At 31.1% G+C, this 288,358-nt stretch overlaps 17 protein-coding genes and 1 non-coding gene across 25 annotated transcripts; 11 read left to right on the forward strand and 7 right to left on the reverse strand.

Annotated features, from left to right (window-relative positions):
- Nucleotides 1-2,049: 2,049 nt before the first annotated feature.
- Nucleotides 2,050-3,586, forward strand: LOC139430087 (uncharacterized). The gene is made up of 2 exons (XM_071196720.1): nucleotides 2,050-2,198; nucleotides 2,614-3,586. The coding sequence occupies exons 1-2, from the start codon at nucleotides 2,196-2,198 to the stop codon at nucleotides 3,451-3,453; spliced, it is 843 nt and encodes a 280-aa protein (XP_071052821.1). The 5' UTR covers nucleotides 2,050-2,195; the 3' UTR covers nucleotides 3,454-3,586.
- Nucleotides 3,587-7,576: 3,990 nt separating this feature from the next.
- Nucleotides 7,577-24,336, reverse strand: LOC139430256 (blood vessel epicardial substance-A-like). The gene is made up of 5 exons (XM_071196951.1): nucleotides 24,074-24,336; nucleotides 15,098-15,765; nucleotides 14,902-15,047; nucleotides 14,409-14,839; nucleotides 7,577-8,995 (listed from the first exon to the last, which is right to left on the reverse strand). Exons 2-5 carry the CDS (start codon nucleotides 15,737-15,739, stop codon nucleotides 8,793-8,795), a joined length of 1,422 nt encoding a protein of 473 aa, XP_071053052.1. The 5' UTR covers nucleotides 15,740-15,765; nucleotides 24,074-24,336; the 3' UTR covers nucleotides 7,577-8,792.
- Nucleotides 10,099-145,953, forward strand: LOC111420194 (uncharacterized). Of its 2 annotated transcripts, none has more exons than XM_071196953.1 (4): nucleotides 10,099-10,110; nucleotides 131,297-131,368; nucleotides 140,227-140,463; nucleotides 144,941-145,953. In XM_071196953.1, exons 2-4 carry the CDS (start codon nucleotides 131,335-131,337, stop codon nucleotides 145,573-145,575), a joined length of 906 nt encoding a protein of 301 aa, XP_071053054.1. In that variant the 5' UTR covers nucleotides 10,099-10,110; nucleotides 131,297-131,334; the 3' UTR covers nucleotides 145,576-145,953. The 2 variants fall into 2 exon arrangements, with proteins under 2 accessions (XP_071053054.1, XP_022908892.2); XM_023053124.2 differs by lacking the exon at nucleotides 10,099-10,110 and adding an exon at nucleotides 121,947-122,335 and having other exon boundaries at nucleotides 131,253-131,368.
- Nucleotides 24,642-31,099, reverse strand: LOC111419618 (popeye domain cAMP effector bves). Its single transcript, XM_071196952.1, has 5 exons — nucleotides 30,965-31,099; nucleotides 30,757-30,897; nucleotides 30,526-30,707; nucleotides 25,164-25,665; nucleotides 24,642-24,869 (listed from the first exon to the last, which is right to left on the reverse strand). The coding sequence occupies exons 1-5, from the start codon at nucleotides 31,002-31,004 to the stop codon at nucleotides 24,661-24,663; spliced, it is 1,074 nt and encodes a 357-aa protein (XP_071053053.1). The 5' UTR covers nucleotides 31,005-31,099; the 3' UTR covers nucleotides 24,642-24,660.
- Nucleotides 42,331-44,102, forward strand: LOC111419621 (Basic helix-loop-helix neural transcription factor tap). The gene is made up of 2 exons (XM_023052449.2): nucleotides 42,331-42,823; nucleotides 42,883-44,102. The coding sequence occupies exons 1-2, from the start codon at nucleotides 42,821-42,823 to the stop codon at nucleotides 43,888-43,890; spliced, it is 1,011 nt and encodes a 336-aa protein (XP_022908217.1). The 5' UTR covers nucleotides 42,331-42,820; the 3' UTR covers nucleotides 43,891-44,102.
- LOC111420195 (tyrosine-protein phosphatase non-receptor type protein myopic) lies at nucleotides 53,633-68,045 on the forward strand. The gene is made up of 5 exons (XM_071196949.1): nucleotides 53,633-53,865; nucleotides 53,916-54,893; nucleotides 59,013-59,186; nucleotides 59,249-63,062; nucleotides 67,834-68,045. Exons 1-5 carry the CDS (start codon nucleotides 53,779-53,781, stop codon nucleotides 67,953-67,955), a joined length of 5,175 nt encoding a protein of 1,724 aa, XP_071053050.1. The 5' UTR covers nucleotides 53,633-53,778; the 3' UTR covers nucleotides 67,956-68,045.
- On the forward strand, nucleotides 68,225-109,030 carry LOC111420196 (Chronologically inappropriate morphogenesis). 3 transcript variants are annotated; one of them, XM_023053129.2, is made up of 4 exons: nucleotides 68,225-68,530; nucleotides 94,937-95,752; nucleotides 95,810-96,025; nucleotides 98,692-109,030. In XM_023053129.2, exons 2-4 carry the CDS (start codon nucleotides 94,966-94,968, stop codon nucleotides 98,913-98,915), a joined length of 1,227 nt encoding a protein of 408 aa, XP_022908897.2. In that variant the 5' UTR covers nucleotides 68,225-68,530; nucleotides 94,937-94,965; the 3' UTR covers nucleotides 98,916-109,030. The 3 variants fall into 3 exon arrangements, with proteins under 3 accessions (XP_022908897.2, XP_022908895.2, XP_022908896.2); XM_023053127.2 differs by lacking the exon at nucleotides 68,225-68,530 and adding an exon at nucleotides 77,745-78,367; XM_023053128.2 differs by lacking the exon at nucleotides 68,225-68,530 and adding an exon at nucleotides 93,105-93,275.
- LOC139429976 (tigger transposable element-derived protein 1-like) lies at nucleotides 125,411-125,836 on the reverse strand. The gene has a single exon (XM_071196495.1). It carries the CDS (start codon nucleotides 125,834-125,836, stop codon nucleotides 125,411-125,413), a length of 426 nt encoding a protein of 141 aa, XP_071052596.1.
- Nucleotides 145,954-153,067: 7,114 nt separating the features above from the next.
- Nucleotides 153,068-176,889, forward strand: LOC111420199 (uncharacterized). 3 transcript variants are annotated; one of them, XM_023053131.2, is made up of 6 exons: nucleotides 153,068-153,410; nucleotides 161,464-161,855; nucleotides 167,019-167,234; nucleotides 167,574-167,612; nucleotides 175,952-176,111; nucleotides 176,168-176,889. In XM_023053131.2, the coding sequence occupies exons 2-6, from the start codon at nucleotides 161,816-161,818 to the stop codon at nucleotides 176,787-176,789; spliced, it is 1,077 nt and encodes a 358-aa protein (XP_022908899.1). In that variant the 5' UTR covers nucleotides 153,068-153,410; nucleotides 161,464-161,815; the 3' UTR covers nucleotides 176,790-176,889. The 3 variants fall into 3 exon arrangements, with proteins under 3 accessions (XP_022908899.1, XP_022908901.1, XP_022908900.1); XM_023053132.2 differs by having other exon boundaries at nucleotides 153,259-153,463; XM_023053133.2 differs by lacking the exon at nucleotides 167,574-167,612.
- Nucleotides 176,890-181,253: 4,364 nt separating this feature from the next.
- On the reverse strand, nucleotides 181,254-186,990 carry LOC111420192 (dual specificity protein phosphatase 14-like). The gene is made up of 3 exons (XM_023053120.2): nucleotides 186,749-186,990; nucleotides 186,433-186,691; nucleotides 181,254-181,761 (listed from the first exon to the last, which is right to left on the reverse strand). Exons 1-3 carry the CDS (start codon nucleotides 186,895-186,897, stop codon nucleotides 181,429-181,431), a joined length of 741 nt encoding a protein of 246 aa, XP_022908888.1. The 5' UTR covers nucleotides 186,898-186,990; the 3' UTR covers nucleotides 181,254-181,428.
- Nucleotides 186,991-198,379: 11,389 nt separating this feature from the next.
- LOC111420197 (dolichyldiphosphatase 1-like) lies at nucleotides 198,380-199,655 on the reverse strand. Its single transcript, XM_023053130.2, has 4 exons — nucleotides 199,480-199,655; nucleotides 199,084-199,363; nucleotides 198,805-199,032; nucleotides 198,380-198,754 (listed from the first exon to the last, which is right to left on the reverse strand). The coding sequence occupies exons 1-4, from the start codon at nucleotides 199,583-199,585 to the stop codon at nucleotides 198,625-198,627; spliced, it is 744 nt and encodes a 247-aa protein (XP_022908898.1). The 5' UTR covers nucleotides 199,586-199,655; the 3' UTR covers nucleotides 198,380-198,624.
- A 3,445-nt stretch (nucleotides 199,656-203,100) lies between these two features.
- Nucleotides 203,101-213,489, reverse strand: LOC111420193 (CDP-diacylglycerol synthase). Of its 2 annotated transcripts, none has more exons than XM_023053123.2 (5): nucleotides 213,281-213,489; nucleotides 204,391-204,618; nucleotides 203,797-204,333; nucleotides 203,591-203,740; nucleotides 203,101-203,532 (listed from the first exon to the last, which is right to left on the reverse strand). In XM_023053123.2, exons 1-5 carry the CDS (start codon nucleotides 213,344-213,346, stop codon nucleotides 203,173-203,175), a joined length of 1,341 nt encoding a protein of 446 aa, XP_022908891.1. In that variant the 5' UTR covers nucleotides 213,347-213,489; the 3' UTR covers nucleotides 203,101-203,172. The 2 variants fall into 2 exon arrangements, with proteins under 2 accessions (XP_022908891.1, XP_022908889.2); XM_023053121.2 differs by lacking the exon at nucleotides 213,281-213,489 and adding an exon at nucleotides 211,842-212,101.
- A 4,710-nt stretch (nucleotides 213,490-218,199) lies between these two features.
- LOC111417547 (protein spaetzle 5-like) lies at nucleotides 218,200-238,870 on the forward strand. 2 transcript variants are annotated; one of them, XM_071196580.1, is made up of 6 exons: nucleotides 218,200-218,510; nucleotides 232,383-232,540; nucleotides 237,771-237,887; nucleotides 237,939-238,229; nucleotides 238,284-238,571; nucleotides 238,627-238,870. In XM_071196580.1, the coding sequence occupies exons 1-6, from the start codon at nucleotides 218,487-218,489 to the stop codon at nucleotides 238,793-238,795; spliced, it is 1,047 nt and encodes a 348-aa protein (XP_071052681.1). In that variant the 5' UTR covers nucleotides 218,200-218,486; the 3' UTR covers nucleotides 238,796-238,870. The 2 variants fall into 2 exon arrangements, with proteins under 2 accessions (XP_071052681.1, XP_071052680.1); XM_071196579.1 differs by having other exon boundaries at nucleotides 237,771-238,229.
- A 3,492-nt stretch (nucleotides 238,871-242,362) lies between these two features.
- LOC111417538 (CWC25 spliceosome associated protein homolog) lies at nucleotides 242,363-243,681 on the forward strand. The gene is made up of 2 exons (XM_023049845.2): nucleotides 242,363-242,492; nucleotides 242,548-243,681. Exons 1-2 carry the CDS (start codon nucleotides 242,451-242,453, stop codon nucleotides 243,460-243,462), a joined length of 957 nt encoding a protein of 318 aa, XP_022905613.1. The 5' UTR covers nucleotides 242,363-242,450; the 3' UTR covers nucleotides 243,463-243,681.
- Nucleotides 243,682-243,995: 314 nt separating this feature from the next.
- On the forward strand, nucleotides 243,996-251,858 carry LOC111417545 (ADP-ribosylation factor-like 5). The gene is made up of 4 exons (XM_023049853.2): nucleotides 243,996-244,354; nucleotides 244,419-244,627; nucleotides 250,768-251,003; nucleotides 251,062-251,858. Exons 1-4 carry the CDS (start codon nucleotides 244,309-244,311, stop codon nucleotides 251,108-251,110), a joined length of 540 nt encoding a protein of 179 aa, XP_022905621.1. The 5' UTR covers nucleotides 243,996-244,308; the 3' UTR covers nucleotides 251,111-251,858.
- Nucleotides 251,859-254,885: 3,027 nt separating this feature from the next.
- TRNAE-UUC (transfer RNA glutamic acid (anticodon UUC)) lies at nucleotides 254,886-254,957 on the reverse strand. The gene has a single exon. It is a non-coding gene; the product is annotated as a tRNA-Glu (tRNA).
- A 698-nt stretch (nucleotides 254,958-255,655) lies between these two features.
- On the forward strand, nucleotides 255,656-262,645 carry LOC111417540 (5,10-methylenetetrahydrofolate reductase). The gene is made up of 4 exons (XM_023049847.2): nucleotides 255,656-255,925; nucleotides 256,357-256,718; nucleotides 261,870-262,042; nucleotides 262,119-262,645. Exons 1-4 carry the CDS (start codon nucleotides 255,843-255,845, stop codon nucleotides 262,524-262,526), a joined length of 1,026 nt encoding a protein of 341 aa, XP_022905615.1. The 5' UTR covers nucleotides 255,656-255,842; the 3' UTR covers nucleotides 262,527-262,645.
- A 1,989-nt stretch (nucleotides 262,646-264,634) lies between these two features.
- Nucleotides 264,635-265,794, forward strand: LOC111417539 (methylenetetrahydrofolate reductase (NADPH)-like). Its single transcript, XM_023049846.2, has 2 exons — nucleotides 264,635-265,100; nucleotides 265,159-265,794. Exons 1-2 carry the CDS (start codon nucleotides 264,779-264,781, stop codon nucleotides 265,704-265,706), a joined length of 870 nt encoding a protein of 289 aa, XP_022905614.2. The 5' UTR covers nucleotides 264,635-264,778; the 3' UTR covers nucleotides 265,707-265,794.
- The last annotated feature ends 22,564 nt before the right edge of the window (nucleotides 265,795-288,358 follow it).

Consider the following 288,358-nt stretch of genomic DNA (forward strand, 5'->3'; position numbering starts at 1 on the left):
TTCCCACACACCTCTTCTTTCCAGTGTGTAATTGGGTGGCATATCCAGACAAATTGAAATTTTCTTGAAAATCATTAGGAACTTTTGGGAAATTGTAGTTCTGCGCCTCAACGATAACATCATTCGGCTCATAAATCCCACAGTCCAACCTTTGCTAGTATTAAAAATTTTTAGTCCCTTTTTTCGTTTTTCTTGAGAGAACTAGAAAACTGCCTCGTCAATTTCATGAAATCGTCTCTTCTTTGGCCCGGTAAATTTTTTGCACGATGCCTCACAGTCTGCAATAGCTACCTGGTCTTTCCGCAACAGTCGCAACGTCACTCTCATTATCAGCAAATATTGTACCAGCTTTTCAATTTCCTTAACGCTAACTTAATAACATCTCTTTAAACTTTGCTGTATAGAAGAACCTTTTAGATTTTTGCTACTTTTTTTTATAATTACGCTATTATATGTATAATTAAGCACACACCATGTTCGAGCTACTACGAGGGCAGTATATGAACGGAATTCGTGCTAGGCATTACTATTTATTTTTAAAATTATATTTATTTTCCAATTTTTTCTGGCTTGGTAAATTTAAAGTCTAGTCTAATAAAAACTCGTCGTAAGCAAGGTTTCTTTAGGTGCATCAGCGTCAGTCAACAGAAAAAATATATATTTATGGTTAACAACAAGCATCGCATCGTTTTGGTGTTGTCGAATTGCTCAAAGAAAGATGCGGATTACATTCGCAAACTAAATTTTTTTACCACTATGCGTTTTTAAAATCGGGGTGCGGATTAGATTCGAGTGCGGATAAGATTCGAGAAAATACGGTATATTTGAAGTCTTGATAAAATCTTCGATGCTGCAATTTTCATCGATAATTTTCAAAATTCGCTATACAATTAATTTCTTCAAGGATCTTTGTAGAAATATCACCAATTATTAATTAAAGTATCGCCTTTTTAATGCAACAAGCCATTTTGAAAAATCGCTTTTAGTTTTTGAGAAATAAATTTTTGAAACGATCAACAATTTTTTCGAATTTTGCAGTTTTCGCCGATTAAGTTTTAGAAATTCGTATAAAATCCAGTTTTTGGAATATGAATATGAAAATTTCACAAAATGTTAATAAAAGTGTCCTCTTTCCAATGGACCAACCCGTTTTGAAAAATAACTTTTAGTTTTTGAGAAAACAATATTCGAAGTTTTGATAAAATTTTCGATGTTGCAATTTTCATCGATAATTTTCAAAATTGGCTATAAAATTAATTTCTTGAAGGATCCTTGTGGAAATATCACCAATTATTGATTAAAGTATCCTCTTTGTAATGCAACAAGCCGTTTTGAAAAATAAGTTTTTGTTCTTGAGAAATAAATTTTTTCGAATTTTGTAATTTTCCCCGATTAAGTTTTAAAAATTTGTATAAAATCGAATTCTTCGAATATGAGTTTGAAAATTTCCCAAAGTGTTAATAAAAGTGTCTTCTTTCCAATAAAGTGTTTTTAGTTTTTGAGAAAACAATATTTGAAGTATACTTTCTGATCCTGATAAATATGAAGAGTTTAAAAGAAGTATTTTTGGGGATGGAAATTCAAAACGAAAGTTAGACGACGAAATCGAAGATAATAACAAATAAATTAAAATTAATTAATTATTGTTATATGTGGTATTATTTTATACTTTGAAACAATAAAAACCTGTTAATGATGGAATATATTAATCAAATTTGGTTCTTTACCTTGTGCTTTTTTTACAGACTATCAATTTTTCTTGTTAATTTGGAATGACAAGGAGAGTGACATCATTCGAGCATCTCTTTGATTTAAAATGGAATACATTTAAAAATAATGCCTGAAGTAATTCGTTGTTTATTGCATTTTAAATTTTGATACGACCATGACCGAAGATCGACATTTTAACTTTTTTTATTGAGTTGATTTTGAAAAAGTGTTCAAACTTGAACAATTAAAATACTTAAGTTAATTTCGATTACCTCCAAATTTTTTTTTGGTTTTTTTTTTGAGGCGGAATTAAAATTGCCATTTAAAAGAATCGATTTGGGGAAAGTTATATAATTCAAAATATTCGATAAATTGTATAGATATATTGCCTGTGTCATGTCCCAATCTGACCTTCATGCTCAACTTTATAAAGGTTCCCACACTTGCTTGAAGATGTCCAGTTTTCTTCAGACTGTTAGATCAAGATGGTAAGTGTTCATTTAAACATTTGCATAACTTGTATTATGCTTTACGTCATACCAATATCAATCTAATATTATTACGAAAATTGTTTCAGAGTTAATTAATTTACTATTCAAGATAATTTATTCATTTAAATTTTTAATCAGATGAACGAAAATTTTATTTCAAATAACTTAATAAATTCATAAAACTGTAATCCTTGAAATTTTGTGTTAACACCATCTTTTGCATCTCGCACAATATTTAACTTATCGCTATTCTGACATTTAAAAGCGTGTGGCACACTTATTCATGGAAGATTATTTATTTATCTCTCTCCAAGTCGTGTGTTGCACAATTCATTCCATTTCTAATGTAGATTTTTTACTTGGTGAAAGATTTTGCAATTTTTATTAAGATGTTTAATCACGTTTCTTTCAGAAACTTTGGTTATTTCTTTTCATCATTCCATCCGTAGTATTTTCAGCCACAATACGCGATAGAAGGCGAATTTACTCATACAAAGATTTCTTTAACGATAATTTTAAAGGATATACCGAAACGACACCTGATAATCCATGTTTAAAACGTTATTTACCTCCTGATGATATTTTTGATTGTGTTACAACAACTACTACAACAACAACCACAACTACAACTGAAAAACCAACCACAACTCCATCGATAACAACCACAACCACAACTACAACTGAAAAACCAACAACAACTCCATCGATAACAACCACAACCACAACTACAACTGAAAAACCAACAACAACCCCAACGACAATAACAACAACCACAACTACAACTGAAAAACCAACAACAACCCCAACTACAACAACAATAACGGAAAAAGTGACACCTTATGTTTATACAACTCCTAAAAATCCATTTGATCGAGAAGAACATACAGGATATACAAGAAGAACAACACCGCCAACAACGAGAGGTTCAACTAGAAAATATAGTTATGCCACATCGAATTATTCTTATACACCTAGTAACGTCACGTATGAAATATTAAATTATACCAAGTCGATGATTATGATGAACTTCACAATATCTACGACTCCTGGATTACCATACCTTCCACCATGTAAATTTACCTACTTACCCCCATCTGGTGGAAATGACTTGTACAGCCCATGCAGAACTTTCCCATCAAGTAAAGGCACAACACCAAAAACTCCCTCTGTAAAATATTTACCTATTGATGAATCGCGAAACGATATTAATGATATTCCTTTAGAACCACCTTTTATAGTTCTTAAAGGATAGTAATGTAATTGTTGCTTTATGTACATGTCATTATCTTATTGAAATTTCTGTATTATTATGATTCTGCACTCAAATCAAAATTGTATCTGTGGTAATTCTTAATTAATTATAATAAAGATAGATTTTATTGGAAGGTTTTTTTTTATTGTTTGTAATCTTTTTAACAAGGTGTGTGAAAGGACGAAGAACGTGAGTAAATGTCAATTTGATGTAAATAACATAAATTTCGATTAAAATGTAAGAAGTTGCACAAACAATATCTAATATGTAAATTATATTGATTCTTGTTGACCTCTGAAAAAAAAAAACAATTTTGAAATCTATATTTTTATATTTGTATTAATATGAACTAATAGGATTAATTAATAGGATCCACAAGCAACTTGAATGCGTTTATAAAAATTAATTTTGGGAAGTATAAAGCAATAAATTAGCAATTTATTATAAAAATCACATTTTTGCATTAATATGTATGTCATCTTACAAAGGATATGTCAGAGAATTGTTCCATCTCAAAATTATAATTATTGCTATAAAATAAATAACGGACAAATAAAAAGAAGTAATTAATCAACAAGAATGGAATATCGCATTTCAGAATACATAGGATTATCAATATCGTTAGTATCAATGGTGGCGGTACAATATTTGTTGAGCCAAAATTCCCAGAAAACGAATCAGGAATTAACAAAACATGTTCCTCGTCTTCTTTATCTTTCTCAAATATCATTTGGGAGATATCTTGTGATGAGGTACCATCACTTTCAAGTAAAGCAATTTTAACTAATAACCCCTAATTTGACATACAAAACTGAAGGAAGGCTTTAAAGAATTATATGCTTCAGAAACTGAAAATAATGTTGAAGAGAGAGACTCTGATACGGATCATAAATTTTCCAGGAAACATATAATAACATAAATATTTTTAAGTATATCCTGGTATTTTTTCAGGGATTTTGAATGATTTCAAGTAGTGATGGAACGGATAGTGATTTTGCGAAAAGCCGGATATCGGTTATTCGGCATATCTATCCGGCCATTATGGTTATAATTTCTGAAGTGATACCTTACATTGCCACATTATTGCGATATTTGAATAACTTATTTGGATCGAAGGTACAAAATGAACTTTTTTGATGCTGATTTAACTTACGAAGCAACTCTAAAAAGAGGATACTTTAATTAATAATTGGTGATATTTCCACAAGGATCCTTCAAAAAGTTAATTCTATAGAGTTCATTGAAAGTTATCGATGAAAATTGCAAAATCGAAAATTTTATCAAATCTTCAAATATTGTTTTCTCAAAAACTAAAGGTTATTTTTCAAAACGGGTTGATCCATTGGAAAGAGGACACTTTTATTAACATTTTGGGAAATTTTCATAGCCATATTCCAAGAACTGGATTTTATACGAATTTTTGAAACTTAATCGCGCGAAAATTGCAAAATTCGAAAAGAATTTCGATTATTTCAAAAATTTATTTCTCAAGAACTAAAAGTGATTTTTCAAAACGGCTTGTTCCATTAAAAAGAGGATACTTTAATTAATAATTGGTGATATTTCCACAAGGATCCTTCAAGAAATTAATCTTATAGCGAATTTTGAAAATTATAGATGAAATTGTAACATCGAAAATTTTTTCAAAACTTTAAATATTGTTTTCTCAAAAACTAAAAGTTATTTTTCAAAACGGGTTAGTTCATTGGAAAGAGGACACTTTTATTAACACTTTGGGAAATTTTCATAGCCATATTCCAAGAACTGGATTTTATACGAATTTTTGAAACTTAATCGCGCGAAAATTGCAAAATTCGAAAAGAATTTCGATTATTTCAAAAATTTATTTCTCAAGAACTAAAAGTGATTTTTCAAAACGGCTTGTTCCATTAAAAAGAGGATACTTTAATTAATAATTGGTGATATTTCCACAAGGATCCTTCAAGAAATTAATCTTATAGCGAATTTTGAAAATTATAGATGAAATTGTAACATCGAAAATTTTTTCAAAACTTTAAATATTGTTTTCTCAAAAACTAAAAGTTATTTTTCAAAACGGGTTAGTTCATTGGAAAGAGGACACTTTTATTAACACTTTGGGAAATTTTCAAACTTGTATTCCAAGAATTGGATTTTATACGAATTTTTAAAACTTAATTGGCGAAAATTGCAAAGTTTGAAAAAATTTTCGATTATTTCAAAAATTTATTTCTCAAGAACTAAAAGTGATTTTTCAAAACGGCTTTTTGCATTAAAAAGAGGATACTTTAATTAATAATTGGTGATATTTCCACAAGGATCCTTCAAGAAATTAATTGTATAGCGAATTTTGAAAATTATCGATGAAAATTGCAACATCGATAATTTTATCAAAACTTCAAATATTGTTTTCTCAAAAACTAAAAGTTAGTTTTCAAAACGGGTTAGTTCATTGGAAAGAGGACACTTTTATTAACACTTTGGGAAATTTTCATACTCATATTCCAAGAAATGGATTTTATACGAATTTTTAAAACTTAATTGGCGAAAATTGCAAAATTTCAAAAAATTGTCTATAGTTTCAAAAATTTATTTCTCAAGAACTGAAAGTGATTTTTCAAAACGACTTTTTGCATTAAAAAGAGGATACTTTAATTAATAATTGGTGATATTTCCACAAGGATTCTTCAAGAAATTAATTTTATAGCGAATTTTGAAAATTATAGATGAAAATTGAAACGTCGAAAATATTATCAACACTTCAAATATTGTTTTCTCAAAAACTAAAGGTTATTTTTCAAAACGGGTTGGTTCATTGGAAAGAGGACACTTTTATTAACACTTTGGGAAATTTTCATACTCATATTCCAAGAAATGGATTTTATACGAATTTTTAAAACTTAATCGGCGAAAATTGCAAAATTTGAAAAAATTGTCGTTCATTTCAAAAATTTATTTCTCAAAAACTAAAAGCGATTTTTCAAAACGGCTTGTTGCATTAAAAAGAGGATACTTTAATTAATAATTGGTGATATTTCCACAAGGATCCTTCAAGAAATTAATTTTACAGCGAATTTTGAAAATTATCGATGAAAATTGAAACATCGAAAATTTTATCAAAACTTCAAATATTGTTTTCTCAAAAACTAAAAGGTATTTTTCAAAACGGGTTGGTTCATTGGAAAGAGGACACTTTTATTAACACTTTGGGAAATTTTCATAGCCATATTCCAAGAACTGGATTTTATACGAATTTTTAAAACTTAATCGCGCGAAAACTGCAAAATTCGAAAAAATTTTCGATTATTTCAAAAATTTATTTCTCAAGAACTAAAAGTGATTTTTCAAAACGGCTTGTTGCATTAAAAAGAGGATACTTTAATTAATAATTGGTGATATTTCCACAAGGATCCTTTAAGAAATTAATTTTATAGCAATTTTGAAAGTTATCGATGAAAATTTCAACATCGAAAATTTTATCAAAACTTCAAATATTGTTTTCTCAAAAACTAAAAGTTAGTTTTCAAAACGGGTTAGTTCATTGGAAAGAGGACACTTTTATTAACACTTTGGGAAGTTTTCATACTCATATTCCAAGAAATGGATTTTATACGAATTTTTAAAACTTAATTGGCGAAAATTGCAAAATTTCAAAAAATTGTCTATAGTTTCAAAAATTTATTTCTCAAGAATTAAAAGTGATTTTTCAAAACGGCTTTTTGCATTAAAAAGAGGATACTTTAATTAATAATTGGTGATATTTCCACAAGGATTCTTCAAGAATTTAATTTTATAGCGAATTTTGAAAATTATCGATGAAAATTGCAACATCGATAATTTTATCAAAGTTTCAAATATTGTTTTCTCAAAAACTCAAAGTTATTTTTCAAAACGGGTTGGTTCATTGGAAAGAGGACAACTTTATTAACACTTTGGGAAATTTTCATACTCATATTCCAAGAAATGGATTTTATACGAATTTTTTTGTCGAAATATGTCCAAGGACATCTAGGAATGTGAAGAAATACCTTAATCAACCTCGGAGATTTTCAAGACTATTATTTTGTGTGAATGTGATTTAAAAACGTTGTCAAAGGATATCCATGGATTAATTGGAATTAATTGAAAAAATTTAAGAAAAAAATTGATACTTTTCAAAAGTATTTATTTTTACTGTAGTTTTTTTTGTCATCTTTATAAACATTTAACATCGATATAAATATACAAATATAAACACATATAAACATGCAATAACATTTACGGTTCTAATCGCAATATCATAATAATATAATCAATATTTCTTTCCCTCAACTTATTTTTTTTACCGAATTTAATTCATCTTTAGTGTTTAGTTTATTTTTATGTCTTTTACAGTACGCAGTACAACGTTAAGGCTCTCTATTACAATTAGTAATAATAATAATGATAATCATATTATCCTGATAGCGTGTTTTTATTATTATTTAAATTTAAACCGAGCGTTTTTTTTTACCGGATAGGTGGAAGTCACTGTTTACGGCCCAAAAAAAATATGTTAAAAAAAAGCTAATTATTTATTATTCGTTTCACTACTTTAGTAACATATTTTATTTTTAATGAGTCTCATACGGGTTGTGATTCATTAAAATTATAAGTGGGATTTCAATTCGACGTCTCACCCTTCCGAAAAAAGTGGAAGAGTAGAAAAATAATTTCGTTCGGAAGACGGGGACGTCTTTTTTATATTTACAGAGGTTGAAGGGAAAAATGGCCAAAGGCACAGTTATTTTTTCTCTTTACTGATTTGGTCGATTCATAAGCCAGCCGTTCTACAGCGGAATATTTTTTTAAAGCGGTACAAATTTCTTTTTGATAAATACTGAGTTATCTGAGTAGGTTCATTTTGAATTTTTAGATTTAATTTTGTGAGTAGGCAAATAACTATTTTAATTCACTTTACTATTTCGTTTTGGTTCAGTTTTTTTTTTGATTTGATATGACTTGAAGCTAATCAATACTTTTTAATCAAAATTTTTTTGGAAATAATCAAGGTGAGATCACTTTAATCGTTTTTAAAGGGGTGTAAGGCACTGGCTTATATTTTAGTTTAGGTTCATTTTTTAAGTTATTTTTTTGAATGTTTATTATGGGTTATTTTTTGTTAGTAAGTTTTTTATTAATTTATTTTTTTATGTGGTTCACCTTGCTTATTTCTAATTCTTTTACGGTTCATTGTGATTTCTAGAGATATTATAGTAAAGCTGTGTGCTTCTAGTGATATTTTTTGTTATAAAAATCAATCTCGGCGATTATAGGAGTTGCTTTTTCGATTATGTTTAGGCCTATATTTATAAATTAAAAAAATCGACCAGTTAAAAAACCTACTTAACACCTTGAAATTTAACTTCTCTTGCTTTCCGAAATGATTTCGTCCTCGACGGCGTCGGCGGTTTCAAAGAACTCGACGTCGAATCTTGCCTTTGATGAATTAACGGTTGATGAGAACCCATAAACGGTGAGGTTGGTGGAAATTGAGGTGCTGTTAATGGTATCCAGCATTGATTTTGAAACCCAAATTGAATATCTAAAAAATTTTTAGAAGCTTATGAGACGTACGGCTAAACCCGAATGTTTTTAGTTCTAGGTCTAATGTTAGTTCTAGTGAAAATGTGAGTGTAAAACTAGAACCAACACTATATCTAAAACTAGAATCATTCGGGTTTAGCCGTCTTTAGAGACGTGCGGCTAAACCCAAATAATTTTAGTTCTAGGTATAGTGTTAGTTTAACATAGCAACAATGTTACTGTAAAACTAGAACTAACACTAGACCTAGAACTAGAATCATTCGACTTTAGCCGTCTTATGAGATGCACGGCTAAACCCGAATGTTTCTAGTTCTAGGTCTAATGTTATTTCTAATGATAGTGCAAGTGTAAAACTAGAACTAACACTATGCTTAGAACTAGAATCATTTGAGTTTAGCCGGACGTCTCTAAAGTCGGCTAAACTCGAATGATTCTAGTTCTAAGTATAGTGTTAGTTCTATAAATATACAGGGTTTTCCAATAAGAGGTGTTATTTTGATATTCAAAGAGAAATGCCATTTTTTAGTATAAATGATCGGATATTTATTTCATTACAAAGAAGAAGGTATGCCGTTAATAGTGGAAAATAACATTAGGCAAATGACCACCACGACCACGCTTACAGGACAATATCCTTTCCATGAAATTTTCCATAACCAAATTGCAAAGTGGCTGCCCTATGTCCTCAATAGCCTCACGAATTCCATCCTTGAGGTCTTGAATCGACGCTGGGCTGTTGGCGTACACCTTCTCTTTCACGTGGCCCCAAAGGAAGAAGTCGCAAGGTGTTAAATCACAAGATCTCGGTGGCCAATTGTGATCACCTCTTCGAGAGATAACACGGTCCGGAAACTTTTCCCGTAAAAGATCAATGGTTTCGTTGCTTGTGTGGCACGTGTAGCACCGTCTTGTTGAAAGTAAACGTTGTCCACATCAATACCTTCCAATTCCGGCCATAAAAAATCATTAATCATCTCTCGATAGCGCAATCCATTCACCGTAACTGTTGCTCCAGCCTCATTTTCGAAAAAGTAAGGTCCAATGACTCCGCCGGACCATAAACCGCACCAAACAGTCACACGTTGAGGATAGAGAGGCTTTTCAACAATAACTCTTGGGTTTTCCGAGCCCCAGATGCGACAATTTTGCTTGTTAACGAAGCCACCGAGGTGGAAATGGGCCTCATCACTCAAGATGATTTTTCGATGGAATTCCGGATCATTTTCATGCATTTCAACGACCCAATCAGCAAAGACACGACGTTGTTGATGATCGGACGGCTTGAGTTCTTGTGTTAACTGAAGTTTATAAGCCTTAAGACCCAAATCTTTATGCAAAGGTGTAATGACGTTTGTGGAATGCCTAATTCCAAAGAACGACGAGGAATGGACAAACCTGGGTTTTCTTCAACACTTTCGGCTAGAGCAGCAATATTCTCGGCTGTTCTTGAGCGACGTGCACGGGTTTTATTCTTCACATCACTAACTTGTCCCAACAGCTCGAATTTTTCCACCAATTTCTGTATTGCGGTCCGACAAGGTGCTTCACGACGACCCAAAAATGTTCGAGTTTTACGAACCGTCTCTGCCAAAATTTCACCATTTTTATAGTGAATTTTAATAATTTACTATTTTAATACTTGTCAAATGTCAAAAAATGACAGCTTCAAAAGTGACATCTACCGAAATAACGGGCTATTCAAAATAACACCTCTTATTGGAAAACCCTTTAGTAACAGTGCTAGTATAAAACTAGAACTAACAATAGATCTAGAACTAGAATCATTCCGGTTTAGCCGTCTTTAGAGACGTGCGGCTAAACCCAAATGATTCTAGTTCTAGGTATAGTGTTATTTCTATACAGTGTGTCCGTAAAGTAACGGATATAGGCGATAAAATCATAATGAACGGTTTATGGAAAAATCCCTGAAACGGGTCTAAAGATTTAAATTTTTTGCAACTTTTTGGTGTAGATTTCAAATTCTTTCCGCCATTTTTAAACGAGTTATGGCGTCATCGATATTTTTTTTAATGGCAATCCCCCATTTTTATTACGGAATATGAAAGAGGATTTTTTCTGAATATAGTACAGACAATATTAATATTGGTTACATGAGAAAATTTTCGAGAAAAATTACTTCTAAGTTTAATTACTTCAAATTTGTGTAATGATAAAAATAGCGGTAGCCATGAGTAACTATGGTAACCAATTATTCTAAACAATTCCCTGAGTGTCAAAAACTGATTTAGTAAAGCTTCTTAAAGTGTGGTGGCGCGCCATCCTGTTGGAATAACTGCCGTTGGAATTGAGTTGTGTCAACATTATCGGGATGGAAGGAATGACATCGCTTTGAAAAAATTTAAACATCTCTTTCCACTTAAGGTTTCCTCAAATCTTTTGCGGATATTGGATGTGCGACTTTCTTGGCTAATTTGGATTTTGGGTAGCGCAATACCGACAACATTGTCTATTTACTTGTCCACTAAATGTAAATGTCCCTTCGTCGAAAAAATTATGTTTTTGACAAAGTCTTCGTCATCGTTGCAAAATTGTTGTTGCAAAAACTACGATTCATTGCTCGTGAATCAGGTTTACTTTATGGGAATGATATTTTGCGGGTTTTAAAATTTTATGAACCTTTAATTTACTAATGTCGAAATTAGACCCAATACTCCTTACAGTAACATAAGGGTTTTCTTGCCCAGCCAAAACCACGATTTGTTGAACTTGCCTTGCAACATTTAGTAGGCCAGACTTGGAGAGATGGCCATGCTGTTTAAATTTAGTCACATACAAAATTCACCATACTTTGGCTAATGAGTTGGCTATCACGATATGTTGTATTAAAGAGGTCAACTACTTACTAAGTCAGTTTTTGACACTTAGGAAATTGTTTAAAATAATTGGTTACCATTGTTACTCATGGCTACTGCTATTTTCATCATGTCAACAAATCTGAAGTAGTTAAACTTTAAAGTAATTTTTCTCGAAAATTTTCTTATGTAAGCAATATTAATATTGACTGTATTAGATTCAGAAAAAATTCTTCTTTCATATTCCGTAATAAAAATGGGGGATTGCTACTTGAAAAAAATACCGATGACGTCATAACTCGCTTAAAAGTGGCGGAAGAAATTTAAAATCTACACCAAACAATTGCAAAAAATTTAAATCTTTAGACCCGTTTCAGGGATTTTTCCATAAACCGTTTATAATGATTTTATCTGTTACTTTACTGACACACTGTATAGTAACAGTGCTAGTATAAAACTAGAACTAACAATTGTAACGGTTGTATTTTTCCTTAATGTTTCATTTGAGTGTTTAACCTTTACTTTCCTAATTCTTCGTTTTAATTTTATTTTGGGTTAGATATTTTATTTTGTTATCGAGTATTTTGAGTTGCATAAATTTCGCGATGATTTATTTTGTTTACTTTTTGTTTATTTTGTTGAATTTTTGTTTAATTAATTTTTGTTTTTCAGCGACAATTCTCCGAAGATCTCCTTTCATAATTTTCCTTTTTCCTTTTCAATTTATATTCCTCTAAACTTATTTTACTTCTTCGTTTCCCCTAAAAGATGGTGTTAATTCTTTCGTTATTCTTGCTTGTGCGCAAGTATCAATTTTTTGTGAATTTTTGAGGATATTTATCGTCTGTGTAAGATTTTCTCTTCCTCTTTTCAAGTCAGATCAGTACGTGTACGCACGTAGAGTTAGGATTTTTGGTAAAGCCATTTTGAATTTTTCGCGTGGTGATTGGTTCCTAATCCAAATTTTTGGGATTCATCTACGTGTTGTGTAATTTATTGGTAACGTTTTTGCACGTTCAATTGTCGGATTATTCCGGATTAAACCGTATTTTGAAACTTTTCTAAGTTTTTCTGACTAAACCTCGAAGATCTGAGGTAAGATATTTTTATTGAATACATTTTATATTTTCCCTTACACATTCATACCTTCATTTATTCAAACATACATCCTTTTACCAACGAATTAATTAAACTATTATCATAATTTTTTTTTTATATCTTATTTTTCCATCCTTTCTACTTTTTTTTTCTCTTTTCTAATTTCCTCGTGTTCATTTAAGGTTTTAATTGAAGAGCATAAATTTTTGCAACCTTTCTATAACATTTTCGAGACAGAAGTTTGGTTATTTTTTGAGATTTTCAATCCATTTTCGAAGTTCTACCTTTTCGGAGGGGTTCTTCCTTGAGGATTTTGGTCGAGGTTGCATTGCCACCACCTATTAAGTTTTCCTTTCCCTGAATCGGAGGAGATTGTCGCTGGAGCTGGAAGAATTTGTTTGGATCGTGTACACGTGGTCAAGACAAGGTCAGACCTAAACGTTTTTTTTTTTTTTGTTATATACGTATGTACGCGTAATTCAATTCAAATTTATTATTTTCTTTTTGCGTACTTGTTTTGGTCATTTATTACAATTTTTTTTTTTTGGTACGCCAACAATTCTTTTCTTTTTTTTTTTGTGTTGCTTCACGTTTGCTGGACAACAACATTATTACTTACGTATATCATCATTATTTTTTTTTACCGAATAAATATTTTTTTTGCAACTTAAAATATCTCGAACTGTTTATTATTTTTTTTGTGTTTTGTTATTTTTTTTGTGTTTGTGTCCACTTGTGTCGATAGCATCACTTTACCACCTCACGTCACAGTTCGTGGACAACGCAGGGTTAACTGTGTGGCGCCTTATAAATAACACTACCCGTCTTCACTGGGCCGGTCGAGGACCTGCGTTAGTTATTAAATTGCTAATCGACTGTATCGTTCCTTTTTTTGTGCTCATAAGTCGTCACACAATAGACCTAGAACTAGAATCATTCGGCTTTAGCCGTCTTTAGAGACGTGCGGCTAAACCCGAATGTTTCTAGTTCTAGGTCTAATGTTAGTTTTAATGATAGTGCAAGTGTAAAACTAGAACTAACACTATACCTAGAACTAGAATCATTCGGGTTTAGCCGTCTTTAGAGACGTCCGGCTAAATCCAAATGTTTCTAGTTCTAGGTATAGTGTTAGTTCTACATAGTAACAGTGCTAGTGTAAAACTAGAACTAACACTACACTTAGAACTAGAAAGTTTCGGGTTTAGCCGTGCGTCTCTTAAGACGGCTAAACCCGAATGTTTCTAGTTCTAGGTCTAGTGTTATTTTTAGTGAGAGTGCAAGTGTAAAACTACTTTCTAGTATATGATACTTTCTAGTTCTAGGTCTAGTGTTAGTTCTAGTTTTATACTAGCACTATTACTAAAACTAACACAAGACCTAGAACTATTAAGCTATGTAGCATTTTATGTGGGACAGTGCAAGTGCATAGTAGTTTCGTAACTATAGTTACTACATTCATAAATTTCGAAGTATAAGAAATTCCAAGAAAAACTAAATTACCTTGAGCGGAATTTAAGGAATATTTACGTAAAGCACTTTTATAATTTGTCGATCGAACCAAACCAGTTGTTCCTGTATTAACAGCATCCATCGACATACTTCTTGAGTGAGCTCTAGCCCATATTTCACCATGTCGAACTCTTTTTCGGTCATCCTCCAAACCCGTTAAGTGTTCATTCAAAGAATATAATTTTTGAGTTATATCTTTGCCAATAATCGAGTCTAAAACCACTTTAAGCATGGGTTTATGCCGCAAAATTCGTTCCAATCTCATTCGAGACCAACATAAATAGACACTATCGTCTTCGGCTGTTATGGTTACTTGAAAAACATCGTCGGATTGATCGTGATTGGCTTCCCATTCGGGCGAGTCAACAAATTGATGAGTTGTTATGAAATGAAGGTGAGTATCATCACATGTAACTCTTAATCTATTCACAAAAAAAATTGAAAATGATTTTATTTAATTTAAAAGTGGTGTTATTTAACTTACTTTCCTTTTAATAATATAGACAGTCTTTCATCAGCAGGACTTACATCTTCAACAGCATAAATGTCGCCCCTCTCCAAATTGATAACTTGAGCTTCTCTGACCAATTCTTTAAAGTGCTTCTTACTTACGCGAAGTGGTTTGAACACCTATAACATTGAGGTATTTCTCTAGAAATATATGTAATTTAAAAATTTACCTTGAGGTACAATTCCGTTAATTCTAGCGTGAGTGTTGGCGGTAAGAATCGCCAAGTTAGCAAAACCGTGTGCGTTAAGTTTAGTATCACAAGTAGCAAGTTCCATAGTAAAATGTCCGGTGAACAAACATCGGCGGCCGCCCAAAAGGTTAGGAAGACGTAACCAAGGGTTAAAAGAGCACGAACTAAAAGTACGCTTTGTTTGAATTTACCAGGAACGATAAAGGCAAACGCAAAGAAAAAGTTTGCCGTTTGGAAGAGGTTGTGTTGGGCTGGTGTCCATTCTTTGCACGTCCCTCCGACTGTTGGCGACGGCGTTGTTACGTTGAAAGTTCGAAAATCGTAATCGGCGCTAACAAAGCTATCGTTCGTCAAATTGAACGAAAGCTCGCTGTTGTTCCATAACGTGTAATTCGATTCCAACAGAAGACTGAAATTGTTGTAATTCGCAGTTACGTTCGGGCCGTAATCAAAAAAGGGATCTTGTGAGGACCCCATTAATACGGGTTTAGCCGTCGTGGTGGATCTTTTCGCCTTTTCCAACGTTGTGTTTGGAAATTTCGTCGTCGAAACCACCGATTTCGGTTTAATTGTCGTTGCTTCGGGTAGATGTAATCGCGATTGTATCATGTATATTTCCATCTTTTCTTTGGGTACTAACAACTTGACTGCAAACAAAATAAATCAAAAACTTTAATTTTCTTGTTTACAAATCGTTTGTTTTTGTAATTTCGTTAATTATCCACTTTACTGAAACTGCCACGGACCGTTTAAAACTTTCAAAGTTCTCGTCAAACTTAATTTCGAAATGTATCTAACTTGAACGTGCACGAACGCTGTTCGAAATTGAATAGAAATTGTTAACATATTCGAATTGATTATTTAACCGATAAATTTGAACAAAAGGAACATGATTCTTATCATCACTTCATTTCAAGCTTAACATCTAAAAACTTAACCCTCTACTTAAATTACTTCCCTTGTTAAATTTGGTCAATATTCCTCGTAGATTAAAACCAAAGATACACCTATAAACCCTAAAAACGAAGTAAACGAAGTCACGCGAGTCACGTGATCTTCGCCTGGAACGCCTTGAACCTTTCAACAAGTTGGTATATGAAGGAAATAAGAAGCCGGATTTAGGTATCGCAACTCAACAAGTACACGTAATAAGAACCTAAGAAACTGTGACATAGTTATTACCAAGAACAATTTCTCGTGGTTTTATGAAAAAGACTTCAACGAAGCTGTCCAATTATACTACTCGGTATGGTCATTACAACGTGGCGTTTCCGGGGAAATTTCCATAAGAATTTCCTCCTTATGGTGTGTGTCGAGGTGGGGGATTCTAAGTTGGCCCATTTGTTCTGCACGTGGTTGGAATAGGTAAGTGGGTGTTTGAGATACGTGAACAAAGGGAATTGTGGGTAATCGGTTATTATCGTGGTGGTGTGGAAAATTATAATATGGTTATTTGTAAAGGTGAAAAATTTATTATGGGGTTAGTTACTTAAGAAATAGTTATTAATCTAACAAAAAGAAACAAAATTTGTAATAAATGGATTTATGGATTATTTTGGAGAAACAACAAATTTACATTTTGCACGAATTTCGACTTATTTTCCGTTGATGTGGCATGTTTTGAATTATATTAAGGATCACATTTTGTGCTCACTCATCTCATAGATATTCATAGACGTTCTTGGATCTATATTTTCTGATACGTCGTTCTAACTCATCCCAAACATGTTTGATGGAAGTTTTATCTGGATTAAATGCCGCCCAATTAAACCGTTCAATTCTTCCTTAGTCTCTATATCTCTATATCATCATGCATGAAAATTGCAATCCAAAAGCTCTGTTATGGACTTGTGTGCTATCAAACAGCCATTCTATGTGAAAGCTAACTCTGTCTCTCATCTATACAATCTGGAAAATATCTTTCTCAGAATCGTCTTCATACTCATTAATATTCGTCTGTTCCACTAAAGCAAGTACATGACTCTTCTGAAAAGCGTACTTTGTATGATTCATCTCCATGCCGAGCAAAGCCAATCTAGATATTCCTAAACTTTCTGCTAACTTCCAAAAGCTGATTTAGTAGCAAAACTGCAGAAGCTTTTCAAGTTACAAAACTTTTTGCATAAATCATGGCCGTTATTGTATAGCTACATTTATTGGATTAGTTCCGATTGACTTTAGATGTACCATTGATGTTCTAAATAAGACATATGTATTCAAAGATATAACTGGATGAAACTTGTGATTACTGTGATATGATTACATTTTGTCCTCACTCATCTCATAGATATTCATAGACTTTCTTGGATCTATATTTTCTGATACGTCGTTCTAACTCATCCCAAACATGTTTGATGGAAGTTTTATCTGGATTAAATGCCGCCCAATTAAACCGTTCAATTCTTCCTTAGTCTCTATATCTCTATGTCATCATGCATGAAAATTGCAATCCAAAAGCTCTGTTATGGACTTGTGTGCTATCAAACAGCCATTCTATGTGAAAGCTAACTATGTCTCTCATCTATACAATCTGGAAAATATCTTTCTCAGAATCGTCTCCATACTCATTAATATTCGTCTGATCCACTAAAGCAAGTACATGACTCTTCTGAAAAGCGTACTTTGTATGATTCATCTCCATGCCGAGCAAAGCCAATCTTGATATTCCTAAACTTTCTGCTAACTTCCAAAAGCTGATTTAGTAGCGAAACTGCAGAAACTTTTCAAGTTACAAAACTTTTTGCATAAATCATGGCCGTTATTGTATAGCTACATTTATTGGATTAGTTCCGATTGACTTTAGATGTACCATTGATGTTCTAAATAAGACATATGTATTCAAAGATATAACTGGATGAAACTTGTGATTACTGTGATATGATTACATTTTGTGCTCACTCATTTCATAGATATTCATAGACGTTCTTAGATCTATATTTTCTGATACGTCGTTCTAACTCATCCCAAACATGTTTGATGGAATTTTTATCTGGATTAAATGCCGCCCAATTAAACCGTTCAATTCTTCCTTAGTCTCTATATCTCTATATCATCATGCATGAAAATTGCAACCCAAAAGCTCTGTTATGGACTTGTGTGCTATCAAACAGCCATTCTATGTAAAAGCTAACTCTGTCTCTCATCTATACAATCTGGAAAATATCTTTCTCAGAATCGTCTCCATACTCATTAATATTCGTCTGATCCACTAAAGCAAGTACATGACTCTTCTGAAAAGCGTACTTTGTATGATTCATCTCCATGCCGAGCAAAGCCAATCTTGATATTCCTAAACTTTCTTCTAACTTCCAAAAGCTGATTTAGTAGCGAAACTGCAGAAGCTTTTCAAGTTTCAAAACTTTTTGCATAAATCATGACCGTTATTGTATAGCTACATTTATTGGATTAGTTCCGATTAACTTTAGATGTACCATTGATGTTCTAAATAAGACATATGTATTCAAAGATATAACTGGATGAAACTTGTGATTACTGTGATATGATTTTCTTTTCTGTTTTTTCAAAGATAATAAGCATCATCAGAGTGAGGACGAGGCATCTCGTATAACACACGTCAACTTGTAACAAGAAGCTATGAAGTTTTTCATCCAATGTTAGGTATAGTGATAAAGGTATAATTATCAGAGTCAATATATCAATTTATTTCTAAGACATGATTTTTTGAAAGATTGAGTACATTTCTTAATTTGTCTCGGTACTGATTTAAAGGTTCAGCATCAGTGTCGCAATAAATGCTGAATGAATCTTGTGTAATAAATTCTTAGTATTTGCCAGAACTTAGTATCTATATAGACCACAGGTAGACTTTATTATTAGTATAAGAAATGCTTGGAGCTTAACGTTACAAACAAGAAAAGCAATTCCATATCATGCAAAATTTCACCCATACAATTTAGAAATTATAAAAAACCTTGTGCTTCTTACGACTCTCGACATACTATGGTTCTTTTGAAATGATATCACCCTACCACAGAATTCTTACTAAAGCTCATTTAACAAATCGTAGACATCTCATTACACGTTCTTGCAATCTCGCAAATTTTCTTGTCAACGAAACAATGGATTAAAATACTGCTGTAGAATGAGTAAACAAACATCTTGTAGACATGATGGAAACTCTGTAACTTCATATAAAAGCTGTCCACAGCACCCATTCTTTGATATCGGAATTCAAAACGCCAAAAAGAATAGTTTAGCCTAAAACAAGTAAACTAAGTAGCTTGATCATAGCCGAAATAATAGAGCGATGGTGAAGAAGAAAATTCTAGCACTCTAAAAATAACTCGATCAACAATCTCGAACAGTTCTATGGATACATGAGTCCAAAAGTAGTTATGCTTGAGATCTGACATAAATAAGAAATTTTTTCCATAGAAGTTAGCACTGGAACTCGATCTATTAATAATTGATGCTGTACAGTGGCCAAAGGCAAATATAATAATAAAAAGTGCAGCTAAATGTTTCTTTTACCCTACTCAACCATAAAACAATAAAAGTGCTATTTAAGTGCTTTATTAGTAATTAATTTCGTTGCTTGTTTCGGCGCTGGTAAACTTGTTTGTGAACTACTCTTAGAAGGAATGAGTTTCTTGAGAAGCATTGCAGAAGATATTGGCGAAAAATGCTTACCCTTTCCATACCTTATCTCAGTAAATGGCGGTAATAAGGGTATTGATAGAAACCTAGTCGAATGTTTTCTTGCTGAATTTCAAGATTTACTGACTTCAAATATATACACTAATGGTGGAACGGATATCCGACAACTATCCGGTATTGCAGATAATAATCAAGATCAACCCCAATAAATACAACTTTATTTATATCAGATTTGTCATTAGCAACCTCATTGTAACAATCCCAATACGATATATAAAATCTCTTGTTGCAGTATCGTCTAGTTTTCTTCTCTTCGCTTGTAATGCATCATCACATTCATTACTAATAGAACTATCGCTGTTAACACTTTCGATTATTAATTAAAGTATCTTCTTTTTAATGCAAAAAGCCGTTTTTAAAAATCACTTTTAGTTCTTGAGAAATAAATTTTTGAAATAATCGCCAATTTTTCGAAATTTCCAATTTTCGCCGATTAAGTTTTAAAAATTCGTATAAAATCGATTTCTTGGAATATGAGTATGAAAATTTCCCAAAGTATTATTAGAAGTGTCCTCTTTTCAATGAACTAACCCGTTTTGAAAAATAACTTTTAGTTTTTGAGAAAACGATATTTGAAGTTTTGATAAAATTTTCGATGTTGCAATTTCCATCGATAATTTTCAAAATTCGCTATAAAATTCATTTCTTGAACGATCCGTGTGGAAATATCACCAATTATTAATTAAAGTAGCCTCTTTAATGCAAAAAGCCGTTTTTAAAAATCACTTTTAATTCTTGAGAAATAAATTTTTGAAATAATCGACAATTTTTTCGAAATTTCTAATTTTCGCCGATTAAGTTTTAAAAATTCGTATAAAATCGATTTCTTGGAATATGAGTATGAAAATTTCCCAAAGTGTTATTAAAAGTGTCCTCTTTCCAATGGACCAATCCGTTTTGAAAAATAACTTTCAGTTTTTGAGAAAACAATATTTGAAGTTTTAATAAAATTTTCGATGTTGATAACTTTCAAAATTCGCTATAAAATTAATTTCTTGAAGGATCCTGTTGGAAATATCACCAATTATGAATTAAAGTATCCTCTTTTTAATGCAACAAGCCGTTTTGAAAAATCGCTTTTAGTTTTTGAGAAATAAATTTTTGAAATGATCGACAATCTTTTCAAATTTTACAATTTTCGCTAATTAAGTTTTAAAAATTCGTATAAAATCCAGTTCTTGGAATATCAGAATGAAAATTTCCCAAAGTGTTAATAATAGTGTCTTCTTTCCAATGAACAAACCCGTTTTGAAAAATAACTTTTAGTTTTTGAGAAAACAATATTTGATCAAGGTAACATTTTCGATGTTGCAATTTTCATCGATAACTTTTAAAATTCGCTATAAAATTAATTTCTTGAAGGATCATTATGGAAATATTACCAATTATTAATTAAACTATCTTCTTTTTAATGCAACAAGCCGTTTTGAAAAATCGCTTCTAGTTTTTGAGAATTAAATTTTTGAAGTAATGGACAATTTTTTCGAATTTTTCAATTTTCGCCGATTAAGTCTTAAAAATTCGTATAAAATCCATTTCTTGGAATATGAGTTTGAAAATTTCCCAAAATGTTAATAAAAATGTCTTCTTTCCAATGAACCAACCCGTTTTGAAAAATAACTTTTACTTTTTGAGAAAACAATATTTGAAGTTTTGATAAAATTTTCGCTGTTGCAATTTTCATCGATAACTTGCAAAATTCGCTATAAAATTAATTTCTTGAACGATCCGTGTGGAAATATCACCAATTATTAATTAAAGTATCCTCTTTTTAATGCAAAAAGCCGTTTTTAAAAATCACTTTTAATTCTTGAGAAATAAATTTGTGAAATAATCGACAATTTTTTCGAATTTTCCAATTTTCGCCGATTAAGTTTTAAAAATTCGTATAAAATCGATTTCTTGGAATATGAGTATGAAAATTTCCCAAAGTGTTATTAAAAGTGTCCTCTTTCCAACGAACTAACCCGTTTTGAAAAATAACTTTTAGTTTTTGAGAAAACGATATTTGAAGTTTTGATAAAATTTTCGATGTTGCAATTTTCATCGATAACTTTCAAAACTCGCTATAAAATTCATTTCTTGAAGGATCTTTGTGGGAATATCGCCAATTATTAATTAAAGTATCCTCTTTTTAGAGTTCATTTTTTATCTTGGATCCAAATAAGTTGACATATCTTATTAATTCCATTTTTATTCAAATATCGCAATAATGTAGGGTATCATTTCAGAAATGCACCAGAAATATGGCCGGATAGATATGTCGGATAACCGGATATCGGGCCATATACGGCTTTTCGCAAAATCACTATCTAATATACACCATTGTAGCGGGAGATGTTTTTAAGAGCAATAAAGCTGCTCTATACTTGGAAGTAATTGGGTTGTAAGAAGATGTTGTTTTAAAGGAGCCAAAAGTGTAAGTTTCAGTTATTAAATTGTATACCATGTTTGGGATCATGGTTGGTATCATCATGAAACGGGGTAATAGAAGAAATTGGGGGGAATAAGTTTTGCAGACCACTTCGATAATGTTTTGTCTATTAATAACTCGAGTTCGAATTTTTGTACGGTTACAATATCTTTTCGTTATATGTTTTATGTACTCAAGAAAATAATAAACCACTGAAGACAAGAAATGAAATCAAAATCTTTTATTTTAACATAAAATCATTCTTTCACTATTAATTTGCAAATACTATGTAGATGACTATGTAATAAGGAAGAAGGGATTAAAACTGAAACAAAGAGTGTTCCAAAAACGACATGAACATATTAAGATCAAACTGGTGGGGGGACTCAAAAAGCAGCCTTGCTGTGGAAAGAACCTCCAGGATACAGATAGGCGAATAGTATGATAACTCTGTGGCAAAAGAAAACCAAACAGGTTTTATGTCTCAGCAAAGGGGACGCTTTCAGATTTTCTAACCGGCCATATGCCCCTAAAATGCATAACAAGTCAGAGATTGCTGAACATGTTCTCTGTGAATGCAATACTAAGGTTCATCAAGGACCTAGATTTCTGCTAAACCTTACTTTTTCTACGCCCCCGTCAGCCTGGCAGCAATAATAATAAGATCAAGCTATTCCACCAATGCTAGAAGAAGAGAAGATTGTAATAATTTCTGGAATGATTCAAGGATGGTAAGCAAAAAGTTGATGCAGGGAAAAAGGCGAAGAGAAATCCCTTCTTCTTCTTTTTTCTGTATTTAGACATAACTGCCGGTTCTTCTTCACTTTTTTGCCCACTAACCGTTTGGAAGGTTGTCGCTCCATCTTTTTCTAGGTCTTCCAATGCTTCTTCATCCTGATATTGATTTGTCCTGTGTTATTTTCACAATCTGTTCTTGTCATTCGGTCGATGTGTTCATTCCATTTCATCTTTCTGTCCAATACCCAATCATTAATGTTATCTATCCTGCAAGTCTGTCTAATATACTCACTTCTTTCTCTGTCCATCAATATTTTCACAACTACTCTACGTATTATTTTCTATGGTTTCTAGCATTCTTTTTGTTATGAATGTTTTTGGTCGAGTCTCTGCTGCATATGTTAATATAGGTCTAATAGCGGTCTTGTATATTCGGGCTTTGGCTTCAATTCTCATATGTTTATTTCACCATATTATGAGAAATCTCATCTAAGAAAAATGAAAAAATTGTGGATTCTAGCAAATTTAAGAAACTGGAACAACAGGTATAATCCGGGTGGATCGGGATAGATTGGATAGAACTTGTCCACTAACAAGTAAGTGTAAGTATTAGAATAAATTAGACACATATGGATATAGGAGATTGATTAAAACACTTATTTCTGAAAAGTAAGAAACGATTTTTGGAGAAAATTTGCAATAAAGTATTTATAAATGTTAAGGATTTTCAATAATATAATCCATATTGAACTATATAGATTAAACAAATCGCCTATAATTAAAAATTATACACCGAATTTACAAAATAAAATATATCGATTACAAAACGTAATGAAACGTTACCCTTAGGAATTGTTGACAGAAAAAACAAACTTCGACCAATTTCCCTCTTTTTTTCAATCTAAAATTAATTTTTGAAACCATCCTTATGTCAATTGGGGTGCAGCTACATAAAAGATCATCAAAGTGATAATCCAATATTGTAATTTCAACTCAAAAAAGCATAAATTTATTCCCTACAAAATCAAAACATTCCATAAAATCTTCCAACAAATATGTAATATGAATAAATAAATGATATAAGTAATACGAATAAGTTAGATATATATAATACAAATAAATCGTACCTTTTTCAGTCACGATTTTTGTGCACGCGATCGAAAAGGCATTGAAGGGCTTGGCAGGAGTTGATGACACGTTTCTTCATTGGAAATCGCGACCCCACTGGAAGCACAGCCGCTTGGATCGTACGTTTTTATCATCGGTCGCGACGTTGTTTTTTCCGGAAAACTTTCTTTCTTTTTCTTACTTTAATACTTCTTCTTCGTCCCGCTTCTGTTAATAACTTAACGAGGGCGTCGCGACGCTGCTCCTCCGCACGGCGTCACACCCGTACGCGATCTACGTCACAACGGTGAACTCTATGTAGAAGATTGCGCCCCCGTAAAAAAATGGTGGCGGAGCCGTGAACTATTCATCGATTTTGATTAATTTTATAAAATTCAAAGATTTTTAATAAATTTTATCTCTTTAACTTCATTTCGTTTCAGAAAAAAAATGATTGATTGTTAAAAACTTCTTGGAATTAAGATAAAAAGTTTTTATTTTAACGAAGTTTTGTTTTTTAAATTTAAAATATAGGTCGAGTTCATTAATCAAAAATTTTTAAACCTTAACTAAGAAAGAATCGCTTTCTTTTTTTTTAATTTTTTTATTAATCTGTATCTACAATTTCACAACTATGATATTTCGAACTTGTTTCCAACCAACTTTCGACGTCATTCGATGCCAAATCATCTGTGGATGGCAGCTCTGTTAACGGAGTCATTTCACTCAAATAACAGTTACCGTTCTCTTTGTATTTGTAGCATTTCTCTCTGCTTGTGTCACTCAAAAATGAATCTGGTGACATTGGACACATTCCTAAAAAAAGAATAAATTGTGATTTACACGTTATTAGATAAAACAATTTTAAGAATTTTTAATTAATTTACATCAAAATTGATAAATCAATTAAAAGTTAACCCTTTATGTGGTATGAATTAATTAATAGTACTAAACCGAGTAAAGAGACATATAATTGAACGCATGCACGCGATGTTTCCCGGTTTATTGCATTCCACTCGTCTAGACAAGTTTTTATTCCCAACGATCTAATAATAATAGTCATACTACTAATAGTAGAAAATAGTCAATATTTTATTTTGCCATTCTTACCATTAGGTTTTTTCATCCTTATAGGAGATTTATACTCAGCAGACGACGTTAAAGACGAAGTAATACTTGGTAGTCTAATATCCAAATGTGATCCTTTAGCTGTCACAATTTTATTATTCATGGTATATAATTTCGTTGTTATATCCCTAGCGATTAACGTTGTTAAAACCGTTGCTATATAAGTTTCTTTGACGAATAAATATTCCAACGCCGATCTTTGCCAAAAAAGATACCTACAAGTACTTGCAGCTGCAATAGATACTTTAAATTTATCGTCAACCGTGTTTCTACTTGACTCGAATTCGGGGGAATCTAAGAATTCACATGGAAGAATCGGATGGAGGAATTGATTATCGGAGAGAACGTTCACTTTTCCTGAGAGTAATAATCCTAATCTGTCGGTTCTTGTTAGATTTTGAACGGCGTAAGCTTCACCTGCATGTAGTGACATGATTTGGGCAAATTCTGGACTTACCATACGTTTAAATTGTAAACGAGATAACTGAAAAAATTTGTAATAAACACTTTTAAGTTTGAGTGAAGATAGTAATAAACCCAGTAATAAACTTATTTTATTATGCATTTCTCACATTATATAAAATTATGTCTTTAACCGATTTCGGCGTAAAACCATCTTCAAATGATGAGTTATAAAATGTTAAAATTTTGAAAATTATGATAAATTATTAAATAATGATAAATTATGCCACAGCATGAAGCAACAATTGCTTATACAAATGAAATAACTTATTTTGGAATGTAATTTGGTTTTTGTGTAGTTAGTTAGGCAGAATTAAATACTTGGCATTTTACTTTTTCATAAAATTTATCTGCTTCATTACGCCGAATGATATGTTACTCTTCTGGTTGTGCTAAAAATCTGATTTGGAAATATGCCAAAATATCAACCGTTATGCGAATAACAATCATCATTTTCACAGTTTTTGGCTAAAACGCTTGGAAATGTTGTGCAAGTGACTATTTTCTGTTCATTAAAGCGTCTTCGTTAATAAATCTTTATTTAAAAGTCACTCAAATGCATGTTGATTTAAACCTATTGACTATAACACTGGATGTAAAACCTTTTGGACTAAACCTGGGTACTGGAATCAACCACACTGATATTAGAATCATCTTCACAATCCGAGAATTATTTACTAGATAGTGGTCTCAATCACTGTATCTTACGTTTTGATACTGGAACTACCCACTATGGATACTTCACCTATTAACTTGATACAGAAATCATTCGTCAGAAGCTATAGTTATCTTCTGTACACTAGATTTAATTAATAATTGTATCTAAATTTTGTAAGTAGACTCAATAACTATGCATACTGCACCCAAAACTGAATAATGGAATTTATTGCTAGATACTGAAATCATCAACTAAACACTGGGATCAACCACTATTAATACTGCATTCTAGAAATATCCACAGAATGCTGGAATTATCTACTAACTACAGAAATCAATCTCTTGAATATTGTTTCTAATTACTGCGTTTCTACTCTATCTATCTTTTGAGCACTAAAACTAGCTATAATAGATTTACATATCGCCTAGATATGAATTATCAACTGAATACTTGAGTTATCTCTTGAATACTAAAACCATTCATTGGACGCTGTAACCATCCATAGAATACTGAAATCATCCAAATGATATTGTAACCAAGATTCTTATTCTAATCACCATGAAAACTGTATTACTGACTTAGTACTAATATTGGAGGAATCATCCAGTAAACAGTGTATCCACTGGATACTGGGATCAACCACTACAAACACAACGTGGTTACTATGAATAATGCAACCATCCACGAGACATTGGCATCATCCACAAAATGCTGTGATTATCTACTAGATACTGGATTCAACCGCGAAGCACTGGAACTAATTATTATATGTACTGCATCTTCTGAAAACTAGATGTATCCTTATACTTCTCAATACTATATACTGTAGTATCACTGTAGATACACCCAACAACTAGGTGGTGGAATCATTCACTAGATACTAGAATGAATCACCAGTTTTTGGTTATAATTACGATTGAAACTGTATTAACTTGTGGTTACATCGATAGAACATTGAAAACTGCATTTAAGAGTGTATTCAATATTTATATCATCCAGAGGATTTTGTATACTTGTTCAAACAATGTTTTCATTTTTAGAAGAATACCTCCTAGTAATTTAGCATAATTTTAGCATAAAACAGAACCTTTGCTTCAATTGACTTTTCAAACAAAATTCTTTTAAAGCGACTTATATATTTATTTCACATTTAATGTGGAATCCAATAAAAATTTCTCGTACGCCCTAACCTTCCGACTATCTAATGACAATGTTTCATTTTACCTCTTGATAAATTTATCCGATAGATAAATCCAGCTCTTAGCCAATGAGAGTGTTTAAAATCGCCGTAACCATGGATAGTTGCCATGGTTACGGCCATGGTTACGTGGCCATGGTTGCCTTTAGATAGTTTATCAAGAGTTTAAAGGAAAATTCGTTTATCACAAGAACACTTTATTTTATAATTATAAAATTATCTTCTCTAGAATTTAGAGAGCGCACAACTCTTCTTGTAGACATGGTACGAATATTAAGAGAAGTAAAAATTTTGCCATACAGTGCAGTCGTGTGCCAAAAGAATTTTTCCATGTAGATAGTCGTAGTAGTTGATAACAGTAATTTTAGTAACAGTAGTTTTCTGCAAGCAATATAAAGTCTTCTACAAGCAGTATGTAATTCTCTATTAGCAGTATCTATTCTTCTATTAGGAAGATCTTCTGCAAAAATATTCTAGTCTGCTGTAATAAGAATGTAATCTTCTGTAAGCAGTATTTGACCTTCTATTAACAGTTTATAATCTTCCATTAGTACTACTAATGGAATATTCTCTGTCAACAGTATTTAATGTTTTACCTTTAGTATCTCTGTCTCAATCTGTCAGTAATATTTAATCTTCTGCAACGAGAAAGTAATCTTCTCATTTTCTGTTAGCAGTACGTAGGTGTCGATTAATAGTGTCTGTTTTTCTATAAAGAAGCTCTGGTCTTCTGCAAAAATATTGTAGTTTTTTGAAATAAGAACATAATTTTCTATGTGTGTACTCTCTCTATGTTTTGAGCACTAAAACTAACCACTACATTCCATATGTACATTATTAAATCATCCACGCAACATTGAAACCATCCATTCATAGATGTGAATTAGTTACTGAATACAGTAAATACTTGAATTATCAATTGGATACTGTAACTGTTGGACACTGTAACCATCCACAGGTGTCTGGAATCATCCAAATGATATTGCAACCAAGATTCTTATTCTAATCACCATGAAAACTGTATTACTGATCTAACTACTGATATTGGAATCATCCACTAAAGAGTGTATCTATACATTGGATACTGGGATCATCCGTTAGATACTGGAATCAACCACTACAAACACAACGTGGTTACTATGTACAATGCAATCATCCACGGGACATTGGGATCATCCAAAAAATGCTCTGAATAGCCACTGGATTCAACCAATAAGCACTGGAACTAATTACTATATGTATTGCAACTTCTGAAAACTAGAGGTATTCTTATACTTCACAATACTATATTCTGTATCTAATTTTTGAATATTGGAACCATTACTGTAAATGCTGCACCCAACAACTAGGTGGTGGAATCATTTACTAGATACTAGAATCAATCACCAGTTTCTGGATATAATCACTATTGAAACTTCATTAACTTGTCGTTACATCCATAGAACATTGAAAGCAGCAGTTAATAGTGTATTCAGTATCTACATCATCCAGAGTATTTAGTATACTTGTTCAAAAGATGTTTTTATTTTTAAAAGAATGCCTCCAACTAATTTAGCATAATTTTAGTATAAAATAGAACCTTTGGTTCAATTAACTTTTTTTGCAACATTCAATTTAGACTATTAGCATGTGAAATTAATGAGAATTTTTTCTAAATTATTCAAAAATTCATTACACTGCTAATAAATTCTATTAAAACTTGTCGTACGCGCCAAGCTGGTAGCTAAATTATGGTCTCTAGAATTTAGAGAGCGCACAACTCTTTTTGTAGACATGGTACGAATATTAAGATAAGTAAAAATTTTGCCATACAGTGCAGTCGTCAGCCAGAAGTATTTTTCCATGTAGATAGTCATAGTATAAAGCAGTATAAAGTCTTGTACAAGCAGTATGTATTTCGCTAGTAACAGTATCTATTCTTCTATTAGGAAGATCTTCTACAAAAATATTCTAGTCTTCTGTAATAAGAATGTAATCTGCTGTAATCAGTATTTGACCTTCTATTAACAGTCTATAATCTTCCATTAGTAGCATCTGGTTCTCTGTCAATAGTATTAAATCTTCTACATTCAGTATCTAGTCGTCTGCTAGCAATATTTAATCTTCTGCAACGAGAAAGTAATCTTCTGCATCTTCTCATTTTCTGTTAGCAGTACGTAAGTGTCTATAAATAGTATCTGTTCTTCTGTAAAGAAGATCTGGTCTTCTGCAAAAATATTGTAGTGTTCTGCAATAAGAATATAATATTCTGCAAGCAATATTTGACTTTCTATTAACAGTCTTCTATTCTATTATCAGCAGTATTAAATCATAATACGTAATTTTCTACAACGAGAAAGTAATCTTCTGCATTTTCTCATTTTCTGTCAGCATTACGTAGGTGTCAATTACCAGTATCGAGTCTTCTGCAATTACTATTTACTCTTCTGCTACCAATTCTATTAGCAATATCTAGTTATAACAATTTTAACGCATTTTTTTCTGCCTGGACTTTTGCATTTAGACTTATTACTACTTGCTACAAATGTTTCTAACAATAAGTTATCTTCGAAAAATCATTGTATTTTATTAAACTTTTCTTTATAAAATATTTAGTTTTTAGAGTGATTCTTTAAGAAAAATTTTTCAAAGAACAAACATTTTCTCACACATTAAATGGTATTCTTAACGACTGACTTTTCCGACAATCAAATTTGAATATTCAGATCTACCTAGGGAAGAATAATACAGGTAGAACATTTAGCATTTTTACCTCATAAAAATTTTAAACATCATAATTTTTCCATTTTCGTTTATGGGGGAAGTTAAGGACGTAAGTACAAGTAAAAATGTTCATATATTAGCACTAAATTTAAAACTACTGATTGCATAATATAACAAAATTAGATTTAACTCAATTTTGAATTATTACAAAAGTAGAACCTTTTGTAAAATTAGATGGAAATATACAACGAAAAGTTTATTACTGTGTTGTTTTTATCTCCACTTCATCAAATTGTAGCTTTTAATGATAAATTAAAAATTACTTTAAACGGTTCAAATAAACTATGATAAACCTCTTCTAATTCAGGATCGAATTTAACAGGTCTTAATTGGTATAAAATATGGAAAACTTGTGCTAAATTTATTAACATAAAAGCGAAATTCCATGTAAAAACATCTGGGGCACAAATAACGTTCCAAGCCCAAGTAGAAAAAAGCATCAAACCTAAAGAGAAATAATTAACGAAATTTAAATAATAAAAAAAAGTTCTTACCAATAATTAACCAACAATGCATAAATAAAACTCCTTTTTTTGTAGAAGTTGAAGCATAAGCTAAAGCAAAACAAACGTTTGCAAATTGATAAAGAAAGTGTTGAGGTTCTCTCCATATATCACACCATGGCCACCAAGAATCTTATTTAAATAAAAATTAAAAATAAATTATTAGTTAAAATTAACACAAAAATTACTTAAAACTTACTACTTTTAATTTCGTTTGTGGTTAAATTTTCAAACCCCATTATTATTTATTTAATTTATCTTATTTTCACTTCACCTCACGTGACACTGTTATTATTTTCTTTTGCCCTGAAAAAATATCCACCAACCCCAAAAGCTAACGTTGGAAAGGGTTGATGAAATCGATTGGTTTCGTCTCCGCGACTTCCAACGGCATCTATTGCGAAACCGAATGAAACGCAACCAACTACAGAAATCGGCGAAAATTTTAACAATAGAAAAAAAAGCAATTTTTTACATCGCGTTTGTAATTTTATTTATTGAGTGTGAAACGACTAAAAAGGGTTGGGTCGTTTTTCGTAATAAAACGGTTTGATTTGTTCGATTTAATCGATAAGGGTGTAATAAATAAAAAATCGACGTGAATGGGTTGAAATTTGTCATGATTCGAAAGTGTAATGTTTTGGAAATTTTTTAAAAAGTGTTTTAACATATGGATAAGAAATTAGATTAATTAGATTATTAAGGTTTTCTGTTGTCCTTTTTAATATAAAATTATTAAAGAGGTTTAATTTTAAAAGATACAACTGCTTTTATCTTTCATTATTTAATGAGTGCTGTATTTGATGATGTAATAATCATCTAGACATAAAAATCAGAACAACTTTGACGTGCAGTTAACTTTTTTTCTGTTTGACTTAGTTAATTTCCTCATGAAGTTGTGCAACATCAAGATATTATTTGGAGAAGCAATGAGTTTAACAATTTGAACAAAACTATTAATTGTATATATAACTGTAATCAACACCTTTCCGTACCACATTTCACAAAGGCAAAAATTTTCCACATCAAAATTTACTGTAAAATTAGACTAGTGAAGTATTAAGAAGTAATTTTCTGCATCTTCTCATTTTCTGTTAGCAGTACGTAGGTGTCTATAAATAGTATCTGTTCTTCTATAAAGAAGATCTGGTCTTCTGCAAGCAGTAATTGACCTTCTATTAACAGTCTATAATGTTTCATTAGTAATATCTACTCCTTTGTCAGCAGTATTAAATCTTCTACGTCTTCTGCCTCCTTTCCGTGCCACATTTTACAAAGGTAAAATGTTCCACATCAAAATTTGCTGTAAAATTTCTCTGTTATGGAATTAACTTGAGAACTCGACTAGTGAAGTATTAACAACGCTGCCTGAGTGGTTATAGATTTCGTTCCAAAATCATTAAAATGAATACTAACATGTAAGTACTATGCATAGGAATAAGACAGATTTAAAAGATGCTACTCAATCTTGAATTCAATAATTAGAATACAATTATTAGTCGTTTGAAGACAATTTTTGAAGTACTGTAATATTTTTGCTATGTCTTGTAATAAGACGTTGAAAAATGAATAAGCTCGAGAAGTGCTGAGATCCAAGACACAAACCCTGCCCTAAAAGTTGTGTGGGATACTGGCTCCCTATGCATATTTGATTAATAGTGCAAAACTACAGTATTGGTAATCCGATTTTTATTCTAAAACAACTTGCAATCGAATTCATTAATTAAGTAAAATTCATCATCATCATTAACCATATTGTAGAGCCTTGACTTTCTCAAGCTTCCATCTCCAATCCTTTCTATCCATTCTTCTCCCGTCTTCTTCTACTTCTAATACCTATAGGTTCTGTCGTAAATATCCGTTTTGCTTACATGACTTCTGCATAAGCTGTGACCTTACGACATAACTGGAACAACATAATAATGTGTGAATAGTTTAGTTATGGAGCTCCATGTATTGCTCAGAAACCAATGTCAGAATTTTTTTATTCATATTGATTTCTACTAGTGGTGGAACGGATATTCGGCAACAAGCCGTTTTGAAAAATCACTTTTAGTTCTTGGGAAATAAATTTTTGAAATGATCGATAATTTTTACAAACTTTGCAATTTTCGCCGATTAAGTTTTAAAAATTCGCATAAAATCGATTTCTCGGAATATGAATATGAAAATTTACCAAAATGTTAATAAAAGTGTCCTCTTTCCAATGAACCAACACGTTTTGAAAAATAATCTTTAGTTTTTGAGAAAACAATATTTGAAGTTTTGATAAAATTTTCGATGTTGCAATTTTCATCGATAATTTTCAAAATTCGCTATAAAATTAATTTCTTGAAAGATCCTTGTGGAAATATCACCAATTATTAATTAAAATATCCTCTTTTTAATGCAAAAAGCCGTTTTGAAAAATCACTTGTAGTTCTTGAGAAATTAATTTTTGAAACGAACGACAATTTTTTCAAATTTTGCAATTTTCACCGATTAAGTTTTAAAAATTCGCATAAAATCGATTTCTTGGAATATGAATATGAAAATTTACCAAAATGTTAATAAAAGTGTCCTCTTTCCAATGAACCAACCCGTTTTGAAAAATAACTTTTAGTTTATGAGAAAACAATATTTCAAGTTTTGATAAAATTTTCGATGTTGCAATTTTCATCGATAATTTGCAAAATTCGCTATAAAATTAATATCTTGAAGGATCCTTGTGAAAATATCATCAATTATTAATTAAAGTATCCTCTTTTTAATGGAAAAAGCCGCTTTGAAAAATTACTTTCAGATCTTGAGAAATAAATTTTTGAAACGAACGACAATTTTTTCGAATTCTGTAATTTTCGCCGATTAAGTTTTAAAAATTCGTATAAAATACAGTTCTTGGAATATGAGTACGAAAATTTACCAAAATGTTAATAAAAGTGTCCTCTTTCCAATGAACCAACCCGTTTTGAAAAATAACTTTTAGTTTATGAGAAAACAATATTTCAAGTTTTGATAAAATTTTCGATGTTGCAATTTTCATCGACTATTTCATTCATAACGTTAACAGCCAATAAGAATTGGCTGTTTTCCGTCAATTGCGAGTATTTCAGCGGTTATTTGGCCGTAACCATGGAGAACGATAATACGAACCTTTGTATTATCGCTGTAATACAAACCTTTGTATTATCGCTTGTTTGACATTTAATTAGTTTCGAGACATCCATGCATGTTTCCATAACAATCAATGTAATTTATTAAAAAAATATAAAAATTCTAAAAATATGTATATTTTTTATTCATGAAATAGTCTAGCCATATACAACACGACAATCGAAAATGCTCGAATCTCGACGTATTGCCTTAAAAAACACCACTCGACCTTCGGTCTCGTGGTGTTTCAGGCAATACGTCTCGTATTATCGAGTATTTTCGATCGTCTTGTTGTATAATATATGATAATTTACAAAATTCGCTATAAAATTAATATCTTGAAGGATCCTTGTGGAAATATCATCAATTATTAATTAAAGTATCCTCTTTTTAGAGTTAAAATAAGTTGACATCTTATCAGTTTTCTTATTAATTTCATTTTTATTCAAATATCGCAATAATGTGGCAATATAATGCCCGGATAGATATGCCGGATATCCGGCCAAAGGGGATGCTGAATATTCGGTATCCGGCTTGTTGCAAAATCACTATACGTTCCATCACTAGTTGTCACTATATCACTGTTGCCAGCTGATCCATAGACATTATATAGTTCAAAGTTGTACCTATTTCTTCATACTCCCCGTTCACGGATCCAGCATAGATTCATCTTTCTTTTTGTTAAGATCCATGCTTCGGAACCTTGGTATTTGGTTCCGTATTATTAGGGTCTTATAAATTCTCTTTGTGCTTCGGGAAATGTTACGGTTCTACAGGTACTTAGAATTTAACACTTAATCCTCACTTTCAGCTCCTAAATGATTTGAAATACAGTTTGATTTTGTTTTTCTGACAATATAAATCATCTAGACTATAAAACCCACGCTTTATTACTTTATGGTTTAATTTTTGTGATAAACAAATCCTTCCATATTTACTTATTTTTCAATATTTAAAGTTTCAATGTCTAATGGAAATTAAGGAGTTTAGATCTGCCATAGCTTAGGAGTCATACTTCTGCCTCTACTTCCCCTTCTTCCACCAGATAAATTATTCCTTTCAGTCTGTTGTTGATTTTCACTTGTAATATTCTCTTTTGTTCCGTATCTATTTTATGTATTTTGACATGACCATCTAATCTTGGCTTTTTACCTAATCCTCCCTAACTCTCTATTCTAACGATTCTTACACGTACATATTTTTCTGTAGTCTCTCTGTGTTCTTTATATTAGTGCACCTGCATTCTTTCGTAGCTGCTTCTATTCCTACTTTCGTATGGATTCTTTGATCATTTCTATCAAGCCGTTCTTGTCCTCAATTTACTCCCCAAAGCAAATTCTTTAGATTTTCCTTACAAGATATTATTATTCGAACCAGCGAGTTAATCCATATATGAGGCTTGTTCTAGGCATTTAATTCTGCTTACATTTCTTCTGATGATTTGGTTTTGGATGCAGGTAATTTTTGTCATATTGGCCTAACGCATCTTTGTATATCTACATTTAGGTCTCAGTAGATATTCAATTGTTTCTCCAAATGGAGATGATATGCTAACGTCTAAATAAGTAAATTTCAATGCTTTTTATTCTAACACTTCGTTTCAGTTCATAAACCAATGTTCAACTGTCTTCTATATTTCCGTGGAATATCTCCTCTCTTATCCAGTGCAATAATTTTCATCCTTCTGTAGTCTGCACTTTATCTTTCTACTGTTTGCATCCCCTGCAATTTTTCCGGAAGCCCTCTAACTCCTTCTTCACCAATCCAGTATTAAGGTATATACTACATTCTTGATATTCATCTTTTATCTCTTGAGGCATGGATTCAATTACACGTTTTATTCAGTTTTCTGTTTTCTAAAGAAAGAGTAGGATTCTTGAAACCAGTAATAATTAGACCACTCATTCTTTCCTTTCTTTTTCACGTTTCTGTATATTCGCAGTCCATGTCTTCACCAATGCTTCGATCCTTCCGTTTCATCTGCTTCATTAACATGTCTGCCTACTTTCTTCTATTATATTCACAGAATACATTTAAAATTGTTTTATTTCTTCTTTTATCGATATTGTCAGTTTTTTTGAGTTATACCTGTATGGATGTGAACCTTTACGTAACCTCAAACAGATTCAAACCTAATTCAAATTTTTTCTACTCACTCCAAATTCCTTCCATCTCTCCTCCATATGTTTCCAGATCAATTATTAAGTCCAGTTTTGTAAATATAAAACACCCAAAACAGACAAAACACTAAAATTTTGAAATCCCTAATGTTCAGGTTCATGAAGCAAATACTATTTAATGCCATGTTTTGGTATACTAAGCTGTGCTGCTTTTCTTCGGATAAATATCGTTCGTAGAGTATATTCTTAATCTTTGGTGACCAAACCCAACATAAACTGCTAATATAAACTGCATAAGCTGTGACCTTACGACATAACTGAAACAACATAATAATTGCTCAGGAACCAATGTCAGAATTTTTTTGTTCATATTGATTTCTACAGAAACATTTCAATACGGTTTATAAACTTATTAATGATTTAATTTTAGAAAAAAAAGTACCAACTATAACCATATCGTAATCATTCAAATACATCCTATTTAAAATTCACGATTTATTAGCCAAACCCTTTATCCGGTTGTAGCCCCATTAACGGGGGTTGATTTATAATCCCTATAGCAGTCGAATACCATTCAAAAAAAAAACTTAGAAAAGATTCTACACGGTTCATTGTACTAAATATGTAGACTAGTATTTGTTTAGAGGACCAAAAAGGGGCGGTAATGAACGCGCCCCAACGCAGTTAACGTACAGTCGAAGCCACGTGCAACCCCCACTAAAAAAAATAAAGACTGAAAAGGCATTCGTTATGGTTGTACCGACGCAAACTGTACAACCCTTTACTGGAATGGAAAAAAGGGTGGTGGTTGGGTTTTGCTACTGTCCAAAACTACACGCGACTGATTAATCGTTTCGAATAACGAACAAGATGAATTTTGGAGACAGATTCATTTGTATTTAAACGTTCAATTTTGGGTAAAATAAATTTGGGGTGAACAGAACGTATCGAATTACCCCACTATTTACGTTTACGTGTATTTGGAAAATTTGTACGACTATGAAATCGATTCGATTCAAATTAGCATCCTTGAATATAAATTCCCCCTATATTCAGGGTTTTGTAATAATCTTAGAATTAGAAAACGAATTTTTGTATTGGCAAAAATTTTTAAAACGTCATCTTTCTTGTATTGATTTATTCCAAGTAAAAGGGTGCTTAACTTTCTATTATATTCACGGGCATCTGCACTTTTTTTTCATTTAATTTGTCACCCTGCAGTGTCATTGAGTGAAGGTGTTCAACTCTTGTGCGTTAGGGGTTGGAGAATTTAAGCAAGAGATTTTTATACTTATTCATCGTACCATAATAAAAATGCATCACTTTTTTTAGCGATTTTTTTTTGGGAAAAAACACAAAAAAGTAGTTTCACCCCTATTTAGATTTTATTGTTCCGACGGTTACACCCCTCTTTTATTCCAAAAAATTGTGCAAACCGAAAAAATCCGGTTAAAAAACCCATCTGGACGATTATACTTCGGAAAAAAATTTTTGGTAGCGATTTTTTTTGGTAATATTTCTTTTGTGTTTGGAATAACTAAATCAGGTGTGGGTATTACACCGGATAGATATATTGGACGTTTAATACATTGCGATTTGAACGATTACGATTTCGGGTGTAATTATAATATTGCGTCCTGTTTACTTAGGTGGTCGAATAACAATAACAATTGCCCGTTTTGCCACCGAAAGAAGTATTTACATTGGACACGTGCATATTTATACAACGATGAGGTAAAAAGGCAATCATCCCGCTACCGAACAATTATTAACGCTGCCTATATTTGTTCTATTTGTGGCAATTATTTACAAATCACTTGTGATTTTCACTTGTCACGAAGATAAGGTGTCAGATATACGACCTATTGACAAAACGCATCCATTTGTGCGAAACCCGTTTGAATTTCTCTTAAATCTCCAATAGATCATAATATATTAAATGGTAATCTCATAAGTTGTATACACCAACACCATTCTTGTTATTAATTTTTTTTTTTTCAATTTAATTATTTTTCGTTACACAACGTTAAATAGAAAGCACTTTTTTCTTTTTCTCATATCGTCAAAATTATATATCAAATTAAATCTTCTTATCTATCTCATCAAGTTACGTCCTGATAAAATGATTTAGGGAAAAACATTAATTTATTTCAATAAGTAATTTTTTTTGCCATAACATTTTTTCAAAATTTATAATTTTTATGGTATTAAAAGAATTAAATACCCTTTTTATGGTTTATCTAAATATTAAATCAGAGTTATTAAGGACCATTAATCCTTCAGGATCGGATCGTAACCATTATCATCCGTTGAGATCAAAAAACGAGGGATGCTTAAAGTATTATTTTACAGACGAATGCTAATGGATTCTGATAGCATCGATTCTTTATTGTGTAACAATCAGATATCTTGTAATAAAGCTGGATTAGTAAAATAGGGGAAGATATTCAGGTGGGAAAAATCCTAAATAATTTTTGTATGGTTACTTAAAATTATTATATATAAGATAAAAAATTTGGGATGTTGTTGCAAATCTTATTTTTTTTGTTATTAACTCGTTAAGTCATAGAAGATTGTTAACGTCAAGAATGGCAGTTGTAATTAAAACAATATATCTCAAAAATTAAAAGATATTTTGAAAAACGGGGGTTTTCATTGAGAAGCTAACAATTTACTTTATAAATAGTAATATTTTCATGACGATTTATTAAAACCCCGATTTATTACGATTTTTTGAAAATGACAAGAATTATTTATAAAAAAATAATGAGAACATCATTGTGTTAAAATGTTGTTATCTCAAAAATTAAAAATGATTTTCCAAAACGGATTTTATCATTAAAAAGGTGATACTTTTCCATATAAGTCATCAATTTTTCAAAGCAATTTTGTGATAAATCTATTTTTGGTGATATTAATAAAAAGTTCGATAAAAATTGTTATCTTCTAAATAGTAATAGTAATTAAAAAAATTGTATCTCAAAAACTAAACGGAATTTTGAAGAACGGTCTTTTTCATTGAAAAGCTAACAATTTGTTTTATAAATGGTGATAATTTCATGACGATTTATTAAAACCCCGATTTATTACGATTTTTTTAAAATAACACAAGAATTGAAAGGCAAAAACATGTTCGTGTCTAAATATTGATATCTAGAAAACTAAAAATGATTTTTCAAGACAGATTTCATCACTAAAAAGCTGACACTTTTCCATATAAGTCATCAAATTTTCAAAGCAATTTTGTGATAAATCTATTTTTGGTGATACTAATAAAAAGTTCGATAAAAATTGTTATCTTCTAAATAGTAATAGTAATTAAAAAAATTGTATCTCAAAAACTAAACGGAATTTTGAAGAACGGTCTTTTTCATTGAAAAGCCAACAATTTGTTTTATAAATGGTGATAATTTCATGGCGATTTATTAAAACCCCGATTTATTACGATTTTTTTAAAATAACACAAGAATTGAAAGGTAAAAACAAGTTCGTGTCTAAATATTGATATCTCGAAAACTACAAATGATTTTTCAAAACAGATTTCATCACTAAAAAGCTGACACTTTTTCATATCATTCATGAAGTTATGAAAACAATTCTATGAAAAGTCTGTTTTGTACGATATTTTTAAAAAGTTCGATAAAAATTGTTAATTTCCAGAAAGATTGAAGTTAAAAAAAATTGTATCTCAAAAACTAAAAGATATTTTGAGAAACGATCCGTTTCATTGAAAAGCTAACATTTTGTTTTATAAATGCTGATAATTTCATGACGATTTATTAAAATCTCGAATTATTACGATATTTTGAAGATGATATAAAAATTGTTTATCGTAAAATAATAAGAGCATCATTGGGTTTAAAAGTTGATATTTCAAAAATTAAAAATGATTTTCCAAAACGGATTTCATCATTAAAAAGCTGACATTTTTCCCTATAAGTCATCAAATTTTCAAAGCAATTTTATGATAAATCTGTTTTCTGTGATATAAATAAAAAGTCCGATAAAAATTGTTATCTTCTAAATAGTGATGGTAATTAAATAAATTGTATCTCAAAACCTAAACGAGATTTTGAAGAGTGGTCTTTTTCATTGAAAAGCTAACAATTTGTTTTATAAATGGTGATAATTTCATGACGATTTATTAAAACCCCGATTTATTACAATTTTTTGAAAATGAGACAAAAATTGAAAGTGAAAAATATGATTGTGTTTAAAAGTTGATATCTCAAAAACTAAAAACAATTTCCAAAAACGGATTTTATCATTAAAAAGCTGACATTTTTCCATATAAGTCATCAAATTTTCAAAGCAATTTTATGATAAATCTGTTTTCTGTGATATAAATAAAAAGTCCGATAAAAATTGTTATCTTCTAAATAGTGATGGTAATTAAATAAATTGTATCTCAAAACCTAAACGAGATTTTGAAGAGTGGTCTTTTTCATTGAAAAGCTAATAATTTGTTTTATAAATGGTGATAATTTCATGACGATTTATTAAAATCCCGATTTATTACAATTTTTTGAAAATGAGACCAAAATTGGAAGTGAAAAATATGATTGTGTTTAAAAGTTGATATCTCAAAAACTAAAAACAATTTCCAAAAACGGATTTTATCATTAAAAAGATGATACTTTTCTATATAAGTCATCAAATTTTCAAAGTAATTTTGTGATAAATCTATTTTCTGTGATATTAATAAAAAGTTCGATAAAAATTGTTATCTTCTGAATAGTAATAGTAATTAAAAAAAATTGTATCTCAAAAACTAAACGGGATTTTGAAGAACGGTCTTTTTCATTGAAAAGCTAATAATTTGTTTTATAAATGGTGATAATTTCATGACGATTTATTAAAATCCCGATTTATTACAATTTTTTGAAAATGAGACCAAAATTGGAAGTGAAAAATATGATTGTGTTTAAAAGTTGATATCTCAAAAACTAAAAACAATTTCCAAAAACGGATTTTATCATTAAAAAGATGATACTTTTCTATATAAGTCATCAAATTTTCAAAGTAATTTTGTGATAAATCTATTTTCTGTGATATTAATAAAAAGTTCGATAAAAATTGTTATCTTCTGAATAGTAATAGTAATTAAAAAAAATTGTATCTCAAAAACTAAACGGGATTTTGAAGAACGGTCTTTTTCATTGAAAAGCTAATAATTTGTTTTATAAATGGTGATAATTTCATAAAGATTTATTAAAACCCCGATTTATTACGATTTTTTTAAAATAACACAAGAATTGAAAGTGAAAAACATGATTGTGTTTAAAAGTGGATATCTCAAAAACTAAAAATGATTTTCCAAAGCGGATTGCATTATTAAAAAGATGACACTTTTTCATATAGTTCATAAAATTATAGAAACAGTTCTATAAGAAGTTTGTTTTTTACGATATATTTAAAAAGTTCGATAAAAATTGTTAATTTCCAGAAAGATTGAAGTTAAAAAAAATTGTATCTCAAAAACTAACTGATATTTTGAAAAACGGCATTTTTCATTGAAAAGCCAACAATTTGTTTTATAAATGCTGATAATTTCATGACGGTTTATTACAACCCCGATTTATTACGATTTTTTGAAAATGACACAAGACTTGAAAGTGAAAAATATGATTGCGTTTAAAAAGTGATATCTCAAAAACTAAAAGATATTTTTAAAAGCGGCCTTCTTCATTGAAAAGCCAATAATTTGTTTTGTAGATAGTAATAATTTCATAATAATTTTATTACAACCCCAATTTATTATGTTTTCTTGAAAGCGACCCAAAAATTGAAAGTGAAAAACATGTTCGTGTTTAAAAGTTGATATCTCAAAAACTAAAAATGATTTTCCAAAACGGATTACATCATTAAAAAGATGACACTTCATTATATCATTATGAAAACAATTTTATAAGAAGTCTGATTTGTACGATATTTTAAACAGTTCGATAAAAATTGTTAACTTCCAGAAATGTAATTGAAGTTAAAAAAAAGTTTATTTCAAAAACTAAAAGATATTTTGAAAAACGCCTTTTTTCATTGAAAAGCTGACATTTTGTTGTATAAATGGTGATAATTTCATGACGACTTATTAAAACCCCGATTTATTACGATTTTTTGAAAAATTACGTAAGAATTGAAAGTGTAAAACATGATCGTATCTAAATATTAATATCTCAAAAACTAAAAATGATTTTTTAAAACGGATTTCATTTCTAAAAACTTGAAACATTTATTTAACAATTATCTCCCGTAATATTATCTTTAATATAACTCCTGAGGATGTTACGTGGTACAATCATGTTTCCAAAATCTTGGACCATATTTACAAATACAAGAAGTAAAACAACTCAATTAGTTCCACCTTAATTCAAAATAAGAAGTAAGACTTCAAGAGTGTTTTCAAACTGTTTTTATATTGTTGTTGGACTTGTTGATTTAAAAAAAAATTAATCGAGAAGAAATCTGTTGAATGGAAATTTAAAAAATCATTTTTCAAAAAATATAAATCTCAAAATTAAATAACCGCCCAAGAAAACTTCATCAAACTACAATTAATAACACTATATTTACAAACACACCGTTACCACGTTAGGATACAAAGGGGCCCCCCGAAACCAATCGGGAAACAGTACCATTGAAGAAAAAAGAGTGGTGGGGTTATTCAATATAAAATCTAACCACCCTTACATAGGATTTAGTGTTCAAAAAAAGTTGGTGTCGTGGTTGTTAAAATTAAAAACACCCAATTTAAGTTCAGTTTTCTTCGTTTAATTTCGTTTTGGATTAATTTAATTTTTAAAAAAATGGTAAGAAATCAAAATTTAATTATAATTTTTTTTTCTTAATTCATAATCTTAATTCGTAGATGAATCATCTTCATTTAACCTCTTTCGATAACGTTTACGATGATTCTTCAGACTCCGGCTTTGAAATGTCTTTTAAATCCGAAACGACCGATTTTAACGATGATCGCAGCGACTTTTTCGAATACGATTTAGATCCAAACACTTCAACCCCAAAGAAAAAGAAATACCCCGAATACACCGACTTAAACACGCCGGAGAAACAAATTTTATACGAACGATTTCAAGGTGCCTTCCAAGAAAGCTTAATTAATTTCGATCGAAAATACGATTATAATAATTATAACCATCAAACGCAACACCAACAATACGAAAATCAACATCATCAACCCAATTATGGTGTTAATCGAAATCTTTTTGAGCACCCCGAAAAAGATTTTATGGAATTCGTTGATGATAAAAATAAAAACACTTCAACTCCGGTTAAAGATAAAGATTTAAAACAAAAACGAAGATATGCTAGTGGAAGAAATCGCATGTCTAGGGCGAAAAGTCCTAATCAAATTATGAAAATTAAAAAGAATCGTCGATTAAAAGCTAATGATCGCGAAAGAAACCGGATGCACATGTTAAATGAAGCTTTGGACAAATTACGTTGTGTTTTACCAACATTTCCTGAAGATACTAAATTAACGAAAATTGAAACTTTAAGATTCGCCCATGGTTATATTTATGCGTTAGCGCAAGCTTTAAATGATGGGGTTTATACCGGTTTGGACGATAATGTTGTTGTGAATGTTGGAAATGTGACTGTTTCGATAAATAAAAATGGAAATAGTATAACAACAAAAAATTGTAATCTCCAACAATATCCCAATGCTGTAGTTACAAGCGGAAGTATAACTAACGCTAGTTTTATGGCGGATTACAACAGTTATAAACAAGAAGATGTTTATCAAAATGAAGGTTTTTATTCCGATGCGAGTCAAATGAGAGGTTTTGAGAATTGTAACGAATTTTATGATCATAGGATGCCAATACCTAACGGAATAATGTATGAAAATCTTTAAATTTTATATAATTTAAGAAGACAAAGTGGTGCCTGATTAGTCTAGTCAATTACAATGAAAGAATGTGATTTTGTTTTATTTTTCTTTTTATTTGTATAATGTAAAAAAAATATTTTTTATAAATAGATTTTTATATGTATTTTTTTATAATACATCAATTTTTATAATAAAATTTTTGTAAATTTAAAATATAAATAAATATAAAGAAATAATTGGTTTTGTATTAATTTTTTTTTCCTATAAAAGGTGTAAAAACCTTGTCTCTCCGATTTCACGATCAAATCGTAAGGGCAGCTGCCTTAATCAACCGACCAGAACAACCCCTACAATCTACAATAGAACGAAATAAAATAGTGGGGTGCCCAGGTTCTGATTTAAATCGTACCGTACATTTCTTTTACAGTTAACGAGCACACAAACACTACAAAATAATCTATATTTTGAACAATTTTAAAAAATTTTAGTTACTTAAAAAATGTTTGAAGTGGTTATTTTAAATTATTTAAAAAGTTTTAAAGTACTGTTCTATTTTTCTTGGGTAGACGGGGATAGAAAGGTTGGGGTTGATGCAAGCTACTTCAAAACTGTTATATTTTGTAGTGCCGGAGTCAAATTTTACGGGGTGGGGTCGATTGAATGGCATGTTTATGTTGCGAGGGGTGAAATGGGCTAGTAAGCACAGCACCTGTTAATCGCTGAGATTTTTAAAAATGTTTTAAGGTCATAAAATAAATAAGTCGATTCGAATACTATTAAATTATTTAAATTTTAAATATTAAGTGAAATTAAAGCTATACTCTACTTTTTCCATCCCACATGCTCCTATGATTTTATGATTAAACAGAGAATTTGTGTCTTTTGTAAATGCTTTGCTTGGTAATTGTGATTGCAGCGTAATAAGCTTTAGATAAGTAAATATATAAAGAAGGAAGTGTTAATAAGTTGAGCTCAATGAGTAACATAGTCAGAGTAAGACGAATATCTCCCACAGTATAGCACAAGCCATTATAGAAGAGCTTAATTATAGAAGAAGCTAGGGCATCAACAGATTGTTTTATTATGTCTTAATGTTTCAAAAATCACCACTCACAATAACGAATGTAAATGTCTTACAATTAGAAAAAATATCCGCAAAGAAAACATCAGCTGTTACTGATGTTGCTGCAGTCTAGAATTTCAAACAAAAATAAACAGAAGCTTGAAACGAGAAAATGCAAAAAGCAGCATCCAGTCAAAAATTATACATTTAAATATACAATTTCGTATGATATGCAAGTTATACCTGTTTCAAAAGTCTGTTTTGTACGATATTTTTAAAACGTTCGATAAAAATTGTTAACTTCCATAAAGATAATTGAAGTTAAAACAAATTATATCTCAAAAACTAAAAGATATTTTGAGAAACGATCTGAACAGTGATGGTAATTAATAAATTGTATCTCAAAAACTAAATTTCGGGATTTTGAAGAACGATCTTTTTCATTGAAAAGCTAACAATTTGTTTTATAAATATAGTTAATTTCATGATGATTTATTAAAACACCGATTTATTACGAGTTTTTGAAAATGACACAAACATATTGAATGTGAAAAATATGATTGTGTTCAAAAACTAAAAATGATTTTCCAAAACGGATTGTATCATTAAAAAGATGACACTTTTTCATATCATTCATAAAATTATGAAAACAATTCCATAAAAAGTCTGTTTTGTACGATATTTTTAAAACGTTCGATAAAAATTGTTAATTTCCAGAAAGATTGAAGTTGAAAAAAAATTTATCTCAAAAACTAAAAGATATTTTGAAAAACTGTCTTTTTCATTGAAAAGCTAACAATTTGTTTTATAAATGGTGATAATTTCATGACGATATATTAAAACCCCGATTTATTACGATTTTATGAAAATGACATAAAAATTATTTACCGTAAAATAATGAGGACTAAATAGAAGTTGATATCTCAAAAACCAAAAATGATTTTCCAAAACGGATTTCATCATTGAAAAGGTGATACTTTTCCATATAAGTCATCAAATTTTCAAAGTAATTTTGAGATAAAGCTGTTTTCTGTGATATTAATAGTGTTCTATAAAAATTGTCATCTTTTGAATAGTAATAGTAATTAAAAAAATTGTATCTCAAAAACTAAAAGGAATTTTGAAGAACGGTCTTTTTCATTGAAAAGCTAACAAATTTGTTTTATAAATGGTGATAATTTCATGACAATATATTAAAACCCCGATTTATTACGATTTTATGAAAATGACATAAAAATTATTTACCGTAAAATAATGAGGACTAAATAGAAGTTGATATCTCAAAAACCCAAAATGATTTTCCAAAACGGATTTCATCATTGAAAAGGTGATACTTTTCCATATAAGTCATCAAATTTTCAAAGTAATTTTGAGATAAAGCTGTTTTCTGTGATATTAATAGTGTTCTATAAAAATTGTCATCTTTTGAATAGTAATAGTAATTAAAAAAATTGTATCTCAAAAACTAAAAGGAATTTTGAAGAACGGTCTTTTTCATTGAAAAGCTAACAATTTGTTTTATAAATGCTGATAATTTCATGACGATTTCTTAAATCTCCGATTTATTACGATTTATTGAAAATGACACAAGAATTTAAAGTGAAAAATATGATTGTGTTTAAAAATTGATATCTCAAAAACTAAAAATAATTTCTGAAAACGGATTTCATCATTAAAAAGATGATACTTTTCTATATAAGTCATCAAAATTTTAAAGCAATTTTGTGATAAATCTATTTCCTGTGATATTATTAAAAAGTTTGATAAAGATTGTTATCTTCTGAATAGTAATGGTAATTAAATAAATTGTATCTCAAAAACTAAACGGTACTTTGAAGAATGGTCTTTTTATCGAAAAGCTAACATTTTGTTTTATAAATGGTGATAATTTCATGACGATTTCTTAAATCTCCGATTTATTACGATGTATTGAAAATGACACAAGAATTGAAAGTGAAAAATATGATTGCTTTTAATAATTGATATCTCAAAAACTAAACGGTATTTTGAAGAATGGTCTTTTTCATTGAAAAGCTAACATTTTGTTTTATAAATGGTGATAATTTCATGAGAATTTATTAAAACCCCGATTTATTACGATTTTTTGAAAATGACATAAGAATTGTTTACCATAAAATGATGGGAACATCATTGTGTTTAAGAATAAATATCTCAAAAATTAAAGATAATTTTCGAGAACGGATTTCATTGTTAAAAAGATGACACTATTCCATATCATTCCAAAGACGATTCAGTGATAAACCTGTTTCGCATGATAATTAAAAAAAAAATCGATAAATATTATTAACTTCGAGAATGGTAGTTGTAATTAAAACAATATATCTCAAAAACTAAAAGATATTTTGAAAAATGGGTGTTTGCATTGAAAAGTTAACAATTTACTTTATAAATGGTGATAATTTCATGACGATGTACTAAAACCTCGATTTATTACGATTTTTTAAAAATAAGATAAAAATTGAAAGTGAAAAACACGATCATGTTTAAAAATTGATATCTCGAAAACTAAAAATGATTTTCTAAAACAGATTTCATCATTAAAAAGATGATACTTTTTCATATAATTCATAAAATTATGAAAACAATTCTATAAAAAGCATGTTTTGTACGATATTTTTAAAACGTTCAGTAAAAACTGTTAATTTCTAGGAAGATAATTGAGGTTAGAAAAATTTATTTTAAAAATTGAGGTTGTTTCTCAAAAACTAATAGATATTTTGAGAGACGATCTTTTTCATTAAAAAGCTAACAATTTGTTCTATAAATGCTGATAATTTCATGACGATTTGTTAAAATCCCGATTTATTACGATTTTTTTAATACAAAAAGCAGCATCCAATAGTCGATGGACTTTCAGATGAACCAGGTTTGTTTCAACAGGACGACCCGTAGGACTACTTTTTAATTATTATATTTTAAATAATATATAAAAATCAATAATAATACAATATTCTTCACAAAAAGAAGTAAGCAAGACCACATCAATGCAGTACGTTAACTTAACATAGCTTTATTGGCATTAAAATGCTATATTTGCTACTTTCATTTTTTATTGTTAAAATAAATTTATGTGTAAAAATCAATTGCCAAAACTTTAAGCAACCTTACTTGTACCTTCCAAAAATGATTTACATGCAACCAAAGTTAAATAGTAAAGCAACTGATTATGTTTTCATTGTTGATACTAAAATGATATTGTATATTTTCCTGAATAACTGAAAAACATTACGTCTAATTAAACTTTTTGAATAATAAAAATAATTTAATTTAAACAAATCAAACAAATCAGTTTTGTTGATTACTTATTTATAAAAAAGAACCGTTATTCTGAAACTTGATATTGCAACTTCTAAATTGTAAAGAAAACACATAAAATAATCCTACTTAAAATTCAGCATCTCTTTTCAACTATCATCTTCACCCGACAATCAATGTTCTAACAAGGACTTCATAACGGGGAGCTTCGTAAGGGTTCCACTGGGAGAACCCGCCGATAATTCTAACCCATTGTCTTCCCTAACAAGAGAAAGAGAGAGTTTTCGCCATGAACGAAAGTTCAGCAGACCGTAAGCTCGCTCCTCTATTATCCTTTATCCAAAACTCGAACAACGGGTATCCGATGACTAATAATAAACGATATTCCACCCGAGAGCGTAATAGTATTTTTATTAGTTCTTTATTGCGAATATTATTTTTTAAACCATAATACCGTAATAATACGGTTTAAGTATCTTGATAAGGATCGAAGGATAAACGTATCGGTGAGAAGACACGTGCCGGAAGTGTCAAAGGAAAGTTATACGGAAAATACGGACACGCGTCGGAAATTGATGGCACGTGATGGTTGGTGGAGACGACACGTGTCTTCTTGAGGGCAATTAGGGGGTGTTATTAGTCTTTTTATGCAAGTGGGGATTATGATAGATATTCTGGTTGTTGTGTTTTTATTAGGATTTGTAGCAGATTTTTAAGTGGTATTAAATAAAAATATTTAAGTAGGTGTGAAAAAGAATTAAAATTAGGGGTTGATTGATACTCGTGGGAATTACATTTATTTTTGAGCTATTTATAGCTATATTTTTAAATAATTAATAATTTAATTGACTATGGATGTATGTATATAAGTATATTTACTTATTGAATATATTTAGATATAGAGAGAGAAATTACAAAATCTTTTTTTGTTAGTAAAATGTGTTTGATAAAATCGATTAAATATAACAAATACTTTAAATAATGAAAGTCTAGTTCGGGTAAACGTCCGTAGCCACCCCCTTTTTTCGGTAATGGCCCGGGGCCAAAGCCGTGATAATCCCTTGTCAGGTTGAGTTGGGGTGGATTAGGGCCATTGTGGCACTGTGCTGGTCCGCTGCCGCGGAAATAATGCCCCTGAATCTACCCCCGAGTTCAAATTGCAACCAACCCTCTATCATCTCTACGAACCAGCTCGAAAGCGCTCTTGCTATGGTTACATCAGCATCTCTTAACACGTTAAGTCTCCTGTGAGGTTAATACTACGGATAAACAAACATTGTAAAATTTTATTTTATGGGGTGCTTCTTATCTTTTAAAACCTTCCGGCTATTATTTTAAGTACAGTGAAATCTCGATATAACGGACCTTGTTAGAACGGACTTCGGATATAACAAACAAAATAATTTTAAGTCATGCTATTAATGTTATTTATTTATTTATCCAACTCGGGTTGGATTCAACTAACACTAAATCTAGAACCAGAAACATTCGGGTTTAGCCAGGTGTCTTCAGACGCTAATCAAGTGTCAAGACCAAAACAAATTTTCTTCTGGAAATCCAGACGAATATCAACAGTACTATCAAAATCAATCTAATTTGCAATGCTATGATTATTCTCAAGTTACCCGAATTATTCAACAGCTAATTACCAAACAGTTCCAACTGTTTCAACAGTAACCCAAAATCTTCAACCGACTTATTCAAACATAAGTTCAAAAAAAGAAAGTAGTGTTGATTTATTATTCGGACTTGATTTTAGTATATCGCAAGCACCTTTGATACCTCAAACTGACATTAAAAAAGAAGAAAAACCACAGGAAGTAGTTGCAAAACCCTCAAAGTGGATTGTGGATAAAATTAAGAAGAAACTGGAATATCCAAAGACTGATCCTTTCCAAAATGTAGGCGTTGTTGCAACGTTTCTTCAAGAAGTTGATAAATTTGAAAAATTTTTTTACCCGAATTATTCAACAGCTAATTACCAAACAGTTCCAACTATTTGAACAGTAACCCAAAATCTTCAACCGACTTATTCAAAAATAAGTTCAAAAAAAGAAAGTAGTATTGATTTATTATTCGGACTTGATTTTAGTATATCGCAAGCACCTTTTGTCGCGCGAACACCTTTGATACCTCAAACTGACATTAAAAAAGAAAAAAAACCACAGGAAGTACTTGTAAAACCCTCAAAGTGGATTGTGGATAAAATTAAGAAGAAACTGGAATGTCCAAAGACTGATCCTTTCCAAAATGTAGGCGTTGTTGCAACGTTTCTTCAAGAAGTTGATAAATTTGAAAAATTTTGCTGCACCTTGTTTACTAAAAACTGGGATGGTGTCTCTTTTGGCATCTCTGAAGTAAGTCATGATGAGATTGTGGAAGAATTTAAAATATTTAAAGCAAAAACTACGACAGGTCCAGATGGTATCCCCGCATATATAGTCAAAGACTGTGCTCCTGCAGTATTACAGCTTCTGCAGCATATTTTCAATTTAGTAATCAAGAATGCCGGGTTCCCGAAGAACTGGAAGTTGAGCAGAGTTGGCCCTGTTTTTAAGAAAGATGATAAATGCTTCGTAACAAACTATTGGCCTATAGCCATTATAAATAATTTATATATCCCAGTATATCTGCCGCCACCAACCTACTCAACTTTGCTCAGTACGTATCGAACGCACTAGATTATCGAGGGCAGGTGGATGTGATATATACTGACTTTTCACGGGCTTTTGATTGCTTGGGCCATGGTTTGTTGGTTGAAAAGATGGAGAGGTTTGGATGTGACCACTTTCTCACACGACTTCTGGTATCTTATGTATTCGACCACAGGCTATACGTTGAGTTAAGTGGTATGAAGTCGTTAAGTAGGCAAATAAATGTTACTAGTGGCGTACCCCAGTTATCCATATTAGACCCTTTGCTGTTCAACATCCATATAAATGATTTACCTACGATTTTCAATAGGAATTTACTCCTATACGCAGAAGACCTGAAATTGTTTAGAATTTGGACAGACTTTATTTGTAGTGTTCTTAGAACAAATTAACGTTAAATACTTTCAAATGCCAGATAATGAAATGCAAGTTTCCAAACTTCCTAATGCGTTATTTACACGAATTAAGAAGTGAAGATCCAGCAACATTCAAAAACTTTCTGCGTATGTCAGAAACCGACTTTAACTTTTTACTTTAACAAATTTCGGATAAAACAGCAAAATTAGATACAAACATGATACAATACATACATTCAGCTTTCGCTGAATTTCAGCCTCGCTTGTATCGAATTTACCCGCTATAAATTTTATTGCCTTTTGTTTCCTATCTCTATCCATGTATGCCATGTTTGCAATAATTCGGGAAACTCTTCAAAAACATCTATTAAAGTCAAAGTTTCCTCTTTTGACCATACGCGTTTGCACTCCATTTTAAAAACCTCCTACTCACTTCCACGAAAACTGCCAACTAGACGGAAATAAATTTTAACTTCATAACAGCTCCCCAAAGTTGTTTATACACGCAAGCGATTTATGTCGCGATTACTTGCCACCACTTCTGCGACTTGCTCTGTGAGAACTCTCAGAGAGTGTTTACACGTATAATTTTTTTTGGAAGTGCTATCAGACACAAGATTGCTGTCTGCAGGGTTTTGGGGGGATGTGATGTCGGGTGTGCTGGTTGCATTGGAAGTCTTGGAGACGAACGGCTAAAACTTTCTAGTTCCAGGTCTAGTGTTAATTCTAGTTTTACACTAGTACTATCACTAGAACTAACACAAGACATTCGGGTTTAGACGTCTTGAGAGACGTGCTAAATCCGAATGTTTCTAGTTCTAGGACTTGTGTTGGTTCTAGTTTTAGTTGTTATTCATCGCTAAAACCTAGAATTAAAAAGTTTCGGGTTTAGCCACGCGTCTTCATAGTCTTAAAATTCAAATTAAACAATTTTCATATAACTTTTGGCTATAACAGACACTTAGAAGTTTTACTCTTAAACAATCTCAATGCAGCTTGGTCATCTACATTTGCTTTAGACCATCTGACCAAATTAGTTTAAAAGCAAACAAAGAAAGGTAATTAAAACCTTTAACAAATTGTGGTCTTTCATTTAACGAAACGTAACCCAATACTCCATTACATTGTGTATATGTAGTTAGTGATTTTGTATAGTGCTAAAAATGTTTGGTCCAATGGACAGATGGCCTGGAGAATGGATCAAGCGCGTTTCCGAATTGAATTATTCAAAGGGAGCAAATAATTGCGGGGCGCCCGAGGGCTACGAAAGAGAGGGAGAACCAGGGGCAGCTGCCGCCCCCTCTTTTCCGTGCCGACGTCGTCGACGCTCGCGACGCCAACGACGCCAACATAACTACTATTTGTCGGTTGTACTTGACTTGAGGGACCATGAATAAATTGATTTTACCCGGTGGTTACACGCTCTCTGCAATTAACGACCGACAGTTTGAGTTTAGTAAACGTAAAGGGACATTCGATATGCATATTCAAAATGTAAATTTATCTCATTTTGTATGCCTATAACAACATTTATTAGCAATAAACCAAAACTGTTTAACAAAAAGTGATCAAAAAATTCAAAATTTTCTATTTTTATTGTTATTACAATTTTAATAAGCACAAACTTCAACAAAACCACAATTTAATGTTAAATTACGTTTTAGAACGTTTTTAATTAAAAAAAACATTTTCAAAATTAAGTTTTAAATAATCAAAATTCAAAAAATAATTTAGATTTAATCCCACTAGATGCCAATTCAATACAACTTAAACTATTCAACGATAGATGGCGCAACAACAATAAAAGCTCTCTATCATTTGACGCATTTGACAGCGATGAGTCAAACTAAACGTCAAAATAACGACATTGTTATTAATTAAACAATCTACGATGTTTTTCTCCTTTAAATCGAAACCGATCGGAGCGTAAAACCATCGTTAAACAATATCAAGGAGTATTACAAACTAAAAAATGGAGGAAAAATGAATAAATTGATTTTACCCGGTGGTTACACGCTCTCTGAATTAACGACCGACAGTTTGAGTTTAGTAAACGTAAAGGGACATTCGGTATGCATATTCAAAATGTAAATTTATCTCCTTTCGTATTCCTAAAACAACATTTAATAGCAATAAACCAAAACTGTTTAACAAAAAGTGTTCAAAAAATTCAAAATTTTTTTATTGTTATTGTTATTACAATTATAATAAGCACAAACTTAAACAAAACCACAATTTAATGTTAAAAATTACGTTTTAGAACGTTTTTAATTAAAAAGACATTTTCAAAATTAAGTTTTAAATAATCAAAATTCAAAAAATAATTTAGATCTAATCCCACTAGATGCCAATTCAACACAACTTACACTATTCCACAATAGATGGCGCAACAACAATAAAAGCTTCCTATCATTTGACGCATTTGACAGCGGTGAGTCAAACGTCAAAATAACGACATTGTTATTAATTAAACAATCTATGATGTTTTTCTCCTTTAAATCGAAACCGTTCGGAGCGTAAAATCATCTTTGAACAATATCAAGGAGTATTACAAACCAAAAAAATGGAGGCGGCCCCCCGATTGCCCATGATTAGCTTTCCATTTAAACAGAGCACCGAAAATGTTTCTTTCGCTCAACAATTAAAACCGGTGAGTTTAAACCCAATTTTCTTACCCAAATATATTAATTTCACCTTTAGTACATAGCTAATTTTTACCATGAAGACCCGGAGAGTTATTCAACAGAATTTAACCGCTTGGAGAGTCTACGTAACTCCTCGATGTTCCCACAACAATCCATTAACAGTTTACAATCCCAAAAACGATATTACGCCCAATTAAGTTTCTTAAAATCAAGATTTCCTATGCATGAAGGTCAACCGTGTGCTGTAATTTTTTCATGGAAAGATCCTTATTCTAATGCTTCTTGTGCTGTGGCTGATATCAAATTTGAAATGATGTGTGTTTTGTATAACATAGCAGCTTTACATACTCAATTAGGTTCTGAAAGTCCTCGATCATCTTCAGAGGAAATGAAAATTGTTTGCACACATTTTCAATACGCCGCTTGGTGTTTTCAAACACTACGTGATAATTACTCAACAATGCTTAGTTATCATGATGCTGTTGAAATCACTCACGCAATGCAATTAATTTGTTTTGCCCAAGCACAAGAATGTATACTTGAAAAAAGCATGTTAGATAACAGAAAAGCCACAATTATAGCTAAAGTAGCCATGCAAGTAGTTGATTATTACAAACAAGCATTTGCTGCAATGCAAACATTAAGAGAAGATGCGGATGGTTTAAAAATCACTAAATACACCTTAAAATATCTTGCATTTAAATGCGAATATCACCGAGCTATCGCTTTACTTTATATGGGTCAACAATCTGAGGAACAACAAAAAATGGGCGAAAGGGTCGCGTTTTATCAAGCCTCTTTAGAACATCATGAAGAAGCTAGGAAATATGCTAGTAGTATGTCTTCTTCGCAAGTTGCACCTTTCAAAGAAGCATTAACATTCACTCTTGATGTTATTGAGGGTAAAAGAAAGGCTGCTAAAAATGAAAATGAATTTATTTATCATGAAGAAGTTCCTAATAGAGATGTGTTACAAGAAATTAAAGGAGCTTCACTTGTTAAAGGAATTCCTTTTAATATAAATGATCCAGAAGTAAGTATTTTTTTGTTAATATAAAGTAAATAGAAATTTTAGTTGGTTTATTTTGAGTTATTTATAGTTTTATCTACAATGGATTGTGACTCATTCATGATAAAACTTGGTGATTGTTTAAAAATGTTTGTTTTTGTTTAAAAGTATTATATAGAGTATGTATTAAAGGTAGTGTGATAAACTTAATAATTAAGTAAAAAAACTTGTAGTAGTTTTTTTTAATTAATGCAATAAAAGTATATTTATTTATTTATAAAATGTTGAGAAGGAGGAGGATAATCTATATTATATTATTATACTTAATAATCTGTTTTGTATCTAATCAAGAACACTGAAAATGAGGAAGATTTGAAATTTTTTTTGAATTTTGAACAAAAACATCCAAAATTAAAAAAGTGGCAAAAGTCTACATGATGTCTCATACTTTTAAAATCACTCCTATTCCATGGTCTCAACTGAAAGATGATCTTTTTAGTTTGTGTTCTATACACTTAATAGTTGTAAATACAATTCCATGTCTTGAAAAGATGTTTTTGGCAACCACCCTGATATTTTGTAATTCTAAAATACAGTGTTCGCCAAAAAGTCAGCAACACCCGTTTTATTTCTGTTCCATTGCATCAACGTGCCTGAAATTTAGCTTAGTAGCCCTCAACTTCGTTATTTTCAATTGAATGCTATAATTTTTATTGCACCTTTTAATTGTATGCGAAAAAATATGTTGACTTTGATAAATATTACTGGTACCTAGCATTCTTCGTTTTCGAGTTATTTTGATTTTAAGTTTTTGTTTGGTAAATGCAAAACTAAATGCTTTTAAAAGCCCATTTCTCAGTCAATATTCATTCAAGAAAGCTCTAACTTGGTACAATTACTCTTCAGATGATATCAAATTGATTGTCATTTGTTGTATCAGAATATCTTATATAAATGGAATTATCGTTTCTCCATATTTAATGGCACAAAAGCTGAAAATTTTAAATGGAACGCCCCATATTTTTTTAACCTAGCAGAGAGAGAATTAAATTTATAATCCAAACCTAAGTTTTGTTTTCATTGTTTCATTTATTTGTTCTTCTGTTTGTTATTTTTGGTAAAAAAAAGATAGTAAACTAAAAGATTATCAACCAAAGTTAATTGTAAAAATAAATTCAACGAAAAACTGTCAAAATATCATGGCCTAATAAATGGCAAACTCCCTTTCTGGTGAGCTAATAAAATATGGGGCGTAGCATTTAAAATTTTCGACTTTGTTGCCATTGAATGCGATAAAAAGGTAATTCACTTTTTGACCAGCCTGTATAAGATACTGTGATACAGTAAATGACAATCTATTTAACAGCTTTTGAAGAGTAATCGTGCCAATTTAGAGCTTTTTTGAATGAACGTTTGCTGAGATATGGAGTTTTAAAGAGTTTTAAAAATTTAAAATCAACATAACTCGAAAACGAAAAACGCTAGGTACCAATAACTTTTATCAAAGTCAACTTATTTTTTCGTATATAATTAAAAAGTGCAATAAAAACTATAGCATTTCATTTAAAATAACGAAGTTGTGATCTACTTCCGGAGGACCGGAAGTGGCCACCATCTTAAAAATACTTTAGATCGAAAGATCGGTATGAACCTCCTATATAAACTAAATTTCAGAAACGTAGATACAATGGAACAGAAATGAAATGGGTGTTGCTGACTTTTTGGCGGACACTGTATATGAATGTTTATCACACTACTTTAGATATACCTTATACAGTGAATTTCACTTAAAATGTAATATACAAAAATATATTTCTATAGAAACCAGAGACTGCTACATCCATTTTTATTTTGTAGTCCACTACAAAACACACCAACCTGTAGTACAGTACAGGTTGGTTACCCACAGTCTACGTCACACTATTTGCCACGCCTAGTTAACTGTCATTGAATTCTATGCGTTTGCCGTGTGTTTTTAGAGGTTATTATGATAGTCATATGTTTATATACAACTGAAGAACGGGTACGTTTGCTTGGAGTGGTTATCGACGACACTCTTAAATGGAAATCGCATATTGATGCACTCTGTAAAAAGTAGAGCAGTTTTTGCTACGCTCTACGTCAAATGAAAAAGTTGGTGAATGATCGCGTTATACATTTATGCTACCACGGTTGTTGCTATTCGCAAATACGGTTTGGTATCATAGTCTGGGGAGGCAACAGCGAATTACGTCGCGTATTTGTGTTGCAGAAGAGAATAATACGCACCATGCTCGGTTTAAGTTACGGACAATCGTGTAGAGGCAATTTTAGGAAAAATAGGTTGTTAACTGCGTCTGCAATATATATTTATGAGATTTTAGTTTTTCTGTTTAATAACAAAAGTCTTTTTTCACAAAACTCTTTTAATCACCATTACGAAACTCGAAATAGGTGCGATTATTGCTACCCAAGACATCGCCTAGCTGCTAGTGAAACTTCAACTGGTTATGCGGCCCTAAAATTATATAATAAATTACCTAACTCGATAAAACATATTACCAGAATTAGTACGTTTAAACAAGATTTGTTCAATTTTCTAATTGATGTAGAACCCTATAATGTTGCTGAATATTTAGATTTTAAAATGTAAAATCTTAAAAATGACGTTTGTTGTTGTAATTTTTTGATTTGTCTACAACACAATAAAGATTATTATTATTATCATTAATACAAGATTTACTTTTGAAGTTAATAAGAGTACGTCTACGATATAACCTCTTAAAAAACACAGGAAACGGATAAAACACAATAACAGCTGACTGGGAGTGGCAAATGGTGTGACGTAGTGTGCGGACACGTTATCACAACAATGGATGTAGCAGTCCTGTTAAATTCTACTGTCCTTAACTGTGTCCCACATAAAATGCAACATGTCTGAATGTTTCTGGTTGTAAGCCTAATGTTAGTTCTAGTGACAGCGCTAGTTTACATAAGATATCACTATATTCCATATTTTTATTGAACTAACACTAGACCTAGAACTAGAAAGTATCGGGTTTATTATTCAACCTTAATTCAATAAAACTAATATTTGTTTTTGCAAAACTAACGACTTTTGTTGTTTGATTTGTGACTTCTATAGTTGCATGGTTTATAAGGAATACATTATTTAAAAATCACTATTAAATTGTGAACATTTCTGATCCTAGTACCTAAAGATATGATGTACGGGAACAATTTTTAATATTTTCAAAAATATGTCTATTACCATCTAACTAAGAGACATGGAACTTTTTTCTTATTTTTACCAGAACGGGTATAGTTTGGCCTCTCGTCCGGTACCCGCTTGACGTTGAGTATCAGTTGGGACATCCTGTATAAAGTTTATATTTGTGATGAAGGTCCTGGCTCTTCTGATTTTGTTGATTTTTTGGCGAAGAAATCGTCCGGACTTTCTTTTTCGTTCATTAAGCAAATGTCGGCAGCAGGCGACCGCATCCAAAACTCCTCTTCTTGCTTTTGCACTCGTGTCAAAATTTGGGTCATTCGCTACAATTTGATCTACTTTTTAGGTTTCGTTTCCAAACTTTTTTTAACAAATTATTAGTCATTTCTTCGTCTTCAGAACCATTCTTTTCGCCTTCTTCAATTCCTTATTCTGCCAGTTCCTGAAGGTCGTCGTTGGTAAGCCCTTCACCAGAAACCTGTAGTAGCTCCTCAATATCCTCTAGTTATCTCCTAGTCCTGCTGTTTCGACTAGATTGACAATTTGACCAAAAATAGGCTTTTCTTGTTGATAATCCTGGGGAGGTATCCCAGGACCTATCTTCTACGGCCATATCTACTTCCAGCCTGCCTATGGCATCCAGAATGTTATATTTTTTCCAAAATTGCAAAATTGTTTCTTTATCTCCACTTTCTGAATTAACGACGCGATAACAAATGCTGCAATAATTTGATTCCGGCTATATTTTAAACATTTTTAAGGGTTATCATAAGAACGTCACCTTTTTCCAAGCAAAACTTTTCTTTTGCAAAACTACCCAATACCTTTACTATTAAGCTGTATTGCATTTTATGTGGGACAGTGTAAGTACTGCATTGATATATTGCGAGTTATATGAAATTCCCGGTATATATTTTGAACACATTAAATTTTAGATTTCAGGCCCTGATATTTTTGCACGTTTAGTTCCTATGCAAGCACATGAAGCGTCATCACTTTACAGCGAGCAAAAAGCCCAATTAATGCGTCGAATGGGCGAATTGATTGAAATAAAAGATCAAGCATTAGCCGAATTTATGTCCTCTTTGCAATTGGAAGTTCTAAATCAGGTAATGTTTCAACAAAGAATTCATTCCTTCATTAATTTTTATTTTCCTTTTAATGTAATAAGATTCATCAATGTAAAGGACTCCCTCAAGATATAATCGACAGAGCTGCAGCTTTATCAGCAAGAAACACAATTTGTCAAGATCTTTCGGCGGTGATGACAAAGCTTTCAGGTAGTTTTATTGATGTCGAAGCAATGTTACGCGACATCCAAGAATTGTTAAAAGAAGAAGAATCTAAAGAAAAAGAGTACCAAAGCTTAATGGGGAAAAGGCCACCGTCGATAATCGCTACTGATTTATCAAGGGAAGCCGCGAAATATCAAGAAGCTCATAACAAGGCATCCGATTCGAATCAAAATTTACATCGTGCGATGATGGCGCATGTCACGAATATTAAATTATTAGCGATGCCTCTGCAACAATTACAGCAACAAATACCGAGTATAGAGCTGCCTAATCCGAATATTGATGAAAAACAGCTTAGGGAAATACAAATGTTGTTGGGTAAAGTTGAAGAAATGAAATCACAAAGAATTATGTTATGGAATCAATTTCGTGAAGGTATTCATAAAGACGATATAACAGGGATTTTAGTAACGAAAAAATCATCCGAGAAATTAGATGATATTTTTACAAAAGAATTAATGAAACATAAAACAGCCTCTGAGTTAATTGAAAAAAATGTTGGTGCCCAAGATAACATCGCGAAAGCTTTAGTGGAAGCTTACGCCCAGTTTACCTCCGCCAGAAAATATATTCAAGATGTTACAACGAAAAGAAGTACTTTTATTACCAATTTAATCGCTTCTTATGACGCCATTGATGATCTGTTGAGCAAAGCAAACAAAGGAATTGAATTTTATAACAAACTAGAGACGAATGTAAGCAAATTATTCCAAAGAATTAAAAGTGCTTGTAAAGTTCAAGACGAAGAAAGAGAACAGATTTTATTAAAAAATAAAGAAGTCAAACCTGAACCTGTTATTAGTGCAGGCTTAACAACAACCAGAGGTCCTAAACTGAAAGATTACTTAGATAACATGAAAGGTGATAAACTTTCAGTTAAAATGGATAATTTTAACCCAGTTTATGCAGTTGGATCAGATTCTTTATGGCCACCAGGTGTTAGACCAACTCCTGTTGGTTCTGAAATAACCACCACAGCTTCTAGCAACACTTATGTTGGTGGTGAACGCGTTGATTATAGTCAGCTAGCTTATGGATCATCAAGCCAGACAAATTCCGTTTATACTTATAGTGCAGGTTATAATCAGCCCATCACAAATCCAGGACAAGGTTATAACAGCGATTATACGCAAAATATGAGTTATGGAACCACTGTTGTTAGTGGAAATAACCCAGCAATGACTCAATATTATCAGGGAATGAATAATACTGGAGGTAATAACATGGTTGATTCATCAAATTATGGAGGGTATAGTGGATATGGTTATCAAGAAGCTGCATCACAAGGAGGAGTTAACTATACGCAACAAGGAATGAATTTTAATCAAGGTTATGGTGGGGGCTATAACAATATGGGGTATGATCAAAATTTACCAGGAAATACCCCAAATATAAGTGGAACTAATCAGAATCCAAGTGGTAGTAATCAAAATCTAAGTGGAGTGAATCAAGACCCAAGTGCATTCAGTCAAAATCAAAGTGGATTCAACCCAAATCCAAGTGGATTAAGTCAAAATCCAAGTGGATACACCCAAAATCCAACATTAAGTAATCAAAATTCCGTTGGAAGTATTGCAAATCCAACTGGAATTGTTCAAAACCCAACTGGAATTGTTCAAAACCCAACTGGAACTATTCAACAACCCATTCCTATTACACCTAATTCTTCTGGAACTATTCAAAATACAACTACACATATTCAACAACCCATTGGTGTTCCTCCAAATTCCACTGGAATTCTTCAAAATCCAACTGGAATGATTCAAAATTTAGCTGCACCTCTTCAAAGTCCATCAACGAATATTCCGAATCAAAACACAATATATCACGGCGAATACGTTCCTCAAAGTGTACATCAAGGATACTCAACAGAACCTACACAATCTCTAACTAGAACATCAATGGCAACTTGGCAAAATCTCCCGACGATTTCGAATAGTTACACTTCTACTGGAAGTCAACAAAATGCCTATGAAACATATTCAACGCCTGATAACAATTTGGATGATATATTGTCGGAGAGAATGGCCGCTTTACTCGCTAAAAATAAGCAAACGCCAAAACCGCAAGGTGCTAATGTTAATTATTCGCAATATGATTATGTGGGTTATGGGGAAAATTATCAACCTGGTTTTGTGGGAACTGATCAAGCGTCTATTTCTGGAAGTGTTCATAGTGCCCAAAGTGCTACATCTTATTGGGGCGAACAACAATCAGGTGTTGTATCTCAAGTTTCTCAACCGCAAATTGTTCAAACGTCTCAGCCACAGACATCGTTTTCGGATTCAGCTTATGGAAGTCAAAGCACGTTTAATTATTTAGACCAAAACAAATTTTCTTCTGGAAATCCAGACGAATATCAACAATACTATCCAAATCAACCTAATTTGCAATATTATGATTATTCTCAGCAAGGTTACAGCGGCCAAAATTATTACAATTACCCGAATTATTCAACAGCTAATTACCAAACGGTTCCAACTGCTTCAACAGTACCCCAAACTCTTCAACCGACTCATTCAAACACAAGTGCGACTACTAAGGATGTTGCAAAAAACTCAATTTCTCCAAAAAAAGAAAGTAGTATAGATTTACTATCTGGACTTGATTTTAATATATCCCAAGCTCCTTTGGTACCTCAAACTGAAATTAAAAAGGAAGAAAAACCACAGGAAGTAGTTGCAAAACCATCAACGATTGAAAATACGAATCCACCGAAAATGCCTGTAAAAACAGAAAGTGATGTTGTGAATAAAATTAAGAAAAAATTGGAACGTCCAAAGACTGACCCCTTTCAAAATGTAGGCGTTGTTGCAACGTTTCTTCAAGAAGTCGACAAATTTGAAAAATTTTGCGACACCTTGTTTACTAAAACTTTAAACGGACCAACTAATTTAGATTTGAAATGGAAAGAAATCCACGATCGACAAGAAAATGAGATTTATAATAAAAGCATTTCTATTGCGAGATGTTATCCATTGAAAAATCGCTTTGCTGATATTTTACCTTACGATTATAGCCGTGTTGAATTAAAAACGACTGTTGACGATTATATCAACGCGTCTTACGTAAAAGATTCGTCGCAAAATTGTCCTATTTTTATAGTAACACAAGCACCAACTCAAACGACAATAGCTGACTTTTGGGCTATGGTATTCGAACAAGAAATTGACATTGCAATTTGTCTTTTAAACAACAATGAAATTGAAAACGATGGTTATTGGCCAAAAGAAACGGGCAAAGACATTTTTATTGCAAATAAAGTAATTTCTTTAGTGAGTACAGTTACTAAAGATCATTGGGTTGAAAGAAGAATTACCGTTAGTTTACCCGAAAAAAGAAAATTTAAAACTTTAGTACATTTACAGTTTACTGCTTGGTCTGGAAGCGTTTTTTCAACAACTCCAGTTCCTTTTGTAAATTTTGTGAAAGAAACCCTAACAATATGTGATCAAATGGACGTTTGTTATCCGATTTTAGTCCATTGTTCCGCTGGAATTGGAAGAAGTGGGTTGTTTTGTGTTTTAATGGCGGCAATTCTTGAAGTTATGATTAATCCTAGTGTACTACCTGATATTCCTTTAATCAGTGGGAAAATGTCTTGTAAAAGAAGGAATATTTTAAGGGATAGAGAGCATTTGAAATTTTGTTATACAGCATTTCTTTATTATTTGAAAGAATTACAAACTAGTAAGTATCAAAACTCACTTTTAATTTTTACACTTTACAGTAAAACCTCGATATAACGAATTTCTGATATAACAGACAAAATATTTTTAAGTCATTATATTAATATTATCTATTTGATACATCAGTATATTTAAATATAAATGTTAGCTCTTATAGATAGAGTCCAAATCGGGTTATTCCTCAAGTCCAATATTTATAGATAAATTCGGGGTATTCCCCGATTTATTTATAGGATGTATAAATGAAGGACGATAGTTCTAGTTTTAATTGTTGTTCAGCGCTAGATTATTGTATCAATATGTTGCTTTTAAAACTTAGATAATTTAGAAATTTGGGGATTCAAATGCGAACAATACAATCTTCTTAGAGCATAAATATTTATAAAATTTTGCGTGACTTTCATAACGAAGCCAAGCCTTTGCAACAACTCCGTCAACGTGGTCCTCAAACGTTAATTTGATATGAAGTGTAATGCCCAAGTTAAAAGAAAATCTAATAAACTATATGAAAAATGTTAAAATATAACATAACATAATAATTGGTCAATTTGCGAAGTTGAAACTACGACGTATTTGTCATCGGCCGTTTTACTTAACCAAAAGAAACAAACAAAGAAAAAACAAAACATAATCATATAATGTAAGCGATTCTAACATAAATCAAATCAGTTCACTGTGGCGACAGAACATAGATTACGTATTTTATACATTATGCAAGATTCTTTTTAAATGCACTCGGCTTTTTTCGTTTTATATGATGAGTGCAAGAATTATATAGAGATGCGGCGTTATACGGAAAGGATCTTTTATAAAAAGAGGTATGGATATGATGTGTTTGCGTCTAACGTTTATATTATACAGGTGAGTCAGAAAGAACGGGAAATCCGAATACCGGAAATACTACAGACCAAAATATGATAATTTAACCTAACATAAATAAAAAAATACAAAATATCAGTGGTTTTTGAGGCACAGGGTGTTGAAAGTTAAATTCTTATTTCGAAATAAGAATCCAATAATCATTTTTACCAACAATAAAGTTATTACCAATTTGAAAATGCCACGAAATCCAGATTTAAATCCATTGGATTTTTGAATATGGTCACAATATTCTATTGTTATTAATTAATTGTTATTGTTATCGATTATTATCGTTACTAATTGCTATAGTTACTGCGTGTTATTGATTTTAAATGTTAACCTTAAAATTACTTTGAAACAATTAAAAGCAGATAACTTGGAAACCAGTAGACTTAGACAATGTAAGCAAGACTATCTTTTTTGTGTTGAATTGAAAGCTCCTTCAGATTTCTGGTTCTAATTCACCGTACCTCAACGGACAAAATAGTCATGACTTGATATCTCAAACGTGCAGTGTGTATCTAGCGCCCTCTATGAGTAATCACAAAATAAATTTCAAATTCGTATTTCTCATGCCCGAAAACATATAACTACCAAATTTTATGTTAATAGTACAAAAAGCTTCAAAATCATCAAGATATTTCGAAATAAGAATTTAACTTTCAGCACCCTTTGTCTTGAAAACCACAGACATTTGTATATGAGATGTTAGGTTACATCGTCATATTTTAGTGTCTAGTATCTCCGGTATTCGGATTTCCCATTCTATCTGACTCACCCTGTATATATTAGTCCTAAATGTAATTTTTCTACCGAGGTATGGTGGAGAAGACAGAAGTGCCACTCTATTAACTAAATATAGAAAATAATATGTGAGCTTATTTCTCATACTGAGCCAATTAACTCGTTCAAATTTACAAATACCAAAAATATATCCCCAACTATTTTGAACGTGCTGAATTATACTGCGTCAGATATGGGCAGTGATGGGCGCTGGGTAAATACCCGGCGGGTAGGTATTTATAAAATGGGTATTTACCTCGGCCCAGAATAAATACCCAAACAGTACATATAAAAGTGATACATGTAAAAATATAACAGATTCGGAAAAAAATGTAGAGGAAGATGATAAAATGGGCGTTGAAGATCAGGCAACTACTGCTCATTCTTCATTCTTGCGACGATGATCCGCCCAATTCCACTTATGCTTTGTCACAATATTGACCACATCATTTACGCCAGTTCTTCTTCGTAGGTCTTCATTTCGTATGTGGTCGCTCGAGGTTACACCCAGCATCGACCTCTCCATCTTTCTTTGCGATACTGGATTCTTTGGATTCGCGGGAAGGCAGGCTCAGCCGCCCGCAGCACTTTTACCTCAGCCGATCCCTTGTACTTACTTCCCTCATTTGGTCAGCATTAGAGTCCTTCCAGCCATATTACCTTGGAGGCAAAGGCTAGAATTTGTCCTGGTTGTGCTGTCCTGATTCCACTCATGCTAATCTGGATATCTCCAAAAATGGATAACCTTAATGTTTAGAGGGCCACGCAGTCGCATAAAATGTGTGCCTCCTCACCGCATTCTCTGCAGATGTCGGTGTCACTTACTTTGCGTTACTTTAAGCCTCCTGGTAATGGCCACCGTTAATGTTAAAGTTTTGGAACCGTATGTCATAACCAAAGGAGGAAGCACGCATTGATTGATAGCCGTTCTTTTCAAATATACAGGAATATCGCTCATGAAGATGTCTCTAAGTTTCCCGTAGACTGCCCATGCGCGAGTTTAGTTCGCTTGTTTGATTATCTCTCGATACACGAACCTCATGGCCAAGATATACATAACTGTCAACTCTCTCAATCTCATTATCCCCAATGTTGATGTTAGAGCTAGGAACAAGATTTGTCATCAATTTTGATTTCTTCACGTTGATCTTTTGCCCGACTCTTAGACACCTCCTGTAAGTCGTTCAGCATCAGTTTTCTCTCTCCAAGGCTATCCGAAATAAGGACTATATCGTTCGCGTAGCACAATGTTTATACCATGCTTATACCATTGTTTAAATGCACTCTTAAGAACTGTGATGAACAATTTGGGTTCAACATTGTATCGCCTTGTCTTACTCCATGCCCAATGAGTATTCGGTCAGTACTTTCATGCAATTTTACCATCATTGCAGTATTCTTATAATTGTTATAAATAAGTTTGGTTCTGCAATTAACTCAATTGCTTCATGGACAAAATTAGAAAGCACTAAACTGTTTCTTTACACCGATATGAAACCTAACATCCAATATGTGCCGATGTTGGTAAATACGTCCAAGAGCACAGATTTGTGAAACGCTAACTTGAGTCGATTACCAGTCTAAGATTCCTTTCTTCTGGAAAAACTTCTATTTCTTCGTTATATAAAAGCACATTTACATCACTTGAATTTAAATTATCGATACATACTACAAAGCGTGTCCGTAAAATAAGTATCGTTTTGAAAAAAAAAACACATAAAAACATTTTTTCAAAACAAAATTTATTTTTACTTGTAAGAGCATGTCTTAAACTGTTTTTCTACTTAGTTGCCACCATTTTCAGACATTTGTCCTAGCGGAAAACCAACTTTTCTATACCCTCTTCATGGAAAGATGCCACCAGTGACGACAAAGTTGTCTTAAAGTTTTGTTTTTTCCACTCCATCAGCTGTTGTTTACATTCTGGAGTGACATGATGAACCCAAGTTTCATCACCGGTTACAATTTTGCATAAGAATGTATCTCCTTCATCATTGTATCGAGTAAGAAATGTCAAAGTCGCTTCGTTTTGTGAACACCGTGAGCATTTTTGGAACACAATTTCCTATAATTTAATTTAATCATTTTGTGACAATGTCATGCAATACGGTGGATCAAACCGGTACTTATTTTCCGGACACGCCTCGTATTTTTGGTTTTGTTGTATTTAAATGCAATGCCATTCTATTAGAATAATCAAGTAGCGATTTGAGATTCTGTCTTGGATCTGCTGTTCTACATGTCTTGGAAAAGAAATATACAGCTTTAACAACTTGGCTGCGCCCTCACAATAAACTCGAAATCAATCTTATCGCCGTACCAGACACTCCAAGGTAATGCAACTGTGCTAGGAGGATCTAATGGATTACCTTATCGAAAGCCTTACTATAATCCGACAGTATCAGAATACTACTTTTTATCTGTAGCATTTATTATGTCATCTTAGAAAGAACTGGCAAAATACTTATGGGATTCAAATCCTAATGGAAGCGGTTTCTTAGGTAAAGGCGTTATAAGAATAACCTTAGAGGAATTGGGAAAAATACATTTTTCTATACAACAATTAACTGTATGAGTAATATATTGTATATTAGACATATTAATCTTAAGTCTCAAACTAACAACATTACAAAACAGGAATAGAATAAATTAAGCTAATTGAAAATATGAAATAGTAGTTGCCTATCTATGCGTGACGTCACGAACGGGCCCAATTTGTGTGAATTAAAATTATTTATTCAAACAGTTTAAAGTGCAAATTAAAGATTTACATATAATGGACTTTTAGCTATAACGGACACTCGTATTAGTCGATTATATCGAGGTTTTACTGTATTTGTTTATTTGTAATTTAAAAATATTATTTGTATAAATGTAAAAAACGTCATCAGTCACGCTATTTTCTAAAATTAATCATTCTTGATTGTATGGTATAGTTAATGAGTTTGTTTTCTTTTTTTCAGCGAAAATATTTTTGCATTGACGTTTATTTCCTTCGCCTTTATAAGAATTTGTTTTAAAGATAATTTTAACGCTTACAACAAAGTCCTTGTTGACACAATTAAGTCCAATTATAAAAAAATATATATAAAATAACACGACATAATAATATTTTTGTTTAATTTTAGGATATAAGCCAGAAACTTCTGGTCATTCAAGAAAAGCGTCAACATCATCGTTGAACATTCCTCCTGTAGTTGATGATCCATTCAGTTCACTCGATCCATTATGGGCAACTAAAAAGAAATAAATTTTAAAGTATATTATTTGAAAATTAATTTTATATCAGAAGTGCTTTAAAAGATATTTTAAACTTAAACTTAGAATTTACTGTATAGAAGTTCTTGTATTATTTCAGAATTTATTGTACTATTTACTTGTTGTAGTGAACCAACTGACGTATATCTACATTAAATTATAACAAAACTTGTAAAAGATAATGTTTTATTGCAGATTGAATCCTGATTGTTCCTGCTTTTGCTTTAAAATAAGATTTGAATTAGGAAAAAGATATATGCTCCATCTATACGTAAATGGTACAATTTGAACGTATCAAAACAGCGAACTGCGCGAAACTGTGATGACATCTGTTGAGAATAAAATCAGCGCCTGCCTCAAATTGCAGCTCCAAAATTGATTGTTTGTTACGTACCGAGATGCACCTCAGTCTGGGCTGGTTTTCCGACTGAAAACCGGAGTTTTCCGGGTGACGCGATATGGATTCACATCCGGTGGGTTCGGGGATGCAGCTGAGGAACTAGTAGACCGTATCCCGGTAAATCATAGTCCGGGGTTCCACAAGATTGTATAAGAAAAATAAAATAGGTGAGTCAACTATTATTTTTATTTCATTCAAAAAATAGTCGATTTCAAAATAAAAATTCAAATCGAATCAATTTTTTTAAAGATAATTCTGTAATATTTCAAAATCTAGTTATTGTACTAGTTGTCATGGTCGTTTTGATTAAAAATTAAAATCTGCATCGTTTGGGAATTAGGTCGACGTTTTGCATTTTTTTAAAGGCGCATTTAACGGGGTTATTTTACCGCTGGTTTTTGGAACCCTATTGTTTCCCCCGGTGCAAGGGAAAGGGTTTGAAACCGGGAGTGGTGGTAGGGGTTGTGAAATGAGTGTGCATGTTACTGCAGGGGGAAGCAAAAGCAGCAGCAGCCTCGATCGATTTTAGTTTTACGCGCGACGGGGATCGGCGAAAGTGATCGAAATGTATCGATTGAAAAATTACCCCTTACGTTTCCTTTCAATTCGTTTTTTTTTTTTTCTTTTCTCTCCCCTTTCACTTTCTGTTTTTTTTTTCTTTCATCAACCATAACCTGCCCGAAACAATAAATCATTCCACCCCCGACGAATGAATTCTTTCAGCTAAAATAAAGTATTTTAATTTTTAATTTATTCAATTTGTATTGAATAGGTTTTGATTATCATTCAAAATTTTGAGATGTTTCTGATTTCCTTGGATACTGTGAATTATTGATGCTGTGCAAGATATCCCCTTTCTCTTTGTGAACCCCTCGAACGCGATCTGTTAAAAGGGGTGTAGCCAGTAAGGAGACAGGTGACTATGTGATTTAAAGGGGCACTTTTATTGTGTTACTCCTAGGAATTTGGGTCACTCTTGCTTTTTGTCTCCGCGGCTTCCCTTAGCACCCCGTTAGCTCCTGTCGGAAACCGCGTGACACGGAAAGGGTGGACTCTCTCCGTTTCTTTCTTTATTTCAGTATGCAAATAACAATTTCCAACTTCTGATTTAATTCTGTTTACTTTTGTGAAACATGACAACTTTATAATGAGTTTTGGCAGAAAATTTTAATATTTTCCTCCGATTAAAGGTGTAATTTTTTTACTTTTATTTCTTGCAAGTCATTACTTGAACCTTTTAACTCTTTAACTTTAATGTTTCACTCGTCTAAAATTCCTCTCATGTCACAGGTGCCATGGCAACTTCACATCTTTCTTAATTCATTAAAAACGATTGCGCCACTCCTAAGGAGCGAGGGGGAGGAGAAGAAGAGCTAACATCATTTAAAGTTTCCGCAACTACATTTCCCTCCCCGTTCTCCTTTACCTCCTTGGCAACCAACGAACGCGTTGCTCCCGACTCAGTTCCAGTTACGTTATTATCATTATTTAGACATAGGCGAGGCCCTGCATTAATGAAAGTCACGGCGAATTACGCGCCAGGTTTTCCCCCAAAAGAGAAGCGAAGGGAGGGACGACGACGAAAGGGCGCGATGGGGTTTCTCGAGGGTTTGGGGGGAAACGAGCGTGGGTTAGGCAGGTGAAGTGAAAGTTTGCTCTGACGTGGATGGGGGGAAATTGCGGGAGTAGGAGGGGAAAGGGGCGGTTGTTTCAGCCTTGGCCCAGGCCGAGTGGGGGGACGTCGAGTCGTCGCGCAGACACCTTGCACCCTGCAACCCCCTGCCCCCGTTCGACACTTTGCAGCCCCAAGGACGTCCTACTCTAGGTCCCTTGTGCCCTGATAAAAATCGAGCTTGCACGAAAATAGGGGGGGACGTGTAGCGGTTTTTCTCTTCGTTTTTTCCTTGGGGAGGAGAAATGATGTGTGTGATAAAAGTTGGGTTTACCTCGCTTTTTTTTTTTTAGTTGTAGGTCTTAATTAGATGTTTAGAAACGGGGGTTGACCCGAAAGGAAGTGCAAAAGGACCGTCCATTCATCGGATTGCGACCGGTATTCACTATTGAACCACTTTGTGACGTCACAGAGGGACCACGTGCTCTTTTTCGTTCGGTGTAGGCTCGATGCAAATCAGTGTGCTGCCAACGGGCAGGTTCGTGACTGTTTTGTGCGGGCGGTCGAAAAAAAAATCTGAACGTGTATTTATCAGGGGAGAATATAAATTTAACCCTATCTGGCCAACCCCAGTTTTTTTTTCTGGAAAAACAACGCACGATAAGAGGGTAATGTATGGCTTGGTGGCGATTATACAGTCTGGTTGATAATTTTTTTTTAATTTATTGATAAAGGTTAATATTATAACTAAACAGTTTAATAATCAGCTGTTTTACACTAAATAAACGTTCTAAATCATTTTTAATCTACACAACCTCGTCCCAAATTTAGTTTTTTATAAACGGATTTGAATCCGTGCGTTCTAAGAAAGTGCTGACACAGATTCGCGTCCCCATTTTCAATGTATATGCAACTGCAGGTCAACCAGCCGACACACTGAATGAACACGCGCGTAGACCAACAACGCTTTCCGCATTCCTTCTTTTTACACCATCATTACCGCTTTCTATTATCACCTTTCTTCAATACATCACCATTAATCTTGACTCAAATTTACTTAATTAGTCAGTTTTTAAAGCTTAATTTTTTAATGTTAGTTTGGCGGCTGCGCCTGTAAGTTTTATAAGGGGAATGTAAAGGTCGTGGGGAGTTTTCCCTCCGCCCCCTCGGTTTTCCTCGCCTCTAACCCCTCGGTTTCGCTTTTTGTCCTTCTCCCCCGCACATCCAACAGTCGGCATTCGATAACGCACGCTATGGCAACGATGTGTGCCCCACGGTTCCTACGTGTTCACGATTCTTCCCCCCTTTCGTCGTTCCCAAACGCTATTCGCGCGGCCTTAAATTCGGCTAATGCCCCCCGAAGGCCTGTGCCTGCCCCCCCATATATTCCCCCGCGCTATTCCCCGCGGCATCTAGCAGCCGAATATTACACAACGCGACGCAGAGCACGCACTGTGCGAGAGAAAAAAGCAATATTTGCAAACCTGCAGTGGCTCATTCGTTTGGACGTTGGTTTAAATCTAGATACTGGCTTCTAAAACGTTTACTTTTTTTTTCGACTGCGTCATAACCATGTACGATGAAAATCATAAGTTAAAAAAATTAACTGAAAAAAAATACTTTCATAATAATAATACTAGACTTTATAAAATTAGATCTTTTTGGCTGTCCTTGACCTGAGTTGATCCTGGAATTTTTTCTTCCTTGTTATTTATGCAGTGGCGTTTTTAGATTAGGATACCTTCCGTGTCATTGACAGAGAACTATGCGCTACCACCACTTCCCAAAACCTATTCAACTTCAAGGTCAAAACAGAAATAGCGAAATAACGCCCACAGTTACGTTTCTAAAAAAAATCCTTGCAATCAAATGAAAAAGAAAAAAGAAAAACGAAAAAGAAAAGAAAACATTAATAATTAACAACTGAAAGGGTCGATTTGCGTGCCGGATATAAGGGTGGTATCATAAATTTGTGTTTGTGCCACCTGTATGAAAAGAAAAAGAGGGAAAAGAAGTAAGTGCTAAATTCTAATCGGGGGGAAAATTAATACGAAACTAAATTCACTTTGGATTTTATCACCAATTTTTTTTTATCATAAAAAGAAATAGAATTTCTGTCTGGGTCAACTAGGTGAAAGTTATTTCTATAACAAAACTTTTTGGTCGGCCGGTCAATAGATTTTGGGAAGTTCCAAACCTGGTAATCAACCCTACAAACTCGTGCATTATTTAAAAGCAGCTTCGTTCAGGCATCGATCTTTTCGTTGTAAATAATTTCCACATACATTTTCACTACTTTGCTTTGAATCACCTTGTATAAGCGGTTTTCGTAACCGATTAAACACTATTTGACAAGCGAACGGATGACTTTTCCTTTCCTACGTTTTTACAACACGTTACGTAACATTCATTTATTAAAAGACTTATATACACACGCAACAAAGACACCCATTCAATGTTGACACATGACTCTTTAGTTTATTATCGTTATGTATAAAAATTATCTAAACGTTTCGTAATATACGAAGGTCTTTGCGATTGTCTTCCTTGCAACATTTTTCTGCGGACCGATCTTTATTCATGAATTTGGCCTTGACTCCGACGAGTGGCCGCTGCAAGTCAATATCCTCTCAGACGTGTGTTAGATATTGAACGAGGACGGAATTAGAAAAATCATTTGGATGCCAAAAATTTTGCGCCAAACAAAACTATTTTCAAGAACTTAACACAATTACAAAAAACAATTTAATTTTTTTTGTAAATACATACCATACGCAGCCGAGATAAGAGAGCCGAAACATTAACAACCAAACAAATCATTCAAGCCACAGAGATGAGAACCCCAAGAACTATTATAGGCTTAAGCGTCCGTGACAGGATAAAAAGCGAGATGTGGTCAGATGGACAAGATCGAGGAGAAGATACTGGAGAGATCATCAAGATGGTGAAGAAAGATTGTCAAAGAAAATCCAAACGCAAAAAACCACACATCAGGCAATTCCCAAAACCACATAAACACTGGCATGCAAATTGGACGTCGTATCACAAGATAACAACCCATACGAAAGTGGGAAGAGGAAAGAAGACGAGAAATAGAAAAACAATGGACTTTTTCCAGTATTTTATTTCAAAATAATATCAAAATAAACTTAAATCATACATAAATAAACTGGAAAAAGTGCCCAAAGACTAATAAGTCCATATATCAAACCCTAATAATAAGTCGCATTACTAAACTTCATGTTAAATTCAAAAAAAATTAACTCTGGATTTTTGGTCACGAGCTCTAGGCCAGAAAGAACACCGTCCTGATGTGGATTCTACTCCACCTTGTGTTGCTTCTACCACTGGTACATTTAATATTACTCATAGTTTCACAGAGTTTTCGTCTTAAGGTTGGCTTTTCCAAACGTCCTAACATCTGTGGTTTAATCAGGTCTAAGGCCAATGTTTTTAGGTAACACCTTCGATTTTGCAATATTTCTTTATCATCTGCAGCACTTCTTCTCAACAGAACCATACAGTTATATCCAGTTATGTTTAGTAAGTTATAAAATAAGGAGAAACGCCAATGACGAGTTTTTCTTGTACATAAATATAAATAATCATACACTTCTACTTTGTATTTGAGGAGCAGTATGATAGAAGAAGGTTAAGGTGGAGAAGAATTTGGCTGTCTCTCCTTGATGTTTAGTAATGATGGAGGAATCTCTCTTTTATTTTTCTAAGAGGTACCCACTACTGTACTTTTCTTTTTTTAAAGTTCTTTGCTATAGCTATGGACGTGAACCAATTGCCCATAGTTAACTTCCTATTGGCTATATGGATATTTCCTGGCATAGAACCCTAACCTATATAAATTTCAGTGAGCACATGAGATATTTTTACATCACAAGACATCATTATCTTTATTCCATATTTGTCAGGTTTAGCTTTTTGACCCATCTATAGTTGTGTATTCTAAAGGTACTTATAATTTTTTCGCTCTATTCATGGAACGTTCAAATATATCCCGAAAAGGGCCAATTTGTCTTCAATCTTTTCTGCAAACGAGTATCTTTGGCATCAAATCTGAGACAATTGACTAAAAACTTGAAACGTGCCTTAGGCATGACTGCTCGGAATTTTCTTATTCCAGCATACGTGTCAAAAAATTCTTTAGTAAAGACACCTCTCATTTTCATAGCTTTATTTCGATTTCGATTTTCTCCTACTGAATTATTGTTGTAATTAGATCGCTGAACTTCAATTTCCTTGTTAGTGTATTCAACAATCAAATCCAATTTTCTTTTGTAAAACATCACTGCCAAATAGTGCCAAGCTTCTACTACGAAATTTACTTGTTCTGCTTCTTTTTGTTTCCGGGTAGATGAACTATAAGATTTCTTTTAGGGATACGATGAAAACGTCCTTTTTAGCCACTCCACTTTGAATCAATTTTTACCTTGGATTGAGACACAATTTTTCTCAGTCTCTTACTTCGTCCACTGTGAGTATCTAATTCTTCTTCACCTTCAGAATCTTTTTTGATTTTAAAATTTTAAATTACACAATCTTCGTCAAAATGATGCAAAATCTGATTCAAACATTATGCATTCTACTTCGATGATATCCTCTTTTTTAGTAAAGTAGAACATCTTTTTTTGGGATTTTTGAGATGTCAACTACTGAAAAACACAAATTTTAAATCAGATTCCGTTGGCTTGTAGCAAAATTCATTAGAAACACTGAGGCACAGGTGTATCCCAAGTAGCGTTCCAGGGTTAAAACATATTTCGATTTTGGGGTTGGGTTTACCAGAGAATACGTCCATGCAGGCGAAAATGTGTTATGGGCAATATAATCCTATCATATTAAAGGAAATTCATACCCAATATTAATAATATTATTTCAAGAATGATAGAATAGTCAATTTTGCACGAGCAGAACAAAATTAAGCTAATTATGTTCTAAAATAATTAACTTTTTCATCAACAGATTTCAATTTGAAAACTTCTTCCTAACTCATCTTATTGAAATCGTCATTAAAATCTCTAATATTAATATTATGTTACTCAAGGGTTATCATTTTAGAAGAAGTCGTGTTTTTAAACATCACTTGACTAAGCGACATTTTATCATTTTTAGCGATTTTTAACTTTTCGAACGGAAAAGTTCGAACTTTCAACTTTTAATTTTGACGTATTTGTAAACTTCATAAAAAATCCTTTAAAATGAGTCCAAACTCGATATATTTAACTTTAATATTAATGGAAATACAATCACTTCCGGTTTGAAACGTCAACGTCAATTTTGACATATTTGTCATCTTCATTAAAAAACCTTTAAAATGAGTCCAAAGATGACGCACTTATCTCAAAAAACAAAAAAGTTAGAATAAAAATCATTAAACCCGAAGTTAGCAACAATAAAGACAGCAATATAATTTTTAAATATTAATACCAACCTTAATTTTTGATTTTTTTTATTATATTTTTATTTTTGTGACAAATATTAAGACATTTTATAAAAATTACGAATATGTCAAAATGACATTGACATTTCAAACCGGAAGTTGCTTATATCTCGAGTGATATTGGAATTAAACGTATCATTTTTGGACTCATTTTAAACGATTTTTCACGACAATTACAAATATGTCAAAATTGACGTTGACATTCTTAACCGGAAGTAGACCATAACTTCATTAATATTGAAGATAAATATGTCGTGTTTGGACTCATTTTAAAGGATTTTTAATGAAGATTACAAATATGTTAAAATTGAGGTTGACATTTTAAATCTGAAGTTAGTTATCATATAATAGAAGTTTTATAACTGAAGTTAATCCAGCGTTAGTTACTTTTCAGCACTTTCTTTTTATTTTTAACGTGTTTTTTGGGTTGGGTCGTTAATTTTGTAAATTAGTAACTAATAATCTGATTTCGACTTTGGTATGTGATCTTTTTTAACAAAAGAAAAAGAAATATTAAGAAACTTGTTTGTAAAATGGATAGGATGAGGGATGTTAATCTATTTGTAGAGCCTCTGAAGATGGCCAAGGGCTGAAACTAGTTAGACTTAAATTCTATATAGAATAAAAACCAGTTGAAAAGTATAAAATCAAACTCAACACAATTTTCATCAAAAATTTTTACATGAAACATCCTTTTGACTCTAGTATTTATGATTAAATGTATGCCACGACTTATAGGAACACCCTGTATAATCGTAACGACTGACCGAACGGATTCTGTGCTTGTGATGGCTGTCATCAGTGTTCTGTGATAAAAGTGGACAGACACCAAACAATTTTCAATAGTTTGAGTCTGTCTATTCTGAGAAGTCTTATATTTTTAGAGAGATGAAAACGAAAATACCGTTTGTCTCAACATTGTTCGTTTGTCGCTTAGTCAAGTGATGCATAACGCGGTCCATTTGGCATTCTACTTTTTTCCTAACACTTTGAATGATGAATGTATTAAAATAAAATAATCAAGGACAGTTCACCTCTCATTTCCATAATTTCGTCTAGAATTAACACTAGACCTAGAAACTTAAGTCTTTTGAAAAAGTGTTTGATGTCTTGAATGTTTTGGAAATAATATGCTAACACCTTGGTCTTGTCGAAATTGATGGTGTCTCCTTTATGGCATTAATGATTTTCGATTGCCAACTATTGGATCTTATTCAATCGGACATCCTTTAATGGGGTTAGTTTGTTTTTGGCTATCGGAAGAGCATTCTGAATTTTTCTGACCATACTGTATCGTACCACGATATTGCTTTTCTTCAAGCATCTCGCAATCCTCTCCATCACACCTGAAATATATTGGACGGAGATAAAACAATATGGTTTAGGACTCGAGTCTTCTCTCTTCTTGAGTTGTTTGATGGTTCGCTGGATATCCCTCATAGTATAGTTCGTCTTTTGGAGTAAATTTTGTAGATATCTTTCCTTAAATTCTTTTTATCGCATATTCTTTCTGCTCGTTGGAACAAGGGTTGGAACGCTGACCTCTTCTGTTGTGCATGATGATTTAATGAAGACTGCAGATACCTGAAGTAATTTCTGGAAACCAACTTGGCATATTCATTTCCTCATAATAGGGAAGTACTTTTACATTTAGATTAATCAGATATCACTTCCCCCTACTAAGTTTTAACTCTTATAACTACAGTGATTTTACCGTTTATGTAAAAAAAGTACTTTGCTTTGGTATTATTATAATCATAGATATTTATAATAATGATATAATAACTTCGCGAGAAAAAGAGGCTGTGTGACTTGAATATAGCAGCGTTTTTGAAGTTTATGAAAATTTTATTAATTTAAGTAACCACCATAGATTAATTCAAAATTGTAACCCAACAAAAAAACTTTTCTTATCGCGTAATCTCCATCATTAGGCTTATTTTCTTAGATTTTCGCCACTTTAGATATCTCATGCCACAATAGACATTCCTTGATCCAAACGATATTATCTCTATCGATACAATGCAAACCATGAATCGTATCTATCCGCGGCCTATGCATTGGCCGATAACGATAACGACAAAATGAAACGACAAATAATACATAAAAACTTTGTTATTACAACAACGATAATCGCTATCAGAAAAAAATGAAAAAAAAGATTCGTAGCGCACTGTCGCCTTATTTGCAACGAACCTTGGCGTGTCGTCCAATTTAATAATGCCTGGTTATGTTCAAAAAGCGCTTGAGGTTGTTATCTCCTTATTTACTATACGGGGTTGTTATCGCGGATGGGATAAAAAAAATTCGGGATAGACAAACACGACTTTATCATCGGCGCAAATTAAATACATAAATGTGGGTCGAAAGATTTTCTGAGAATTTCGCTTTTTGATTTGCAAGTTTTTATCAAATTTTATTGGATGTTTGAGTATCTGCATCATTTTCTATTGGATTTCTAGACGGATAGTGGGGAAAAGTGCATTTTATTGGATAATTTATTATCTAATATTTATTTAAGAAATAGTTAAAAGTGATTGGTTACTTTCTTTTTTGCACAATTCTAAAATGGTGATGAAAGCGAAGAAATGGTGTTGCGATAAACTTTATTTGAAATGAATCTTTGTTGCAAATTTTTTTTATTTGTTTGACCTCGAGAGGACATGCACTGGCTTACGTAACCGGGCCATACGAAATAATCCCCCCTTTTTCCCCAAAAAATCCTTAACTGGTCCCCCACTCAAAAAATTTGGCAACCGGCGTCTAAGCCAACTTTTCCTGGTTAAACACAACTAACTATCGCGAAATTCGGTTGCTTTTTTTTACAACGCTTAACTTTCAAATTGATCAAATTCAAAATAATCAAAAAAAAAAAAGTTTGATGCATCCGGGCTTCTATCAACGCCTAACTACGTTTCCTGGGTATGGAAATGAGAGGTGAGTGTTTACTCATGCATTTTCAAACTGTCCTTGATTATTTTATTTTAATACATTCATCATTCAAAGTGTTAGGAAAAAAATAGAATGCCAAATAGTAATAAACTTTCAAGTATGTAACCTTGCACGCAACCAAAAACAAGTTCAAAGACCTTTTTAATTATAATTTTTGAAGATAAGATTCGAAAATTGTTTGAGGGGCATGAAAATATTTCTGCAAAAACTATTTTAAACAAATGTAATAATAGGAAATGTGCTTTTTTTGCAAACGCCGGCACCGAAACCGCACGTTCTATTTTTAAATGTAACGTTTGGTTTTCGCAGAAACCGAGCTGCAAATATTTATCCATAATAAAATAATTTTCTCTCTTGATTATCGCAGAACCCGGTAAATAATTATTTGGATAACGACAGTGTTCGATTTTTTTTTTCTTATCGATTCGATAATGAAATATGATTTTCGCTCACACGATGCAAGCATGTGGCATTATGAGTATTTTTTTATCTCAACTCACTTATTGATCGCAGGATGCTATATGTAGTAAAAATTTTATCGTAATAAGGTATTATTTAATTTGACCAAATTTTTTTATTCTCCTCGTTTATGATTCAAATCATTCAACTCATAATTTGCTCGATCACATGGCTTTTAATAATAAACGAACACATAATATATTTGGGTACAATATTAAATAAATATTGACTCATCAACAAAGTACACTTCCCGATTTACATAAGAGCGCATAACCAGATTGCGTCATAAAAACAAACAAAGAAAAAAATATATAAGTCGGTTCTTGTTTTGTAGTAAGATATATCCTATACTTTGTGTGCCTCCTTGCCACTACTGGCCACGGTTTCCGTTTTCATTTTTTGTTTCTGTTTGAGAACCACACTGTGGCGGGGATTTGCAAGGTCAATTTTTGGACAGCGCACCACTGCTAGACGAGGACAGACCGATCGCGGCCCAAAAAAAAAAGGCGATGCAAAAATAGCACTCGGCGCTAATTTATGTAATGTCTTCCTATGTAGTAGTAGTGGGGATACACGTGGAGTTTTTTTTGCGTAGTGCGAACGCGTTTGAAATACGCCGGGCAACAAAAGTTTTCGAACGATCGAAATTTTTGCATTTCGATTTTGCCCGGAAAGAGATAAGGAGGAGGGAGAAAGATGAAAATAGCTCGGAGCGCAATTATGGCGTAAGGAAAACGGGGAAGGGGAGAGAAAACCGAAAGTGTTATTCGAGGCACGTTCGCGAAAATTGCCAAACCGCATTCGGTAGACGGTTCGGCGCTGGGAGGGGATCGGGATGAAGCTATTCTACAATACCGGAAAATTGCTCCAGGATATAGCTCTATGGAAGATTCTGGGTTGCTAGGTTGATTAATACAGTTGAAGACCGAATGATAACAATTTATGAAACTGAAATTACTAATATCTTACTATAAAATACATATTACTTTAATTAATTCAAGTTTAACTTATTTTTCAATGAAAATTTTATGTTGAAGGATTTTTATTCAGTCTCTACATTACATCTACCACATTATTTTGTTACATTCGTTTTGCACATTGCGCATTTTCTTCGTTTTCCTTCAGAAGTAATGTTATACAGTAACAACTTCAACACAATTTATATGACACTTTTTTCATTATAACGAAATTTCATTATAATGAACTACGAACAATTAATTCACCCGTAGAATATAATTTCAATGCAAACTATTATCATAATTGCGACCACGAAAATTTTCCTTATCTACTCAGTCTAGATCATATTCCAGCTAGTTTTTCGTGGCTAGCTTTGGAAGTGAACAAGTTCAGACTTACTTGCTTCGCGAATATTTCAGGTTGAAGCCAAGATGAATCAAGATGTTTTTAATATTGATGAGACTGGTATTTTTTTTAATCTAATGCCAAACCGTACTTTGGATTTTAAATTCAGAAAATGTTATGGGGGCACTAAAAGCAAAGAAAGAATAACAGCAGTTTTATGCTGCAATGGAAATGCAGCATAAAACTTTTTATGCTGTAGGAAAATTAAAAAACCCAAGATGTTTAAATAAATTCAATCCTTCCCATTTGCCATGCCATTATACCGCTCAGAAAAATGTCTGGGTTACTTCTATAGCATTTCGGGAATGGCTTCTTCGCTTTCAATGCAACATGGCAGCTCTAAACAGAAAAGTGTTGTTAACAATGAACAATTGTTCAGCACGTAACGTTATGGGATTTAATTTGTGCAATGTTAACGTCGCTTATTTTCCGGTTAACACAACAAGTGCACTGCAACCTCTTGATCAAGCCATAATTGTAGCTATGCAGAAACGATATCGTGCACGACTTGTTAGAGCAGCAATTTTGGCAATAGAATCAAGCCAAGAAAAGCCAAAATGTGATGCCTACGTGATGTAGCTCGTCAGTAGCTTTTTACTTATATGCTTTACTCATTGATAACCTGAATTTGCTGATGTAGAATGGGAGAATTCAGTCAGTTCAACTGATGCAGGTTAGTTTTATTGATTACGTCAGAGTTGATGGTGCGATAAGGACTACAGAAGCAGTAGACGTAGACTTAGCAGTAGTGAATATAGACCAAGAAACCGAAGAAAAAGAAGAAGGCGAAGAACACGATGAAGAAGAAGTTAATATAATAGCACCTTTAAGAGCTGAAGTTTTAGCCGCTCTCTATACAATCCAAAGGCAACACAAATATTATTAGTTATCCAACGATGTAGTTATTAACATCACAATTTCAAGATTTTCTAATTCAGAAGAGAATTTTTCTGAAAATTTTATGGATTCTTTTTACTGAGGAATGCCTAAGACGAACAATGCCCATTCTGAGGCAAAAAATAAGTGATTATTTTCAAAAAATGTTTATTATGATATAACGTACTTATTATATTAAACATATTACCATCGACTGTGTAGATGCTAATATGTTTACGTAAGCCTACCTCTAGAGCCTACCCATTATCATTCATTATAACGAATTAGTTCGTTATATCGCAAATACGAACATCTCATTATAACGAACGGTTTGCTTTCCTCCTTGCGTGTTCGCTATATCGAAGGTTTACTGTATTGAGTCTTCCTTTACACTTTGGAAAACCTGTTTTGAAGCTATCAACTGCATAGTGTTGATTTCACTTTGTTACAAAATGACTTCCACTGTTTCCATGATTTCTGTTCACTCATGATAAGTGTAACCAAATTACTTTCAGTGTTGTTCACTATTCATATTCCCTTAGATCAGTGTCTTTAAATGTAGTTACTTCATTAAGGGCCTTGGTGTGTTCTTGGACACTAATTCGCTTTTCTTCTCCCATATTGATTATGTTTTTTCAAAAGCCACCAAGCAATTAGGGTTTATTGTTCGTACATCAAGTCTATTTATATGACATATATTATGTGAGTAGTATTCTTAATTTTGGGTCTGTGGTCTGGAAACCCAGGTACAATACTCATATAAATCGGTTGGAAGCCGTGTAGCGGTGTTTTGTTCCTATGAGACGAGATGTAAGGTATTCGACTTGATTTCCTTGCAATGCAGACTTTTGCCACTGATATGGGTTTTACATATAAAGTTGTTAATGGGTATGTCGATGCGCTGGAAATCTTATCTCTATAGACTTCAATGTTCTGCAGTACCAAATTCGTGACAGTTTGGTGTTTAGGATACCTCCATCAGCATCAAACGCATTTATGTTTAATAATTTATGTAAATTATGTAACTATTTTCATTTTAGTACATTCCAATGAAATCAGCAAGAGAATTTTTGCAATGAACACTAAATTAGCATTATTTCTTCTGACCAATCAATCTAATTATGGATTGAATACAAAGCACATTAAATTCGGCTCGACCTAACTGTATTTTGCCAAAAAATATATCTATTAGAAAGTGTTACTATCCAGTCTTGTTCACTGCCGAGTTGAAGATGTTGAATCCATTAACATTACCAGTTAAATGACCAACCTCAGAAATCTTTGCATTATTTTGAATCTAGAATAATTTAACAAATGCAAGAAAAATTCAGTCTTACAACCAAATTGGTCGAGAGCGGTGCTTAAATTACTTCTTCAATATGAATTCTGATAGTACAAAAAAGTATAATTTATCTAATCCAGCCATATTTAGTAATTTAATAATAAATTTAGTGAATTTAGAAACCTGCTTTCTGATACATGTAATTATGGAGGAAATATCTGCCTTAATAAGGGAAATTGCACTAAAACCACAGTTCAGAAAAATAATTATTTTTATTGTAGTATAGTTCAATGTATGCAGTTATTACTGGATCTAATTTAACACTGAATTGTATAAATGCCATTGTCCACCATCTAGCACTGTTCATTGCCCAAGTGAATTAACCCAATCCATCAAAATTTCAGTTTTGTGTTGCAATTTCTCGCTGTATTCCAACTTGAATAATCTTTAAGTATTTTGACCATATAGGTAAATTTCAATACAACGCAGAAAGAGAGTGCAAAGCAGAAAAATTGTTGACTGGATTCATTCTCAAATCTTGTTCAAGATCTGAATTAACATTTTTTCTTTTCTGCCAAGCCTATTATTCCCGGTTTATATTATTCTAATACTATTCCAGTCCAGTGATCAAAATCGAAACAGATTTCACTAAAATGCACTCATTCCAGTAAGCAATCCAGTCCAGTGACTGGATTGAACGCTCTACTTTTTCACTACAGCTCACCCATTCCATCGCCTCTGGAATAGTGTAGACGGCCAATCCAGTGCTGGATACGTTGAATAGTGAATAAGCTTTTTTGGAAACACGCATTGTTGTAGTTCCATAATGAAATTAACTGAAAACTAAACTCTTCAGTTTGTTTCTTTATACAAAAAATAAGTGTGTTTGTAGAGTTACTTTATTAATATTTAATAAATACCATCATTCTCCATCTAGAATTCATTCTGATGATCGAACTGGAATAAATTGTATTGTATTCTAATTCTAACACACTGCAGCTAACATAAAGAGACATTTTGTTCACGAAAAGAATTCGATTGACCTGAAATGAGGCTTATGTTGAATTAATTAAGGTAGGTGAAATGCAAAAAAAAATATTGATTTTGCCAAAATGATTATATTTGCTTTGTTACGAGTATTGCTATATGATTATCATATCGATTTTACATTTGATTGTGTAAAATGGAACAAAATGGTCTCTCACTTTTGAGCATTTCTCTGCATCAAAAATTTGTTTATTTAATTCCTGTTAATTATCTTGGTTCTAGCGACTTCAATGTCGATAGAAACATTCTATAATGTCGTCAGCTTTTATTCATGCCTCACTTTCTAATTCTAACATCCACATTTCAAGCCTTCTAAAACCTAACTATTCAGGAGATAATGAGTATTTAATTCTGGAAACCAGTAGGTACCTAGCAATTATAATTGTTTTAGCAAAATCAATTTTTTTTAGAATTTTGGCATATTGAATGTACTGCAATTAGAATTGTGAATCTTAATTAAATCGTTATATTTGAAATCTATAGTATCTGCATTGTGCAGAATTTAATTAATGCAGGGAAAAATCCTAAAATTTGGACAGCTCGTTAAGTAGCTCAAGTTCATTATCTGGAATAAAAATACTGAATAAAAGATATTTTAATATCTGCACTGTGCTGAAAATGCTGTTGTCTATTAATTGCTTTAAACTACTTATATTTCACGATATTAATTCCAGGACAATGTATTCCAGAAGTATATGTCTCAGAAGTGAAGCCAACAATTTAGTCCTTATTTATGGCACAATTCTAGTCGCTATTTCATATTCAAAGACAACTACGCAAAGATTATTATTAAGACTCTAAGATTCTGTTATTTTGATGAAATAGTGTTTTCGTTGATTCTTGTGATAGTACACTATCCAAAGAGTTTTAGCAATTATTATCAGTATTTTGGGCGTTCTTATTGTGCAATAGTGATTAACTTATCAGATATTGAACTAAGGATACAAATTTTCAGTAAATTTCAAAACTTTTATAATTTCTTTAAATATTTCATATAAGAAAAATTTTCTGAGAACCTTTTATTTGCACATTTAATAAAAGAAATTGGTCATGAATGGTTGTCATAAAAAAAGGAGAACACTAAGAACGATCTCTTTGTTACTCCTGCGGTACTTCTTCTCCATCTGTTCCTCTACTATTCTAAGGTCAATGCTCCCCCTTCGAAAAAATTCGTATAAAGGTGCATAAACTTTGCACGGTCCAGTACACCTGGTACAACTTGCATTCTAATACATCCGGAGGTACTCAAGGTTTAAGAACAGTGAACTTTCGAGGTTCTTTTTTTTTTTCGGGGATAAGAAAAAATATATTTGCATTACGTTATTTCTAATGCTGACATAATCGCGTCAAAAAACTTTGTAGACATCGACACCTGTGCAGCGCGGTTTAATAAAACGACGATTCAGTGAGCTGAGATAAGGACGCGTAACGTAATGAAATTAATTACAGAAAAAATATCGGGGATAGATTTTTTTTTTGTTTTTTTGGTTGATTATCAGGTCGCAGATTATCGGCGGTAAAAATAGGTCCACGTGCTGCAATGACGAGGCCATAATTTTCTGCTTGAATCGAACGCCTTCGCCTTCTCGAATGCTCTCAAGCAGTGTTCCTTTGTGGTTTTGTACCAGAAGAGTTCAAGGCCACTTTTGGCTAATAGAATTTTTTGGCATGACGTAGTAGTAGATGTTGGGTTTCTTTTATTATGCGTAGATGCAATGAGTCAGAAAAATAATTTTTTTATTAAATGGGTGGCTCATATATGTCAAATTAAAAAATGCATTTTATTCGTTATTCGTCGATTTTTTATCTTATCAACAATAGGTTTGTGGCGTATATGGGGAGATAATATTTTCGTCCAAGGTTCTTTTGCGTTTCCATCAGTTTTTTAGGCATGATATGCATTTTCTGTCTCAGTCTGACCGAAAGCGATTTTTTTTTTAATTTTTTATCACCAAACAACCTATAATAATATTTAACTTTTTTTTTAATATTTTTACAACTCCGGAAGATCTCGAAATAATCCTTGTAGGCTCTCATTCGTATTTAAATTTACCCTTTCCATTCCGCCTCTTCATTTTTACGACCAATTTCTACGCGTGTTTTCATCATCGCGCAGAGCTGCGAGTTGCAAAGTTCAATGTCGACTTTGCATCATAGGCTTCGATAAAAAATATTTCATTATGGTAGGCGCTATTAAGTTAAAAAAAAAGAACTCGAAGCGTATTTTTTTCGCTCGCTCGTTTTATAGTGATTAATTATGAAGTCGGCTCATTCTTGAATCGATTACCGGAGGCCTCGAATTTTTTTTTCTTCACACCGCGAATTAATTTATTCCAAACTGTTAAGTCTAAAAGAACTTTTTTTTTAACATTTTTCGTATTAAAGTAAAATAACCACAGATTTTTTTTTAATTTCCTCGAATTTTATCTAATAATAAATAACATTAATTAATTTTTGAAACTCCTACTAAGATTTCTTAGTATAACTATCCGTAAGAACCGGGACAACGGTACCATCATCATCATTGGTCGACTTCTTGCGTTCGGAGGTTCGCATAACGGTTGTTAGCCGTTCGTTGCACATTCACGTAGCCTGACCAGGAAACCGTTTCCTGTTCGAAACGATGACGCTATGCAGTTAAACAGTTTTAATTGTTACCTTCAAACCGAATTTGGTAACGGAATGGCAGATCTACGTTTCGATACTCCTTTTAAGACGATCGTTTTTATTACGCAACCAATAGAAAATACCTTTCAATGCAGTTACGACACTTTATAAAGAACTCTCAATGTCGTTTTTTTCGTCTCACATATACAGGGTTTACAATTCAATAACGTTTATAGAGGTGGAATACAGCTGCAGACATCTGTTTATGCATCATGTTCGTTAAAGATTGAGATTTTGCAAAATCTAACAATAATTTGTGTAATGTTATAAGTGTCAGCGTCACCTACATCCGGTTACTGGTGTTAATGCGCATGCGTGACAAAAAAGTGTATCACGAAACCATACATTCTTATTTCCTTCTTACAAACTTGTCAAATTTTAATTAATCCCTCCTTAAATTGCAATGGTATCTGTTTGCCCTCATTAAATATTATCACGGTACCTAATTTGATAAATTTCGTCCACTACTTTTAGAATCAAATAACATTAAAAAAGTACCTAAAAAGATTCTGCCTTTTTTACAGCAATTTTACAGCAGATTCTGCAATTCATCGGCTTTAAGCCTTCAGAATCTTCAGATTCAATTTTAATAGTTTATTTCTGTTTTTAAATGTTTAGTCCTGAGAATTTTGAATTGTAATCCGAGGGATATGGTTATCTTTTATTCAAAAATTGACGAATTTTCCTGAAGATGAGGACTGGATCCTCGAAACATGTCGAATAGAGAACTTAAATAAATATAACATTGAAAAAGTATAGAAAAAAGTATTTTCATCTAAATCAACACAATGTTAAGAAAAACCAAAAACAATTATTAGCAATGAAAAGGTTTTTCACTACTCTGACAGTTTAATAGATTTCTGCTTCTACGATGGTCTTTGCTTTCCATTATTTCTCATGCACTTAGATTCAGCTTTCTGATATAAATCAAAACGTTGTTTTTATTACTTTCCTACTTCGATTTGGTTTGGGACTGGTACACAGTATTAGGAAATCATGTATATTTGGCCAAAAGTCGAATTATAACTAAATGTACCATTATAATATCTCCTTAATGGATTAATGTTTCATTGTATGTTTGGACAGTTACCAGTGACGTTACAATCATGTTTTCGTCTCCATATTCAATTCTTGTCGTTTTCATCAAACCCCCATTTAAAAGTAGCAAAAAAATTGAGGATGCCTGGTTGTATTTTATGGAAGATATTTGAACTTTGTTCTGTTTGCAACAACCTAGTAATTGTATGGTCTACAAGATTCTGCAATTCCACTTCAGCCATAATTTCGGCGCCTTTAATACCATTTGGGTAACAAATCTTTTTCATATCTTGGATAAATATTTACATTCCTGTTCTTTGCTCGCGTTCTTGACATTGAGCTTCCTAAATTAAATTCTTAATAAGAGAGCTTCGTTTTCAGTATATGATGTTATTTTCTCACTTCCTCATTTTTTCATTTAATCAAGCTTTCCTAATTTTAGATGCTCAACCTGGCGACGTCATCGTTGCCTTTTGAACAATTTGCACATTTTCGTTTTTGTTATTGTGCAATGGATAGTTATTTTTTAACTAAAGAAATACTTCGAACATGTTTATTAGCACGAATTACGATATAACCTAACCATGTCCATTTGCCAAAATATGAAAAAAGAAATTTAGTAAAACCATGTTTTGGCCAGTAATTTGAAACTTCCTAACACTGTGTGGTGTGACGAGTTCTTGCATTCATTTTATTTGCATCTACTTCGATAAAAGCAGGAAACATTATCATATAAGATGATATCATATAATATCATTCGTTATTTGTGGTTGGGTTGGGTCCTTAACTCATTAATGGTTAGTTAGGATCTTTTTCATCCACAAACAGTGCTTAAATCAAAATGTTTCATTGTATGTTTGCACAGGTACCAGTGAAGTAGACTCTAGATTCAATTCTTGCCGCTTCCATCAATCTCCCATTTAAAAATAGCAAAAAAATTGTGTTTGTAGTTTATGTAAGATGTTTGAACTTTGTACTGTTTGCAACAACCTAGTATGGTCTACAAGGTTTTGCAATTCTACTCCAGCAATAATTTCGGCATCTTCAATACCATTTGGGCAACAACACTTTTTTACTTCCAAGACTTTTTTCATATTTTGGATATATATTTGCATTTCTGTTCTTTGCTTGCGTTCTTAACATTCCGTATTGATCTACCATGAGCTTCCCATTAATTCTTAATGAGAGAGCTTCGTTTTTAGTATATGGTGTATATGGTATACTTTCTCACTTGCATTTACCCAAGCTTTCCTAATTTTAGATGCTCGACCTGGCGACGTCACCGAACAATCTGCAGATTTTCTATTTTATTATTGCTGCAAAATTCTTGCTAAAGACGCACATTAGCAAGAATTATGATAAAACCTAACCATCTCCATTTGCCAAAATATTAAAAAAGAGAAAATTAGTAAAATCATGTTTTGGCTAGTAATTTGAAACTTCCTAACACTGTGTGGTGTGACGATTTCTTTCATTTAATTTAATTGCATCTAGTTTGATAAAAGCAGCAAACATTATCATAAGACGATGTTGGTTCACCGTATTAGTCATCTCACTACATTCGTTATTTGTGGTTGGGTCGATTACGCTGACGTCAAGCGGCCGCATTAGGTGTGTGCAGTGCTTTGGGAAAGATAGCATTTATCGGCAGATAAATGAGACGTGAATTGACGAGAGGTAAAAAAATGCTGTATTGTACCTAAGTAAGAATGAAAGTATGTTTGAAAATCAATTGAATTTTGACTTCTTTTTTCGGATTCATTCTTGGATTCTTGGATACAACAAGAAGGAATAGATTTTTCATTCCTGCTTCTTCTTGGTGTGCACAAAAGTATGAAAAAACAATCTTTATTGTTTTATTGATTTGCACCGGTTCTCGTGAAAGATTTGGACATAAAATCCAAAATCTTATTTTTTAGCCAAATTTAGCAAGAAACGTGTTCCATAATTCTCCAAAAATAATGTTTCTTAACTCTACGCCTCCAAAATGGCAGTCAATAAATTAATGGCTAACATAAATAATTTTTATTCATGTATCATTTCTTTGGTATCGACATATCCATGTCTATTTCTTTTAGTTTTTTGGCCTAATTGAACCAAATTGGGCTATCTTGAAGTATAACACGCAGCTAACATAACATCAAATATTCATTGCTGAATCAAGAATTCTGTTTATGAACCATTCTAAGTTCTTCATGTTTTTCCAACTTCTCAAGATTTTTCTACGTTAATATTGACATTTTTCTACATTTTATTATCCTTTTTTTATTTTGATGCTTGAATCTGCGTTTGTCCTTTTATGACAAAATCAAAATTAACTTATTTGCCATTTTTTCAAGTTAAGGCTGATTTTCTGTTTTTTCTTCAATGTATGTCATACAGCTTTTCTTCGTCTTCTTTTTTTTGTAGTAGTTTCAGCACATTTCTTTCAATGACCCGGCCAGCAGGTTTATGGGTCTCCAGTTCTCGAGTTGTGATTAACTTTCCATGAATTTTAGATTGTTAGCACTATCGCTATTTTTCAAGAGTCCTGGAATAACTTCCATTGCATTATTACATTAACTGCTTTCGTAATTACCGTAATTTCGTAAGCCAAGAACTCTCTTTCTATCAAACTGACTCGAATAGCATCTTAGGTTGTATTGTCCTTTTTTTCTTTTTTATGAGCTTCGGAGGTGCAGTTCTCGTTCCATGACTTCTTTTACTTCAGGTCTTCCTCATTATGTACAAATGGAATATATCTGAAATGGAATATGTGAAGACATTTTTAGACAATACTAGGATTATCTTGCTTAAATAACCAGACTTTGCAAACATGTATCAGTAATTTTTAGTGTTGAAATACAAGCTCATGTATTTCCATTGTGACTCAAGCAGTAAAGTTTGGGCAAAAATGAATATTTATGCCAACAGTAGAACACATGTTATGTTTTGCTCAAAGAAAGTTTTCATCTTTTAAGATCCACGTTTGTTCTAAGGTATCGGAGGCATTGTTACATTTTCTGCGAAACAAAAATAATACTGTTAGAAAGAGGATTTGCTTTTGATGAAGCGCATGATTTTGTCCAAGACAAAATGGGATATTCACAAAAAATGGTTGTACAAGGCTGTAGTGTTCCCAGCTTTTCTTCGTCTTTTTCTGTTGAAGTCTAACATTTCTATTTTTTCTGTTTGCCTTTGTTCCAAATTTCCTTCTAAGTTGGTTTCAATTATCATAACCAGCAGACCATTTATCCAAACGGAGTCATAAACCTTTGGGACACTTAATAGGCTCTTACTGGATTACTGCCTTTTCTTTTGGACAAATTCCAATGTGTTAGTGAGGTCCCAATTAATTTTTCTGGAAGAGGCCTTTCTCGTCAACTTCTTTTTGTAGTAATTCCAGCACATTTCTTTCAATGACCCGGCCAGTAGAGTGATGGGTCGCTAGTTTTCGAGTTGTGATTAACTTTCCTTGGATTTTGGATTGTTAGCACAATAGCCGTTTTTCAAGAGTCCTGGAATAACTTCCATTTGATTATTACATTAACTATTTTCATAATTACCGTAATTTCGAAAGCTTCTGGCCTTCCTGCTTAATTATAGTTAAGCACCATGTTGCTATTTTTTGAATACTTTCGCCAAGAACTCTCTTTTTATCAAACTGACTCGAATACCATCTTAGGTTGTATTGTCCTTTTTTTATTTTGGTGCTTTAATCTGTGTTTGTCCTCTTATGACAAAATCAAAATTAACTTGTTTGCCATTCTTTTCAAATTTCTTTGGGGTTGACTTCCTGCATTTTCGTTAAAGTATGTCATACAGCTTTTTCTGATGAAGTCTAATATTTCTATTTTTTCTTTCTGCCCTTGTTCCAAGTTTCCTACCAGGTTAGTTTTGATCATCATAAACACCGGGTCATCTTTCCAAACGGAGTCATAAACTTTTGCGACATTTAATAGATTACTGCTTTTTCTTCTGAACAAGTTCCAATGTGCTAGTAAGATTTGCACCTTCTAGTCCACCTTTTCTACGTATCCTGAATCCCAATTGATTTTTCGGGAATAAGCCTTTCTCCTCAACTTCCTTTTTTTTCTTCAATGTATTTCATACTGCTTTTCTACGTGTTTTTCTGTTGAAGCCTAACAATTTGATTTTTTTTACCTTTATTCCAAGTGTCCTTTTAGGTTGGTTTCGATCATCATAACCAGCAGGCCACGTATCCAAACGGAGTTATAAACCTTTGGGATACTTAATAGCATCTTAATAGATTACTGCATTTTCTTCTGGACAAATTCCAATGTGTTAGTGAGGTTCGCAGCTTGCTGTACACTTTTTCTTCGTTTCCTGAATCCCAATTGATTTTTCTGGAAGAGGCCTCTCTCGTCAACTTCTTTTTGTAGTAGTTCCAGCACATTTATTTCAATGATCCGGCCAATAGAGTGATCCGGTCGCTAGTTCTCGAGTTGTTTAGTACTCCTTTTTCTCTTTTTTATGAATTTCGGAGGTGCAGTTCTCGTTCCATGACTTTTTTACTTCAAGTCTTCCTCATTATGTACAAATGGAATATATGAAGAAACTCTTAAACAATAGTATGATTTTGTTCCTAAAATAACCAGAATTTGTAAAGATGTGCATTTTGAAAGACGACAAATTTTTGATATCAGTAATTTTTAGTGTTGAAATACAAGTTCATGTATTCCATTGTGAATCGAGCACTAAAGTTTGGAGAAAAAAGAAGATTTGTAGAACACATATTATGTTTTGCTCAAAAAAAGCTCTCATCTTTTAACAACCACGTTTCTTCTAAGGTCCTAAAGCTTCTGGCTTTTCTGCATAAGTATAGCTAAGCACCATGTTGCTCTTTTTTGAATACTTTCGCCAAGAACTCTCTTGTTATGAAACTGACTCAAATACCATCTTAGGTTCTATTGTCCTTTTTCTGATTTTTTATGAGTTTCAGAGGTGCAGTTCTCGTTCCATGACTTTTTTACTTCAGGTCTTCCTCATTATGTACAAATGGAATATATGAAGAAACTCTTAAACGACAGTATAATTTTGTTCCTAAAATAACCAGAATTTGCAAAGATGTGCATTTTTGAAAGACGACAAATTTTTGATATCAGTAATTTTTAGTATTGAAATACAAGTTCATATATTTCATTGTGATTCGAGCACTAAAATTTGGGCAAAAAAGAATATTTATGCCAACAGTGGAACACATGTTATGTTTTGTCCAAAGAATGTTTTATTCCTAAGCTGTCAGAAGCCTTTTCTGACAAATCTCCTTAACTGAAGAGACCAAAGTCGAAACAAGCGAAACAAAAATAATACTGTTATGTTTGTCGAACGACGTTTCCAAAACGCATTCTTTTATTTTGGCAAATTTTCCAAATTACGAAATTTGTACTTTGCTTTGCTTTTGATGAAGCGAATGATTTTGTCCATATCAAAATGGGATTTACCAAAAAGTGGTTTCTGCACACGCGGATTCTACGCAATCTGGTTCTTCTCAGCACGATGAAGAAGTCGTGGAATGAAAGTTTTGCAGAATTGTTGCATTTCTCAAAATTTTCTCAAAAGACAAAGAACTAAAATTCAAAAACAAAAGAGATTCGTTACAAAAAACATTTGTATTTATATATATATGTAGTAAAATACCAAATTCCAATTTTTTTCTGTACTAAAGTATAGTCTGAGGGTGGTGTAGTGTTTATTACAATAGTAGAATATAGCGGTCGATATACCTCTAGTAGAGAAAATATTGCAGCATCCTGCCGCCGGTAGACGGCGCTTGAGCTCTCGCGGTATTTGGGTTACGTTCTGCATCCGCACGCGGCCGACCCAGATCCAGGGAAGGCGACGCCGCAGCCGCCTCCGTTTCGCAACGCAACTTGAACGCAACGGTGGCGGCGAGGATGGCGATGGCGTTGCGACGACGACGACGGCGGCGGCGCTGCGTTGACCTCGCGAACCGTGTACGCGCTCGGTGCGTTCTCAGTCGTTGGGCAATGGCCGCGACGACCGGTCGACCCGCTCCGCGCTAACGCGTTGATCCGAGTGCGTGCAAGTGCGTTCTCACCATTAAAAAAAATTATATATATAATTTTTAACAGTTTCGGTACAAAAATTTTTTTTGCAAACATTCGGGAACGTCAATAAAAGCACGGATAAACGGATCAGGTAATTTTTGAAAGGATAAGATACTTTTTTTGGTAATTTTAGATAGGGGGAATTTCGTCCTGATGTGAGAAGAGAGCAGTAGCAGGATTGCGTTTGCGAGCGTGACCTTGCGCTCGAGGCTGTGCGTACCGTTCCTGCTGCTGTCCATTGCAAAATGCAAAGAGATGGAACGATCGCGTTGTCCTCGTTCGGATACGATCGCCAAGTTACACAAACTTTTCACGCAAAGTTTCGTAATTGGGACATTTAAATTCAATTAAAAGAAATGTTACATTTAAAATTAAAAAAATATATACTAATTAATATTATTAAATATGGGGGAGAGATTAGAATGGACCCATCAATATTAATGATGCATAACGTGTAAATATTCTATTCCGATGGGGAACACGATAATAAACGTTTGGGAAGCGACACATACATTGATTTTTAATTTGCATCGATCGCGCGTTACTTGCTAATAAAAGAATGAACGGGATGAGTGTTTTCGAGTATTGTCATTGGTGGCAGGATGGACGTGCTCTGTATACACAATGAATTGCTGCATAATTAAATAAACTGCAAAAAATATTCTAAATCTACAACAGTTTAACTTTTATTAAATCGAAAATTAAAATTCATTTATACACATTTTTACGATTATTTGCAATCGTACGTCCGTGGTGGTGGAAGAAATCGACCTAGATTTTTTCGCATAACAACAAGGCCATTAACGCATTCTATCGGGCTGAAAAATTGTGCGTGTACCGTTACCCAACCTAGCGAGACGTAACCTTTTTTAAAATATTCGATACAGCTAAAGTAGGAAACAAAGAAAATCAAAACTTTCATTTCATATTTTATATTAATACCACAAAATTTAGCAACAAAAGTTAATCAAAATGGTTTAGTTTAATGTAAATTAAAATAAAAACTATACTTTTTTTTGCACCTTGTATTATCTAACCGGTTTCGGCTTACTCCATCATCAGAGACTTTAAAAATATATCATTAATACACAAATTCTTGTTTTACTGAGGTTTGACTTATTCATTCATATATGTAAAACACTTCTTCTCAGTATCAAAATGTTTTATTATTTATATAATTAAAAACATTATTTTTTCTTCGACTTTTCGAGCATTTATTGCTCATTATCAAGAATATGTTCCATCTTGGCGCACTTTTACATCTCAATTCTATTCAAACGATAATACTGACACGTGTTATCATTTGAATAGAATTTAGAAATAACATAAACATTTTTTTTTAAACATTTTGATACTGAGAAGAAGTGTTTTTTATATATGAATGAATATATCATTAAATTTTAACAACATACATAAAATAAGTTTTACTGTGAATTTTTTCTTCCCTCCATAACGGTCGGTTTATGAATAGGTGTGTAATTGATATGTTGTAAAACCGCATCCGAGGAAAAATTCGTACCGAGGTCAACTTCCGCATGACAAGAACCTTTAGGGCAGTCAACGAAATTTAGTTTACACTTTAGAGGGGTTTGTCACTCACTTGAAATTCAAAAGGGTACTTTTAAAGTTGTTTGAAAATATATTTCAATTCTTAGCATTTTTTTCTTAAAGATTAAGAATGTGCGTGTGTCCTAGATAGTTGAAACGACCCATCGCAATAAATTAACCTCTTTTTTCCAATTTCCTTTCCAGCTAACAGCATAATAAATTCGCGGGTCGACATGGAGTCCGTACAGCAGCAGCAATTCTGCCTTAAATGGAACAGTTTTGGTAGCAATCTGGCAACGTCACTCAGCAGTCTGTTCAAATGTGAAACATTGGCTGACGTTACCCTCTTTTGCGATGGGGTCACCTTTAAGGCGCACAAATTAATCTTAGCGGCGTGTAGCAAACATCTCGCCGACTTATTTGAAACGGCACCTCTCCATCAAAATCTCCTCATCATTCTTGATGGAACATCGGCCTCGAATATGGCCGCTCTTTTGGAGTTTATGTATAAAGGCGAAGTTCACGTTTCCCAAGATGCTTTAAGCAGTTTTTTAAAAGCCGCCGAATGCTTGCAAGTGAAAGGTTTAAGTATCGAACACGACAAATTAGCTGTTGCCCATCATATGGAAAAACAATCGCCGAAACACGAAGATGAACGCCCCACACCTTCCCCATACTCCCCCATGTCTCCATACAGTATGCATCCGCCCCATTACAGACCCTACGATCAAAGAATGACACCCGTTGATAGACGATCTTTAAGAAGCCCGAATGATATGCACCCAGAATCTATTCGACCCTCAGTTTTGAGGGATTGCAGCAAAGTTGGAAGGCCACCATCCCCGGGGCCTATGTCTTTAGCTTATAGACCATCATCAAGTTCCTCTTGCAGTTTACCGACCCAACAAGAAGCCGACGCGCCTCCGGAACATAGATTTGATCAAGAACCGGCCGCAACAGCTTTAATATGTCCAGAACCGAGCAGCAATCAACAATGTGTTGACCCTGGATGCCCCGAAGGTAATCACTAATCTTTTTTAGTAATAAAAATTTTATTTTTGAAATTATTTTTATTAGATTTAAGGATTAAAATGGAACCAATGGCGCAAGATGAACAACCAACTCCAAGTAGTACAGCTCCAGGAAGCAGCACAAATGGATCGCCACAAAATGGACCTCTAGGAAAACTAACGGGCTACGAAAATGATAAAAACGATATGGTTACACACACGATTTGGAATTCTGTTACGAATAAGTTATCTCATAAGTCCAGCTCTGTTTCGACACCTGATGGTAAATAAAAAATCTTTCAAAAAATCGATAAACTATGTAAAAATACAAGAATTTAGACCCTAAAATTTTGGAAAGAATAATTTTGGGTACAATTAATCTGGATTAAATTTGCTTCAAAACGTTTTTTATTTCATCACGATATCTCAATTAGTTCTTGAGATATACATTTTTAAGTTTGATAATGACATTTAGAATTATCAAATCACGCAGGGGTGAATTCAAAAAATCGTGACATCAAGGTTAATAGGAATAAAGAAATAATTTTTGGTTTGATCAATCTGGAATAAATTTGCTTTAAAACGATTCTTATTTCGAGTTGATATCTCAATTACTTTTTGAGATGTATTTCATTTTAAATTTGGAGTTTATAATTTTAAATCGTCGGGATGAATTTAAAAAAATCATAACGTGGAAATTTGTTGAATTAAAGAAATTATTTTAAACTCATTAAAGGTTGATTAAATTTGCTTTAAAATGCTTCTTATTTCATCATTATATCTCAATTCGTTCTGGAGATACCATTTTTTAAATGACATTTTTTGCAATTTACCCTCAAATATGACAGAGTGGGATTAAAAAAATCGTATCATCGAGATTTATCGAATCGAAAGAATGATTTTTGATGTGTTAAAACTAGATTAAATTTGCAACAAATTGCTTCTTATTTCATGGTGATATCTCAATTCGTTCTTGAGATACGATGTTATAAATTATATTTTGTGCAACTTAACCTCAATAATGACAGAGCTGAATTAAAAAAATTGTATCATCGGGATTTATTGAATCGAAAGAATGATTTTTGGTGTGTTAAAACTAGATTAAATTTGTAACAAATTGCTTCTTATTTCATGGTGATATCTCAATTAGTTTTTAAGATACGAAGTTTTAAATTAATTTTTTTTTCAATTTACGCTCAAAAATGATAGAGTCAAATTAAAAAAATCATATCATAGAGATTTATCGAATCGAAAGAATGAATTTTTGGTGCGTTAAAATTAGATTAAATTTGCTAGAAATTGCTTCTTATGTCATGGTGATATCTCAATTAGTTTTTGAGATACGATTTTTTAAATTACATTTTTTACAATTTACCCTCAAATATCACAGAGTTGGATTAAAAAAATCATATCATCGAGATTTATCGAATCGAAAGAATGATTTTTGGTGTGTTAAAACTAGATTAAATTTGCAACAACTTGCTTCTTACTTCATGGTGATATCTCAATTAGTTTTTGAGATACGATGTTTTAAATTAATTTTTTTTGCAATTTACCCTCAAATATGACAGAGTTGGATTAAAAAAATCGTATCATCGAGATTTATCAAATCGAAAGAATGATTTTTGGTGTGTTAAAACTAGATTACATTTGCAACAACTTGCTTCTTACTTCATGGTGATATCTCAATTAGTTTTTGAGATACCATTTTTTAAATGACATTTTTTGCAATTTACCCTCAAATATGACAGAGTTGGATTAAAAAAATCGTATCATCAAGATTTATCAAATCGAAAGAATGATTTTTGGTGTGTTAAAACTAGATTAAATTTGCAACAAATTGCTCCTTACTTCATGGTGACATCTCAATTAGTTTTTGAGATACGATTTTTTAAATTAAATTTTTTTCAATTTACCCTCAAAAATGACAGAGTTGGATTAAAAAAATCGTATCATCGACATTTATCGAATCGAAAGAATGATTTTTGGTGTGTTAAAACTAGATTAAATTTGCAACAAATTGCTTCTTATTTCATGGTGATATCTCAATTCGTTCTTGAGATACGATTTTATAAATTATATTTTGTGCAACTTAACCTCAATAATGACAGAGCTGAATTAAAAAAATTGTATTATCAGGATTTATTGAATCGAAAGAATGATTTTTAGTGTGTTAAAACTAGATTAAATTTGCAACAAATTGTTTCTTATTTCATGGTGATATCTCAATTAGTTTTTGAGATACGATGTTTTAAATTACATTTTTTCAAATTACCCTCAAAATGACAGAGCCGAATTAAAAAAATCGTATCATCGAGATTTATTGAATCGAAAGAATGATTTTTGGTGTGTTAAAACTAGATTAAATTTGCAACAAATTGCTTCTTATTTCATGGTGATATCTCAATTCGTTCTTGAAATACGATGTTATAAATTATATTTTGTGCAACTTAACCTCAATAATTACAGAGCTGAATTAAAAAAATTGTATCATCGGGATTTATTGAATCGAAAGAATGATTCAATGAGAATTTTAATATTAATTATTGCAAAAATTAAACAATTTTAAGATCTGAAAATGTTACCAATCCTTCTATTTTTATATAGTTTATCGATATTTTGAAAGACGGTCTTTCTATTCGATTGAGGGTAACGGCCCCATTGGTTTGGCCAGAAGCAATAATGCTAATTTAGTTCGGATCTCTCCTTCTAGCGCGTAAGATTCTCGTGGCATCTCGCTCATGCACCTTTTATTGATTTTTATTTCCACCAATCGCGTGCGAAACGACGGTGACGTCACTAAAGTTTTTTCAAATTTTCATTATTCATTTTTGGAAAAGCTAAAGCTTAGTTTGAAAAATAAAAAATTATAGAAGTCTTTAATTTTGATAAACTATCGAATAAGCCAATAAAAAAAATGTGTGCTATAAATATTGTTCTTTTTTGTAGGTAAAAAGTTAAAATGTCCATTCTGTGAGAGATTATATGGTTATGAAACAAATCTTCGAGCTCATATACGTCAACGACATCAAGGAATACGCGTACCATGTCCATTTTGTACAAGAACCTTTACAAGAAACAATACGGTGCGTCGTCATATAGCAAGGGAACACAAAACGGAGCTTAGTTTGAAGGCGTTCCAAACTCAGCAGGTTCATAATCATAACCCATAGGTACCGATAGCACATGCCCCAATAAAACACCCATACAGTGTTAGTAACTGTATCTCGTCGCAAATGTTGCTCACTTAGTCTCTTCTCTTTCTATCACTGTGGAATTTTTTCTCTTCAATTGCCATCTCCAATCGGGGTAAATTAAATTAAGAAGAAAAAAAATTGGTTTAACGTTATTAATGATAAGGTGTACCTACATGATATGCTAATTATTAATTAGTTAATTGAATAAGAAAATTTATGCGTGAAAAAAAATGAATTGATAAATGATAAATAAGTGAATTATGAAAGAAAGGAAGAGAGATAAAGAGAGTTATTTAAGTTTATGTTTTAATGGTGGATGTAATAGTGGGTATGTGCTAGGAACCGTCCGTCTACCTCATTATTTAGTCCCTAGTCAATTGAGCGACCAACTTCAACAGGTTTCGCCTCAAAACACTCAGGAAATCACACGCAGTGACATGTATGTAATAATAATTGATATAAAATTGATGATGAGTATCAATGACGATAGAATTTATTATTTTTTTAAACGTTAGGTTTATTATTCTTGTTGATGTTGAGGATTATTTTTTAGTGCATCTGCTTAATCAGATAGAATTTTATTATTAAACGTTGTATTTTTCACGCCTGTGCTAAGTTACGATGTAAAATTTGTTTCATTAACAATTAGAATTGTTTTGTAAAGAATTCTTTTTTGATAACTTATCGCAGGTTTTATTATACAACCACATATTATCTACCTCAGGTTTCAATAACCTACCAGCGCGTCGAAAAACAGTGTGTTCAGTATTTCCGGGTAAAAAAAATTTTAATGATAAACATTCTTAACCGGCTCTGTGCAATCGCGAAAAAGAAATCGTAAATTTTGTGATATTTTTGTTCGTTTCGAAATTTTTTTTTTAAACTTTAGGTCTTAGAAGTAAATCTTCAGCTGGTTAAGGATGATCTTACTACCTCATTACTTACAATACTTACCTACCTCAAAATGTTTATACACAATTCTATTTTTTACTTTTTAAATATTACGGAAGATTTTAAGTTTTTTTTTTTTTGTTGTAACGAATTTATTTCAATATTCTTTGAAAAAAAGTGTCGATTTAAAGTTTTTGTTTCAAATCGACACGAAATACTTTTTTTTATTACTATTGTATTTAAAAAAGTAAATGGGTGTCTAGAAATTCTTTTATATAACTTTATTCATAAGATTTTACATGAATTTATAAGATTTTTTATAGGATTTTCCATTTTGAAAGATTTATGATGATATTATCACAATTATCGTTATGCCAGCTAGGAAAGGTGACTAACAAGATCTGAAATGACAATTCCAAATCACTATAAATATAGTGATTGAGATCTAATAGTGTTTTTTGTGTCTCTGCATTTATACCAACTTTTTGATCAAATCCATGAGGTTGTTCTGATTTATGCATGATTTAGTATTCATAAAAAAAGCTCCAATTGACTCTCCAGCCAACAATGATTAACTGTAATATAATAACCACACATCATTTTGAGATCTAGTTGAGTTAAAGTTTGAAATCAACAAATTATTTTGCAATTCTTGTTTTGTTAATATATTTTTGATTTAGACATTAATGATTTCCTGTAATGATGACGTGAAGTGAATTTTGATGAAATCATAAGGTTGGAACAATCAAGTGGTACAAAATCCATTTGGTTCATTTCTGCATAATTTTGTACCTAAGCAGATATGATGGCACAATTAGACAGGTATGCAAGTGGCTGAGATATAAACCATAAAAGATGAGAAACATTGTATACAAAGAGGAAGTTCAAAAGATATCCACATTTTGAGTTCCAAACCATGGTGCACTAATTTTGCAATGGATAATTGTTAGCACAGATGTTGCTATTTTAACTGTAGAAATAACAAAAATATAATTTCTGCCTACTGTGAGAGTTTGCAAAGCATCTTGTATTTATCAAAACCTCACAAAATTGTTTTTGGTTGTAAGTAATAGTCTGCACTATAATTAGTTGGAAATCATCAACAGATTGGAGGTGATCATTTGTCGTCATGGTCATCGTGAGCCAACATAACGAGAATAATTTCAATTTCATGGGCTTAGTACAGTTGATCATGAGTTAGTAACAAAATCATGAGTTGACTGGAATTGTCAACTCATGATTTTGGAGTCTCAATGTGTCATTTTAAAATTTTTCAAGGTATTCTGTTTAAAGTTCTAATTTAAGTATATTCATAATGTAAATTTGATTTGTTTTTTTAACATCCAGTTTTTTCTGGATTTCAAAAAGCAATCAACAGTTTTTTTGTTCACTTCGTTTTTTGGGAGAACTCTTACGCTATTAATTTGTAAACTCTTTTTTCCATCATTAATTTACATTTTCCGTCAGAATGTTTTCTCGTATTATTGTTATTATTCTCTCCAACAGTTCGACTTAAATTGTTCTGGATTAATGTTGTTATTACGTCTTTCCATGCAGTTTTTAAATATCAAAGAAGCTATGTTACTTTTTTATGCCAGATTTTAGCGTTCCTAATTTCTTTTCTGGGCAGAGTTCCACAATTATACCTAATGTTGTCTGGTCATTGTTTTTTTCTTTTTCCAGCGGAGATGTAAGCTTGCTTCTGTTATTATTCAATGATTTCAACAGATTATGAAAGCCAATGGTTTACTTTTCTAATTCCATTCATGCACGCTTCTGTCCTTCAATTTTTGCTCAATCTTGTACTAAGAAGTGAAGATAATTCGCAGATTGTTGGTAATATTTTGATTAGTAATAACTTTGAAATGCATTTTTTTTTAATACCGGGATTTCCAAGACCACATTCTTCATCTGGCCATGTCACCTATGGAAGAAATTTCCTTCACTTTGTCTAAAATTTTGCATACAATTAGATTGTTTTAGATTATTAGACTGCAGAGTGCGATTCATGAAGCAAAACAAAAATCTGTCTTGTGTTGGTGTGGATCACATTGCAGGTAACAGGAGCAACCTCAATTTTATAAGCATTGTTATAAAGTTTGCCAACTCTTTTAGGCTCCTCCTGAATGTGCTAAAGATAATGATATCATCAGTAATATTTATGGCATATTGCAATGTTGTTACTGTTGCTACCTCCATTTCTTCCATTATTATCATTCAATCTATATAAAAGTTCTAAAACTACATGTTTTTCAATATATACAATCAAATTTTTTGTACGGATTGACAATTTTATTTCAGTTTTCGTAATACATAATCTTATATGATCAATTTTTGGAATGGAGGCACCTAGTGTTACCTTTATTCTTCCAAAATCCAAGATAAAACCAAAATATAAATAGATCTTTCTGATTTAACCTGCTAAATTCCAATATAGGAAGCTTTTCTGCAACGACCCGTTGCATGACAGCTTTATCTATTATTTGGGTTGCTTCATGGTTTCAGGATTACCATATTTGACTGGAATTGTCAATATAAATGCTTACAATTTCACGAAACTGAGATAGTTCTTCGTTGAAGCTGTTCGTATCAAAAGCATTTAAATAAGTTTCAATGAGTGCTTTTAGACATTCTTCATCACATCCTCCTATTCACTTCAAATATTTTCGTAAGCTGCAACATATTCTTGAATTCCAATATTAACTGGTCGAATGTAACGTGTAAAGAGTTAACAGTATATCTTCAACAGTTTTGTTCTTTCCATGCAGTTTTTGAATATCATGGACGCTATGTTACTTCCTCTATTCCAGATTTTAGCCTTCCTAATTCCTTTTCTGGGCAGAATTCTACAAGTATACTTAATGTTGTCTGGTCATTAATTTTTTTCTTTTTCCAGCGGAGATCTAAGCTGACTTATGTTGTTATTCAATGATTTCAACACTGATTATGAAAGCCAATTATTTACTTTCCTATTTTTATTCATGTACGCTTCTGTCATTCAATTCTTGCTCAATCTGGTACTAAGAAGTAGAGATAATCCGCAACTTTGACATGCATATTGTTTTTTAATACAGGGATTTCCAAGAGCACATTCCTCTTCTGGTCATGTCACATGAGGAAGGAATTTCCTTTACTTTGTCTAAAATTCATTAGTAATTCCTCCGTATACTTCCTCTATTCCAGATTTTAGCCTTCCTAATTCCTTTTCTGGGCAGAATTCTACAAGTATACTTAATGTTGTCTGGTCATTAATTTTTTTCTTTTTCCAGCGGAGATCTAAGCTGACTTATGTTGTTATTCAATGATTTCAACACTGATTATGAAAGCCAATTATTTACTTTCCTATTTTTATTCATGTACGCTTCTGTCATTCAATTCTTGCTCAATCTGGTACTAAGAAGTAGAGATAATCCGCAACTTTGACATGCATATTGTTTTTTAATACAGGGATTTCCAAGAGCACATTCCTCTTCTGGTCATGTCACATGAGGAAGGAATTTCCTTTACTTTGTCTAAAATTCATTAGTAATTCCTCCGTATACTTCCTCTATTCCAGATTTTAGCCTTCCTAATTCCTTTTCTGGGCAGAATTCTACAAGTATACTTAATGTTGTCTGGTCATTAATTTTTTTCTTTTTCCAGCGGAGATCTAAGCTGACTTATGTTGTTATTCAATGATTTCAGAACTTTCTACATCTTACACAAAATTAGATTGTTTTAGATTATTAGACTCTAGAGTGCGATTCATGAAGCAAAACTGAAATCTTTTCTGTGTTGGAGTGGATCACATTGCTGGTAACAGCAGCAACCTCAATTTGATGAGCATTGTTACAAAGTCTGCCAATTCTTTCAGGTGCCTTTAATAATAAATAGAATAATAATTAAACACCGTAAAGTGTTTTTGAAAAATCTGAGTATGGGACGTCCCTAATAATGTTGTTACCAATGTTCTTCCATTATTATCATTCAATTTGTATAAAAGCTCTAAAACTACAAGTTTTTCAATATACAGGGTGTGTCAAATGTCTGGAATATAGCCAATAACTTCGAAATTTGTGGTTTTAAAGAAAAATGTTTCAAATAAAAAATTCTTTATTAATTGTGAACCATTTTTCTGCGATATTTTCATCTTTACATTGTCTTTTGTTTCGTTGCTATGGCAACCAACATTGTTATTTTAAATGGAATGCATAGGTTTTCTTTTTGCATATTTTGGTAGAAGATAAATCTTGTAATCTTGATAAATCATTGTAATTTGCTGATTTAATATTTTCAGAGAAAAATCCAAGAAATGCGCAACGATTAATAAATTAACTTGTATTTAAAACATTTTTCTTTAAAACTATAAATGGCGAAGTTATTGGCTATATTCCAGACATTTGACACACCCTGTATATAATCAAATCTTTCGTACGGATTGTCAATTTTATTTCAGTTTTCGAAATACATAATCTTATATGATCAATTTTTGGAATGGAGACACCTAGTGTTACCTTTATCTTTCTAAAATCCAAGATGCAACCAAAATATAGATAGTTCTTTCTGATATAACGTACTAAATTCAAATATAGGAAGCTTTTCTGCAATGACCAGTTCCATGACAGCTTTATTTATTATTTAGGTTGCTTCAAAAATACTTAATTTTTGAACTCCACATAAAATTTTGCAATATTTACCAATTTCTGGAAGATTACCATATATGTTATATTGTTGTATTTCAAACTTTTAACATTTTGAATCAAGGACTATGAATTTACCATGTTGTTAGCTCAAGATTAATTACATATGGATAATTTCCTGTTTATGGCTTCAGTGATCGCAAAATATGTTTCTTCCTGAATTATCAAACCAGATTAGACTTAAAGTCTTTGTGGTTGGTTCCAACTGGAGCGTAGGAATTCAAATCACAAATTTTAGAATGAATGTGTTCCAAAATTTCATATAACAATGTTTATGTCATCAAAACTCACCAAGTTTTTAAACGAGGCTTGGGAGATGTAAAAACGTTTCATTTTAGACCTGGAAGATCTATTATTATATAGTCTTGTTGAATACTGGAAGAAGTCGGTGGAACTTTTAATCAACTAATTTATTCTCTCTTTTTTCTATCTATGATTGCAAAATGCTTAGTAAATGAATCTTAACTCATAATATAAAACGTAAATGTTACATTGAGTAATGATACCAGAATAAATAATAGAATGCTTTTATAAAGAAACTCTAACATAACTGATAAGCTACATGGTATCAGAGTACCCCAACAATTATTTTTCCCAAATCTGCTAAAAAAGAACGGTCCTAAAATTCTAGATCATATACTTTAATATTTGAAGATTATATTTATTTTTTTACAGAAAAAAGTTTTATGCCTGATTTTCATTGGTAGAATTAGTGGTAGAGTAACTAGCATACTTTTAAACTGATCTAACTTTACTCTACTTAGTTTGGTAGAGTACTTGTTTTCACTTAAATTGAAAATAATAAGGTAATAGTAAACAGTGATAAACTTGAAATGACACAAAGTTTTCTCTGCTCGACTACAACTAACTGCTCTACTCTACCACTTACGTTTTCATTAGGCGAGTTCACAAGATAGTTAGTACTTTGCCAATATACTCTCACTTATTTTACTAATGAAAACCCGGCTTTATTGTTTATCAGATTATTGTCGGTCATAATAAAGCATAAAACTCACTTCAAACTTTCAACATTTTGAATCAAGACTATGAATTTACCATGTTGTTAGGTCAAGATTAATTATATATGGATAACTTTCCGTTTATGGCATCAATAATCGCAAAATATATTTCTTCCTGAATTATTGAACCAAGATTAGAGTTAAAGTCTTTGTGGTTGGTTCCAACTCATAGTATAAAATGTAAATGTTACATTGAGTGATGATACCAGAGTAAATAATAAAATGCTTTTTTAAAGATCATCAAATTTGCTAAAAAAGAATGGTTCTAAAATTCTAGATCTTATACTTTAATACTTAAAGGTTAACATTAATCAGTTTCAATGTTTCAAAAATCTAGAGAAAAAAGTTTTATGCTGGGGTTTCATTAGTAGAATTAGTGGTAGAGTAGCTAGATTTTTAAGCCGATCTAACTTTACTCTATTTAGTTTGGTAGAGTACCTGTTTTTACTTATATTGAAAATAGTATGGTACAAAAGGTAATAATAAACTTTAAATGACACAAAGTTATCTATACTTGACTAACTCAACGCGAGTAGAGTAACTTTACCACGGTGCTATACCACTCTACTACAACTAACTGCTCTACTCTACCACTAATTTTTCATTAGGCGAGTTCACAAGATTACTAATTGTACTAATGAAAACTCGGCTTTATTGTTTATCAGATTATTGTCGGTCTATGTTTTTTTTTTCTTTTGAAAAGTTTAGTTAAGTCCTATATTTATGTAAAATTAATTTCAGAAAGTTAAGAAAAGAATTTCTAGATATTCGGAGTAAAAGTTACAACTTAATTTTAGAAATAATATTAGACTCTATTTATAAAACTTAGTTTTAGTACTTTTTAGATTTGTTTCTTTTTATGGGTTGATTAGCAGGTGCACTTAGTGTTTTTACGTTTTTAATAATAATGTAAAAAAAAGAAAACAATTCCGGAACCCTGTTTCGTCCCCTTTTTCATGACTTTCTCGCATACTTACAAATACGGGTTTTTCAATTCATAACCAAATAGATATTAATCACTTTTTTAAGTAAAACTAGTCCTCTTCTACCTAATTAATTACAGTATTTACAATATTTACAACATTTACACTGTTCAGTACGTTATTTTTTTAACATGACAAGATTTTATTATTATTTAATGCTAGGTATGATGACTTACTTTCGTTCAGACTAAAAAATAAGAAAGTACAAGTAAAAACTTAGATTTAAGTACAAATGTCATAAAACTCAGGTATATTTAAATGTAATAATAGGATTATAAGAAATATTTACATAAAAGTTGTGCAATACAAGAAAGTAACTTTAAAAATCACATATTTATAAATGTTGAAAATAGAATAAAATAAAATCTACCTCCTTCATTCAAGAAACATTATAAATAAATAGCTGTTAATAAAAATAAATATTTATATTCTCAGGGAAAAAGATGAAAATATTTATTATCTATTTAAAAGAAAATAAAATAAAATAGTCTGAAATAAAGTAAGTCGTTAATTGTTTTTATTTTATACAGTTTCACGCCGTTCTCAGGAAATTAAATAAAAAATAATCGACTCCTTGCACGTGTGCAAGATATAAGCATGTAACAGGAAACGGGTATTTTATGTCCTCTTTATTAATGCTAACTTTATAGTAATAAGGATAAACGTAACTTCTAGCTAAGGCATTCAGGGTTCGTACATCGCGAAGAAATTGAAAAATAAAAAATAAGAAATTGAAAAAAAAATAAAACGTAGATGTTAGTTGTTTAGATGTAATTTGCGCCGAATTTCGGCGAAGAATTAAAAATTGGAAATGAAGAAGGGATAAAAATTAGGATTAGGTTGTTTGTAAAATATTTAAGAATCGCGATTCTAAAGAAAACAGAAAATGATGAAGATTCGAATGTAAAGGAAACATTAAAAAATACATGCGGTTGAAAAAAAATTAAATAAAAGAAGGTGTAGGATTTTTTTTAATTCTATTAATTTTATTTATTTAAAATAATTTTTATTTAATTATAAAGAAAGACAGCGGCCCTCTACGGTTTTTCGTTTAGGTGTAAAGTGCAAAAATACAAGAAAAAATTGTATATAAATGTTTTGTACGTTGAGATATATTATTGAATTGTATATGTACTAAATTAACTAAATTTAAGGGATATATTAAACAAAATTATCTAGATGTAGTTTTAAAAAAGTAAACCACACACAAATTACACGGAAAAGAAATTCAAAGAGTTCAAAAAATGCGCACTTTTAAATTAAAATTTAAGGTAAAAAAAAAATAAATAAATAAATAAACGTTATATAATAACACGTTCGAGATGGCGACAAAGAAAAAAATAAAAACTGAATTCGAGATGTGATTAGTTGTGATTTTTTACCTGGTAGGGTTAAGGATTTAGGCAAAAAAAAAGTTTAAGGTGAGCGAAATTTATGTAGGTAAAAAAATTTGAGACGAACGTGTTTATAAATTAAGATTTATTACTTAGGTAGATTTTGATATGACGCGTTCAAAAGGGTAAAAACATATATTTTAAAAAAAATCCTGAAAAATATAAACCTTAATGAATGTAAGTTATTCACATTTTCTCGTTATTTTTTTTTAATCACTTAGACGGCCGTTGTCGCTTGATTTTTCACAAGAAAAATAAAATACTAAACATCCTTGTTACACCCCCGAAAAATTAAGAAAAAATTAAAAAAAATTAACTATATCCCGCTTAGTGTCGTGCAAAAATTTACGGTCAAAAACTCACGAGCTGTTGTTTACATGTTTATTCGTGACAAAAAAAAAGAAACTAAACGTAATTTTTTAAAATTTAAACTTTAAGGGTGACAATGCAATGTACGCGCGCAAAAAAACCTTCATTATTATTCATTTTAAATAGTATTTTCGTTTTAATTAGTTAATATATTCTACTCAGGTAATATTTCAATCAGGGATTTATTATTATTAATTACTTATATTTAATAATCTTCGTATTTTTACGCATTCTTCATTAATACATAAGTGCAATATAATTGTTGAAAAAAACGATCCGACGACGTCGAAACTAAAATTTTTATTAAAAAAAATTTAGTGTTGTATTTTAAATAGAGTTTCGACGACGTCGTCCTCGAATAAGAAAAGAAAAACATAATTTGCAAAGACAAAACGCTAAACTACCTCAAGCAGTACAAAGACGAATGTATTAAAAAAACGCATTACTACATAGTTATTATAACATATATTCTATATTAAACAATTAATAGTAATTATAATAATAATAATAATAAAATAGTTGTATTTAATAAAAACTATAATTAAAAATAAATACGGTTCAGGGAATCTCAGTGTTCACCTTCGTTGGTTTATAACAAAATGTTTATTCCAGCGGCAGGCTCTTTTTCTTGTTCCTAGCATTAGCATTACATTGTCACCGGGTAATGTGTACAGATTATATTGTATATACTATACTTATAATGTATTTCATGTTCTGTTTTACTTTATTAATTTTAATAAACAATTTGACGTTTAATATGTTTTTATTTTCCTATTAAATTTGAATAATGAAAAATTCTCTTGTTCAAGAATCTTAAGAAAGCGTGAAGACATTGTTCGCAGAGGCTGTTATTAATAATAAAAGAGAAAGTAAATCCGAAAAAATTTTAATTTGTGATATTTTAACTAATAATTGGTGATATTTCCACAAGGATCCTTCAAGAAATGAATTTTATAACGAATTTTGAAAGATATCGATGAAAATTGCAACATCGAAAATTTTATCAAAACTTCAAATATTGTTTTCTCAAAAACTAAAAGTTATTTTTCAAAACGGGTTGGTTCATTGGAAAGAAGACATTTTTATTAACACTTTGGGAAATTTTCATACTCATACTCCAAAAACTGGATTTTATACGAATTTTTAAAACTTAATCGGCGAAAATTCGAAAGAATTGTCGATCATTTCAAAAATTTTTTCTCAAAAACTTAAAACGATTTTTCAAAATGGCTTGTTGCATTAAAAAGAGGATACTTTAATTAATAATTGGTGATATTTCCACAAGGATCCTTCAAAAAATTAATTTTATAGCGAATTTTGAAAATTGCAACATCGAAAATTTTATCAAAACTTCAAATATTGTTTTCTAAAAAACTAAAAACTATTTTTCAAAACGGGTTGGTTCATTGGAAAGAAGACACTTTTATTAACACTTTGGGAAATTTTCATACTCATATTCTAAGAACTGCATTTTATCCGAATTTTTAAAACTTAATCGGCGAAAATTGCAAAATCCAAAATAATTGTCGATCATTTCAAAAATTTATTTCTCAAAATCTAAAAGCGATTTTTAGATCGAACACCTGTGGAATGTCGTTATACGTATTATGGCAATAAATGTTGTGGAACGAGAAAATGGTAGATCCAGTATTTACGAAGTGTTCCTAACTAACATACAAATTTTCAAGGTAAGAGTTTTTAAAGTTTTGCGATAATGCATTCAAATAAACTATGACATTTCAAAGAAGAATGTCTTTCAAAAAATTGTTGGTGCAAAAGGAAATAGATGGAGATGTACAACGAATAATGAAGAACGAAGAGAATGATTCCGAACCTTCTGGAGACAGTGGCAGTGACTGGGAAGTAGATAACATTGAATCAGAAGATAAAACAAATTGTTTAAAATCTAATAAAGACTATTAAATAGGTATCAATACATGATTGATTTGAGTCAGTATCTGTCTGTACCATGGATGAGGGAGAGATTTGCAATATTCGCCAAAATATAAAAAATATCCTAAAGATTTCTGACAACGATGGAGAATCTGAATCAGAAAAAAAGAAAGGAAAAATTTGTTGCTACTACCCAAATAGGAAAAGACGTATGACCACTACATATTTCAAACATGCTTTTTCTAGTGAGCAGTATAGATATAGTATTTTATAACATGTTTTTCATGTATGCCATAAAAAACTTGCCTAAAGCAGCATTGAGATGAGGCTATAATGGAAAAAAGATCAATAAAAATACCTTGATTATAGATGTCTTCCAATGTTGTGGAAAATGTTGGGTGATAAAACAAAAGTAATATAAGTATAGGTGTCGAAATCCAGCATGCTTAAAGTTGTCCTTAAAATATTTTGGTACTCATGAGCTTACTTACTCCTAAATAGAGAAGTGCGAACTATTCTTGCTAATAACAAAAACATAATTAGGAATTTCGGTCATGAAATATAGAATGTTGGGCAATGTGAATTAGTACTAGTTAGCTATTGGGTCTTCACTTTGTCGAACCTCCTGTAGTCTCAAGGTCAAGGTTACGTGGTATGGCATTCACCTTAAATATTTTACAGGTAAAGGTCACATTGATTGGCGCTCCATCGTTGGAGAAATCTCAACAGTAATGTTATGTCAGGGTTCGAACTTATCGACGTACAACTTTGAAGTCAAATTTGTGTAGAGAGGTGTTAAAGTAAAATACACAAGTTGAACTTTACTTTTATTTCTCAATTGACGAGCTTCCTCCTCAAATCTCAAGGTCAAGGTTATGCGGTGTGGCCTTACTTCATCCAAATTATCAAAATTATATTCACCCGACACTCATATGATGACTTATAAGAGTGCTTTTTAAGGGAAGTGTCTTTCCGTATTTTATGCCAAATATGCTATATTTTATGCTTTGTAATAAAAAAATTATCTATTCCTGCAAAAGTTTTGATGTTTTGAATCTTTCTAAAAGTAGTTAGACATCATCTTTGCATTAACCACCCAGAAAGATTGTGAGAACTCCTCTACTGCATAGAAGTTCTAGCAATCTCTACACGATAAGAGAATATTTTTGATCTAATCCTGAGCATGGTCACAAAAATCAAGGAATTCTTCTTCAGTTTGTACATTTCTGTATATGTCTTCTCATCTTTTTACCGCGAGAAGCTTTCAACGGTTTCTTAGAACATTTACTTTCTCCAGATGGATTACGTAAAACAGTAGTATTGTTAGCATCTTCAGCGCCAAATGTTTACCCTCGTAATAGTTCCTTTCTTGGAATAACAAATCAGTGGAATTTGCATAACATACAAAACAAGATACGGAGTATATGATAAAGATTTGGTTGTCATGTCATATACAAAGCAATTTGAATAGAAATTAGAAGGACAATATTGACACCTGAAAGCCCTAGCAAACTACGACAAAGAAATTTTGTATAGAGCTATTATAATAAAATGTAAAATTCGTGCCGAGTTTTGGGTCACATTCGTCAAACCGGAAGTGGTAGTTTATTTGAAACTATATTTATTTGAACTTGTTTTATATAAACTTGCCGTTTGAAGCGACAGAAACAAATGAAATATTGCATGAGCGATTAAAATTATGAGAAACATTCCGATCGAAAATTTCATTCTAACCGCGTAACGGGAAGTGGTACTTTATTTTACTCTAGTTTAAATAAGATAAATACATAGGAAGCTCATATTCAAACCTGCTTTATATTTGAAGAGGATTTATGTTTCTTTGTGCAAGAAAATCATTCTAGTAGAATGTTTTTTTTTTACCATTAATAACTGGCAATTTATTATTTGCCCTATTTTAATTTATTTAAAATACCAAATAATAAGAATAATACTGATATGTTATCTTAGCCAGAAATATATTGAACCAACATTTACGAACTGTTATTGGTAAAACTAACTTTTAATTTTTGAGAAAACAATATTTGATAACATTTTCGATGTTGCAATTTTCATCGATAATTTTCAAAATTTGCTATAAAATTCATTTCTTGAAGAATCCTTGTGGAAATATCACTAATTGTTAATTAAAGTATCCTCTTTTTAAGGCAACAAGCCGTTTTGATAAATCGATTTTAGTTTTTGAGAAATAAATTTTTTAAATGATCAACAATTTTTTCGAGTTCAGCAATTTTCGCCGATTAAGTTTTAAAAATTCCTATAAAATCCATTTCTTGGAATATGAGTATGAAAATTTCCCAAAGTGTTAATAAAAATGTCGTCTTTCCAATGAACCAACCCGTTTTGAAAAATAACTTTTAGTTTTTGAGAAAACAATATTTGAAGTTTTGATAAAATGTTCGATGTTGCAATTTTCATCGATAAGTTTCAAAATTCGCTATAAAATTGATTTCTTGAAGGATCCTTGTAGAAATATCACCAATTATTAATTAAAGTATTCTCTTTTTAATGCAACAAGCCGTTTTGAAAAATCGCTTTTAGTTTTTGAGAAATAAATTTTTGAAATGATCAATAATTTTTTCGAATTTTGCAATTTTCGCTGATTAAGTTTTAAAAATTGTATAAAATCCATTTCTTGGAATATGAGTATGAAAATTTCCCGAAGTGTTAATAAGAGTGTCCTCTTTCTGATGAACCGACACGTTGTGAAAAATAACTTTTAGTTTTTGAGAAAACAATATTTGAAGTTTTGATCAAATTTTCAATGTTGCAATTTTCATCGATAACTTACAAAATTCGTTACAAAATTCATTTCTTGAAGGATCCTTGTGGAAATATCACCAATTATTAATTAAAGTATCCTCTTTTTAATGCAACAAGCCGTTTTGAAAAATCACTTTTAATTTTTGAGAAATAAATTTTTGAAATGATCGATAATTTTTTCTAATTTTGCAATTTTCGCCGATTAAGTTTTAAAAGTTCGTATAAAATCCAGTTCTTGGAATATGAGTATGAAAATTTCCCAAAGTGTTAATAAAAGTGTCTTCTTTCCAATGAACCAACCCGTTTTGAAAAATAGTTTTTAGTTTTTGAGAAAACAATATTTGAAGTTTTGATAACATTTTCGATGTTGCAAAATTAATTTCTTGAAGGATCCTTGTGGAAGCGTTGCTTCAATTTCATTATTATTCAAATATCGCAATAATGTGGCAATGTAGGTTATCACTTCAGCAATACACCATTAATTATAACCATAATGGCCGGATAGATATGCCGGATATCCGGTATTCGGCTTTTGGCAAAATCACTATCCGTTCCATCACTAGTATTAACCATACTAACATCGTACACGATGAGGATATTCCATCATTAATCGAATTGCTTTAGGTGCTTATCCATAACATTCAGGAATGATTCTTAAGACAGCATGTACTCTTTTCTTTAAATTAGCCCAATAATTTTTTGAAATTTAATTCTATATAGCTTACGTAAAATGTATAATTTATAAAAATTTATGATTATTAAAATTATCAAAGGAGGTCATTTTTTAAATAGGTTAATGATCATTAAAGTTAAATTTGAGCTATTTATTTTCTTAAAAACGATGAATTCGCGGAACATCTGGACGTAATGGTATGTTGTACAAAGACATCTACTTTAAATATCGAAGAAGAGGAACCCAAACGAACGCTAGATTAAAATTAACTGACCCGTATTGCGAACTACGTCGACGTCCTCAAGAAATATCACCGCCTCATTCAAGAAAATGATGCAATCGCGGTGCAATTCCATGTGATGACAATGACCACCACGTTGAAAACGATGAATGAATTTTAATTCAAATCGAACCTTTTCTTTAAAGTTTAAAGTAATCGGTGACGTAAATCTTATCCAATAAAACATTTATTACCTATTTGATAATCACGAAAAGATTTCTTACTCATATAAGGTGACGTGTTTTATTACGCATAGAAGTAATTTGCAAAATTATGGGTTCAGTTACCTTTTCGGATATATTGACCAGAAAATAGGATAAGCTAAGATTTACATCGTTGTTTTCGGGTGTGGGCGAGAAGAGAGAGAATGCAAAATTTTAAAGATTAGGCGCGGTCGTTTAATGGCTCATGGACTTCCCAGAAACTCAAGGCATAACTTCGTAAAACACTTTAAGAACCCCCTTCCATTATAAACCTTTATACCTACCGCATTTCATTGTAAATAAATACAAAAAGAAATCGCGCGTAATCGGGATTATAATCGAAATCTGGTTTTGCGTTTCTAAAAACCTTTTCTGTTCCTATGGGCAGATGGTTTTTGCCTCTACGTTAACCTTCTGTCCAATGCGAAATTATCTAAAATAAAAAACAAAGTAAACTATTTAAAAGTAGTGGCAGGTTTTAAATTTCTTACTCGACAAGGTTCGAACGAAATATAAAATACAAAAACAACAAAACAAGTCTTATTCTTTTAGTGGATTTATTGTTAGCCAAGACCATAACAGACCAGTGTGACTTTTCTTCTTCAAGGGCAAAAATTAACATGGCAAAGAGGTCACGGTAGACCAGGACGGCCAGAAAACGGCAACCGCAATAAAGTGAAAGAGAGATGCACGTGTCATTCTCATCTAAAATCACAACAAGTAATAAGTGGTTAAGAAAAAATTGTAAACGCATAAAAAAATTTAAATAATGCACAAGTTTTTATTAGACTTTGAACTATGGGATCGCGTTTCCAATTTGGTTAATGTCGTTTAGTTTGGTTATTTTTGCGTATGGCATCACAATTTGATCATTTTGTTTATGTTGGCGCCTACAGAATTTTTTAAACACGAATCACAAGCTTATTATGTTCAAAGTGCAGCTATATTTTTCAGAGAAAGTAAACAGGATACTCTATTTTTTTTTTAATTTATATTTTTAAAAGTGTAGTTTGATATAGTTTATTTGATTTAAAATTGTTTTGGTTTTGTAGGACGTCTCATTGCACATTAGTTAACGCTTAGATAATTTCTATTTTAAATTCGCTCGACAAATAGTAGGTCACGTTGTCATTTTATGCGAATAAACCCATATTAAACTAAACCAATCACTTCTTTAATGGGGTACGTACTAAAAGATAAATTTCCATTCAACATTTTGAATTGAAAATGAACTTTTTAAATATTTTAAGGACTTTTTTATTATATTCAAACGTCAGTTAGTTTCTTGATTGTGTTGTTATATATTTAAACAAAAAAAGATTAAAAGCTTGGCCTTTGTCTTATGTATAATCCATTATTGTTTGTTGACATTCAATTGATTTTTGAAAAATTTATGTTCTCACGTAAACATTCATTGAAAAGGTTGAGATAAAGTTAAGCTGTTGGCACATATTTACTTTAAGAAAAGGTTACTTGTACAAGATTTTTCATTTTTTACTTAAAAATATCAGATAAAGGGAGCCATGAATTTGTTTTTCTGCTAATATACTTCAAACTGATTAAGCATGTTTTTAATTATTTGCTAACGATTTTTATTAAATTTTGAAACACGATTTTCAACAAATTTGAGTGAAGCTATTTTTGACACTTTTAATCTTTTTAGGCAGTGGTCTTCTTTTGAGATGCAGTTTTGGTCATTCCAGCTACTATACAGTAGATGTTATAAGTTGCAGTTCCTCACAAATCTCCAAATATGGCATGTATAAGATTTTTCCACTTAAGAAAATATCTTATTTCTGCATTTATTTGCTTTATTTGGAAGATGTAATGTTCTGTAATCTTATAGCAACATCTCTTGGCAGTATAAAAACATCACAAAATAAATCTTCGTTGAGACATACCTGCTAGAAACATTGCAGTCCTAAGTTTTTTTCGGATCAAATTATAAACACTGCACTCTACGGAAAATGAGACCGGAGTCTCGAATTTTTTCAAAAACATCAGAGGTACTAAAAATCATGTATCCGATTTTTCAAATCTACTTTATTTTCTACTGGAGTAATTTACATTAACTCTTTCAATTAGCCTCATATCAAAATATCCAACTAATTTAAATCTGGTGATTGAGTAAGCCATAAATAGTCGACCTTGATACCTGGCTAAAATGTGTGTGTGCACCATTGTACATGAATATGTCAAAAATCTAAATCAATTAAATTTGTTTGTACCTATTGCTTCTAAAGTCTTTGAAAGTCCAATATGGCTTTAACTAACACTTATGAAGTTTATGTACAGACTTAGTTAAGGAATAGCACTTAGCACTTAGGAATTATCTATGGCTAACTACGTTGTATTCTGAAAACCGCTCAACGATGGTTCGACGTCTCCCAATATTAGCCTGAACGGTATTAAATACTATAATCAGCTCAAACTGCATTTAGACAAGGTTACCTAATCATTCCAATTAATACCAGAACGTGAGGGGTATTCAGAATAAATGTAAGACATATGCTTTACAGCGTTCGTATTGTCTCTTTTGTATTTAGTCCAAATCTAGGTTGTTTGAAGATTTTCTTGATGCAGTTTTTTGTATTAGTGGAAAGATCGTAGTTTTTCTGCCTTTCGCTTCTTGGGGAGGAGCTGTCTTCATTTTTCTAAAGAACACTATAATGGTATTTCACCTGGATTCTTCCAATTTGATTATCGCCTTGGTTTCCAAATTCCGCTAACTGCCGGCTTATTCACATCGTGCTAAAAATGGTAATTTTTATGTTTAGAAATTCGCCCAAACGAGGTAGTACTATTCAGCCGTTTTTGTGTGTATGGTGTTTTTTTTTTGTTTGCCAGTGATCTAATAATGTTTTCTATTGGTTATATTAAAAAATTACCGCTTTAATTAATTATTTGTTAAAATAAAGCCGGCCAAAGACTACTAACTAGTCTTCTAAATTTAATTAAAAATTAGTGTTTGACCAAACGGTCAAATACTAGACGAATTGGTTGTTTTATAATCTCACAAGTACTTATATGTGATTAATAAAATGGAAAAATGTGTAATACCTGTTATTAAAACTTGTATATTTCCGTTTAAGTTGTTTAGTATTTGACCAAAACTTTTATACTTTAAAAGTGAGATACAATCAGTTTAAATATGATTCTTCTTTTGGTCATTTATAGGACACGAACAGGTCAAACACTGAGCTTTTTAACCGACTTTAAATTTTTATAAATATTTAAGCCTAATATAAATATAAGTGTAAATGTTTGGTTCTGTTCTATTTTTTTAAACCTTTTTTATAACAATAAAAGTAATTGAACACACTCAAGCAGTAATCAATCTGTACAATTAAAAGGTTAAAAGGTTTATAGTGGTCAATTATCAAAAAATGGAAAATCTATATGGAAAATTTAGCAAATATGCATCAGGTTAACTTTTTTTCAGTATCAATATGACAGCGAAGCCTAAGTTTAAATATAGCGAAGAAGATCTTCAAATGGCTCTCGATGCAAGAAGTAGGAGTTTATCTTATGAAAAAGCAGTCAAGATGTTTAATGTACCAAAGTCAACTCTTATTTATAAAGTAAAAGGAAAAACACCAATGCAGAGGAAAATGGACCCACTGGCATTTTTAAATTCTGATGAAGAAAAACTACTGGTTGAATGATTGTTTTATTCAGCAGATATTGGCTTTCCTGTTACAAAAACCCAATTGGAAAACACAAAATTTGGGTGAAAAGTTAAGTCAAGAATATTTTGCTGCTGTTTTAAAAGATGTTCTTAAAGAGTCAAAAAATATAAACATTTTTTTTGAACAAAATAGTATGGAAAAATAATGAAAATGAATATTATATTAAGAATCGGTCAAACATTTACGGTTTTAAGGACAAAGACTAGATATTATTGGTCAAGTAATGTAATCAAAGTGGTCAAACACTAAATGCGAAATACTGTTTTCCTTTTTAATTTTTAACAAATATTACTTCATGATGTTACATTTTATAAGTAGGGTAAGTAACTTTAAATGAATCAGATGCGTATGATCATATTTTGATCATTTTATGTAAAGGCAGAGGGATCTACAAGATAAATAATATGGCTCGGTCAAACACAGACATTAAAAAATCCTTAACAGGTCAAACACTGGTGCGTTTACCCTATCTTATTGTTATTTTGGTAAGTTGTTCTACTAGTTCTTCTCCTGCGTTTTTTCAACAATTCATTGGAGATATTGTCCGGGCCTGGGGATTTGTCATTTTTGAGATGTTTCATTTCACTCATCACTTCTTCTACTGTTATTATTAAGAGTTTATTGTATACAGTAATTGTTTACAATTCTTTACATTATTCAAATATTACTTTCACTCCCCACCCTCTTCCTCCATTTCCACGCCCTCGGCTCCTCGGCCCAATCATCCCCTCACCCATCCCTTTGTCTCCTCACCCCCATTACCATTCTCATCCATCGTTTCCCCTCTCCCCCCTCTCCTAAGATCTGCCTTCAGTCCATCTCCTCCTCCCTCAACTCACTGCACCCATTCTGCATGTGTTCTAACGTTTCCCATTCCTCCCTGCACAGCCTACACCACCTCTCCTCATCGGCCATCCAGTATTTGTTGGCTCTCTCCTCGTTTCCACAACGGAACCTAGCCATCAACTTTTTCCCTTCCTCATCTCTTTCCAATAACAAGTATCTAGGCAGCCCCTCCGTAATTATGTCCCTGTATCTTTCGTTATACCTTCCCTCTTTTATTTGTGTCCTTCTTTCCTGTCTCTGCACATCTCGGTCCCTGCCTCTCAACTCCCTCCACATCTCCCTACCCACCCTTCGTCTACTATTTATCTCCGTTACCGAGTAGCCCGCTCGTCTATAATAGTTGTCTCTGTGTCCTTTCCCATATCTGACCTTTCCCTCTCTAATTTCCCTCCAACACTCTCCCAGGATCCCGCAGCTTGGCCTCCCTTCTATTCTTTCTTCATATTTCACTGCCCTCCTGCCCGCCTCCACCCTGACCTTATCCACCTTTACCTCTTCCCTCACTATATACCCCGGTGTTTCTCTCGCCACCCCAAGCAGCCATCTCCAATATCTAGCTTGCACGTCCTCCAGCGGTCCCTGCTCCCTCCATCCCCATACCTCTGCCCCATACATCATCACACTGCTAACCAGACCTTCAAACATAATCTTCCTCGTTGCCACATTCCTTCCAAAGACTCTCTTCCCCCAACCCCATACTTGTCCCATCACCTTATTCGCCTTTTTTGCCATAGCTATCACATGCGACCCCTCCCTGTTATCCTCCCTAAACACATACCCCAAGTAAGTATACTCCCTAACCTCCTCGATCTCCTTTCCCTCCCATCTCCAGTTTTCTGTTCTTTTTCTCCCACCCTTACAAAACTTCATCATCCTTGTCTTCCCCACATTTACTTCCAGCCCCTTCCCCCTAAAATATCTTTCCAATGTCTTTATCATCTCCTTCATCTCCACCGCTTCTCCCGCCATGACCACGATGTCATCCGCGTATGCTAACATATGCACCTTTCTACCTCCCACCACCAATCCTCCCATCTGCCCCTTCCCCAATCTTTCCTCCAGGTCCGCCGTATACAGTGCAAACAGACTTGGGCTCAGCGGACATCCCTGCCTCAGTCCCTTCGTCGTCCAGAACACGTCGCTCAGCTTATCTCCCACTTTTATCCTAGCCATCGTCTCCATGTATATTTCCTTCACTCTCCCAATTAGGTGTTCCGTTATCCCCCTCCTCCCCATCTCCTCCCACAACTTCCCCCTATCCACCTTATCAAAAGCCGCCTTCAAATCTATAAACAGGGCGTACAATTTCCCTCCCTTCTTATCCAGCTCTCTATCTGCCAAATGCTTCAACACATACACGTTGTCGATTGCTCCCCTTCCCTTCCGAAAGCCTGCCTGCCCATCCGGCAAAATTCCCCCCAACTCCATCTCCTCCTCCAATCTTCCCAGCAGTATCTTCGTGTATACCTTGTATGCCGAGTCTAGTAGGTTAATTCCCCTGTAGCTCTCTACACTTCTTCTTCAATCTCCTAAGCACCGCCTCCATCTCCTCTTCTGCTATCTCCTCTCCCCCATCTCCCTCATATCCTCCCAACCCCGTTAGCCTCGTTTCATCCCCTCCCAATAATCTCATAAAGTAACTCTTCCATTCTCTCATGTGTATTTCGCTGATTATCGTCTCCCTACCCTTCTTTCCTTTTTTCAGATACCTCCAGATCTCCCCTTCCCTTGTTATCCCCCTAATCTCTGCCGCCTCCTTCCCCCTCAATTCTGTTTTCTTTCTACTGCATAACTCTCCCACTTTAAACCTTTCCACCCTCTCCCACATTTCCTGATCCACCAATACATAATCAATCACAGATGTCCCCCTCGCCCCGATGTAAGTATACTCCCCTTCCTCTCCTTCCTCTTTATTCCCATTCAGTATCTCCCATCCGTTCTCCTCCACCCATCTCAGCATTTCTGTTCCTTTTCCATTCCGCACAGTATCCTTCGACCGCCGTCGTCCCTCCTCTCCCCATATCTCAACCCTTCCCCAACTGTAATTTGTATGTCTTCGTCTATGTTTATTGTATCTTCTCGTCGCAGTGTATGTCGCTTATTAGGTTGGTCTCTGCTTTTTGAATACATGTCCATGAAGTAGTTTTTCCACCTATCTGCAGAGATGTTATTTATTTGTACTGTCTCGTTTATTTCCTTTTTTTGCTGCTCTGGGCATATTCCATATGCGCTTTGCCATATTGAAAATATTTAAAAATTTCTTAACTTTGAAGGACCATTCTTCTTAGCAATTTAGGGGTTTAGACCAAAAATTTTTACTCTAGCATTTGTGATTAAAATTATGCCACGACTTATAGTCTCCGATATTTCTGGTGGTTTTTATGACCCTCAGAAACAGTAGTGGCAGTAATTATCACCCGGAAAAAGTACCTGGACATGATTTATGATAGGTCCTCCTAGGGAACTAGGTCCAGGGACGCACTTCTTTTTTATTTTATTTTAAATTGAACAAAATAAAACAGAAATGTAGTAAAGAATATAAATTTACTTATACTTAAATGATTTTACAAAAAAAAGCAAGTATTAATTTATAATATAAAAATTAAAACATATTTTTTATAATTATCTTAGAATTAGTGTGAAAAGATAATACATTTTATAGTAATAATCATAAATTATTTAAGCAAATGTACTTTTTAGATAGATTTAAATAAATTGTTGTATTTTCACACAAAGTAATGATATTTAAGTTTTTAAATATTATGTTATTGAAATTTTCGTTAAATAATCGTTAAGAGTTTGGGGTTGTATACAGGTACCCCATCTTTGTTCGTTATATGACTGCAATTAAGTCATAAAAACCACCAGAAATATCGGAAACTATACAGAAACACTCTGTATATTTTTATACAATTTGTTTTCATTGTTTATCTTAAGAACTAAAGGAGATTTTCAAATACTAGTTTTATCATTAAAAAGGTGACTCAACAAGAAACAATATCACGGGTTTTTACTAAAAAAAAATGTTGTATATAAATGAACAAATTTGCGAACTGTTCTATAAGAAATCGAAATCTAACGATTTCGATAAGAGATGATGAATAATTTATAATCTTTAAAGGTATTAAAATTTTTATTAGAAATTCAGTCGAATCAAAAAAAATTATAATAATAAAATAATGATATTATAAAAAAGATAAAATGTATATGTGTGAAAATATTAATCAAAATTTGTTGATGAAATTTTCATACACCATTTCTTTTACCGAAACTTTTATACAAAAATTCCATCACGAATCTTATAAAGGTACCGATCCATGCGTAAAATTAACTCGAACAAGAAATCGGTAAAATTCGCCAGTAGGTAGCTTGAAGTGCACCTTTATTATACTTTAGTACCGTTTACAACCATAAAAAAAAACAAAATAATAAAAATGAAGCAAATTTTTTTCATCGCATACTTTTTAATTGGCTTCTTCATGGATTCAGTGGGGATAGTGTGCAGCAACCAACGTCTGGTTCGAATCTGGATGTAGATCGACTCACAGCAGTCGGTTCCAATCAGTGCTTGAAAACGCGTTGACTGAAGCGGTTTTCTTTTACTATACTCACAGTCAGGTGTCTCAGCGATCCTTTTTTTAACTTCTTCGAGTGTCTCTTTGAAGTTTTGCGGCCCGACATTTAGAAAACCACAAGGTATTTTTTTTTTATTTAATCCATTTAACAACTTTCACAATAACACATAAAATTTTCGTTTGAGTAATTTTATAGAAAGCGTATATTTATGCCAATTGTCTTTTTATTTGTGTTGCTTATGTATCACGTTGGCACTTTAAAGAATTGTTGTACTTAGGCCAATATCTAGATTTAGTTTATTTGCCGGTTCTGTTATAACGTAAAAGATTTTCACTTTATTTGTAACGTGTTAATCTTGTAAACACACACAAGAATAACTAATTGTGACATTTAGTACTCCTTTCAGTATACACAACAAAACATAAGACGCTTCAGTTTCGAAACTTTATACCTCGACGTAAAACAGATTTGCATATGTATATGGTGGTTATCCTGAAGTCGGTATCTTCACCAATTTACTTGACATGACTTTAACTATTTGCTTATTCATGGGAGAAACAGAAAGTTCTCGCGAAATCTAGATGTTACACGAACGAATTTTAAAAATATTCCAAGAATGTTAAATATATCTAAGTAACTTTTTTATCTTAAAACCTCATTCTCTCATAATTTTGCGGTTATCACATTTATTTCGTTTTATTTGAAAGAAATGTTAACTATTTATAAATAGTGAGGTAATGGAAAATGTAAACATCTCATCGTGGCTTTCAATTTTTTTTTAAATTTGTAATCCAAGAAATCCGCGGCGCTACAAATGAGTCACGTAAGAGAGAGTAACTTTATACCCACTACAAATGTTTCAACTTCATGAAGTTGTTTTCCACTTAAATTTGTTTTCTAATCCCCTCTTTTTGGCGTTTGGGCGTGATTGAAATTGTGTTTCCAATTTTCTGGCACCAGTTACTTTAAACACTGTAATAAAATTGCAGTGAGTAATGTGAAAATTTCAAATTCGTTCTTTGAAACAAAAAGAATTGTTATTTGTGATACTTTAAAGACTGGAAGCTAATCATCTCGTAGTATTTAGAGGCCATTATAGCACAGACAGTGTTACCATAACGTCGTCATTAAAGCATCGTTTGCAAAACCTGTTTTCGATCTTGTGTGGTATCTCTTTGCAAAGAATTTAAAAGCTAGAACAAAAAGAATAGAACAAACAGGACGCTTCATTCATTCATTAAATAATGGTTAATTTTATTGGCTTTATTTTATCCATTTATCAATTTCCAATTGAATTAACAAAGATATAATGGTTCGATTGATTCGATTTGGTCGGTTTTCCAGTGCGGTTAACGCAGACGAAAAGAACAAAACAATCGGTTCGGATATATATCTTTCTAAATGTGGGCGTCACAGTCTGCACACAAAGTCAAGGTAACTGCACCGATAGAGTTCTATTTTGTGTTTCATTCCATATAACACACATAAAATTTTATATTATTCAAAGAATTTCATTCACAGCAATGTTTTTATTCATAATATGATGCATCAAAATTAAAACGGAATCTAACTTGCTCTTCCAGTTTTCTTAAACAAAAAAACGTTGTAAATGTTTGTATCTAGAAGCAGAAGCTTTTAATATTACCGTTACAGGAATTAATCAAACTTGTTTACAAATCAAAGCGTTATGTTAAAATACAAGCTTTAGACAATGAATATTCAATAAATTTAATTTGTTCGACATCAAAGTTGACGTATAAAATGTAAAATTCCCAAATTAAACTGCCGGATGTGTCTGTTATAAACAAGATGTTGTTTGGATCTCGTCTCGGAAAGATTTTATTTCGTCGTCACAAAAAAAAATTGTTTCAAATCCCATTCAAGAAATCTATAGATAATTAATCAATAGGTTTCTAGCAGATAACTCTTGTTGCTTCTTTTACCTCAATCATCGTCTTTCTAGTATATTTGTACTCATAGGTATGCTCCCGCATCACTTTCATTGAGGAAATTTAAAAGTGAAAGTGAGTATGAGTGTCTCGCCTTAATCCTTTCTGCCTCAGCAACGCTTTATCTGGAATTGGTTTTATAGCATTAATTAAAGGAGGCGGACCCATCATCAATTAAAGTGTAGATGTCAGTAAAAGTGTAATTTGCTTTCTTTATTTATTGTTAATTTGCCTTGCAAAAGTTTTGCCAAAATATTAATTGAAGTTAGTATCAATTTTCATTAGAATTATGACTTGCTCAATTTTTGCAAAAACGTTACTTGCAGATGTGTTGAATGTACACCCAACTCTTTTTTTACACGGTAGATACGTTCCTTAGAAAACCGTGCAAAAGAAAATCGTGTAAAAAAAGTTATAATAAAATGTATATTACATATTTAAAAAAGAAAAGCTATTTATTAGTTTAAAAAAAAATAGTGCACGTTTATTACGGACTTGACCAAAAGCGCTATTATGCGCTTTTTTTGCTGCTGTTTTTTTGGTTTCTCAATATGCTTATATAATTCTTCCTATCCAGCTACACATAACTTAAGACTACGTTGAAATTTCAATGTACGCTCCATGTCAGGATCATGAGTAAGAAAATGTTGTTCCATACTTGTGAATTAAATCAGCTTTAATAGCTGAACTTCATCTTCTACCTTGTCATTATCGATTTCTTTATTTTCACAAATTGTCATAAATTCGATCAAATCATCTTCATCCAAAGGGCTTTTTCGCATCAATTCATCAATATCAGCCGTTTGAATGTTGTTAAAACCGTTTTCACCAATTGTATTTGATAGAGTTATAATTTCAGAACACACAGCTGATTTTTCTACTACAAAACTTCCACTTTTGACGCATGCTGGCAATATTTTTTTCCAACAAGCATTTAAGGTTGATAGGCGCAATTGTTTAATGGCAACAGAAGCAAGTGTAATGCAATCCATAATCGTAAACTTTCTCCATGCTTCCAAAACAGTCAAATTTGTTTCTTCAAACCTTTTTCTTCCATATATTTCTGGACTTCAAGAACAAAGCAGTTGTTGAACCAATTTGTAAACAGATCAGCCGTCATCCATGCTTTTTTATTCGCCATGAAATGGACTGGAAGTTGTTTAATGTTCTTACCTCTTAATGCTCGTGGCATAAGAGATTTGTTGATTAACAAAGGCTTTCACATTTTATCACCAGATGCGTTACTTCATAACAAGAAAGTCACTCGATCTTTGGCCGCTTTAAAACCACCAGCTGATTTTTCAGATTTTGCTATGTAAGTCCTTTCGAGCATTTTCTTCCAAAACAATCCCGTTTCATCGGCATTAAATATTTGTTCTGGAGTATAACCCTCTTCAACGATTTTTGCTAGTTTATCTGGAATGGTTTTTGCAGCATTTTCGTCTGCTGATGCTACTTCTTCCTTTATTTTTACATTGTGAAATGCGTGTCTTTTTATAAAACCTGTCAGCCATCCTTCATTTGCATTAAATGCCAGTTTCTTCGTTGCCTGAAGACTTGTTGATGGTTCCAATTCCTGAAGTTGGTTATATATTCTAAGTGCTTTTTCTTTTGTATGTTTCCCATCAATAAGTATTCTTTTTGACTGTAAATCTTCTATCCAAAACACCATGTGTTTTTCCGTTTTCTCTAAGAACTTACTTTCGAACCAGAAATTACGGGTTGTCGAATGGAATTCTCATTTTTTCTAATTGTTCTTATAGTCGCTTCGTTTAAACCAAAAGCTTTGCCAACAGATGTAGGACCTTCGCCTTTCTTTAGACAGTAACTAACATTTTTAGTTTAGTTTCTAAGGAAATTGCTTGTCTCTACGGAAGTTGTTGTTTAGGCATTTTATTAAACACAATAACACAATTTAATAACACAATATTGCCTTTTTTAGTAGCAAGGAATTATCATCGTTACAAATAATACACTGGAAATTTCACCATCGAATTAAAAAAACTTTAATTTAAACAACCACTGTTAACACAAAATAAATACTGAATAACGAAATCCTGTGTTCAAGTTGAAGCACAACGAGATAAAGAAAAAAGTGATCATAAAATTCTGGTATCCCCCGTAGTAGACCAAGTTATAAACATGTGACGAGACTAAATAGCTGTATTCAACATTCAGACGTCTTTTGTAATAAATATTGTGTTGTTGTTGCTAATAAGGACTGTACACTTGCTGACAATACAACTGGTGATGACATACTAGTTGCTTTTGCTTCTAATTACTAGTGTTCGTTAAGACTATACTTACTGTGTAGGAGGGATATTCTATTGAATTTGGATTGAGTTGTTTAAAAGTGGCTTCGTGGACACTTTTCAGTAACATGGTGTCTTCTTTAAAATAATAATGTTGCAAGATATATCATTCGACTATGCCCAACACTGCCATTGACACCCCATTCATAAATATTATCATTTGTTCTTACACCTTGTGAGTCAGGTTTAAAAATTTTAAGTTGTACTGTGATCAATCTGTTATGGTTACTTTCAAAAAAGTGTTCGAATTTAATGCTCTTAGACAAAACAAATTGTATGCGCTGATTGTAGATAGATATCCTGGATGTTTAGCTCCATTGCCAATTAGACGTAGAACTACAGATTTGTACAGCGAAAGAGATATACGTGATTGTAGTCCATTTGTAAGCTCTAATCTCATTGGGGCAATAAGGTTTGAGAGACACATTGAAAGTGTCGTTGTGGATCGTTGCCTGGATAGATTGCAACCACAAAAAAATTATAGGTTGTTCCGGCAGTCCATTATTATAAATTAGTATCTTCAATTTATCTCACCTCATTTCTTGATGTTCCAGCTCTTCCAAACGTCATGACCTCCAATAATCCGCCATATTTTCAACTTTCTTAAGGAAAATAATTTTAAATAAAGCTTATATTTGCCATCATAAGATGAAGATATCTTCCTTTCTTTAAATGCAATTATGTAACTAAGATAATTTTATCTGAGCTGCAGCTTATCCATAATTTTACGAAGTCTTTTAATAGCCGTCTTGCATTGAAAAGGTTTCTGTATAATTTTCTCCTTGCCTTAAAACTCCTTGATATTGGATCTCATAGAGGATCATTTAGATAGACTGTACAGGTTTGAGAGACACATTGAAAGTGTCGTTGTGGATCGTTGCCTGGATAGATTGCAACCACTAAAAAATTATAGGTTGTTCCGGCAGTCCATTATTATAAATTGGTATCTTCAATTTATCTCACCTCATTTCTTGATGTTCCAGCTCTTCCAAACGTCATGGATTTATCTTCAGTCACTCTGACCTCCAATAGTCCGCCATATTTTCAACTTTCTTAAGGAAAATAATTTTAAATAAAGCTTATATTTGCTATCATAAGATGAAGATATCTTCCTTTCTATAGATGCAATAATGTAACTAAGATAATTTTATCTGAGCTGCAGCTTATCCATGATTTTACGAAGTCTTTTAATAGCAGTCTGCATTGAAAAGGTTTCTGTATAATTTTCTCCTTGCCTTAAAGTTCCTTGATATTGGATCTCATAGAGGATCATTTAGATAGACTGTACAGGTTTGAGAGACACATTGAAAGTGTCGTTTTGGATCGTTGCCTGGATAGATTGCACCCACTAAAAAATTATAGGTTGTTCCGGCAGTCCATTATTATAAATTGGTATCATCAATTTATCTCACCTCATTTCTTGATGTTCCAGCTCTTCCAAACGTCATGGATTTATCTTCAGCCACTCTGACCTCTAATAATCCACCATATTTTCAACATTCTTAAGGAAAATAATTTTAAATAAAGCTTATATTTGCCATCATAAGATGAAGATATCTTCCTTTCTTTAAATACAATTATGTAACTAAGATAATTTTATCTGAGCTGCAGCTTATCCATAATTTTACGAAGTCTTTTAATAGCAGTCTTGCATTGAAAAGGTTTCTGTATAATTTTCTCTTTGCCTTAAAGCTCCTTGATATTGGATCTCATAGAGGATCATTTAGATAGACTGTACAGGTTTGAGAGACACATTGAAAGTGTCGTTTTGGATCGTTGCCTGGATAGATTGCATCCACTAAAAAATTATAGGTTGTTCCGGCAGTCCATTATTATAAATTGGTATCTTCAATTTATCTCACCTCATTTCTTGATGTTCCAGCTCTTCCAAACGTCATGGATTTATCTTCAGATACTCTGACCTCCAATAATCCGCCATATTTTCAACTTTCTTAAGGAAAATAATTTTAAATAAAGCTTATATTTGCTATCATAAGATGAAGATATCTTCCTTTCTATAGATGCAATAATGTAACTAAGATAATTTTATCTGAGCTGCAGCTTATCCATGATTTTACGAAGTCTTTTAATAGCAGTCTTGCATTGAAAAGGTTTCTGTATAATTTTCTCCTTGCCTTAAAGTTCCTTGATATTGGATCTCATAGAGGATCATTTAGATAGACTGTACAGGTTTGAGAGACACATTGAAAGTGTCGTTTTGGATCGTTGCCTGGATACATTGCATCCACTAAAAAATTATAGGTTGTTCCGGCAGTCCATTATTATAAATTGGTATCTTCAATTTATCTCACCTCATTTCTTGATGTTCCAGCTCTTCCAGACGTCATGACCTCCAATAATCCGCCATATTTTCAACTTTCTTAAGGAAAATAATTTTAAATAAAGCTTATATTTGCCATCATAAGATGAAGATATCTTCCTTTCTATAGATGCAATAATGTAACTAAGATAATTTTATCTGAGCTGCAGCTTATCCATAATTTTACGAAGTCTTTTAATAGCAGTCTTGCATTGAAAAGGTTTCTGTATAATTTTCTCTTTGCCTTAAAGCTCCTTGATATTGGATCTCATAGAGGATCATTTAGATAGACTGTACAGGTTTGAGAGACACATTGAAAGTGTCGTTTTGGATCGTTGCCTGGATAGATTGCATCCACTAAAAAAATATAGGTTGTTCCGGCAGTCCATTATTATAAATTGGTATCTTCAATTTATCTCACCTCATTTCTTGATGTTCCAGCTCTTCCAAACGTCATGGATTTATCTTCAGTCACTCTGACCTCCAATAATCCGCCATATTTTCAACTTTCTTAAGGAAAATAATTTTAAATAAAGCTTATATTTGCTATCATAAGATGAAGATATCTTCCTTTCTTTAAATGCAATTATGTAACTAAGATAATTTTATCTGAGCTGCAGCTTATCCATGATTTTACGAACTCTTTTAATAGCAGTCTTGCATTGAAAAGGTTTCTGTATAATTTTCTCCTTGCCTTAAAGCTCCTTGATATTGGATCTCATAGAGGATCATTTAGATAGACTGTACAGGGTGGTTCAAATTCGATAAGACTTAGAAAAAAAGTAGCTTACACGTCTCGATCTCTTTTTTGAAATAAATTTCAATGTCGAATACCTCAAAGCGCTATCGCCTTTTGTTTTTCCCCTAGAGGCCAAAATTGAAAATATCGTAAAACCAGCAAGTGCAATTATCTTGGTTATTATTATAGGTGGAGTATTATAAGTATAATTTTGTCCCAAATTCCAAACTATAATAAGAATGTGGGTTGCTTTCAGATTGGTTTGCCTTCGAATTAAGTTGCTTTAAGGTTGAATTGCTTTCAGGTTGGGTTGAGATGGTTTGTGTTGCTTTTGGGTTGGGATGATCTCGGGTCTCGGGCTTTATCTAGATCCAAGACCATGGAATAAGGCGATTAATCTCGGGTTGTATTGCTTTCAGATTGGGTGGGTTGTCTTGTTTTTGGGTTGAGTTGTTTTCTGATTGGGTTGGCGTGATCTCGGGTTTAAATCTTTATCCGGTCTGGTAATATAGGGGCAAAAAGATTCAAGACGATGGAATAATTGAATTGGGTTGCTTTCGGATGGAGATGCTCTTGGGTTGGGTTGATATCGAATCTCGCGCTTTATTGGCTCTGATAGTTTAGAAGCAAAAAGATCCAGTACCATGGAATAAGGCTGTTGATCTCGGGTTGAGTTGCGTTCAACCTAAGAGAATTGCCAATTCTTAATTTATCAATTTTTACCATCAAAATTAATTATAATCATAACTCAATAACCATATCCATAGAATATAAAACAATTCAACACCACATGTAATGAAATGAATTCTTTTATTCACGTTCTGTTCGAACCATTTTTAAATTAATCAAATGTTTATTTCAATCTATCATCGTTTTAATCAAATGCACTGGTACAGTATTTTAAGAGAAGTTTATTTGTCTAAAGATAGCATTTCGAGGCGACGTTTGTTTGAAGGCTTTGATTTTGGTTTGTTTAGAAGCCGTAAGCAGCTCGAATTTCTGTTTAGATTTTTACGTACGGGTTAAAATTGACCCAATTGGAATAAATCTCAATCAATTTAGACAACAACGGTCGATTCCCCTCTAACAAAAGTTAAAGAGAAACAATGAAAAGTACAATTTCAAACTTTGATCTTTCTTCCAGTCTACACAAATCTGAAGTGGAAGTTTATTTTAAGTTAAACGAATAAGACAGGAGGTCGATGTACCTTCAACTTAAAATTTTAATATTACACTCATAAAAATGAAACAAAAAAGAAACTTTCTGAAAATGATATTTTTTCCTAAGGATTTTTTATGAGGTAGTTATGTTGTGTTAAATACCTTTTTATTGCATCCAAACAGATGGTCCTAACTTCAAAATTTTGTTTTAATTTTTTTATCTAAAAAAAGTTTCACGATTATTTCCACACCTAGATCCGTCTTGATTCGTTTACATATCGAAGAGTTGGTAAATATTTAACACGCAACTGACAGTGTATGTGTGGGGCCACTATTTTGAAAGTAGACCTGGAGCTTTTCCAGCTAATTGAATTGGAGGAATTGTTTTGCATAAATCATCGGCACTCCGAAAAAAAAGCCGTTAAGAGACTTCCATCGCGTAAAGCCCATCCATTCAAACGTGGGTTTACCCAAAAACTTCACGTGTTAAAATTAAGACAATTAAAGAACAAAAAACTGTTTTATCCTATTCTTATCTTTACCTTTTTTGTTTCAGATTCTTTAGAACAACACAAAAGGAGAAGTAAAAAATGTTAAAACTTTTTTAAAGTTTTTGGTTTGAAGAAAAACAATTTAAAATGAAAACCTTAATAGTATTAACCGTCTTAACAGGTAAGAAACGACATTTGCATATTTTCAATGGGCGGGTTTAAAAATAAAAATCGTAACCTAGGCGGACAACTTGCAGAATGCAAATTACAATCGCCTCCTCACTTAAAATGCAATTATTCGTTCGCCGCGAAGCCTTTTTAATGACGTAGATCATCATAAAAAATAGATCACCCACCTAAAAATAAACACAGGAAAATTCAGTTAGCCTTTTTTTTATTAGCATAAAACCACATTGATGAAGTGTGTATAAATAATAGCAGATTACGTCATCGATTACTGTTATTATTATGACTTTGGCGCCGCCGTGAATTCATTGAAACGTAGTAAATTTTTGTGTCAGAAATTATTTACGCATGTTAAACATTAATTTGATGCTAAAATTTAACTTTATTAACAAAGTTAGAACGTGTTAATTGCTATTTGTATAATCGCGGCCATGAAATTTATGTTTATAGGGTCTAGAAAAAGATTAAAGATTTGGAAACAATTTCGGGATGGTTAGAAATAAATATTTCGACTCACATGTTTAAATTTGTTTATAAACACGTAAAAAGTTTTATATTGATAGAATACTGAATGATTTCCGAAAATAAACTTTTATAAAATATAGCAAATCCATAAAAAAAAAGAAATTAAAAATTGCAAAATAAATTGAGTATAGTCCTAGTATCATTTGACCATCATCAAATAGAATATTAAATTGGAAAATGCTCTATAATTTAAAATTTAATACCTAATAGCAATAGGAGAAATTTTATGTGCATTAATGCAATCTCTTAAAATCATTTGGAAAAGATAGTGCTGGTGTGTGTTCCAGACTGGACGTCGCGCCTTTATTATTTTTGTAGGTACAATAAAGGCGCGACGTCCTGTGTGGAATACACACCAGCCACAAGATCGAAACAGAATTTTCTTCTCCCCAGATGGCTTATTTCTATGTCTTTTAAATTTATAATTCTCTTAAATCGCTCTAAAAAAATTAGAGAGACATAACTTTGAAAAACTGATAACGGAATTCGACAAACTTTTAGCACGGATAATAATGATTTCTTGTCAGCTTTTTTAAATTTTACTTTGTACAATTTCTTCACAACATCATTTATTGAGACAAAACTGATTTCTAATATCTCCTGTAGAAAACTGTACTGTTTTCAGGTGACTAGATACTACTAATGAAAGACTAGATACTGCTATTTGAAGACTTGACGCCGCAATTAAAAGATTAGATACAGCTTGTAGAAGACCAAGAGTATGTAATGCTAAAGAAAGATATATAAAACTAAATATAGATAAAACTTCAAATATTGTTTTAAAAACTAAAAGTGATTTTTCAAAACGGGTTGGTTCATTGGAAAGAGGACACTTTTATTAACACTTTGGGAAATTTTCATATTCATACTCCAAAAACTGGATTTTATACGAATTTTTAAAAGTTAATTGGCGAAAATTGCAAAATTTCAAAAAATTGTCGATTATTTCAAAAATTTATTTCTTAAAAACTAAAAGAGATTTTTCAAAACGGCTTATTGCATTAAAAAGAGGATACTTTAATTAATAATTGGTGATATTTACACAAGGATCCTTCAAAAAATGAATTTTATAGCGAATTTTGAATGTTATCGATGAAAATTGCAACATCGAAAATTTTATCAAAACTTCAAATATTGTTTTCTCAAAAACAAAAAGTTATTTTTCAAAACGGGTCGGTTCATTGGAAAGAAGACACTTTTATTAACACTTTGGGAAATTTTCATACTCATATTCCAAGAACTGGATTTTATATGAATTTTTAAAACTTAATTGGCAAAAATTGCAAAATTCGAAAAAAATTGTCGAACATTTCAAAACGTTATTTCTCAAGAACTAGAAGTGATTTTTCAAAACAGGTTTTTACATTAAAAAGAGGATACTTTTATTAATAATTGGTGATATTTCCACAAGGATCCTTAAAAAAATGAATTTTATAGCGAATTTTGAATGTTATCGATGAAAATTGCAACATCGAAAATTTTATCAAAACTTCAAATATTGTTTTCTCAAAAACTAAAAGTTATTTTTCAAAACGGGTCGGTTCATTGGAAAGAAGACACTTTTATTAACACTTTGGGAAATTTTCATACTCATATTCCAAGAACTGGATTTTATATGAATTTTTAAAACTTAATTGGCAAAAATTCCAAAATTCGAAAAAATTGTCGATCATTTCAAAACGTTATTTCTCAAGAACTAGAAGTGATTTTTCAAAACAGGTTTTTACATTAAAAAGAGGATACTTTTATTAATAATTGGTGATATTTCCACAAGGATCCTTAAAAAAATGAATTTTGTAGCGAATTTTGAAAATTATCGATGAAAATTGCAATATTGAAAATTTTATCAAAACTTCAAATATTGTTTCCTCAAAAACTAAAAGTTATTTTTGAAAACGAGTTGGTTCATTGGAAACAGGACACTTTTATTAACACTTTGAGAAATTTTCATACTCATATTCCAAGAAATGGATTTTATACAAATTTTTAAAACTTAATTGGCGAAAATTGCAAAATTCGAAAAAATTGTCGATCATTTCAAAACTTTATTTCTCAAGAATTAGAAGTGATTTTTCAAAACGGCTTTTTGCATTATAAAGAGGATACTTTAATTAATAATCAAAAGTGATAAAAGCGAAAGTTCTGTTAGTAATGAATGTGGTGATGAATTACAAGCGAAGAGAAGAAAACTAGATGAAACTGCAACAAAAGATTTTATATATCGTATTGGGATTGTTACAATGAGGTTGCTAAAGACAAACCTGATATAAATAAAGTTGTATTCAATGGAAAAAAGTCTTATTGGGGTTGAACTTGATTATTATCTGCAGTGTCCAACACTTAAAAGAGATATAATAATGAGAATTAGAGATATATAATTCCTGTGAATTGTGGAGTACTAAGTAATAGGTTTTTAATACCCGGCTAAAGCCGAATATTTGGGAACTATCCGGTATCTGGCCGGATTTTAAAAAATGGCCGGACATCCTTTCCAACGTTAGTAATCATTTGGAAAAGATAATGCTGGTGTTGTTCCAGACTAGTCGTCGCGCCTTTATTTTTTTTGTAGGTACAATAAAGGCGCGACGTCCTGTGTGGAATACGCACCAGCCACAGGACAGTATCCTCCTTTTAAATATATAATTCCTTTAAATCGCTCTAAAAAAATTAGAGAGACATAACTTTGATAAACTGATAACGGAATCAATTTCCTCACAACATCATTTATTGAGAAAAAACTAATTTCTAATATCTCCTGTAGAAAACTAAGCTTTTGCAGGATGTAATATCTTAAAAAATCAGTTATAACACCTTGATCTAAAAAAAGCAACAAGGATTTTGTACATGTAAATGACCTAACTAGAAAACAGCAACTGGATGAGGAAGTGAATTTTTAGAATTTAAGCTTTTCTATTAACTCACTAATACATTATAAAGGCAGATGCCGTTGTTCTATTAAGCACGTGGATTAGCTGCCAATTATATCAACATTCGTTTCGTAATACTCTCCATTTGAATTTGCACATAATAAAAGTGTGACTCTATTCTTAGCTGATTTACAACGTTATGGAAATTAAATTGAGTTTAAAATTTTTCAAAGGATCCTCTGCTCGCTTGAAATTTATAGTTTTTGCAATTTATATCATCCAAAAAATGACAATAAAGTTTCTTGGTATTCATAGATCTTCAATTTAATATAATTTAGTATTCATGTCACGAATTTCATGATGTATTTATTAATATCTTATCGTGAATTAATTTATGCCAAATATCTACTCCGGCAACTCATTTCCATTTACGGAGCAAATCAAAAATTTTTTTCAATTAACTTTATCAATGCACCTGTATCTAAATAGCAATACAAATGTATTACAAAGATGGGACTAACTTTAGAAAACAATAAGAAATGATAGAAAGCAAATTCAATTTTGAACGCACATTAACACCACTAATCATAGTGTTAATAAAGTAGACCGAAAATTGAAACCATTACAAATTAGTCCTTAGAACATGGAGACGTTTGTTTTGGTGTTTAGTGCAACTGTTACTGATAAGTTCTTTCTCAAAGATCGAATGTAGGACACAAGTCAATGACGTGTTGGGTTCTGTCCATCCAGGCCCAAAGAAGGTTACTCCAAGAGAATTCCTCTTAGACTCTATTTAGTTGTCCAGCAGGGAATTCAACAGATGGTATTCATTTATATGGGTTCTATGCCTTCTTGTCATTCTTTATTCTCTGCTATCTAGAAGAATATCGGAAAATTACATGTGTAGTTAGGATGGTTATTACTTGAAAAGAAGTGGAATACTGGAACTGGACTAGATAAAACTCTTCTAATAAAAGACTAGATATAGCTTGCAGAAAACTAGATCGGTATGGCAGAAGAATAGATACTGCTGATAGCGGGCTAGATACTACTAATGAAAGATTAGATACTGCTAATTAAAGACAAAATACTGATAATAGAACAGTACGTATTGCTAACTGAGGACTTGAAGCTGCAAATAGAAAACTGGATACAGTTTCTAAACGACTGGATAGTGATGGCAAAAGAATAGATACTGCTGATAAAGGACTGGATACTACTAATGAAAAACTAGATACTGCTAATGAAAGGCAAGATACTGATAATGAAAGACTAGATACTGCTAACTAAAGGCTAAACGTTGCAAATAGAAGCCTGGACACAGCTAAATACTGGACAGTGCTGACAAAAGAATAGATACCTCTGGTAGAAAACTAACTATTACTATTGAAAAACTAGATACTGTCAATGAAAGGCTAGGCGTTGCAAGTAGAAAACTAGATACAGTTTGCAAAAGACTTAATACTTCTGATATACTGCAGATACTGCTTATGGAACACTAAAAACTGCTTATGAAACACTAGATACTAGTAATAGAAGACTATATACTGCTTGTATATGATTACCTGCTGTTTACAAATAGTACTTGTCATGCTAGCAAAAGTCTGATGAATACTGTGTACAGAAGATAAGGTATTACAAATGGAACGTATTGATACTTTATGCTATATCGTATATGAAGTTATATAAAACACTTATGTGTTAAAATAATAAACGATTTATATCAAAACTTGATACAAATATTCATATTTGATTAAATTAGGTAATTGTATTTTTAAATTATGGTGTTTACACACATTGTTACGTACATGTAAGCATTTTCTAGAAGCGGTCAATATTTACTCGGAGCACATCAAAATTTGTATATTCATCAAAATTTTAAGGTCGAAGTTTTGAATGATTGCTTTCTAGGTACTTTGTATACAGAGAAATTATATCGTTTTGCAAAACAATCGGCGTAGTATAAAGATTAATTAATGTTTTAAAATGGTTTAAAATTTCTTTACAACTAAGAAATGTTTCAAAAAAATTATTTTCTATAAAAATACTACTATAATTCTTTTAGGCTTTTTATAATCATAACATGAGTTTATAAAAAATGACATTCAAATACGTTTCTGATATATTTTTATTGTTGATTTTTTTTATGCACAAACAAGAAAAGTGATAGTTGACTATAATAGCATTAGAAAAGCGATGAGAGTGTGTTGTTGCTTCGTTTGGCTTCGCAGATGGCGACCTCAAGTATTAGGGTATCTGTTTTACCACTACTTTTTATTGCTACTAGATATAGATTGCAGAAAACTAGATCAGTATGGTAGAAGAATGGATACTGCTGATAGAGGACTAGATACTACCAATGAAAGGCTAAGCGTTGCAAATAGAAGCCTGGACACAGCTAAATACTGAATGAAAACTAGGTACTAGTAATAAAAACTAAATACTACCAATGAAAGACTAGGCGTTGCAAGTAGAAGACTAGATGCAGATTGCAGAAGATTAAATACTTCTGACAGAAGAATAGATATTGTTCATTAAGGGTTAGATGCTTCAAATAAAAGACTACATATTACTTGCAAACGACGAGATACTGTAGGTAAAAAAGTAGATATTGCTCTTTGAGTTCTGGATACTGCTAATAAAGAGTTAGGCGCTACAAATGGAAGATTTGAAACAGTTTATAAACGACTAGGTACTGCAAGTAGAAAAGTATACATATACTGTTTTTAAATTACTAGATACTGTTAATGAAAGATTAGATACTGCTTATGATACACTAGAAGCTGCTTATAAAAAACTAGACACTAGTAATGGAAGACTATATACTGTTTGTATAACAAAAGCCGGATAAATACTGTATACAGAAGATAAGATACTAGAAATGGAACATATTAATAATTTATGTTATATCATATATGAAGTTATATAAAATACTTAGAAATGTGATCATCAAAAGTGCCATTTCCGGTTGATCGATTTATATCAAAACTTGATACAAATATTTATATTTGATTAAATTAGGTAATTGCGTTTTTAAATTATTAAATAATTTTCTATAAAAATACTATTATATTTCTTTTAGCCTTCTTATAATTATAACATGAGTTTATAAAAAATGACATTCAAATACGCAAGCCTGTGATATATTTTTTATTGTTGATTTTTTACGCATAAACAAGAAAAGTGGCGACCTCATATATTAGGGTATCTGTTTTACCACTACTTTTTCTTTTGTATTACATCATCTTGCTAGATTGACAGATGATAATTTATTGGTATTGTGTAACTAAAGAATGAATTGACGAAGTGCCAATTAGTTACAAATTGCTACATTAATAAAATGTGAGAAAACCTAATTTCTTACGAATTGGGGTGTTAAATAATTGTTTGTCGTTGTCTCTCATTAATAAAGATAGCGAGTACATTCGTATTAATGAAAAGACATTCTATGAAAAGACCGTGGGATCATCAAACATTGGAAGTCTGTCAAACGTAAAACGTTTTTAAACAACACAACAAATTTTTTAGTAATCGGTTTTGGAACACATTGTGTTCCTGATATTTAATATCTTCCGTTTGTAAACAATCTCAAATATCAGTAGTTGTCCGTATGTTTTCAGCCAACCCTACCCAGAAGTAGTGTCTAAAAATAACACACAATATCGTATGTAAGCATTACGGAACCACCAGTAAGTTTCCATCAGCACCATGTTGCTGGTATTCTTCTGCAATGGATGATATTCGGAATCAACCGGCATGTCAATAAGGTATTAAGCATATTTCTCGCAATTTAATTGGAAACAGATAAGGCTGATGTTCAGGATTTCGTGATTTTCTCCTCGAAAATAGAAACTAAACTTTCAGCTGATCGCTGAGCTGAAACGAAAGATGAATCTTGGGATTAATTTTTCGTAATTCACAAGGTAAAAACTGTCAATCATCCATATTGGGTTAGATTTGCCAAATCCCAAAAACAATTGTGAAACTCCCAAATTCACTAATATGATACTTTTCTAACAAAATAATTTTTTCATTGGCATCCGTTTTTGACATAAAAAATTTCTCCTGATTTATCAGCTAGACTATACTTGTGCCATTCATTTCATATGAATTAAAAACGGTGTAATATCTTTTTGAGTTATTTTGTATCCTAGAAAATCTATTGTTATTTTCGAGCGTTAGCGGAAAGTTAGTTTGTTGAAAGTTAGACCATTGATTGGTCTCTGGATTATGATGCAAGTTGGAGAAAACCTTTACTTGACTGAGGTTTCTTTAAGTTTTGCAGAGTTGAAACTTTCCATTTTCCTTGAATACTATCTTAATCAGCGAACTATAATAGAATCAGCTCGCCTTAATGTTAATCCCAACAAGCATTTATTTGCTTAACTCACGATGACTTATTTGTTTATATGCCTTTTGAAAAAATTTCGGGCGTTTCAAAAGATCTTTCAAATTTTATTTCCAACACTTTTTCATAAAACTATTGTTGTTTGAGTTTAGATATCATTTATCATTTTAAAGAAGAATAGAAATTAATACATAAATTTTTTCAAACTGTGATTATTTTATAATCATAAACCTTGAATTTATTGAATTATAATGTGATTATAATCGCAACACAAAAAATAAAAAAGTAATAATTAAAAATTTATATTAATTCTATAATAATTGTTCAAAAAAGATTTTTGTGATTATCGAATTCCAAACATTACATTCTCAGACGAGATCGGTATTAGAAAAAAAATCTCAATAAATTCTAAATCTATCTTTAGAATCTTCTGTCTTGTACTTGTACTCGTTGTCATTGATTTTTGTTCTTTTTGGCCTCATTATAAATCGTAAACGTTTCCTTTGCGGTGTTAACATGCCTCTATCGAAAATACTTGACTGGCGATTACTCGTTTCGTGCTAACCAAAGAGATTATACCGTATATGGTGTGGATTAAAACGTGACATTACCTTAAATAACCAGGTCAAATTGTAATATTATCGTTGGTACAAATCTAGTTTTCTTTTCTTTTTAAACGGTTAAATTGGATGGAAAAGAGAAATTTCTGTTCAGAAAAGAAAAAGCTTGCAATTAGTGGAAATATAATAATTTCAATTCATTAAATCGAATTTCTATACGGTTTTTTTTCGGTTATTTGATTATATAATAAATTGTTTTAAATTTAAAAATAAAATAGATATTTTCTGCTTGGAAATGTACAAATGGTTGTTTGAGATTTTGAACGTGTTTATTTGAAGGCGTCGCCCAAAAACTGGACGTACTCAAGGTAAATGGTCGTGTTTATGCAAAACCGAAAGTGGAACGAACATAATCGTTACTAAAACATCTTTTATTTGGATTTTGCAAAGCGGATTCGCAATTTATTTTGATTTAATATATAAATATGTTACATTATTTATAAAGGTAATTTTTTCTTATTTTACTCATTTTATTTTTTTCTTCTTTTTTTAGTTATCGTTAGTGCCGATTTTTATAAGAACCAACGAAGACAAAAACAACCAACGAGTTTCTTATGTCCTCCAAATTTTGTGAGAACAAAACATAACAAATGTTACTATTTTAGTAGAAACGCCGAAAGTTTCGACCAAGCTTATTGGTCTTGCGTCTCCAAACAGAGTACTTTAGCTGTCATTAGAGGGAAGAATCAAGATAAAACATTGAGAAGATTGTTAAACAAAAACAAAATCCGTAAGTATTTGTTATTTATTAAATAATTAATATTTATCTAAAGCTTTTTCTTTAATCGTAACCCCAAAGAGAAAGTTTACGATAATAAATTTACGATTTTTTTTTGCAAATCAATTAACAAGTAAAACTCCTTTAAATATATTTAACGCGGGCTGGGTTTATTTCAAGTTCCAGTAAAATACTTTTAACCACACAGCTGCTGCGTGTAATTTTTTTCTTTTTTTTTAAGAAATTATCGAGATACATAAATCTTGCGACTGTGAAAGGGTATCATTACGTTGCATGAGACCCACCTCTTAAATCGTGACCACAGATAAATACCGAGCTTAAATATACGTTGATTGCAGATATTCAGTAGCAATTATATCGACGTTTTTGTCCTATTATTTATTATTGTTTCCTAGAACAACAATTTGTTTCGAAATAAAAATTACTAATTTTTATGTTATTAAAAACTTATTTATTACATACAGTAAAACATCGATATAATGGATTAATACAACAATTTTGTAATATTCAATAACTTCCTTCCAACACTCTCCCACGATCTTGCAGTATGGTCTTCTATCTATCATTTCTTCATATTTAACTGCTCTTCTGCTCGCCTCCACCCTCATTTTATCCACCTTCTTCCTCCCTCACAATATACCCCAATTTTTCCCTCGCCAGACCCAGAACCCACCTCTAGTACCGATTCTGTACGTCTTCCAGAATATCCTGCCTCTTCATCATTGCATTTCTCATCAACCCATCAAACATAATCTTTCTCTTTCTTTTTCCCCCTTTGCAGAACTTCATCATCTTTGTCTTTGCTACATTCATCTCCAACCCTTTCGCCCTGAAATACCTCTCCAAGTGTCTCAGTGAAGCTTTATCTACAACACCTAAAGGTGAACCACCCTGCTGGCCCATGATTTCTAGCTGAGGTTGTTGTGGGTTATTTTGTACCGGTTCGTGATTACCATTTGTACTGTTATCAAGTATCATTTGCAGATGAGCTGGAGAATTTTGTGAGAAAAAATGATTTCGATGTTCTTTTTTGTTGATTTCCTTCTTTTTTCTAACATATATTGTGACCAAATTGATTAGATTAATCTGTTGAGGCATACTTAAAATTTTGGACCATTTCCTTACTAGCTTTGCAAGTTTTGAACTGTAAGAGTCATTGCTCTAGCTCCAAAGGCTGGTAGATTGGTGTGGAATGAAGTAACATTTTGTTGGGTGATGTTTTTATTTGGAGTATATGCTTGATGCTATTGTTGCTCATATCCAAATGGTCTAAATAATATCTTTACCATTATTATCAAGCTTCATTTCCACTACAGGTTCTCCCATTCTCTATAGGTTGAACTGGATGACTCATTAATTTAGCTCCAGGGAGAGGAATGTTTTTATCCTCAACATTTAACAAAGGAACATATTTTTAATTGATGTTTTGATTCGGCCAAAATGTTTAGTAGCATTGAGGTTGATGCCCAAATTGCCCAAATTGATTAAATCTATTGAAGGAATCTGAAACGTTTGTACTATTTCTTTGCCATTACTATCAAGTTTCATTTCCACTACAGGTTTAGAATTCTCTGTATGTTGAACTGCAAGACTCATTGATTTAACTCCAGGGAGAGGTGTGTTGTTATCTAGAACATTTAACAAAGGAACATTTTGTTGATTAATGTTTTGATTCGGCTAAAAGTTTGGTAATATTGAGGTTGATACCAAAATGGTCTAAATTAATTATTGGTTAAATCTATTGAAGGAATCTATAACGTTTGTGCCAGTTCTTCAAACACTTTTATTTTTGAGTTGCACATTTTCTATTTTTCTTAATTATCTGGCGTATCTAGTCTACTAGAACATTCGCAGCTTCAGAACTAACACAACTGTCGCTTGAAAAATCACTTTTAGTTCTTGAGAAATAAATTTTTTAAATAATCGATAATTATTTAGAATTTTTCAATTTTCGCCGATTAAGTTTTAAAAATTTGTATAAAATCCATTTCTTGGAATATGAGTATGAAAATTTCCCAAAGTGTTAATAAAGCTGTACTCTTTCCAATGAACCAACCCGTTTTAAAAAATAACTTTTAGTTTTTGAGAAAATAATATTTGAAGTTTTGATAAATATTCGATGATGCAATTTTCATCGATAATTTTCAAAATTCGCTATAAAATTAATTTCTTGAAGGATGCTTGTAGAAATATCACCAATTATTAATTAAAGTATCCTCTTTTTAATGCAAAAAGCCGTTTTAAAAAATTACTTTTAGTTCTTGAGAAATAAATTTTTTAAATGATCGAAAATTTTTTCAAGTTTTGCAATTTTCGCCGATTAAGTTATAAAAATTCGTATAAAATCCATTTCTTCGAATATTAGTATGAAAATTTCCGAAAGTGTTAATAAAAGTGTCCTCTTTCCAATGAACAAACCCGTTTTGAAAAATAACTTTTAGTTTTTGAGAAAACAATATTTGAAGTTTTGATAAAATTTTCGATGTTGGAATTTTCATCGATAATTTGCAAAATTCGCTATAAAATTCATTTTTTGAAGAATCCTTGTGGAAATATCACCAGTTATTAATTAAAGTACCCCCTTTTTAATGCAAAAAGCCGTTTTGCAAAATCACTTTTAGTTCTTGAGAAATAAATTTTTGAAATAATCGATAATTTAGTCGAATTTTGCAATTTTCGCTGATTAAATTTTAAAAATTCGTATAAAATCCATTTCTTGGAATATGAGTATGAAAATTTCAGAAAGCGTTAATAAGATTGTTCTCTTTCTAATGAACCAACCCGTTTTGAAAAATAACTTTTAGTTTTTGAGAAAACAATATTTGAAGTTTTGATAAAATTTTCGATGTTGCAATTTTCATCGATAATTTTCAAAATTCGCTATAAAATTAATTTCTTGAAAGATCCTTGTGGAAATATCACCAATTATGAATTAAAGTATCCTCTTTTTAATGCAACAAGCCGTTTTCAAAAATTACTTTTAGTTCTTGAGAAATAAATTTTTGAAATAATCGACAATTTTTTCGAATTTTTGAATTTACGCCGATTAAGTTTTAAAAATTCGTATAAAATCCATTTCTTGGAATATGAGTATGAAAATTTCCCAAAGTGTTAATAAAGCTGTCCTCTTTCCAATGAACCAACCCGTTTTGAAAAATAACTTTTAGTTTTTGAGAAAACATTATTTGAAGTTTTGATAAAATTTTCGATGTTGCAATTTTCATCGATAATTTTCAAAATTTGCTATAAAATTAATTTCTTGAAGGATCCTTGTGGAAATATCACCAATTATGCATTAAAGTATCCTCTTTTTAATGCAACAAGCCGTTTTCAAAAATTACTTTTAGTTCTTGAGAAATAAATTTTTGAAATGATCGAAAATTTTTTCGAATTTTTGAATTTACGCCGATTAAGTTTTAAAAATTCATATAAAATCCATTTCTTGGAGTATGAGTATGATAATTTCCCAATGTGTTAATAAAGCTGTCCTCTTCCCAATGAACCAACCCGTTTTGAAAAATAGCGTTTAGTTTTTGAGAAAAGTTTTGATCAAATTTTCGATGTTGCAATTTAAATCAGTACCAAAAAGGTTCATTTTGTATCTTGGATCCAAATAAGTTGACATATCTAATCAGATTTTGCTGCTCAAAATAGTCTAGTAGAACATTCCTAGCTTCTTCAGCCTCCTGATTCCTTACTCGCTTCACTAATACCATTTTACCAATTTCTTCGTCTCTCATTTTCGAATGAATAAGACTGCGTTGTACTAAGTTGACCCAAAACTTCTTCAACTATATCCTCGTTGTTAAAAGAAGCATTTTTTGATCTCATCATCGATTCCCTTGAACTCATTGGCGTTTTGTACTAATGCAATTACTTCAAATTTAGTTCTTTCTTCCTCACCAGATGCTAAGACAATGCTTTCATCTTCCTCCAGTGTCATTATACAGTAAAATGTTTTTGCCATTGTCAAAATTGCATCTTTGATCGTCAATGATTTTTCAAAACTTCATCAGGTCAACTTCATCCAACAAATTCAGCATTAATTCTTTCCGGTAAATTCGTTTCATTGTCTCATTGACACCTTGATCCATTGGTTGTGTAATTGATGTAACATTACTTGGAAAGAAAAGAACAAAGAAATTTCCTTTTGCCTTTTGAAGAAACTTTTCCTTCTTCAAATACTTTAATTACGAATTTACTGCGGGAATGAACTTCTTATGAAACCAATATTGGAAGATGTCACAAGTTATCCAAGCAGCATGGACCCAAATGGTGCAAATTGATTATGGATTAAACGTTTTCTCCAACCCTGAGTTTATGAACATGGAATAGAGCAACTTTGGGGAAAACCCGAGTTGGATTCCATCTATGAGCGCTAACATTTATATTTAATAATATTAATAATATGATTTAATAATATTTTGTCCGTTATATCGAAATTTTACTGTATTTATTTTTATTTTAGAACATGTTGAGCGTTGGATTGGTGCACGATACAATTGGGAAAAAAAGAAATGGCAATGGGCAGAATCAGGAAAATTATTAAATTACACCGGTTTTGAGAATACACCCCAAGACACAAACGCTTGGCAATGTATTATTTTAGATCCAAAATATTATTATCGATGGAATTCTAAAAGTTGTCTTGAAAAAAAACATTTCATTTGTCAAACGCGTTTAAAGAAAACCAACATTTTAACGAATTACGAAAATTCAAACTCAACAAAATACGATAAAAGCTTAAACGAAGTTATACCAGAAGTTGCCCATAACGATATTCCAACAAATTTCGAATTAAACGACAAATTTAAGAATACCGATTTCATTGGGAAAACATCATCGGCTTATTCCCCTAAACCAAGAAAAAATAAAGGATTACGAAGGAAAGGGAAAGGGAGAAAGAGGAAAAATAAGAAAGAAAATAAAGATTTAAGTAGAGATAATGAAACGCAACAAGATGCCCCAATTCCTAAAGAAGGTAAAATGGGGAAAGCCATTAAATATGTGACTTATCACGGAGAAGCTGCTGGCCCTTTACATCCGAGGATAATAATCGAAGATTTTGATTTTTTAAAAAATGAAACTTCAGCACAAAATTAAATATACGCAAAAATTAATCCAAAAAGTATATTCAATAAAAAAAATTATAGACTATTTTTTTATTGATTATATATTTATCAGTATAAGAGTCGGTGTCGCCTCGTTTTGTGATGATAATGTTCAAATTAATTAATTTGCATAAATGTGTTCTTGTGACTTAAAAAGAAAATAAGTTAAAAAAAAATGTATGGTTTAAGATTTTTTTTAGTTTTAATTTTTAATAAATTGCGTAATAATTAAAAAATTAATTGAATAAAATTATTATTGTAAAGTATTAATTTATTGTTTCGCGAAAAATGTTCCTTTTTACTTAAATCACTTCATTATTGTTTTTTTAATAAATAAATGTTATAATAAATTAAATTTAAAACTGAAAAATTTTCGCTTATTTTTAATTTTTAATCTACATTGTATATCAACTTCCCTTTTTCTCTTATTTCGCTAAAAATAATCAAGAAAGTCTCATAAAGTACACTTCTTACGACCAGTAAATATTCGCTTATAATAAACATGCCAAGTATACAGTTTAAAGCGCGTATTGTGACTTTAAATATAGAAACAACAACAAAATGATTTTTTTTTAATAAATTACAGTTTTCTATTTGTAAAAAAATTTTGAATAATCTTCAAATAACAAAAAACAGATGTCGCTCGTTTCGATCAAGTACTTTACCTAAAAATAAATTACAGCAATCTATCTTTCGAATTGTATATTTAAACTTGCGTCTTTGGAACGCGAGTCATCATCCTCGTTTTTTAATCGACTTTGCTAGAATGTCGTTTAACTGTGAAAGAACATTTGGCACATTTCCAAACTGTAGTTACATTTTATCGACAGCGATTCAGATTTTCAATGAAACGGTAGAAGTATATTTTCTTGGAATAAAATAAAAATGATACGAGTTAAATCTGAATGAATCAGTTTTATGATCGTATGTAAATTATTTTTCGGTGGTTATTGTATGGAAATTTTGTATGGAAGATTTTAAAAAGTTATTTACTTGATTGATGATGCATTTCACTCGTTCTGAAACAAACAATAAAACTTTTTGAACAACTGGGAACTGACTGTATATACAGGGTGTTAAACTTTGAATCTTAGAAAGTTCTTATCTCTATTTTTACTTAGGTTCAAGTAAGAATAGGTTATTGTAGTGCAACTGTGAGATTTATCATTTATTTAAATTTTAAAGGTTTTTATGTTATCACTATGTTCTTCGCATCTGCATTTCTCAGTCATCGATGAAATTACTGAGTTATACTAAGGGTTACACTTTGTAAGTAATGTCTATTGGTTGATCAACTTAAACTTTTCGTCCAATTTGAAAAGAAGGTGCTGGTGTGTGTTCCAGACTGGACGTCGCGCCTTTATTTTATCTACATAAAGAAATAAAGACGCGACGTCCAGTCTGGATCACATAAAAAGGACACTGCGGAGTCGCAAATTTCAAATTCCCATATGTTACATAGAAATATACAGTAATTACAACAAACTTTACAAAGATATCGATCTCTAAAGTGAGGGGTCTTTTCGACTTTTGGCTTTATGCTGTAAATGGTAAAGTTTAAACACAACTTGGTCATGCGGAATCCTCTTGTCTCATGAAAACGCTTTCTTTCTTAGAAACTACAGTCCACAGTGTTATGTACTAAGTATTCCTTAATTTATTTAGTTGCTTAGAAAAGATATATTATACATATACAGATACATATCATCTCTAAAGGATTATAGCCCTCGTTAAATTTTTTTGTTTGGCTATATCTTAACGGAAGATTTTCCACAAACAGATATTTCACACTGGGTGAACTAAAGATGATGCAAAAAAAGTGCTTTATTGTAATTACCACAACGACGAACACAACCTTCGCACCTATAAGATTGCTCAAAATTCAATTAGTACGATACACATCTTCATTTATTGAGCATTTCAAGTGAAAGTTTTGTTTATATTTATGCCATCATTTGAAGTACGAAAAGCTTTTTTGGCTCGCGTCCAACATGTGTTCGATTTTCTAAGAAAAATTCGTTTTCTCGGTTTACAGGGCAATTTAATTGGTTATTTTTTAGCCTTCCTATACAGATGTACCATAATTCCGTAAACATTCAGATATCATATATATATAGCACCGAACTAATAAGTCGTATGAACATTAGTTTCTTTCAAATTTCTTCAAAATCCAGTAATTTAAAAACAACTTTAACATGCCAAATGATTTACAGCCATTGGTAAAGAGAAAAGGTAATTTAATCCGAAAACACTAACTCCTGGTTTTGTGAAGATGTTAGGAATCTGGCAGAAGTAACTGAAAAAACTCCAGAATAAGATAGCTATAAAAAGAGATTAATGGAATAAAAACAATCAACGGTATGGACTATGACTGTATGAACCTGAAATCCATAAAGATAGAAGAAGTCCATAAAAAACTTGGAAAACTGAGAAGCAGGAATTTTCCCAGAACCGACAACATACCTAATAAATTGCCAAAAAAGTGGAGGCACAGAACTTCATAGCAGTATTACAATTCCTACTTTGACGACGCTGCGAACTAAATGCATTGTTGTAGCAACAAAGCCATGAAGATATAAGCTGAAAGTCATTGAATTGAACATTATTTGGGTGTCCATATTTCAAGCACTCATGATACTGCAAAAGACCTGAGAAGTCAGATCGGCATAACGTCCGCAATTTCAGTATTTTAGCCCGAAAATACTACATACAAGACTGGAATCGCACAATAATTACACGATATTGAAATACGCGAAGATATAAAAAAAATTAAGACCATGTTAAGAGTAGCAGAAATAAAGACCGTGATAACAATTTTAGGAAAAACCAGATGGAACATAATTAAGAACTCTGCCATTAGTGAGCAATGCGAGGTTCAGCACATTCTATAATGGTGAAGACTGCGCAAGAAATTATGTTGTTATGCACAATTACGTCTGTAGAACGCCGAAAATTCTGCTTATAAATAATTCGCTCAGAACGAAACCACCAGGCAGACCACCAAAGATATGGAGAAGCAGCTGCCAGGAGATATTTCAGTGGCACAACTTATCAGGAACAACAGACTCAACGGGTTAGTGAGACCAAAGAAGAATTAGAAGGTAACTCATAAGGATTTTTAATTTTATCATGTATGGGTATAAAATCTTCAATAGGTTCTTTTGCAGAGTGCTTATAAATTTTTAATTTAATTTAAGTATCATGTACTAAGAAGGAAAGAGAAGAAGAGGTTGGTGGTCAGGTTTAGATATACCAATGAAGAGAAGGCCAATAGATACTGGGTGGAGGATGAGGATAGATACTGGGAGTCTTTACACCATCTGCTGGTGAAGTGCAACGAGTTGATGGACTGGTGGCAGGTGCTTGGGGAGATGGATGAGGGTAGTGGTGACAGCGAGGAGACTTGATTGAAAATAATTAAAAAAAAATAATTTTATTAACACTGTTGAATTGTGGTTCAAAGACAGGATTGGAATTGAGATGTTTTGTTTGACAATGTCTTGACAAAGGCTGCCCTTCTTAATTAGATATCTTCAATTTGATGACTTGGATACCTGAAATGAGAAAAAGTTGCCTAAAAAGGTTCACCCATAAGAGACATCTTTACAACATTTGTCAACAATTGTACGAATGTTTACAGAATCAGCTAATATAAAGCCATCAATGTGAAGCTTGAGTGATTTTGGGAAAGGTATGTTTTCAAGCAGTATATTCCAAATAAGCCAAACAAAGGATACAAAATATTCGCATTTATCAACAGGAGATAAGACCAAGGTCAAAATTATTACTTTTTATAATTCCAACAAGGATACCATAAACACTGTTGATGAATTATGTGCCATCTATAAGGTACTCGGAATGTGACGGACATTAATTTTCAAATCATTTACACGGCGAATAATCGGCGGATTAAAATACTTCAAAGAATATATCAGAAACGATTGACATCTTCTAGACTTATAGAACCAAAATCACTTGTTACATGGATTTGGATGTGCTGGTGTAGCAAAAAATGTGGCGAATTGATCCTGTTCACTGTGAACGTATCCCTAATTTAATTTAAAATTGTGCAAAATAGATTGCAAAAGAAATACATTCTGGGCAGATATATTCAAGTGGAAAAGTTGGTCACAAAGAAGATTTTATCTGAGAACTTTGGAGATCTATTGCTAAATGGAAATTACTATGGATATCCGGTTATATCTATCCGGCCATTATGGTTATAATTTCTGAAGTGATACCTTACATTGCCACATTATTGCGATATTTGAATAAAAATGAAATTAATAAGAAAATTGATAAGATATGTCAACTTATTTGGATCCAAGATACAAAATGCACCTTTTTGTGATGATTTAACTAACTGAGGATACTTTATATACTTTTATTGTTTTCTCAAAAACTAAAAGTTATTCTTCAAAACGGATTGGTTCATTGGAAAGAAGACACTTGTGGAACATTTCATATTCATATTCCAAGAAATGGATTTTATACGAATTTTTATAACTTAATAGGCGAAAATTGTAAAATTCGAAAAAATTTGCGATCATTTCAAAAATTTATTTCTCAAGTACTAAAAGCGATCTTTCAAAACGGCTTTTTGCATTAAAAAGAGGATACTTTAATTAATAATTGGTGATATTTCCACAAGGATCCTTCGAGAGATTAATTTTATAGCGAATTTTGAAAATTATCGATGAAAATTGCAACATCGAAAATTTTATCAAAACTTCAAATATTGATTTCTCAAAAACTAAAAGTTATTTTTCAAAACGGGTTGGTTCATTGGAAAGAAGACACTCTTATTGACAGCTTTGGAAATTTTCATATTCATATTCCAAGAAATGGATTTTATACGAATTTTTAAAACTTAATCGGCGAAAATTGTAAAATTCGAAAAAATTTTCGATCATTTCAAAAATTTATTTCTCAAGAACTGAAAGTGATTTTTCAAAACGGCTTTTTGCATTAAAAAGAGGATACTTTAATTAATAATTGGTGATATTTCCACAAGGATCCTTCAAGAAATTAATTTTATAGCGAATTTTGAAAATTATCGATGAAAATTGAAACATTGAAAATTTTATCAAAACTTCAAATATTGTTTTCTCAAAAACTAAAAGTTATTTTTCAAAACCGGTTGGTTCGTTGGAAAGAGGACACTTTTATTAACACTTTGGGACATTTTCATACTCATACTCCAAGGAATGGATTTAATACGAATTTTTAAAACTTAACTGGCGAAAATTGCAAAATTTGAAGAAATTGTCGATCATTTCAAAAATTTATTTCTCAAGTACCAAAAGCGCTTTTTCAAAACGGCTTGTTGTATTAAAAAGAGGATACTTTAATTAATAATTGGTGATATTTCCACAAGGATCCTTCAAGAAATTAATTTTACAGCGAATTTTGAAAATTATCGATGAAAATTGCAACTTCGAAAATTTTATCAAAACTTCAAATACTGTTTTCTCAAAAACTAAAAGTTATTTTTCAAAACGAGTTGGTTCATTGGAAAGAGGACACTCTCATTAACACTTTCTGAAATGTTTCATACTCATATTCCAAGAAATGGATTTTATACGAATTTTTAGAACTTAATCGGCGAAAATTGCAAAATTCGAAAAAATTGTCGATCATTTCAAAAATTTTTTCTGAAGAACTGAAAGTGATTTTTCAAAACGGCTTTTTGCATTAAAAAGAGGATACTTTAATTAATAATTGGTGATATTTTCACAAGGATCCTTCAAGAGATTAATTTTATAGCGAATTTTGAAAATTATCGATGAAAATTGCAACATTGAAAATTTTATCAAAACTTCAAATATTGTTTTCTCAAAAACTAAAAGTTATTTTTCAAAACGGGTTGGTTCATTGGAAAGAGGACACTCTTATTAACACTTTCTGAAACGTTTCATACTCATATTCCAAGAAATGGATTTTATACGAATGTTTATAACTTAATCGGCGAAAATTGTAAAATTCGAAAAAATTGTCGATCATTTCAAAAATTTGTTTCTCAAGAACTGAAAGTGATTTTTCAAAACGACTTGTTGCATTAAAAAGAGGATACTTTAATTAATAATTGGTGATATTTCCACAAGAATTCTTCAAGAAATTAATTTTATAGCGAATTTTGAAAATTATCGATGAAAATTGCAACATCGAAAATTTTATCAAAACTTCGAATATTGATTTCTCAAAAACTAAAAGTTATTTTTCGAAACGGGTTGGTTCATTGGAAAGAAGACACTCTTATTGACAGTTTTGGAAATTTTCATATTCATATTACAAGAAATGGATTTTATACGACTTTTTAAAACTTAATCGGCGAGAATTGCAAAATTCGAAAAAATTTTCGATCATTTCAAAAATTTATTTCTCAAGAACTGAAAGTGATTTTTCAAAACGGCTTTTTGCATTAAAAAAAGGATACTTTAATTAATAATCGAAAGTGTTAACAGCGAGTATTAGTAATGAATGTGATGGTAAATTACAAGCGAAGAGAAGAAAACTAGATGAAACTACAACTAGATGTTACAATGAGGTTGCTAATGACAAACCTGATATAAATAAAGTTGTATTCAATGAAAAAAGTCCTGTTAGGGTGAACTTGATTATTATCTTCAGTGTCCAACACCTAAAAGAGATACTAATTCCTATGTATGGTGGAGTAGGTAATAATGAATTGAGGACTTGAAGTAGTTAGCCACTAGAAATTACCAGTTGAAAATCATTTGGTCACTATTCCAGAAGCAACCCATATTGTGGTTGCTGCTGTTTATAAAGAACTAGAAAAGATCATAAAATTATAACACAACAAACTTTTACTCTTGTTTTTACACCGCTTTATAAGCCGATATTTTCGTTGTCTTTAGAGATAGCGAAATACTAAATAAACCACTAGAAAGCCTTATCTTTTCTTCATCTAAAACCATGGGGTATTGTCAATGTCATGATATCCACAGCGAAAAAAATAAAGAACGTCGCCGTGTACCGAATACACTTCAAAATTATCAAGATTCAAGCTCATGTGCAACCGTTATGGTGTCATAACTTTCTTATATGATACGGATAAAATCTATAGTGAATTGATATATGACTTTAGTAGATTACATAATTATTTTCCCTCAAAAACTGCAACAACCGCGTATAATTACTCAAATTATTTTTATATGATAGGGGGAAAACTCCGAGACCATATAGAAATGTTCCGCTCTATTAAATTTTTTAATAAATTACTTTTTATGAATCATCCTGTATATTAATAACTTTTAATATAAATTGTACAAATAAAATATGTTCATGCATTAGAAATCCTACCAATAAACACCATATGCCAAGGTCTCCAAGATAAAACACATCCATAAAAAGTCAAGAAAAAAGAACATTGTTATATTATTACCAATAATAAATCGCGGAAAAGATTATTTCGCATAAAGCAAAGCTTTATTAAAACGTTTCAAAATAACTGCTCTGATTCAATAAATTTAATATCAACATCAATTGATGGATTATTAATTTTTATCGAGATCATTGAATTAAATTCTTTTCGAAAACAATATTGGCAATAAAAAAAAATAATATCTGCCACAAACGAAAAAATAAATCAAATTGTAAGTGATGCGAAGCACTAAAATACTTTTGAGTCTCTAGACGTGTGTTATAAAGTTGAGAGTCAGTCAGTCAGTCGTTCACCGGCAACGAGTTCAGAGAGTGAGTTAGCTCGTTTTTAAAGTGCTGTGAGCGACTCGTATTTGTAGTTTAGAGTTTAGACTACATTTCGTCGTTCAGACGAGACGTGAACTGAATACCCGACACTATAAAGTGAGTAAACCCAGATCTCGATTTCCTTTAAATTGTAACATCAACTAACTTAAGTAAGTTTAAACGAAAATTTATGTTTATATTTGAAACCGTAACATCGCTCCAAATTGAAAAAAAAAATAACTTTGAAACGCGCCTGGAAATTACAACAATTTCGCGAAAGTAAACAATTAATTCGCAGCACCCATTAACTAAAGTTTACGAGGAACTCTCAAAAAACACACGATTGATTCTGATAAATTGACTTTTTGGAATGTTTAAACTCAAACAAGTTGGTTTTAGAGCACTTTAACACTTTGTTCAGATTCAGTGTGGGAACAATAATAAATAAATTTGCTTCTAAGAAAGAATTAAATCAAAATAATTTTTAAATTTAATTTTAACTTAAAGAATTTAACAATGTTTGTGTTGTTTTTTTTTTAACGGTAACTTCTTGTAACGTGTGGTTAAAGATTTATATCATCATGATTGATAGCATGGTTTATTCTGACGGTAACCCATAAATATATCACTGGACAGAGCCAAAGACGCGTCTTGGCGAAGTCTTTGGCAATAAACATTACAGTTTATAATCCAAACCGTTTTATCTTTTTTTTATGTTTTTTTTAAATTTATATTTAAATTTTTGTCCTAATTTAAATTAACCGAGAAATTGGAGTATTATTAATATTAAATTGTGGAGAAAATTACTGTAATTAAATAGTAAAATTACTATATAGACACACCTACACTGGAGATATCTAAACCTATCATATATTTGACGAGCAAACAATGAGTATGTGTGGGTCGTAAAACATAGAAAGGCAATAAAAAAATTCTACACGTATTGTTGGTTCTTATAAGGAAATAATTAAACTGTCTTCTTGTCGCGGTTTAAGTGAATCGTGGGCATATATCTCCCGTTGTTTAAATTTAGACAAGAAAATAGTTATAAGTTGACAAGAAAAATTATATACATATACAGTAAAACCTCCATATAACGAACCTCTATATGTATATTTAAATATAAACTTGTATATATCGTCGATTTTTATTTTTTGTTAACTCAAATAATTTATTCTTACCTCTCTTACATTTTTGCTCTCAGATGCATAGATATCAAGAAAAATAAGAAAATTTGAAGAGGTAACACCCGGGATTCGGAGAATATTACAAAAAAACTTTTAGAACAAAGTAGTAGCAAATTTTGTTCTTAATAATATTGCTCTCTTTCACTTTTGCTCTCAGATGCGTCAATATCAAGAAAAATACGAAAAAAAGAAAATTTTATGAATTTCGTTGTTGAACGAGTTGTCAATGGTAACACTCGGGAATCAGAGCATGTTATAAAAAAACTTTTGGAACAATTGTTGTAGAAAATCTTATTCTCAATAGTATTGCTCTCTTGCAGTTTTGCTCTCAGATGCACAGATATCGAAAAAAATACGAAATATGAAAATTTTATGAATTTCGTTGTTTTACTAGAAGATAGTGGTAACAGTCGCGAATCAGAGCATGCTATAAAAAAACTTTTGGAACAACAGTTATAGCAAATTTTATTCTTAACAATATTGCTCTCTTACACTTTTGCACAAAGATGCGTCAATAACAAGAAAAATACGAAAATATGAAAATTGTATCAATTTGTCGCTTTTTCAAATTGTTAATGGTAACATTCAGGTAACGGAGCATATTATGAAAAAATCTTTTATAACGAAAGTTGTAGCAAATTTTATTCTTAATAATGTTGCTCTCTTGCACTTTTGCTCTAAGATGCGTCAATATCAAGCAAAATACGAAAAAATGTAAATTGTATCAATTTGTCGCTTTTTCAAGTTGTTAATGGTAACATTCACAAAACGGAGCATTTTACGAAAAAATCCTTTAGAACGAAAGTTGTAGCAAATTTTATTCTTAATAATATTGCTCTCTTACACTTTTGCTCTCAGATGCATAGATATCGAGAAAAATACGAAAATAAGAATATTTTATGAATTTTGTTGTCGTACTAGTTAATGGTAACACTCTGGAATCAGAGCATGTTATAAAAAAACTTTTGGAATAATAGTTATAGCAAATTTAATTCTTAACAATATTGCTCTCTTGCATATTTGCTCTTAGACGAGTCAATGTCAAGAAAAATACGAAAATATGAAAATTGAATGAATTTGTTTCTTTCTCCAGTAGTTAATGGTAACACTCGGGAAACGGAGCATTTTATATAAAAATTTGGGGGACAATAGTTATAGCAAATTTTATTCTTAACAATATTGCTCTTTTGCACTTTTGTTCTCAGATGCATAGATATCTAGAAAAACACGAAAATAAGAAAATTTTATGAATTTCGTTGTTGTACTAGTTGTTAATGGTAACACTCAGAGCATGTTACAAAAAAACTTTTGGAACAATAGTTATAGCAAATTTTATTCTTAACAATATTGCTCTCTTGCATAGTTGCTCTTAGATGCGTCAATATTAAGGAAAATACAAAAATATGAAAATTGGATGAATTTGTGTCTTTTTCCAGTAGTTAATGGTAACACTCGGGAAATGGGGCGTATTCTAAAAAAACTTTTCGAACAATAGTTATAGCAAATTTGATTCTTAACAATATTGCTATCTTACACTTTTGCTTTTAATTGCGTCAATATCTAGAAAAATACGAAAATATGTAAATTGTATCAATTTGTCGCTTTTTCAAGTTATTATTGGTAACATTCAGGAGTGTATTATGAAAAAATCTTTTAAGATAAAAGTTGTAGAAAATTTATTCTTAACAATATATATAATATTGCTCTCTTACACTTTTATTCTCAGATGCATAGATATTGAGAAAAACACGAAAATAAGAAAATTTTATGAATTTCGTTGCTGTCCTAGTTGGTAATGGTAACACTCGGGAATCAGAGCATGTTATAAAAAAACTTTTGGAACAATAGTTATAGAAAATTTGATTCTTAACAATATTGCTCTCTTGCATAGTTGCTCTTAGATGCGTCAATATTAAGAAAAATACGAAAATATGAAAATTGGATGAATTTGTTTCTTTTTCCAGCAATTAATGGTAACACTCGGAAAACGGAGCATATTATAAAAAAACTTTTGGGACAATAGTTATAACAAATTTTATCCTTAACTATATTGCTCTCTTACACTTTTGCTCTTAGATGCGTCAATAACAAGAAAAATACGAAAATATGAAAATTAGATGAATTTATTGCTTTTTCAAGTTGGTAATGTAATACTCGGGAAACGGAGTATATTATAAAAACACTTTTGGAACAACAGTTATAGCAGATTTTATTCTTAACAATATTGTTCTCTTGCACTTTCGCTCTAAGATGCGTCAATATCAAGAAAAATACGAAAATATGAAAATTGGATGAATTTACTGCTTTTTCAAGTTGGTAATGTAACACTCGGGAAACGAAGCATATTATAAAAAAACTTTTGGAGCAACAGTTATAGCAGATTTGATTCTTAACAATATTGCTCTCTTGCACTTTCGCTCTAAGATGCGTCAATATCAAGAAAAATATGAAAATTACATCAATTTGTCGCTTTTTTAAATTGTTAATGGTAACATTCAGAAAGCGGAACATATTATGAAAAAATCTTTTAGAACTAAAGTTGTAGCAAATTTTATTCTTAACAATATTGCTCTCTGGCACTTTTGCTCTCATATACAGGGTGAGTCAATAGTGCGGGGACGGAAGATAGTGGCTATACTATTGAAAATAAAAGAAATGTTTTTATGCCATCATATATTACCATCAAAGCTGTATCGATTAAAATTATTTTCAGCTATACAGGGTGTTTCACTATTCCAGGACCATACTCAACTTCATTTTTTTAAATGGAACGCTATGTATTTTTTTACATATTCTGATTTGCTGTCTTAAATGCTACGACTGCATATCTTGTTTTTAAATTTTGAATGCAAGGTTGCCAAGTTATTATTTTTTTTGTGAAAAAGTTTGAAAATTCAGGTGGTCACTTAAAATTCGTTATCTGCATTAATATTGAATATTGAAGATTGCAATTTGGGGTGTCGATAAACAAAGCTTGGGTCTTTCGAACACTGTTCATACTATTGGATATCATTGTACAGGGTGTTTAGCAAAAGCGATTAATTTATGCAATGTTTGGAGAACCATAACTTTGTTATTTTAAATGGAACACCCCGTATTTTTCTAAGGTTTCGGATAGCCTTATTAATTCTCTTTTATTTTTGTTAAGCATATGATATATCTAATACGTGTACTTTTTGAGAAAATTAGACTGTTTTAAAAATGTCAGTATAAACGTGATTTATTTACAAAATGTAGGCTATGGAACAACATTTTTGAACATATAAGTAAGTTTATGTCGAAAAAGATATAGGTGCAATACACAATATTAAAAAAAATACAATGAAGAATTAAGCAACAACCATTAACAAAACAAAATTAAAGTAAATGTTCAATATAGCCTCCTTGTTGTTGAACACAAGTTTCAATTCGTCTAAGAAATGAAACATTAACGTTCTGCAACATGTTTACGTTTATTGTTTCAAACGCATCGCGAATACGATTCATCATATTTGCTTTCGTCGTTGGTGGTTCTTCATATACCAAGCTTTTTACATATCCCCACAAAAAAAAATCTAATTTTGTCAAATCCGGAGAACGTGGTGGCCATCTAACAGGACCTCCTCTGCCTACCCACCGATCAACAAAAATTCTGTCTAAATGTCTTCTAACTATCCTACTATAGTGAGGTGGCGCACCGTCGTGCTGAAACCACATTCTTTGCCGAACGTTTAGTGGAACATCTCCTAAAAGTGCTGGCAGGTGATTTTCCAAAAAATTCCAATAAGATTCTCCGTTAACGTTTCCCTCGAAAAAATACGGCCCGATCAAACAAGATCCTACTATCCCTGCCCAGACATTTACAGACCATCGATGTTGGTGGTCTACTGGTCGTATAAAATGAGGATTGATAGTATCATAATAATGAAAGTTATGGCGGTTAACGTAGCCATTTTTGTGAAACGTTGCCTCATCGCTGAATAATAGATAATCAAAAAAATTATACTCTTGTTGAACTTTTTCTAATGCCCATTCCGAAAATTCTAGCCTTTTCTGGAAATCAGTTGCATCAAGTTCTTGTACTAATTGAATATGGTATGGATGAAATTTATATTTTCGTAAGATTCTTGAAACAGACGTTTGGCTGACGTTAAGCTCATTGCTTATTTTGCGTGTACTAGTGTGCGGGTTTTCAACTACCTTTAATAATACAGAAAGTTCGTTCTCTTCCCGAGTGGTTCGTTTCTCGCGATCTTTTTTTTCGTATTTGACGTGTCCTGTTCTTTCAAACCTTTCTTGAAGGTTTTCAAATGCTTCAACCCTAGGATGCCTACGCTCTGGAAATTGTTGAGCGTAAAGTCTAGAGGCAAGAAATGGATTTCGCTCTCCCGCACCCAAGAAATATACCATATCAATAAGTTCTTCTTGACTAAAATTCATTTTAATCAAACAACAGATTTTGGAAACACGTTATGAACAAACAAAGAGAAATCAAAACTTAATTGTTTGACACTTCGTATTGCTATAAAAATCTTTTCAAAGCCTACTTTTTTTTAATAAATCACGTTTATGCCGACATTTTTAAAGCAGTCTAATTTTCTCAAAAAGTACACGTATTAGAGATACCATATGCTTAACAAAAATGAAAGATAATTAATAAGGCTATCCGAAACCTTAGAAAAATACGGGGTGTTCCATTTAAAATAACAAAGTTATGGTTCTCCAAACATTGCATAAATTAATCGCTTTTGCTAAACACCCTGTACAATGATATCCAATAGTATGAACAGTGTTCGAAAGACCCAAGCTTTGTTTATCGACACCCCAAATTGCAATCTTCAATATTCAATATTAATGCAGATAACGAATTTTAAGTGACCACCTGAATTTTCAAACTTTTTCACAAAAAAAATAATAACTTGGCAACCTTGCATTCAAAATTTAAAAACAAGATATGCAGTCGTAGCATTTAAGACAGCAAATCAGAATATGTAAAAAAATACATAGCGTTCCATTTAAAAAAATGAAGTTGAGTATGGTCCTGGAATAGTGAAACACCCTGTATAGCTGAAAATAATTTTAATCGATACAGCTTTGATGGTAATATATGATGGCATAAAAACATTTCTTTTATTTTCAATAGTATAGCCACTATCTTCCGTCCCCGCACTATTGACTCACCCTGTATATAGATATCGAGAAAAATAAGAAAATAAGAAAATTTTATGAATTTCGTTGTACTAGTTGTAAATGGTAACACTCGGGAATCAGAGCATATTATAAAAGAACTTTTGGAACAATAGTTATAAAAAATTTGATTCTTAACAATATTGCTCTCTTGCATAGTTGCTCTTAGATGCATCAATATTATGAAAAATACGAAAATATGAAAATTGGATGAATTTGCTTCTTCTTCCAGTAGTTAATGGTAACACTGGAGAAACGGAGCATATTATAAAAAAACTTTTGGAACAATAATTATAGCAAATTGGATTCTTAACAATATTACTCTCTTTCATTTTTGCTCTTAGATTCGTCAAAATCGAGAAAAATATGAAAGTTGGATGAATTTGTTTCTTTTTCCAGTAGTTAATGGTAACATTCGGGAAACGGGGCATATTATAAAAAAACTTTTGGGACAATAGTTATAGCAAATTTAATTCTTAACAATATTGCTCTCTTACACTTTTGCTGTTAGATGCGTCAATATCAAGAAAAATACAAAAATATGAAAATTGGATGAACTTATTGCTTTTTCAAGTTGGTAATGTAACACTCGGGAAACGAAGCTTATTATAAAAAAACTTTTGGGACAATAATTATAGCAAATTTTATTCTTAACAATATTGCTCTCCTTCAGTTTTGCTCTTAGATACGTCAAAATCGAAAAAATAGGAAAATACGAAAATTTGATGCATTTTTTGCTTTTTGAAGTTGTTACAACTTTTGAAAGCGTTAGTTTTAGCAACTTTCTTGTGCTAATTAATAAAGTGCAAATTAAAATCTTGTCATATAACGGACTTTTCCTCGTATTAATCCGTTAAATCGAAGTTTTACTGTATTTGAGGTGATTGACTTTGTGTGTAATAATAAAACATTACAACTCAGTTCAATGATATCATTCTTTCCGCGGTGGTCCCAGTTAATTTACCCATTAAAATTCCAATCAAAATTTCGAGACTTGTTTACAACCCAAACGTTTTTTATTTCGCGCCGCACGATTAGTAATTAAAAAAAAATTCTCACAGAAAACATTATGTATGCTTAAGAGAAATCATTTTATTTGCTATTCGTTAGCACGATTCGTTTTATTCACACCTGGTTCGCAAGTGAATACCAATTATTTATTTCGGTTAAATTCCACACTAAAATAAGTATACTATATATACATAATAAGAAGTTTTATAATCGTTATAACGCAATAATGTATTTTCTCCGGTCTATTTGGACCGAACCCAACGAATTATTTATTTTAAAAATTTATGGGACGTGGTTTGTAGTTTAAACTGTCAAGATGAAATGGCTTCTTACTAATCGTTTTATGTCAAAACTTTTTTTGTAGAGTTTTAATGTTTTATCTCAAAAGAGAACCAATAAAAATAAATTATTTTGTTTAAAGATATCATTTCAATTAGTAGCGAATAAAGATTTAAAAACAAGTAATCAATGTCAATTAAAAAAAAAATAATTAATAATGTTAGTTATCATCTCAAAAACAAACAATTATTTTTTTAATCTTCTTATTTAAATAAGAAAAATTCTCTGGAAATATTTTTTTCACAATATCGATTAAAATGCATTAAAACCACTTAGAATCAACGAATCCATTAAATGAACAAACTAACTTAAGTAATCTATGAGTTTTATATTTAACAAACCGTAATTGTAAATTACCATTACCGAGAATTGAACATTAAGAATTTATGCCTGATTTATTATTCGATCCGAGTTTTAGTATAAATATATTTTTCGATTAACTAAACTGATTCATTTCTAATTTATAGATTCGGATTTCCGGTGAAGAATTTTTTTTAATAAGATGTTAGATTAATCGCGAGGGCAAACGAAACCCCACCGAAAATAAACCGAAGCGGATTTGGGCCACGAACGCTCGCGAGGATCTTAAATATGGGACGCAGAAACTATTCGTTGTCCAACAGTTGAGTTATGGCTTAAGGTACATTAAGAAGTGCAGAAAAAAAACCAAGATTGAATCACTTGAAACAAAAGCCTAAAAATAGGTACCGTTTAGGGAGAAAGAAGTTAATAAATCCACTAAGAATTAGAAGAAAAATATATTGAAAACAAATTGAAGAGTGTATTTAATAAGCCGGAAATGCTTAGTTGCTAAGAAATATGAACCGATTTGTGTTGTTATTTTGGTTGGCGTTTTGCGGTAAGATCAATTTGCAAGAATTTTTTTGCGGCCGTGAGTTTTAACATTAGCATGCTTCGTTTGGTTTGATGAAGACTTGTTTATGGTCTGTTAAACAAATTCACTCGTGTAATTCGAATCGAGGATTGAATTCCAATGCATAAAATACATTTTAATACATTTCAACAAGTTTAAATACTTTTTTAGAGTACTTTTTCCAAAATTATTAGCAATTTTAGTTATTATTTTAGCCATAACTTCCTATAATAGAAACTGTAGTACTTAAACTATACTTGACTATATCTTATTAATTGCACGAGATCCTCAGTTCGCAGACCAAAAATGGATTAAAATTTATGTACACAATAAATACATAGCTACTAAGTATAAATAGACAATACTTATTAGTTTAAGATAAACAATGTAAAAAATTGTTACATTTTAACTGCTTGTTGCTTTAAACCGAGCTTTGATTGACGGCTTCTTTAAAAATTTACGATTTCCATAATGATCCATAATGATATCACAGCGTCGGAAACTGAAAACATTTATCTTTAATTTTTAAACATTTTTATTATTTTTACATTCCACAATAACAAAAAATTAATTTGTTTATACTTTGCATGAATATATCTAAAATATCTTTGCAAAATTCTTCATCTTCTCTCGATGGACCTCAATGTACTAAAACTTCTTACTATTGCTGGTAAAGAAGCAGTTTCCTTCAAAGAATCGTGATGTTAAATTTATTGGACATTGTTTGCCTTGCCAATATTGTAATCCTATGTCACCACAAATGTGTTGGATTTGCACAATCTTTTTTGCAACAATTTTGAATATTCAAAACTAAGCATAAGCCATTAATACTTAATTTTAGTCCATGTTTTCCATTGTTTCACCACAACGGTAGAAGTTTGCCCATTTCCAAACGAAAATTAGGTAGTGCATTTAGGATCTTGACACTTATCTTTTCTGAGTTAAGTTTTTTTAATGAGTGAAATCCTAAAAATTTGTCCTTGGTCGTATAGTTTTTGCCAATGTATCAAATGACGATGGATATATGTCCATTTGTTAATAAATAAGACATTTGTCTTTAGACAAAATAGAAAAAGCTTTTATAAGTAGGAAGAATATGTTAGCCGTGATTGGAATTGATTAAAAGTTAAATTCTTTAAACTTATTTAAAATCAAAATTTATTTTATTTTTATTTTATTGGAGGTAGGTCTGGCCCAGGAATGCTTGGACACTATAAACAATCGTGTCCATACAAAATTGGCGGCAACCCAACAACTGAAAAAAAAGAAGCTGGGGGTAAAACTGTCGTCTTTTATGTGCTGTGTTTTTTGTTTCTGTATTACAGCAGGAGATTTATTAGAGATGTTTTATAAAAAAAAAAGTAGACCTACATAGCTTAAACCTAAATTTTCAACTTCGATTTATCTCAACCCAAAAGCTTCACAAAAAGGAACATTTTGTATCCTTTATCATTTAGTTACCTTTTCTTCTTTTGGAATTAGTAATTAATGAAACATTGTCTTCTTCATCTTCACTAACCATCGTTTTAGAGAGATTTTATGTTGAGGTATTATCATCAGTTCATCATAGTCACATCATCACTCCATACATGGCGGTATTGGCAAAATGTTGCTTTTTCTATACAATTTATGCTGCATTTCTTTAACATTTCATTACCCCATGTTATTGGAATTGTGTTAAACAACATACCTCATTGCCCTATATTTTATACTAGAGAGTATTGTGGATAACATCTTTGATAGTGATGAAGAAATGAAAGTTGTGAAAACTGTAAAAGCTGTAAAAGAAGTACCGATACATTCTATTCCTGACGGCACATGGACATTTTTAGCCTTCTTTTTTCCATCAATTTTTGAAATAACGATTTTAATAAGTTAACAACACAATTTTAAGATCAATATTCTGCGAATTATGGTTTCATTCTTGTGGAAACCTGGCGTTGGTTAGACTGTGAGATTATTAGTGCAGGACAAACTCATTACAACTAATTTTGACAAAGATTGAATTACTGTACATTATTCGATATTTTAATGTCGATGTTGCAAAACTTTTGTCCAGAAAATACTCTAAGAATAATCAAGTGTTCTTTATGTGGGACTCAAGCATCTCTTCTTAATAAACTAAACTAATGGTTAGTATTTCTATAAAACCTACAAGATTACGATAATCCCAAGCGAATCCAGCCGAACCCTATGTCTTCTTTAACCTAAATTGAATCGGATATCTTCATGAAGTCAACATAACTCAATATTGTTGTGGAATGGATTTTTTCGATTATTTATTTATTTATTGTATGGGTGTACATGGTAATGACAGTATGGGTACAAAGCATAAGACATAAATGTGACACACATAGAGTATAAAACAAAATATAAAATACACGTACAGAAAAATAACAAAAAAATATACTGGTATAGTTAACATAATGTTAATTGTAACGTTGTTAATCCATAAGGTCGCAGTTTTGAAGTTTATTTCATTTTCTCTCTGCCATACATTGCGTCCGGAGCTTTGTTCCATTTATGGCGTGAGTATGGCATAAGTCATTCTTCGAATCCTATTAGCGTTCGTCCAGATACGGCAGAGCAAGTCAATATCAACTAGCTGGCCAGATATGTTCAGGTGTCGGCTCATTTCGGAGGTAACGGTTTGGTTCCATATCAATTCCTAATGTTAAAGTTCCCATTATGTAGAGTCTTAACTATCCTTCTCGCACGGTATCTAGATTTAACCCTGGTCAATGAGGCCGCTTGGGTGGAGTTGTGGATTGGGAGTTCTCCATTGTTCAATATTTTTTGGTATTCTTGTCCAAAGCGTCCTATCTTCAGCTTGGGCAGGGAAATGAGGTTGAGCTCAGGAAGCCAGTTTATAGGAATATAGGAATTTTATACAGCCAGTGAATACTGGAGTTTAGTTGGGCATTTTAGCTCTCAGTATGTTGATTATTCAGCCTAGGGCTGAGTATCGCAGTGTTGTATCTGCTGATTCTCATCGTGTTATATAATTTCTGAACGATATTATTTGTTGTGTGTAGAGGTCAGTCACAACCAGGTCCTTTTGAGTTGGGTTGTGCGCAACAGATTGACCACCAAACCGGTTTTTCGGTTTCTTTTGAAGGCAATAATTGATAACATTCAAAATTCGTTATAAAATTCATTTCTTGAAGGATCCTTGTGGAAATATCACCAATTGTTAATTAAAGTATCCTCTTTTTAATGCAACAAGCCATTTTGAAAAATCGTTTTTAGTTTTTGAGAAATAAATTTTTGAAATGATCGACAATTTTTTCGAATTTTGCAATTTTTGCCGACTGAGTTTTAAAAATTCGTATAAAATCCATTTCTTGGAATATGAGTATGAAAATTTCCCAAAGTGTTAATAAAAGTGTCCTCTTTCCAATGAACCAACCCGTTTTGAAAAATAACTTTTAGTTTTTGAGAAAACAATATTTGAAGTTTTGATCAAATTTTCGATGTTGCAATTTTCATCGATAATTTGCAAAATTCGCTATAAAATTAATTTCTTGAAGGATCCTTGTAGAAATATCACCAATTGTTAATTAAAGTATCCTCTTTTTAATGCAACAAGCCATTTTGAAAAATCACTTCTAGTTTTTGAGAAATAAATTTTTGAAATGATCGACAATTTTTTCGAATTTTGCATATTTTGCTGATTAAGTTTTAAAAATTCGTATAAAATCCAGTTCTTGGAATATGAGTATAAAAATTTCCCAGAGTGTTAATAAAACTGTCCTCTTTCCAATGAACCAACCCATTTCGAAAAATAACTTTTAGTTTTTGAGAAAACAATATTTGAAGTTTTGATCAAATTTTCGATATTGCAATTTTCATCGATAATTTGCAAAATTCGCTATAAAATTCATTTCTTGAAGGATCCTTGTAGAAATATGACCAATTGTTAATTAAAGTATCCTCTTTTTAATGCAATAAGCCATTTTGAAAAATCACTTTTAGCTTTTGAGAAATAAATTTTTGAAATGATCGACAATTTTTTCGAATATTGCATATTTTGCTGATTAAGTTTTAAAAATTCGTATAAAATCCAGTTCTTGGAATATGAGTATAAAAATTTCCCAGAGTGTTAATAAAACTGTCCTCTTTCCAATGAATCAACCCATTTCGAAACATAACTTTTAGTTTTTGAGAAAACAATATTTGAAGTTTTGATAAAATTTTATGTTGCAAATTTCATCGATAATTTTCAAAATTCGCTATATAATTAATTTCTTAAAGAATCCTTATGGAAATATCACCAATTGTTAATTAAAGTATCCTCTTTTTAGTGCAACAAGCCATTTTGAAAAATCGCTTTTAGTTTTTGAGAAATAAATTTTTGAAATGATCGACAATTTTTTCGAATTTTGCCGATTAACTTTTAAAAATTCGTATAAAATCCAGTTCTTGGAATATGAGTATAAAAATTTCCCAGAGTGTTAATAAAACTGCCCTCTTTCCAATGAACCAACCCATTTCGAAAAATAACTTTTAGTTTTTGAGAAAACAATATTTGAAGTTTCGATAAAATTTTCGATGTTGCAATTTTCATCGATAATTTTCAAAATTCGCTATAAAATTCATTTCTTGAAGAATCCTTGTGGAAATATCACCAATTATTAATTCAAGTATCCTCTTTTTAATATACCAAGCCAAAAAAGTTCATTTTGTATCTTGGATCCAAATAAGTTGACATATCTTATCAGCTTTCTTATTAATTTCATTTTTATTCAAATATCGCAATAATGTGGCAATGTAGGGTATCACTTCAGAAATTATAACTAATTTGCCGGATAGATATGCCGGATAACCGGATATCCGGCCAAAGGGGATGCCGAATATCCGGTATCCGGCTTTTCTCAAAATCACTATCCGTTCCATCACTACTCTTAAATAGGAGATAAAAACAACTTAGATGTGCGAATTTAACATCACCATCAACCTCTAAACTTAATTCTACAAAAAAATACAACTACTTCATGGTCAAATCTTTCACTTTTATTTCGTTATTGTAATTTTGAGATATTATCTTAATACTCTTGATTACGATAGATCAGTTTTAGATTAGTTTTAATTTAGTATCTTAATAATCGATTTTTTTACATAAACTAATTATTTTTTTTATATTTTTAGTGCCAAAAATTAACGGGGAACCTCACCTTCCAACAGTATTACCATGTTCAGATGGATTTGTTAAAATACACAACTTTTGTTATTATTTTAGCGTCGAAGCGGAGAATTTCGATGGTGCCGAATTTAAATGCAGAGAAAGGAAAAGTAATTTGGCAGTAATTCATAATAAAAGACAAGATAGAGAACTCAAAAATTATTTAATAAAACAATACGCAGGTGATTTTATTGAATTAAACTTTTTTTTCTATCTAAACGTAGTTCAAGTCTTTTTTCATTAAATTCTTCTCTCTATTTGTTGCGCAATTTGCTTTTTTACGATGACATCACATGTTTAGATCACAAGTAACCGTGCCCTAATTTTATAATTTTGTTATTGAACTTGAAATGAAAAGTAATGTCACAAGTAGTTAGATCATTGATGAAATTATCGGGATTTGAATGATCTGGTCGTAAATTCTGGTGTTTATTGCTCTAAGCAAAAAAAAAACGTCAAGTTTAAGAATAGAAATTGTTTATATTTCGAGATCAATCATTTTTTTTGTTCTTTTGCAACAGGAGCTAATGGAAATTTTACGAGTTCACAAGATGTATTAGGTAAGATTTTTTTTTCAAGGGCGGTTTTTTTAATTCTTTTGGATTTATTGGGTGTTGAGTTTTTGAAAGGATTTTTTTACGATCTTTAAGTTTTTCTAAAAACCAATCTTTTTTTTATTAAAGCTTAATACTAACAAGCAATTCAATTTCAAAGAACTTTTGTTTATAATAAATAACAGGTGTTAATCTTTAAATAGGTTTTTCTTAACCTTGACTTCATTAAGATTTATAGACATTGTGTTCTAGATTTCTACAAACTCAGACTGTTTGGCGTCTCTTTAAAACCATTCACTCACAATTAAATTCTCATTCATTTAAATACTAATTTTTATAACTTTAATTACTAACTTTTCCCATCAATAACAATTATTTTGTTATTACTCAGGTGTTATTCACACTAAAATTGTTGAGCAATGAAATGTCCATGAAATAAGGAACTGTTTGTTACAAGTATTTCTTATTGCATAATATAGACGTTAAAATTAAACGATAAAATTGATTAAAATTGTTCCGTTTTTGTGGTATTTGTTATTAAATGGGCGCAAGGCCCAAGGCAGCAATTAATTGCGATTCCTTAAAAATTATAATCAGAGTAATTAAAGTTCAAAAACGGTTTCAGTTGATAACGCATGACAAGGCCGGTAAGTTATTTTTAGTTTCGTTGTTATTATTATTCCTTGAAAATTAGAAATCATTAGATTCGCGATCGTTCCTATGTATATTTATGTTAAAATTTTATTTATAGGATTTATTGCGGAATTAAAACTAAATGGAACGAGTTACATACATCTATGTAGGTTTATGATATACTAATTTTTAGAAGTAGGTGATAAACTGTGTGGATATTTCACAAGTACATAAAGTAGATACACCCTATTTAGGCAATTCTCGTTATGAAAGAGATAGAAAGTTTGTTTCTACAATAAATTTTATTCAAAATTTTGCAATAAAAAAAGATTATCGATTACTTTCATCACGTTGAAAACCAATAATTATCTGATTTCCTCATATTAATTAAGTCGTTAATTAAATATAATTTACGATTTTATTATAAGGAATTTTCATAAATACATAATATCTTAAGAATATCCCGTTAATGGTATGCAATTTAAACCGAACCTGAGTAAAATTTGCGTAAACGCGTGTCAACCAGTCATTAATATAACGACTGCTTTTGCTCCATAAAACGACACCTGATCGAACGACGAGAAAATTCTTTGAGTGTCTGCATACTAAATACGGAAACAAACAAAGAGAAACGATTGTCAAACGAGAATCTTAAGCATTAAAGGCGAGTGTTTGCGAAATTACAAGCCGCAAAACCCGTAATTTGATGTAAATATTCATGTGAAGATGTCCTCACTTACCAGTCTTACAAGGGGACCACCAGACGTGTGACCCTCCGATTTTGAAAAAATTTGGTATAAGGGTAGGAAATTATATTTAAACCTTATTGGTGAAGTACTATTATTAGACGCCTAGTCATTTTGGAGAAAATAAATTTTAAAAATTTTGAAATTTTAAGTTTCGTGAAGTGCGTCTAGTCAACCCTATTGGTTTTACGCTCGTGGCAACAGGTCCGGCAGCTGAGCTAGTTAAGGCGCTAGTTACAGACTGGATGCCCCGAGTTCGCGCCTCGGTAACGGCGTTTTTTTTTTTTTAATTATAAATTTATTTTTACGTTAAGTCGTAATATGGTAAAGTACTGTGAGGTAATATAACACAAAAAACCTTTTTTCTACACCCACATGTATATGTATATGTTCTGTTTTCTGCACAATTGACATAACAAATTACTTTTGAGAAATACTACGAAAAACACGCATTCTTTGTGTAAATACCAAGAGTAAACATATAAGAGTTAAGGAAAGTACAGAAATATATATATATATATATATATATATATATATATTCAAGAACCCTTCTACCATTTAATGGTATAGGGCATCACAAATTTATAAAAAAGACATTTTATTTATACTCACATCAATGTGGCAGGTAAGCAATTGTTAGGGTGATATATATCATAAAAACATTGAAAACATAAATTTTCGTAGCACACTGCGCACCTTAATAGAGTAGGGTTTTTACAAGAGCACGGTTTTTTTAGAACATTAGAATTAAAGCACACTTCATTCACATATAAAAAGACCTCTCTATCATCAGTTAGTTTTGATGCAAACCAAGCATACCTTAACATATTGTTAAAAACAGATGCTGACAACTGATGATGTACAAGAGAGTGAATTTTTATACAATCTTCTCTCCCCGAAATTTCTCGCTTTCTTTCTATCAAAGCGGAACAATTTTGAAGCCGTTTGATGAAGTTCTTAACTTGTCTATAAAAATAAACATCACAAGGTTGGCAGAGGGGAGTACATCTTGCAGGAATCACTTTTAACGTACAAATTGAATGGTGATTATCGTCTTTAAAAATGTCATCATATAAGGATGGATTTGTTTGGCCTCCCCAGGAATCAATTATCAATAAAAACTTTTCTTTTTCTACATAGGGCAACAAAACTTGCGTTAATAATGTTTATATAAAGGAGTTGTTAATTTTCCCGACTTCGAGCTGGTAACAATAACATTTTTATATTTTTTCATACAAGTATTGACGTCTTTCTGCACTCGAGGGCCAAAATCACCTGTACACTCTTGCAAACACACAAACACAAGCGGAATTAATTTTCCTGATAGTGTAATGCTATACTGGGCTGTATAGGTGTGTGTGATTTTGTTGATGTTTCCTTTACGAACAAAAACCGCCTTTGAGCCCTTCTCGTGCAAACATCTATCATATGTCGATTGATATTGACAGCCTAAATAAGAAATAATATAATTTATTAAACCGGTACTACAATTTAAACTTCTTCATAATCGATAGTAAAATTAATTGTAAGTAAAATAAACTTGTAACTGGCCGGTTTGATCCGTATTTATAACTCTGTCAGGATGAAAAAGAAGTATCAATTCCTTAATTACATATTATAGGGGAATATGTAGGCAATATCAGTCATATTCATAGAATGGATATGAAATAAAATTAACCAATCAAATTTCACATTTACAATTAGTACTCACTTGTTTTTAAAAATGTCAAAACCTGTCAAAATAATTGTCACTTGACTGTTAGTTGCATAACAATTAGTTCGACGTTTAGAAAAATGGAAACGCAAGCGAATTTACAATTTGTAGGAAGTAGTGGTGCTTCTGATTGTGAATCTAATTCTATCTATAGTAACAAATCAAAGAAAGAGTTGAAAGGTGCTGTGATGTTTTTGGATATTCTTCTGGAGCAAGGTGGTCTCGTTTCTGCAGAACGACCTGAAGAAATTAGTTATACATCTATGGCAATGGGAAAAAAAATGTATGACATCGTTCTCGAAATGATTGGTGAGAAGAAGTTTATCGAAGTGGAGGAACTAATTTCGCAAGAAGAAAGCGACTCGGAAAATGCCTATGAGGAAGTTAAAAGTGGCGATCCTGCCGAATATGTTCCTGAGGAGAAAAAAAGGAAAGAAGTTGAATACATCTCTTTGGAATCTAAAATAAAAGTAGTAAATTTGGCAAGACAGCATCCCAATTGGACTCTAAAAAGTCTTCAGACTAAAGGCTCCGGCCGCTTAAAAAGCTTAACGTACTTGCAACGCTGGGCAGAAGACGTTAGAAAAGGCGGAACAACAATTGATAAATACAATATTATCGACACGTGGACGTACGATAGATTTTTGGAAAGCAGGGAACAGTCATTACAGGTGACAACTAGAAATCTTCAGCAATGGGCATTGGCAGCTGCAAGTCAATTTGAAGATTTTAATTTTAAAGCTTCTGAAAGTTGGGTGTTGCGATTTAAACAGAAGCATCGAATTCGCCAGAGGAAGATTACGAAATATGTAAGTGCAAAGGAGTATAGTAGTATAGAACAAACTTTGGCAGCAGCGGAGCAATTTCGAAAACAATGTCGGGAATTGATACCTTTTTTTCATCCTGACAGAATTATAAATACGGATCAAACCGGTGAGTTACAAGTCTATTTTACTTACAATTAATTTTACTATTGAATATGAAGAAGTTTAAACTGTAGTACCGGTTTAATAAATTATATTACTTCTTATTTAGGCTGTCAATATCAATCGACATATGATAGATGTTTGCACGAGAAGGGTTCAAAGGCGGTTTTTGTTCGTAAAGGAAACATCAACAAAATCACACACACCTATACAGCCCAGTATAGCATTACACTATCAGGAAAATTAATTCCGCTTGTGTTTGTGTGTTTGCAAGAGTGTACAGGTGATTTTGGCCCTCGAGTGCAGAAAGACGTCAATACTTGTATGGAAAAATATAAAAATGTTATTGTTACCAGCTCGAAGTCGGGAAAATTAACAACTTCTTTATATAAACATTATTTAACGCAAGTTTTGTTGCCCTATGTAGAAAATGAAAAGTTTTTATTAATAATTGATTCCTGGGGAGGCCAAACAAATCCATCCTTATATGATGACATTTTTAAGGACGATAATCACCATTCAATTTGTACGTTAAAAGTGATTCCTGCAAGATGTACTCCCCTCTGCCAACCTTGTGACGTTTATTTTTATAGACAAGTTAAGAACTTCATCAAACGGCTTCAAAATTGTTCCGCTTTGATAGAAAGAAAGCGAGAAATTTCGGGGAGAGAAGATTGTATAAAAATTCACTCTCTTGTACATCATCAGTTGTCAGCATCTGTTTTTAACAATATGTTAAGATATGCTTGGTTTGCATCAAAACTAACTGATGATAGAGAGGTCTTTTTAAATGTGAATGAAGTATGCTTTAATTCTAATGTTCTAAAAAAACCGTGCTCTTGTAAAAACCCTGCTCTATTAAGGTGCGCAGTGTGCTACGAAAATTTATGTTTTCAATGTTTTTATGATGTATATCACCCTAACAATTGCTTACCTGCCACATTGATGTGAGTATAAATAAAATGTCTTTTTTATAAATTTGTGATACCCTATACCATTAAATGGTAGAAGGGTTCTTGAATATATATATATATATATATATATATATATATTTCTGTACTTTCCTTAACTCTTATATGTTTACTCTTGGTATTTACACAAAGAATGCGTGTTTTTCGTAGTATTTCTCAAAAGTAATTTGTTATGTCAATTGTGCAGAAAACAGAACATATACATATACATGTGGGTGTAGAAAAAAGGTTTTTTGTGTTATATTACCTCACAGTACTTTACCATATTACGACTTAACGTAAAAATAAATTTATAATTAAAAAAAAAAAAAACGCCGTTACCGAGGCGCGAACTCGGGGCATCGAGTCTGTAACTAGCGCCTTAACTAGCTCAGCTGCCGGACCTGTTGCCACGAGCGTAAAACCAATAGGGTTGACTAGACGCACTTCACGAAACTTAAAATTTCAAAATTTTTATAATTTATTTTCTCCAAAATGCCTAGGCGTCTAATAATAGTACTTCACCAATAAGGTTTAAATATAATTTCCTACCCTTACACCAAATTTTTTCAAAATCGGAGGGTCACACGTCTGGTGGTCCCCTTGTTAGTTAATTACGGTATAACCTCGATATCGGTATAACGGACAAAATATGTTCGTTATATCCGACTAACACTATTTCCGACTAACATTATTTTTGATACACATCGTCCTTTTGCTTTTTAAACCCAACCCTGCAGAAATGATGGTCGCCAATTTTAATCATTTTTGAATTAATTGGTTCCATGTTGCAAGTTCGAAAAGTAATTTTAATTTATACGGAACTAGTTTCGAGCTACAACACATCCTCAGCCGAATTGTCAAACTTGCTATTAAATCAGGAAAATCATTACTTAAACATTATTTACTATTTATAATTATAATTAAACAACAGAACAGATTAACAAAAGTTAAAATCTTTTATAAAATGACAAATTGAAAGAAAAAGAAATGGCCCGAAGAAAACATCTGTCTAAATAACGTGATTTTGACAATTCGGCTGAGGATGAGCTTGTAGCTCGAAACTAGTTCCGTATAAATTAAAATTATAGCAAGTAAGAAGTTTTTATTTTCTTTCTTATATAATTTTAATCAAGGAAATTAAAAAAATTATATCTCAAGAACGAAATGACATATAATGATGAAACAATTAACATTTCAAAGCAAATTTGATGAGCATTCAATGTGCCATAAATAGTTTCTTATTTCGCACAAACATGGTTGTTGTGATATTTTAAACCCAACTCTGCATATTTGATTATTGTAGACTTGACAAATAGATTTTAAAAGGTTGTATCTCAAGAACTAATGAGATATTAAGATGAAACCACAAACATTTAAAGCTAATTTTATAAGTACTCAATGTGCCATAAATAATTTCTTGTTTCCTAGAAACATGGTTGTTATGATTTTTTAAACCCAACTCTGCACGTTTGGTTATTTGACGAATAGGATTTAAAACGTTGTATCTCAAGAACGAATTGAGATATAAAGATGAAACAAAGAGCATTTTAAAGCTAATTTTATGAGTATTCAATGTGCCATAAATAATTACTTATTTACCACAAACATGGTTGTTATGATATTTTAAACCCAACTCTGCACGTTTGGTTATTTGACGAATAGGATTTAAAACGTTGTATCTCAAGAACGAATTGAGATATAAAGATGAAACAAAGAGCATTTTAAAGCTAATTTTATGAGTATTCAATGTGCCATAAATAATATCTTATTCCCCACAAACATAGTTGTTGTAATATTTTAAACCCAACTCTGCATGTTTGATTATTGTAGATTTGACGAATAGAGTTTAAAAAGCTATATCTCAAGAACGAATTGAGATATAAAGATGAAACAAAGAACATTTTAAAGCTAATTTTATAAATATTCAATGTGCCATAAATAATTATTTATTTCCCACAAACAAGGTTGTTATGATTTTTTAAACCCAACTCTGCATATTTGATTATTGTGGAATTGACGAATAGAATTTAAAACGTTGTATCTCAAGAACTAATTGAGATATTAAGATGAAATAATTAACATTTTAAAGCAAATTTTATGAGTGTTCAATACGCCATAAATAATTTCTTATTTCCCACAAACAAGGTTGTTATGATTTTTTGAACCCAACTCTGCATGTTTGATTATTGTAGATTTAACGAATCATAATTATAATAAACAAGTTTATTGTTCACAAAAACCATCATACATATTCGTGAAAGTACAAAAATTACATATTATATACATTTATGAACAAAAGGTGATGTTCGATAGTCTCCTATCGTTCGTCCACAATCATCCCCTTAAAAATAATAAACATAAACATAGACAAAACAGAAAACAACACGAAAAGATAAGAAGAGATAAGAAAACATGAACAAGAGAGAATTTATGCGTAAATACGGCAGAGCTGAGCTATTAACATCACCTGTAACTCTGAAAGGTGCACTGAGCCTTTGAGAATAGAGTTTAAAAAGCTGTATCTCAAGAACGAATTGAGATATAAAGATGAAATAAAGAACATTTTAAAGTTAATTTTATGAGTAGTCAATGTGCCATAAATAATATCTTATTTCCAACAAACAGGGTTGTTATGATTTTTTGAACCCAACTCTGCATTTTTGATCATTGTAGATTTGACGAATAAAGTTTAAAAAGCTTTATCTCAAGAACAAATTGAGATATTAAGATGAAACAAAGAACATTTTAAAGCTAATTTTATGAGTATTCAATGTGCCATACATAGTTTATTATTTCCCACAAACATAGTTGTTGTGATATTTTAAACCCAACTCTGCATGTTTGATTATTGTAGATTTGACAAATAGAGTTTAAAAAGCTGTATCTCAAGAACAAATTGAGATATAAAGATGAAACAAAGAACATTTTAAAGCTAATTTTATGAGTATTCAATGTACCATAAATAATTACTTATTTCCCACAAACAAGGTTGTTATGATTTTTTAAACCCAATTCTGCATGTTTGATTATTGTAGATTTGGTCTAGTGTTAGTTCTAGTTTTAATTGTTATTCAGCGCTAGACGGTTGTACATATTTATTGAACTAAAAGTAGAACTTACACTAGACCTAGAACTAGAATCATTCAGGGTTAGCCGTCTTAAGAGTCTAAACTCGAATGTTTCTAGTTCTAGGTCTAGTGTTAGCTCTAGTTTTTTAGTTGATATTTAGCGTTAGATTGTTGTATATTGTTATTAAACTAAAACTATTCCACTTTGATGATCCCCTGATTTTTTTTAATTAAACACCTGAGTAAAACAATACATAAAATTTATTAATATAAAGTAAAGAAAAATTAATTTAAAATCTTTTTAGCTTCCGTTCCAAGATGGTTAGGAGGACAATACAATTGGATCAAAAAGCAATGGGTTTGGAGATTAAACGGAAAATTAATCAAATACCAATCATTTTTACCAAACAATAATGCATCCTCTGAATGGAACTGCTTATTGTCCCATCCAAGTTACAATTTTAAGTAAAAACTTATTAATATAATAATAGAATTTTTAATATTTATCATTAACATTTTAGTTGGATAGGAAGTAAATGTTGGGAAAAACAATATTTCATCTGCCAAACACATTTGCTTCACCCACAATTAAAAAATGCCACCCATAAAAACCAACCGGGTTATTACATAGTAACACCATCACCCCCAAAAAAAGCAAAACCGAAGATATCAATCGTTTGTCCAAGAGATTTTCAACCAATTGGAAGGAAATGTTTTAGTTTTAGTACTGAAAAAGAAACTTGGCAACAAGCTTATCATAAATGTGAAGATAAAAGATCGCAATTGGCAATATTTCGAAAACCGGGTCAAAATAGAAAGTTAAAATTGCATGCGCGCAAATTAAGATTGTTCGAAGATGTTTGGTTGGGTGGTCGATACGATTGGAATCGTAAAAACTGGAAGTGGGCTAAAAATGGGAAAATAATCCAAGGAAGGACGCCCCAAAAAGATCAAGATTGGACGTGTTTAACTTGGAGCTATAATCTAGATACGTACGGTGCCGAAAATTGTTTAACGACTCAATATTATTTGTGCCAAACTCAACCCGATATTATTCAAAAGAAAAAAGAAAAGAAAATCAAAAAAGTTGAATTTCGTTTTGAACTTTACAACAAAACAGATTCTACGAGACATTACGATTAAATAATATTTATTCTATATTTTATTTTCAATACTTCAAATACTCATTAATCTTAATTATTTCATTTTATCTTAGTTAAAAAATTATATTCTTTATAATATATGTTTACAAGTTTTTTTTGTAATACTAATTTAATATTTATAACGATTTTTGCAATAACAATTATATACTTTAAAAAAATTATATGAAATGAAAATTGTTTGATTTTAAACCTTTCTTAAATGTATTCAGTTCAAATAAAAAAGATAACGCCTTTAAAAATAAGTATTCTTGGATTTGATTCATAAATTTATAACATATCATACTACTGAAATAGAGATGGCGTTTAAAAAGAAATACAGCTGAAAATGTTGTACTAACCACTAGTATTGTTATTACGAATTCTGTTAAATCAAATTAAGTAATGTCCAGAAAAGGCTATCGCTATAGCATTGGCATGTTGCTACTTGCACAACTTTTTGCGATATAAAATTGCGATGAAAATTTTATCAAAACTTCAAATATTGTTTTCTCAAAAACTAGAAGTTATTTTTCAAAACGAGTTGGTTCATTATTACTTAATTAGTGAAAATTGCAAAATTCGAAAAAATTGTCGATCATTTCAAAAATTCATTTCTCAAAAACTAAAAGCAATTTTTCAAAACGGTTTTTTGCATTAGAAAGAGGATACTTTAATTAATAATTGGTGATATTTTCACAAGGATCCTTTAAGAAATGAATTTTATAGCGAATTTTAAAAGTTATCGATGAAAATTGCAACATCGAAAATTTTATCAAAACTTCAAATATTGTTTTCTCGAAAACTAAAAGTTATTTTTCGAAATGGGTTGGTTCATTGGAAAGAGGACAGTTTTATTAACACTCTGGGAAATTTTTATACTCATATTCCAAGAACTGGATTTTATACGAATTTTTAAAACTTAATCAGCAAAATATGCAAAATTCGAAAAAATTGTCGATCATTTCAAAAATTTATTTCTCAAAAACTAAAAGTGATTTTTCAAAATGGCTTGTTGCATTAGAAAGAGGATACTTTAATTAATAATTGGTGATATTTTCACAAGGATCCTTTAAGAAATGAATTTTATAGCGAATTTTAAAAGTTATCGATGAAAATTGCAACATCGAAAATTTTATCAAAACTTCAAATATTGTTTTCTCAAAAAGTAAAAGTTATTTTTTAAAACAGGTTGGTTCATTGGAAAGAGGACACTTTTATTAACACTTTGAGAAATTTTCATACTCATATTCCAAGTAATGGATTTTATACGAATTTTAAAAGCTTAATCGGCGAAAATTGCAAAATTCGAAAAAATTATCGATTATTTCAAAAATTTATTTCTCAAAAACTAAAGGAGGTTTTTCAAAACGGCTTGTTGCCTTAAAAACAGGGCACTTTAATTAATAATTGGTGATATTTCCACAAGGATCCTTCAAGAAATTAATTGTATAGCGAATTTTGAAAATTATCGATGAAAATTGCAATATCGAAATTTTTAACAAAACTTCAAATATGGTTTTTTCAAAAATTAAAAGTTATTTTTCTAAACTGGTTGGTTCGTTGGAAAGAGGACACTCTTATTAACACTTTAGGAAATTTTCATACTCATATTCCAAGAAGTGGATTTTATACGAATTTTTAAAACTTAATGGGCGAAAATTGCAAAATTCGAAAAAATTGTCGATCATTTCAAATATTTATTTCTCAAGAACTAAAAGTGATTTTTCAAAACGGCTTGTTGCATTAAAAAGAGGATACTTTAGTTAATAATTGGTGATATTTCCACAAGTATCCTTCAATAAATGAATTTTATAGCGAATTTTAAAAGTTATCGATGAAAATTACAACATCGAAAATTTTATTAAAACTTCAAATATTGTTTTCTCAAAAACTAAAAGTTATTTTTCAAAACAGGTTGGTTTATTGGAAAGAGGACACGATTATTAACACTTTGAGAGCTTTTCATACTCATATTCCAAGTAATAGATTTTATACGAATTTTAGAAACTTAATCGGCGAAAATTGCAAAATTCGAAAAAATTGTCGATCATTTCAAATATTTATTTCTCAAGAACTAAAAGCGATTTTTCAAAACGGCTTTTTGCATTAAAAAGAGTATACTTTAATTAATAATTGGTGATATTTCCACAAGTATCCTTCAACAAATGAATTTTATAGTGAATTTTAAAAGTTATCGATGAAAATTACAACATCGAAAATTTTATCAAAACTTCAAATATTGTTTTCTCAAAAACTAAAAGGTATTTTTCAAAACGGGCTGGTTCATTGGAAAGAGGACCCTTTTATTAACACTTTGGGAAGTTTTCATACTCATATTCCAAGAAATGGATTTTATACGAATTTTTAAAACTCAATCGGTGAAAATTGCAAAATTCGAAAAAATTGTCGTTCATTTCAAAAATTTATTTCTCAAAAACTAAAAGCGATTTTTCAAAACGGCTTGTTGCATTAAAAAGAGGATACTTTAATTAATAATTGGTGATATTTCCACAAGGATCCTTCAAGAAATTAATTTTACAGCGAATTTTGAAAATTATCGATGAAAATTGAAACATCGAAAATTTTAACAAAACTTCAAATATTGTTTTCTCAAAAACTAAAAGGTATTTTTCAAAACGGGTTGGTTCATTGGAAAGAGGACACTTTTATTAACACTTTGGGAAATTTTCATACTCATATTCCAAGAAATGGATTTTATACGAATTTTTAAAACTTAATCATCGAAAATTGCAAAATTTGAAAAAATTGTCGTTCATTTCAAAAATTTATTTCTCAAAAACTAAGAGCGATTTTTCAAAACGGCTTGTTGCATTAAAAAGAGGATACTTTAATTAATAATTGGTGATATTTCCACAAGTATCCTTCAACAAATGAATTTTATAGCGAATTTTAAAAGTTATCGATGAAAATTACAACATCGAAAATTTTATTAAAACTTCAAATATTGTTTTCTCAAAAACCAAAAGTTATTTTTCAAAACGGGTTGATTCATTTTAAAGAGGACACTCTTATTAACACTTTGAGAATTTTTCAGACTCATACTCCAAGAAATGAATTTTATACAAATTTTTAAAACTCAATCGGCGAAAATTGTAAAATTCGAAAAAATTGTCGTTCATTTCAAAAATTTATTTTTCAAAAACTAAAAGCGATTTTTCAAAACGGCTTGTTGCATTAAAAAGAGGATACTTTAATTAATAATTGGTGATATTTCCACAAGCATCCTTCAAGAAATTAATTTTATAGCGAATTTTGAAGGTTATCGATGAAGATGGCCGGATAGGCTGGATACCGGATAGTTGCCGGATATCTGTTCCACCACTCACTACAGCCACTCCAAGGAAGAAACTGTATCATTACAGCAAGAAAGAAAGAAAGAAATTACAGCAGAAATACGAGCAAAATTTTGCAATTACTTTAATACTAATAAGATGCAGAACTTGAAGAAGCTTTACATAAATGGTTACTTGAACACAACGAACTTAAAGCAACAGATGGATGGTTATCTCGATAGAAAGCAAGACATAACAACAAAGTTAAGAAAGTGCACAATGCTTAACACAAGAGAAGTCCAATTTTTATAAAAGATTTCTGCACAGACAACGTTCCCATAAGCAATAAGCAAGCAAAAGAATGTATAATTCAGTTATTATACAACGTTATTTTATGCAAGGACATAATGAAGGGTATATTATTAATTACTATGTGACCACAATGAAATTGGAAGAGTTCAAGTTTTAGGCATTTCAATTACATTATCTTAACAAGGTTGGGTTAGAATTAGAACAAATCGAATGAAATACATCTTGCAATCCTTTTTTCAAAAGATGCAGAACATGCTTCTTTAGTACATAAAGAGCTTATTTCAAAGATGTCTACATTAAACTTCATTCCTAAGCTAAGTGCGCAAAATACATTCTTCTCAAATCGTTCCTACCAATTAGTTTTTCCTTATTTTTGTTAAAACTGTTAAATGGACTCCAGTCAGGAGTGTATACTTAAAGGTAATTTACATGGATGCCCCTTAACATTTAGATGTTACAGTTTATGTATCATTTACATATGCAACCCAATACACAAGATCTCTTTTTTTCTATTACTAATAAACTTAATTTATACACTAATAGTAATAATAATTGTGCAGGTGCAAATTCATGTCTATGGCTAAACTACAGTTTAACTGTATAATTTTATACAGCAATTTAGAGTTTTGTTGTCTTATTTCTACTTTAGGCTTGTTTTGGTTCAAGAGTTCTATAGTTTTAAACAGTTTTGAACCATTCTCCGCATACATAATACATACAAAATGTATGCGCAGAAAGGTTCAACACTCTTGAACCAAAACTGGCCTATTTTGTGCTAGCCGCAACTTATTCTTCTGCGCAACCAATTCAAAACGATTCAGAGCCTTTCGGAATCGACACCAAAAAATTAACCCAAAACAAAGATTTAAAACATGTTTATTTTTTAATTTACAAATTATTAACAACAAAATAACTTAAATCAAATTGGTCCCATTTTACATCTTAAAAATAAAGCTTTCAAGAAAAACCTTTTGATAATGGCCTTAAAAACTTTTTAACACAATAAATATTTGTAAGAATAATTAAATTTTTAATTTAATGTCTTCGAACCATATCATTCGTTCGTTTTCTTCTAAAGTGCAAAATATTTTTATAATCATCATTATAAACATCGGGAATTTCCATTTTAACTGTATCATTATAAACCATTTTAACAGTATTTGTACCAAAAAGTGATTTTTCATAAGCAATAAGTTGGCGAAAAAAGCCGCAATTTGGTTTTATAATAGGCCTACGTGCTTTAACAAGTTTATAAGCTTCCAAAAGATTTTTATTTTGATATTTCATTAAATAAGCTATGCATATTGTTGCTGAGCGACTTATTCCTGCAACGCAATGAACCAAAACTCGCCCATTATTTACGGATTCCTGAAAAAGAAAATAAATTAAAAATGATAAATATATTCAGAAATAGATTGTTTATGGAATTTAACAAAAAGAAATAAACAATTTCGAAATCTATTTTGTAAGCTTTTAAATGTTAGTTGAAAGTGGGGAAGTAAATCGTTTATTTTCCAAAGAATTTAAAGTGGTTTTAAAATCGGATGAATGCACTGCAAACGAAAAGCGAATTCGACCTCATGGTTTATAACAGAAATAGAAACCGACAAGTTAATGTGAGTCACGGATTCGATAATCAAACGAGAATTGCTCGCCCAAAAATGAAACTTATCGAAAATATTTATTAAAAAAAATTTGTTTTTTAAATAGGTCGACCTTGTTTAAGATCGATTTAAGTGCGGTAGGTCGAGCTATTTTTTTAAACGAATCTATTTTTTCCTCCAAAACCATTTCTTTAAAAAAAGAATCTCCTTTTTTTTGTAATTGTTTCTAAGTGAATCATTTTGTGTATTTTTGGGCCCTCCCGACCTGGCAATAGAATGTATACGTGTGTTATTAAAACCTCGCACACGGGCGATTAACAAATCTAAGAATAACATAACTTTTTTAGTCTTGTTTATGTTTTTTTTTGAGTCTGTTATTTTATTTTTTTTAGATTTTTTAATTTAAAACAACTTATTTTTAGTTACAGGTGAGAAAAGTTGTTGGCAAGAAACTGCAATGTTTTTTCTCTCAAAATTTGCCAAATGCGTAATCAGGTGATATTAATATTTAAGTCGTTTATTATTACCTTTTTAATATTTTATGATGGATTTTTTCCTTTAATGTTGTTTCTTTCTGCAAATTTGAGGCGTAATTTCTCGGTATAATTTTATTGTTACTTAATAAGTGGAAGAAAATAAGTCATGCGAGGAATTTAACGCAGAGTGATTTTTTATAATAGTGTTTAGTTACAATATTTTTTAAAAATTAAGACGCAAAAGAAATAATAAGTAAGTTTCGATTCTCTTCGAGATTGATTTTTTGAACCCGACCGAATTAACTTTTAGACCTTTGCGTGTCAACTACAATTAACAACAACTGGTTTCGTGACTCAATGTGGCAGAAAATCAACAATATACGTTGTTATTTAGCGCCAAACATTTATATCTAATTTTAATCTAACATGCAACCTATTTTTAGCAGCTATTTATCTAGATTCTTTATTAAAGAATAGTTAAGTATGGTTGTTATGATTATTTAAATCCAACTCTGCATGTTTAATTATTGTAGATTTGACGAATAGAATTTAAAAAATTGTATCTCATGAACGAATTGAGATATTAAGCTGAAACAATAAATATTTTAAAGCTAATTTTATGAGTATTCAATGTGCCATAAATAATTTCTTATTTCCCATAAACAGGGTTGTTATGATTTTTTAAACCCAACTCCGCATGTTTAATTATTATAGATATCAACAATAGAATTCAAAAAGTTGTGTCTCAAGAACGAGTTGAGATATAAAGATGGAACAAAGAACATTTTAATAAACAATTTCTTGTTTCCAATAAACATGGTTGTTATAATTTTTTAAACCCAAGTTTGCATGTTTGATAATTGTAGATTTGTCGACTAGAATTTAAACAGTTGTATCTCAAGAACGAATTGAGATATTATGATGAAACAGAGAACAAATTAAAGTTAATTTTACGAGTATTCAATGTGCCATAAATAATTTCTTATTTTCCACAAACATGGTTGTTATGAATTTTTTAACCCAACTCTGCATGTTTCATTATTGTATATATTAAGAATAAAATTTAAACAGTTGTATCTCAAGAACGAATTGAGATATGAAGATGAAACAGAGAACAAATTAAAGTTAATTTTATGAGTATTCAATGTGCCATAAATAATTTCTTATTTCCCACAAACACGGTTGTTACGAATTTTTAAACCTAACACTATATTATTTATACAAATGTATGTGTTTTTAAATTGTATTAACATCTCTTAACTTATTATACATACTTCTAGGATAATTATCGATTTTCTTCAACTTTGACTGTAAGTAATTTTAGCATCATTGTTTCTTCTCTAGATGTTTGTAATTTTATTTATATCTCGTAAATTTGTACGCATTTGTAGATTTGGCTGATGATGATCATTATTAGTTGATCGAAACCGGTACCAAGTACATTTAATATAAACAAACAGAGGCTTTAAGAGTTTCATTTCAACTTCCCAAACATTACTATTTGGCCTTTGCGATATGGACTTTTTCAAATTTTCAAATAACACTATATGTTTGATTATTGTAGATTTGATGAATATAATTTAAAAAGTTGTATCTCAAGAACGAATGGAGGTAGAAAGATGAAACAAAGAACATTTTAAAGCTAATTTGATGAGTATTCAATGTGCCATAAATAATTTATTATTTCCCACAAACATGGTTGTTATGATTTTTTAAACCCAACTCTGCATGTTTGATTATTGTAAATTTGAAGAATAGGATTTAAAAAGTTGTATCTCAAGAACGAATTGAGATATAAAGATGAAACGAAGAACATTTTAAAGGTAACTTTGTAAGTATTCAATTTGCAATAAATAATTTCTTATTTCCCACAAACGTGGTTGTTATGATTTTTTAAACCCAACTCCGCATTTTTGATTATTATAGATTTGACGAATAGAATTTAAAAGGTTGTATCTCAAGAATTATTTGAGATATTAAGATGAAACACAGAACATTTTAAAGCTAATTTTATGAGTATTCAATGTGCCATAAATAATTTCTTGTTTCCCACAAATATGGTTGTTATGATTTTTTAAACCCAACTCTGCATGTTTGATTATTGTAAATTTGAAGAATAGGATTTAAAAAGTTGTATCTCGAGAACGAATTGAGATATAAAGATGAAACAAAGAACATTTTAAAGCTAATTTTATAAATATTCAGTGTGCCATAAATAATTTCTTATTTTTCACAAACATGGTTGTTATGATTTTTTCAACCCAACCCTGTTTGTTTGATTATTGTTGATTTAACGAATAGAATTTAAACAGTTGTATCTCAATAACGAATTGAGATATTAAGATGAAACAAAGAACATTTTAAAGCTAATTTTATGAGTATTCAATGTGCCATAAATAGTTTCTTATTTTGCACAAACATGATTGTTGTGATATTTTAAACCCAACTCTGCATATTTGATTATTGTAGACTTGACAAATAGATTTTAAAAGGTTGTATCTCAAGAACTAATTGAGATATTAAGATGAAACCACGAACATTTTAAAGCTAATTTTATAAGTACTCAATGTGCCATAAATAATTTCATGTTTCCCACAAACACGGTTATTATGATTTTTTAAACCCAACTCTGCGTGTTTGAGGATTGTAGATTTGACGACTAGAATTTAAACAGTTATATCTCAAGAGCGAATTGAGATATTAAGATGAAACAGAGAACAAATTAAAGCTAATTTTATGAGTATTCAATGTACCATAAATAATTTCTTATTTCCCATAAATATGGTTGTTATAATTTTTTAAACCCAACTCTACATGTTTGATTATTGTAAATTTGAAGAATAGGATTTGAAAAGTTGTATCTCAAGAACGAATTGAGATATAAAGATGAAACAAAGAACATTTTAAAGCTAATTTTATGAGTATTCAATGTACCATAAATAATTTCTTATTTCCTACAAACATGGTTGTTACGATTTTTTAAACCCAACTGCGCATGTTTGATTATTGAAGATTTGAACAATAGAATTTAAAAAGTTGTATCTCAAGAAGGAATTGAGATATAAAGATGAAACAAAGAACATTTTAAAGCTAATTTTATAAATATTCAGTGTGCCATAAATAATTTCTTATTTTTCACAAACATGGTTGTTATGATTTTTTCAACCCAACCCTGTTTGTTTGATTATTGTTGATTTAACGAATTGAATTTAAAAAGTTGTATCTCAATAACGAATTGAGATATTAAGATGAAACAAAGAACATTTTAAAGCTAATTTTATGAGTATTCAATGTGCCATAAATAATTTCTTATTTCCCATAAACACGGTTGTTATGACTTTTTGAACCCAACTCTACATCTTTGATTATTGAAGATTTGAAAAATAGAATTTAAACAGGTGTATCTCAAGAACGAATTGAGATATTAAGATGAAACAGAGAACAAATTAAAGCTAATTTTATGAGTATTCAATGTACAATAAATAATTTCTTATGCCCCATAAACATGATTGTTATGATTTTTTAAACCCAACTCCACATGTTTGATTATTGTAAATTTGAAGAATAGAATTTAAAACGTTGTATCTCAAGAAGGAATTGAGATATAAAGATGAAACAAAGAACATTTTAAAGCTAATTTTATAAATATTCAGTGTGCCATAAATAATTTCTTATTTTTCACAAACATGATTGTTATGATTTTTTAAAACCAACTCTGCATGTTTGATTATTGAAGCTTTGACGAATAGAATTTAAAAAGTTGTATCTCAAAAACGAATTGAGATATTAAGATGAAACAAAGAACATTTTAAAGCTAATTATCCCAGTATTAATCTATTATATCGATGTTTTACTGTATTATTAATTCAAAGAATGTAACCGTCAAGGACACAAACTATAAGGAGTGCCTTAGATTATGTAGAGTTAATTAATAATATTAAGAAAGCGTTTATTATTACCTTGTGTATTGTATCCGATGTATAATCCAAGTGTGAAAGAATATCTGCTGTTGTATTATCGTATATTGATATTTTAAAGTATTTCGTTGATGGATTTCTCATCGGGGTATCCGGTAATTCAGCAGCAGCGTTCATCACGCAGGTTATTTTGAAATACTCCAGCGCTGATGGATCAGCTGCTGTAGCCGATGATAATAACAGGTGATCCGTTATGTGAGAAACGCAACAAAAAAGTGGAGATTTTGTTACAAAAATTGCTCTAATTAAACCAAAGTAATTAGCTAATTCAAATTAAAATTGTCTCAAAATTTATTACCGTTCATTTGCATCTTCTAAAACAACACTGTCTTCGAAAATTCCTTGTATGGTATTAATTTTTTCGTCGTCATCCTTAATCATTTTAATTTCATCAATTTTCTTTTCCTCACTTTCCTCTTTATTTTCTTTAGTTTTCCAACAACGCATCTTAATTTGTTAATATTATTTCAAAAAAGAATAACAATGTGCTGTACTCGACGCTCAGCGTCGTTCTGAACGTCTAAGAATTCCTCGACTAACTTGCAAAGTTTTGTGTTTACCTGCTGGCGAATTAAGCGCAAGCGCCCAACTCTGAACGCATTCCAATGATTCTCCTTCGAATTCCACACATATCAACCAAATATTTTTGGCACGACTTCTCTTTCAAACTTTCATCTTTTAATCCAAATTTACGAATTTTTCAATTTCAACCTCTTTTTTTTTTTAGACAAGAATTTCGTGTGTGGAATTTGAGCAAAAAAATAAATAAAATTCGCACAGGAAAAGGTGGCGATTAATCACCGGATTTGAAAATAAACCGACCGTCTCGGGTTGTTTTTAGAAGGGAATATACGTTTTCGATTTCGAGAGGATTTAAGACTCAAGAAAAATTTTCGTGTGGGTTTCATTGATCTAAAACGCTCCGCGCCGTTCAAATATAAACAAAAAGCGAAAGTGTTGTGAGATTGCATCTGGACTTGAGTAGTAAAAAGGTTGCCAAAAAAAAAGTTATTTAATGCATTAAAATATTATTCAACAACTCATCAAGTTTTCTTATTTATTGATACTGAATGATTTTAAATAATTATTTAAGTTTTAGCTGATATTAAAATTAGTGTGCAAAATGTGTTGATGAATCGCAAAAATTTTCAAGGCTAAAAAATTGATTACAATATTATTCATTTTTAAATAAATGCCAACGTTGTTATGAAGCAAAATAAAGTACAAAAACTTCTTGAATTAAATAAAAACCCCAGAAATTCTTAATGCAGAATTTGCGGCGTGCTTAACAAGTCAAGCAAGTCAGCAAGGAACATGGAACATAAAATGCCAAAAAGTTTATGCCAAATCCAAGAAGACTATTGTACTTTCACCGTTCTAAAATTCTACAGTGGAATTGTTCTTCCTACACTACATTTTTGCAAAAATTGGACACACCATTTTTTATTCAGTTTTCTAGTTCCAATTTTCTTCTTCTAAATGCAGCTTTGATACTCTTTCTTTCATATGCTTGCACGATAGTCTGTAGACTCCTAATCCTTTCAACGCAGGATATTTATCTTATGCTATCGGCCATGCGTTCCAGTTTGCTGGAATAATGTTGTTCTTCCGTTGTTCGGTAGTCTGGCTATTAGTTCCGCCAAATTTGAAACAAAGTAAAGTCAGATAAAACCAACAGGTTGACTAATTACTTCTTGTCGTAGTTAGCCCGTTGGACCATTCCTTTGAAGTAAGTGTTTTAAAAGTTACTTTTCCCTTTTCAAATTTTGCCATTTGCGTAGTTTCTTGATTCTTTGGACAAGTTCCTATTGTGGGTGGTGTGATAAAGTCGGTTCTGATGATAACTGCAATCGCATGGCTGCTTCTTCTTTATTTTCATAAAACTCTCTGATACCTCTCATCTGATTTCAGCATAAATAGGTGGATGATAGGCAAAACTCTAGAAATTATAGGATATGCATCGAGAATCCTTCGTCATAGCTGACTAATACGTTCTATGCATCTCATCAAGATTTAACAGGCTGCAGTTGAAGAAAAATCATAACAACTAAGTTTGTGGGAAATAAGAAATTGTTTATGGCACATTGAATACTGATAAAATTAGCTTTAAAATATTCTGTTAATTTTTTTATAATCTTTAAAAAACCGAATTCTTAACATATCTTCATGAAACATTCTCACTATATAGAAGAAAGTACGTACTTTTTCGTGAACAAAACCGTACTTGAATATCTCAACTCGTTCTTGAGATAATAGTTTTTGAACTCAACCTCAATTATGTAGTAAAAAAGAATTTCTCATTTTAAAAAAAAAAAATCGTAAAAAATCGAATTCTTAAGATATCTATATGAAACATTCCCGTCTTATAGAGGAAAGTACGTACTTTTATGTGAAGGAAACCGCATTTGAATATCTCAATTCGTTCTTGAGATAATACATTCTGAATTTGAGTATCTTTATGAAGTAAAAAATTTTTTACAATCGTCTTTAAATAATTGCAAAAAATCGGATTCTTAAGATATCTTCATGAAACATTCTCACTATATAGAAGAAAGTACGTACTTTTTCGCGAACAAAACCGTACTTGAATATCTCAACTCGTTCTTGAGATAATAGTTTTTGAACTCAACCTCAATTATGTAGTAAAAAAGAATTTCTCATTTTAAAAAAAAAAAATCGTAAAAAATCGAATTCTTAAGATATCTATATGAAACATTCTCACTATATAGAAGAAAGTACGTACTTTTTCGCGAACAAAACCGTACTTGAATATCTCAACTCGTTCTTGAGTTTTTGAACTCAACCTCAACTATGTAATCAAAAAAATGTCCACATCATTTTTAAAAAAATCGTAATAATCGAATTCTTAAGATATCTATCTGAAACATTCCCATGTTATAGAGAAAAGTACGTACATTTTCGTGAACAAAACCGCACATGAATATCTCAATTTGTTCTTGAGATAATACATTCTGAATTTGAGTGTCTTTATGAAGTAAAAATTTTTTTACAATCGTCTTTAAAAAATCGCAAAAAATCGGATTCTTAAGATATCTTCATGAAACATTCTCACTATATAGAAAAAAGTATGTACTTTTATGCGAACAAAACCGTTCATGAATATCTGAACTCTTTCTTGAGATAATAGTTTTTGAACTCAACCTCAATTATGTAGTAAAAAAAAATTTCCACATTATTTAAAAAAAAATCGTAAAAATCGAATTCTTAAGATATCTATATGAAAGATTCCCATCTTATAGAGGAAAGCACGTACTTTTACGTGAACGAAACCACACTTGAATATCTCAATTCGTTCTTGAGATAATACATTCTGAATTTGAGTATATTTATGAAGTAAAAAATTTTTTACAATCGTCTTTAAAAAATCGCAAAAAATCGGATTCTTAAGATATCTTCACGAAACATTCTCACTATATAGAAGAAAGTACGTACTTTTTCGCGAACAAAACCGCACTTGAATATCTCAACTCGTTCTTGAGATAATAGTTTTTGAACTCAATTATGTAATAAAAAAAATTACCGCATTAATTAAAAAAAAATCGTAAAAAATCGAATTCTTAAGATATCTATATGAAACATTCCCATCTTATAGAGAAAAGTACGTACATTTTCGTGAACAAAACCGGACATGAATATCTCAATTTGTTCTTGAGATAATAAATTCTGAATTTGAGTATCTTTATGAAGTAAAAATTTTTTCACAATCGTTTTTAAATAATTGCAAAAAATCGGATTCTTAAAATATCTTCATGAAACATTCTCACTATATAGAAAAAAGTACGTATTTTTTTGCGAACAAAACCGCACTTGAATATCTCAACTCGGTCTTGAGATAATAGTTTTTGAACTCAACTTCAATTTGTAGTAAAAAAAAATTTCACATTATTTCAAAAAAAATCGTAAAAAATCGAATTCTTAAGATATCTATATGAAACATTCCCATCTTTTAGAGGAAAGTACGTACTTTTATGTGAACGAAACCGCACTTGAATATCTCAATTCGTTCTTAAGATAATAAATTCTGAATTTCAGTATCTTTATGAAGTAAAAATTTTTTGACAATCGTCTTTAAATAATTGCAAAAAATCAGATTCTTAAGATATCTTCATGAAACATTCTTACTATATAGAAGAAAGTACGTACTTTTTCGCGAACAAAACCGTACTTGAATATCTCAACTCGTTCTTGAGATAATAGTTTTTGAACTCAACCTCAATTATATAATCAAAAAAATGTTCACATTATTTTAAAAAAAATCGTAAAAATCGAATTCTTAAGATATCTACATGAAACATTCCCATGTTATAGAGGAAAGTGCGTACTTTTACGTGAACGAACCCGCACTTGAATATCTCAATTCGTTCTTGAGATAATACATTCTGAATTTGAGTATATTTATGAAGTAAAAAATTGTTTACAACCGTCTTTAAAAAATCGCAAAAAATCGGATTCTTAAGATATCTTCATGAAACATTCTCACTATATAGAAGAAAGTACGTACTATTTCGCGAACAAAACCGCACTTGAATATCTCAACTCGTTCTTGAGATAATAGTTTTTAAACTCAACCTCAATTATGTAATAAAAAAAATTTTCACATTATTTAAAAAAAAAATCGTAAAAATCGAATTCTTAAGATATCTATATGAAACGTTCCCATCTTATAGAGGAAAATACGTACTTTTACGTGAACGAAACCGCACTTGAACATCTCAATTCGTTCTTGAGATAATACATTCTGAATTTGAGTATATTTATTAAGTAAAAAATTTTTTACAATCTACTTTAAAAAATCCGATTCTTAAGATATCTTCATGAAACATTCTCACTATATAGAAAAAAGTACGTAGTTTTTTGCGAACAAAACTGCACTTGAATATCTCAACTCGTTCTTGAGATAATAGTTTTTGAACTCAACCTCACTTATGTAGTAAAAATAAATTTCACATTATTTTTAAAAAAATCGCAATAAATCGAATTTTTAAGATATCTATATGAAACATTCCCACCTTATAGAGGAAAGTACGTACTTTTACGTCAACGAAACCGCACTTGGATATCTCAATTCGTTCTTGAGATAATACATTCTGAATTTGAGTATATTTATGAAGTAAAAAATATTTTACAATTAATAATATGAATAATGAATAATTCAATGTGCCATAAATAAGAAATTATTTAGCAGAGTTTGGTTCAAAACATCATAGCAACCATGTTTGTGGGAAATAAAAAATTATTTATGGCACATTGAATACTCATAAAATTAGCTTTAAAATGTTCTTTGTTTTATCTTAATATCTCAATTCGTTCTTGAGATACAACTTTTTTAATTCTATTCGTCAAATCTACAATAATCAAACATGCAAAGTTGGGTTCAAAAAGTCATAACAACCATGTTTGTGGGAAATAAGAAATTATTTATGGCAGATTGAATACTCATAAAATTAGCTTTAAAATATTCTTTATTTCATCTTAATGTCTCAATTCGTTCTTGAGATACAATTCGTCAAATCTACTACAATCAATTATAAAGTTATACAATTTCTTTGATTCATATAGATTTGCTGTGATAACATTTAACCATTTTAGAAGACGTAATGATAATCACTGCAGATTGAGTACCACGAGTAAAACACAGGATATGCAAATAGAAGTTGCTGCAAAAAGTTAAATACCTCTTTTGCAAAACATTAAACTGTTCCTATTCCTCAGGTAATTTTAAAAAAATGTAAAAAATCTAGTTGATGTATTTTTGACCAAAATATTTATTAAAATTTTGCAGCAAACCGTAAAAACGTAAATGTTTCGTAAACGATCTTGTAAACCCAAAAACTTCATCCAGTTGCCAAATTGAATTAGTAGTAACGTTTAGACGTCACAAGGTTTTTTCCTTCAAACAATCTCATTTACACAAAAAAAAAACGTTTATTTTTCAAATTTTCTAAAAATAATCCGAAAGGGAGGTCAACAAATTTTCTTCAATAAATTCTTCTCTTTACATTAATTTTTCTTTTGCATTTTTCTGCATTCCTTTTATACGTTTCATTCTAAATATACTTCGCTTCGTTTATATTTATATGAATAGTTCTTAATGAACTCTTGGGCGAGTTAAAAATAAATTTCTGCGTGAGGAATTTTTCGTAAGGAATTTCCAGGTATCCGTGTCGAATGGATTCCTGACCAAATTAGAAGCGCGCCCTCCGAGCGTGTATTTGAGCGGCCGCGTCTTCGAGACCGGAAGTCGCGTTGTGAAAGCAACGATGGCGCCCCCAGAATTTTACAACCGTTTAATTATAGATTTTGACCCGATTTTGAAGCGCTTTCAAAGCTTTTCACGTCTCCTCTACTACCATTAAACTTGTTTATGTCCTGTTTGAATATCCAACACCAAAAACCGAAAATTTATTACCATCGGTTTAATAAATTTATACAACTTCTGTTTTGTCTAGTTTAAATTCTTTGTCAAAAAAAACTAGAAAAGAAATAAATAAAATGTATTAAAAATTTCTGTTTAATGCGTCAGGACACATGCTCACATAAACAACTCTTATTATTGGCGTATTTCTTTAGGGTTTTTGCCAAGAAAATTTCAATTCTTTGTAATGACGACATTTAAACGCCCAAACTTTTCTTGACGTCATTGAGAAAAACACCAAAATCAAGGACTCGTTATCCCGGGAACAAATATACAGCACCACGGCCCGTTCATGACGTCACGAATAGGTAGGCAACTTTGAATGAGCAAATGTTAGAAATAATACTAGACATAGAACTAGAATAATGGGGGTTAAGCCGTGCGTAAAACCATGTTTGTGGGAAATAAGAAATTGTTTATGGCACATTGAACACTCATAAAATTAGCTTTAAAATGTTCATTGTAATAAAATAATTTAAAAGAACATCTTTTACTTGCTAAAAATTATTTATTTACTCAGATCCAATGAAAATAGATAAAACATACACGTTAAAATGTTAAATAAATGTTAAAAAATGTAAAAAAAACTTACAGTCGTTGAAACTTTATAATACGCGTGGTGTTGATATAAATATATACAATATTACCAACAGAATTAGATTTAGTTTTGTTTTCGTGAATGCGTGTTTCTAGTTTTCTGCCAGTTTGGCCAATATAAACACCTTTACATTTAGAACATTTGATTGAATACACCCCATTTTCTTTCATTTTACTATTAATCTTGTAATGATAATAAGATATTAAGTATGTTGTTCCTATTTGAAAAAGCTAATGAAATGTTGTACTTTAAAAAGATAAATTTGGAATGATAGGTAATATTATTAAACTCAATAGGTTTATAAATGTTGAGTTCTTTTTCGGGTTTCGAATATTAAGGTTTGTTAACAATTTTCAAAGGAAATTTGTTTTTTTTTGCTAAATTTTGTATAAAATTCATTTCTTTAATTTTACTTTCTTTGGATAGAGGATATTTTATTGTACGGTTAATTAAGAATCTGAAATTTGCCAACTTCTAGTTAAGATATATATCATAACATATTTTGGCGTCATTCAAATGTGTTAAGGTTAAATTTAGAAAGTTAAGTGTTTTATCATTATTTATTTCTACAGTGAAATGCAAGTTTTTAAGTAAATTATTTAAATATTCTAAACATTCAAAGAGTAAAGTTCTATCTCCCTCCCAAACACAAAACATATCATCGACATACCTGATCCAACTGTGGATATTTTCTTTGAAAAGGTTATTATCATTAATAATATTATTATTTTCAATGTAATCGAGAAAAATATTAGCTAGTAGACCTGATAAAGGCATTCCCATAGGGAGTCCTTCTTTGATTTTATAAAACTCGTTGTTAAAAGTACAAAAGTTTTGAGTTGTGCAACATTTTAACGTGTATGTTTTGTCTATTTTCATTTATATTACAGATTCAGACTGATGATGGGGTTGATACCCGAAACTAGTATCTAAATTATAAAATTTTTCATGAAAACGAAACAAATGAGGTATCACAAAACAGACGTGACCATCTTGGCGGAGCGAGAAGAGACTGAAAAAATTTTTATTTGTATTCAACCACAGTTTTTATATTATTTCATTGTAACTTTATTATACGCATCACGTTTCATATCTCCTCCATATTGGTTTTTTATGAATTTAACGATATTTTTCTGGATATTATATAAGATTTAAAATTGATCACTTTTTCAAACAAATTTTTCAACATTTCAAAAAGTTTTTTCAAATGATTACATCTGTTTGCTTCACTTTTTGACATTTTCGGCTGAGAATGAAGTTGTAAACTTCGAAACCGGTCCCAATTAAAATAATTCTGCAAGTGCGAAGTTCACATATTTCGTTTTATTCGTTAAATCTACAATAATCAAACTTGCGGAAATAGGTTTAAAAAATCATAACAACCTTGTTTGTGGGAAATAAGAAATTATTTATGGCACATTGAATGCTCATTAAATTAGCGTTAAAATGTTGTTTGTTTCATCTTTATATATTAATTTGTTCTTGAGATACAACGTTTTAAATTCTATTCGTGAAATTTACAATAATCAATCATGCAGGGTTGGGTTCAAAAAATCATAACAACCATGTTTGTAGGAAATAAGAAATTATTTAAAGCACATTGAATGCCCATAAAATTAGCTTTAGAATGTTCTTTGTTTCATCTTTATATCTCAATTCGTTCTTGAGATACAACTTTTTAAATTCTATTCGTCAAATCTACAATAATCAAACATGCAGAGTTGGGTTCAAAAAATCATAACAACCATGTTTGAGGGAAATAAGAAATTATTTATGGCACATTGAATATTCATAAAATTAGCTTCAAAAAGTTCTGTGTTTCATCTTACTATCTCAATTCGTTCTTGAGATACAACTTTTTCAATGCCATTCTTCAAATCTATAGTAATCAAACACGTACAGGTGTCTTTATAAAATCATAACAACCTTGTTTGTGGGAAATAAGAAATTATTTATGGCACATTGAATGCTCATAAAATTAGCGTTAAAATGTTGTTTGTTTCATCTTTATATATCTATTTGTTCTTGAGATACAACGTTTTAAATTCTATTCGTCAAATTTACAATAATCAATCATGCAGAGTTGGGTTCAAAAAATCATAACAACCATGTTTGTAGGAAATAAGAAATTATTTAATGCACATTGAATGCTCATAAAATTAGCTTTATAATGTTCTTTGTTTCATCTTTATATCTCAATTCGTTCTTGAGATACAACTTTTTAAATTCTATTCGTCAAATCTACAATAATCAAACATGCAGAGTTGGGTTCAAAAAATCATAACAACCATGTTTGAGGGAAATAAGAAATTATTTATGGCACATTGAATATTCATAAAATTAGCTTCAAAAAGTTCTGTGTTTCATCTTACTATCTCAATTCGTTCTTGAGATACAACTTTTTCAATGCCATTCTTCAAATCTATAGTAATCAAACACGTATAGGTGTCTTTATAAAATCATAACAACCATGTTTGTGGGAAATAAGAAATTATTTATGGCATATATATTCAGGGTGATATATAGGTCTAAGTTGTTGAATGAACAAAATTGTGATGACATATGAACCAATTATCTCTTTTTCTCTTTCTCTTTCGTTTTTTTTCTTTCTCTTTCTTTTATTGTCTTTTCGTGTTTCTTCTCCTTTCCTTGTCTTAGCTCTTCTTAATTACTAGATGGCTTGTCTTACTGATATGTATAATTGTTATTAGTTTTAAGTTTTTGGTAACAAGAAGTCTTTCTATTTCCGTCTGCCATCATGAAGTTTTAGTTTATATATACAAAATGTAGAAAAAGGACCAATGAAAAACAGCTGACCCACTGGGAATGCTGACTTGGTCCTTTATAACTCATGGCAATCAAATTTTTGTTTTATTTTAGTTTTTAATTATTTTGTTATGGGAGTTTATAATGGTGCTATGGGTTAATAAACATTATTATTACTATTATTATATTGAATACTCATAGAATTAAGTTTAAAATGTAATTTGTTTCATCTTAATATCTCAATTCGTTCTTGAGATACAACTTTTTAAATTCTATTCGTCAAATCTATAATAATCAAACATGCAGAGTTGGGTTCAAAAAATCATACCAAACATGTTTGTGGGAAATAAAAAATTATTTATGGCACATTGAATACTCATAAAATTAGCTTTAAAATGTCCTTTGTTTCATTTTAATATCTCAATTCGTTCTTGAGATACAACTGTTTAAATTCTATTCGTCACATCTACAATAATCAAACATGCAGAGTTGGGTTTAAAAAATCATAACAACCTTGTTTATTGGAAACAGGAAATTTTTTATGGCACATTGAATACTCATAAAATTAGCTTTAAAATGTCCTTTGTTTCATTTTAATATCTCAATTCGTTCTTGAGATACAACTGTTTAAATTCTATTCGTCACATCTACAATAATCAAACACGCAGAGTTGGGTTTAAAAAATCATAACAACCTTGTTTATTGGAAATAGGAAATTATTTATGGCACATTGAATACTCATAAAATTAGCTTTAAAATGTCCTTTGTTTCATTTTAATATCTCAATTCGTTCTTGAGATACAACTGTTTAAATTCTATTCGTCACATCTACAATAATCAAACATGCAGAGTTGGGTTTAAAAATTCATAACAACCTTGTTTGTGGGAAATAATAAATTATTTATGGCATATTGAATACTCATAAAAGTAATTTTAAAATGTTCTTTATTTCATCTTAATATCTCAATTCGTTCTTGAGATACAACTGTTTAAATTCTATTCGTCACATCTACAATAATCAAACATGCAGAGTTGGGTTTAAAAAATCATAACAACCTTGTTTATTGGAAATAGGAAATTATTTATGGCACATTGAATACTCATAAAATTAGCTTTAAAATGTCCTTTGTTTCATTTTAATATCTCAATTCGTTCTTGAGATACAACTGTTTAAATTCTATTCGTCACATCTACAATAATCAAACATGCAGAGTTGGGTTTAAAAAATCATAACAACCTTGTTTATTGGAAACAGGAAATTATTTATGGCACATTGAATACTCATAAAATTAGCTTTAAAATGTCCTTTGTTTCATTTTAATATCTCAATTCGTTCTTGAGATACAACTGTTTAAATTCTATTCGTTACATCTACAATAATCAAACATGCAGAGTTGGGTTTAAAAAATCATAACAACCATGTTTGTGGGGAATAAGAAATTATTTATGGCACAGTGAAGTCATAAAATTGGCTTTAAAATGTTTATTGTTTTATTTTTTTTCGAATCCTAGAACTAGAAAGTTTCAGGTTTAGCCCTTAGACAGGGTTTTCAGTCTTCTTAAACTTTACCATAAAATAATCTGTTATGTAAATGAAAAACAAACAACCAATTATACAAGTTTATTTTAACAAAAAGGGCTAAAATTACAAGAAACCATAATAAATAGGAACAATGCAATATCTTTTTTAAATTTTAAATGTTGCTTCATTCCTTTTAACAATCAGTCAGTTAAGTACATATTTGCACTACTTAATTAATATTTTTTTATAATAATTATCAGAGTCTATTAACTGTATTAAAATAAATTATTTAAAAAACCGTCCTATATCACATAACAAGGGTGAAAAAAGTAATAATGTTAATAAAATGTAATGAATTAAGTTAAATTATTAGCAGCTTTATTTTAGCTTTATGTTTATCATTATTTTTGTATTTTTATGTTATGTATAAGCTCTTTAAATTCCACACAGTGGATACAATATCGTCTTTATTTTTTAAGGAAACATTAAACACTAATAAAAGCAGCTTCTGTAGATTGCTTCTTGAGTAATAATAGCTCTCTAAATTGTACTATAAATCTCGTTTTCTTTCTTTTTTAATTACTTTAAAAAATTGTTTTAAAAAAAGTATTGCTCCAAACTTTATTAACAAAAAAAATAGAATTAAATTGCACTTAATCTTAAAAAGAAAAATAATTAATAACTTTTTGTCACTTATTTCTCTTTGCTTTGTTTTAATTAACGTCTCGAAAGTTCCAGAAGAATTTTATTTTCTTTTTTTTTTTACCGTTTTCTTGGCCAAAAAACAACCAACTTAAAACATTTAACAAATCTCGCGAACGGAACGAAATCGAAACGATCATTTAGTAGATGTCATTGTGATTTCATGCTGACCAATTTTCGGCTACGAGCTCGAACTTCCTGCCTTGTATTTGTGTACTCAAACCACAGCACATTTGGAATTAATGTTGTATCACGTAAAAGAAGAAATTCTGATATTTTCCTACAAATTTAATTAAAATAAATTAAATAAATTTAATTTGATTGACTCACCAAGTAACAATTCTTGGAAATAAAGGTGTAAAAACCAAATAAGTCAATGAAAACCAAACTGTGGCAAATAATGCACCAACAAAAGCTCCACAAATAACTTGAGTGATTGTATGATATTGTAAATAAACTCTACTTATACACACTAAAACTGCTGCCAATGTAGAAGAGGATATAATTAATATTTTTGAAACGTTTTCCATTATAGTATTATTATTCATATGATGTAATCTAAAAGAACAAAGAATTAATCACTTTCTATTTTGATTTAAAATTCCTTACCTTATAAATACAAAATAAATAACATAAGTAGCAAAGAACCACATAAATTGGGCATGAGATGAAGGCATCCCATACTCATTATAAACAACATTTCTTGCCATAGGTCTTGTTTCTTGTATCGCATGTTTTAAAAAGTAATTCAACATTTCACAGAGTATTGTCCCACTAAAGAATGTGATGGTGTGTAAATCTCTTCTAAATAATATTAATGTTAAAAAACCCGAGCCGATACCGAACGGAGCAAGACTTATAAACGCTAAAAATTTGCCGATAATATCCCCTACAATAACAAGAATATAAATAGAGATAAAGATACAAAGAAGAGAGCATAAAAAAGCGATCAACGGTTATTTCCGTAACACAAAAGGCGTACGAATTTTTTATAAATTAAATTACCTTGAGGATATTCCACTAATGTTAAAGAAAACGGAACCCATTCTAATTTGTCGTTTTCGTTTACGGTTTTTGAAAAATAATTTTCGTCCGGAGCAGACGTGGCCATTTTAACATTTTAATTTTTTTTGACAGCTTGAATAAAAATTAGACATCGTGGTTCTCAACATCATGTCGATAAAACAGATTTCATTAGATAACTTTTAATTTTATTCTATAATTAATATGTAATGATTAAAAATTAAACAATTTCCATAAAAAAAAAGAAAATAACATTAATTATTATATTTATTTTCTTATTATTTATATTTTTATATTCAAAATTAATTTTAATACGTAAAATTTCGGATATAATTCAATAGATGGCGCACCTACAAATATTTAAATTTGATACTTTCATTAATAACATTTTATTTATAATTATTTGTTGTTTTTATTAAATATTGCACCGCGAAATCAATGCTTTTAACGACTCTTAATATCTTGCTCGGTGAAAAGTCATTCAGATCCTTTGGGGAGATAAACTGTGACTAAAAAATCAAGAATCTGATACATTTAACAGTAGGGCTGCGGCCAACGAGTTGGATAACCTTATTACTTTCTAGTTCTAGGTCTAGTGTTAGTTCTAGTTTTAGTGCAATAAAAATATACGACATAGTGATAAGTAGCAACATCATGTTTGATCACAAAAGAACACCATGCAGTTGTCCATTTGTCTATTATATGATAACTAACTTCAGATTTAAAGTGCCAACCTCATTTTGACATATTTGTAATCTTCATTAAAAATCCTTTAAAATGAGTACAAACACGACATATTTATCTTCAATGTTAATGAAGTTATGGTCAACTTCCGGTTAAGAATGCTAACGTCAATTTTGACATATTTGTAATCGTCGTGAAAAATTCTTTAAAATGAGGCTAAACATGATACGTTTAATTCCAATATTACTCGAGATATAAGCAACTTCCGGTTTGAAATGTCAATGTCATTTTCACAAATTCTTGATTTTTATAAAATGTCTTAATATTTGTCACAAAAACAAAAATATAATAACAAAAAATCAAAAATTAAGGTTGGTATTAATATTTAAAAATTAAATTGCTATCTTCATTGTTGCTAACTTCGGGTTTAATGTTTTTTATTCTAACTTTTTTGTTTTTTGAGATAAGTGCGTCATCTTTGGACTCATTTTAAAGGTTTTTTAATGAAGATGACAAATATGTCAAAATTGACGTTGACGTTTCAAACCGGAAGTGCTTGTATTTTCATTAATATTAAAGTAAATATGTCGAGTTTGAACTCATTTTAAAGGATTTTTTATGAAGATTACGAATATAATAACATTCGGATTTAGTCCCACGTCTCAACTTTCTAGTTCTAGGTCTAAGTTAGTTCCAGTTTTAATTGTTGTTTAACCCTCATATTCTTGTACATGTTAATTGATCTAAAAAAATTTTTTTTTTGATTTAATCCACTTACCTTGCTTATAATTTCATCCCTTTACCCGTTTTGAATTAAATCCAACCTTTAAATCCAATTAATTGTGTTTTTCATTAAAAAAGACTTAAATTCAACGTCAATTTTGACAAGCAACTGTCATATTTGGATCTTAATCACCATGGTAACTGAGTCAAGTTGGATAACCTTAAAATAATAAAATTTTATTCCGATTTTTTTACCAAATTCTAACCTAATTTTTATTAATTTTAAAACAATTCGAATTCTTTACGATTATCTCGCATTCATAACAAATTCGTTAATTGTAATTAATTTAAATCGATTCTAATTAAGAGAAATAAATTAAAAATATCTTTTTTTGATTTAATCCACTTACCTTGTTTATAATTCCCTAGATAAACCAAGTTTGAGTTAAATACAGCCTTTTAAACCAATTAAATAAGACTTTTTCCTTAAAAAAACTTAAATTCAATTTCAATTTTGACAAGCAACTGCAATATTTGCATCTTAATCACCATGGTAACCGAGTCAAGCTGGATAACCTAACAATAATAAAAATATAACCATTAATATTTCGCTTTATATTTTAATATTTTTAATATCTGCTGATTTTCTGAAGTTCTGCTGTTTTATATGAAGGTATTCTCTATCATTCTTTTTTGTGTCTTAGATATCATTTCTGCACAAAACCATAGATATCTGATACTTACCTATTTTAATTCATTGTTTAACAGTGATGACCACACCAGTTAGAGATCAATTATCTATCAGATCGACATTTTCCTAAAGTCAATTTACAAAAATAACATCAAATCTGATTCATTAAATAGCCATTTTGTGATTATTGTGTCAAATTTGACACTTTAATGTCATCCATCAAGTAAAATGTCAAATTTGACACTACTGGGTTACAACAGAAGATTCCTTCGCTTTTAAAACACTATATTTTTGAAACTATTGCTCCTACAAACATGAATGAAACATCAAAATAATTGGAAACTCTCCAAGTTTTTTGCACATTCACAAATATTTTTCTACATGCACACAGGGTGTTGAGACAGCTGCCCTAAGCGATAATGGAAAAAAGGGTGGAACATTCGCGCCAACACGGCCAAACCATTGATGAGGAACTTTGTCATTCAGATATCTGTGAAGTTTTATACTCCAATGGGAGAAAGCTTGGAGAGTTTGCGATTATTTTGATATATCATACATGTCTGTAGGTGTAATAGTTTTGTATATACAGCGTTTTAAAAACAAATCTTTTTATAGTAATATGCATAATTATGATGTTAATGGTAGTTATCTTAAAAAACTAATAAAAATATGCTTTAAATTTAAATAGTAATCATTATTTATTTTATAAACACAACAATAGATAAACATCTAAAATATTAACCCTATGATTCATTATATTTACGACTTTTTATTTTAGATTAAAACCTTCAAAAAAAAAGAACATAAAATGTACAAAACATAAAAATGCAAAACACAATGAACACATTATAAAAGACATTATACAGGATATTAATTAATATTTACTTAAGGTTATAAATAATTTACATTTAATACCCTGAATATTGCGATTTTTCTAAAACTTTAAAATTAAATAATGCCCTAAAAAATGCGAATTAGAAGAAAATTGTGTGAAAGAAATGTATAAAATGGAAAGCATTGTACCACTTAGAATTAATTACAAATATAGATTCTAAATTCTAAGATTTAAGACATAAACAACGACGTTGACATATACATACATTATTTAGAGGTACATTAAAGTGAGTGCATCTTTAAAATTGGAAATAAAGGGTTTTTGGAAATATTGCACATTTATTATTACACTTATCTACATTAATTAATTAGCGAAAAGACAACACAAGAAAAATAAGAAAAAGAGAAACAAAGAAATTGAAAAATAGCTTTTTAATCCATAATAAATAAATATATCAATTACTTTTATTAACATTCTAAATTACTTGTTTACAAATCCACAAAATTCGTACAAAAAATAGTTTTTTATTCATCATCCATTTTCTATAATTCCTTTTTTCCGTTCTAAATGAAAAGAAAAACAATGTAAAGTACAATATTACAATAAACACAACAATAAAAACTATGGCTCAATACATACAACAACTTCATTTTTTTTTTTTATATTAATCTATTTCGAAGACGAAAATATTAAATAATACTGTCTCTCTCTCATTTATTTTTATTTATCCGCAATAACCAACTTAGGTACCCATATTAAGGAGGTTCCTATGTCCCAAAGAGTCCTTTAAAAGTTGATAAAGTTCGAGTTGTTGATCTTGCTTTAAATACAAAATCTGCGTTAAAAGTTTTTGTGGACTATCATTTCTTATAAAACTGCTTATGTAAACGTTTACGAACGTTGCCATCAAAAATTGACAATCAAAACGATCCATTATGCCTCCGTGACCGGGAATTACATCACCAAAGTCTTTTATTTTAAAAGCTCTCTTAAATCCTGATGCGAAAAATCCACCAAAAGGACCTATCACGCTACTAAATAAACTTAACGAGAGCGAATGTAGAGCAAAAGGATAAATTTTTACTGTTGGTTGGATCCCAATCTTTAAAATAAAATAATTAATTAAAATTGATTTTTTATGATTAATAAAAAAAACTTACCATGCTTAAAGGCTCCGATAAAAATCCAGGTAAAACGTATTCTTCTAATCTAAATATCGCGCTTGGTTCACAATCTAAAGTCATCCCAACTGTTTCATTATAAGAAATTGGACAAATAAAATAAGGAAATCGGCACATCCACGAAGAAATCTACAAAAATCTCAATTAAAAATCACTCAATGAAAGCGTTTAAAAATTTTTTGTACCAAAAAGCCAAAGAAAATAGTTGAGATTCCACCTCCAATAAAACCCTCCCAAGTTTTTTTCGGTGATAATTTAATTAACGGAGTTTTCCCGAAGAAAAATCCAAAAACATACGCCATAATATCATTGCAAATAATCATCGAAACGGGAACTATAAACCAAATCATTCCTTCGAAAATATTTTTAATAATCAAATAAGATTGGGTAACGACGATTAATAAAGCGACGTGCGTCCACGCAAATAACGAAAATTGTTTCATGTAGTATTTCTTAACCAAGCTCAAAACGAACCAAACGAAACCAATGCAGTACAAACAAAACGAGATGAATCTGTGGTAAGTTACAAGGACTCGCAAGAAATCCGTCCGGTTTATCATCACTCCTAAATATTCGACCAAACTTTCCCAATAAAAAAAATAATTTGATGCGACCAAAAAATACCATGATAATGATCTAAACCATGGTAAACCGTGTATTCTGTATACAGCGTAACCAATGTTAATTATCTCTTCAAAACATTTTACTTGAACGACAAGAGTCTAAAAGAATTTTTATTGAGGAAATTGAATTTTTTTTTAAACGACTTTATAACTTACCGTAACGACTAGTGCTAAAGGTCCATAATAAATCACAATTGCAAAAAAAGAAATCATAATGATGCTAAAAACCCCGCGAACAACCCAATTTCGCCATCGATCCGGAAGATCGGCGAGAAATTTTTCAAACATTGAGGGGGCTTTGTTTGTTCCGCTCGGAATTGTCGATGATAAATCGATTGATTGTTTTTTGCTGTCTGAGAAGTTTTTGTCATCTTCGCTATCAATCTGAAAAAGATAAAAAAAAAATTATTAAATGTATAATAAATGCATAAGTAAGCAGTGTTTCAGGAATCTCCCATTTATAAATTTTCTTTGGGAAAGATATTGGACCTTAGAATAATAATAAATGTTTACTAGATCCCGCAGGAAGAAGAACAGAAGAAGATTAAATTTTTATAATGTTGTTTTATAATGTATACTTTTTATAAATGATTCTAATATTACTTTTACTCTTGATATTCCGCTTCTGCGTCTAAAGATTTGCTTCTGCCTTGATATTGTGCTTCTGCACATTCTGTACTTTTTTGGAATGAACCTAATATCACTTTTACACTTAATATTCCGATTCTGCATCCAAAGATTTACTTCTGACATTGATTCTTTGCTATGATATTACTTCTACTCCATATATTCCTCTTCTGCCGTTAAAGATTTATTTCTGCCAACTTTTAGTTCTGCGTATATTATATTCCTGGACCTAGAACTAGAATCATTCGGGATTAGCTGTGTATCTCTTAAGACGGCTATTCAGCGCCTGGCAAGAGTAGAACTAACCCTAGACCTTGAACCAGAATATTTCGGGCTTAGCCGTGGTTACTTTAAGCTATGAATTCTTCCACCTTCAAAGATTGGTTCATAAATAAAAGTTACGAAAATAAAAGATAATTTAAAGAATCAGAAAACGCTATTTTCATCATCACTCAGCACTCTGTGTCCACTGCTGGATATAAGGCTCCCCTATTACCGCCCATTTCTTCCTGTCCTATGCTGCCTGGATTCGGTCATTAGCAAATCTCTTGATGTCATCCATCCATTGAGTTGGTGGGCTTCCTCTACGTTGTTTGTCAGCTCGAGGTCTTCATTCCAACAACCTTTCATCTGTCCTGCAGGCTACGTGTCCAGCCCAGTTCCATTTGAGCCGATGTACATACTTCCTTCAGTTCACGCAACATCAGTTTAATGTCACCAAGATTATCAGCGGTCAACACAATGACATCCGCAAAACGGAAGTTTGTTAGCCTTCGACTGTCCAGTTTATTCTTCCAGTCCAGCTTCTTGAATGCATATTCCAGGGTTAAATAGCAATAAATAGCTTAGGAGACATCCTGTCACCGTGCCTTACTCCTCTACCAATCTAGATATGTTCAGTCCCATCATGTAGTTGTACCACCATAATCGCTTTTCTGTAGATGTTGTAAATTAGCATTGAGTATCGATCGGCATTCTCTTAAGAAAACAAGAGTTCCTTCAATTTGGAATAAAAAATCATACCTAATAATTGAAAGCTTAGAGTAGCAGTATCCACGTAAACTGCTCTCCGAGTTTTCTGGAAAAATGGAAACTGAAGAATTTTGTGCTGCTGTAAAGTCTATCGACATGAAAGGTGTAATTTACATACCCAGAAAAGTATATAAAGAAATTCTTAGCGACAAAGAACTTATCTGTATCAAGTTAACTGAATCATGTAACTGCACAAGATGACAATGTGGCATTTACTGATTTGAACAAGTTTTGGGTTATCATCAAATTGCAAAAACAGTTATCGACACATCAGTGATGACAGTGAAGAACTCCATTATCGAAAAGATAGATGGCGAACACCATGAGAAAACACTAAGTGATGAAGAGAGAAGATGCTCAATAGTTAGACTGCTTAATAGACTATTAAGAAGAAGATTCACAAAAAAAATGGGATATGTGTGGGACTACAAATTATATGAAGAACCCCAAAGCGCAAAAATGTAAAGTAATTTTTAATACTAACTTCAAGAGGATCGCAAACAATGACTATTTCATTTATGTTAGCCGAGGACTAACTGTTGTGGTACAAACATTTGTAATAACGAGATAGGGTATTTCTAAAACGAATTAATGTCATGGCTGAATTGGCTCAAGCCGTACAGAAAGCCTGACTGTATCCAAAGTGACAAGAAAAAAGAAATTTATTGTTCAAAAACTTTTGAACTATGGTAAGATGATTACATAGTTATTTTGTGATCACATAGAAATACAACGAACATAAAAAAAATGTCGGTTCAATTATACAGACAATTAAAGTGAAAATTAAATATTATTAACCAGTTACCTGTAAAATTTATTTTTACAATTCACTCACAAGGTGACCAATTTAAATTAAGTAATGACGAGTGTACACCTCGAATGCAATGTAAATGGTTTCAAAATAAATCTAATACAAATATCAAAATAAATTTTATTGGTTACACAATTAACAATAAATTATTGATAAACTTAGGAATTACTAAAAAAATAAGAAGCTACATAGACAGGATAAAACTCGGTGATTTAATAAGCATTATAATCCAAATTTAAATATTTTATAATTTAAAACAAATATTTACAGAGCCAGTTCAGATGCCCAGTCCATTTACTCCCAACTTCGTTCACTGATATTGTTTACCCTAAAACTTTCCGCCTTTGATGTAAAATAACAGAGACATAACTTATATTATTATTATTGCTGCCGCGATGAGGAGAGCGGCCCCTTTCGTTACCGCGACCTATAAAATCTATTGTAACTTTAGCCCTCCAAAAGTTTAGGGCAAATGTAGATCCTTGATGACCCTTAGTATTGCCCTGAGGTCTTGAACCTTTCAAAAGAGTTTTACCGAAAATGTTGTGTCTTAGACGGCGACGCAATTGCACAGTATATGTTCAGCTGTTTCTGACTCGTCATTGCAAAGTCGACAAGTTTGATCCTCAGCTTGTCCAATGTGGAAGAGGTAGTATTTTAGGGGCGCAGGGCCTGTCAGGTAACCTGAGAACGTCCTTAGATACCCTTTGCTGAGGGATAAAACCACTTTAGTTTTGTTTTGCGACGGAGTTATCATACTCTTTGCTTGTCTGTGACTTGGAAGTTCTTTTCAGCGTAAGGCTACTTTTGAGACCTCCCAACTGTTGACTATTTGTTTTAGGTGGTTTTCTGTTCGCTGTCTCTCTGGCCAGCTTGTCCGTCTTCTCATTGCCCTCAATGTTGCTGTGACCTGGAACCCACCATAGGGTAACATCATTGCTCCTAGTGAGTAAGGGTACACTCTCTGATTAGTGCGGAGTCAAACGTGTAGGTCTGAATTGCCTTTAAGGCGGCCCGACTGTCTGTGAAAATGCTTATGGATGCATATTTCTGTCCCTTCTGTAGTTTCAAAGCGGTGCAGAAGTTTATAGCAAGAACTTCTGCTTGAAAAATGGTTATGTCCGAGCTGAGGGGCAGTTTAATGTAGCTATTTGGTCCACTGATGCCCATACCTACTCCGGATCTAACTGTCTTTGAAGCTGTGTACCAGGCTAGGGCTCCTCTTTTTAGTTGAGACCCACCCTTCGCCCAATCATCGCTGCTTCTAAATATAACCTCATACGGCTGGTTGAAATTGTATTCTGTCGGTGTGAGGTCCGTTTTAATTTCAATCAGGTGATTTAGACATGAGTCCTTGAGGATTTCGAGGTGTCCTCTGAGGTTGCCTGCATCAACGGTGAAGAAACTGTTTTCAGTGATAAGGTACTTGAAGCTGCCTCCTTTTGTATATACAAATGGAGTGATGTGAGACCAAATAGGGCTTCCAAAGCAGCCGTCGGACAAGATCTCATTGCACCCGTTATATTAAGACATGCTAACCGCTGGATTTGTGCCAGCTGTTGTTGTGCTGCCTTATGTTTTATTTTTGGCCACCAAACCAATGAGACGTAGGCTACCATGGGCCTGATTATTGCTACGTAGACTCAATGGGCCATTTGTGGTTTGAGACCCCAGTTTTTTCCTAGGAGTCTGCGGCAGATCTGGTTTGCCATGATGGCCTTTTTCCTTAACCTATATTTAAATATGTATATTTTTTCTATCCCCAAATTATGTCCTAGATTATTCTTCTTCTTATTACGCCCTCTCCTTTTGAAGGTCGCCGATTCAATTAGCTATGATAATTTTGAGGTTGCAGCCCGGAATACCTCTATGGATGAGCGACTAAACCAACGTCGCAGGTCTTTCATCCATGATTTTGACATCTTTCTACAGCCATTCTAGAATCATCCAGCTTCTTGAATGCATATTCCAGGGTTAAATAGCAATAAATAGCTTAGGAGACATCCTGTCACCCTGCCTTACTCCTCTACCAATCTAGATATGTTCAGTCCCATCATGTAGTTGTACCACCATAATCGCTTTTCTGTAGATGTTGTAAATTAGCTTTGAGTATCGATCGGCATTCTCTTAAGAAAACCAGGGTTCCTTCAATTTGGAATAAAAAATCATACCTAATAATTGAAAGCTTAGAGTAGCAGTATCCACGTAAACTGCTCTCCGAGTTTTCTGGAAAAATGGAAACTGAAGAATTTTGTGCTGCTGTAAAGTCTATCGACATGAAAGGTGTAATTTACATACCCAGAAAAGTATATAAAGAAATTCTTAGCGACAAAGAACTTATCTGTATCAAGTTAACTGAATCATGTAACTGCACAAGATGACAATGTGGCATTTACTGATTCGAACAAGTTTTGGGTTATCATCAAATTGCAGAAACAGTTACGACACATCAGTGATAACAGTGAAGAACTCCATTATCGAAAAGATAGAAAATGTTGTGTCTTAGACGGCCTTTGGCGACGCAATTGCACAGTATATGTTCAGCTATTTCTGACCCGTCGTTGCAAAGTCGACAAGTTTGATCCTCAGCTTGTCCAATGTGGAAGAGGTAGTATTTTAGGGGCGCAGGGCCGGTCAGGTAATCTGAGAGCGTCCTTAGATACCCTTTGCTGAGGCATAAAACCACTTTAGTTTTGTTTTGCGACGGAGTTATCATACTCTTTGCTTGTCTGTGACTTGGAAGTTCTTTTCAGCGTAAGGCTACTTTTGAGACCTCCCAACTGTTGACTATTTGTTTTAGGTGGTTTTCTGTTCGCTGTCTCTCTGGCCAGCTTGTCCATCTTCTCATTGTCCTCAATGTTGCTGTGACCTGGAACCCACCATAGGGTAACATCATTGCTCCTAGTGAGTAAGGGTACACTCTCTGATCAGTGCGGAGTCAAACATGTAGGTCTGAATTGCCTTTAAGGCGGCCCGACTGTCTGTGAAAATGCTTATAGATGCATATTTCTGTCCCTTCTGTAGTTTCAAAGCGGTGCAGAAGTTTATAGCAAGAACTTCTGCTTGAAAAATGGTTATGTCCGAGCTGAGAGGCAGTTTAATGTAGCTATTTGGTCCACTGATGCCCATACCTACTCCGGATCTAACTGTCTTTGAAGCTGTGTACCAGGCTAGGGCTCCTCTTTTTAGTTGAGACCCATCCTTCGCCCAATCATCGCTGCTTCTAAATATAAATTCATACGGCTGGTTGAAATTGTATTCTGTCGGTATGAGGTCCGTTTTAATTTCAATCAGGTGATTTAGACATGAGTCCTTGAGGATTTCGAGGTGTCCTCTGAGGTTGTCTGCATCAACGGCGAAGAAACTGTTTTCAGTGATAAGGTACTTGAAGCTGCCTCCTTTTGTATATACAAATGGAGTGATGTGAGACCAAATAGGGCTTCCAAAGCAGCCGTCGGATAAGATCTCCTTGCACCCGTTATATTAAGACATGCTAACCGCTGGATTTGTGCCAGCTGTTGTTGTGCTGCCTTATGTTTTATTTTTGGCCACCAAACCAATGAGACGTAGGCGACCATGGGCCTGATTATTGCTACGTAGACTCAATGGGCCATTTGTGGTTTGAGACCCCAGTTTGTTCCTAGGAATCTGCGGCAGATCTGGTTTGCCATGATGGCCTTTTTCCTTAACCTATTAGCGATGATAATTTTGAGGTTGCAGCCCGGAATACCTCTATGGATGAGCGACTAAACCAACGTCGCAGGTCTTTCATCCATGATTTTGACATCTTTCTACAGCCATTCTAGAATCATCTCGACATCTTTTCCCTCTATTTTGCCTTCAATGATTAAACAGAGAACATGATACCATTCGCCTCTCATTATGTGCCGTATAATTTACGCTCCTTTATTGTTCTCAGCAATTCTTTTTCCTTCTCCATTTGATCAAGCACTGTTTCAGTGGATATTTTCTCCATTCATGAGATTTTTAAGATTCTATTGACCAATGATGGGCTGAGCGTCTAGCTTTCTGATCTGTACAGTATTTTTTCATTGCGAAGAAAGAGCATATTGGTTGTTCAATTCAGGAGATGACTTCGCAGATGTAGCTTCTGTCGTCTCTTTTACAATAATATGAACGATAGTTTTATTAATTTGGCGGTATTTTCTGCGTAGAATATCCCTCAACTAAATAACTGCCCGAGGTCAGCAATACTTCCAGAAAGCTCAGCAACTTATTTTGTTAAGTTAATTAACTTGTTTTCTAGCAGGTAAATGATGACTTTGCAGCTAATGAATAGCGCAAGTCCAGTTAAAGCAATTACCGACGTGGAAAATCAGGCGTATTATACATAGACAATCAATAATGCACAGTTTACTATTAACAAGATTATTTGTGGAGCCACATAACACCGATATGAAAACACAAAAACAAAACAAAAATATTATGAAAGAAAATAATTCCATAAATTATTAGTGAAATAAATGATTGACTCAATTTGACTTTTAAAGTAAGTATTCAAATTCTGAATTTGATTTCACACAATACCATCATTACTCAACACTTTTTTTTTAATAAAAAACAACTTTGCAACGCAATATCAAATTATTACTTGCACATATACTTTTAAACCACTCATTTTAATTTCCGTTACGCATCATTATCAAACGATTTATTGATTATCGTATGATTTAAAATCATACGATTATTTATTTATTTTTGATAAAACAATTTCAAATTCTAAATAAAACAAGTTATTAAAAACACCTTAATTTTGTAAATAACTCGGTATTAAGAGTCAAAGTACAATGTCAGGATGTTATTATAACATGCGAAGTTATAATTACAGAATAAATAGATATATATTGATTTATTTTAATAATATTTAGGTATTTATAAAAATTTTTGAGTGTGTACTTAAAATTAAACGTGAATGACTAAAATTATCGATCTATTTGTATACGTGAGAGTCAACAACTGGCTTTTACGGTTTGATAACAGCTGTTTCAACATTTTTCGGCATTTTCTAAACCTTGATAATCGATTAGATAAGTCATGAATGCGTAAACTCTCAAAAAGTTCAAAAACGACGCGTGTGGTTTATTGTTAAATAATTAAAAAATTTGTTTGAACTTACTTCGCTTTCGTCGTGATCACTATATTCTGAGAGATCATCACAATCACTATCAGTAACAATGCTAGATGTACTAATTTCTGAAAAATCACTGTCGAATTCGTCATCAGAATAATATTTTTCTTCGATCGATTTAATTTTTTTCAACAGTTTTAATTTCTTTACTGTTTTATATTCTGATTCAACTTCCATTTTTTGGTTAATTAATTTTTTTTAACAGACCTTGACTAACAAAACGTTTCGCCAACATAGAACGCGACTCGTCACTGTCTACTTTTTAAATGAAACTTATCCATCAAGTGGAAACATCAATTCGTTTTGATTGCAATTGAATGTCTCTCTCTGTATTGGTAAAAATACATCAAGTGGTAAACACACTTAATTATTATTTAAGAATATACTCAACAGAATTTATTTTATACACAAAAGAACACAACAATAAACAGGTTTATTGATACAATTAATGTATTTAACGTGTTTAATAATAACTTTTTAACACGTTATTTTTCTTTTTATTGTTATTTTCTCATTGGACTCCAATTTGATTAATTTATCTAGAATATTTTATTTATTACACATTTATTAAAGATCAATTGGTTTCATTTAAAAGTAATAAATGGAATTGAATCTTTATTGAATGTACAACATTGAGAGCATCTCATTTAATTAATGAAAAAATTACTTGTGAAGTGAATTAAACAACCTAATTGCAATAAATATGTACAAATCATGCTATATTTAATAAAAATGCATGTGTAAGTGGGAGTTTCATCAAAATATTGCATAAATGTAACAATATATGATGAAATATAACCTCACTTTTTAACATTGATGTCAATAATTTCCAAAAAATGTATTCAAGTGATACAATTTAGATCCATCTTAACTCATTTAAGTTAATTTTTTAGTTACAATTACTAATTAATTGATAAATTCGCTGAAATAAACAATTTTTGGTTAAACATAACCCCACTTTTCGCCAATGTCAATATTTATTTGGAATTATAATTTTGATACAAACCTTTTATTTCTTTTGAATCACACATTACTCTTTAACACGTTGTATGAATTAGTAGTTTTATTAATTAAAAATATATAACCAAAAAAATTAATGTGAGAAGTAACATAACCTAAAAAAAATTGATAATAATAAAATGGGTCAAAAATAATCTCATAAAACACCAACATTTTCATTGTAATAAACAAATATTATCAAAAATAACCACAATTTGTTTATTTTAATATTAAAGAAGATAAACCCAACTCAACTGCGGATTGTTTACTTTAAAATAGAACACACCATTTTATAATCTCATAAAGCATGAAATCGCAACTCGATTATTATTACCATAAATTCAATTACGAGGTAAAGGCAACGCGTAAAAATCGATAAATACAATTTTAAAGGGGCACATAACCGGTAAATAGGAGCGACAACTTACATGATCGCTTTCGGCGGATTCGACGAGCTTTTCTTCGCCTTCCTTTCGTTTTCTCAATTCCGCCATCGTTTCGTCGTTTCTTCCGAGTTCGTTCTTTAGGAAAATGAGGGCCCCAAGAAAACCGCGCGGAGAAAACCGGGCGAAAACTATCTGCGTCTGTCGCGGATTTAAACCATCAGCCCGGATTTACCGTCAAAACATTGACGTACAAAATCAATAACGTGAATATAGGTTAAATGTGATGGCGACATCTAGTTGAAATAAAAGCAATTTTATTTTTATAAACTTTGTTTGTTCGTAAAGAGATGGCGTAACTATATTTTAAGTTATTGTAAAAATAAATTATTATTTTTATTATTAGATGATTTTAATTTAATTAAAATAAAATGTAATTCAATTTTTTTTTAATATAAACTTTATTTAATAATTTTGGGTTTTTAATTTTAATAGATTCAAGTTGACTGACACACTACCAAAAAGTAATTGTGCTTTTTAATTTAATTTAATTTCATTTCATTTCATAAATGTTTATAAAATATGCTTTAATTAATTAATAATGAAGTAATTCGTACTTTGAAAATTAAAAAGAATTTTTTTATTACATGAAACATTTTTACGTATTTAGTGAGTTTTAATTTTTTAAGGTTGGTATTACACAATAAAAAAATTTAAATTTAAATAATATTGATAATTTAAACTTTATATTAATACTCTATATTAATACAATACTTTTTATAAATTATTTAACTTAATCCACAAAAAAAAATTAACAGGAAGTGGATTCAAACCTTTCTATAAACGATTCTAAGGTTACAATAATAATCATAATCATTCTGAGAGTGTAAAAATTAATAAAAACAATATCAACAAGGACACAATCGTTGTGTTACACCTCGGTTACACCTGCCGGATGTATATTCTGTTGGCTAGTGGTCAATTGTAGTGGTCAAAGGCTGGTTAAACTATTGCTAACTAAACACGCCCACGAACCCACGTCTTTTTTGTATTAATAAAAGATATGTATGTGTAACGCAACGATAAAGATCTTTAAAAAGAATAAGGACAAAAAAAAGCGTGTGGTTACGCCCGTTTAAATTCCGTTGTAATAAAACGTACTGGGATTGGAACGGAGATGTGGAATGAAAAATAACAAAAACCGCTAATCGTAGGCTTAATTTGAACCCGGGCAGTCGAAATTGATCGAAATCGATCGCTATCGATCATTGATCTGCTTGTTCTGTTATGTTATAATCCTGTTTAATTGGGACTATTGAAATGTCCAAGGTGATTTTAGTAAAAAAATTGATCCCAATTAAAAAATGTTTATGTGTTAATATTCAAAATCGCCTACGATAAGAGATATGAAGAAGAGATAATATTTTTAATTTATAATTTGGCTGAAAAAGAATGTTTCAAAGTACCAAGCAGAAGCAAAGTATTAAATTCTGTTTTGATACTACTAAAAACTAAGTAGTAAGTACTAATTAGTTTATGAGAAGCAGTTCTATTTGCAATCGGAGGGCAAGATATAATAAAAAAGAACATTTGACTAATATTGATTGCTCATAAATATTATGCATGGTGTAGTAGATAAAACGTCAACATTTGACAGAGATGCTCAAAGTTTTCACCATTACAAGAGATATATGTATCTTTTATTCTCATAGACTAATCATGTCAGAAGCAGCAGACATTTTCTGATAAGTAGAGCTATTTTTAACTAGACTAGTATTGTATACGAAACAGCTTTAAGTGCTGCACAAAGAAGTAATTCAAGCTGCTTAAATCAAAAGTGTCATTTCTTGGTTTGTATTACACTTGTGTTCGGCTAGTACTATATTTATTCAAAAGGAAGGCAGACTTACAATAAATACATGTGCGGGGCTATTAACGCTAAGTATTTCAATGTGGGACTTCTTTTCGACGAAACTAGAAGACAAAATCTTCCAAAGACCAACAGGCAACTCTTAGGCAGGCTTATTATTGCACTCAATCCCTTCAGCCAATAGATAGAAGGTTCTTCGACCCTTTTAAGACTTATTTGCCCTAGGAGATCCAACTCTTGATGAAAAATCATTCCAACCGTAACTTCACTAAGTAGGTATCAAGCTGGTGAATAGGCACAGTGTGGTTAAGAGCAGCTTCTGCAGCCAATGCAGTAAACTGCTTTCGAACAACAAAGATCTACCCATTTACACCTTATGCGATCCGAGATTACTTCTTTTCTATACAAAATACTGCGAACACATCATCTGGCCCACAGGATATCAAGCAATTATTTCTTTTTCGCAGTGTAAAGAGAACGAAACTGGCAACGGTATTGACGGATCCAGTAAATATGGGAAAAGTACCAGGAAAAGGGAAGCAAAAGTCTAAAGAAGAGTACAGGCTAAATTAAAAACAACCTAAGCATACAGCGACATCACGAGAGGAAGAAGAAAAATGTGTTGCTGAAAGTTCCAGCACATCTGAATCAAGAAGAACTGAGAGGATATGTAAGAAAATAAGGACAGTTGATGAAAGAGAATGAAGTGAAAGTGATGATGTGTGAATGTTTCTAAAAACTACAAAGGCAGATGATTGGATCTGGTGCATAAGGTATCTATGGTGACATGTAATATATGTTCTAGAGAAGATTTCTGAAAGAAAAAATTAAAACTATAAACTATCCGGTACAAGCAGTTTTGACAAATCGCTTTTAGTTTTTGAGAAACAAAGTTTTGAAATGATCGACAATTTTTTCGAATTTTGCAAATTACGTCGATTAAGTTGAAATTCGTATTAAATCCATTTCTTGGAATATGAGTACGAAAATTTCCCAAAGTGTTAATAAGAGTGTCCTCTTTCCAATGAACCAACACGTTTTCAACAATAACTTTTTGTTTCTGAGAAAACAATATTTGAAGTTTGGATTCAATTTTCGATGTTGCAATTTTCATCGACAATTTTCAAAATTCGCTATAAAATTCATTTCTTGAAGGATTATTGTGGAAATATCACCAATTATTAATTAAAGTATCCTCTTTTTAATGCAACTAGCCGTTTTGAAAAATCGCTTTTAGTTTTTGAGAAATAAATTTTTAAAATGATCGACAATTACTTCGAATTTTGCAATTTTCATCGGTTAAGTTTTAAAAATTCGTATTAAATCCATTTTTTGGAATATGAGTATGAAAATGTCCCAAAGTGTTAATAAAAGTGTCCTCTTTCCAATGAACCAACCCGTTTTGAAAAAAAACTTTTAGTTTTTGAGAAAACAATATTTGAAGTTTTGATTCAATTTTCGATGTTGCAATTTTCATCGATAATTTTCAAAATTCGCTATAAAATTAATTTCTTGAAAGATCCTTGTGGAAATATCACCAAATATTAATTAAAGTATCCTCTTTTTAATGCAACAAGCCGTTTTGAAAAATCGCTTTTAGTTTTTGAGAAATAAATTTTTGAAATGATCGACAATTACTTCGAATTTTGCAATTTTCGCCGATTAAGTTTTAAAAATTCGTATTAAATCCATTTCTGAGAATATGAGTACAAAAATTTCCTAAAGTGTTAATAAGAGTGTCCTCTTTCCAATGAACCAACACGTTTTGAAAAAAAACTGTTAGTTTTTGAGAAAAAAATATTTGAAGTTCACCTCAATGTAGGCAACGTCTCTCCTACAGGGTTGGGTTGGGTTCATTTTATGACATTTTAATTTCTATCTGTGAATACTTATCATAAAGTTAAATGTTTATGCCACTAATTTGGCGTGATCACTTTGTTGTTCTTTACTTCTTATCGCACCCTTTACTAATCTTTATGTTACGGTATAGTACTTATTAACTCATTAAATCTAAAAATAAATCTTTTATTGCTATTATTCACAAAGTTTTATAGTTATTTAAGTTTCTTTATTTAACGCAACCCAACTTAACCTACTCCAACCGAAATTTTATACCTTTTAATTCAATTACAAAGAACGATATGAATTGGGGTTAAATTATTTAATTGTAGATGTTTCTATCATGTTACAATGTTGTGTAATGAGTATTGTGAAACCAATAGAATTTGCATTAACTACTTACGATTAGTGAAATCAAGAACTCACAAAAAAGAGAGGATTTATCAGTCCTCAAGGGTCAAGAATTTTAATTGTACCTAATAATTGTGTCGATTATAAAGTAAATAATTAGAAAGAAGAGGAGGAAATTAAATGTGGTTGTACTTGGAAGGACTCTTTTGGTACCGTATCTAATAACAATTTTTCGGGTTAATAAGAGTTCTATTTTAGAAAATAATCTGCGTTCAAAGAATCCGTTCGTGCGGACGAAACGTTTACTTCTACACAAAAGAAAATTGGCAGGCCCGAGTCTAATTGATTCTTTTTTACGTGAGGAGTTAGGTTTTAGTGCCAAGAATGGGCACCTATTCTTACTCGTTCAAGTGTGAACTGTGTCAATTTACTTCACGGTTGTTGTCAGGGTTAAATAAACTCAGGGTTTAAACTTTAATATCTTTATTATGTATAATTTGTGAAAATAATTTATGGAAATCCGTAGATGTTTTATATAATTTCATGTCGCTTTAATCGTTTTAATGTTCGTTTTTGTAGTGAAAGTTAATTGACATCATCCTAAAAAAGAAAAAATAATAGACACTTTAGCTTCACCACTTTACATTCGATTGTATTGTGTAAGAAAATCATCATATTGTTCGTTTTTAAACAGTGAAAGTTAATTATGTTTCCAATAAAACATGTAACATACTTAATTGTTTAATTTAATGTCACTCCTAAATTAAATGTATTATACATCTCTTTAAATCGAATTGTTTTAAAAGTTTTCGGTTCGTCCAATTCGTTTTCCAAGAGTTCAAAAAAATAGTGGGGATTATTTTGTAGTAGTAGTAGTAATGTACGAATATTGGTTGTAGTCGTCGCAGTCCAATGGGTGCTATTGAACTGTTAAGAGCGCGAACACGCTGTATATAAGAACTATTTAATAGTAAACGTGAATTGCGCGAATTCAAACTGAACTAAAAACCCGGTTTAATTTTCTTCCGATCGTGATGATATTGTTTAGAAGTTTATTAAGTATAAATTAAAAGCTTTAAGATTCCTCTAAGGAATTCTTTTTTAAGCTGGTTTTTGCAAAATTTGGAACTGAATTTGAAGAAGTTTAAAGAAGATTTTTTGATCTCAAAATTGGTTCAACTAAATTTCAATATGAATATGAATTTATTTATTTTCGTGAGTATAAATTAGACATATTTGTTATTTTTTTAATTTAATCGGTTGATGATTGCGTTAACATCCTCAGGAAATTCGAGTAAATAAATCACACTATATACTACAAAGGTTTTGTTTGTAAACTTCCTATTTGGAAAGTATTAGATAATATTTCCTAAAATATTAATTAATTCTTTTTTTAATTTATAATATCTTATTAATATTTGATTTTATAAATTTGGGAAAAACTGAAATCTTTTATATCTTGAGATACAAGTATTTTAATTTAACCGAAATTTGTAAAAATCACTGTTCCAAAAAACGATTCCATGAAAAATGGTAACGAAATTTTTACTAATCATAAATAAAAGAGTGTATTTTTCAAAAAAAGTAACCGTCTTTCAAAATTATCTTTGATTTTAGAGATAGAACCTTTTAAAGACAGCAATGTTTGGAATGATTAACTTTATTTTGAGTAAGTTTAAAGATTTGGAAAAATTGAATTTCCTGGACTTTTTACTGAAATTTTCACGAAATATAAAGAAGTGTTTTTTAAATGGAAAAATCTGTTTTGGAAAATCTCTTTTATTGCATGAAATAACCGAAACTTATATCAATGCACTAATTTACTTCTATTCACTTTAAAAATGTATAAAAAATCGATTTCATCGAAAATTGTAATGAAATTATTCCTGATTATAAAGAAAAGTGTGTATTTTCCAAAAAAAGTGTCCGCTTTGCAAAATCATTTTTGGTTTTTGAGATATAAGCTTCTAAAGACAGCAATGTTTAGAATGAATAAGTTTACTTTGAGTAAATTATAATATTTGGGAAAAATTAATTTCCTGAATTTTTTAACTGGAATTTTTACGAAGTATAAGAAAATGATTTTAATGCAAAAAATTATTTTGGAAAATCTCTTTTATAGCTTGAGATATAAACATTTTAATATATCCGAAACTTTGATCAATGCACAAATTTTTTTCTATTGACTTTAAAAATGCATAAAAAATCGATTTAATGGAAAATAGATATGAAATTATCCCTAATCATAAAGAAAAGTGTGTATTTTCCAAAAAAAGTCTCCGCTTTGTAAAATCATTTCTAGTTTTTGAGATACAACCTTTTAAAGACAGCAATATTTAGAATGATTAAGTTTACTTTGAGTAAATTATAACATTTGGGAAAAATGAATTTCCTGGATTTTTTAACTGGAAATTTCACGAAGTATAAGGAAATGATTTTAATGCAAAAATCTATTTTGGAAAATCTCTTTTATTGCTTGAGATATAAACATTTTAATATATCCGAAACTTTTATCAATGCACAGATTTTTTTCTATTGACTTTAAAAATGCATAAAAAATCGATTTAATGGAAAATAGATATAAAACCATCCCTCATCATAAAGAAAAGTCTGTATTTTCCAAAAAAAGTCTCCGCTTTGCAAAATCATTTCTAGTTTTTGAGATACAACCTTTTAAAGACAACAATGTTTAGAATGATTAAGTTCATTTTGAGGAAATTATAATATTTGGGAAAAAATTATTTGTTGGATTTTTTAACTGGAATTTTCACGAAATATAAGGAAATGATTTTAATGCAAAAATCTATTTTGGAAAATCTCTTTTATTGCTTGAGATAGAAACATTTTAATATAACCGAAACTTTTATCAATGCACTAATTTATTTCTATTGACTTTAAAAATGCATAAAAAATCGATTTAATGGAAAATTGATATGAAATTATTGCTGATTATAAAGAAAAGTGTGTATTTTCCAAAAAAAGTCTCCACTTTGCAAAATCATATCTAGTTTTTGAGATACAACCTTTTAAAGACAACAATGTTTAGAATGATTAAGTTCATTTTGAGGAAATTATAATATTTGGGAAAAATTATTTGTTGGATTTTTTAACTGGAATTTTCACGAAATATAAGAAAATGATTTTAATGCAAAAATCTATTTTGGAAAATCTCTTTTATTGCTTGAGATAGAAACATTTTAATATAACCGAAACTTTTATCAATGCACTAATTTATTTCTATTGACTTTAAAAATGCATAAAAAATCGATTTACTGGAAAATAGATATAAAATCATCCCTAATCATAAAGAAAAGCCTGTATTTTCCAAAAAAAGTGTCCGTTTTGCAAAATCATATCTAGTTTTCGAGATACAACCTTTTAAAGACAACAATGTTTAGAATGATTAAGTTCATTTTGAGGAAATTATAATATTTGGAAAAAATTTATTTGTTGGATTTTTTAACTGGAATTTTCACGAAATATAAGGAAATGATTTTAATGTAAAAATCTATTTTGGAAAATCTCTTTTATTGCTTGAGATAGAAACATTTTAATATAACCGAAACTTTTATCAATGCACTAATTTATTTCTATTGACTTTAAAAATGCATAAAAAATCGATTTAATGGAAAATTGATATGAAATTATCCCTAATCATAAAGAAAAGTGTGTATTTTCCAAAAAAAGTGTCCGTTTTGTAAAATCATTTTTAGTTTTTGAGATACAACCTTTTAAAGACAGCAATGTTTAGAATGATTAAGTTCATTTTGAGGAAATTATAATATTTGGGAAAAATTAATTTCCTGAATTTTTTAACTGGAATTTTCACGAAGTATAAGAAAATGATTTTAATGCAAAAAACTATTTTGGAAAATCTCTTTTATAGCTTGAGATATAAACATTTTAATATATCCGAAACTTTGATCAATGCACAAATTTTTTTCTATTGACTTTAAAAATGCATAAAAAATCGATTTAATGGAAAATAGATATGAAATTATCCCTAATCATAAAGAAAAGTGTGTATTTTCCAAAAAAAGTCTCCGCTTTGTAAAATCATTTCTAGTTTTTGAGATACAACCTTTTAAAGACAGCAATATTTAGAATAATTAAGTTTACTTTGAGTAAATTATAACATTTGGGAAAAATGAATTTCCTGGATTTTTTAACTGGAAATTTCACGAAGTATAAGGAAATGATTTTAATGCAAAAATCTATTTTATTGCTTGAGATACAAACATTTTAAAATAACGGAAACTTTTATCAACTTACTATTTTTTTTCTATTGACTGTAAGAATGCATAAAAAATCGATTTAATGTAAAATTATCCCTAATCATAAAGAAAAGTGTGTATTTTCCAAGAAAAGTGTCCGCTTTGCAAAATCATTTTTAGTTTTTGAGATACAACCTTTTACAGACAACAATGTTTAGAATGATTAAATTTATTTTGAGAAAATTATAATATTTGGGAAAAATTAAAATTTCCTGGATTTTTTAACTGGAATTTTCACGAAGTATAAGGAAATGATTTTAATGCAAATATTTATTTTGGAAATTTCTTTTATTGCTTGAATACAAACGTTTTAATATAACCGAAACTTTTATCAATGCACTAATTTATTTCTATTGACTTTAAAAATGCATAAAAAATCGATTTAATGGAAAATTGATATAAAATTATCTCTAATCATAAAGCAAAGTGTGTATTTTCCAAAAAAAGTGTCCGCTTTGCAAAATCTGTTTAAGTTTTTGAGATACAACCTTTTAAAGACAGCAATGTTTAGATTGATTAAGTTTACTTTGAGTAAATTATAACATTTGGGAAAAATGAATTTCCTGGATTTTTAAATGGAATTTTCACGAAATAAAAGGAAATGATTTTAATGCAAAAATCTATTTTATTGCTTGAGATACAAACATTTTAAAATAACGGAAACTTTTATCAACTTACTATTTTTTTTCTATTGACTGTAAGAATGCATAAAAAATCGATTTAATGGAAAATTGTAATGAAATTATCCCTAATCATAAAGAAAAGTGTGTATTTTCCAAAAAAAGTGTCCGCTTTGCAAAATCATTTTTAGTTTTTGAGATACAACCTTTTAAAGACAACAATGTTTAGAATGATTAAATTTATTTTGAGAAAATTATAATATTTGGGAAAAATTAAAATTTCCTGGATTTTTTAACTGGAATTTTCACGAAGTATAAGGAAATGATTTTAATGCAAATATTTATTTTGGAAATTTCTTTTATTGCTTGAATACAAACGTTTTAATATAACCGAAACTTTTATCAATGCACTAATTTATTTCTATTGACTTTAAAAATGCATAAAAAAATCGATTTAATGGAAAATTGATATAAAATTATCTCTAATCATAAAGCAAAGTGTGTATTTTCCAAAAAAAGTGTCCGCTTTGCAAAATCTGTTTAAGTTTTTGAGATACAACCTTTTAAAGACAGCAATGTTTAGATTGATTAAGTTTACTTTGAGTAAATTATAACATTTGGGAAAAATGAATTTCCTGGATTTTTAAATGGAATTTTCACGAAATATAAGGAAATGATTTTAATGCAAAAATCTATTTTGGAAAATCTCTTTAATTGCTTGAGATACAAACATTTTAAAATAACTGAAACTTTTATCAATATACTAATTTCTTTCTATTGACTTTAAAAATGCATAAAAAATCGATTTAATGGAAAATTGATATAAAATTATCCCTAATCATAAAGAAAAGTGTGTATTTTCCAAAAAAAGTGTCCGTTTTGCAAAATCATTTTTAGTTTTTGAGATACAACCTTTTAAAGACAGCAATGTATAGAATGATTACGTTTAATTTGACCAAATTATAATATTTGGGAAAAATTAGTTTCCTGGATTTTTTAACTGAAATTTTCACGAAGTATAAGGAAATGATTTTAATGCAAAAATCTATTTTGGAAAATCTCTTTTATTGCTTGAGATACAAACATTTTAAAATAACCGAAACTTTTATCAATATACTAATTTTTTTCTATTGACTTTAAAAATGTATAAAAAATCGATTTCATCGAAAATTGTAATGAAATTATCCCTAATCATAAAAAAAGTGTGTATTTTTCAAAAAATTTGTTCATTCTGCTAAATCATCTTTAGTTTTTGAGACAAAAGCTTTTAAAGAATGCGTAATTTGGAATATTTAAGTATAATTTGAATTATTTTATATATTTGGGAAAAACTAGAAACAGGTTTTTAATGCAAAAATTTATTTTGGAAAATCCCTTTTATTGTTTGAGATACAAGCATTTTAATATAACCGAAGCTTTTATAAATGCACTATTTTTTTCCATTGACTTTAAATTTTGATTAAAAATCGATTTCAAGGAAAATTGTAATGAAATTACTGTTAATCATAAAGAAAAGTGTGTATTTTCCAAAAAAAGTATCTGTTTTGCAAAATCCCCTTTACCTTTTCAGGTAGAAACTTTTAAAGGTACTATCTATTTAGAATGATTAAGTTTATTTTGAGTAAATTTAAGTATTTGAGAAAATTTCCTCTTACTAATATGGATATATCAATTCAGTATGTTCTCTCCAGAAGATGAGGTTCAACATTCTCGTCATCGTTGAGGTGGTCTTCCCTGCGATCTTTTTCCTACTTATTCATTTTTGCGTTTTTAGCGAGTTTGTCGTCTTCCATTCTTTTTATATATTTATTATTATATATGTCCTGTATGCCGCATTGTAGTCTGATATCTTCGTTCCATATTTTGTCATGTAAAATTTTGCCTTGTGATGAAGTGCATGAGGAAGAGGGTGGTGCAGCATCACACACATTATTACACTACAGCTCATTGTGAGTCTTGGTCTCTGTGAGCCGATTGTAGGCTAAATTGTCCCAGTTCTGATCTTGCAGGGCCCTAATATTTCCCATCCACCGCTCCTTTGGCCTTCCTCTTGGTCGACTGCACTTTGGTGTTTGAGTGAGTACCACGTCAGTGTCTGGGCTTTAATCTACGTTGATAATTCTGTTTCTTCCAGCATTTCTCTTATCTCGTAGTTCTTTAATTGTCTCAATCCTCCTAGGTTTGTATCATATTTTGGCATGATGCAGGATTACCATCATTATCGTCTTTAGAGCCCAGTCATTTCCTAAATACCTATCGTATCCTCTTGAATAGAGTACACTCATTTCAAAGAGTTGCGCTTACTACATTAAAAATCTTGCGGATTCTTTCTGCCGGCATTTTCCACACGTGTAAAGCCACCTCAGTCTTTGGGCTTTAATCCACGCCGATAGTTTTGGAGTTTTCTTATCTTGTAATCATCGCAATCGAACTTATCGTATCCTCCTGAATAGAGTACATTCATTTCGAAGAGTTGCTCTTACTACATTGAAACAGGTTAAAGATTTATAAAGGTTAATAGATTTATGAGTTCATCCTTGAATTCGCTACGTTACAAATTTCCGCTGGAAAATTATAATGTGAGAAGTATATTAATAGAGTTTCAGGTTTATTGGTGACCCAGAAATTATTATGATTTAATAGCCTAATCTTGAGCACTCATCCCCTGTAATAAAATATTTGTGTTGGTAGATTCAAAAATCACGAATGCATTAATTAGAGTTGTATAATAAACTAATTGTTTGAGTTTTTAAAAAGAAAATATTAAGTAACACTATTTATTTGTCATAATCTTGATGGAAGGAATCTATTAAAGTAGATTACAAAGCAATAAATACCTACTTAACTATTCTAATTGATCACAATTAACTCATTAAAATGCAAGTTTCACAATATCAAAGCAAACAAGAAAAAAAATCAATTCGATTAATTGAATGACCACGAGCACGATCTACTTTACTGTTACTTAATTTATTACCATTTTTTTCTAAATTGTAACAAGAACATTATTTTTCACTCTGATTTAATTCGTGTTGCGTTAACAACACGCATTCTTCGTGTCACCTATAAACACGCTCTCGACAATCATTATCAAGGCGGAAAGGAGTTATTTTTACGCCTACACACGTAAATACAATCTCTTTACGCGCGATTCGATTTACACGATCGGATCGATCGTAAAATTGATTCAGAAATCGTACCTCGTAAGAGTTTACCAACCATCTATGTTGGTAAATAATGCCGTCTTCGTAATACGATGAATAATAATGAATAATAATGCGACATTGAGTATGTAAAATGTTATAATAAACGACGATCCGATATTGGATCTCTATCGGAGATCTATATGGTAATTTTATTCTTTTTTGAATTGTATTTGAATTGTATATCGGTTTGATGTTTATAAAAGAACTTGATGTGAATAGTAATTAATATATTTATTTTTTGAATTATTCCAATTTTTAAGTTATAAAGAAAAATCGTCTTTAATAAATATGCGGTGAAAGTCACCTACGCGATTGCGTCACCGCGTAGGTTCCTTTACATAATTTACTTTCTCCACTGTTATCCATTAGAACCGTCTAATTGGTCGGGTATAAACTCCTAGAGCAAACAAAACCGCCGTCGTCGTCGTATTTGGCCTCTCATGAACACCACGACGTGATTTACCATTGTAAAGGCAACAATACAAGTCTTCCATAACTTATTATTTCATAAAAATGTTTCAATTTTTTTTATGTTTACCACACCCTAAGATTTTTTTATGGATCATTTTTCAGCCTTGTTCTTATTTTATACATAAATCAAATTCAAGGACTTTTTTACGTTTTGTCACTATGAAATAAGCGATTTTAAGAAGTAAAATGCTTACTTACTCATTCCTATTCTTTTTAATTAACACAATCGCATGTTTTGTATAATAATACAAATTGACATTTTTATGTGCTCCACTTTGTCGTGTCAGCATTTAATTAACATACAACAGAAATATATTACAATATATTATCTTCCTACAACAATTAACTTGCAATTTTGTAGAATTGAAACGAAACGAAATCCAATCACACCTGTTATTTGATTTAAAAATGATTTTTTATAATTTATCTAAAAGCTCTTAGCACGTTATTATATCAAAATTATACGGGAAGTTATGAGACTATAAAAGACTACTTAAGTTAAAGAAAGTAATTGCTGTGTAACACTTCTTCGACGTCGGGAAAAGTCTGCCGTCGCACCTGAATCGGTTGTTAAACGAAAGTTATCTCGGTCAAGGTTAAAAAAAAATTTATTCCTTCAAATTGCCTTAATAAATTTGATCATTTTTATCGCTGAATTTTAGTGAATGCTTAATTCGCTTAATTTATTGCATTTGCATGTTTTTATTAATAACTTTAAATCTTTATTATTTAAATTAATCGCCATGTCAATCAGTTTCATCAGATTCCCGGCGCTCCCTATTTCTCCTCCCGAAGGATAACATTTCATTTTGTAAATTGAATGTCGAAAGATGAAAAATGGAAATTGTTTCTTCGTCATTTGGGTTGGGGAACAAGCTTGTTCGATTTCAAATGAGATGACGCAGCTATTAATTTAAAAAAAATTTGAAACAAGAAGATAAAGTAGAAGTAATTACAACAATTTATTGACTTATAAGAAACATTCCACACCTATTAAAAAATTTACATAAATTAAAACAATTTTATCGTTTAGAATGTTAAATTTTACTTCAATAACTCAAATTATAAGTGTAATCGATAAAACAAAATTTATTTATTCCTTTTGATTTAGTTTAATTTGAGAAAGTTAGGAATCCCCGTTCCACTCTGTGCCAACGAGATCAAGGTTTAACATATTTCCGGTGTTAATCGAATAACAATCGAACAATCGCAAAATTAGATGACAAAATACGTCGAAATTTGAAAAGATTGTTGCAAAAAGTTAAAATAAAGAATGGAATGGGAGGAAGGAAATGTTTACAAATTCCGAAAGTCAAACGAGTGTTGGTTGCCCCGAATAATGTTGGCCGGAGAAGTCCTCCATAGAAAGTGGTCGTTGTATTTGCGAAATGTCTTTGTGAAAGAATAATGGGGCGCCCACGTACATAAAAGACGACGAATGTTGTTTAATATCGTTATGTGAATACTAAAAGAAATCTATGAAAATAATTCAATCATGTTTTGATACATTAAAAGAGTTCCTATCTTAACAATTAAAAGTAATTTTGCAAACAGTATAAAAAATACATACTTTTCTTTATGATTAGTGAACATTTCAATTACAATTTTCCATAAAATTATTTTTTTTAATTTTGAACAAAAATGGAGCAAAAATGTTACAAACCATTGTGTTAAGGGTACAATTTGCTACAACTTTTGTAGTCAAACTTTTTCTGTATCATGCTCCGGATACCGATTTTTTTTAACACTCTTCTAATGTTCACATATTTGAAAAATTCTCTACATTGATGCATCCGATATCAAAAATGTTACAGACCATTGTGTTAAGGGTACAATTTGCTACAATTTTTGTAGAAAAAGTTTTTCTGTATCATGTTCCGGATACCGATTTTTTTAACACCCTTCTAATTTTCACATTTTTGAAAAATTCGCCACAGTGATGCATCTGGGAGCAAAAATGTTACAGCCCATTGTGTTAAGGATACAATTTGCTACAACTTTTGTAGTAAAAGTTTTTCTGTATCATGCTCCGGGTACCGATTTTTTTTAACACTCTTCTAACTGTCACATTTTTGAAAAATTCGCCACATTGATGTATCTGGGAGCAAAAATGTTAGAGATCATTGTGTTAAGGGTACAATTTACTACAACTTTTGCAGTAAAAGTTTTTCTATAACATGGTCCGGATACCAATTTTTTAACAGTCTTCTAATGCTCATATATTTGAAAAATTCTCTACATTGATGCATCCGGGAGCAAAAATGTTACAGACCATTGTGTTAAGGGTACAATTTGCTACAATTTTTGTAGAAAAAGTTTTTCTGTATCATGTTCTGGATACCGATTTTTTTAACACTCTTCTAATTTTCACATTTTTGAAAAATTCTCCACATTGATGTATCTGGGAGCAAAAATGTTACAGACCATTGTGTTCAAGGTACAATTTACTACAACTTTTGCAGTAAAAGTTTTTCTATAACATGGTCCGGATACCAATTTTTTAACACTCTTCTAATGTTCACATATTTGAAAAATTCTCTACATTGATGCATCCGGGAGCAAAAATGTTACAGACCATTGTGTTAAGGGTACAATTTGCTACAATTTTTGTAGAAAAAGTTTTTCTGTATCATGTTCTGGATACCGATTTTTTTAACACTCTTCTAATTTTCACATTTTTGAAAAATTCTCCACATTGATGTATCTGGGAGCAAAAATGTTACAGACCATTGTGTTCAAGGTACAATTTACTACAACTTTTGCAGTAAAAGTTTTTCTATAACATGGTCCGGATACCAATTTTTTAACACTCTTCTAATGTTCACATATTTGAAAAATTCTCTACATTGATGCATCCGGGAGCAAAAATGTTACAGACCATTGTGTTAAGGGTACAATTTGCTACAATTTTTGTAGAAAAAGTTTTTCTGTAACATGTTCTGGATACCGATTTTTTTAACACTCTTCTAATTTTCACATTTTTGAAAAATTCTCCACATTGATGTATCTGGGAGCAAAAATGTTATAGACCATTGTGTTCAGGGTACAATTTACTACAACTTTTGCAGTAAAAGTTTTTCTATAACATGGTCCGGATACCAATTTTTTAACACTCTTCTAATGTTCACATATTTGAAAAATTCTCTACATTGATGCATCCGGGAGCAAAAATGTTACAGACCATTGTGTTAAGGGTACAATTTGCTACAATTTTTGTAGAAAAAGTTTTTCTGTATCATGTTCTGGATACCGATTTTTTTAACACTCTTCTAATTTTCACATTTTTGAAAAATTCTCCACATTGATGTATCTGGGAGCAAAAATGTTACAGACCATTGTGTTCAAGGTACAATTTACTACAACTTTTGCAGTAAAAGTTTTTCTATAACATGGTCCGGATACCAATTTTTTAACACTCTTCTAATGTTCACATATTTGAAAAATTCTCTACATTGATGCATCCGGGAGCAAAAATGTTACAGACCATTGTGTTAAGGGTACAATTTGCTACAATTTTTGTAGAAAAAGTTTTTCTGTAACATGTTCTGGATACCGATTTTTTTAACACTCTTCTAATTTTCACATTTTTGAAAAATTCTCCACATTGATGTATCTGGGAGCAAAAATGTTACAGACAATTGTGTTCAGGGTACAATTTACTACAACTTTTGCAGTAAAAGTTTTTCTATAACATGGTCCGGATACCAATTTTTTAACACTGTTCTAATGTTCACATATTTGAAAAATTCTCTACATTGATGCATCCGGGAGCAAAAATGTTACAGACCATTGTGTTAAGGGTACAATTTGCTACAACTTTTGCAGTAAAAGTTTTTCTGTATCATGTTCCGGATACCGATTTTTTTAACACCTTTCTAATTTTCACATTTTTGAAAAATTCTCCACATTGATGTATCTGGGAGCAAAAATGTTACAGACCATTGTGTTCAGGGTACAATTTGCTACAACTTTTGTAGTAAAAGTTTTTCTGTATCATGCTCCGGATACCGATTTTTTAAAAACCTAAAAAATTGAATTGATCACAATTTATATTTAAATATTAGTATCTTAAGAATGTGTAAAACAAAAATCAGAGTAAGACATCAGATACAAAACCTTATTACAGTTTCTGAGGGTAATCTCCAAAGATACTAGGTACATTTTTTTAACACCAAAGCACAAGAATTAAATATGCTCATCAACACTGAAAAGGCCAAATGCTTAGTAACATTCAAGGAACCGAGATCGACTTTAAGACAGTCGCACAGGTGAATCGCTTCAAATATTTGTGAGCAAAAATAAAGAGTCACGGAAACCTTTTTAATGAAGTGAGAGAGCAGACAATGAAAGTGGCTCGAATTTAGGATGCCTGCGTGAGATTGTTTCATAAGACCCATCATAGCATACGCGTCAGGGACAAGACCAGATACAAGCATGACTCTGCAAATGATGAGAATAGTCGAGATGAAAACAATAAGGCGGTCTGCACACGAAGCTACTGAAAAGGAACTGATTAGTGAAGCGAATTGCTAAACAGTTTACTTTGACTCACTTCCTAAGTAATCAAATGAGACGGTGCTACTGACTGTGAACTCATCTGCGATCCAGCAGGAATCGACAACAATCAATCCTTTTGCTTATAATTTTCAGCTTTCAGGCAGACTAATCTCAGCAGCTCCAAATATCTTTTTTTGAACATTCTGTAAAATGCTACAAAGTTGAAATCTTGAGAAACTAACGGTGGTGAACATTCCTCTCAAGGTGTGGGTGGACCCAGAACCTTCTTCTGTTCCTTTTAATATAATATTTCATGATGGTTTTATCGTTGCTGGAACTGTCTTTTGAATTGGACAAATCGACACTTATTGACGGTTCTGTGTCCATGACGAAACTGAACAAACTATAGGTTTTAATCGTTGATGAGTACCTTCATGTGTTACTAATGAGTCAGTAACTGGTTAGTGATCCAAGTTATCAACCAGTTTAGTTTCTTTGCAGTAGCTCCGTGTGCAGACCCCCGCAGATAAGTAAATAAGTAGATTAAAGACCACACACTGTCGTGGTACTCAATCAAACACCAGAGAACAGTTGACCAAAAGGAAGGCCGAAGGAGCGCTGGATGAGCAATGTTAGGGCCCTGCAAGAACAGAACTGAGATAATTTAGCAGAGACCAAGACTCACAATGAGCTGTAGTCAATAATGTGTGTGATACTGCACCACCCTCTTCCTCATGCACTTCATTCAGTACTAACTTGCATCGCATTTTTAACACATATTTAGTATATGAATAAAATTTATGAATTGGTGTTGCTTAGTATTTTGTAATCCCTTTCATGAACCCGTAGGGGTATATGGTTTCAACAATAGAATCATAAATGTTATGATCAATTTGTTATCTTAAAACTTGCGAGATCAACTTTTATCTGCTGCTAAGACTTGTTGTAAAAACATATTGGATTTTGGCAATATCCGTATCCGCGATTTGTCATAAAATTGTTTGTAAGCAATAAGAATATAAGAATAGGTAATTACTAAGCTCTGTCGTTTTTTCGTTCAAAAAATAAAATTATGGAAAACTTTGACTTTGGAAGTGCAGAACTTGACTATGACATGGCTATCCGACGGTATATCCCACTTCCAACTCGGCCCGGTAGTTCCTGAGATCATTCAAACCACGCAAAAAGTGCATCGGTCAAAAAATTAAAATTTCAAAACTTTTGATCGCCTCCTTCAAATTTTGATCGGACCCATACGTCGTGATTCTCAGGATGGTGAACATCTACTGTCAAAATGTTCGATGTTTACCATTGAAATTTTAAACTTGTTAAGCAAACTGTATGAACTTTGTGTATGATATAAATTGAGTGATAATATGTTAGATGCTTTACTGATTGTGATGATAACCCTTAAGCATGGAAAAGTAATGAAACGAGAAGCTAAATCTCAAGAATCATAGACTAACTACTGTAAAGGATGATGGTGTAGTCGTATTTGCTGTTGAACTGAGGGAGAACTTTGCTTTTCATCAAGAGAATAATGAATCAGAATGCATATTTACATATTTTAAGCATCAATTTACCTCGAAACTTGGATAAACCATCTCTTGGCAGCGACCTGAGATTTATCCAAGATAAAGTTCTAAAACAGAAGACAACAACTTATATTTCTGGCTATTGTAGGTATAATTATCTTCATGTAATGGATACCTTATTTGGGAACAAGCCATGTTTAATAAACTTAAGCTAATGAACGTAGTTAATAGTTTTCTATATCGATTAAGATAAGGTTGAGTCGATTTTAGACATTTATATCTCTAAAAAAAGTTTCGGAAATACATTGTGTCAATAATATGATACTTTTTGGCTGTGTTATGGATTAACTACTAATGTCTTTAAAAAATATAATGATTTTATATAAATAGAGACTTTGTGAAATCTCTTCCGAATGTATTTATTATTTTAAAAATTTAAATAAGTTTTTATAGATAATTATGATATAAACTTTTTATTTTTCAGATAATTGTGATATTAACTATAGTCAACAAGTGTTCATCGATTTGTACTCCAGTTTATGGTGGAGAACCGTGTTCTTTTAGTCCTGCACCACCGGGACATGTACCAAATTGTGCAAGACCTGGGTCAACATACTGCGAACATCCGTCTTATTATCCTGGGTAAGATCTAATAAACACAACGTTTACACTATAAAAGGACTCCATAACACCATAAAAGCAATACTTTCTATTATTAATATCGCAAAATCCATTTTTTTGTGGTAAGCCGTTAAAATAACAATAACAAACCACAAAAACTTCGAAAAACATAAAAAACAGTGTAAATGTTTCCCGAGATTTCTAAAAGTAACTTAAAAAAGCTTTTAATACTTTCTTTTCTTTCATTTTGCTGGTATCTTAAATTAAATGTCTTTTCTTACTTTTTTGGTTTCTTTTTTTAAATTTGGGTTTGGTCGCGAAGAATTTAGATTACCTCGAATAGGTTCGATATAAATCAAGTTTTTAGTTTCTTGAGTCACGTAAAGGAGATTTATCGGACGACGAGCCGCTTTCGTATCATTAAAATTTTTGACATATCGTGCCATTTGAATTTGTAATTTTCCCCACAAAAGAGAAAGAAAAGGAGAAAGAGTGAAATGAAAGCCGCCAAAACCATCGACACTTTATTGCTTACAAACGTTAAATTTATAATAAATGTTTTCACCGATGTATATCGTTATAAAGATGTTATTAGAGAATTTTTATATAATAGACAAAATATTTTTAAGTATTAATATTTAAGTAAGTATATTTAAATGTGAATGTTAGGGCTCATATTCAACTCAGGGTATTCCCCAAGTTCCTCTATTCTATTTTCATAGATAAAATTCTGTTGTATATTTTTATTGAACTAAAACTAGAACTGACACTAGACCTAGAACTAGAATCGTTTTGGCTTTCACGACGATTACAAATATGTCAAAATTGACGTTAACACTTCTAACCGGAAATTGACCATTTATATTGAAAAATAAGTATGTCGTTTTTGTACTCATTTTAAAGGATTTTTAATGAAGATTACAAATATGTCAAAATTGAGGTTGACATTTTAAACCTAAAGTTAGTTATCATATAATAGACAAATGAACAACTTCTTGGTGTACTTTCATGATGTATTCTTTATTAAAAAAACATTTAAAATGAGTCCAAACATGATTGCATTTATCTCAAAAAACAAAAAGCTAGCAATATACTTAATAAGAATCAAAAATGCTTTCATTTGATACCAAACATGACGTATTTGGGATAAAAAGAAAAGTTAAGTTATAAATTGTCAAATGTCAAAATTAAATATAATGATTATTTGATAAATATTGAAATAATCTTAATAAGAATCAAAAATGCTTTCATTTGATACCAAACTTGATATGTTTGGGTTAAAAATAAAAAAGTTAGGTTAGAAACTGTCAAATGTCAATATATAACGATTTTTGGATAAATATTCAAATGATCTTAATAAGAATCAAAAATGCTTACATTTGATACCAAGCATGACGTATTTGGGTTAAAAAATAAAAAAGTTAGGTTAGAAACTGTCAAATGTCAAAATTAAATATAACGTTTATTTGCAAAATATTGAAATGGTCTTAATAAGAATCAAAAATGCTTTCATTTGATACGAAGCAGACGTATTTGGGTTAGAAAATAAAAAAGTTAGGTTAGAAACTGTCAAATGTCAAAATTGAATATAACGATTCTTTGATAACTATTGAAATGATCTTAATAAAAATCAAAAATGCTTTCATTTGATACAAAACTTGATATGTTTGGGTTAAAAAATAAAAAAGTTAGGTTAGAAACTGTCAAATGTCAAAATTAAAAATAACGATTATTTGATAAATATTGAAATGATTTTAATAAGATCCAAAAATGCTTTCATTTGATACGAAGCAGACGTATTTGGGTTAGAAAATAAAAAAGTTAGGTTAGAAACTGTCAAATGTCAAAATTGAATATAATGATTATTTGATAAATATTGAAATAATCTTAATAAGAATCAAAAATGCTTTCATTTGATACCAAACTTGATATGTTTGGGTTAAAAATAAAAAAGTTAGGTTAGAAACTGTCAAATGTCAAAATACAACGATTTTTGGATAAATATTCAAATGATCTTAATAAATATAAATGCGGAAGAAAAAGAATTAGGTATAACAGTCCCAAAAAATCACGTTGAACACGAATATATTCCTATATGAATAAGAAATTATAATATAATATCGATTGGTGAAGAACAAGTTGATTTAGCAACAAAATTACAAGAAAAAACACGTAAAGGATTCTTACAAAAATCCAGTTCAATTAAAAATGATGCAAATGATGTTAGATATGCAAATGAGAAAGAATAAGAAAATAGGAATATAAGGAATATATAGAAATAAGAAATCTAAGAAAAAGAAAAAAATCAAAAATTTAGATGAAAAAGTATTAGAGTTATTAAAAAAGAATTCAACAGATGATTTGATAATTCTTTGAAAAATATTGAAATGATCTTAATAAAAATCAAAAATGCTTTCATTTGATACCAAACATGATGTATTTGGGTTAAAAAATAAAAAAGTTAGGTTAGAAACTGTCAAATATTAAAATTAAATGTAACGATTTTTTGATAAATATTGAAATGATCTTAATAAGAATCAAAAATGCTTTCATTTGATACCAAACACGATATGTTTGGGTTAAAAAATAAAAAAGGTAGGTTAGAAACTATCAAATGTCAAAATTAAATATAATGATTTTTGGATAAATATTGAAATGATCTTAATAAGAATCAAACATGCTTTCATTTGATACCAAACACGATATGTTTGGGTTAAAAAATAAAACAAGTTAGGTTAGAAACTGTCAAATGTCAAAATTAAATGTAACGATTCTTTGATAATTATTGAAATGATGTTAATAAGAATCAAACATGCTTTCATTTGATACCAAACACGATATGTTTGGGTTAAAATATAAAAAAGTTAGGTTAGAAACTATCAAATGTCAAAATTAAATATAACGTTTATTCGAAAAATATTCAAATGATCTTAATAAGAATCAAAAATGCTTACATTTGATACCAAGCATGACGTATTTGGGTTAAAAAATAAAAAAGTTAGGTTAGAAACTGTCAAATGTCAAAATTAAATATAACGTTTATTTGCAAAATATTGAAATGGTCTTAATAAGAATCAAAAATGCTTTCATTTGATACGAAGCAGACGTATTTGGGTTAGAAAATAAAAAAGTTAGGTTAGAAACTGTCAAATGTCAAAATTGAATATAACGATTCTTTGATAACTATTGAAATGATCTTAATAAAAATCAAAAATGCTTTCATTTGATACAAAACTTGATATGTTTGGGTTAAAAAATAAAAAAGTTAGGTTAGAAACTGTCAAATGTCAAAATTAAAAATAACGATTATTTGATAAATATTGAAATGATTTTAATAAGATCCAAAAATGCTTTCATTTGATACGAAGCAGACGTATTTGGGTTAGAAAATAAAAAAGTTAGGTTAGAAACTGTCAAATGTCAAAATTGAATATAATGATTATTTGATAAATATTGAAATAATCTTAATAAGAATCAAAAATGCTTTCATTTGATACCAAACTTGATATGTTTGGGTTAAAAATAAAAAAGTTAGGTTAGAAACTGTCAAATGTCAAAATACAACGATTTTTGAATAAATATTCAAATGATCTTAATAAGAATCAAAAATGCTTACATTTGATACCAAGCATGACGTATTTGGGTTAAAAAATAAAAAAGTTAGGTTAGAAACTGTCAAATGTCAAAATTAAATATAACGTTTATTTGCAAAATATTGAAATGATCTTAATAAGAATCAAAAATGCTTTCATTTGATACGAAGCAGACGTATTTGGGTTAGAAAATAAAAAAGTTAGGTTAGAAACTGTCAAATGTCAAAATTAAAAAGAACGATTATTTGATAAATATTGAAATGATCTTAATAAGATCCAAAAATGCTTTCATTTGATACCAAACTTGATATGTTTACGGTTAAAATAAATAAGTTGGGTTATAATCTGTCAAATGTCAAATAACCACCATTTTTTTTTGCAAAAAAGTAACATATCTCGATAACGGTTGGAGATAAATGGGTCGAGTTTGAGTTCATTTTAAAGGATTTTTAATTTTCTATGCATTTATGTCAAAAAAATGATCTTAATAAGAATCAAAAATGCTTTCATTTGATACCAATCATGACGTATTTGGGTTAAAAAATAAAAAAGTTAGGTTAGAAACTGTCAAATGTCAAAATTAAGTATAACGATTCTTTGATAAATATTGAAATGATCTTAATAAGAATCAAAAATGCTTTCATTTGATAACAAACACGATATATTTGGTTTAAAAAATAAAAATGTTAGGTTAGACTGTCAAAATTAAATATAATGATTATTTGATAAATATTGAAATAATCTTAATAAGAATCAAAAATGCTTTCATTTGATACCAAACTTGATATGTTTACGGATAAAATAAAAAAGTTAGGTTATAATCTGTCAAATGTCAAATAACCGCCATTTTTTTTCAAAAAAATAACATATTTCGATAACGGTTGGAGATAAATGGGTCGAGTTTGAGTTCATTTTAAAGGATTTTTAATTTTCTACCCATTTATGTTAAAAAAAAACATGTTTATAAATAAAAAAAATTTCTGAATTCTTGAATCTTAAGAGACGGGCGGCTAAACCTAAATGTTTCTAGGTCTAATGTTAGTTCCAGTGTAAGTGTAAAACTAGAACTAACATTATACCTAGAACTAGAATCATTTGGGTTTAGCCGTCTTTAAAGACGTGCGGCTAAACCCAAATGATTCTAGTTCTAGGTATAGTGTTAGTTCTACATATGTAGTAACAGTGCCAGTGTAAAACTAGAACTAACACTATACCTAGAACTAGAATCGTTTGGGTTTAGCCGTCTTTAGAGACGTGCGGCTAAACCCAAACGATTCTAGTTCTAGGTATAGTGTTAGTTCTACATAGTAACAGTGCTAGTGTAAAACTAGAACTAACACTATACCTAGAACTAAAATCATTTGGGTTTAGCCGTCTTTAAAGACGTGCGGCTAATCCCAAATGATTCTAGTTCTAGGTATAGTGTTAGTTCTACACAGTAACAGTGCTAGTGTGAAACTAGAACTAACACTATACCTAGAACTTGAAACATTCGGGATTAGCCGTGTCTAGTGTTAGTTCTAGTTTTAATTATTATTCAACGTTATATTGTTGTATATTTTTATTGAACTAAAAAATGTTGTTCGAATTAGTGGTTTAAAAAAAATTAAACATTAATTAAACATAGATCTTTTACACTACTTTTATTCTTTTTTTAGTCAAGTAATCCAATACCTTTTGGAAAAATGGAAATTTGATCATACAACCCTTCTGATGGACGAATCTAAAGACGATTTCAACACATATTACGTCCATTCACCACAACAGGATACTAAGTACTCGCCGAATAGCGTTTACGGACCACCAAATGCAATCCAACCCGACAGTTATTTTCCAGAGCCAATTCACATACCGAAACCGCAATATCCAACGTTTTACCCCACATCAGGGGGGCCACATCATTATCTACCCCATCAACAACACCAAAACCTGACGGGTTATCATCCGTTCGGGGGTTACCCGGATCGGAGAAAACCATTTCCACCGTTTTTCGAACCATACCAAACCAACCAATTGGTCAGTTACAAAACGAAAAATCCATTCTTGAGCCAACCGCCGAGGATGTACAAGTTTTTCGGTCAGAATCAAAATTTCAATCCAAATAACTGGTGGAAAAGGTAACTATGTATGAAATGTTTGTTTTTGGTTTTATAATTTTATTTGAAATTTAGAGATACTCAAGAACAATTTCTTCAGCCCCAATTAAGACGTCGACGATCGTTGTTAAATTTAAGGAAAAAATTAACTGACGTAGAATATAGTTTTATTAACGATACTTCTTCACAATTAATTAGGAAAAAGAGACAAAACGCTTTAACCGGTCAACAGCTTTGTGACACTACATCGCAATATATAATGCCTAGGGCCGCTTTAAATAACAAAGGGGATTGGAAATATGTTGTTAATATGCCTGAATTAGACAACAGATATACGCAATTGGTGAAATCAGAAACATGCGCGTAAGTTTTTGTTGAAAAAATTCAAATTTTTTTTATATAAAATTTTTTATTTTAGCTCACAACAATGTAACGGAATTTGTAGCCTTCCAACTGGTTATACATCAAGATGCGAACAAAAATATGTTCAAAAGAGGCTTATAGCGCTCGAAACAGCAGGAAATCAACTTTATAATGATGTTTTTTGGTTCCCCAGTTGCTGTCAATGCACAATAACACAAAATTAGAAATTATTTTGCTATTTTTTTTTGTAATATATAATTTATATGTTGAGGAATAAAGACTAGTAATAACATTTCAAATTTTATGTATTTTTATTCTTTCCAATCTCATGCTGAATCTTCATATGTTTCTTTAAAGTGCTAGTTCTTTTAAAACTGTTTCCACACACGTTACACAAATGTGGTTTATCATCTATGTGTACCAAAGAATGTCTTTGTAATAATTTCTTATCCCCAAATCCTTTCCCACAAGTTTTACATTTATGTGGCTTTAAACCTGAGTGCATTCTTTTATGGGCCTCTAAACAGGATTGAGAAGTAAACCGTTTTTCACACACGTCACAAACATATTGCTTCTTATGGCTTTGTACGTGTTTATACAAAGTTGAGGAATGTGAAAAGGATTTATTGCAAATTTTACATGAAAATGGTGTTTCTCCAGAATGCACTCTTGAGTGTGATGTTAAACAACCCATTGAGACAAAACTAAAATTTAAATTAATACAATAAATATTAATTTTTATTATTAAATATTTTACCGCTTATTACAAATGTTACAAATGTAAGGCTTTGTGCCTGTGTGTCTTCTTATATGTACTGTTAAATCATAAATAGTTTTAAACGTTTTTGAGCAATAAGAACAAACATTTTTTTCACATTTTTCATCATCACATAACTCATTATTATCACCTTCATCACTAAAATAAGTTGTAACTAAACTCCCAACATGTTCATTTGGCTCAATTAAAATTTGGTTATTTTCATAGTCATTACTATTATTTTTAGACTCTTTTAAAACATTTTTAAATTTTTCCTCGCTTAAATAACAATCCTTTTTGAATTGATAAGATGTTAATAAGATCATTGAGCACTGTTTACATATGAAGGATGGAAGAAAATCATCTGCAAAAATCTAAACACCCAAAATTATTATAAACAACGATGTTGTTACTTTTTTTAGTAGAATAAGCACCTCTATAGATGTACAATCATACAAGATATCTTTAAACATTTTTCCTAAAGTTTTTTCGATTTCATACAAAGAAATGAGTAAATCGGTCGGTTTTTCTTGGTAACATGTTCTGCACATATTAATGAAGTTGTTTTCCATTATTAAAACACTTAAATCTACGAAAATGTTTTAAAGTTCATAATTTTAAGATAATATAATTTTTTGAGGTTAAAAGCGTCATGTTGACAGTCATTGGTACCATGCTAAATTACGAGTATACCAAATTCCAAAACAATATTAATTTATAAAGGAAATGTTGATGTTAATGTTGGAGATTTATTAATTTATGATATCAATGTAATAACAATTGTATTAAAATTATAAATATTACGAATTAAAATTAAAATTATAACCAACTATGAAACTGAAAAACCCCATTACTAATCATTTGACAATTATAACAACATAACCTCAAAGTTTTCTCAAATAAGTTAAAAGAATTAACTTTTACATTTAATTTATGTATTTAAATAAATATAAATGCGGAAGAAAAAGAATTAGGTATAACAGTCCCAAAAAATCACGTTGAACACGAATATATTCCTATATGAATAAGAAATTATAATATAATATCGATTGGTGAAGAACAAGTTGATTTAGCAACAAAATTACAAGAAAAAACACGTAAAGAATTCTTACAAAAATCCAGTTCAATTAAAAATGATGCAAATGATGTTGGATATGCAAATGAAAAAGAATAAAAAATCTAAGAAAAAGAAAAAAATCAAAAATTTAGATAAGAAAATATTAGAGTTATTAAAAAAGAATTCAACAGATGATTTGATAATTCTTTGAAAAATATTGAAATGATCTTAATAAGAATCAAAAATGCTTTCATTTGATACCAAACATGATGTATTTGGGTTAAAAAATAAAAAAGTTAGGTTAGAAACTGTGAAATATCAAAATTAAATATAACGATTTTTTGATAAATATTGAAATGATCTTAATAAGAATCAAAAATGCTTTCATTTGATACCAAACACGATATGCTTGGGTTAAAAAATAAAGAAAGTTAGGTTAGAAACTATCAAATGTCAAAATTAAATATAACGATTTTTTGATAAATATTGAAATGATCTTAATAAGAATCAAACGTGCTTTCATTTGATACCAAATACGATGTGTTTGGTTTAAAAAATAAAAAAGTTAGGTTAGGAACTGTCAAATGTCAACATAAAATATAACGATTTTTTGATAAATATTGAAACGTACTTAATAAGAATCAAAAATGCTTTCATTTGATACCAAACACGATATATTTGGTTTAAAAAATAAAAAAAGTTAGGTTAGGAACTGTCAAATGTCAAAATTAAATATAACGTTTATGCGATAAATATTGAAATGATCTTAATAAGAATCAAAAATGCTTTCATTTGATACGAAGCAGACGCATTTGGGTTAAAAAATAAAAAAGTTAGGTTAGGAACTGTCAAATGTCAAATTTAAATATAACGTTTATGTGATAAATATTGAAATGATCTTAATAAGAATCAAAAATGCTTTCATTTGATACGAAGCCGACGTATTTGGTTTAAAAAATAAAAAGGTTAGGTTAGGAACTGTCAAATGTCAAAATTAAATATAACGTTTATGTGATAAATATTGAAATGATCTTAATAAGAATCAAAAATGCTTTCATTTGATACCAAACTTGATATGTTCACGGATAAAATAAAAAAGTTAGATTATAATCTGTCAAGTGTCAAATAACCGCCATTATTTTTGCAAAAAATTAACATATCTCGGTAACCGTTGGAGATAAATGGGTCGAGTTTGAGTTCATTTTAAAGGATTTTTAATTTTCTCTCCATTTATGTTAAAAAAAACATGTTTATAACCAAAAAAATTTTCTGAATTGATTTTTATTAAGACGCTGGTAGGTAGTAGGTAGTGCTAGTTAGCATAAAATATTACTATGTTGCATATTTTTATTGAACTAAACCCGAAATTTTGTAGTTCTAGGTCTAGTGTTAGTTCTAGTTTTAATTGTTATACAGCGCTAGATCAAGAACTAAAATCATTCGGGTTTAGCCGTCTTTAGAGACGTGCGGCTAAACCCAAATGATTCTAGTTCTATGTATAGTGTTAGTTTTATGTACAAAGCAACAGTGCTAGTGTAAAACTAGAACTGATACTAGACCCAGAACTAGAAAGTTTCGGGTTTAGCCTTTTTTGAATTGATAAGATGTTAATAAGATCGTTGAGCCTGACTGTTTGAAGAAATGAGTGAATCGGTCGTTTTTTCATGGTAACATGTTCTACACATATTAATGAAGTTGTTTTCCATTATTAAAACACTTAAATCTACGAAAATGTTTTAAAATTCATATTTTTAAGATAGCATAATATTTTGACGTTAAATGTGTCATGTTGACAATCATTGGTACCATGTTAAATTACAAGTACATCAAATTCGAAAATAATATTAATTTATAAAGGAATTTATAATTTATGATTACAATTTAATACAAATTGTAGTAAAATTGTAAATGATAAAATAAAATTAATAAATTAAAGTTAAAATTATAACCAACTTTAAAACTGAAAAAACCCGCTACAACATCATTTGACAGTTATGACAACATAACCTTAAAATTTTCTTAAACAAGGTAAAAGAATTCATTTTTACTTTTAATTTAATTAAAAATGTCGTATCAAAACGATGAAAAGCTCGATTGGATGTACAAGGTATGTTTTTAAATAAATATTAATGTATTAAATTGTTTATATAAAAATTTTTTAGAATGCAACTAGTTTGGTTGATCGGGAAGAGTATTTATTGGGTAGAAAAATTGATAAAACTCTTGAACAATTAAATGCGGAAGAAAAAGAAAAAGAATTAGGTATAACAGTCCCAAAAAATCACGTTGAACACGAATGTATTCCTCCATCAATAAGAGACTATAATAAAATATCGATCGGTGAACAACAAGTTGATTTAGCAACAAAATTACAAGAAGATCCTTTGGTAGCGATTCGAAAACGAGAGGAAGAAACACGTAAAGAATTCTTACAAAATCCAGTCCAATTAAAAAAGATGCAAATGATGTTGGATATGCAAATGAAAAAGAATAAAAAATCTAAGAAAAAGAAAAAAATCAAAAATTTAGATGAGAAAATATTAGAGTTATTAAAAAAGAATTCAAGTGATGAATTTGATGAAGATATTGATAAAATTTTATTAAAAAAATTACGTAAGCTTAGAAGTAAACTATCAGAAGAGGACTTAAAAGAAATCATGGAATACAAAAAACCGGTTGAAAGAAGAATAAAAGAAGAAAAAATTGATAGTGATGATGAACATCATAGAATAAAACGGCCCAAACAAAATGATAAACGCTTTCAGAGACCCAGATACGACGGTAATTCAACACAATTTAAGAGAAATAAACTATCTGAAGATGAAATGGAAAGGAAACGAAGGGAAATGATGGACAATGCTTCATGGAGAGACAAAGAAAGGGTTAAAAATGTTAAAAGATATCGAGACGAAGACAAAAAGGAGGCTAAACAACAAGATTATAACACGGAATTTTTACACCGAGAATTACTTAAATCCGCGAATAATTCCAGCGTTGAAAGTAGAATTAAAAGTAATATTAATAGTATACAAAGATCTAAAGGAGATATGGATAAACATTTTTCTAGGAGGAATTAATTAAAAACAATTTTGACATTTAATTAATATTGACAATCATTGTCACCAACATAAATTACGCGCTAAAAATTAAATAATTATTAATTATAATAAGTTTTAAAATATTATTTTTATTTAGGAGATTAAAAGAAATTTGAATATTTTTTAAATGTAATTAATTTGTTATTTCTTTGTAAACTTAAACAATAAAAAAAATTGTTTAAAATTTAAAATGTCAAATTGACGTTTGGGTAACCTTAAAATTTTGACATTTCACGCAATTCAATTAATTTATTTATTTTTGGTTTATTTAGTTTTTAATTAAATTAAAGAAATCGAAATTGATTTCCTGCAATTTAAATCATAAGCGTGTTAATTAAAACCGAATGAGTAACGTAGTTATTAGGAACGATTCCGTGAGAAATTTCCCGATAAAAAAGACCTTGCGTTAACTTAAATAAACGGTAAAAAAATTTTTTTTGCGAAATTATTAAGCGTATAATATTAACGTAGTAGAAAGTACGGGATTTGACGTCATTAAAGCAAATGACGTCACGATTGCGATTGCGGGACTGGCTGCTGGCTGGCCACTGAACTGAAAAGTGAATTGTCAGTACATCGTTACGAATTCTAGAATTTAGACCAGCTTTCACTCCCAGCAAATTGTTTTAATCCGATTTTTATTTAACTCTGAAAGTGTTGAAGTGTACAAAGTTGAAAAATGTCAAGAACTCGATAAATAACCTAAAAAAGTTTGTTTCCAAATGCGACGGATTCTCCAACAAATTATTATTGTATTTTTTAAAAATTAACGCTAATCAACAAAGTTAAAAGACGTCACGCGGTTTATTTCGTTTCACGTACAATATGGGATTACTTTTTGCGAAACTGTGGAGTCTTTTCGGAAACGAAGGTAATAATGATCATTTTTTGGGGTTGGGTTAACTTTGAGGTTATGTTATTTTGTTACTTTTCAGAGCACAAAATTGTTATTGTTGGGTTGGATAATGCGGGTAAAACGACGATTTTATATCAATTTTTAATGAATGAGGTCGTCCACACCAGTCCTACAATAGGATCAAATGTTGAAGAAGTAGTTTGGAGAAATATACATTTTATTATGTGGGATTTAGGGGGACAACAGTCTTTAAGAGCTGCTTGGAGCACTTATTATACTAATACAGAGGTAAAAAATGAGTCTATGATATAACAGACAAAATATTTTTAAATCATATTATTAATCTTATCTGTATAATACATCAGTATATTTAAATATAAATGTTAGTGCTCATAGATAGAATCCAACTCAAGTTATTCCATGTTCATAAATATACTAAGGCTATTCTCTGAATTGTCTATATGATACATAAATCAAGGTTGATAGTTCTAGTTTGAATTTTTATTTAGTGTTAGATTGTTGTATATTTTGATTAAACTAAAAGTGGAATTACAATGATGGATACCATAACATATGTCAGAATCAGATAACCAACCCATTCGAAATACCACAAGGATTGAAACATGTCATAAGAAAAATGTTGATCAATTCTTCAAACACCTACAAAGTCTTCTAGTCTCTGCAAATGCAGAGAAAACCACAGTTTTAACTCAAACATGCTTAGTTAGAACTCTGCAAAATCTAACCATCAGGGATACTAACCTGGAAAGAGTGAATGGTTTCACATATCTGGGGGTCAAACCATCAAAGGATGGTAGCAAGGAGCCAGAACTCCAAAGAAGGATCACACAGGCAAATAAAGCATATTTTACCCTTCTCCATATACAGGCTGGCCCATTAAAAACGAGCTGAAGGGCATAACTGCCAGGAAAAGATTTTATCAAAAAAATTTTTACTTTCCTAAGTCTCTCCTAAGTCATCTCCCAATTTTTTTCAAGTGGGAAGGGTGATCAAGCGATTCATCATTTTATAGGACTTCTTTTTATTGATACAACACAAAAAAAAAATAGTTAAAACTATTTATTTTCGAAATATCCGCCTTTAAGGGGCTACACCAGTGTGATTACTAAACAATTTAAAAAAATTCCAATCATATACCTGTTTGGAATTTTTTTTATTAAGTATTTCCTGGAATATTTTGAAACATTAAGAATGTATTTGTCTATTATCAAACCATATACAATAATTTTTTCATAGAAAAAGCGTAACATTTTAGCGACTTATGGCTATGTCCTGAAACACTCAACAAGTTCCTGCAGCAATAACAGTCCTAAAATGATTCAGTACCTAAAATGAAAAAAAAACAAATATCGATGTTAAACTAGAAGATATTTTCTGTATTAGGACCTAGGGTTTTAGAGAAATATTGAAATTTTACAAAATGGCGGAGTTTTGAAAAAAAACTTTTATTTTTCTCTAAAAAAATCGCCGTTTTTTCGATGTTAAATCGACAGTTTTCATCCAATCAAAAATATCCTAGGTCATGGCACAATAAAACATGTTTGTAATACTCTGTTAGTCGGAACTGCAGCAAATTTCGTTTTGAGAAAAACGCGTTTAAATTTTTATCTATTGATGAAATGATATTTACCATAAGAGGTGGCTCTTCGCTATTCCTGGTCCATATAATGGACCTTCCTCTGTTTCAAAGCTTTTTTTCGAGCAGTCCTACCCTCCTTTGATGCCGCTTGGTGACGTAAATTAGCTTGATAAATTCTGGCATCATCTTTATCGTTCGCATATTAATTTGCAATTGGACCAATAGTGATTTCCATCACTCGAAACATTTTCAAAATAGACTCGTGTAAACATTTTTGAAGAAAATAGTCTAGAATTTGATATTGTACTTTTAAACTGGTTTTTATTTTAGATAGAATTTAAGTCTAACTAGTTTCGTCCCTTGGCCATCTTCAGAGACTCTACAAATAGATTTATTTTACAAATAAGTTTCTTAATATTTCTTTTTCTTTTTTTAAAAAGATCACATATCGAAGTCGAAATCAGATTATTGGTTACTAATTTACAAAATTAAAGTTTAAAAACTTGTAAAATGATATTAAGGACGAAGTGTTACAAGTTTACAGGTTAAAATTTAAGAACGCTCTTTTTTTACCAAAATAAATATTAAGAAACTTGGGAAAAAATCAGAATGTGACTTAAAAATCGCCAAAAAACACGTTAAAAATAAAAAGAAAGTGTGGAAAAGTGACTAACACTAGATTAACTTCAGTTATAAAACTTCTATTGTATGATAACTAACTTCAGGTTTAAAATGTCAACCTCTATTTTGACATATTTGTAATTTTCATTAAAAATCCTTTAAAATGAGTACAAACACGATATATTTATCTTCAGTACTCATGAAGTTATGGTCAACTTCCGGTTAAGAATGTCAACGTCAATTTTGACATATTTGTAATCGTCGTGAAAAATACTTTAAAATGAGTCCAAACATGATACGTTTAATTCCAATATTACTCGAGATATAAGCAACTTCCGGTTTGAAATGACAATGTCATTTTGACATATTCTTAATTTTTATAAAATGTCTTAATATTTGTCACAAAACCAAAAATGTAATAAAAAAAATTTAGGTTGGTATTAATATTTAAAAATTAAATTGCTATCTTCATTGTTGCTAACTTCGGGTTTAACGTTTTTTTATTCAAACTTCTTTGTTTTTTGAGATAAGTGCGTCATGTTTGGACTCATTTTAAAGGTTTTTTAATAAAGAATACATCATAAAAGAACACCATGAAGTTGTCCATTTGTCTATTATATGAGAACTAACTTCAGATTTAAACTGTCAACCTCAATTTTAACATATTTGTAATCTTTATTAAAAATCCTTTAAAATAAGTACAAACACGACATACTTATTTTCAATATTAATGAAGTTATGGCCAACTTCCGGTTAGAAATGTCAACGTCAATTTTGACATAATGAAATCGTCTTGAAAAATGCTTTAAAATTGGGCTCATTTTAACATGTCATTTTGACATATTCTTAATCTTTATAAAATGTCTTAATATTTGTCACAAAAACAAAAATATAATAAAAAAAAATCAAAAATTAAGGTTGGTATTAATATTTAAAAATTGCTCATCGTTGCTAACTTCGAGTTTCATGTTTTTTATTCTAACTTTTTTGTTTTTTGAGATAAGTGCGTCATCTTTGGACTCATTTTAAAGGATTTTTAATGAAGATGACAAATATGTCAAAATTGACGTTGACGTTTCAAACCGGAAGTGATTGTACTTCCATTAATATTAAAGTTAAATATGTCGAGTTTAGACTCATTTTAAAGGATTTGTTATGAAGTTGACAAATATGTCAAAATTAAAAGTTGAAAGTTCGAACTTTTTTGGTTTTTTTGAGATAAATGCGTCAAGTTTGGACTCACTTTAAAGGTTACGAATATAATAATAAAATTAAAGTAGACATTGACAACTGAAAGTTTTTTCTCGACTAAACCCGAGTGTTTCTAGTTCCCGTTCTAGTTTTACTACAATAAAAATATACAACATAGTAATATCTTATGCTAACTAGCGTTACCTATCACTGCCATTAGAACTAACACCAGACCGAGAACTAGAAACATTCGGATTTAGTCCCACGTCTCTCAAGACGGCTAAACCCGAATGATTCTAGTTCTAGGTCTTGTGTTAGTTCTAGTGATAGTGCTAGTGTAAAACTAGAACTAACACTATACCTAGAACTAGAATATTTAGCCGTCTTCAGAGCCCAAAACATTCTAGTTCCAGGTCTAGTGTTAGTTCTAGTTTTAGTGCAATAAAAATATACAACATAGTGATATTTTATGCTAACTAGCGCTACCTACCGCTGCCGTTTGCAAAATGGATAAGATGAGAGATGTTAATCTATTTGTGGAGTCTCTGAAGATGGCCAAGGGCCGAAACTACTTAGACATAAACTTTTAATTTTATACAAACATCTAGAAAACGACACTGGCCCGAAATTGCGCTATTAAGCTAGGTGTCCACTTGCGAGAGAAGCTATTGAGAGCTATTTTTTCTGGTGGACACGCATCTGAGAGTAACTATCAGAGAGACCCCACCAACTTTCCGAGAGGAAACAGGTTGAAACTTGGAATTTTGTACCATTGGTAATATCTAGTCTTCTGACAACATAATTTGGTCTTCTGACTGTAAAATTAAGTCTTCTGCTAACAGTATTTGGTTTTTTAGTAGTCTTCAGTAAGAAGGATGTGCTTCATTTGCAATATCTAGTCTTTCACTAACAATACTTAGTCTTCTGCCAGCAATATCTAGTGTTCTACCAACAGTATTTCGTCTTCTGGTAGTAGTGTGAAGTCCTCTGTTAGCAGTATCTAGTCGCTTTCAGCAATTGAGGCGTTTAAGTTTATATTTTAAATTTTATCACGACAATAAACTTATAGTTTTGCATTTATAACTGCCATTAAAGCAATCGAGTTCACTTTTTTGTGACACAATTGACAGTAGATATCGAGAGTTACTCTCAGAAGTTTCTCTCAAGTGGACACTTAGCTTTAGGCAAAAATATGAACAAAATTGCATCAGTTTTGTGAGAATTGCATACGTAATTTGAGCCAAAGCAAGAAGACGGGGAGTGGAGATCGAGATAGAATCGCGAATTGTACGAAATGTTTAAAGAGATGCTTATATCTGTTTTCGTCAGAATATAAAGACTCCATTGGACTGGTCACGTGGTCCGAATGGAGCGAGAAGAAGATGGGGAAAGAAACTGAAGAAGGTCAAGGGTTGGAGCGGGCTATAGCACCATTTAAAGAAGAAAAGTGGAACTAACTCTAATGCTACTATTAGAGAGTCCCCACCAACTTTCGGAGAGTGAACAGGTTGAGATTTGTACTCAAGTGGACACGCACAATTTATCTGCCGTGAGAGTAACTGCCAAAAAACGAACATGGTTCGAATTTTGCTGTGAGAAGCTGCGAGTTTTCTCAATATAACGATGATGCCTAAAAGAAAATGGTCCCAAGAAGAAATATTTGAATTAATTGAAGTGTATGAAAAAAATTCAGTTCTTTGGAATACCAAATCTAAAGAACATAGAAATCGGTAAGCGAGGGATGCAATTTTAACAAGTATTGGACAGAAATTTAAACGGGATTTTGTATCATTGGTAATATCTAGTCTTCTGACAACATAATTTGGTCTTCTGACAGTAAAATTAAGTCTTCTGCTAGCAGTATTTGGTTTTTTAGTAGTAATGTGTAGTCTTCTGTAAGAAGGATGTGCTTTATTTGCAATATCTAGTCTTTCACTAGCAATACTTAGTCTTCTCCCAGCAATATCTACTCTTTTACCAACAGTATTTCGTCTTCTGGTAGTAGTGTGAAGTCTTCTGTAAGTAGAATCTGCTTCATTTGCAACATCTAGTCTTTCATTAGTAATCTAGCCTTCTGTCAGAAATATCTTAGGCAAAAATTTGACCAAAATTTATAGACTTGTATGGATGTTGGTGGTGCTAAGAAAATCTTAAGAAGAATATTTGGTCCTCCATGACAGGGAGTGGAGATCCAGATACAATCGCGAAATGTATAAAGATATGCTTATATCTGTTTTCGTCAGAATACAAAGACTCCGTTGGACTGGTCACGTGGTTCGAATGGAGCGAGAAGAATTCTCAGCATCAGGAACTGGAAGAGAGCGGCTATGGATAGAGATGGATGGGGAAGGAAACTGAAGGAGGTCAAGACTTGGAGCCGGCTATAGCACCATTACAAGAAGAAAAGTGGAACTAACTCTAATGCTAGTGTTAGTTCTAGTTTTAGTTGTCACCCTTAGGCCCACTTTTACCACTTCCTGATAAATTTATCCGATAGATAAATCCAGTTCTTAGCCAATGAGAGCGCTTAAAACCGCCGTAACCATGGCAACTATCCTCTAGATAGTTTATCAGGAGGATGGTAAAAGTGGGCCTTAGATTATTGTATATTTTTCGTTGAACTAACACTACATCTAGAACTAGACAGTTTCTAGTTAATAACGTACAATCCTTCCACGTATTAGTATATTGCAATACAAAATATCGCAAATTTATTCAAAAAAACGAAAATATTAACATATCTAAATAATCATTGCAGGTAATCACTCGTATAAACACATACGTGACTTGATTTTGATTCAAACGTTTAAAACGATAAATAAATTAACAATAAAAATGTTTTTTGAAAGTCTGTGGTTACTTTCAAGGATTTCCATTCTTTATTTACTCGTTTATTTCACAACAAATTGATAACATTTCGCGTGTGTTATTAAATCATTTCAAAATATTTATTTTTTAAGTTATTTCTTGTTGTATCATGTTTTGTTTTAATGTTATCGATTTTTTGTTGTTGTAGTTTGTTATTGTGGTGATAGATTCAACTGATAGAGAACGTTTGTCAGTGATAAGAGAGGAATTATTTAAAATGTTGTCGAATGAGGAACTTTCAAAAGCGGGAGTTTTAATTTACGCGAATAAACAAGACTTAAAAGGTTCAATGAACGCATCAGAAATATCGAGACAGTTGGATTTAACGTCGATTAAACAACAACAATGGCATATACAATCGTGTTGTGCATTAACGGGAGAAGGGTAAATAAAAATTACATAAAATAATTAAATTATTGGATTAAAATTTCTAATTTTATAGGTTATATCAAGGATTAGAATGGATAGTAAGCCGATTAAAGAAGAAATGACAAACCTAAACTAGTTAGTTAGCTTTTTTTTTAGTAGAAACATTTGTTTATATTAATTTTATTTCTTTTATTATTATTCTTATAAAAAAAAACCATCATCTACCATCATACTGTAATTAATAATTAATATTAATGACTGCAAAAAGAGTAACAAAAAAAAACCTTTGAAAAAAATGTATTATAAAACTAAGACGATTGATTAATTAATTAAAAGTAATTAAATCTTTCTCACATTGAGAATGAAAATTGAGAATTAATTTAAAATAATTCCGAAACAAAAACCTACATCCATTGTGTTTTTTGTGGTCGAATTTTAATCAAGATAACGTTTTTGTAAATAATAATAGAATAATATCTAAGCCAAAATCTACGTTTCAACGATAATTAATTAAATTAGATAATTATTATTAAAAAAGAATCAATTTAATTTCATTATTAAAATTTTTAGATAAATTTATTGTTATTTATGGAAATAAATTGGGATTGTGAAAAAGTGCAGCAAAAAATACATCGAAAAAAAAAGTGTTAATCCTTCGAAAGTTATCACCAATGTTTTAATGATTAGGAATAATTCGTATGATTGATTTTTAAAATATACCTCATTATTTACACTATCTTTTTTTAATTGAGATTGAGTACAATTTGGTTTTAATGTGTAATATTTATGAATGAAATGTGAACGTAATCTCCAAACGCAGACTGTACATAAAATACAAATTAATCAAATTAATAAAAGAATGAGGAATGATTTCATTGTTTAATTCAATCTTTATCCTATTTAATTATTATAAAATAATAATTATACAGGTGTCCCGTTCAGGGTATGGAGCGGCTGTATCTCGACAACGGTAAGGCCTAGAGACTTGGGAAAAAAATCTTTATAGTAGTGTTGGAACGGATATCCGGGAACTATTCCGCCATTTTTTAAAATCCGGCCTGAAGTATCTCTTTTAAGTGTTGGACATAATAATCAAGTTCAATCCCAATAGAACATTTTTCATTGAATACAACTTTATAGCGAATATTTTATTCTTTAAATATCGCCATTTATAAGACGATTGCCAAAATACCAAAGTTAGGTTGTTCAGCAGATTCCCTTACATATTTCAATAATTACATGAAAATTGCACATTTTTAGATAAAACACAATCCTGAGATAACAATAAATCTATTATACTTGCACTGTCACGGAATCTCTTCTTATATTACACATCTAGTGAATGAAGCATTGTCACCTCGTTTAAGTGCTTAATTTGTCATAAAAGTCAGTTATTATTACGCTCTTTTCATGACAAAGTTTAGTAATTTATTATTGTTAATATAACAACTATTTTACAAAATAAATTATGTCATTCACTACTACAATGTGTGTACCTTCAATCCTGTGTATTTACTTTTCTGTAATAATTTGGCAGAAAGTCATAAATGTGTTAGAAAGTAACTTCTATCGGCCTCTATGGGCCCATATAAAAATGGCCATTGCACGGTAACCTTAAGTATACCTTATTAAAGTATACTCTTTTTAATGCAAAAAGCCGTTTTGAGAAATAAATTTTTGAAATAATCGACAATTTTGCAATTTTCGCCGATTAAGTTTTAAAAATTCGTATAAAATCTATTTCTTAGAATATGAGTATGAAAATTTTCCAAAGTATTAATAAAAGTGCCCTCTTTCCAATTAACCAACCCGTTTTGAAAAATATCTTATAGTTTTTGAGAAAACAATATTTGAAGTTTTGAAAAAATTTTCGATATTGCAATTTTCATCGATAATATTCGAAATTCGCTATAAAATTAATTTCTTGAAGGATCCTTGTGGAAATATCACCAATTATTAATTAAACTATCCTCTTTTTAATGTAACAAGCCGTTTTGAAAAATCGCTTTTAGTTTTTGAGAAATAAATTTTTGAAATGATCGACAATTTTTTCGAATTTTGCAATTTTCACCGATTAAGTTTTAAAAATTTAAATAAAATCCACTTCTTGGAATATGAGTATGAAAATTTCCCAAAGTGTTAATAAGACTGTCTAAGTAAACCAACACGTTTTGAAAAATAACTTTTAGTTTTTGAGAAAACAATATATGAAGTTTTGATACAATTTTCGATGTTGCAATTTTCATCGATAATTTTCAAAATTCGCTATAAAATTAATTTCTTGAAAGATCCTTGTGGAAATATCACCAATTATTAATTAAAGTATCCTCTTTTTAATGCAACAAGCCATTTTGAAAAATCGCCTTTAGTTTTTGAGAAATAAATTTTTGAAATGATCGAAAATTTTTTCGAATTTTACAATTTTCACCGATTAAGTTTTAAAAATTCGTATAAAATCCATTTCTTGGAATATAAGTATGAAAATTTCCCAAAGTGTTAATAAAAGTGTCTTCTTTCCAATGAACCAAACCGTTTTGAAAAATAACTTTTAGTTTTTGAGAAAACAATATTTGAAGTTTTGATAAAATTTTCGATGATGCAATTTTCATCTTATCAGCTTTCTTATTAATTTCATTTTTATTCAAATATCGCAATAATAATAATATATTTTATTGTCGTAATAAACCATTACTACAAAACGTCATTGAATACATAAGAAATAAAATGAAATATCAATAATACAAATTACGCATTAAAATTGTGAGACTGAACTGTCGTGAGATATTCCTCGCACGAATAAAAAACGTTCTCCATCAAATATTCTTTTATTTTCCTCTTAAACCGTTGCCTAGACAGCGCAGTCAGCTGCGGTCGTAGTTCGTTGTAGAGTTTTGGACCCCAGTAATGCACATACTTTTGCGTTGATGCAATTCTGTGGTACGGTACTTGGTATTGGTGTTGTGTTCTTGTTAGATAGCTATGGGTATCACCATTGGAGGGAAGACTGTCTCTGTTATCATGAACATGCAGCAATACCGTAAGTATATATGTGCTTGGTAAGGTAAGTATATTCTCATATTTAAAGTTGTTCTTACAACTTTCGTCTGTTCGCTACCCAGAAATTTTACAGTTGCAGATTCCCTCCCACGTCGAGTGGTCTCCAACACTATATGTTCTGTTTTTTCATTGTTTAGTTTTAGCAGATTATTACTGAACCATTCTTGAGTGGACAATATAGCTTCTTGTGATTTAGCCATCAAGTTATCCTTTGTAGTGTTCTTTAATACGATGGATGTATCATCAACACATAAATATGTCTCTTCAATAATGTTGCAAGGCAGATCATAATAAACAGGAGAGGTCCACCTGAGGAACACCATGTTTGATTTTACACTAGACGATCTATTACCATTATATATCCATCAAATAAGATCTTATTAAATTTAGTTGTAGACCTCTAATTCCATAAAACTGAAGTTTACTCAGGAGAATGGAGTGGCTGATGGTATCGAATTCCTTGCTGTCTATCTGAACCACATTTTGCTCATCGTGCGCTTTCGTTATAAAGGCAATTACTTCAGAAACAGCCGTCATTACCGATCTGCCTGATTGGTACCCGTGCTGACTGGTCGCAAAATATTTATTGGTTTTAAAGTATTCCACCAACCTTCTTGCTATTAATCTTTCAAATATCTTGGAGATAACGGGCAATATTGATATAGGTCTATGATTGTTATAGTCCTTTTTATGTAATGGCAGGACTCTCGCTGTCTTGAAGTCTGAAGGAAAAATTCTATCGCTGACACATTTATTGAATATTAAGATTATTTTTAGAATATTAGGTAAGGTTATCTTGAGTTTTACTGGACTAAAAAAATTAATCAACAAAAAAAAAATTTCCGATACCGGGAATCGAACCCGAGCCTCCTGGGTGAAAGCCAGGTATCCTAGCCACTAGACCATATCGGACTTGTATTAGTAATACCAATCGTCGAAAGTGACAGCAAAGTCCCAATAATATACCAATCTAATCCAATTTTTTATAATATTAAAGAAACAAGTAATCTAATGAAACTATATTGCACTATATATTTTTTGTTGCTAAAATACAAAAAGATAATGTAATCAATAAGCACATTCTGAATAAATTTTATTACTAGAAAATAAATAATAGTACATAGGCAACCAAAATCACTTGTTTTTGTTTATAAATTATCATTTTTTCTAGTAATTTATAAAAGCGCGATTAAACTTGATTAAAATCATAAAATTAAAACTAACCAAAATGCTAAAATGGAGCCGGATATTACTCAAACGTTGATAAATGGTAATAAAAATTTTTTTTTCAAAAATGATAGATAGGCAACTTAACTTACAGTTACATAAAAATGATAAAATAATAAATAATTATTGTTACTTATTATAACTTAATGCTGTTTCAATAATTCATCATCAAATATTAATTAAATTTGCTTAACGAAATCTCATTGAAATTGGCAACCAAAATTACTATTTTGTTAAAAAAAAGTTATTTATGACCTTTTTGGTATCTTATCTCTGCAAATTTATTTTATTACCACAATTTTAAGCTTACCTATACCAAGATTTTTTATTTTTAACTTAAAATTGATGACAAATTACATGGTTAGGATCAATTAAATTACGTAATAAGAACAGGATGTTTGACATAAAGGAAATAATTGTGTATTTTCCAAACACCATTTCATTCCTTCACATTTTCCTTAAACTTTAAGTTTATGAAACGATTAAAGCTGAAAAGTGTAGTCTCGAAAAAAGTATTTCTACATAATTTTTTAATTAAAAACGTTTTTAATAATTAAGATATTGATTGGGATGCAATCGATTAGTAAGTGTTTTACCTTTGGAAACTTTAAAGAAGCATTGAAAATCCTGAGTAGTGGAAAAAATATAAAAAGGTATTTAACAAAACTATAATAACTAGTTTTTAGTACTATTTTAAGTAATTAGTGAGTTTCTTAATATTTTGAAACCTTGTTGACCTCGAAAAATAAGCCTGAATGTTGTCCTGAGGTATTTTTAATAAAATAGTGATACAACTTTAATGAATTGACGTGTAAAACACAGAGCTGTATTAAAAAACATTTGTAAAAAAAATTTAAACAAAAAATAATGTATACCTTGTTTTTTAGCGTGATTTAAAATTTTTCCTAACTTTGAGGTTAGTTTAATGACGTCATTATGATAAAAAACAATTTAAATTAATAAATAATAATTGATTAAAACTTAATCCACCTCTGTATATGCAGCCGAAGCAAAGATAACACATAAAAATAATCCTCATTCTTAATTAAACACTCAACCTATACACATCAAACTTGATTTTCAGTTTCTCGTCATCAAAAGAAATGAATTCCCAAACTTATTTAAAGTATATTTTAACCAAAGCACATTGTAATGCGAAAAAGTTTCTTTCCGTCGAGCTTTATTCAAGCGGTGTCGACACTCAAATTAATCTAAATGAAGTCGCCGATTTAAAAGCTGCATTTTGCAACTTTACGTGGTCCGATCGCGGTGATTTTTCCGATTTGGATTCGTTGTCGTCGATAAAATTGGCGAAGAAAATCGTCGAAAACGGTCAAATTGGTGTCATGCATTTAGGATGTCGAAATTATTCGAGGGATGATGCGAAAATTATAATCGATAAAATTAAAAAGATTGGAATTAAGAATATTTTGGCTTTAAAAGGGGGTAAGTAAAGTTTCTTTTTATTAAAATTTACTTCTTAGGTTGATGAACTGTATATTGCTATTGTTTGTAATTCGCGTTTTTAACCTTTTTTTTTAACAAAAATTAAATAAATTTTGACTTGAAACACTTAAAAATAGAAATTTGAATTGACAATTAGAAATTGTCAAAACACAAAATATAATCACCTGAAAAAAATGTTTCATGTACACCTCGCAAAATAAGAAAAATTGCTCAAAGTTCAATGTCCTCATCATTCTGAACCTTGTAATCGATGCTAAAAACGTGTTTTTGTAATTCGCTACGGTAATGGAAGCTATAACAGTACTCAAACGGGTGCTGTAATGAGACTCTTTACAGCATCCGATGCTGTAATGAGATTTTAGTAACATTTTATGGAACCAGTTCAAGTTGGTGACATTGGGTCATTAATTTTTCTAGTTGTTAATGTGACAATTTTTGTCTATGGATGTTTAAACACGTTCTTAGCATCGAATACAAGGTCCACAATGATGAGGACATTGAACACTGAGCAATTTCTCTTATTTTGGGAGGTGTACATGAAACATTTTTTTCAGGTGAATACATTTTGTGTTTTTACAGTTTCTAATTGTCAATTCAAATTTCTATTTTCAAGTGTTACGGTGTTACCAACTGCTGCATACCTATTTCCATACATTGTCAAAATTTATTTTATTTTTGTTAAAAAAAAGGGATAAAAACGCGAATTACAAAAAATAGCATAAAAAACACGTTTCATAAGACTTAAAGCACTCATTCATTAAAAAACTCGTGGCTTCGCCACTCGTTTTTCAATTTGAATTCGTGTACTTCAAACGTGTCTTACGAAACTTGTTTTTTAATATACTATTAAACATCCATGGACAAAAATTGTCACATTGACAACTAGAAAAATTAATGACCCAATATCACCAACTTGAACTGGTTCCATAAAATGTTACTAAAATTTCATTACAACATAGGATGCTGTAAGGAGTTTCATTACAGCACCCGTTTGAGTACTGTAATAGCTTTCATTACTTGTTACTATTTCTTGTTTTTCTTGAAAATCAAAAGGATATAAATAAAATAATATTTTTTTTTTCTTGACCACAAATACCTTGATAAAGATATTTGTAATTATTAATCAAGGCTGAAGTGAAAATCTAAAGCAAGAGCAAAACATTCCAGAAAAGTTAGAAACCTATATTATACCTAACATTTATTTTACTACTATGGTTTTGCTAAAGGTCTGAGACTTGCTACTTAGGGAGAAAATCTATGTAGTAATTGTGGACAACCGATTCATGATCTGATGCTTGCAGAAATTTCAGAATGAGATTTCAGATGAGGCTGAAGCGAAGCCGAAAAATTAACTTAACATCATGTCAATGCGACCTATAATATGTTCGTCATTTAAAAAGGACAGTTTATACCCATTGCTAATTGTAGCTTTTATGAATGAAATGGTAAAGATATGCAAGAGAACAACAGAAACTTCAATTGTTGGCATTCTCAACCTCAGACCAATCATAGGCATGCAAGTAAAATTTCAGTAGTCAAAGAATTTGTACGGATAATGGCACTAATTTTGCCAGTGCAGATTTCCAACGATTTATTAAACAATGGAAACACTATTTTGCAATCCAACGGTAAAGCAGAGCCATCTGTTAAAATCGTTAAAAAGTTGCTAAAGAAGACTGACAACAATAAAGATTTATGGCTTGATTTACTACATCTTAGATACATACCAAACTACATTGGAACTAGTCCTATCCAAAGAGTGTTCTCCAGGGCTACACGAACATAAATACCAGCAGCAATAGTTAAATACTTACCTGAAATAGTAAGAAATGTACCTGAAAAGATGATATGAACAGCAAACATTTACCGCAACTGGAGATAAGTCAGCCAGTAGCTGCTCAATTACATCGTGAAAAATCTTAACTATGGACATCAGGAAAGATAGAGGAAAAGTTGAGTGGCAAATACCGTCGTACTTTAATTCATATTAAACCAATACCTGAAGCAGTTAATATAGATAAAAAGAAAACTTCCGTAAGCCCAGCAAAAGATATTCCAGCTAGTAGACTGGAAGAAACAGAAGGTGAAGAACAGAAGAAAGAAAACCAAAGAATAGACATACAAGAGGAAATGCAGTAAGAGGTTGACAAAGAAGCAAAAGATTTGGCGATTTCCAAACCGAAGAGGACCGAAGAATCAAGAAAGATGACCAATAACAGAGAGCCATTTTTTTATACAATATAACCAAAAGTAACTAAATAATATTACATTTCATAGCACTGAGAGTACTGTTTGGACGAAATATAGCTAACTTTGACCATGAGTCTAAACTCCATGAAATCAACGTAATGTCTAATGTATGGGCTACTATCGCATACTGATAACTTTACCGCTCTCTTTTCATATGGTCACAGGAGACCTGGAGGTTACAGGATGTTCCATATGAACTGTAACAATGTACGAGCAAACATGCCTTAAACAATAGAGTCTCCTACGAAGTGTGGAGTACCTGCTGTCATTCGATATCTGCATGCTGAGGGGTGCAATGTAGTCGAAATTCACTGCAGCTGAGACAAAGTAGCTCTTGCAGTTTTTCCGATGGGATGTGTTTTGTTACTCATCAGCCAGGACATGGCTCCCTCCGATTTCCAACTCTTTGATTACATGAAATGCTGGCTAGGAGGATAGATATTTGTCTCAGACAACGTGTTGCAGACTTAAAGTACAGGCTGCTGCCTTCTATGACGAGGATATTAGAAAATTGATGCCACGCTACAACAAATGTCTTAATTGGAACAGCGATTACGTAGAGAAGTAGCTGTAAGATATATCTAAAAGTTCCAAAACAGTTTTTACTTTGACGGTGGATTCTATCTAAGTTATCTCTGTTAAATGTCGCGTGTTAAAGAATTTTTGCTGAAACGTTAGCGAAAATTTCTATGTTTTATTTATGGGGCAGCAACTTACTCGAGAAATGCTTGATAGCATCAGAAAGCACAAAATTTCGCTTCCAAACCAAATCACTCACTCTAAATCTATCAGGACGCTTACGAAGGTTATATTGGACTTTATTCTTTTCGGACATTTTTCTAATTCGGAGCTTTACGTCATTAAAAATCATTAAGAGATCTTCGTTACTAACATCCTGCAAGCATCTTAATGGCACAGACAATTTTTGGCAAGTTTACGTCCCATGATCTTTGATCTTTACCACAATAAATAGATACCATCGTTTTCAGTGTTCTATTAACTCTTTCAACCGGCACACTCACTTAGTATCACGACCAATGCTTATGTTTATGGCTGCAATGACCAGATCACGCTTTGGCAGTGCCAGAAAACAGTATTTCAACAGCAAATAGAAGGAGTCTGCAGTATCTCCTTCCTTAAAACAGGTAGATGTCAGTTATTAGTATTTTGGAAGCAATATCTCACCTTTCCAAGTAGATAGTAGTCTTTTCAAGCTGTATTTAGCATTCTGGAAGTAGTTACTAGTCTTTGGGAAACAGAATCTCCTCCAAACAGTTAGAAGACTTTTTCCAGCAGTATCTACCATTCTGTAGGCAGTAGGTAGCCTTTTGGAAACTATTTTCAGGCAGTTATTAGTCTTTTGGAAGCAATATCTCGCCTTCCAAGTAGATAGTTGTCTTTTCCAGCAGTATTTAGCGCTCCGGAAGCAGTAAGTAGTCTTTGGGAAACAGTATCTCCTTCTTTCAAACAGTTAGAAGTCTTTTGTCAGCAGTATCTAGCGTGCTGGAAGCAGTAGGAAACTTTTGGAAACAGTATCTCTCTTTGCCACGCAGTTATTAGTTTTTTGCTAGTAGTATCTCGTATTCTAACAGCAGTGTCGAACGTTCTGGAAGCAGTAGGTAATTAAAAATAAGAATAATTAAGAATTTTCTCTTTTCAACCTTCAACGACTTGATGGCTATCTTTGAAAACATCACCGGGTGTAAAATGGAGGCTATATCGCTTGAAAACTTGAAAACAGTAGTATCTTAGTATCACGACCAATGCTGAAGATATATTCTTTTGATTTCTTGTGCTTATTGTTCAAAGCTTTTGACATCTACTCCTTCTGTCCCATATTATGATACACTAACCTAACTACTAACGGACTGTAACAAAAGAACGAGGCTAGAGTTCTGTTTGGAGAAGGTGAAATCAAATTGATGTTTTGAGACGAAAAGTGGTTTTACTTATCGCATGTTAAAAAGTCATACTACATCACGCTGGACGAAGCAGAACCAGAAAGGCGCTGTAAAAGCAAACGGTTCATAACTAAAGTTATGTTTATGCCTGCAGTGGCCAGACCTAGCTATGACAGTGCCAGAAAACAGTATTTCAACGGCAAATAGAACTCTGGCCTTTTGTTTATAAAAAACCTGCAAAAAGATGATTATCCATAACGTTTTACCAGCCATTTGATCCACATTCCCAAAAGCGCATAAAGTTAAGACAATTTATGTTCAACAAGATAATGCAAAGCCGCATTTTTATGAAAACGATGCAGAATTGCTGGCCGAAGGATCAAGAGATGTTAAATTCAAATCACAGCTACCGAATAGCGCTGATTTAAATGTTTTAGACCTTGACTTCTTCAATGCTATTCAGCCTTTGCAGCACCAAACATTGCCAAAAACTATGGATGAATTAATAGATTGTATTGAACGTGCTTTCGACGCATTAACTAATGAAAAATTTCATAATCACTACTAATAATGACTGTATATACAGTTAAGTTTTACAAATTTTATCGACATTCCTAAAAGATGTTTTGGTTCTATTCCGTCATTTCTAATTTAGTAATAGTTAATAGCCTCTCCAATTGCAATTGAATTCTTATCATGTTGGGTTCTGATTTATCATTTTTATGTAGTATTTTGTTTGCAAGCACATGCGGTAAATATTTTTTAGCGAGTCATATAGTATAAAAGAAATAGTTGCGAAAACATTAATTTTCTAGAAAATATCCGACTGTATTAGTTTAATTTTTATAAACAATGCGTGCCTTAGATATTTGCGTGCCTTTATGTTAACTGCAAGTTAAAATTGTATTAATAATACATAAAATAAAGCAATTAATAATAATCTTAACTAGTAGTATTTTAAGATTTAATTAATTTTTAGGATCAACTTTATATCCAGATGATTCAACACGAGATTTTCCCTACGCCTTAAGTTTTGTAAAATTCCTAAGAAGTGAATATGGTGATGATTTCAATATTGGTGTGAGTGGTTATCCAATTGGTCATCCAGCCAGTCCAGACCCGGTCAAGGATATACCTTATCTAAAAGAAAAGGTATTTTTTTTTTGTTTTAACGATTCTCTTTTTGGTGGTTTTAAAGTTTCAACTTTCTTTATTTATTTATTTCAAGGTCGATGCAGGTGCAAATTTCGTTTTTTGTCAGGCAGTGTTTGATGTGGAAACATTTAAAATCTTCTATAAAAGATGTCGCGATATTGGAATTGATGTTCCTATTATACCAGGAGTTTATGCTTTGGATGATAATAACGTTTTATCTGGTGGTGTGAAAGGATTTTGCAAAATCATTCCTGAGGAGTACACCAAATTTTTTGAGGAAAATAAGGACAACAAGGAAGCTTTGGGAGACTTTTCGGTCAAATACATTTCGAAATTAATAAAAGGATTGTTGAATGAAAAAGATATTAATATTCCGGGGGTTCATGTTTTCTGTTTTAACAATTTTTCTTTGGTAAAAAGGATTTATGAGAGTTTGGATTATGATGAACTCAACATATTAAAAGTAAAGAATGTTTTATAAGAAAAATTAATCAATGTTGAACTAACTATAATTTAAGATGCACAATCCTTTTCTTTTATAATAATATTATCACATTGTTTGAATTAAAAGCACATAAATAAAAATATTTTTGAGGTCAATTGATAATATAATTTAATCTACCCAAAAGATATGCAACCCAATTTACAACTAATTGATAAATAAATAAATAATCGCAGTATATGTTAAAAAGCACTATTATAAAAATGTTTTGAAAGTGAAGATCTTTATGATTTCATCGATTCTAATTTTATATTTAAATAATCCAAAGTAATGTCTAAAATTACTGCGGTTTTAAAACAACTTAAACCTAACCTTAAAATCGTTTCATTTGAGTTAATTCTTAACAAAAAGGTTTTAAATTTGGAGGAAATTACTAAATTATCACCACTTTTTTGTTCAATAATTTGGTTAGATAATAATCTAAAAGATTTAGAGAGTCATCCCAGCGTTCCTTTGGCAAAAGAATTAATGAAAAGTGATCTAAATAGAATTTGGGGAATCCTATTATGTATGTCTTGAGCTACAAAATGAAACAACTGATTAGATTTTAGCTTAGGTTCGCTTTTTTCAGTGAAGGAAATGAAATATTACAAAAACTATCATGTGTATTACGGGGCGAAGGAAGGAGCCTGCAGTATCTCCTTCCTTAAACAGGTAGATGTCTTTTGCCAGCAGTATCTAGCATTCTGGAAGCAGTAGGTAGCCTTTTTCAAAGGATATCTCCTATTTCTAGGCAGTTATTAAGCTTTTGGAAGCAATATCTCTCCTTCCCAAGTAGGTAGTAGTCTTTTTCAGCTGTATTTAGTATTCTGGAAGTATCAAGTAGTTTTTGGGAAACAGTATCTCCTTCTTCCAAACAGTTAAAAGTCTTTTGCCAGCAATATCTAGCATTCTGCAGGCAGTATTTATCCTTTTGGAAAGGATATCTCCTATTTTCAGGCAGTTAATAGTCTTTTAGACGTTTGGAAAAATTTATTAATCAATGTTGAGCTAGCTATAATTTAAGATGCAATATCCTTTTCTTCTATAATAATATTATCACATTGTTTGAATTAAACGCACATAAATAAAAATATTTTTGAGGTTAATATGATAATTTAATCTACCCAAAAGATATGCAACCCAATTTACAAATAATGGATAAATAAATAATCGCAGTAAATTTTTAAAAAACACTATTATATAAGTGTTTTGAAAGTGAAGATCTTTATGATTTCATCTATTCTAATTTTATCTATAAATAATTCAAAGTAACGTTTAAAATTACGGCGGTTTTAAAACAACTTAAACCTAACCTTAAAAACGTTTCATTTGAGTTAATTCATAACAAAAAGGTATTAAATTTGGAGGAAATTACTAAATTATCACCACTTTTTTGTTCAATAACTTGGTTAGAAAATAATCTAAAAGATTTAGAGAGTCAACCCAACTTTTCTTTCGCAAAAAAATTAATAAAAAGTGATCCAGATAGGATTTGGGGAATCCTATTATGTCTTGAGCTACAAAATGAAACAACCGATTAGATTTTAGCTCAGGTTCGCTTTTTTCAGTGAAGGAAATGAAATATTACAAAAAGTATCATGTCTATTACGGGGCGAAGGAAGGAGCCTGCAGTATTTCCTTCCTTAAACAGGTTGAAGTCTTTTGCCAGCAGTATCTAGCATTCTGGAAGCAGTAGGTAGCCTTTTGGAAAGGATATCTCCTATTTCCAGGCAGTTATTAATCATTTGGAGCAATATCTCGCCTTCCCAAGTAAATAGTAGTCTTTTTCAGCTGTATTTAATATTCAGGAAGTACCAAGTAGTTTTTGGGAAACAGTATCTTCTTCTTCAGCACAGTTAAAAGTCTTTTGCCAGCAGTATCTAGCATTCTACAGGCAGTATTTATCCTTTTGGAAAGGATATCTCCTATTTTCAGGCAGTTATTAGTTTTTTAGACTTTTGGAAAAATTTATTAATCAATGTTGAGCTAGCTATAATTTAAGATGCAATATCCTTTCCTTTTATAATACTATTATCACATTGTTTAAATTAAAAGCACATAAATAAAAATATTTTTGAGGTTAATTTGATAATTTAATCTACCCAAAAGATATGCAACCCATTTTACACCTAATGAATAAATAAATAATCGCTATAAATGTTAAAAAAACAGTATTATAAAAGTGTTTTGAAAGTGAAGATCTTCATTATCTCATCGATTCTAATTTTATCTATAAATAATTCAAAGTAATGTCTAAAATTACTGCGGTTTTAAAACAACTTAAACCTAACCTTAAAAGCGTTTCATTTGAGTTAATTCATAATAAAAAGGTATTAAATTTAGAGGAAATTACTAAATTATCACCACTTTTTTGTTCAGTAACTTGGTTAGATAATAATCTAAAAGATTTAGAGAGTCATCCCAGCGTTTCTTTGGCAAAAGAATTAATAAAAAATGATCTAAATGTAATTTTACACCTACCCGGAAAAATTTTTGATCGAGAAACGGCTATAAAACTTTTAAATTTAGCTCAAAGTATTGGTATTAGAAATATTTTAGCTTTACAAGGTGGTGAGTATAAATCCATCCTAAATTAATATCACCAAAATTAAATTTTACTTATTTTTAGAATATTCCTTATGGAAAGATGTTGCAAAAGATGATTTTCCTTTCGCTAAAGATTTGGTGGAGTTCATAAAAGAAAATTATAAAGATTATTTTTGTGTCGGTATCACAGGTTATCCTTCTGGACATCATAGAGTTGCAACTTTAGAATTGGATACAAAATATTTAAAAGAAAAGTCGCTAAAAGCTGATTTTATTATAACTCAAGCGGTTTTTGATGTTGCCAGTTTAAAAAGTTTTTATAAAAGATGCGAAGATAACGATATTAATTTGCCAATCATTCCAGGAATTTTTATTATTAACAGTCACGATTCTTTAATGCACATGATTAAGTTGTGTAAATTAACTCTTCCTGAACAAGTTAAAGATTTCTTGGAGAATAATAAAAATAACAAAGAGGTTATAAAAAATTATGGCATTGAAAGTGCAATTAATGTTATTGGGGGATTATTAAGCGATGAGGAAGTTTCAATAAAATGTGTTCATATTTTTACAATGAATAATTTTGAAAATGTTAAAGAAGTGTTAAAAATAGTAAAACCAGCTGGTTAGAATATAATGGACAAAATATTTTTAAGTCATACTGTGAATATTATCTATTTAATACATCAGAATGTTTAAATATATATGTTAGCACTCATAGATAGAATATTATTTGGGAAATCCTATTATGAGCTATAAAATGAAACAACCGATTAGATTTTAGCTCAGGTTTACTTTTTAAGTGAAAGAAGTGAAATGATAGAAAGTATCATGTCTACTACGAGGCGAAGGAAGGGCCTTGCATCTTGTATCTCCTTCTTCCAAACAGTTAGAAGTCTTTTTCCAGCAGTATCTAGCATTCTGGAAGCAGTAGGTAGTCTTTTGGAAAAGATATCTCCCATTTTCAGGCTGTTATTAGTCTTTTGGAAGCAATATCTCGCCTTCCCAAGTAGATAATAGTCTTTTCCCGCAGTATTTAGCATTCTGGAAGCAGTAAGAAGTCTTTGGGAACCAATATCTCCTTCTTCCAAATAGTTAGAAGTCTTTTACCAGCAGTACCTAGCATTCTGTAAGCAGTAGGTAGTCTTTTGGAAAGAATATCTCCTATTTCCAAGCAGTTATTACTCTTTTGCCAGCAATATCTAGCATTCTGCAGGCAGTAGGTAGCCTTTTGGAAAAGATATCTCCAATTTTCAGGCCGTTATTAGTCGTTTGGAAGGAATATCTCGCCTGCCCAAGTGGATAATAGTCTTTTCCAGCAGTATTTAGCGTTCTAGAAGCAGTAAGTAGTCTTTGGGAAACACTACCTCCTTCTTCCAAACAGTTACAAGTCTTTTACCAGCAGTATCTAGCATTGTGGAAGCAGTAGGTAGTCTTTTGGAAAGATATCTCCTATTTCCAAGCAGTTATTAGTCTTTTGAAAGCAGTATCTAGCATTCTGCAGGCAGTAGGTAGTCTTTTGGAAAGGATATCTCCCATTTTCAGGCAGTTATTAGTCATTTGGAACCAATATCTCGCCTTCCCAAGTAGATAATAGTCTTTTCCAGCAGTATTTAGCATTCTGGAAGCAGTAAGAAGTCTTTGGGAACCAGTACCTCCTTCTTCTAAATAGTTAGAAGTCTTTTACCAGTAGTGTCTAATATTCTGGAAGCAGTAGGTAGTCTTTTGGAAAGGATATCTCCTTTTTCCATGCAGTTATTAGTCTTTTGGAAGGAATATCTCGCCTTCCCAAGTAGATAGTAGACTTTTTCAGCTGTATTTAGTATTCTGGAAGTAGTAAGTAGACTTTAGGAAACAGTATCTCCTTCTTCCAAACAGTTAGAAGTCTTTTGCCAGCAGAATCTAACATTCTGTAGGTAGTAGGTAGCCTTTTGGAAAGGATATCTCCCATTTTCAGGCAGTTATTAGTCTTTTGGAAGCAATATCTCACCTTCCCAAGTACATAATAGTCTTTTCCAGCAGTATTTAGCGTTCTAGAAGCAGTAAGTAGTCTTTGGGAAACACTATCTCCTTCTTCCAAATAGTTAGAAGTCTTTTATCAGCAATATCTAGCATTGTGGAAGCAGTAGGTACTCTTTTGGAAAGGATATCTCCTATTTCCAAGCAGTTATTAGTCTTTTGGAAGCAATATCTCGCCTTCCCAAGTAGATAGTGGTCTTTTCCAGCAGCATTTAGCGTTCTAGAAGCAGTAAATAGTCCTTGTGAAACAGTATCTCCTTCTTCCAAACAGTTAGAAGTCTTTTACCAGCAGTATCTATCATTCTGGAGGCAGTAGGTAGTCTTTTGAAAAGGATATCTCCTATTTCCATGCAGTTATTAGTCTTTTGGCAGTAATATCTCGCCTTCTCAAGTAGATAGTACTCTTTTTCAGCAGTATTTAGCATTCTGGAAGCGGTAAATAGTCTTTCGGAAAGCATATTTCCTATTTTTAGGCAGTTATTAGTCTTTTGGAAGCAATACCTCGCCGTTCCAAGTAGATAGTAGTCGTTTCCAGCAGTATTTAACGCCCTGGAAGTAGTAAGTAGTCTTTGGAAAATAGTCTCCCCTTCTTCCAAATAGTTAGAAGTCTTTTGCCAGCAGAATCTAGCATCCTGGAAGCAGTAGGAAACTTTTGGAAAGAATATATCTCTTTTCCAAGCAGTTATTAGTTTTTTCCTAGTAGTATCTAGTCTTCTAACAGTAATGTCTAACATTCTGGAAGCAGTAGGTAATTAAGAATAAGAATAATTAAGCATTTTCTCTTTCAAGGTCTTTGTGGCTATCTTTGAAAACATCATCGGGTGTAAAACGGAGGCTATATCGCTTGAAAACAATGAAAAAAGTAACCAAGGCCGTTTTCGAAGATATCGGCCGCCCTGATCATCAATATTTAGTCTTGTTTACGTAGTAAGTAGTACTTAGAAAGCAGTATCTAGGCTTTTCCAAGCAGTTAACATTCTTTTTGCAGTAGTCTGTAATATTTGGAAACAAAAGGAAGCAGATTGAAGACCGATGGCGAGCAGACATAGACATCATATTGGACTGGTGTAAAACAAATGAAATGGAGGTATCAAGAAATAAGATAACTGTTATGATATTGAAGCAAAACCTAAGTAAAAACTAACTTCTTGTCCTCTTGTGGAAGTTCTGTTCAGGAGTATCTAGCGATCTGGTAGCTGTAAGTAGTATTTTAGTTGCAGTATTTCCTCTTTCCAAGCAGATCGTAGTTTTTTCCAGCAGTACTGGAAGCTTTTGGAAAGGATATATCCTACTTCCAGGCAGGTACTAGTCTTTTGGAAGCAATATCTCGCCTTTACAAGTAGGTAGTAGTCTTTTTCAGCAGTATTTAGCGTTCTGGAAGCAGTAAGTAGTCTTTGGGAAATAATATTTCCTTCTTCCAAACAGTTAGAAGTCTTTTGCCAGCAGTATTTATTCTTCTAAAAGCAGTGTCTAACGTTCTGGAAGCTGTAGGTAGTAGTTCAGATAAAAAAAATAATTAAGAATTTTCTCTTTCCAATCATCATCGTATCAAGAAATTAGATAACTTTTATGATAGGGAAGGAAAACCTATCTAAAAGCTAACATTGGAGTATCTAGCGCTCTGATAGCAGTATCTAGCATTCTGGAAGCAGTAAGAAACTTTTGGAAACAGTATCTCTTTTTGCCAAGCAGGTATTAGTTTTTTGCCAGCAGTATCTAGTAGTCTTCTAAAAACAGTATCTAATGTTCTGGAAGGAGTGGGTAATCAAGTAGGCATTAGAATTTTGTGTTCCATCAAGTGACTTAGGTCAAAATTGACATTTGTATGTTGTCAAAAAATCTTGTGTCATCTCAAGGACGGTACAATCTTAAAGTACTGCCAGATCCTTTGTTCTAGGTTCTTTATTCAGTTTCTAGTTGTAGTGAGAGTTTTAAAGCTAATGTTAGTTCTAGTTTTTGTTGTTATTCATTTTTATTGATTTTATTGCACCATCTATTGGTGAAACTTTGAAACTTTCAATTGATTGTTATCCTAAAAGTTTGTCTATCGTCCGATAGGAACGCTAGTATCGCTGCATCATAACCATCATAACGAAGGAGAGGAGTTGCGTTCTCTGCTCCTCCTACAGCACCAGCTCAGCGCCAGCAGGAAGATGCAAAATGAATACGACGGTTAGTTATTTTTGAACGTCTGGACGGTGCGGAGTGCAAAAAGTACATACACATCGCCCCCTACAATCACAATTTGATTTTTCAAAAAAAAAAAATAATAATAATAAAATATTCACAAACCGGATTATAAAACTTCCCTTATCTTACAATAAATAAAAAAGAAATAGAAAACGTAGAAATCGAACGTCGTCCTCACCAACCACAGAATACAGTCATCATCATCAATTTAGAAAGCTGATTTTTTTCTTCTTCGTGCAATTTAATTTACGTGAACGATAATAATTTGTGTTTGTTCAATTTTAAAATCGTTTATAACACAACCTTGACCTCCTGCAAGCGAAACATAACCTCAAAAATTGCGTTCTCAATTTTAAAAAGGGGATGGAGTATCGTTTTAACACTTTTTTGAGAACCTGAAAAGATTATAATGACGAAGGTAGTTCGATGTTGCGTGTTTGATTTTTTATTTCAATCTATCTTTAATATTTGTTATTTCTTTTATTTTACTAATTTTTGCCATTCTTTTTTACTAAATTTTTAAGGTATTATTCAAATTTTTAAAATTAAACAAATTTAAGAACGAATATACTAACTAACAGCATGATTTCTATGTTTTGATTGAATCAATGTTTTTGTGTTATTTTTATATGTTCTTGCATCTTTTCTGTCTTGTTATTATTTCGTATATTCTTGGTACTTGGTGTTTTTTTGCATCTTCACGAAACAGTTTGTTCGTTTATTGGGCTGATTTTGTAGATTAAAGCTGTGTTTTTCATGTTTTAATAAAAACGACAAATAATACCACAAATATATATAAAATGCGTATACACTGTGTTCATAAAGTATGGAATCAATTTAATCAAAATTCTGGGGATATTCTTCCAGAAAAAATACTTGGACATCAATTTGGTCCCAAGTACCATGCCTAAGTTGACATTTTTAATACTTAGGAATTTGAACCCCATTTTTTGTTGCATTTATGGATTTTGCATCAAATTCTGAGTATTTTTCATTTAGCACATCTTATTGTTAGTCGATATTCAGTTATATCTTTTCATGGAGCGAAGTGGCATACCAAAAAAACTTTTGGTACAACGAGCTGCAAAACGAGGTCAAAAAGGTTGGACTGGAGATAAACGTAGAAAAAACTAAATACTTAAACCTGTAACCAAAGAAACGAGGAGGAATTAGACGTATGTTGAAAACTTCTTGAATCTGGGAGCCGAAATACATAAATCAAACCTAATAGAGCCTACTACGCTAACAAAAAGTTGATCAGGTCTAGAATCATCTTTAGAACAACCAAAATGAGGATATACAAAATATACAACATATGGATCAGAAACATAGAGCCTGGCAGCTACCGATATAAAGAAACTTCTTGTATTTCGCCTCAGGTTGATTGGACATGTCATGAGAATGTCAAATCACCGGCTATCAAGAAGAATGTTTGAGTCTAACATGACAGGAGGACGATACCAAGGGCAACCTCGAAATTGCTACAAGGATGAACTGGAAAGGAATCTTCCAAGTAAAATTGGAAAGGCAGACCTACAGACCGAGATGGATGGCACGAAGTCGTGAGGGTTACCCCGAGCTGTAACGCCGAAGAAAAAATTGTAGTTAAAAAAATATTGTTACTATTTTATTTCGGGTAAAAGAATCTCAAAAATGTTGTATACAAAACTAAATCACTTCATGACTTAAAAACTAGAATTAGAAGGGAATGTGCTGACATTAGTCAAGAAATAATTATTAGGGTCCAGCATGAATTTATCGATCGTTTGGGATATTGCCAGGGCACAAGAAGGGTTTCAGTTTCAACATTTAATTAAGTAGTAAATTATTGTTCAGAATATCGACATAGTGTGCTACATGAAAGATACTTTACGTAGACTCCATAAATGCAACAAAAAATGAGTGTTCATTTAAAAATGACAACTAGGGATGGTATATTAATTTTTGGGACACCTGTACATTTCAAATTTATCTCAAAAAATATAACATTGATGTCCAAGCCATTTTTCTGGAAGAATATCCCTCGAATTTGTATCGAATTGATTCCATACTTTATGTACATACCAAGTGTATATCTATTTCTTCCGTGAATTTCTTTTTTTTATTGTTGTTCATTTACGATTGTATATGGTCATAAAACGAGAATCCATACAAAAGAATGGATTTCTTTTTATGTTCGTTATCTTAAAAGCCAGCGAATGATGTTGGAGATGGTTGTATTATCGATTCACTTAATACAAATTACTCAAGATTTTATTTTATACAAGAACGGCACTGAACTTGACCACCTACTTCGTTTTCTTTATAAAATTAGCTGAAATATATATAACTTTCAAATCACATGTTCTAAATACACAAATCAACAAAGTAAATTGCCAAATTATTGTTTAACTTATCAATTGATTTGTAATGATAATGATAGTTTAAAATGACAAGTAATTAAAGTTTTAGTCATCATGGCAGAGAAAACATTACTTGAAAATAAATCGCAATAAATAGATGAAGACAATTTGAAAGAGTATGAGCATAAAGATTTTTTTCTAGTATTCTATTTCCAGTTTTAGTTGTGGCAAGTATTGTTGTTTTCTGACAATTATTATATTTTTCCTTTCTACAGTTGTCAAACTCTCTGAAGTCTACCAGAAAATGTCAGAAAAAAAAAGTTAGAACGTTGACGAGATTCTTTATAAATTATACATACATTCATGGAGGCAATACTTTTTTCCACCATTTAAAGGTTTGGTGTGATAAGTTGTATTACTTTTGAGACATTAAGTTTACTGTCATTTATTGTTGTCTATATAATTTGATGGGAGTGACTAAGTATCAGGACTTCTTTTGAGTTCAGCCATAAGTATTTCTGTTCAAGTTTCATTACAAGCAGTTTCCATAGAAATGTTCCTGCTTTGAAATCTTGCATTCTCTTTACAAGTCATTCCCCTAAGGTTCCTTAAGAAACTTTTTCTTATAAATGTCAAAAACGTAGGGTAGCCTCTTTGGTAATCGCAGTGCTTGATTAGCTATAAAGGAGCTATTTTCCTATTTTTTAAAATTCGCTGTACTTTCATCTACGGACTAGAAAGGGTTTCCAGATCTTGCATTCAAAAATAAGTGTTTTTCAGATTACTTAGACAATTTGAAATACTAAAACTAATCAATAATTTGAGGCGATTTTCTGAAATTACACGTTTCTTAGGGAATAGTCTTATTTAAAGACCAGTAATGGTGAACTACACTTTTGTAGTCAATACATCCAGCCTTTCATTGCTGTATTGGACAATATGGTTCAGGAAGTTTTTAAGAAACATTTCAAGAAAATGTCAATTCCAGAAGAGCTCCTATCAACATTATTTAAGATTATTGTGCTTTGACACTGACATATACAGTTTTTAGAGTATCAGTAGCAGGAATAGGAGCTTCAATAGGTGCATTACTAAACTGTTTTCTTTTCTGGTCCATGCCAGTATTCGTTTATGTTCTATTATATCATAAATTAGAAAGTACGGATATATAATTCAAACTTCGCCAAACAAAGTTACAGATTTTTTTAATAACTTACCTGACTATCTTGAGTATACAGAAGCAACCCAACTTGCTGTTTTCACCTTCAAGGCAGAAGAAACAGTGAATTTCTTCTGCCTTTGTTCTAGACATTCAGCATTTTAATGGAACAATTTCTAATGAACTTTTTTCTTTGGTGACTGTCCTAATAATCCTTTCCACTAGGTAAACAGATAGAAAAGTTATCAAAAACTTCCTTGTGATATATTCTATTCAGAAAGCTAGATAAACCATGGATATATTCTTCTGAATCAATGTTCAACTTTTGGTAATCGCAATGTTTGATTAGCTACAAAGGAGTTATTTTCCTATTTTCTTTTAAAATTCGCTGTAATTTCATCTACGGACTGGTAGGGGTTTCCAAATCTTGCATTCAAAAATAAGTGTTACTCGGATTTTTTCAGATTTATTGGCCACTTTAAAATACTAACACTAACCAATAATTTGAGGTGGTTTTTCTGAAATTGCACGTTTCTTAGGTTCATTCCCTATAGTCTTATTTGAACTTCATTGCTGTATTGTGCAATATGGTTCAGGAGGTTTTTAGGAAACATTTCAAGAAAATATTAACTCCAGAAAAGTTCCTACCTACATTATTTAGGATTGTTGTGCTTCGACACTGATATATACAGTTTTTAGAGTATCAGTAGCAGGAACAGGAGCTTGTTTGCTATTTTAGGCGTAATTACCCAACCCAACCCAATATTATTTTAAACATCTAGTATATTTTTAGGCAGTTATCGCGAAAGCACAGCGGCTTTAGCTTATCTACTTATTGTTAGTAATTATAACAGATCATCCGATACGGATACACTTTTTCAAGAGACGTTTTTGTTTTCCATAGAACAACCATATTTTGTTCACTCTTTATTTTATCTTTGTTCTAGACGTTGAGCATATTTCAATGTTTTGATCAGCAGATAGAAACAGTTATCAAAAACTTTCTTGTGATAGTTCAAAAAGCAGGATAAACAACGAATATGCGCTTCTGCAGGCAGGTTTGTTAATTCTTCGTTTCTATTAATTGCAGCCTCTTTTTGCAATATAATCTATTGTGGTGTTTCTATAATCAACATATCATCAAATTGAGTTTTAAATTCTGCATGAAGGACTTCGAAATGATGACGTAGTCACCGTGAATCTTCTAAGTATTCAGTCCAAAATTTGCTATTAGTAGCCAGTAGTTATTTCATTATCAATATTTTTCCGACGAGAATAAAATGAAACCGAATTTCAAGTAATCAATGTAGTATATCTGCTCACATTTGTTTTTAGATTCGATTAGGAAATTTTCGTCAATCTATTTGTTTATGTTCACATTCAAGGTATTACAAATCGTTTTAAATCCCTAAATTTAGACGGTAAAAGTGCATTGATACAGTATTTACCAAAATCGCAGGAATATGTACACATTTCCCGGTAAATGTGCACATTTCTTTATATTTATGATCTGCTCACGTACTACTTCATTCACATCTTGTGCAACCCCAATTTTGCTTCTCTTTGATATGGACTCCTTGAAACTCGAAAACGTGGTTTGATAACCAAGGTTGCCCATATTATCCACTTTTTGCATATACACACATGACATGGATAGTTGATTATTTACTTTTCTTGTGGTTGTGTTTTTGAAAACGCATCCATAATTATTTGTTGTACTTGTTCTACATTCTCGATGTCTGATTTGTAATCTAAACCTTTTACTAGCTTCCATAAATAAATATAAATGTAGAATGATGAAACAATCATTCAATCCGCCGTTTGGCAAACGTTTTAATACAAGCACTTCTTAAGAAAATTGATACAATGTAGACCTTTATCATCTAAACAGCACGTGAAGTTTTGTTTCACAGAAACAGAGTGAAACAAACTTCAAATATTCCAACTTAACACTATCAAGAATGAAGTGACAGTTTAATTCATAAAGAGTATTGTTGCCAAAAACGTTGCTTTATTTTCCAACATAGTATAGCAAAACTTGGAACAGATGATCAACAACTTTTAAGTCACTAAAATACAATTGTTGTAGGTATCAGACACACCTAGTACTTGTGGATAGTCTTCGTATATCACCACAACAAGCAATACTACGATGTGATACAATATCTAAAATTCTCTTTTCAAGTTCTGATCGCTGATTCTTGATATTTACAAATTTGTGTTCAGAAGAATGTTCAGAAATCATTTGCTACAACATTCGAATCTAAAACATTGAACGTTGTCTAAACATTGACTAATCCCTGGGTTATAATACTTATAATAAATAAGAATATGCCAAAAATGAGATAATAGACTAAAACTACTTTTAAGTTACGGAGTCTTCAGTGTATATGTGTCTATGGTATTATTAGGGTTAAAAAGCATAAATACACGCAATAAATAATCTTATAACCACCTCGTATACGAGTTTCTAGTTAACAAAAAGATTAAGATATGTCGAAAACCGGCACTTTTCGGTTCCCCAAATTTTAAATAAACATAGCCTGAAGTTCCTTTGACGTAAACCTCGTGGTCATCCAACGTAAACGATTTTTTAACTTTTCCCCACCTAATAAACCATTCTCCATAATGATTCCTTTCGATTCCTCTGATCTTTCAACCTAAATTTATATTATTTAAAACTATCCACTTTATCTTTAATTAATAAACAATTTATACAATTTATTTTACACTTTAATACTCTGGCCGAATGAACTTTGTAAATATATCTTTCTAAATTTTTGGGTTTTCCAGATCAAATTAGGTAATGATTTAATCATAAATTTTAAACTCGTACAGGTGGTTTGTAAATCACATCAGAGTTGATACTTTGCTTATTCGAAGTGGGTGTTGAAGTTTTAACGGGCGGCCCCCTTTCCGACAAAACGACCGCGAAAGTTTACAATAGATCGTTTTCTGCGTGCCCGTATTTATGGCACGAAAATATAAATAAACCGTTCTCGTCGGAAGTTCTATTTGGGGAAGAGGCTGTTTTTTTTTTCGGTCTCTGCAAGCTTTGTCGTCCGTTTTGTGGGGGAATTTTTGTAGCTCCCACTATGAATGGACTCGACCGATCTATATTTGACATGAACACTATAAGAATATTACAATACTAGATGATAAATTTTTTCAAAGTTGTCAGCGCCAATTTAAAATTTGTTCCATTTAACCACGATGATCAATATTTGCACGTGTGCGTCCATCAACCATCAAATAAACGTCTATTAATATTAACTCAATAGTTTTTGACCAAAATCCCCTCAAAACGTCGATCATAAATTTCGTATTGATCCATGTATACAATTATGACTACTATAAATAGAAAGTAAAAACAAAAATACAATTAATTAAAAATAGATCTTGAAATCGATTTGGTTTTGTAAATAATATAAAATCGAAGAAGAAAACGTCGTAAAAGTTAAAGATGCATTTAAACGAATGGCCCGGCGCTTCGAATACATAAAAGAAGAGTTTGATTTCGATCGAATTTAGGGACGAGCCAAAAACGTTGAAGTTTACGAGCGATAAAACAAACTCACTCGCGAAAAACGTCGTTAAATGCTTCAAGTTTTATCGCGCGTACAGAGAGCAAAACTGCACGAAACGTATGGTTAAAATTAAAATGCTACAAATTACCTAAAATGTTATTTAAACAAACTTTCACAAAAAAAAATACAACAAACAAAAAAATTTATTATTTTATATTTCATTTCGTTTATTGTCACATACTGAAAAATAAATTATTTATTTCTCTTTTTTATACAGTTTTTTAAAAAGTTCACAAGATCTATATTTAATTTGAAATTTATAACTTTGTTATCAATATTTTTAATAATTGGTGTATTAGCCCTGCTAGCTAAGTATTTTAGCAATGTTTTCAATCGATTAGAACCATTTTGAAACACACCAATTAGCTTTTTCCTCATTCGAAAATTTTAGAATTTTCTGGAAAGCATCCTGTTTGACATTGTTAACTTTTTTGCCTTTTTCAAATACCCTGAAAGTGTTTCTAATTGATTTGTATCATTTTGTCACACAGCAACTAGCTTTTTGTATTTCTTGGTATCTTTGGAACACTTTCGAAAAACATCAAAATCAATTTTTGTATGCTTTTCTCATTCCTGGGATAATTTTATCCGACGGAAAACGTCTTCTTACTTGTTTTGCCTTTTTTAAACGACCTGAAGGTGTTTGCCATAATGTCATATCCTCACATAACAGACATTGACCTCAATGAAAGCGTTTATATCTTAACTTTAAAGTTATCAATCTGCAGATGTTGAAAGACCCAATTGTAAAATAAACATTCATTTAGGAATAAGGCAGGAATATACAAACAGAAGTCAGAAACAATACAGAAAAATGGCAGAAAGAACGTCCCAAAATAAAAGAAAAATCATTTTTAGAAAACGGCAGAATTTTGTCAAAATGGTTTCACTTCTTTGAACCAAATTCAGCATTCAACCTTAAGAGGGTGTGATATCTTCACACCCAATGATAAACTTTAAATTGGCTTCATCAACCATCAAACTCTACCATTTATCGCTCAATCCAGTACTTGGTAATGAAACTCGTAATGCGTTTCGAGTGGTCGCTGATTAAAACGAAATACAGAAAGTGGGCTTGGAATAGCTTTTAGTGTTGATGACCCAAAATAGCACGACTACTTAGACGATTCCATTCCTTTAAATAGTTTGAACACATTCACAATGACCTGATTTGACTACCACCTATGTCTAAATGATACAAACACCATCTAGTATACATAAATAGATTTATACGTTCTTCCGAAGTAGTTGCAGAAAAAAATATAGAAGTATCCAGCATTTGAAAAGTGTACTTCTATTCTTTATCTACGACAAATACATTATATTCTCTGGTGAGTTGTTAACTGCACGAGAAGAGATCATAAACGAGACAGATTCGTACAAGTATCATTTCAGGTATGGTCAGATACAGAAATGTTATCAAAACCACTTCATTATAATCTATCAACAACGTGCTCAACAAGATACACAAAATGCTCAGATCCTGAAACTATGTCTTCTGATGACGGTTAACGATTGAAATTGGTTAAGACATAACTCAAGATATTATCATAAATTTTAAATAAAACATCACAAATAGAATAAAAAATTATAAATTGGTATTAATGACACTCACGCGATATTTTAATTATTTAAAAAAAAAAAGTTGGGTTGGGCTGTTTTTATTTAAAATATCACTTCGTTTAAGCAATAAATATTGAAGAAACGAATTTAACCATAAATATTCTGCAAAGATTAATTATTAAGAGCAATCTGATCGTTTCGGCTTAATTAACAGCAAATTTTTTTAATAAATCTGCCAAATTTTATTTGAAGGCTTGAATTAGGTTGGGTTTTAGATTTTAACAGTTTGACCTCACAATGTTATATACATATGTATGATAAAGTGCTGTAAAAGTTATTTTAACAAGGTTTACGTTCATTTGAATTATGTAGTTTTTCGTTTTTATAATTTATGAGACATCTCCTGAAGATGGTTTGACAACGAAACCAGTAAAGTTATAACCCAAGGAAATCTCACGAATGTACAATAAAATTATTAGTTTTATTTATAAGACTCGTGTGATGATAGATAATGTAACTTGAATAAATCTTAAAATAATGTGCTGGATTGCTTTTATTTAAAAATATCATATCTTTTGAACCACATGTTTTGAAGAAACGAAATTAATGATTACTATTCTATAATGATTGGTCTTTAATTTAAATGTAGTCTGATCGCTTCAACTCAATTAATAACAATGTTATAATTTTTTTTTCATCATTTCAGTTAGGTTGGGTTGCTTTTGTATAAAAATTGATATTTGTTATTTTACAAATATTAAAATAACGAGTTTGGTCATAAATATACTATAAAGATTGAGCTTTAATTTAAGTGTAATCTGATCGCTTCAACTCAATTAATAGCAAAGTTATTATGAATTTAAAAAATATCTGTTATGTATTTATATAAAAATTCAAATGTTTAAAAAACGAAATTGGTCTTGTACATTTGTTGAAGAATGTTTGTTAATTTTTGCCTAAGATGATGCTTTTATTGCAATTAGCACCAAAGATATGAATTTTTTAAAATCAAATGTACTAAATTTCTTATAAATTTGGCTTGAGTGGGATTTATTAAAAAAATCATGTTGACTATATTATAAACATTGTAGAAATGAAATTTGATATGAATATTATATAAAGATTGATCTTTAATTTAAGTGTAGTCTAATCTCTTCAACTTAATTAATAGCAAAGTTATGAATTAAAAGAAATTGTCGAATTTGAAGATAGAGTTTTAATCAGGTTGGGTTGTATTTATATAAAAATTCATAATTGCTATATTACAAATGTTACAAAAATGAAATTGGCCATAGATATTCGTTGAATAATGATTGTTAATTGGAGCCTAAGATCACGCTTTTATTGCAATTAGCAACAAAGATATGGATTTTTTAAAATCAAGTGTACTAAATTTTTTATAAGTTTGGCTTGAGTGGAATTTATTAAAAAAATCATGTTGTCTGTATTATAAACATTGTAGAAATGAAATTTGATATGAATATTATATAAAGATAGAGCTTTAATTTAAGTGTAATCTGATCGCTTTAACTTAATTAATAGCAATGTTATTAATTTTAAAAGAATGTCAAATTTGAAGATAGAGTTTTAGTTGGGTTGGGTTGTATTTATATAAACATTCATAATTGCTATATTACAAATGTTAAAAAAATTGAAATTGGCCATAGATGTTCGCTGAATAATGATTGTTAATTGGAGCCTAAGATCACGCTTTTATTGCAATTAACACCAAAGATATGAATTTTTTAAAATAAAGTGTGCTAAATTTCTAATAAATTTGAATTGAGTGGAGTTTATTAAGAAAATCATGTTGCCTATATTATAAACATTGTAGAAATGAAATTCGCTATAAATATTATATAAAGATTGATCTTTAATTTAAGTGTAGTCTGATCACTTCAACTTAATTAATAACAATGTTATGAATTAAAAGAAATTCTCAAATTTGAAGATAGAGTTTTAATTGGGTTGGGTTGTATTTATATAAACATTCATAATTGCTATATTACAAATGTTAAAAAAATGAAATTGGTCATAGATATTCGTTGAATAATGATTGTTAATTGGAGCCTAAGATCACGCTTTTATTGCAATTAGCAACAAAGATATGAATTTTTTAAAATTAAGTGTACTAAATTTGGCTTGAGTAGAGTTTATTAAAAAATTATGTTGCCTATATTATAAACATTGTTGAAATGAAATTTGCTATAAATATTATATAAAGATTGATCTTTAATTTAAGTGTAGTCTGATCTCTTCAACTCAATTAATAGCAAAGTTATGAATTAAAAGAAATTGTCAAATTTGAAGATAGAGTTTTAATTAGGTTGGGTTGTGTTTATATAAACATTCATAATTGCTATATTACAAATGTTAAAAAAATGAAATTGGTCAGAGATATTCGTTGAAGAATGATTGTTAATTGGAGCCTAAGATCACGTTTTTAATTGCAATTAGCAACAAAGATATTATTAGAATTTTTTAAAATCAATGGTATTAAATTTCTTATAAATTTGGCTTGAGTGGAGTTTATTGAAAAAAACATATTGCCTATGTTATAAACATAGTAGAAATGAAATTTGATATGAATATTATATAAAGATTGATCGTTAATTTAAGTGTAGTCTGATCACTTCAACTTAATTAATAGCAAAGTTATGAATTAAAAAAAATTTGAAGATAAAGTTTTAGTTAGGTTGGGTTGTATTTATATAAAAATTCATAATTGCTATATTGCAAATGTTGAAAAAATGAAATTGGTCATAGATATTCGTTGAAGAATGATTGTTAATTTTTGCCTAAGATGACGCTTTTATTGCAATTAGCAACAAAGATATGAATTTTTTAAAATCAATTGTTCTAAATTTGTAATAAATTTGGATTAAGTAGGGTTTACTAAAAAAATCATGTTGCCTATATTATAAACATTGTAGAAATGAAATTTGATATGAATATTATATAAAGATTGAGCTTTAATTTAAGTGTAGTCTGATCTCTTCAACTTAATTAATAAAAAAGTTATGAATTAAAAGAAATTGTTAAATTTGAAGATAGAGTTTTAATTAGGTTGGGTTGTATTTATATAAACATTCATAATTGCTATATTACAAATGTTTAAAAAACGAAATTGGTCACAGACATTCGTTGAAGAATGATTGTTAATTTTAGCCTCAGATGACGCTTTTATTGCAATTACTAATAAAGATATAAATGTTTTAAATTAGATGTACTAAATTTTTAATAAATTTGGGTTGAGTAGGGTTTATTAAAAAAATCATGTTGCTTATATTATAAACATTGTAGAAATTATATTTGCTATAAATGTTAATATAAAGATTGATCTTTAATTTAAGTGATATGCTACAATTCTAATATAAGGTGTGACCAAAATGATTACACAATCGCGTCGAAAGACGAAAATAGAGAAACGACGACAAAATAAGTACATTCTCTAAGGAATTTCAGCATAATCAACTCGACTAAAGGTCCTCCCCGACTTAATTGTTTAGCATATTAGATTTCTGTAAAATAATGATAAGAAAACGATTTATGAAAATTAAGAAAAGTTTATATATCACTTTGATAAATTATTGCCAAGAGATTTGGCCGTTCTAAGAAACGATTTCAAGCAGTAAGCTTTTGATTATGAGAAACCCTTACTGTGAAAATTACGTAAAATTAGTTTCGTTTCAACTTCATTAAAAGTAAAGTAATGAATGTTTAAAAATGTGGTCATAACTAAAATATTGATGTTTCATCACATCTTTAAAAGCATTTCACACTTTACGTTTTCTTTTGATCCTCTCAAAATTGTTCTTGTGTTTTGATACATTGCCAAAAATCTATTATTTAAAGATCTACTTAAGATTTTGTTTGTAAACGGTTTATGGGTTAGAGAGTTTAAGGTATAGTGTACTTTAAAGTTTCAGAGTCAGTAAGTGTGTTTTAATATTTATCTCCTTTCTGGTATGTCCGTGTGTACGTATTGCATTGTTAAACAGACGAGAGAACCTTTTGTGTCCGTTCAGTTTCCATTTTGCTCTTGGCTGCTGCCGACCTGTTTTGATAAAGTTATCTCTGACTGACTTGCTTCGTCGTTGTCGGTTGGTACATTGCATCCCATTTCTCTGTGACAATTTCATTCAAAACGTACGGATACATCAAATACAATAATGTTTATGCAAGTATTAGTTAGTTTTATTAATTTCAATCATTTAGTTCGTGTATATTTAAAGATCTAATCATAGAAAAATTTATTACGATATTATGGCGTTTATAACTTCGAAATTTACGAAAATATTTCAACTTTACGATGTCGTAAACATCAAAGAAAACATATTTTACATAAATACCATCCATACACATCACCAAATCTGTAATTAATTTATTTCTCGTTACAATCTTGCGACGAAAAATCTAAAAAAAGAAAATTCCAAAAATAAGGAGTACCTTGAACACTTCATTAACAGCACCTGGTTTGAAATTTTAATTAAATCCCACCTCAACTCTCCGTGCGAACTCATTAACCGTATTTATGATGGTCCCAATTTAAAGAACGATATAACGTCCTTCTTTTTGTCAAATTTAACTAAATTATAACGCCTTTCAGATCGATTCGCATTAATAAATAAATTTTAAGATTTCGAATTAAGCGATTTATTGATTTCGTCGGAGTAATTACGATGGTTTCTAAAATTAAATTGGATATTGAATGGTTGTGAATTATAAACATGGATTCTCTTTTACGCTCGATTAATTAACTCATTTTCTGGTATGAACCTTTCAGCTTTAAGCTTTAAACGGTGACAAAAGCACCACTCTCATCCGCAATATCGACCCGCTTGGTTGATAATTCCCATTGTCGGACGCGTTTTATCCTCTCAACCGAACAATTAGATAAAACTTTGATAATTAAGTACTTTGTTTCATAGTTTCAAGAAAAAGGTTACTATGTTTTAAATTTTGTGTAAAAATAACAATATAAATAAAAATTGCAGTAAAATTTCGAAATAATGGGTTAATACGGGGAAAGAAGTGTCCGTTATAGCCAAAGTCCATTAAAAAACAAGATTCTAGTGCTTACTTAATTACCTATTGCTTCCAGAATGCAGAATACTGTTGGAAAATACTACTATATACTTGGAGAGGCAAGATATTGCTTCCAAAAGACTAATAACTGCCTGGAAATAGGAGATATCCTTTTGAAAAGGTTACCTACTGATTTCAGAATGCTAGATACTGCTGGAAAAAGACTTCTAACAGGTTGAAAGAAAGAGACACTGTTTCCTAAAGACTACTTGCTGCTTCCAGAACGCTTAATACTGCTGGAAAAGACTACTATCGACTTGGTAAGGCGAGATTCTTTCAAAAGACTAACAATTGCCTGAAAATAGAAGATATCCTTTTGAAAAGGCTACCTACTGCTTTTAGAATGCTAGATACTGCTGGAAAAAGACTTCTAACTGGTTGGGATAAAGAGATACTGTTTCCCAAAGACTACTTGCTGCTTCCAGAACGCTTAATACTGCTGGAAAAGATAATTGAAGACCTTGCAGCAACAACGAGGCAGCTCCAGTTTTTGTCAAAAATGACTTAAATACACTGTTACATCTAATAAAATAGTTGGTGTAACAACGAGGCACCAACGGAATAGAATTCTGATAGGGCAATTTCTCCTGAGTTACACTTGAAGACATATAAACTTGCAATATACAGTAACATGAAAACTAAACAAAAAAAAAAACGAACCAGCCACCTTGAATATTAAGCCTGTGGTCTCTTACGATTTCTTTTTGCCTTTCTTTTGGCCACCCTAGAAGTAACACGTGTCAAACTTTTGATAGATTAGAAAATAAGATTACAAATAGAATCTGAAAAAAAGTTGCACCTCAATAAATGCCAAGTTTTTGTGATGATTTAAAAATTAAGAGAAACTTTGGCAAGAAATAATCCTACAGTTGACACACTTTCGTTTGATTTTCAACAGAATGCTCCACTGCCTAGAGTCGCTATTAGTATCATAAAGCTTAATGTAATAGGACCAAAAGTATTTTGTCTCTTGTTTGTTATTTATATTCATTGGTCCGATATGGCAGAATCAAAAAAATAGTTCATCGTTTTCTTGAGGCTGACCACAGTTTTCTGCCTTGTGAACGATCTTTTAGAAAAAAATACATGAGAAAAATAGAGCGTGAAAAATGATCTCCATCATTACAAGAAATCTTCAAAAATTTGCAAATTCTTAAGCATTTCCAACTAGCCAGAACTAATGGACACATCCCTTTAAAATGATTTATTATTCTACAGATCTTTAAAATCTGATAATGTGGTAGAAAATCATGATGACGCAAATGAATAGCTGAAATGATTGGTTTTGTAAATATGTTTCAACATCTATAAAACACTAATCAAGTAGTTTTCTTGTAAATTGGTAGTAACAACGAGGTAGCTCCAATACACAATTATGTATAAACAAATTTTTGAAAGTTTAATTTTGCTAAAAATGATTATAATCAGTGTGAAACTTTGATTATACCTAATAGAAAAAAAAAACGAATTGCAAGAGACTTAGGGTATTGTTACGGAACAGTTTTTCGTGCCTCCAGAACAAGAGATATTGCTTCCAAAAGACTAGCTACTGCCAGAAAATAGAAGATATCCTTTTGAAAAGGCTACCTACTGTTTTCAGAATGCTAGATACTGCTGGAAAAAGACTTCTAACTGGTTGGAAGAAAGAGATACTGTTTCCCAAAGACTACTTGCTGCTTGTAAAACTACTGAAAAAGACTGCTACAATGATTTTGTTGTAAGCGATGTTTTTTTCTTGAATAACTTGAAAACAACTCAATATTCTATTTGAATTCGATCATTTTATTGAAATTTGGACTTGTACAATTTGTTTAGACACTTTCTGAAGGTCATATCTGGTTTTCATCACTTTTGCGAGCGTTTCTAGCGTAATTTCAGCGATTTCCTGGCCTTAAGTTGCTGGAAAGTGTATGGCTTCTTGACATAAACCTCTTATGGTATTCCCATAGGAAAAAGTCAAGAGGCCAGTTGTAATCGTGATTCCAATCGTGCAAATCAATTGTTAATCGAGCAGTATGCTATCTTGTATCATCTTGCTGGAACCAGAAGTCTTCCATATCATTTTCTTCGAGTTCAGTTGATGACACTTGATGACACTCTTGAATATCGGCACTTACAGCAGCTATAGCGTCATTACTACGGCGTGTACGGGTCTTAACTTTGGGTTAATTTCTTAATTTAAGCTTAATTTCGCCACCAAACTTCGAATTGTCTTGGCTGTGGCCGTTGAACGATTTTGCTCTGTACGCGCGTTGAGCAAGCGTAACAGAGGAACTTTTTTGTAAATAAAAATTCATAATTTCTGCACGTTCTTGAGGTGTGTAGCAAGCCATGCTTAAAATTATACTGAAATGACGTTTCCAACGCGCCTCAAACAAGGCAATTTGACAACTGGTTGTCAAGTTATTCCAAAGAATCATCAATTACAACAAAGTGGTACACATCTATGTGGGAAGGCAACATAGTGCTTCCAAAAGACTAATAACTGCCTGGAAATATGAGATATTTTTTCCTAAAGGCTACGTACTGCTTCCAGAATGCTAGATACTGCTGGAACAAGACTTTTAACTGTATGGAAGAAGAAGATATCGTTTCCCAAAGACTATTTACTGCTTCCAGAATGCTAAATACTGTTGGAAAAGACTACTATTTACTTGGGAAGGCGAGATATTGCTTCCAAAAGACTAATAACTGCCTGGAAATAGAAGATATCTTTTCTTAAAGGCTACCTACTGCTTCCAGAATGGTAGATACTGCTGGAAAAAGATTTCTAACTCTATGGAAGAAGAAGATACTGTTTCCCAAAGACTATTTACTGCTTCCAGAATGCTAAATACTGCTGGAAAGGACTACTATTTACTTGGGAAGGCGAGATATTGCTTCCAAAAGACTAATAACTGCCTGGAAATAGGAGATATCTTTTCTAAAACGCTACCTACTGCTTCCAGAATGCCAAATACTGCTGGAAAAAGAGTTCTAACTGTATGGAAGAAGAAGATACTGTTTCCCAAATACTACTTACTGCTTCCAGAATGCTAAATACTGCTGGAAAACAGTACTATTTACTTGGGAAGGCGAGAAATTGCTTTCAAAAGACTAATAACTACCTGGAAATAGGAGATATCCTTTCTAAAAGGCTAAATTGCTTGCAGAATGCTAAATACTGCAGAAAAGATTACGATACTGCTGGCTAAAGACTACTTACTACTTACACAATAAATATTTCTACTAAAAAACAACTTTTTGCTTGTTTCTAAGTGGGCAGACGATTTTGAAGTCGCCAAAACATCCAAACCTAAATGATTATGAAATGGCAGATGAGCAACTACAGACAAGTTATGCGTTATTATTTTCAAACGATAAATAGCCACCAAGTTCGTGAAGATCAAAAATAAAAGGCTGTTATGGCCTAAACGATGATTTTTTTTATTAACAGCCTTTTATTTTTGATCTTCATATACTTCATATACTTGTATACGATGTATCTGGAACATATGTACCTTAGCTAAACTTCTTGAAGATTGAAAAGAGAAAATTTTAGTAATTAGTGGCAGTATTAGCTCTATTAGCACAGCTAACTCTAAAACTATCTAGTGCTCGATCTAGTCTAGATATAGAATTGTAAATTTTATCGATGTGGAAACCAATTTTAATTTTTTCTATATTATTTTTAGAGCTTCCTTGTTCTATTTTTATTTTTTCTATTGATTACAAGACTTCTATCTCTAACAGGATTTAATTTGTCGTTGTCTGTTTTAGTTGGAAATTGATTTTAACATCGTCTACAACAGCTGGAACAATTGTGGTGGTCATCGTAAGTGGCGTAAGTGGTAAAAAAACGGTGTTCGCGACAAACTGGCCCACCAATTTTGGATATCGTACCCGCCGCCGGGGGCGGGAGGATCGACCAGCTCCAAGGATAAGGAGAAGGACAAACAGGCGCAGATCGAGGACGAAAAACGGGGACCTGCAAGTCGGGAACAAAGACAGCTCGACTACGACGCCGCCGTGAAGGTAAGAAATAGAGTTTGTAAAGAAAGTAAAAAAAAAGGGAAAAATTCAAGAAGGATGAAACTCCTTTAAACCTTTTTAAACCGAACCCATTCGTACTTTTTCATCTTTGAAGTCCTGTATTTTCACCGCTCGATGGAGCTTTCACTCGTTTCTATTTCCACCTGTTAAGTAGTACCTATTGAGTTAGTCCTTCATGGTTCATTCTTCTTTTTTTAATGGTTGAATTTTATTACAAACAAAAAAAAACTTTATTTAATACAATATATTAATACAAATCATCGATTATAATATTTCCATTAATTAAATTTATATTTAAACAACTCTTCTCAACACCAAATCACTCGGATCGTAAGTAAAAATTGGATCGGAAATCGGCGCAACATCTTTGTACATAATCTCAGCTTTATAAGCCATATTTTTTAAATCATTTTTTGTCGCATAAACAACTTTTTGTAATAACCCATTTGGATGATAAATATAATACACACCGTTTTCGTTGATGGCTACTTCATCTTTTTGTGTTAGTTTCGAGGGTGGTGTGTCTCCTCGAAAATCATCCAAGATAACTTCCGGGTCAACACTAAAATACTCAGCCGTTGAATTTGGTGGTCCATAAACGGGTTTTGGAGCTTCCAATCTTAAACTTAACACGGGTTTTTGTTGATGAAATCTTCTCGGCGGCACCGTTTCAGTTAATACGATACTTAACGTTAAGGTGATCGCAAAAATTAACTTCATTTTGGAAGTTGTTTTGATAAGAAAGTAAACTTGATTGATGCTTCGATAAATTTTGCGAGTTTATATATGCAATTTTCGATTTGTATAAGGAGGTTTGATCCAAAATGGGACGTTAACGACCTCAATTTTTCGTTTTCTTCGACGAATTTATTAACAATACACGTAATATTACATTATTATTATTCGTTTAATAATTTTTAATAAACTTGTGGTGTTGAATTTTTAATTAACTTATTTTATATGGTATTTCGGAGAATCCGTATGTTGAATCTGCACATTTTCCGGTGATTTATTACGTTACACAAGAGATTTGTTCAGTGGAACGTTTCGAAATGCAATTCCAATTTAGATTAGGGTTTTAAAACCATTCCCAATTTACTTTCTTCATGTTAGATTTATAAACTTGTATTTTTAGGTTAGTGATTTATTAATCAAGATTTATGATGTTATCTTTTTGTCTCATATTTTAGACGAAACCATTACAATTATTTGTTGTTCCAAAAATTGGTTACACCACGAAAGGAAGCGATAAGTAATGATTATAAATATTTTCATTTGATTGGTGGCCCATTTTGCTTTTTT

This window comes from Onthophagus taurus, chromosome 6 (genome assembly GCF_036711975.1).
Source record: "Onthophagus taurus isolate NC chromosome 6, IU_Otau_3.0, whole genome shotgun sequence".
NCBI classification, from domain to species: Eukaryota; Metazoa; Arthropoda; class Insecta; order Coleoptera; family Scarabaeidae; genus Onthophagus; species Onthophagus taurus.

Bases quoted from the DNA above. Each gene is read 5' to 3' on its own strand.
- LOC111417538 (XM_023049845.2), top strand. From the start codon at position 242,451: ATGTCGTATCAAAACGATGAAAAGCTCGATTGGATGTACAAG. The intron at 242,493-242,547 runs GTATGTTTTTAA...AAAATTTTTTAG, and splicing joins AGCTCGATTGGATGTACAAG to AATGCAACTAGTTTGGTTGA.
- LOC111420196 (XM_023053127.2), top strand. The intron at 95,753-95,809 runs GTAATCACTAAT...TATTTTTATTAG, and splicing joins TGACCCTGGATGCCCCGAAG to ATTTAAGGATTAAAATGGAA. The intron at 96,026-98,691 runs GTAAATAAAAAA...TCTTTTTTGTAG, and splicing joins CTCTGTTTCGACACCTGATG to GTAAAAAGTTAAAATGTCCA.
- LOC111417545 (XM_023049853.2), top strand. From the start codon at position 244,309: ATGGGATTACTTTTTGCGAAACTGTGGAGTCTTTTCGGAAACGAAG. The intron at 244,355-244,418 runs GTAATAATGATC...GTTACTTTTCAG, and splicing joins GAGTCTTTTCGGAAACGAAG to AGCACAAAATTGTTATTGTT. The intron at 251,004-251,061 runs GTAAATAAAAAT...CTAATTTTATAG, and splicing joins TGTGCATTAACGGGAGAAGG to GTTATATCAAGGATTAGAAT.
- LOC111417540 (XM_023049847.2), top strand. From the start codon at position 255,843: ATGCAATCGATTAGTAAGTGTTTTACCTTTGGAAACTTTAAAGAAGCA. The intron at 255,926-256,356 runs GTATTTAACAAA...CTTGATTTTCAG, and splicing joins AGTGGAAAAAATATAAAAAG to TTTCTCGTCATCAAAAGAAA. The intron at 262,043-262,118 runs GTATTTTTTTTT...ATTTATTTCAAG, and splicing joins TACCTTATCTAAAAGAAAAG to GTCGATGCAGGTGCAAATTT.
- LOC111417547 (XM_071196579.1), top strand. From the start codon at position 218,487: ATGAATATGAATTTATTTATTTTC. The intron at 232,541-237,770 runs GTAAGATCTAAT...TTCTTTTTTTAG, and splicing joins CATCCGTCTTATTATCCTGG to TCAAGTAATCCAATACCTTT. The intron at 238,230-238,283 runs GTAACTATGTAT...TTTGAAATTTAG, and splicing joins CCAAATAACTGGTGGAAAAG to AGATACTCAAGAACAATTTC.
- LOC111420195 (XM_071196949.1), top strand. From the start codon at position 53,779: ATGGAGGCGGCCCCCCGATTGCCCATGATTAGCTTTCCATTTAAACAG. The intron at 54,894-59,012 runs GTAAGTATTTTT...ATTAAATTTTAG, and splicing joins TTAATATAAATGATCCAGAA to ATTTCAGGCCCTGATATTTT. The intron at 59,187-59,248 runs GTAATGTTTCAA...TAATGTAATAAG, and splicing joins AATTGGAAGTTCTAAATCAG to ATTCATCAATGTAAAGGACT.
- LOC111420192 (XM_023053120.2), bottom strand. From the start codon at position 186,897: ATGCGTTGTTGGAAAACTAAAGAAAATAAAGAGGAAAGTGAGGAAAAG. The intron at 186,692-186,748 runs GTAATAAATTTT...TGGTTTAATTAG, and splicing joins TTAGAAGATGCAAATGAACG to AGCAATTTTTGTAACAAAAT. The intron at 181,762-186,432 runs GTAATAATAAAC...TTTCTTTTTCAG, and splicing joins CATCGGATACAATACACAAG to GAATCCGTAAATAATGGGCG.
- LOC111420194 (XM_071196953.1), top strand. From the start codon at position 131,335: ATGAAAACCTTAATAGTATTAACCGTCTTAACAG. The intron at 131,369-140,226 runs GTAAGAAACGAC...TTCTTTTTTTAG, and splicing joins AGTATTAACCGTCTTAACAG to TTATCGTTAGTGCCGATTTT. The intron at 140,464-144,940 runs GTAAGTATTTGT...TTTTTATTTTAG, and splicing joins GTTAAACAAAAACAAAATCC to AACATGTTGAGCGTTGGATT.
- LOC139430256 (XM_071196951.1), bottom strand. From the start codon at position 15,739: ATGGAAATATACATGATACAATCGCGATTACATCTACCCGAAGCAACG. The intron at 15,048-15,097 runs GTAAATTTTTAA...TCAATGTTATAG, and splicing joins TAACGGAATTGTACCTCAAG to GTGTTCAAACCACTTCGCGT. The intron at 8,996-14,408 runs GTAATTTAGTTT...AAAATTTTTTAG, and splicing joins TTCCTTAAATTCCGCTCAAG to ATATTCAATTTGGGTTTCAA.
- LOC111420197 (XM_023053130.2), bottom strand. From the start codon at position 199,585: ATGGCCACGTCTGCTCCGGACGAAAATTATTTTTCAAAAACCGTAAAC. The intron at 199,364-199,479 runs GTAATTTAATTT...TTGTTATTGTAG, and splicing joins ATTAGTGGAATATCCTCAAG to GGGATATTATCGGCAAATTT. The intron at 198,755-198,804 runs GTGAGTCAATCA...TTAAATTTGTAG, and splicing joins TTTCCAAGAATTGTTACTTG to GAAAATATCAGAATTTCTTC.
- LOC139429976 (XM_071196495.1), bottom strand. From the start codon at position 125,836: ATGGTGTTTTGGATAGAAGATTTACAGTCAAAAAGAATACTTATTGAT.
- LOC111419618 (XM_071196952.1), bottom strand. From the start codon at position 31,004: ATGGGGTTTGAAAATTTAACCACAAACGAAATTAAAAGTA. The intron at 30,898-30,964 runs GTAAGTTTTAAG...TATTTAAATAAG, and splicing joins CACAAACGAAATTAAAAGTA to ATTCTTGGTGGCCATGGTGT. The intron at 30,708-30,756 runs GTAAGAACTTTT...ATTTCTCTTTAG, and splicing joins GCATTGTTGGTTAATTATTG to GTTTGATGCTTTTTTCTACT.
- LOC111420193 (XM_023053121.2), bottom strand. From the start codon at position 212,030: ATGGAAGTTGAATCAGAATATAAAACAGTAAAGAAATTAAAACTGTTG. The intron at 203,741-203,796 runs GTACAAAAAATT...AGATTTTTGTAG, and splicing joins CTATTTTCTTTGGCTTTTTG to ATTTCTTCGTGGATGTGCCG. The intron at 203,533-203,590 runs GTAAGTTTTTTT...TTTATTTTAAAG, and splicing joins TATCGGAGCCTTTAAGCATG to ATTGGGATCCAACCAACAGT.
- LOC111417539 (XM_023049846.2), top strand. From the start codon at position 264,779: ATGTCTAAAATTACTGCGGTTTTAAAACAACTTAAACCTAACCTTAAA. The intron at 265,101-265,158 runs GTGAGTATAAAT...ACTTATTTTTAG, and splicing joins TATTTTAGCTTTACAAGGTG to AATATTCCTTATGGAAAGAT.
- LOC111420199 (XM_023053131.2), top strand. From the start codon at position 161,816: ATGAACCGATTTGTGTTGTTATTTTGGTTGGCGTTTTGCG. The intron at 161,856-167,018 runs GTAAGATCAATT...TTATATTTTTAG, and splicing joins ATTTTGGTTGGCGTTTTGCG to TGCCAAAAATTAACGGGGAA. The intron at 167,613-175,951 runs GTAAGATTTTTT...AAATCTTTTTAG, and splicing joins GAGTTCACAAGATGTATTAG to CTTCCGTTCCAAGATGGTTA.